A 213,693-nucleotide genomic window follows, 5' to 3' on the forward strand; every position below is an offset into this window, starting at 1 on the left:
AGGCACCCCCAGTATAGCTTAGGCGCCCCCAGTATAGCTTAGGTGCCCTCAGCTTAGCTAGGTAGGTGCCCCCAGTATAGGTTAGTTAGGTAGGTGCCCCCAGTATAGCTTAACTAGGTAGGCGCCCCCAGTATAGCTTAGGTGCCCCCAGTATAGCTTAGGTGCCCCCAGTATAGGTTAGTTAGGTAGGTGCCCCCAGTATAGCTTAGGCACCCCCAGTATAGCTTAGGCGCCCCCAGTATATCTTAGGTGCCCCCAGTATAGCTTAGGTGCCCCCAGTATAGCTTAGGTGCCCCCAGTATTGCCCCCAGTATAGCTTAGGTGCCCCCAGTATAGCTTAGGTGCCCCCAGTATGCTAGGTGCTGCAGCAGGGGAAGAAATACCACTTACCACTCCAGAACTGCCAGGCGATGCCCTCCGCTGTGCCGATCTGATCCACGGTGTCCTCCGGTCCTCCTCTTCGTGTCTCGGCTTCTTCTGTCTGCAGCGCCTCCTCCGCTCCTTCTCCCGGTGCGTCCTCCAACCTGGTCCGCCGCTTTTTCCTGCCATCCGCTTCTTCTCTCCGGTCCCCGCTCTTCTTTGCCGGCCGTTCTTCCTCTCTGTGTCTCCGGCTCCGGCGCTTCCAAATGACGCTGACATCACGTGATGCTTCAGGAGAAAGCATCACGAGATGTCACAACCATGCCACAGAGCGATATCCGCTCAGCAGCAGAGCGCCGCTTTGAATGCCGGGGCCTTGCCGCGGCACGAAAAGCTCGGGGGGGCGTGGATACAAGATTATATTTAACATAACTTTTTAAAAAATAGCCAATTTTAATAACATTTTCAAAAAATGCCCATATTCATTAGGGTTTATTATTTCAAGGCATAGTCGAATTTTAAGTTCAGGTCCACTTTAACTAAAGACTAAAAAGTACACTACACTAATTAAGTGTGCTATGGGTATGCAGAGGAAACTGTTCAAGCAAAAATGTAGATTACCCAGAAAATAGCACCCCTCTGCATTCAAGAATAATTAACACATTTGAAAAGAAATTCAATATGACAGCCTCCATATCACTTTTACCTCGAGTTCCCTTTAAAACCTAAGATGCTAATGGAGAGCATAGTGCAGTGAGGGAGAGAGTTCTAATAATTAAGTATGCCCTAAAGAAATCTTGCTGATGGGAGGGAGTGGTGCTGATTAGAAATGAATTCTAATTCATTCTTAGGAGGACAAATGGCCAGTAACTTTTTAACTTTTTCTTCTTTTCAGACTTTCTGGGTCGTACTGAAGTCCCGCTAGCCAAGATCCGAACTGAACAAGAGAGCAAGGGACCATCCAGCAAACGTTTACTGCTCCACGAAGTGCCAACAGGGGAGGTGTGGGTGAGGTTTGACCTCCAGCTGTTCTAGCAGATCTGTATGGTTTTTATCCATGTGCACTAGGACCAACGGTCCAGAACTTTCACTGTCCTCAGATACTGCTCCACCTGCATGGTCCTCTGCCACCTACCTATGCAAGTCCAGATCACACGACCCCAGTGCCTTTCACCATGCAAGACTGCCATGCTCACCTTTCCAGTTATTCTTAGGGTCGCTTTGAACTTTTTGTTTTTTTGGTGCCAGGAAGAACCATGAGAGACATTTTGGAACTGTAGCTTGGATCTTAGAATGTGTGACGACCTGTGTCTCATCTCCGATACCAGGTGCCACATCTCATAAGGGCTTTCCATAACCTTTAAACGCACTTCAGGTGTCCAGTTATCTATCCGTGACCTTCAACGCTATCCAGTAATCATCCACTTATGCTACCTTTCATCTGAGGATTTGTACAATCATCCACAACAGGACTACCCAGGATTGCAGCCTCTTGCCACATGATTCTGCTTGTGTAGAATTCTCAGAGCTTACAGCTGGAGAGCTCAGAGCCTAGAAACTCTTTGCTTCTCTTTTTATACACTGATTCTGGTAGTTGGCAAGGATGTGGGCATCAGGGCATTGAGGTGAAGAAGAATATTAATGACTGGGGTGGCTTAGCAGGTTGGCGGTGTCCTCTGATTCAATTTAAAGTGCACCTGTTATGAGAGATACACAGAAGCTGCCATTGCTGATATTTTCTTCTGAAAATGCTAGCTGTCTGGATGCGATGCTGATCATCTGCCATTCACCTAGAACAAGTTTGAAGATTCGTTGTTGTCAGGGCAACGCATCTGCTGTCGGTGAAGTTATCTAGAAAAGCATTACAGTCAGCAGAAAAGGCAAAATGGCAGCTTCTATATTCCTCTTGTGACAGATCTACTTTAAAGGACCACTGTGGCGTAAAATTGTCAAATTTAAAATGCATGTGTATGCATATATATAAAATGTACATTTGTCCTACAGTAAAACGCCTATAAATTTTATTTTCTCCTATGATGTTGTTGCTTACAATAAATTGTAAAGGTGCATACACACATCCAATATTGATGTATGATCAGATTGTATAGGTAAGCTCTTATACTACATCGAAGTGGTAAAATTGGCTAATCAAAATTGGATGCGTATACCAGGCTTAAAGGATACCCGAAGTGACATGATGAGATAGACATGAATATATATACAGTGCCTGGCACACAAATAACTAGACTGTGTTTCTTTTTTTCTTTTTCTGTCTGAAAGAGTTAAATATCAGGTATGTAAGTGGCTGACTCAGTCCTGACTCAGACAGGAAGTGACTACAGTGTGACCCTCACTGATAATAAATGTCAACTATTAAACACTTTCCTAGCAGAAAATGGCTTCTGAGAGCATGACAGAGATAAAAAGGGGAATTTCTTATCAGTGAGGGTCACAATGTAGTCACTTCCTGTCTGAGTCAGCCACTTACATACCTGATATTTAACTCTTTCAGGCAGAGAAAGAAAAAAAGGAACACAGCATGGTTATTTGTGTGCTAGGCACTGTACATACACATGTGTATCTCATCATGTCACATGTCACTTCAGGTATCCTTTAAGAATCTGACAGATTTTTGGACTTGTCCATCTCCTCATGGGGGATTCTCAGTGTTTTCTTTATATTTAAAATTACTTCATGAGCTGCAGTTGCTCAGTCCAGCTGCCAAGATGGTGTGCAAGTGAATAGGGAGGCTGACCGGCATTTTTGTTTAGATTCTTTCGAGGGAGTGCTCTTGTAAAGGATAAATAAAATACTGAATCCATGAGGAGATGGTCTAGTCAAAAACCTGTCCGAATTGTACTGCTTACGGTAAGAGATAGCAACATAGGAAAAAATAATTATATAGTGGATCTTACTCTGTGAGAAATATACTTCTTATACACATATATTTAAAATCTTACAATTTTTTTGCGATAGTATTCCTACAAAGAGGTACAGAAAGGTTCTTGTGTGGCTGGAGTGCTCCTTAATTGCTTCCCCATGGGAAATACTGTATGTGAACTCTAATCTGAAATCATTTAAACTGCTGCGGTTTTTGTACTATATTGAAGTGATATGAGAGATGTAGGACTTGAAATCATTTTCTAGACTCTTGCAGAACTCTAACTTGTAAATGCAGAATGTGTGTTGTTGCAGAAGAGGATTAGGTTTATAATTAAACTTCTAATTTTATAGGAATTTCAGAGTTTAACAAGAATGAAAAGAAAATAGAAGAGTTTATTTATAGCTGTGTATATATTTATATGGGAGGGTGCAGACACACTGGTATGGGGGGAGGGGGGGGGGTTGAGTTTTATATTTATATAAATTCATTTATTCTGGGAACAATTATACATTTACTTTTAATTACAAGTCTGGGCATGGTTTGATACCTACATTGGCATCACAAACAGATATGTGGTTACAGGATCCTCGGAGGCGGAGTCAGACATTTATGACACCCATGCTTATCTCCGGAGGAAGTCTATAAAGACTAAGGGAAATTAATTATGTTATAGTAATAACCATTCAGATTGTTGCTCTTATTTTTGACTTGTGCAGAAGAAATAGTGGCTGCCCGAATCCTGCCAAACTCGTATTTTTTCCTTGATTAAGAAGCCCACCAAGCTCATGATTTTTAGATTAAGAACATTTACTGCAAATCTCAAATTATGCAGCTCAAGCCCATAACCTGCCAAACTCGCATTATACAAATCAAGCATATATCATACCAAATGCATATTATCCAGGTCAAGTTCATAACCTGCCAACCTCATATTATCCAGATCAATCGCATATCATACCAACCTCATGTTATCCAGATCAGTCGCATATCATACCAACCTCCTGTTATCCAGATCAATCTCCTATCACACCAACCTCATATTATCCAGATCAATTGCATATTATACCAACCTCATCTTATCCAGATCAATCGCATATCATACCAACCTCATCTTATCCAGATCAATCTCCTATCATACCAACCTCATATTATCCAGATCAATCGCATATCATACCATCTCATATTACCCAGATCAATCGCCTATCACACCAACCTCATATTATCAAGATCAATCGCCTATCATACCAACCTCATATTATTCAGATCAATCGCCTATTATACCAACCTCATATTATCCAGATCAATCGCCTATCATACCAACCTCATATTATCCAGATCAATCGCATATCATACCATCTCATATTATCCAGATCAATCGCATATCATACCAACCTCATATTATCCAGATCCATCGCATATCATACCAACCTCATGTTATCCAGATCAATCGCATATCATACCAACCTCATATTATCCAGATCCATCGCATATCATACCAACCTCATATTATCCAGATCAATCGCATATCATACCAAACTCATATTATCCAGATCAATCTCCTATCATACCAACCTCATATTATCCAGATCAATCGCCTATCATACCAACCTCATATTATCCAGATCAATCGCATATCATACCATCTCATATTATCCAGATCAATCGCATATCATACCAACCTCATATTATCCAGATCAATCGCATATCATACCAACCTCATATTATCCAGATCCATCGCATATCATACCAACCTCATATTATCCAGATCAATCACATATCATACCAAACTCATATTATCCAGATCAATCGCATTTCATACCAACCTCATATTATCCAGATCAATCTCCTATCATACCAACCACATATTATCCAAATCCATTGCATATCATACCAACCTCATATTATCCAGATCAATCACACACATATCATACCAACCTCATGTTATCCAGATCAATCTCCTATCATACCAAACTCATATTATCCAGATCAATCGCGTATCATACCAACCTCATATTATCCAGATCAATCTCCTATCATACCAACCTCATATTATCCAGATCAATCGCATATCATACCAACCTCATGTTATCCAGATCAATCGCATATCATACCAACCTCATGTTATCCAGATCAATCTCCTATCATACCAACCTCATATTATCCAGATCAATCGCATATCATACCAACCTCATGTTATCCAGATCAATCTCATATCATACCAACCTCATATTATCCAGATCAATCGCCTATCATACCAACCTCATATTATCCAGATCAATCGCCTATCATACCAACCTCATATTATCCAGATCAATCGCCTATCATACCAACCTCATATTATCCAGATCAATCGCCTATCATACCAACCTCATATTATCCAGATCAATCGCCTATCATACCAACCTCATGTTATCCAGATCAATCTCCTATCATACCAACCTCATATTATCCAGATCAATCGCATATCATACCATCTCATATTATCCAGATCAATCTCCTATCATACCAACCTCATATTATCCAGATCAATCGCATATCATACCAACCTCATGTTATCCAGATCAATCTCCTATCATACCAACCTCATATTATCCAGATCAATCGCATATCATACTAAACTCCTATTATCCAGATCAGTCGCATATCATACCAACCTCATATTATCCAGATCAATCGCCTATCATACCAACCTCATATTATCCAGATCAATCGCCTATCATACCAACCTCATGTTATCCAGATCAATCGCCTATCATACCAACCTCATGTTATCCAGATCAATCTCCTATCATACCAACCTCATATTATCCAGATCAATCGCATATCATACCATCTCATATTATCCAGATCAATCGCATATCATACCAACCTCATATTATCCAGATCAATCGCATATCATACCAACCTCATGTTATCCAGATCAATCGCATATCATACCAACCTCATATTATCCAGATCAATCGCATATCATACCAACCTCATATTATCCAGATCCATCGCATATCATACCAACCTCATATTATCCAGATCAATCGCATATCATACCAACCTCATATTATCCAGATCAATCGCATATCATACCAACCTCATATTATCCAGATCAATCTCCTATCATACCAACCTCATATTATCCAGATCAATCACATATCATACCAAACTCATATTATCCAGATCAATCGCATTTCATACCAACCTCATATTATCCAGATCAATCTCCTATCATACCAACCACATATTATCCAAATCCATTGCATATCATACCAACCTCATATTATCCAGATCAATCACACACATATCATACCAACCTCATGTTATCCAGATCAATCTCCTATCATACCAAACTCATATTATCCAGATCAATCGCGTATCATACCAACCTCATATTATCCAGATCAATCTCCTATCATACCAACCTCATATTATCCAGATCAATCGCATATCATACCAACCTCATGTTATCCAGATCAATCTCCTATCATACCAACCTCATATTATCCAGATCAATCGCATATCATACCAACCTCATGTTATCCAGATCAATCTCATATCATACCAACCTCATATTATCCAGATCAATCGCCTATCATACCAACCTCATATTATCCAGATCAATCGCCTATCATACCAACCTCATATTATCCAGATCAATCGCCTATCATACCAACCTCATATTATGCAGATCAATCGCCTATCATACCAACCTCATATTATCCAGATCAATCGCCTATCATACCAACCTCATGTTATCCAGATCAATCTCCTATCATACCAACCTCATATTATCCAGATCAATCGCATATCATACCATCTCATATTATCCAGATCAATCTCCTATCATACCAACCTCATATTATCCAGATCAATCGCATATCATACCAACCTCATGTTATCCAGATCAATCTCCTATCATACCAACCTCATATTATCCAGATCAATCGCATATCATACTAAACTCCTATTATCCAGATCAGTCGCATATCATACCAACCTCATATTATCCAGATCAATCGCCTATCATACCAACCTCATATTATCCAGATCAATCGCCTATCATACCAACCTCATGTTATCCAGATCAATCGCCTATCATACCAACCTCATGTTATCCAGATCAATCTCCTATCATACCAACCTCATATTATCCAGATCAATCGCATATCATACCATCTCATATTATCCAGATCAATCGCATATCATACCAACCTCATGTTATCCAGATCAATCTCCTATCATACCAACCTCATATTATCCAGATCAATCGCATATCATACTAAACTCCTATTATCCAGATCAGTCGCATATCATACCAACCTCATGTTATCCAGATCAATCTCCTATCATACCAACCTCATATTATCCAGATCAATCGCATATCATACCATCTCATATTCTCCATATCAATCGCCTATCACACCAACCTCATATTATCCAGATCAGTCGCATATCATACCAACCTCATATTATCCAGATCAATCGCCTATCATACCAACCTCATATTATCCAGATCAATATCCTAACATACCAACCTCATATTATCCAGATCAATCTCCTATCATACCAACCTCATATTATCCAGATCAATCGCATATCATACCAACCTCATGTTATCCAGATCAATCTCATATCATACCAACCTCATATTATCCAGATCAATCGCATATCATACCAACCTCATGTTATCCAGATCAATCTCCTATCATACCAACCTCATGTTATCCAGATCAATCGCCTATCATACCAACCTCATATTATCCAGATCAATCTCCTATCATACCAACCTCATGTTATCCAGATCAATCGCCTATCATACCAACCTCATAATATCCAGATCAATCTCCTATCATACCAACCTCATATTATCCAGATCAATCGCATAGCATACCAACCTCATATTATCCAGATCAATCTCCTATCATACCAACCTCATATTATCCAGATCAATCGCATAGCATACCAACCTCATGTTATCCAGATCAATCGTAAATCATACCAACCTCATATTATCCAGATCAATTGCATATCATGCCAACCTCATATTATCCAGATCAATCGCCTATCATACCAACCTCATGTTATCCAGATCAATCGCCTATCATACCAACCTCATATTATCCAGATCAATCTCCTATCATACCAACCTCATATTATCCAGATCAATCGCATAGCATACCAACCTCATATTATCCAGATCAATCTCCTATCATACCAACCTCATATTATCCAGATCAATCGCATAGCATACCAACCTCATGTTATCCAGATCAATCGTAAATCATACCAACCTCATATTATCCAGATCAATTGCATATCATGCCAACCTCATATTATCCAGATCAATCGCCTATCATACCAACCTCATATTATCCAGATCAATCTCCTATCATACCAACCTCATATTATCCAGATCAATCGCATATCATACTAAACTCCTATTATCCAGATCAGTCGCATATCATACCAACCTCATATTATCCAGATCAATCGCCTATCATACCAACCTCATATTATCCAGATCAATCACCTATCATACCAACCTCATATTACCCAAACCAAACATATATGCTGCCAAGCTTTTATTTAGATCAAGCACATAGCCTAGCCCACTGATGTTATACTTCTCACAGTAAAACGATTATCCTGCAAAGTCCGTACTGTCCAGATTAAGCACACACACTACTAAGCATATATTACACAGGCAAAGTACCTCATTTGAGTTGTCAGTCTGATTGCGTTTTCAAAATTAAGTGCTTCATCTGTTTAAATGGATCCCGAGGTGAAAGAAATATGGAGGTTGCCCTATTTATTTCCTTATAAACAATGCACATTGCCTGGCTGTCCTGCTGATCCTCTGCCTCTAGTACTTTCAGCCATAGACCCTGAACAAGCATGCAGATCAGATGTTTCTGACTGAAGTCTGACTAGATTTGCTGCATGTTTGTTTCAGGTGTGTGATTCATATAGTGGAAGATCAATGACCCAAAACGCTGTAGAGAAATCTCATTGCCAGAGGCTTGTAGAGATACAGGTGGAAGAATACCTTATAGAAGAATACAGGTAGGGCATGCATCAATTTACCCCAATACTGAAAGGCGATCAATCACCTTATTGAAGACTGGATTGTGATTGATGCATTCCACATACAGCACATTGATTTTCAATAGATTTCAACAGGAAACCGACTGAAAATCGATTGAACTGCAGCCAACGCTATTCCCCATCGATTGGCTACCTCTCCTGCCCCACCCAATGCATGGAAATTATCCATCCTGTAGATATCAAATCAAATTCGGTCAGACATGTTGGTGCAATGGACTTCGGGCAGGTTTGATCAGAGTGATTCAATCTCCTGGGAATTGAAGGTGAAAATTGCTGCGTGTATGGCCTGCTTATGTGATCCATATTGGTGACGCCCCCTGGTGAGAGTTAGTGAGATGCTGACCATTTCAACCTGATGCAAATTTTATATAGATTTTTCTGTAAAGTTTATACCGCTTGGAGTTGGACCAATCAGATGAGAAGCGCCTGATTAGCTTAAACTAATGAGCATCTCCTAGACCATCACAGGTGCCCATCCAACATTTAAATATCAGCTTGAGGTGGTGTTGCTCCTATACAATAAAACCTAACTGTCCCTGTGTCATCCACTTTCCCTGTCTGTCCGTCCGAAGCTTTCTTGTATTGAGCATGTGCGCAGTACAGAAAGCCGTTGGGACGGGAGGGGAGGCCAGGGAGCAGGGCAGCGGGCGGGCGTGGTTAAATCACTACCTAGAGCCCGTTTTTAAACTGGCTTAGGTAGCCTAGTTTTATAATAACGATGCTCTTTTTACAGTGGTCTGCTTTGGTAAAACTGGAACATTTAGTAATTTTAGCATCAGATTTTCGGTTAGGTCATTGTAAAATGGTGCTACCTATATACATTTTATGTTAGGACTACGGTATGTGGTGTCTATACTTTGTAATTATTCATTTGCGGTTATTTGTTGTGCGTCTGAGCCCTGGTGACTTCTGTGGTGGAGTTTAGTCCTCCTCACTCTTGTATTGGGTGCTCAGCTGTTGTAACTTGTGTCCTCCTTACTAGCAGAGGAGACATCCAGCAATTAGAACATCTCTGTGATGGATTTCCTGTATCCAGGTCTGGACACCATTTGTGTTCAGTTGAAGCCACCTAATTCTGCAGGTCAGAATTTCTCAATCTGTCCACATCTCAAGGGAAAAAAGACATTCTCTCTAGGATAATGGGGTGCACATTTTGAACAAGGAAATCAACTGGTTCACAAGAGGTTGAAGGAGGCCACCTATGGCAGACTGGAAGAATCCTCCCTAAACAAGGGAAAAGGAGGTTTTTGACACTATTCATCGTCTATTTAAAATTAAATTCTTAGGTAAGGGTTAAAAAAGAAACCAGCAAAGACAATACTTCCCTTCAGCCAGGCCTATTAGCAATAAAAATCTGCATCTGCAAAAACTGTATGCTGGGCTACCTGGGTCACCAGTGCTTATAAACGTCTTGGTATCTCCTTTACCTCGTAAACACTCCGAAAGGTATACCAGGGAAACAAATTTACAAACTTGGTCTGCAGGACAGGCCTAGCTGGTATAATGCAAAGTATACTTTATTCAGTAAAATCAAAGGTGTAATGTCATCACCAATCGAGAGACTGCTGATGTGTGTTCCACCACGTCGGTATAGAACATAAACTGCGGTGGGGTCTTTGCTGATCCCCCACCACTGTGAATCGTATCAGGTATGGTGTCACTATCCTCCACAGTTTATGTACCAAGCTATGTACAATTTAAAAATATCAGTGTAGTAGTGTGACTGAATATTATTCAAGACAATTGAATGGTTGAATTAGCCTGCAATGTTGGCCATGTGGAGCCCTTAGTCAGCAAAAGCAGGAACACAAAGGTTGTGTAGCCTGCAACCAATCACATCTGTCATACACTCAGTAACTTGACTACACTGTTAGGTTTGTTAGACACTTAAACGACCTGTACATGTTTCACCCCAAAGGGCTTTGTCAGGAAGTGCAACAGTGTACAGTTGTGACACATTTTTACAGCAGCCCTCTTCTCCATATAAAACAACAAAGCCCCTCAGCAGCATATCAGCCCAAGTTAGAACTCCTGGACCTCCTTCACCTCATTAGAATTGAAGAAGTTGTGAGATGGGGAAATGTCTTCTCCAGAACCACAAAAAGGTGTCCAGTTAACGCGCATCTATTCTAACGCGTTGGCTTTGCTGCTCTAAAGTTCTCTTCATCCAGAATGGTATATGTAGACGGTTAGGTATATGTTGTGTAAGATTACCTCTTTTTGCTCCAAAGCTGCAATGCAGTTATGATATAAAGAACGTGAATCATAATATTGCAATTACTGAAGTGGTTTACTATAATGAAAGCTTACAAGTACCATCAGGCTGCCTCTAAGTAAAGCTGTCCGTATTGTCCACTGCCTTCAATCAGAATCCTTATTTCATTCACTGGTAGAAAAATGAAAGCTTGGATCTTATTAGCTTTTGTAATTAAACTGTTGTTAAAATGGAGTGCAGTTAACCTATGATGTGGATTTTATCTGGTTTATAACAATCTTGCCCTCAGGATTGCTGTGGTTCTGTAATTCGTTAGTATAGAAAGTAGCCCTGATATAACAGCTGGTTAGCAGTCACTGTGCCAGCCTAGAGACTGCACTTCTTTCTGGGCTTTTATGGGTCTCTGGTCAAGCCTCAGATCTCCCCTTGCAGGTTTGTGGAGCGGAGTAGAGTGTGATGATGTCACTATATCGCCTCCCCCCTGGACTTTCTACAGACATTCTCATCCATATGCACTGTATAGTGGGAGGATGACATCAATGTGTTTTTAAAGCATTTACAGTGATCTCATTTAAAACCACAGAAGTTGTGTATAAACGGCATCAATCTATACCCTATTTCACCTGTGAACCCAGTTATACACCAGTTCTGCTCAGGAAGTGAGGATAACGAAATGTTCATTTAGCTTAAAAAGAAAATTACCTCTTCAAGTGATTGGACTGCCAAAATTCCACTTTAGTTGATGTACTCTTATTGTTTTCAGATCTGTGTATAGCAAGTATTATTGGCGAGAATTCTTTCAGTTTGATTACTTTGTGCATTGGTGAAAATCAATTCATGGTGTATGGATAGCATGGCAGGAGGAGGTGCTATCTAGTGATGACTCATTAATGTGCTGCTGCTTTATACCGTTTACTTAACAAGCCTTGATCTGTCTGAAATACGGAGGAGTGCCAAGGAGAAAAGCTCAACGATATGCTATTAATCCCGGCTGGGGTGCAAATTAAATGCATATTGCATGCAACTTAAAAACTAGACCAATCAAATATTCTTCCATTTGAAAATGCATAACATTTGCACTCTAACCATAATTATGATCATCTGGTTGACTGCCTGTAGAGAAATGTGTTTTCTGTGCTGATGGTCTGGACCAGGGCGGCCCATTACGTCGATTGTGATCCACCAGTAGATTGCGGTCTGACGCTCAAAGTAGATCACTTTGACTCGGAAGTTTTCAAAGTAGCATGCAAGTCGGAAAAGTGTGGGCACCCCCTGCTTGGACTCTCTAGAGACCTCTGAGTTTCGGTTACACACCTGCAACAAGTATGCGGCTATTGTACTTGCAGGTCTGCACTGTGATGTCAGGACAACTAATCTGCATACTTATACAGGGTCAGTGACTCAAAAATAGTAAAGAGTCCGGAGAGGATCATTACAACCCCGGAAAGCAGTTAGCTCCAATGCTGGATACGTGTCTGTGTCCTACCTTCATTCCAACAGGGCATTGTAGTCAGTTGTATCAAAAGCCCCTCAGTGCTGAAATGTACAGTCAGCGAGTGCAATTGTGGCCTTGCTCATTTTGACACCACCTTAAGGTGGCTACGAATGATCCAATTTCTAGCGAAAAATCGTTTGAACGATCAGAAATTTTGATCTGATTGGTTGTAAATAATCTCAGTTGGTGGACACAATCGATTATGAATGAGTGAAAAAAATGTCGTCCGAATGAACTTTCGTCGAACCAAAATGTGGATTTTCTTGTTGGTTGTGATAGATAGGAAGCAAAGATTGGTTCGTTGATTGTGTAGTGAACGATGTATTAGAATATTTCACTTCCGATCAGAATTTCTGATCGCTCTAACGATTTTTCGCTAGAAATTGGATTGTTAGCGGCCACCTTTAGGGCGAGCTTGGCATTGTGGACACCTGTGCTGGATGTAACCTTTGGAGTTATTTTTACTTTTGGGACTAATGAGGAAATAGGATTAGTTTGGGGGTTGGGATTGGTAGGATAGGCGGCGGAATACCATTTTAATGTGTGGGGGGGGGGGGAGGCGGAGGGGAAATAATTTTATTTTGGGGGGCGATAATTGTCAGCTTTTGTTGCCAATAAGTTCACGCTATCAGGTGTGCCAACAGCACCAGAGCTGTCAATCATTCATCTGTAACCATAGCAACCAGGCGATGAGCATTTTCATAGACCAGGATCAGCATGTAGCTTTCATAGCATTTCAGCCTTAAAGTGTCCACTGAAGTGCATTTGGGGGGGGGGGGGGGGTTGTTTTTAAACCCAGCTTTTTGGACAATAGCAGCCCTCGTTGGGGAGTGTTTAATAAGAAATTATTGGAGATTCCAGTCAGAGAAAATGCAGCATTAGTCAGGCAAGGCAGAAAGTGTGTGGTTTATTTAGATTACGCACCATTCTAGTGGCCCCACATTTGCAGCAGTCCGCTGAGAGGAAGCGGGGCAATGTCACGGCCCAGCTGAATGCTCCAGTCCCGTGCTGTCCAACTTCCTGGGGTGTGTCTAGCACTGGATTTTTCATCTGGAGGGGGCACAGCATCAGTGTCCTGACTTTGGGGGGCGGAGCAAAGCACAAACAAAAAGGTGGACCGGTCACAAAAAATAGTCCGGACAAGCAAGTGTGGACCAGGGGCTGCCAGTTTAACAGCCCTTCTCCAGTCAAAGATCTGCGTTCTGTGTGTATTCAGGTGCAAGGAGTGAATGCAGATTGGTTGTCTTACGACTAATATGTGACCTTATACTAATAGAATTATGTTATTTTAAAGTTTGGAGGGGGGGGGGGGGGTGTTAGTGACAGATTTACTTTAAAACAAAATATCTGGCTCTTGTACTATAATTCCAAAATTATTTTTGCCAATGTTTTTTAAAAAAAAGAGCAGGAAAGCATAGGTTAAGCTCCCTAGGGGTACGCAGTTTCAGTTGTGTCCGCGGGAGGATTTTTTAAAATCAAATTTGATTTAAATGTTTAAGCTAGCACTTTGCTAGCTAAATATGCCCCCCAAGTCCTCCGGCACCCCTCTGATCCCCCCCAATCGCTGGCGGTAATATTTACCCGTCCACGATCCCGCGAGCTACACTGTTTAGCTTCAGTCGTCGCTATGGCGACTATTGGACATGACGTCACGCACAGGCTCGATCCTCCCCATAGCGAAGCCTGGAGCTGATTGGGAGGCTGCGCCATCGCGGGATCCCTGGGGGGTACGTATAATTGCAGTGATCGGGGGGAGAGCGGAGGCACTTGGGGGGAATATTTAGCTAGCGAAGTGCTAGCTTAAACATTTCAAACAATTTTTATTTTAAAAAATCCTCAGGGGGCCATGCGATCCTCTCCGGCAGCTAGCCCAACACTGTGTCAGGCTTACCGCCAGGGAGGGTAATAGTGTAATAACATAGGCAGATTTTCAGTGATTATAGGCCGCCGTTACGAAGCAGTTGGCGGCCAGCTGACCTACAAACTCTATGTACCGTTTTTTTCGGACTATAAGATGCTACTGACCATGAGACGCACCTACGTTTAGAGGACTAAAATCGGGGAAAAAAATATATACTAAACCTCTTGCATCCATTGGTGAAGGGGCATCTTGTGGATTATGCCCCCTTGTGTCCTCATGTGTACCCCATATATCTGCTTCTGTCCTTCTCTATCCCCCATATGTCTACCTCCATGCCCCCTTGTGTCCTCCGTTGTCCCCATGTCCTCCTCTGCATGGGCACAGTACAGGGAGCCCCCGACATTGCAGCTGGTTGGAGGTTTGTATTGGCAGGTGTTCACAAGTCAGGAACTCCCTGCAATTGGACTATAAGACTTTTTTTCACCACTTTTGGGAGAGAAAAAGTGAGTCTCATAGTCCAAAAAAATACAGTAATGCAAATAAATGAAAAGCGTGAAACAGGTAGTGGTGATTAACAGTTTCCGGTAACTGCAGAAATCAATCGCGGCTCTCCAAACGGTTCCTACATTGTCTATCGTATTGTTCTGCTGTTCTAATCTCTGTTTAAATCAATTGGAGGCACCATCTGGGTGGAGCTTTCACTAAAAAATTGGCCTTAGACTATGGTTGTGATGCTTTGGGCTGGCGGCGGGGAACGGAGGATCGTAGGAGGACGGCGCGGGACATGACAGCTGCAGGGAGCCGATAGAAGCCCCAGGTAAGTGTCATTTTTTTTTTAAACCTCCACAGAACCCCTTTAACAATATGTCTGCTTCCATGAAAGCAGGAAGAAGACTCACTGCAGATTTATTGCAGTCATTGTAACAGCTATAACAAAGAAATGTTTTTCTTTAAAGGTTATTATGCTGTTGCTTTATCCTTTAAAGCAGAGAGGAAGGTCAGAGTTTAGGTCCGCTTTAAACAATACTGATTTCCTGGCAGTCCTGTTGATCTTTTGTCGTCAGTACTGATGGAATAAGACACTGGGAACAAGCATGCAGTTATTGTCGCAGCCTGATTTGCATCGCCATTCTGGATCAGAGGCTTGGAATAATGGAGACAGAAGATCAGAAATACAGCCAGGCAACTAATATAGTATAAACGGAAATAAATATGGCAATGTCTGTATTTCTCTCACTACAAGGCCACTTTAAGAGCTCCTTCTCCTGCCATGCTTTTCCTACATCTCCGACATGATAAAATGTAATGAATGAAACTTGATTGAACTGAGGTAAGACTATATAGGAAGAAGATCATCTATTTATATCTATATCTATGGTTGCCTTGCACTGTATGTTTATATACTGATATATTGCCTAATATATGATGCCTTAACTGAAACAGGGTTGTATTGTGACAGATGGGACGCAGTATTGTTCATGTTCTTTCTGACCTGAATTAACACTGGTTATAAATTCTAAATGAATATTCTATTTTTATTGCTGAATGTTTGGACTTTTTGAAGCTCCGGCTATTTGGATAATCAACTCTGCGAAGGTGGAAAAGGGTTTATTTCCAATGCTGCGACTGGCTGCAATGTTTCCGATAATGTATATATGACTTGTGTACAGCTGTATTTTATAGCTAATCCTCCTGTCTGATCTGCACGCTGCTGTGTCCACGCTGAACTGTATATAGGAAGACAATAAAGCGGGAATCCCAGTCTTTACATGATGATTCTTGTCATTCTATTCTAGAATGTAGATTACAGACTGGCTGTTGTAATACACAGGAACAGGAACAGAAATAATGAGACACATTACCATAGTTGCTTTGCTAGCGTTTTGTACAGCAATTTTAGACATCTGAGGATTGCTGGCAACAACCATGGAGTTATTCCTGAATGGCCCTATACTGCAGTCCAAAGGTTATCTGTAAATGGAGTGGCTGATCACAGAGGGACATGCAAATGCATTACCCTCCAAAGATATCTTGCAGATTGCTTTCGACTTTCAAGAGAACCTGATACGAATAGAACATAAGGATAAATACTTCCTCCAAACCCCTGTAGGCTTTCTGCTCGATCGCCGTCCTCCCGATTCCCTGCAGTGAAGTCCATGATCCAGCCGGGGCTGCGGGCCTTTGCACAATCGCCTCCCCTGTCATGGTCCTGATACAGGGAGAGTTATGCGCAAATGCAGTTACAGTGTTATCAAAATGTGCATGCGCAGAATGCTCCTGGCTCAATGGGGGGGCAGGACTCTGCATGTGTAATGGCCACTAGCCAGTCGTACAAATTTACCAGCCCAGCCTGCAAGGGAAGGGGACTGTGAGGAGGGTGATCAAGCAAATGGCCTACAGGGGGCTGGAGAAAGCCCCAGGAAAATATACATCCTTATGTCTTATTCGTCTCAGCTTCTCTTTACGATAAATGTGTTTTAAATAATTAGAGGAAATATGAGGTGAGGTTATTTTTTTATTGACCTGCATAGAAGTTATGCCAGACACAAAGTTTAAAGGTTTCCATTAAATATGCAATCTTGATTGTACAATCTTACCACATCTATGTAATATGAGGGACTAGCTAAAATATCCATTCAAAATATATTTACTTAGTTTACCCTTCTGTTACGTAGATCTGGTAGAAGCAGTAGAGTGTTGTACCGTGTTAGCCATAAGTAAAAGCAAAATGTTTTGAATCAGGATGATACCATTTATTGGCTAACTTAGAAGTAATAGATCTGGTGAGATTGCATCATTGATGGACACCTAACCCAACACCATACAGACACATACACACATAAGTCTCTCTGGCCATATCTTTATATTGTGATCATCTTGGTGGCATGGTCGGGTCCCCAGTGCTTAGAACACGCTGCAAGGGGTGATGTTCCGGTTGGGAACTTTCTCTTATGACAGATGTTCCTCTCAGTGTTGAAGATCTCAGGAGGGTATCTGGTGTCAGCCCAGGTCTTGAGGTCCAGGATTCCTTGGTTGACAGAACCTCTCACCCTCTGCCTATAGAGAAACGGACAGGCACAGTACAGCTCAAACAAAGTGTTCATGTAATGCTCTATTGCAGGTATGTCAAACCGGTCCTACGAGGGCTGACATCCTCACACATTTTTGACACAGCTCAAATGAATTGGGTCTGAATCAGGAAAGGTGTAGTCCATCAGGCAGAACACATTCCTTTCTTTTTCAGTCCATCCTAAACACTGGCATGGATCTGGCCCTCCAGGCCTGGAGTTCGACACACTTGCTCTATTGTGTCTGAAGGCCAAGCACAGACTTGAGTCAGGTATACAGGCTGGGCCAACTTCACATGGATGCTTTAAGGTAGGGGTGTCAAACTCAAATACAAAGTGGGCCAAAATTAAGTCGCGGGTCGACCTCAATGTCTAGTGGCCACCTCTCTACCTTATAAAGTTCCCTGGTGTCTAATAGCACCTCTCCATCCCCTATACAGTTCCCTGATGTTTAGTGGTCCTCTCTCCCCATACAGTTTCCTGGTATTTTGTGGCCCTCTCCTTTCTCTATACAGTTCCCTGGAGTCTAGTGGCCCTCTCCCTCCCCTATACAGTCTCCTGGTGTTTTTGGCCCCCTCCCTCCCTTCCTTATACAGTTCCCTGGTATCTAGTGCTGTCCCCTTCCCCATATGGCTTCGCTGGTGTTCTAAGGCTTACCCTCCTTTATAGCTTCCCTGGTGATCTAGAGTAAGCTAAACATAATGCAAAGTGGGGAAACGACCTGAGGGCCAAATCTGATGGTTCGGAGGACCAGATTTGGCCGACGGGCCAGAGTTTGACATGTATGCTTTAAAGGTCCGTGAAAATGTTCTAAACAAAATCTACTTAGCTGGGGCTTCTTCCAGCCCCTGGCAGCCGTCCCATGCCCTCGCCGCAGCTCTGCATTCAGCCGGTGGCCCGGGGTCCCCTCTGATGCAGATGCCAAACTCGCCAGGTCGGCATCTGCTGCGCCTGCAAGAGAGCTGCTTGTGGTCTGGAGTGTACTGTACATGCGCAGAACACTCCAGACCATGTCTGCCCGTCCGCAAGTGGCTCTCGCGCAGGCGCAGTAGATGCCCAACGGCAGCTGCAAAGGAGGTGATCCTGGGCAGGCTGGAGGAAATCCTGGGTAAGTAGATTTTTATTTTACTTTTAAATTTGCTTGCATCTGTCCTTTAAGGCTTCTCTATATATGTTGCGCTGCATACCCTGAAAAACAGGATCACAACAGTGATGTAACGTTGCATCGCCGCCTACCAATGCAAAATAACCTGTACAGTGCAGCATACACGCCATAGACTTAATGCTTGCACTGCGCACATTGCCCAGTAACGCACTGCATGAAGTGAGTAATCCCGACACAAAAGTAGCAGTGTGACAGCCCCCCCCCCCCCCCCACACACTGTAATATAGATGCAATTATATAGTCCGTAATTCAGTTGTTTCATGATCAGATGTCTGACATAGCTGTTAGCCAGTCGCTGAAGACAGGTAATGTAGTATCGTTTGATGCCAATTGAATGTTATAAGTTTCTTGGCTACCATTGTACCAAGGTGTGGGTGGTTTCCATCTTACTGATGACATCATTTCTAACGCAAATGCTGGTTGATTAGACAGACATCGATTGTGACCATCTCTGACATCACTCACCTGCTCTTCAGCCTGATGTCACTTTCAATGTAACCAAATGGAGTCTTTAACCATTCGGTCCCATTCACAGTCTGACGGCCCAGCGGAGCACTCGGAAGCTTCTGCAAGTTCAGCTCTCTGATTTCCTTGGCTGAAAATATCCGGCCTAAGAGAAGAAAACATTCCTAAACTCCAGGATCAAGAAGCCTCGGCTGCGGAGCTGGTGATGCAACGTCCACAGAGATAGCTGGGCGAGATAACCAGAAGAAGGTTTATCCTAGTACACACCTTCAATTTTGATTGGCCAATTTTACCACATACAGGTTGTATGAGGGCCAAAAGATTTTGAATACTATGGTCAGATTGTGTAGGTAAACTCTTATAGTACATGGAAGTGGTAAAAATGGTCAGTGATTGGCCAATCAAAATTGCATATACACAGGGCCGGTTCTAGACTTTACTGCCTGAGACAAACTTGTGAGGATGCGCCCCCCTCGATTTGGAATGATCGCACCTGACAATTTACTCTGCTTCATTTAATGTTCTAATGCTAAAGCTCAACACAATAGCCACTCCATTCCTCCTCAGTCAGGACAGCAGTGCCACTTCCTCCCTTGTGCTGTGCAAGTCAAAATAAAACACTGCTGCTCTCCTACCTCCCCCTCCTCACTCACTGTCAGACTCCTCACACAGCACAACAAGCTGATTTTCCCCAATGATAACCTCTTCACCTCGCTCTCCTCTCACTTCTCCTACTCTGACTGCACGCTGTTAGTGTAACCGCAGTACAAACATACTGCCCCTGTAATCTCTGCCGCCTGATGCAAATGTTTCACCTTGCTTCATGAGAGGACCGGCCCTGGATATACAGTATGTAGCAGGCATTTATCCTTGGCCTAGCCAGGAAGTGCATCTCTTGTGTGTAAAAGAAATCATGGAGGAGCATGTGATCAGGTAATACATTTGTAAGGCTCTGATTTTCTGGTCATGACAATGTGCTAAAGGTGAAAGTGATCACAAGGAATGTACAAAAGTCGCCCATCGGGGATCAGGATCCGCTCCCCTAGGGCAACTTCGCTGGCCAGCCTGTACAGACGTGTGTCTATGTAGCTGATGCCCTGGCGGTAAGCCCAAACTGAGTTCGGGCTATGCCGCTGCGGAGGATTTCTCAGGCCCTGGTGGGCCGATTTGCATAATTTTCTTTTTGGTACACGCAGCTAGCACTTTGCTAGCTGCGTGTACTTTACGATCGCCGCTGCTACGCGCCGATTCGCCACTACCTGCCGCGCCGCCCCCCCTAGACCCCTTGCGCAGCCTGGCCAATCACCGCAAGGTGATTTGTGATAACCCTGCATCAGAATTATTTGCATCTTGCTGACCTTCCCCCCCCCCCCCCCCCCCCCCACTGATAGGAGCACAAAGCCCCGAGGTGCGGCAGATGTGTGTGCGACATACCTGTGTCACAGTGCAGGGCCACCTTCTCCTCCTCATACCTCTTCTGGTACGGCTGTAGGAGGGGGTCCTTAAATGGCGGCGTTGAAACCTACAGGCCACGCCCCCACCAAAAAAAGGATTTGTTAAAAATTTGAGATATTATTTTATGCATTTATACAGCAGGACACTTTTTTTTTTTTTTTTTTTTTTTTGAGTCCATGGAACAATTTACATCACCAGCTGTCCCTCAGTGGCGCACAACCTAGTACCCCCGGTGCAGTCTAAGGCCTCTTCCACAAGCAGCTGAACTGCTCCATTGTCGGGCAGTTCAAGGACAACTGAAGTGAAAAATCTATGGAGGCTGCCATGTTTATTTCCTTTTAAACAATACCAGTTGCCTGGCTGTCCTGCTGATCTATTAGGATGCAGAAGTGTTTGAATAATGCCAGAAACAAGCATGAAGCTAATCTTTCAGATCTGACAATAATGTCAGAAACACATGATCTGCTGCATGCTTGTTCAGGGTCTGTGGCTAAAGGTATTAGAGGCAGAGGATCAGCAGGGCAGCCAGGCAAATGGTATTGTTTAAAAGGAAATAAATATGGCATCCTCCATATCACTTTCTGTTTAGAAGTAAGTTAAGACACTAAATGCAGCAGGGACGGATACAACCACACTGGGCTTACCTGCCGCGTGCTCCAATAGTGATCCACAAGTCCAGTCAAAAGAAAGGTGAACAAAGATGGGCACAGCTGCTAAAAATCCCTTTATTTGTGGCTGGCTAGACACATATAGGTTACAGTAGTAGGGGGAAGGCAAAGTCTGACAGCTGTTTCACAGGGACTAGCCCTGCTTCATCAGATGCAGTATGTCAATAAACATAACATGTAAACATGTTGGTCACTGCACTCTGCACTGGGTTGCTGCTGTTCCCTGTACTCTGCACTGGGTTGCTGCTGGTCACTGCACTCTGCAGTGTGTCGCTGCTGGTCACTGTACTCTGTATTGTGTTGCTGCTGGTCACTGTAGTCTGCTCTGCATTGCTGCTGGTCACTGTACTCTGCACTAGGTTGCTGCTGGTCACTACACTCTGCATTGCTGCTGGTCACTGTACTGTGTTGCTGCTGGTCACTGCACTCTGCATTGCATTGCTGCTGGTTACTGTACTCTGTATTGTGTTGCTGCTGGTCCCTGTAGTCTGCGCTGGGTTGCTGCTGGTCACTGTACTCTGCGCTGGGTTGCTGCTGGTCACTGTACTGTGCGCTGGGTTGCTGCTGGTCACTGTACTCTGTATTGTGTTGCTGCTGGTCCCTGCACTCTGCAGTGTGTTGTTGCTGGTTACTGTACTCTGTGCTGGCTTGCTGCTGGTCCCTGCACTCTGCTCTGCATTGTTGCTGGTCACTGTACTCTGCACTGGGTTGCTGCTGGTCACTGCACTCTGCATTGCTGCTGGTCACTTTACTGTGTTGCTGCTGGTCACTGTACTCTGTATTGTGTTGCTGCTGGTCCCTGTATTCTGTGCTGGGGTGCTGCTGGTCACTGTACTCTGCAATGGGTTGCTGCTGCTCACTGTACTCTGTATTGTGTTGCTGCTGGTCCCTGCACTCAGCAGTGTGTCGCTGCTAGTCACTGTATTCTGCACAGTGTTGCTGCTGGTCACTGTACTCTGTAATGTGTTGCTGCTGGTGCCTGCACTCTGCAGTGTGTCGCTGCTGGTCACTGTACTCTGCACGGTGTTGCTGCTGGTCACTGCACTCTGCACGGTGTTGCTGCTGGTCACTGCACTCTGCATTGCTGCTGGCCACTGTACTGTGTTGCTGCTGGTCACTGTTCTCTGTACTGTGCTGCTGCTGGTCACTGCACTCTGCACTCTGCATTGCTGCTGGCCACTGTACTCTGCACTAAGTTGCTGCTGGTCACTCTACTCTGTATTGTGTTGCTACTGGCCACTGTACTCTGCACTGTGTTGCTGCTGGTCACTGTACTCTGCATTGAGTTGCTGCTGGTCACTGTACTCTGCATTGAGTTGCTGCTGGTCACTGTACTCTGCATTGAGTTGCTGCTGGTCACTGTACTCTGCATTGAGTTGCTGCTGGTCACTGTACTCTGCACTGGGTTGTTGCTGGTCACTGTACTCTGCATTGAGTTGCTGCTGGTCACTGTACTCTGCATTGAGTTGCTGCTGGTCACTGTACTCTGCATTGAGTTGCTGCTGGTCACTGTACTCTGCATTGAGTTGCTGCTGGTCACTGTACTCTGCACTGTGTAGCTGCTGGTCCCTGTAGTCTGCACTGTGTAGCTGCTGGTCACTACTCTGCACTGGGTTGCTGCTGGTCACTGTACTCTGCACTTGGTTGCTGCCGGTCACTGTACTCTGCACTGGGTTGCTGCTGGTCCCTGTACTCTGCACTGGGTTGCTGCTGGTCACTTTACTCTGCACTGGGTTGCTGCTGGTCACTTTACTCTGCACTGGGTTGCTGCTGGTCACTTTACTCTGCACTGGGTTGCTGCTGGTCACTGTACTCTGCATTGGGTTGCTGCTGGTCACTGTACTCTGCACTGGGTTGCTGCTGGTCACTGTACTCTGCACTGGGTTGCTGCTGGTCACTGTACTCTGCACTGGGTTGCTGCTGGTCACTGTACTCTGCACTGGGTTGCTGCTGGTCACTGTACTCTGCACTGTGTTGCTCCTGGTCACTGTACTCTGCACTGTGTTGCTGCTGGTCACTGTACTCTGCACTGTGTTGCTGCTGGTCCCTGTACTCTGCATTGAGTTGCTGCTGGTCACTGTACTCTGCATTGAGTTGCTGCTGGTCACTGTACTCTGCATTGAGTTGCTGCTGGTCACTGTACTCTGCACTGGGTTGCTGCTGGTCACTGTACTCTGCACTTGGTTGCTGCTGGTCACTGTACTCTGCACTTGGTTGCTGCTGGTCACTGTACTCTGCACTGGGTTGCTGCTGGTCCCTGTACTCTGCACTGGGTTGCTGCTGGTCACTTTACTCTGCACTGGGTTGCTGCTGGTCACTTTACTCTGCACTGGGTTGCTGCTGGTCACTGTACTCTGCACTGGGTTGCTGCTGGTCACTGTACTCTGCACTGGGTTGCTGCTGGTCACTGTACTCTGCACTGGGTTGCTGCTGGTCACTGTACTCTGCACTGGGTTGCTGCTGGTCACTGTACTCTGCACTGGGTTGCTGCTGGTCACTGTACTCTGCACTGTGTTGCTGCTGGTCACTGTACTCTGCACTGTGTTGCTGCTGGTCCCTGTACTCTGCATTGAGTTGCTGCTGGTCACTGTACTCTGCATTGAGTTGCTGCTGGTCACTGTACTCTGCATTGAGTTGCTGCTGGTCACTGTACTCTGCACTGTGTTGCTGCTGGTCCCTGTACTCTGCATTGAGTTGCTGCTGGTCACTGTACTCTGCATTGAGTTGCTGCTGGTCACTGTACTCTGCACTGGGTTGCTGCTGGTCACTGTACTCTGCACTGGGTTGCTGCTGGTCCCTGTACTCTGCACTGGGTTGCTGCTGGTCACTTTACTCTGCACTGGGTTGCTGCTGGTCACTGTACTCTGCATTGGGTTGCTGCTGGTCACTGTACTCTGCACTGGGTTGCTGCTGGTCACTGTACTCTGCACTGGGTTGCTGCTGGTCACTGTACTCTGCACTGGGTTGCTGCTGGTCACTGTACTCTGCACTGGGTTGCTGCTGGTCACTGTACTCTGCACTGGGTTGCTGCTGGTCACTGTACTCTGCACTGGGTTGCTGCTGGTCACTGTACTCTGCACTGTGTTGCTCCTGGTCACTGTACTCTGCACTGTGTTGCTGCTGGTCACTGTACTCTGCACTGTGTTGCTGCTGGTCCCTGTACTCTGCATTGAGTTGCTGCTGGTCACTGTACTCTGCATTGAGTTGCTGCTGGTCACTGTACTCTGCATTGAGTTGCTGCTGGTCACTGTACTCTGCACTGGGTTGCTGCTGGTCACTGTACTCTGCACTGGGTTGCTGCTGGTCACTACTCTGCACTGGGTTGCTGCTGGTCACTACTCTGCACTGGGTTGCTGCTGGTCACTGTACTCTGCCCTGGGTTGCTGCTGATCACTGCACTCTGCCCTGGGTTGCTGCTGGTCACTGCACTCTGCCCTTGGTTGCTGCTGGTCACTGCACTCTGCCCTGGGTTGCTGCTGGTCACTGCACTCTGCCCTGGGTTGCTGCTGGTCACTGTACTCTGCCCTGGGTTGCTGCTGGTCACTGTACTCTGCCCTGGGTTGCTGCTGGTCACTGTACTCTGCCCTGGGTTGCTGCTGGTCACTGTACTCTGCCCTGGGTTGCTGCTGGTCACTGTACTCTGCACTGGGTTGCTCAGCTGTCTGCTAAGCTCTGGTGTGTTTAGTTTGCTGATGGTGAATGCTTGTTGCCATGCAGCTCACAATGCAGTCTCTCAGGAGGAAATCATTTGCAGTCTAGTAATTCTTTCTTACCCGGAGGTATTGCTTGCTGAGGCGATTAATAAAAGGGTCATACTCGGAGGAATCATAATCTCTCATAAATGCGCTGCCCTAGAGGAGAATAACAACGGTTAGAGGCATAGTAATGTCCTGGCAGAGTACAACTCCTCCAGCACTGATCAACCCGCCTCCAGGAGACAATACAGCATAATCTGCACACTGTATAGAGCTCTGCTCTGTCTGCCGGTGTTCCAACATTTTAGCATACCCGACAAAATAGCATACAAATGCTACTGAGCATGTGCAAAGTCATGCAGGTCATACATTAACCCCATCAGCAGCACTAAACTTGCAAGCCGAGTTAGCTGCCTGTGCGCTGATGTGCAATCTCCACTATCCAAGTGGACATAGGGTTAGAATAAAAAGTTGTCCAAACGAAGCGAGGACCGAGCCCGCAGCCCAGTGAGCGAAGCGAGCGGGCAAGGGGACACTGATTCTACTAAAAAGGGGTATATCACTTTAAATGTATGCTGTTTTGACAATGTATGCTAGTTTGTAGGAACACCGCCCAGCACTATACCAATGGCTGTACCTGGCATGTATCACTGACATGTCTGCTATTGTAGCCAAAACTACACTGCACAATCACCGCAGGCTAGGGAGAGGTATACAGTACATAAGGGAGACCTGGAGGGCCTGCCAGGTAGAGGTGGCTGTTCAGGTTTACAATAGATTTGTCCTAAAATCTATTGCAAAATCGGTGTGCACTACACTGGCAGCAATAGATCCCTAAATGATTAGATTTGTTCAGAGAGGGATCTATCTGATTATGGCATATGTGGCTCCAACTGCCAATGTACGGGCAATATTATGCAGCCTGGAAATGGTCCAACTGATTTGCTAGTAAGGATCATGTGGTAAAGAAGGAAGTGATCACAACCAATTAGAACTTTAGAAATCTATCAGCTGATTAAAGAAGTGATCACATGCCACTCTATTTTTTCTGGTACACAAGCAACGCTAGATTTGTGGGTAGCCTCATAGATAATGTTGAGGCCAATCTTACTCCGGGGTCCCTACACTAGCTGTGGTGGGTGCCATTACACCCTACACAGTGTGAACATCCACAATAGATCAGAGCTGGGACAAGGTCCTCCAGTACCCAAGGCTGAGATACCAAAGTGCGCCCCCCATTCCTCCCAACCCGGCCATCACACACTGATTGCTATTAGACCCCCCTTTTCCCCAACACCTTAATGTCTAGTTATCTGGCTTGCAGTCACTGCCATGTGTCCCCTTTTCTTATTTCTCTCTGCTTCAAACACAATAGGGTAATGATAGCTGAGTGAGTTGTGCTCCCCTCCTATACTGCGCCCTGAGGCTGGAGCCTCTCTCGCCTCTGCCTCGGCCCGGTCCTGCAATAGATAGATGTACTTAGGATCCCTTTGGCCCACAGCAACATGCCTAGCGGTTCTTATTCTGCATTGCGTAACCGAGTACCATGTCTCCTTTCTGGCTCTATGTAAAGTCGGAGTGTTTGGCAAGTACCCTTTTGTTGCAGTATTCCAGGTACTGTGCTAGCAGCAGTCTCCTCCTCTTCTCTATGTCCTCGCTGGATTGGCCATCTATGTAGTCCTCAATGATTTTCTGCAGAGGTTCTGCCACACGTTCCGACCACCTCTTATGCCGCATCTCCTTCCTGCACAGGTCTGCGCTCTCCGCCCGTCTCACATACTCATCTACACACTGACACATATAACAGGAACATTACAAGGACCACTCCACTGTGATGTAAAGTGTCACATTCAGTGGGAGCAGCTGGACAAAGGACCAGAATCAAACTTAATGTGGAACTAAATTCAGAACTTCCTCTCTGCTCTGAAAGCTTAGCCACAGCATGATAACCTTTATGGGGGAAACAATTCTTCATTACAATTTACGGAGTTCCTAAAAAAAACCTGAAGTTTTAACTTGGTTTCACCTTTGCAGGGAGCACTGAAAGAGTTAGGCCTCAGTGTTTACTCTTATGCTAGGTACACACCAAACAATTTTGTGTTAGATTCAATAAATCGATATTATTTTCTATCGTTTTTCTGGTCGATTTCTCATAGAAGTGAATGTAAATAGATATGAAAAGATAAGAGAATCGAGCGGGAAATCCACCGGAAAATCGATCAAAAAACGCATGGTTTATACCTAGCATAAGGGAAGAGCTGCCTCGGCAGAGCTCTCTTGCAGTCTGTTCACAGTTGCTGATAAGAACTAATTAGACACTGATCTGGCTAAAAAAACACAGAAGACAGAAGTGAATTTCTTCAGCAACTATGGCTAACATTCATAAAAGCATGTGCGGTAAATAAAAAAAAACCTGGGTGGGAAAATACCGCATTCGGTATTTTAGATTGCTAATTCATAAACCTTTTCACAGCTGGGATATAAGTGTGGTATTTTCCCGAAGCCCGGCTGTCGGTAACCTTGTTACAACATTGTTACATTCCTGTTCTCTGTGCATGGACAGCGTTACAATAAAAGAGGCATCCCCAACTTCCCTCTAGATGTGCATTTTTTGTTATACTGCCTCTCCTTACCCTGAATCTGTCTATTAGTCTTTCTAAACGATCTATCTAATTGCCACAGCTTAGAAGAACGTCAAGAAACTTTACACATACAGGCTTTCTGATGTGAAATACATCTGAAAACAGGTACCCAAGAGGTTAAAAACACAGCCTGGGGTATTTATGGGAAGCCTTGTTTGTTCCGATTGCTCTGCTGCTGCCTGGGAGATCTGTCTCCATTAACTTTGCTGTTATCGCTCTCTTATCACCTCTTTAAAGCAGGCTGTATTCTCCATGCCATTTCCGCCTGCTCTAATCTTTATGAATTGACATTTACTGACATGTCTTGAGTTAATCACCGCATAAGGCGGTAATTTACCTCACTGCTCTGGAATGTCAGCTTTTTTATGCAGTAACTGCTTTTATGAATTGACATTTTGCTGACTGCTCCGTAAAGTCAGCTGTTTTCTACATTACCACATGCATTAATGCTTTATGAATGATAGCCTATATGTAGAATGATTTTTCACTGTGTGTTGTACAAGAGCTCTGCATAATTACCTATCTTCAACTGTCATAAGCTCTTATATTAGTTGCATTTACCTGCAGACACTAAAAATCATTTGCCATTTTAGAACAACAAAGCTGGCGTCTTATTGGTCTCAGCTGGTCTATACCAGGAGCCCAGTAACTACTGGAAATAAATGCTTTGCCATAATCTCAGCCCATAACATTCCCAGGATGGTGGAAAGCCCACTTCCTGTCAAGGAGAATGCTCAACGCACTGTGAGGAGCTTCTTGTCCCCATGCACATTTCCCAGCATGCACTGCAGTTAGCCCAGCATGCATTGTTCTTGGTCTAGACTAGGCTGTTCCCAGAGGTGTTGTCTATAGTTCACCTGGTTATAGTGGTTTTCTGTCTCCAGCACGCTCTGCGTCATCACATTGATCGTCTGACTCTCTTCATCTGCTAACAGCTGCAGAGATATGATAAAGTCAGTTTTACATACCAGAGGACATACAGTAGCTAAAGACAGAGCGACTGGAAAATACAGGTCATAGGTTGTATTTACAAAGGCAGCACAAATGGACTATAATGCAAAAAAAAAAAAAAAAAAAATTGGCAGTTTAGAGTTGACCAAATGATGAGAGATTATATCTGGTTGGTGTGACTATAGTGTTTTGTGTGTTGCTTCACTACTAGTAGCCACAAATGCTGGTCTCAGCAAGAACTTACTACAGCAAAGTCCCCTGTCTCCGACACGTGGGGATTGCCTGATGCTGGATATGTGTACATGCCGGTTGCTTGAGCAACCAAATGAAAAGAGCACACCCCGCCCCCTTCCCCGTGCTTCAGAAAAAAGTTACCGAGCCTCCAGGCGCCGTCTTCTATCCTTCCTGTAGCTCCTAGCGGCTTTCCGGTATCCTCTGTGTACAGCTCCCAGAGTGTCTGTCACCTGACCCGCTTCAGGTCAGGTGACACGCCAGGAGCCATGCATGGATGCCAGAAAGTCGAAAGGGAGCTGCAAGAAGGGTAGAAGATGGCGCCTGGGGGCTCCGTAAGTATTTTCTACCCTATAATGACCTGCAAACCCCCAAAGCACTGTCCCTGTTACCCCCCCTAAGACATGCTGGTTAGTGGAGACTTCAGTGAAAACACACTATGGTAAGAATGTTTATTATTGGAAGATGCTGAGAATGTTACATTTATTTGAAGTATGCACCAAACCCCCAAGTAAGGTAAAGAATGTTTTGTAAAATAAATAAATACAATAAAAATGAAGACAGTGAAAATTCCAGCAGTTGCCTGATCACTCCTATTAGCCTGAACGATTATCTTTTCAGCCACATGTGCATGCAGTGGTGAAAGTGATTGCTGTATCAGGTGAAGCCACACCTGATGCAGGGCGTCAGGTGCAGGTACGAAGGTGCGGGGAGTCAGGTGCAGGAACAAAGGTGCGGGGAGTCAGGTGCAGGAACGAAGGTGCGGGGAGTCAGGTGCAGGAACGAAGGTGCGGGGAGTCAGGTGCAGGAACGAAGGTGCGGGGAGTCAGGTGCAGGAACGAAGGTGCGGGGAGTCAGGTGCAGGAACGAAGGTGCGGGGAGTCAGGTGCAGGAACGAAGGTGCGGGGAGTCAGGTGCAGGTACGAAGGTGCGGGGAGTCAGGTGCAGGAACGAAGGTGCGGGGAGTCAGGTGCAGGAACGAAGGTGCGGGGAGTCAGGTGCAGGAACGAAGGTGCGGGGAGTCAGGTGCAGGAACGAAGGTGCGGGGAGTCAGGTGCAGGTACGAAGGTGCGGGAGTCAGGTGCAGGTACGAAGGTGCGGGGAGTCAGGTGCAGGTACACAGGTGGAGGGAGTCAGGTGCAGGCACACAGGTGGAGGGAGTCAGGTGCAGGCACACAGATGCAGGGAGTCAGGTGCAGGTACACAGGTGGAGGGAGTCAGTTGCAGGTACAAAGGTGCACGGAGTCAGGTGCAGGCACACAGATGCAGGGAGTCAGGTGCAGGTACGAAGGTGCAGGCACACAGGTGGAGGGAGTCAGGTGCAGGCACACAAGTGGAGGGAGTCAGGTGCAGGCACACAGATGCAGGGAGTCAGGTGCAGGCACACAGATGCAGGGAGTCAGGTGCAGGTACAAAGGTGCACAGAGTCAGGTGCAGGCACACAGGTGGAGGGAGTCAGGTGCAGGCACACAGGTGGAGGGAGTCAGGTGCAGGCACACAGGTGGAGGGAGTCAGGTGTAGGCACACAGGTGGAGGGAGTCAGGTGCAGGCACACAGGTGGAGGGAGTCAGGTGCAGGCACACAGATGCAGGGAGTCAGGTGCAGGCACACCGATGCAGGGAGTCAGGTGCAGGTACAAAGGTGCACAGAGTCAGGTGCAGGCACACAGGTGGAGGGAGTCAGGTGCAGGCACACAGGTGGAGGGAGTCAGGTGCAGGCACACAGGTGGAGGGAGTCAGGTGCAGGCACACAGGTGGAGGGAGTCAGGTGCAGGCACACAGATGCAGGGAGTCAGGTGCAGGCACACCGATGCAGGGAGTCAGGTGCAGGTACAAAGGTGCACAGAGTCAGGTGCAGGCACACAGGTGGAGGGAGTCAGGTGCAGGCACACAGGTGGAGGGAGTCAGGTGCAGGCACACAGATGCAGGGAGTCAGGTGCAGGCACACAGATGCAGGGAGTCAGGTGCAGGCACACAGATGCAGGGAGTCAGGTGCAGGTACAAAGGTGCACAGAGTCAGGTGCAGGCACACAGGTGGAGGGAGTCAGGTGCAGGCACACAGGTGGAGGGAGTCAGGTGCAGGCACACAGGTGGAGGGAGTCAGGTGCAGGCACACAGGTGGAGGGAGTCAGGTGCAGGCACACAGATGCAGGGAGTCAGGTGCAGGCACACCGATGCAGGGAGTCAGGTGCAGGTACAAAGGTGCACAGAGTCAGGTGCAGGCACACAGGTGGAGGGAGTCAGGTGCAGGCACACAGGTGGAGGGAGTCAGGTGCAGGCACACAGGTGGAGGGAGTCAGGTGCAGGCACACAAGTGGAGGGAGTCAGGTGCAGGCGCACAGATGCAGGGAGTCAGGTGCAGGCACACCGATGCAGGGAGTCAGGTGCAGGCACACCGATGCAGGGAGTCAGGTGCAGGTACGAAGGTGGAGGGAGTCAGGTGCAGGTACAAAGGTACACGGAGTCAGGTGCAGGCACACAGGTGGAGGGAGTCAGGTGCAGGCACACAGGTGGAGGGAGTCAGGTGCAGATATAGGAATACGAAAGAGACCTAGATATTGTAAGCTGCTGGCCGGTGACTGACATTTCATTTATGAAATTCTATAATTGGAAATATACCTTTCGCCTTTCCCATGTGTTACTTACCTGGACAAAAGGCTTGTGTGCCAGCCAGTGCTCTGTCTTGCGCAGGGAGGTGGTGGTTGCAGGCCGTGATGGGGAGGTTCTCCTGGGCAGGAATAAGGGGTTGTAGTTTTGGGATGACTTCCTGAAGGTCACCATCTGACAAATAACACACCAAAAATAACCTGATCATTCCCAGTACTGAAATCACTCACTGATAAGTATGAGCCACATTTTAAACATTCTCTCCCCAGCAAATCCCCGCCCCTGCCCCGATGAGACAGGAGCCATGTGGCGATAGGCTGTATGGCGCTTGTACACTGAAGAGGTGTGAGGAGGATCTGTCCCAGTACCAGAAGCTGGTAAATGTATGGCGCTCCGCTGCCGTTCTGCATCTTAAGTACAAGAGTAAGCCCCCAGGCCCCCTGCCCTCACAACTGCAGGAGTCATGGAAGCATTGATGTTCCCCTGCCCACATGGTCTTGTGACTGATGCAATGGTGTCATAGTTGAGCCATGAATTCCACTTTAAACTCAGTATTTTATTGACTGACTATTTTACATGAAATCCCTCCCACTCCTTCTCAACATTGGCTACAAACATGTATTAGAACTGCACAGATATTTGTTGTTGTTGAACTTTATGAAAACTACCTTTTCACTTCAATTTCTAGCCAGCTATCTAATTGAAATACTGACGGGAAGCAAAGTTGCACTGTTTTTCTAGTCTGGAACCTGTACTCTGTGTTGCACTAGTTTTCAGTAGAGACAGACTGGTTAATTTCTCCTTCCTGCATAAGTGAATAGCTACACAGAGCAGGGACCATTGTTTCTCATTTTCCACAACTGTAATAACTGAGTGACTGACAGGAAGCTCTGATATTGCCCATCCTGACAGAGTCTGCTATTATCAGCCTTACGTAGCTGAGCATTTGCATTCAAGGTAAGCAATTTGAAATAGCATGTGCCAATAATATGTAAAGCTGAGGCCCACATGGGCTGTTTCAGGCACACCATGGAATAGTTATCGATTCCAGAAACGATAGGCTAATGAAAGTCAATGAAGGTGATTCCACGGGAGCGATTGTGATTTCTCCAAATCATAATTGTGGGTCCTGCAGCATTTTTGGGCTGCAATACAAAGTATAGGATCACTGCAAAATTCGCTTTTCAATCGCTTGTACAAAGCAATGCTGCAGCGAACCAAAACAAAAAGGAAATTGCAAATCGCAATAGCTGTACAAATCACTAGCATTAAATTAAAAGCGCTTTAAAGTGGTCTGAAAGCCAGCATTTCAACTTTGCTCTAAAAGATTCCTCACAGCTTGAAAGCTACTATCCCAGATTTATTTTTTAGCAGAAATGGCTAAACAAAGCACTCTGTCCTGCTATTCAGCTTCAAATCCGCATCCGAACTGGAGATAACAGTATCTTTGTTTGCATTACTGTTATGATCATGTCTGCAGCATGTACTGCTGGCTGCAGTTTTACTGAAGACAAGCAGTTTTTGAGGTCATTGCATGCATTTGCTTGCATAGTTTGGTTTGCACTCAAACTAGTTGCTGATTCTATCTGTAGTGGCTCTGCAGTTCTGGCCAGCTCAGGATTGAATAATTACCATTCACCTGTGTGGGAATCTGCATGTCTGCTCCCATTGGATGACCTCAGTATAAAGATCTGCTTCCTGCAGGGCTCCTCGGGCTATCATAGTTTCAGATCAGTCTGTTACTCTGTCTGGGCCCCCTCGCTCCTAGATCTCGTGTGGACTGCACTGACTCATGCAAAGAGGTCAGTGAGTCCTAAGTCTTGTTCTGTTTATTCAGTAATTGTTACTTGCTAGTCTTGCATCATATATCGGTTCATCGCCAATATATACGCATACTAGCGTGTTTGTTATTTTCCTTGTATTCGTGTTACGTTAATACATCAGTGTCGCTGATATATACGTACTCTAACTGTTTATTTCCTGTGTTCAGTCAGTCAGCTTCCAGCACGTTTTGGTAGGTTGCGTGTATCGTGATCACCCGTGCTTAGCTAGTCAGTCCTGTTCCTGTTGCCTTGCGTGGATTGCGCTACTTCTGCGTAGAAGTAGCGAATCCTTCCTAGTCCTGTTCCAGTTCTTAGTTAGTGTTCCTTGCTTATGTCATATATCGGTTTATCGCCAATATATACATATGTCAGTTAGTCGTTTGTAGTTCATTGATAGCTGTAATCGTAATACGCTAGGAAATCATACCTATTGTATATTTGTGTATTACGTCTGCCTTCTTTGACTCTATTTCCCGACTATTCTGTCCTGTCCTTGTGAGGCACGCCACCGCTGCAATCGCATTGGCTGCCTCATTCCAGTCTGTCTTGTTATGGACGCTTGCTGTCACTTAAAGAGGATCTGTAACATCAAAAGATCCCCTGGGGGGTACTCATCTCGGGTGGGGGAAGCCTCCGGATCCTAATGAGGCTTCCCACGCCGTCCTCCGTCCGTCAGGGGTCTCGCTGCAGCCCTCCGAGAATAATGACGTCAATATTTACCTTCCTGGCTCCTGCGCAGGCGCTCTGTCGGCTCCGAACTACACGGAAATACCCGATCGCCGTCGGGTCTGCTCTACTGCCCAGGCGCAAGTTTCCGGCGCCTGCGCAGTAAAGCAGACCCGACTGAGATCAGGTATTTCCGTGTAGTTCGGAGCCGAGAGCAGCCACAGCGCCCCCGCTGGAGCCTGCAAAGGTAAATATTGAACTGACAGTCGGCTCTGTCGCCGGCTGTTCGGAGGGCTGCAGCGAGACCCCCGTGGGACAGAGGTAGGCGTGGGAAGCCTCATTAGGATCCGGAGGCTTCCCCCACCCGAGGTGAGTACCCCCCAGGGGATCTTTTTGACGTTACTAAAAGATAGAGGTGACAAAACCTCTTTGATCTGTATATTTTTGCAGGCTACAGCGTTATCTTTCTGTGGGGATTATCCCCACTAGTGAAGTATGCGCAGACCAGGTTAGCACTGCATTTGAATACACAACCAGTCATTAATTACTTAAATTCAAAAATAAGGTATCAAGTGTATATATGTAAATATATCAAAATTTATTATTTCAATAGTGATAAAATTTATAAAAAAGAAACAACAAAACAGGGGGGAAAGGTAATGGGAAAGGATTGATCATAAAATCAATTAGGGATATAGCGGAGCTACAATTATCAGATTGCTGGCCAGCTTACAATGATCAAACAACACACATGCGCCTCGCTCACACACAGCCTTCAAACTAGTGTAGAGTTTGTAGATCTGCAGATGATGGCAGCTTTGCCTATCTAAGCTATATATTGTGCAAATTTGCATAGGGAAGGATAGCATATGTTAAGACAGGTCTTTCTTACAGTGCTTCACTATACTGCATCTTTCTCGGTATTGTAATCCATAGGGTGTCAGATGATTAAACTCCATGCAGTTAGTTTAGTTTATACTGCTAAGCATGCAAAATAGAAAGCTAGTTAGTACATAGCAAACAAACAGTCCTTATCTTCCCGTGCTAGCACATTAGTCAGGTTTAGTTAATGGTCGCATGCAGTCCACATTTCATATTAAGCGTTAGTGCAGCGTTGCATAAGCGTCTCACCAATTGCTTTCCGCTGTAGCTGCTCTCTGTTACCAGTTACTGCCCGGACCTTCAACACTTGCGTGTAGTTTTCAGACTGCGCATCGGTTAGCGGACCCTTGACCAGCTGGCGTCCCAGCGTGTTTAGTCGTGGGGTCTCCGCTTTTGCATCCCGCTCTGTCCCGGCGTTTTCTGGCGTCTCCAGCAAGGATCTCTCCAGCGTAATGCGTAGTGGTGTGCAGGCCTGGCCAGACGTGAGGTAGCTCCGCCCACCGACGCGTTTCACGCCTCTTTGGGCGTTTCTTCAGGGTGTGACATCACGCCTTACCCTGCTCTTTTTGAGTCCCGTATTGTCTCCGCCCATCCTTCTTTTAATCCAGCTAGCGAGTCTTTTCCATTCAAAGGCTCTCCCATTCAAAGCAATAGTGCATTTCTCAATTTTTCCACAAGATGTCAATAGATTCCGAGTATATCTTAACCTTTTGTGCATATGTCGAGGTCTCTCTTTATTAGATATATTAGGTATGTTGGTCTTAGTAGTTTTAAGCAGATTTTTATCCATTAATACATTGTTATTTCATCTTTTTCATACACACTAGATCACTCATACCTTCTATTCCAATTTTCATACATATATGTATACATATAGGAGGGGACCTTGAGGCTAGCAACTAGTTATCTATACGCCTCCAGGCGCAGAAAAGATTTCAAGTCTAGCTCTCTATTGAGGCCATGTGGATACAGTGTGTCAAGCTTATATATCCACATGGCCTCTTTGCAATAGAGCAAATCATCGTAGTCACCTCTCCTAGTCGAGACATCTAGCTTGTACAGCCCTTTCACTTGTGTGCCTTCCAGGCTACTCTGGTGTACTTCTGCATAGTGAGTTGCCAGAAAGCTTTTCTCTTCATTTTTCTCTTCTATTAGACACAAATGTTCCAAGACTCTCTCTTTGAACATTCTCTTAGTTTTCCCTATATATTTGAGTTTGCAAGGGCATTCTATCTTTTTGACGTTACAGAGTCTCTTTAAGCAGTGACTAGTTAAGCAAGTGTTCATTCTGTTACCTGTCCTGATCCTCTGAGTTCTGGTTTATGCGCTCAGCGCTACCTCGCGCTGAGCCACTATAGTGGAAGGATTGTTAGTGGCTGTTCGGATCTACGCCTGCTCTGTGCGCCACATCTCCTGTTGGAGTCAGTCCTCTCCTCCACTAAACTGGGGATATCCTGGTTCCTTGTGATAGCGTGTGTACCTCCTTCACGTCAGGATATACACCACGTGCTGACTGTGGAGAATATACCACCAAGCGTAACAATTCCAATGTTGATACATGTGTGTAAACACAGTGTAACAAGTGAAAAGGAGCTCTCTGTGAAGCTCTCTGTGCTTCAAGCACACAAACAGCTCAAAACAGCTAATTAGAAGATGTCAATATATAATAAAAAGCAGTTTGAATAAAATGTAATGGCAGGTTTCAGGGCAAGATAAACTACACTTTGGAAACGTGTACTTTGTAAACAGACAATGTTACTTACGCACAAAAGCAAATATGATAGCTGTATGAGTAATACAAAGTAGGAAAACACATTTTTATTGAATGTTATGTCAGAGTTTAAAACGACTTTAATCCATTAGCAGCTTCGATAGAGTTATCTCATTTGAGATAAGTGCACTGCCTTTGACCTCAGCCAGCAGAACTTGTTGTGCTGTAAATATAGATCTCTCTCTCTAGCAGAAAATATAGAAACTGAAAGCAGAAGTCCTCTGTTATGGTCTCACACTGCCCCCTAGTGACAACTGGCCATAAACACACATTACAGCAGTACTAATTCGAAGCAAGAAAATGTAACAAAGAAATAAAAAAAATGTGCTAAAGTAAATTGGCCTGGACTCTTTGCAAGCCTCTAAATAAATTGGCTGCTAAAGGGTTAAAATCACCAGAAATTGCTCCAGAAAACTGTGCTAAAATCACTACAAAAAGCACTTCGCAAAACGCAATCGCTATTTCTAGTGAGCCACAGCCCTAAGTGATTACTATAAATTTCTCAAAAAACAAGGTGTCATTTTACTTTATTAGAGACCTAAGGAACATAAAGAGAAGAGTAACACAATGCCTGGAAGTATAATAGGACTTATTTACTGGGACCGAAATGGGTCCTTCGAGTAATGTGAGTTTCCCATACAGTTTACAGCTCTAACAGGGAGCTATAGAAATCTTTACATTGCAGTTTATTATCAGGACGTGTCCAGACTTGAACAGAAACAAATCAGTAACAATCTCCAACCTCAGATGTCAAGTCACAGAATGGAGACAACAAGGGAAGTCGTAAGAAGTCTATTCAATGGTAATTTAGGTGTAAGGGCTGTGTCTTTCCGCCTGGTGGTGACAATGGGCAGTGGTGCGTCACTGTCACATAATAGCATGGTGTCCGAGCCTCTGGTATTCCCCTGTCTGCTGACTCCACACGCTGCATTATTCAGGGGAAGGATCTGCTCTTCATGAAGACCTTACAATAATAATCCTCTCGATTGTAAGCTCGCAAGGGCAGGGACCTCCTCCTAGTGTTTCTCGTACTGCTGTAATTTTAACATATGTACATGAACCATCTACCCATCAACTATGTATGTATTTGTATTTTTAATTCTATTCAATGTCATGATTGTACAGTGTCTTGTATTTCTTATGTATATTTGTTCCCCATTATTTGTTTGTACTATGTACAGCGCTACGGAAGATGTTGGCGCTATATAAATAAAAAAATAATAATAATTCTGTGTATTCTAGCAGCCCCAGGCTCCGCTGCCCTGAGATTTGATACAGGCACATGTAAAGCATGCCATTTATTTATAGTGCCTCCCAGGGCAGGATTTGTGAAAAGGCCACATATGCAGCCCGCTAAAGGTGCGTACACGCACAACTGGCTTTATCCTTATGACGTTTGTGTTCCCGATAGCCCCCGAAAAAAAGGCTTAATTTGTGGCGGCAAAAAACAATATTTAGATCATTTAGGTGTGATAAGTAGTGATAAAGTTATTAGGTAATGAATGGGAGGAGTGTTGAAATGTGAAAATTGCTCACGTCAATAAGGTGAAAACAACCCTCGGGCTTAAGTGGTTAAAATTCACCTGAAGTGCGAGGGATATGGTGGCTGCCATGTTTCTTGTTAAATCTCTTTTTATTAACCAAGAAGGTAAAGTATGCAGCAACAATAATAGTATGGGGCAACATACCCTAATTGTATCAATAGAAGTTGCACACAACATCTGACATATTATACATGGATACATCAGAGACAGAGAAAAGAGGAAAAAAGGAGGATGAAAAGCAGGAAACAGCAGTGAGGTGAGCACGGTCACCACATATCCAGCTCGAGGAACAGGGGGGGGGGGGGGGGGGGGGAGCTGACTGCCACATATTTCTCCTTTTAAACAATACCACAATACCAGTTGCCTGGCAGTCCTGCTGATCTCTTGGGCTGCAGTAGTGTCTAAATCACACACATGAAACAGGCATGCAGCTAATCCAGTCTTCAGTCAGACACATGCTTGTTCAGGGTCTATGGCAGGGTTCTCAAACTCAATTTACCTGGGGGCTGAAGGAGGCAAAGTCAGGATGAGGCTGGGCCGCATAAGGAATTTCACAATCACGGCGCATCGCCGCCTCTGCCCGCCCCTCTCACGCTTTCTTCACAGAGAGGGGCGGGGAGAGGCGGCGATCCGTGCGGCGATTGACGTCAGGAGGGGCAGAGCTAAGCTGAAAGCTCTGCCCCTTCCAGGAAATGTCGGCGGATTGCCCCCGAGCAATTTGGGGTCTCTGCAGCCCTCGTTTAGCGGCGGGGATGCGGCGGATTACTTGGGAGCACTGAAGCGAACTATAAGGAAGCTTTTGCCGGCGAGGGCCACAAAATATTGTATCGAGGGCCGCAAATGGCCCGCGGGCCGCGAGTTTGAGACCCCTGGTCTATGGCTAAGTGTACTGGAGACAAAGGCTCAGCACAGCTCACAAAAAATACTTTATTGCACAATTATTAAATAACATTAATTGTTAAAACCAATCCCTGCTGAGGGGCCTTATGTACATGCAGGGCGCTCACCAGAACCCCTATAGACCGGCCACACCCATCACTCATAAGCCATTCTACAATATCCTACACAAAGACCAACATTGTCACGATCAATGGCGTATTTATGGAACTGCAGTAATCCGGATGTACAGTATATAAGAGGTATAGGATGCTAAAGGTAAGTGAGAATCCCCGTGGGAACAATTCCTTTGAACTCTTCTGGCCAGATTGCATGTATAACATACAGTACTGAACCAATGACCAGCAATCCAGGCCAGTATTAAACAAAAGGTAAAAAGTACATTGATACAGAATAAATCAATGGCACCGTTAAACTCACTGACTATAACTGTCACCCTTAACGACTTTTAATAGACTGCAACTGCTGTTCAGTTGCAGTCAAACAATGAGTACTGTTCTATGGAGAGGGCAGGAGCACAGTGGAGGGCAAGAGAGTGAGTAGCATCCTGCGGCATGGTGGAGAAAAAAAAAAAGAATGTGCTGGCTTGTCACTTGTCACTCAGCGATCCACTGTGCTGTACACATGATAGATTCTCAGGCAGAGGCAGACCAAAATAATTGTTGTCTCAGATTATCTAACGTGTACGAGGCATAACTGTGCTAGGCACAATGGCGATTACTGGCAAAGAAGGGTTGTGAAGTCTATATGTGCTGCAAACTGGCCACCCATGCTTTTCTTCTATCCAAGATCTCTCTCTCTCCACATATGTTTAGTTGACTCCAATTCTTTGTGACCATATATAGTTTTGCCCGCCAGATGTGTCTGTCAATCACGGCTTCTTTCAGCTGTTGCATAGGCATGTTCATAGTTTCACATATGCTGTCTATCCATCTTAGCCTCTGTCATCCTCTTCTTTTATTGCCCTCAATTTTTCCAAGCAGCATGATTATGTACAATTTTATGCAAATATATACAGCTTGACCAATCAAATTCCAATAAGGTTTATAATGATTGGTCCTTTTTTAAGCTGCATATGCTTTCATAAAAATGTACATAATCCTGCATGAACTCGGAATTATTCGCATCTCATTGATAATCCCTATCAAGGATTTCTCTAAAGAATCCAAGCTAAGCTACCCAGAGATATTCAGGAAGAAAGGGAAGTCACTATAAAATAGCTGCTGCCTTTGAGTCCACTGAGGCCTGAAGAGGACCTGTACTCCACATGCACACTTTTCCCTTTCTCAGGAAACTTTATGTATTCATGATCAAAAATTCAGGAAAATTATCGATGGATTCTACACATGCTGTACAGTCGTGTGTGCGAAATATCGATCTAATCTAAGGAAAGAATTACCAGTAACAGTTGTGATGGTCACAAGAGGGACAAAAAATTTGAGCAAAAGAGCAATTGCACATGTTTAAAATAATACCAGTTGGGGCATCAATGAGAAGGCTCTATAGGCCACATGTTACATGAGGTTCTGACTGTCTCTATTTAGGCCTAACTGGCATCTGTTACATCCCATCACCTGAGACAGGGAGAGGCGTGTGCAGCAGGTCTAGCAACCTGACACTGACAGGAAGGCTTCATTTCCAGGGCTGCAGTGCTATGACAACAGTGTCATCCTGCTCCAGGCAGGCCACTAATTAGCTTGTATTGCTCCAGCACAATTAACCTTACTTGGAAATAAAGGTCTGTATAAAATACGGCCCCAAACCTTTTTTTTTATTGTAACAATTATTTTTTTTTACTTTTCAAAAGAAAAATGATAAACTTGCATGCTGTACATGTTTCCATGTGCTTCTCGTTGAGATTGCAGAGTATGCTGTAGGAGTGTGAATTTTTTTTTTTTACGTTTCTAAATCTTCTAACAAGAGTGGCATGTAAAAAGACACAAACACATCCCCATATATAGAAGAGGACATATTTAGCCTCCCCCTATATCCTTTCTGATACCTAAATCTTCACACTGCAAGAGAAGTACCACTGGCACTGGTATTCATATTGTATGGATAAGGATGTACAGTGCTGCTCCAGGGATGCGCTGGGATACAATGTAGTGCCCACTGCCACTCCAGAGCAGATTCAAGCCATTCATCGGATACTGGATGAACAGCCATGCATCCCGCCATAGATAACCTGGAGAAGCTGGACACCAGCACCAAAATGTAACACCAAGCAGTAGTAAACTCACATAGCACAATTGTTTGCAAGCTGTGCCAGGAATCACCAGCAGCAAAATGAACTGATCCACCCTACAGTAGATCTTGTTCAGGGACTATACAATTTTATAGATTCTGTCGATGACCCAGTTACACTGTAAGCTCCTGCAAAACAAGGACTGATGTGAATAATTCTGTGATCTCTGCATGGGCTGGGACCGACTAGGAGCGCTTTGCAAAATAGCAAAGCAGTGGTCCAATTTCTCAGAGCGATCCCGATTTCTCTACTGTAGCCACTGATGCGATCACTCTGGAATCACTACCAAAATGCTGCAAGCAGCGTTTTAGAATCTGCCTGTGATTGCAACACTGCTAGTGAGACCACCCCCATAGGGATCAACTGGCAAAGCACTTTGCCGATCGCCATCGGTTCAGCAAGCGCTGCCAAAGCGATCATAGTGGATCCCAGGCTTTAACCACTTGGGGTTTTACCCCCTGAGCACCAGAGCAATTTTCACCTTTCAGCGCTCCTTCCATTCATTCGTCTATAACTTTATTATTACTTATCGCAATGAAATGAACTATATCTTGTTTTTTTCGCCACCAATTAGGCTTTCTTTAGGTGGGACATTATGCCAAGAATTATTTTTTTCTAAATGTGTTTTAATGGGAAAATAGGAAAAATGTGGGGAAAAAAATAATTATTTTTCAGTTTTCGGCCATTATAGTTTTTAAATAATGCATGCTACTGTAATTAAAACCCATGAAACGTATTTGCCCTTTTGTCCCGGTTATAAAACCATTTAAATTATGTCCCTATCACAATGTTTGGCGCCAATATTTTATTTGGAAATAAAGGTGCATTTTTTTCAGTTTTGCGTCCATCCCTAATTACAAGCCCATAGTTTATAAAGTAACAGTGTTATACCCTCTTGACATAAATATTTAAAAAGTTCAGTCCCTAAGGTAACTATTTATGTATTTTTTTTAATTGTAAATTTTTTAATTTTTTTTTAATTACAAAAAAAAAAAAAATGGGGAGTGTGGGAGGTAATGAGTTAATTTTAGGTGTAAAAGTCATTTATTTGTATGTGAAAAATGTGTAGGGTGTAGTTTACTATTTGGCCACAAGATGGCCACAGTAACTTTTTGTTTTAATGCGACCTCCAAGCTTCCTTCCGGAAGCTTGGAGGAAGAATAAGGAGGCTGGACACGTGAGTTTTTTCTCACAATGATCGCGCTGCCCATAGGAGAGCAGCTGATCATTGCGGGGCTTAGATCAACGAACGGGAATGGATTTTCCCGTTCATTGATCTCTGGGCGAGCGGGCGGCGGCGGTTTTACTAGCGGCGGGCGGCGTGTTTACGAGCGGGAGCGCGGGCAGCGTCGGGAACGCGGAAAGTACGTGTTTCTCCGTCCCTGGTTTTTAAAGGATGGAAAAAGGGGCGGAGAAATACGTACGCGCGGGGGTAAAGTGGTTAAAAAGGAACTTTAACCCAGAATTTAACTTCATTCCAATCAGTAGCTGATACCCCCTTGCCCACAAGAAATCTTTACCTTTTCTCAAACGGATCATCAGGGACATCTGTATGGCTGATTTTGTGGTGAGACGCCTCCCACAGTGTGATGTCATGACCATGGTTCTCACAGTTTGCTGTTTGTGAACCTCGTTGCATTGTGGGAAATAATGACTTTTATCTCCCTCTCTGCATAGAACGCTCAGTAATGAACATTCCGTACAGATCGCCTGGCAGAACTAAATATGTCACCACCAGTGATAAATGTCATAATGTAACTCAGGGTGAGGAAATATTTGGGCAAACAATGGGCAAACACTGACTAAAAAAATCTTTAAATACATATTGAAAAAAAATAAGCAATTTCATTCATTATGTTATTTTCACTACAGTTCCTCTTAAACCACTTCCCCTCCCCCGGGATGAGTAACTACGTCCCTGCAAAAATGCCATAACTATGTGCACTACGTCCCTCCCTACTGCGTTTTCCCGCTCACTCACCCCCCCTGCCCCCCCCCCCCCCCCCCCCCGCACGCTCGTTACCGCCGTTCAGTAGCCTCTAGAATCTGGAGTCTAGATCAATGAATGAGAAGAAAAAATACATAGTTACTTTAGGGACTGAACTTTAATATGTATGTAAAGAGGCTATATTACCTTCATAAATTATGTGCTTGTAATTAGGGGTGGACGCAAAACTAAAAAAATGCACCTTTATTTCCAAATAAAATATTGGCGCCATACATTGTACTAGGGAAAAATTTTAAACATTGCAATAACCGGGTGTAAGAAACGTATCTGTTTATGCTGAAAGTTGGGCTGAGAACCGGGCTGAGACCTCTACTTCCGGGTCTCGGCACTTGTTCCTAACTGATGACGTGCAGGCTGGGACACAGGCTACACTTCCTGATAGTCGGAGGGTGCTATCTCAGTACGCCCTCCTCAAAGGTAAACAGTAGTCAGCTGACTGCGGTCAGCTGATATTCACAGCTGACACTTAGGCAGGGTACTGTTGTCTGACTGGATGTGCGGAGTGTGGCCGGCCACTAATTTGATGAGAGTTGTATTTAAACGTGCTGAGTGCTCCCAGTCATCGCCCATGATAGCATAGCTGTGGCTAGTTGCTGGGTGCGCACTTACTAATATTGTTTATCTGGAATTTGACCCTTAGCTTGTTTTCGACCATTCTTGTCTGCTGCCTTAACTGACCTTTGTTTGTTACCTGGATGCTCTTGCCTGCTGCCTGGACCGACCTTTGCTTGTTACCTGGATACTCTTGTCTGTTGCCTGGACTGACCTTTGCTGGTCACCTGGACACTCTTGCTTGCTGCTTGAACCAACCATTACCGGTCACTGGATCTGCTACTGCCTATCACCATCGTGGGCCTCATCCTCATCATCAAGGTACTATTACAGTTTGACACTTGTGAACTCTTGAACTCTGTTGATACTTGCCTCAGTGGGGCTCTGGGGGGTTATTGTCCACTCTACTTCAGTCTGTATGCCTAGCACATTAAGACCTCAGGGTAACCGTAGTCAGGAGACAAATAAAGTGTCCTGTTCATGCGGGGGCTTGTCTATAGGTGAAGACCGTGGGCTGGGCTCAGAGTCACAGCACTAGATTGGGGCATAGATACTGATTGTGGACATAACCTGTCAAGCCTTACACCAGGACAAATGGGCAAATAAAATTTGTGGGTTTTAATCACGTTAGCATGTATTATTTTAAAACTATAATGACCGAAAACTGAGAAATAATGATTTTTTTCCATTTTTTTCTTATTTTTCCTGTTAAAACACTTTTAGAAAAAAATAATTCTTAGCAAAAAGTACCCCCCAAAAGAAAGCCTAATTGGTGGCGGAAAAAAGCAAGATATAGATTGTTTCGTTGTGACAAGTAGTGATAAAGTTATAGACGAATGAATGGAAGGAGTGCTGACAGGTGAAAATTGCTCTGGTTTTTTTAAGGGGAAAAACCCTTCGAGGTGAAGTGGTTAAGCTGCGAGGAAACATGCCAAAACTATGTAAAGGAAAACAAGAAAAAAAAACAACAAACAAGTGAATGATGCAGGGCAGCCAGAACTGACCTTTGTGTGCTCCGGAGCAGGCAGCAGCTCTCTGGGCAGATGCGGGGCTTGCAGTGTGATAATACCTTCCTTCATGGAACCTCTACATCCTGGCATCATGTCATTCCGGGGAGATACTTCATCCGCTGCAGCAGAAATGAGATGCCAACAGGAGCGTTACTTTTAAAATAAGCTGTTAGATTGTTACAGTAGACATATATAGCCCTAGTGGCAGCTATTTATCCAGGTCCTCCACTGTCCCCATGTGTCCCCTGTGTCCTCTGATGTCCCCCAGCTCCAAGCCGCGCTGCCTCCCTTGCGCAGCTTTAGCCTATGGGGGAGAACTTGTGTTTGTACTGGAGCCAATGGTCCCGTACCTCCGTTGGGAAATGGGCAAATCTCTGCACTTGCTGCTACTCGGTGAGTGAAGTGATTGGCCCACTAACAGAGCCATGGTCCCACCTGCGAGTCAGCAACAGGAGCTTCTGCTCGGCCAGGTGCCCAGGATCGTGTCCGTACAATGATCAGTATGTAAGCTCTAATAAAGAACTGATGGTCAAAGAGATGCTGTTTTTTGTTTTGTGCTTTTATGCACATTGTGGCTTGGAATATGGCCAGTCCAGATAGGCAGACCGTGTGTTTCACTGGCCCAAATCTGAGCTTCAAACAATTTGTATGCAGGGCATAAAACTATAATCTAATGGACCAACTCTACAAGAAATAATCATGAAAGATTTATTTGCGTAAAAGGCATCTTACAACTGTACGAGTCTTACCCACTTAAGGACCGGGCTATGTTTTGCAGATCTGTGCTGCGTGAGCTCTTCAGCCCACAGCACAGATCAGGATTGACGCAGGGCGATCAGACTTCCCCCCCCCCCTTTTTCCCCACTAGGGGGATGTCCCCCGTCTGATCGCCGCCACTCTGTGTGGCCGAGCGGGAAGGGGGCTCCTCAAAGCCCCCCTCCGCAGCGATTTCCAGCCTCCCTCTCCTTCCCTTTCTCCCCTCCTTCCGTCCTGTACCGCCTCTGATAGGCTTCAGCCTATCAGATGCCGGCGATCCCCGGCCAATCAGAGGCCAGGGATCGTCGATCTCCTTTACGGCGCTGCTGCGCAGCAGCAGCGTGCGACGTAAACACCGAGGATTTCTTCCCTGCGTGTTTACATTTAGCCTGCGAACCGCGATCGGAGGCTCGCAGGCTGTTCACAGAGACACCCTCCGTGAACTGACATGAAACGTTTCCATGGAAACACCACTTCGACCTGCCGACGCCTATCGGCGTTAGGTGGTCGTTAAGCGGTTACAAAGTGTTCAAAAAAGTTAATGTGAAAGTTTTAGGTTATGGCTAACAGGTAGTGTGGTGAGGCTGAAGTAGTGAAGCACTGATGTTAGTAAGTGTAAAGGAGAGGTGAGATGGGGAACATCAAGAAGCATGCAGTGGCGTAGCTAAGAAGCCGTGAGCCCCGGTGCAAGTTTAGCATTGGGGCCCCCCGAGCATGCTATAGATTACAATTGATACAACACACCAAAACCAATCAAGGACAACCACAGTGTCAGAGGTACAAGAACGGGATGGGAAACAGTGTGTTAGTGATCACTACTATTCAAGTCAACTATAGAAGTGAATATTATCAGCACAGGACCAATAAAAAGCTAATACTGTGTTTGAGGGGCCCCTCTAGCCCAAGGACCCTGATGCAGTCGTTACCTCTGCACCCCCTATTGCTACGCCACTGGAAACATGGATACATACATGGATACAGATATTGTGAAGGAGTCTGAGGGGGCATATAGGCAAGATATTAAGAGTTAACTGGCTACCCCGATATCATGCAGTAGGATTCTACACCCCCTCAGACAATGTATAGAACTTAGGATGACTCCTTAGCATTGATCGTGTGCAGCAGCACTTCTGAAGAAGCATGTGGTCAGATAATTTTGAAGGTTCTGATTTGCTGTTTGTGATCATGTGTCAATTCTGTTTCCTGTGTAGGCTTAAAAGGAAGTGATCACCGCTAATCAGAACCTTGCAATATACTGTCAACAGAATAATGTGCTTTTCCATAAATTCTGCTACACATGATCAACACACTTATCTACCTACTTTTCTGCAAGGTACAAACAAACAGTGCTACACTGTAAAGTTGACTCACCCATGGATGTGCAGTATTGTAAGCCAGCCCAGCAAGGTAGTCCAGCACTGGAAATGGATGTTAGCAGGTACAACTGGAGCTGGGTGCAGACTGGTCACATGTTCCTGTCACATTAGGCAGAACAGCAATCTGTGTACGCAGACATACACAGGTCTCCAGGAGGTGACTGACAAGAAAGCGTGTTCCAAGCTGCACTGACGTCCCAGCCACGGTCACTCTGTCTATGAAAACACAAAATGTACAGTATTCTTTGTGAACCCCCCAAAAATGGGCTGAGGCTAATGGCCTATTTAAAAATCACATTTTTTTAAAGTCAGGTCACACCTTTAAGGTCACCATATTTATATGGTGGCTGCACAGTGGTGAACAGCCGCTAGAAAGACACACCCCTTTTCTCCTCTGAAGCCTACGGCGTTTTTCACATCAGGCTAATCTCGTTTACAAATCAACACTTTATTGCCAATAATTCAAGTCAATGTTGGTGATCCTGGAAAGTTGTGATGCTTTATAAAACCTGATCACCATTTTTATGAATACAGTTCCCTCTGATCTCCAGAAAAGTCCCCTGTTCTGCAGATTACCACATATCTTGGCCCTATAGTGTCCCAAAGTATACAAATACTAAATCTGCACCAAACTCAGTCAGTCTTCTAGAGACTATCAGATACTGGAGAACTGGTGTTCATAACTCCAGATACTACAGTATGTTTGCTCTAACTCCCTGTAGAGGGTGAAATGGATGGGTAATTATTTCTTTCGAAGAAAAGCAATAACTTGAATTCGGGGCTCAAAAAAGAGTTGGCCTACATGCAGGGTTGTGGAGTTGGTACAAAAATCATCCGACTCCAACTCAGACTCCTCAGTTTATGAAACCACCAACTCTGATGCCAGGTACCCAAAATTACTACAACTCCTCGACTCCGACTCCTTAGTATAAAACTTACGAAGGCTGTAGAGTTGGTACAAAAATCATCCGAATCCTCAGTTTATGAAACCGCTGACTCCAGGTACCCAAAACTGCTCCAACTCCTCTACTCCCACTACTTAGTCTAATATATACCAGGGCTGTGGAGTTGGTACAAAAATCATCTGACTCTGTCTCCGACTCTTTAGTTTTATAAAGCCACCAACTCCGAGTACGCAAAATTGCTTTGACTCCGACTCCTCGACTCTGACTCCATAGCCCTGCCTACATGAGGCATAGTGCTGCCTCTTGTATGAATGCAATAACATGGAGTTACACTGTCCCAGTTAGAAGATAACACAGAGTATTCATAGATTACATAGGCGTATCAAGTGGTACATAAGAATCCTGCAGACAGTTCGTAAAAGATTGCCACACGTTTGTGGAACTAACATTTTATAACCATACTAATGAAAAACTGCATTCCATAAATGTTGCTATCCCTTTCCTATCTAACCTAACCTACCCCAACACCTAACCCTAACCTATTACCTAAAGTTATATCCTTCCTAATGCCTAACCCCAGCCTTTCCTTGTTAACATTAACCCCTTCCTGACACCTAACCCCCTTCCTTAATTTTTCCTCCCCCTCTCATTCTTTAGTGGACTCCAACTCTAGGTGACTGTATGTACTTTTGCACGGTGGAGGGGTCTGTCAATCACAGCTTCTTTCAGCATCTTCATACCTTCACATATGCGGTCTATCCATCTAAAGCTGAATACTCAACAACAAAGGAAGATGGATCACAGCGACGTCCCACGGCGACAAGCTCTCCCCCCGATCCATTATCCTGCCGACGGGTATACGCCATGTCACATGAGAGTTTAAAGGGGAACTGAAGAGAGAGGTATATGGAGGCTGTCATGTTTATTTCCTTTTAGACAATACCAGTTGCCTGGCAGCCCTGCTGATCCTCTGCCTCTAATACTATTAGCCATAGCCCCTGAACAAGCATGCAGCAGATCAGGTGTTTCAGTGGTTCAGACTTATAAGTCTGATCTGACAAGACTAGCTGCATGCTTGTTTCTGGTTTTAATCAGATACTACTGCAGAGAAATAGACCAGCAGGGCTGCCAGGCAACTGGTATTGATTAAAAGGAAATAAACATGACAGCCTCCATATACCTCTCTCTTCAGTTCCCCTTTAATCAATCGCGGTACTTTGTGCAGGAGTCGTCGGAGATCTTAAAGATCCGATATGATGGCTGCTGTCGCCGCACATCGTCAAACATGGTTCATGTAATAGAATGCCTGTACCCATGTCGCAGAAACGATTGCTTGTCACTCATAAAAAATCACCAGTCGGAAAAATCGTGTACTGGGTACAGGCTTTTAACCTCTGCCGTCCTCTTCTTCCTTAATTTTTAACCCCTTAATAACTTTAACCCTTCTGACAACTTCTGATATTATCCTCATATCCTGAACCTCCTGATCCATACTCTGGTCTGTTCCTCCATCCATTGCAGAATGTCGGACAGGGACCCCAGCAGAGTGCAGTATGGCACTCAGGGCCAGTTCTAGACTTTTTGCTGCCTGAGGCAAACTTGTGAGGATGCTCTGAATTGGAATGATCGTACAAGCACCCGACAATTTGCACCGCACATTATAGCTGCGGTGAGCGCCCAAAAAACACCCTCAGTATAGGTAGGTAGCCAGGTACAGGTGACCCCAGTATTAGTAGCTAGGTACAGTTGCCCCCAGTATAGGTTAGCCAGGTACAGTTGCCCCCAGTATAGGTTGGTCAGGCACTCTGTTCACTTCCTGTTTCTGCCTGGTGCTGCCTCCAGACTTCTACTGCCTAAGGAAGTCGTCTCACTTGGCATCATGGGCGGACCGGGCCTGATGGCGCTGTGCTGAGCAATTAGCGCCTTCTATCAGAGGTGACGGATTTCCTCAGAAACTGATATAACGCAGCCACAAACTGCATCAATAATTAAGCAGGAGTTTATAAATCAACTGACATGCCTAGCAACATATTACTCTTCAAAGTGACACATCCATATAAATATTCCAGACTATTATGAATGCATTCTATACAAGCTATCCAGCAGCACCTGCCATACATTGCAGCACACACAGCACTCACCAGGCCTGATCTCAGCACTGATAAACTAGTCCCTGCTCTAACACAATTACCAGCAGCGTATCCCTCCGCGGGTCCCACAACAAAGTGCTGAAACTTCTGCAAAGCTTCCGCTGATGGTGGAACTGGTGACTGGCGTATGAGCAGATGAAGGATAACTTGACATTACACCGGGCCCTCCACTCCGCCTCCCGCCCTCCCGCGGTTGGTAATCTTCTCCGTCTGCCCCGGAACGCGGAGCGGGGTGTGCTGGCTGTCCGGCGTCTCAGGTTGCCATGGCTACCCGGTGCCGCGTCACAGATCCATCTGGAGGAGGCAGCGCGAGCAGGAGAGGTGAGAAGGAAAAGTTCCTGCACTTCTGTAATTGTAATAAGGGCTACAGGGTGGATAGGGCACCAAGCTGCAGTATTTCATTCTGGTGCCTGGGCTACTACCAGAATAAAAAATAAAAAGTGTAGGGTCACCAGGCTTCCTAACGCTGATATCTGAAGGGGGAGGGGGAATATGGAGGGGACAGGGGCACCAAGCTTCTAAGTTCTGATGTCTGGAGGGGCACCAGGCTACAAAGTGATATCTAGGTTAACTGGGGGTAGCCAGTGGCCACAGCAGGCTCGAGCAACCCAGTCTACCCGATGCTCATATCTGTAACAGTAAAAAAGGGTGCAGGAGGCTAGTGGACAAATCGGGCGCCGCCATTCACTCCTATAATAATTATCGTTTACTGGGCGTCGAACAGGAAAAAAGGGCGCCCGAGAATAATAACGTTTTCCAACGGCGCCCGAAGATTTTTCATGTTCTATAACTGCTTGTGATGATTTACATTTCTTATTTCAATAAAACATTATTTTAAATGTTATCCCTTACTGTTTGTAAAACATTATTATTCACGAAACAAAGCGATCAGTACGTAATGTAAATTGTAATATATTTTATCCTTTACTGTTTTTAAAACATTATTCTACACACAATACAGTGAGCACTAAGGAGGGTCTTAGGTTTAAGCACCAACAGGGGTGTCTTAGGTTTAGGCACCAACAGGGGTGTCTTAGGTTTAGGCACCAACAGGGGTGTCTTAGGTTTAGGCACCACCAGGGGGGTCTTAGGTTTAGGCACCAACAGGGGGGTCTTAGGTTTAGGCACCAACAGGGGGGTCTAGGGGTTAGGGGTAGACACAGGGAGGGTTACTTAGGCACCAACAGGGGGGGTCTTAGGTTTAAGCATCAACAGGGGGGTCTAGGGGTTAGGGGTAGGTACAGGGAGGGTTACTTAGTAATTTTTTTTTTAAACGTTATTATACGTTTCACTATTTAAACGGAAGATTAACGTTTCTACAATTGCCGATTTAATGCACATTATTTAATGATTTATAACTTTATAAAACATTAATTTTAAACGAAATACAGTACAATACATTTTTAAACGTTATCCATGCTTATCGTTTAAAACCCAGCGCCCTTTTTTCCCAGCGCCCCTTTTTAACGTACGCGCTGATATCTGTGGTGGGGTGCACACAAGGGATGATATAGGATATTATTATTATAGGTTCCAAACACATGGTACACGAACCCCAGGGCATACTTTAGTATCTCCCAAGGGGTGCTTCAGCTAATCAATCCACTGTAGTAAGTTTAAAGATTAACAAAAATATAAAAGATTAATAAACAAACTTGAATAATAACTTATAGATAATTTAACGTTTCAAGGAATGTTTGAAAAATATCCTTTATAATAATCATCATGCCACTGCGTCCCATCCTTCACTTCCTGTGTGTGTCCTGTGTTTTGCGCCACTGCGCATGTGCAGGGAAGGATGAGAGACACTGAGGAGAGCAGAAGGGACGTGAGGGCAGGTGCACATGTGGTGGGCGCGTGCATGTGCGCAGCGAAGTAGTGACAGACGTAGCCCGTTTTTAAACAGGCTAAGGTCACTAGTTTATACATAATTATGGTGTCCTCAGTGGGGATGTCAGTGGATACTTGAGATGATTTAAAGGGACTCCGAGCAGTGCAGAAACTATGGAAAGATGCACATCATTTTAAAGCGCTCTTTCTCCTCTTTCCAATGATATATAAACCGCCACCCTAGGCCTTTTAGTTTTCGCTATTTTCGCGATTGAAATTGCCGCGGCCGCGATTTCGATCGCGAAAATAGAGAAAACTAAAAGGCGTAGTGCAACGATTTAGGTGTCGTCAGAAAGAGGAGAAAGAGAGCTTTAAAATGATATCCATCTTTCCATAGTTATATTGTATTACACAGGGCGACTTTTTGTCAAAGTCAGCAGCTGCATTCAGCAGAATGGAGCTGCTGACACTGGGGAAAGTGTCGTCCTGTGTAATACAATATAACTATGGCTTGATGGATATCATTTTAAAGCTCTCTTTCTCCTCTTTCTGACGACACCTAAATCGTTGCCCTACGCCTTTTAGTTTTCTCTATATTCGCGATCGAAATCGCGGCCGCGGCAATTTCAATCGCGAAAATAGCGAAAACTAAGAGACGTAGAGTGGTGGTTTATATATCATTGGAAAGAGGAGAAAGAGAGCTTTAAAATGATATGCATCTTTTCATAGTTTCTGCACTGCTCGGAGTCCCTTTAAGCCACAGTAGGGGTACTTGATCAACACAGTCAGTAATAATGGAGTACAGTCTATAATAATGTTGAGAAACGCTAATCTAGTCTACCCTATACTGATATTGGGGGGGGGGGGGATGGGGGCACACACAGTTTCCTTGTTCTGATATCTTGGGGGCACATGGCTACTTAATTCTGATATGTGGGGGCATATGGCTTTCTATTTCTGGTATCTGCAATAAGTAACCATGTGTCCCCAGGTACCAGAATTAGGTAGCCATGGGAACCCAGGTGTCAGAATTAAGAGGCCGTGTTCCCCAAATATTCCAGTACTGGGAAACCATGTGTCCAAGTTGTAACCATATCTCTGCACCTAATACTGAACATTCAACACCCTAGGTATCCACATTTCTTCACCCCCATATTGAACGCCCTACGTAGCCAAATCATCACAACAACAACGGAACATTTGTAAAGCGCTTTTCTCCTGTAGCACCCAAAGTGCATGAGCTTGTCTCAGATCAGTACATAGTGATGCACACAGGGGGAAAGTTATGTGATCATACATGCCAGACTAAACAGGTGGCTTTTCAGTTCTGATTTAAACATGTTCAGGGTTGGAGCTGTCTTGATTACGTTTGGCAAGGCATTTCACAGGGTAGGAGCAGCATGACAGAATGCTCTGGCTCCAGAGTTTTTTAGTTAAACTCTGGTGGTTGTTAAGTTATTTTGATCTGAGGTTGTGGGAGGTGTGACGCAGTTACAACAAATCCTTCAGGTATCCAGGCTCTAGGTCGTGTTGGGATTTGAATGTTAGCATGCCAATTTTGAAAAGGATTCTCCATTCACACCTCATATTGAACACTCAGCACCTCAAGTCGCCATATTTCTTCACCCCATATTGAATGCGCTGCACCTCCAGTCACTGTATCTCTGCACCCCATATTGAACACACAGTACCCCAAGCCTTTGTATCTCTGCCCCGTATTGAACACCTGGTACCTCAAGTCTCCATGTCTCTGCTCCCCACATTGTACACTCATCACCCCAATTTTCCATATATCTGCAATTAAAGCGAACCAGAGAACAAAATCAACTAATAAAATATTCAATTGGATCTGTCCTTCTACTCCTAAAAATGTTTCTTTTAGCTATCTCAAGGTTTTATTTTATGTATAAACATTTACAAAGCAGAGTTAATGTTTTATAGTCTCTGCTCAATTGCAGTGTCTCAAGAGTCCCAGAGTGAAAATACATGAACTAGTGACCTTTTTATCTTTTCCTCTCACAGTAAAAAGCCCAGGTATCTGCTTAGGAAAGTGTTTTGCAGTTGTAATTTATTATCAGTGAGCCGACTGAGTCCTGACTGGAGAAAAGCTGCCGGTTCCATAGCTAATGTAATTATACACTCTTTCAGGCAGGGAAAAAAGAAGAGCACAGCATAAGTGTCTGTATGCTTGCCACTGTATATGCACATGTCTGTTTCGTCATGTCACATGTCATCTCTTCTACACTTTAATAGTGAATACCCCCCAGGTACCCATATCTCATAACTTAGACCGTAATTCTGAATTTGTAAGATAACAATGCTCTGTATTTCATTACAGTTCTATATTTCCTGCCTGTTTTTCACTGGTGTGATGTGCAGCAATGAGCCAGATCCAGAATCTGCTTTATGACTCCCTGATAAAGACACAACATGTGGAGAGTGCTGCCCTTATCAAGATAAAAGAGGGCGTGGCCTTCACGTCGCCCCCTCGGTTTCATGTAAGTTCCTTGTGCTCATACTGATGGCTATGCTCAGATAGGTGGTAAATAGGCATTGGATAAACTACTGAATTTTGGCCCTGTGCATCCTTAGCTAATGATTTCAATACTTTACTGAAACTAAAACTTAAAGGACAACTGTAGTGAGAGGTATATGGAGTCTGCCATATTTATTTCCTGTTAAACAATACCAGTTGCCTGGCAGCCCTGCTGATCTATTTGGCTGCGGTAGTGTCCTAATCAGACCTATGGAAGCTGCTTTATTTATTTCCTTTTAAACAATACTAGTTGCCTGGCATCCTTGCTGATCTTTCTGATCAGTAGGGTCTAAACCACACACCTGCAACAAAGATGCAGCTAATCTTCTCAGATCTGACAATAATATCAGCAACACCTGATCTGCTGCATGCTTGTTCAGGGTGTATGGCTAAAAGTATTAGAGGCAGAGGATCAGCAGGACTGCCAGGCAACTGGTATTGCGTAAAAGGAAATAAATATGGTAGCCTCTATATTCTTCTCACTTCAGTTGCCCTTTAAGTTAAAAAAAACAAAGAAAAAACAGTTTAACTTACCTGGGTCTTCTTGCAGCCTCCTGCAGCCACCCTGTGCTTGAGTTGTCCTTCTGCAACCCTCCAGCCAGCAGCGGCAACCCCTTCAAAACTGGCAGTAGGGAAAAATTGCTATTGTGCACGCACAGATCGCTCCCGACAGGAGCACAGTTGGGATGCAAAGTAGCATCCCTGGCCAACAAAGTGGCCAGCTTAGAAGGGGTCTCTGCTGCTGAATGGAGGGTTGCAGAAGGACAGAGCGGGCACAGGATGACTGCAGGGAGCAGCAAGAAGCCCCAGGTAAGTTTAACTGTTGTTGTTTTTTATTTTATTTAAGTATCGCTTTAAAAAGGAATCCAAGGGGAGAAACCTATGGAGGCTGCCATGTTTATTTCCTTTCAAACAATACCAGTTTCCTGGCATCCTGCTGATCATTCTGCTCAGTAGTGTCTGAATTACACAAGCATGCAGCTAATCTTGTCAGATTTTTGTCACACACCTGATCTGCATGCTCGTTCAGGGTCTATGGGTGAACGTATTAGAGACAGAGGATCAGGAGGACAGCAAGGCAATGTGGATTGTTTAAAATGAAATAAATATGGTATTCTCCATAGGTCTGTCACCTTGGGTCCCCTTTAAAGCAATATCTACTTTTTAATTTGTTTAGGGCTCTTTATTCAACTATGTTGGAATACACTGAGTGACATGTTTTTATATGTTGTTGGAATACACTGAGTGACATGTTTTTATATGTTTATAGCTGCAGCCACAGAGCATTCATGTGATTATTGATGCCTTCAAAAACACACCAGCCCTAAGAAGAGATGGATTTACCTTCTGGGAGAAGAATTACACGTGTGTCCGGGCTGATAGGAACTCCATCTATGCTAAATGTGTAAGCTATATGACATTTTTACAATGTATGTTACATTACTGCTCCTCCGTGGCTGACAGCGAAGTGACTGTGCTGTCTGATCATTCTCTTCTATTTCCCCAGGACAACGAGGGGGTTGTCATGGTAAAAACCAAATCCAACATCCTGCTTGCCTCCTATCGGGAAGGGATGTACCCCAGCGTGTGTGTGGAGGCTGTGGAGAAACTGGGTGAGTTACAGAAACTGCTACTTCTCATTCTACTACGGCACACACTGACATAACTCAAAGGTGAACCAGAGATGGTTCACTAGTGCTTATTTATACAAATCCAGCACTTCCTCCAGCCCAATGAGCAGCGCTGAGTCCCTCACCGTCTTCATCAGCCCCTCCGTTAAGCCGCTTTGACTCCCGGTAATCCTATGTGCTTGCCCGCCACTGTCATTTAGAGTTCTCTGGGGACACCTGTACATGCTAGATTCTTAGCCGAGATGGTCTCCATAGGCGAATTCTGTCTGGTGCATGTACAAGACTGATCAAACGACTATTGTGACCTGCACTACCCTTGTTTTGCCACAAGATGTCAACAACCCATCACATCTTGTGGACACAATAACTACATGCTTGCGATCTAACTCTACCTATATGAAAAGGTTAATATGTGTCTCAGTAGCATAATTCTGTAAACTTGGGCCTTAACGATTTAAAAAATCAGAGGTTCAGGTATTAAGGTTTATTTGTATTTTCAGAAAATACCTACAAAAGGAAAAAAAATCCTTTAGGCCCCTTTTACAGTTGGATTGCAAGTGTGCGTTGCCTTACCCTGTTTTACCGCAGTCAATACAAGTCAATGAGGCCTTTTACACCTACCACTTTGCATCGGAAGTGTTAATCCCGACGCACAGCCTGCAGCGTTACCGCAAGCACCGCACTTAACACACGGTGCTTGGGGCAATGAAAGTCAATGGACGATGCAGTAAGTGTGAACAACGGAGCATGGTGCATCGCAGTGCACATGAGCAGACTAACGGGAATCCCGGTGGCACACTTCCTGTCATGCAGGCGGTATGTCACTGGACGGGGTGCGACGCTATGCCTATGACCCTGTCGGCGCACTGTGCCGCAGGGTCATATGCTTGTCATTTTTTGTGTTGCTTTGGGATGTGGCAGGCGCATGGAATCGCAACGCAAAAATCAGATGTAAAACTGGCCTTAAAGGGAAGGTTCAGGGTCAGTATAAAAAAAAATAAAAATGCAAATCCACTTACCTGGGGCTTCCTCCAGCCCGTGGCAGGCAGGACGTGCCCTCAGCGCCGCTCTGCAGGCTCCCGGTCTCCTCCGGTGTCGCAGAGGGCACGGAAGCCTGCGGAGCGGCGCCGAGGGCACGTCCTGCCTGCCACGGGCTGGAGGAAGCCCCAGGTAAGTGGATTTGCATTTTTATTTTTTTTATACTGACCCTGAACCTTCCCTTTAAGCTATAAGTAGGAAAACCTCCTTGGAAAAATTGTACATTTTAATTAGCTAAATATTTTTGGGGTGAATCCTTCTTGACAATTGTTGTTCTGATGTAAAAGAAAAGATTACACAGTGTTATGTTATGTAGTAGCCACTGCGAGTTGCCCCATCTTGTGGTCAGAAGCAGCACTACACCAGGTCAGACATGGCTTTGAGGTGTAAAATGAACTGCAATAAAAATGAATAAAATATACTGTGTGACAGTAGTCAGTAGCGATGAGAGAAACAAAATCTCCTCCTCACATGCAAACCTCCACTGAACCAATCAAAGCCACTGACTGCTGGTTAATTAAAGGGAACCTAAACTGAGAAGGATATGGATTTTTCCTTTTAAAATAATACCAGTTGCTTGACTGATCCTGTGTCAGTAATACTTTTAGCCACAGCCCCTAAACAAGCATGCAGATCAGGTGCTCTGACTGAAGTCAGACTGGATTAGCAGCATGCTTGTTTCAGGTGTGTGATTCAGCCACTGCTGCAGCCAAGAGATCAGCAGGACTGCCAGGCAACTGGTATTGTTTAAAAGGAAAAATCCATATCCCTCTCGGTTAAGGTTCCCTTTAAAGGAAACCTAAAGTAAACCTAATGCGACCAGTTTATCTTCAATCCATTCAGCAGCTCTGCCCCTCAGAAAGCTGCATGTGTAGCCCAGGGCCAAGCGCCTCCTCAATTGTGGCACCGTGGCTGGGAGTGCTGTGCACTGGCACAGTTTGAAAAAGTGTCAACTGCGCATGCACCAAAATGCCTGCGATCAAGGAGGCACGCGGCCCTGGCACAGCAGTGCGAATCTGGATGGCATGCTGCAGGTTCCTGCAGCACGCACCCAAATCCCCATAGTTGCGCATGGAACGGTTTAGCAACTCGGGCTGCGTCTGCACAGCAGAATTGGTGCCGTGGACATTTCTGATTTAGCCACGGCTCCTAGTGGAAACCAGCTTACAGGAGCCATTGAATACAGATATTAATGAGGACGGCCGACATTTGTAATGAAGGGGAAAGTGAAGCCTTCTGCAAGGTCCTGACTTCCTGCAGTACTAGCACACACCAAGAGCACATGGGCTGTGCTCATACCTGGCTCTGTAATGTTCCCCAGAGCTGCTCTATGCTCTGTACACACACTGCTGCTCTATGCTCTGTACACACGCTGCTGCTCCATGCTCTGTACACACACTGCTGCTCCATGCTCTGTACACGCGCTGCTGCTCCATGCTCTGTACACACACTGCTGCTCCATGCTCTGTACACACACTGCTGCTTCATGCTCTGTACACACACTGCTGCTCCATGCTCTGTACACACACTGCTGCTCCATGCTCTGTACACACACTGCTGCTCCATGCTCTGTACACACACTGCTGCTCCATGCTCTGTACACACACTGCTGCTCCATGCTCTGTACACACACTGCTGCTCCATGCTCTGTACACACACTGCTGCTCCATGCTCTGTACACACTCTGCTGCTCCATGCTCTGTACACACACTGCTGCTCCATGCTCTGTACACACACTGCTGCTCCATGCTCTGTACACACGGTGCTGCTCCATGCTCTGTACACACACTGCTGCTCCATGCTCTGTACACACACTGCTGCTCCATGCTCTGTACACACACTGCTGCTCCATGCTCTGTACACACACTGCTGCTCCATGCTCTGTACACACACTGCTGCTCCATGCTCTGTACACACGATGGGGTTGTACATAGTGCAGGCAGCAGCAGGGTGCTTTGAGCTGCTGGATGCCTGCAGACATGCTGGTGTCTCAAATTGTGCCTTTCCGCAGACACTGCCCTGGCCCCGGTCTGAGGGGGGATTCTGGGCACATCTAAACGTGCCTGTGCTCTGGGTGGGCTTCTGTAGATGTGAATTTCCACCATTGTCTGTTTTGACTCATTTTGTTATCTGCAGGTTGTTATTTCCGGGAGAAGGAAGTCTGATCTTCACAGGCCGCAGCGTGGATCTAGAGAGGTTGGAACTGTACAAAGTAGTGACTGTACTGCCGGAAATGTTATCTACTTACAAATATATACCTAGCACTGCAGTCCTTCCACACTGTGGACATTGCAGTACCCTAAGTCTTCATTGGAGTTGTCCTACCTCGTGCCCCCACCATTCCACCTGCAACTTTCACTTCTGTGGCGTTTTCTCCATGTCACCGCATGTCCCCTTTGTGAGTGACACTTGAGGACTGTCAGCTGTCACTTCAGTCAGTCGAGCATGTAATCACATGGGGATGGGGGGGGGGGGGGGGCAGACTGGAATCCTGCCAAACTCTGTAGAGTGGAGAATGTCAAGTATCAGAAGAGGACTAACTAGGCACTTCCACCACCACCATGGTGCAGACAGAGATGAGAGAGTGAAACTAAGGAAGGAATATCTATAACAGATAAGTATACATTCTTAAAGGGAACTTGAAGTGAGAGGCATATGGTGGTTGTCATATCTATTTCCTTTTAAACAATACCAGTTATCTGTACCATTGTCATGTCACAATAGGCCATGTTTATGTTGTCAGCAACCTCTGTAGGGAAATACAGTCAAAAACAGACAACCAAAGGTATAATAATACCTCATTAAACTTTACACAAGTACAGTATAAAAACATGGCTGTCATTATTTTCATTTTTACTCATGTATCCCTTTAAATTGTACCGAAGATGAATTAAACTAAAAAAAAGCTATTTACCTGGGAAGAGGGAAGCCATGTCCTCCTGGAGACCATTGTTGCATGAGCAGAGCCCCAGAAAATATGCGAGGAGAGCTTGTTGGATATATTCTTGTGGCCCCTGTGGGGGGGGGGGGGGGGAGGGGGCACAAGGAGGAAGTGGGAAGGAGGGAGAGAGGGGAAGTGACAAAGGAAGGAAAGGCCATAAAAGAAGAGAGGGGGAAAAAGGTTTGGCGGTGGGTCGGTGATGGTTTGGGGAGGCATATCCTTGGAGGGATGCACAGCTCTCTATAGAATTGACAGTGGCATCTTGACAGTCATTAGGTGATGATGATGATGTTATCCGTTCAGTCGTATCCGACTCTTGGTGACTTTGTGGGTTAGCTCTCTCCATGCTGTACCATTTCCGCCAGTTGCCTTAAGCTCAATCCTGTGTCAGCTTTGATGGTGTCAATTAGTTATCAGGATGGAATCCTTGGACCCATTGTCAGGCTATGAACTTGTGCAGTGAGTCCCGGGTTCCTCCTGGTGCATAGCAATGCCCGGCCTCATGTGGAGAAAGCATGTAAGCAGTTCCTGGAGGATTAAAGAATTGGTACCTCTGACTGGCCCTTAGGCCCACCTGACTTTAATCCAACAGAATACCTCTGGGGCATTATGTCTCTGTTTGATGCTGCCATGTTACACCTTAGATTATCCAGGACCTAAGTTATTGTCATGGACACACTGGTACTGGGTGCTCCCAGCTGTTAGATATAGTCGCATTAATGGACTACATCTCCTGGCATGCACTGCAGCGCACTCGCACAAGAGAGGCATTGTTGGGAAGTACAAATTGTGGTTCAGTGCCGGTTACTTTTGGAGAAGATGGTGCATTGTGGATGGGTCAGGGGCCAGAGGAGCAGCACCCCGTAGGTAAAAAGTCTCACCCCAACCTTTGTCCCCTCAATGTACAAACCTCCCTTATGGGGAGGCTCATTAAAAACAATATATATATATATATATATATATATATATCCCCAATGCTTAGTGCCCTTTAAGGCCTCCATTGCAGACCTTTACTCTCCGCTGCTGACTTTGGCCTCAATTCACTAGAGAAGATTTAGTAAGAGATAAAAGGTCGGTATTTTATCTCATGCGGTATTTTAACACTTTGTTTGCAATTCACCACTGTGAGAGGATAGAGAGAGGAGAGTTCGGTAGTGCGATATGGATGTGAAAACTGAGCGATAAACGGTCGATAGTTATGCGGTGTTAATGATTTACATGCAATACTTTGCCTCTCTGGATGCTGGAAGTAAAGGATTGTGGGTAGGAGGAGGAGGAGGAGGTTATTACCAGCATGTGACCGCAGAGGGTTTCCCTCCGTGTTTTTTGACCCTCTCCTTCCATTACAAATCCCTCCCTCTGTTCTGCATAGTAAGCATACTAAGCAATATTAATAATTTACAATATTAGGTGGATGGGTGAAACGGAGGAGGTATTTGGATACATATTTGCACTCCCTCCCAATGAAAAATGTATCCAGATTCCTCCTTCGTTTCACTCATCCACTTAATATTGTAAATGCTTAATATTGCTTAGTATGCTAAATAGTGTAAAGGGGCTGCTCTCTGGTGCCTGAAATTTGTACAGTATAAAGTGTTACTGTGTGCTGCTAGTAAACTAGCTGCAGAGTGAGCTGCTCTCTGCTGCCTCCAGTATGTACAGTATAGGTTGTTACTGTGTGCTGCTAGTAAACTAGCTGCAGAGTGAGCTGCTCTCTGCTGCCTCCAGTATGTACAGTATAGGTTGTTACTGTGTGCTGCTAGTAAACTAGCTGCAGAGTGAGCTGCTCTCTGCTGCCTCCAGTATGTACAGTATAGGTTGTTACTGTGTGCTGCTAGTAAACTAGCTGCAGAGTGAGCTGCTCTCTGCTGCCTCCAGTATGTACAGTATAGGTTGTTACTGTGTGCTGCTAGTAAACTAGCTGCAGAGTGAGCTGCTCTCTGCTGCCTCCAGTATGTACAGTATAGGTTGTTACTGTGTGCTGCTAGTAAACTAGCTGCAGAGTGAGCTGCTCTCTGCTGCCTCCAGTATGTACAGTATAGGTTGTTACTGTGTGCTGCTAGTAAACTAGCTGCAGAGTGAGCTGCTCTCTGCTGCCTCCAGTATGTACAGCATAGGTTGTTACTGTGTGCTGCTAGTAAACTAGCTGCAGAGTGAGCTGCTCTCTGCTGCCTCCAGTATGTACAGCATAGGTTGTTACTGTGTGCTGCTAGTAAACTAGCTGCAGAGTGAGCTGCTCTCTGCTGCCTCCAGTATGTACAGTATAGGTTGTTACTGTGTGCTGCTAGTAAACTAGCTGCAGAGTGAGCTGCTCTCTGCTGCCTCCAGTATGTACAGCATAGGTTGTTACTGTGTGCTGCTAGTAAACTAGCTGCAGAGTGAGCTGCTCTCTGCTGCCTCCAGTATGTACAGCATAGGTTGTTACTGTGTGCTGCTAGTAAACTAGCTGCAGAGTGAGCTGCAGCAGCTGTGAAAAAAAACAGATATCTCCAGGTACATTTAGGGGATAAATAGATCTAAAATAACGAATGGCCACACACCCTTTTTTCCCTCGTGAATTGTGATTTTGAGAAAAAATAACGACTAACTATCGCCTATTTATCACACATTTATCGCATGGATTTCTCTCTGTCGATATTTCACCCTATACTTCTGGAGAATTGCTATTTGGAGATATCACAGGAGGTAAATTACCTCCCATAAGATAAATAGGTCGGTAATCATTTGAATTGAAGCCTTTGTCTCTGTCTCCTTTGTATTTGTACTGTGGGGTTTCTCTGGGAACTCAAAAAATTATAATATTGTGCAAAAGTTTATTTATTTAAGTAATATCACTGAGTAATTTCAGGTGAAATAAATATATAAAATAGACTCATTACATGCAAAGCAAGATAGTTCAAGACTTTATTTGTTATAATTTTGATGATTACGGCTTATGAGAACCCCAAAATATCAGCCCATTAGAATATTGTGAAAATGTTCAATATTCTAGGCTCAAAGTGTCACTCATATCAGCTAATTAATCCAAAACACCTGCAAATAGTTCTTTTTGTACATACCGTATTAGTTTCACCTTTAAAAGTGGACTTTTGCATTATGTTCTAATTTTTCGAGTTTCACAGGTATTTGTAAATAGTGCTCAACCATCAATAAACATTATTTCATTACTTCCTGGGTGTCTGACCTTGGGATCCTGCAAAAAGTTATCTAGTTTGTTTACACTGACCTGTAATGCTGGGAATACACCATATGTTTTTCCGCTCAATAGATGGGTTTGATAGATAATTTCCGACATGTCCGATATTCCTTCCGATCATTTTTTTGGTTGATTTCTCATATAAGTGAATGGAAAAAGATAAGAAAACTAGCAGAAAATATGAGAATAGAGCGGAAAAAGCGATTGGATGTAAAATCGAGCAGGAAAAACTTACCATGTGTACCCAGCCTTATCGATACAGTACAATTTAATTATCTATTAGAAGGATCTATTAATTTCTAACTGGTCCAATTGGATTGCAATAGATTTTGGGTACTTATCAATGAAAAATCTATCGCAAAATTGATCTGAAACAATTTGGGCGTCTACACACGATGCAATTTCTTATCAGATCACCGGTCAATCCGATGGAAAATTGTACCGTGTACATGAGGCTTAATAGTATTACCTGGTCCAGATCTGGGAGGAGATTCCCCAGGACACCATCAGTTGTCTGTTTTGGTGCACGCCCCAACATTGTCAGGTATGTACTGTATAGAAGCGTGTGGGGCCATACCAGCTACTGAGTACGATTTTACTTTGCTGCAATGACATTGTTCCAAAATGAATCACCCTGCCGCATTTTTTTAGGTGGTTTTTTTGGGTGAATTCAGCCATTTGTAGGATGATCATTTTCATGTGTCATCCTTTCATTCCTAACACATTACCCGGTCCGCATCAGTGTAGATAACCAGAACGATTTATTTTTATACTTTTGAGATCTTATCTGCTTTCCATTAATTTGTGAGCAGTGTATAATAAACATTATAACCTGGGCTCTATAAGATGAGAACAAGATAAAACAGGAGCGCTCTATGGTGCATTAACGTTTTATTACTGTAAAAAAAGGAATAAAATTGCACTTACAAGATGTAAATGCTTTAAAAGCATATCGCCCAACATCCGGGCTGTGAGGTATCCCTTTATCCCTCTCCTTCCTCTCTCTGATGAAGGCGTAGGTACGCCGAAACGCGTAATGATGCTACAGGCACTGAACCAGAGGTCCTGACGATCCCACCCCATCCCCAGGTCTGATATCCAGCTCGACATCCCTGCTACTGGCCACAGCGATTGGGAATTGGAGGAAGGAGAGGGATAAAGGGATACCTCACAGCCCGGATGTTGGGCTATATGCTTTTAAAGCATTTACATCTTGTAAGTGCAATTTTATTCCTTTTTTAACAGTAATAAAACGTTAATGCACCATAGAGCGCTCCTGTTTTATCTTGTTTTCCAGTTTTCATCTTCCCTATGAGTATTGGAGCTTGCTAATTGGTGGCATCTGCAGGAGTAATTTCTCCAGGATCTTACACTCAGTTGGAGCGCGGTTATTGTTGTTTGAAGCTCTATAAGATGAGACCACTTTATAGAGGGTCACTAGAGGGGGGCAACCATATATTATACAGGGATAATAGACAAAGGGCACTGCAAATGGTGTGTGGTACAATACATGGAATCACCGTAGTGGGGGCAGGGGGCGATGACTCTATAACAGGACGAGATACTGAAAGTGGACCTGAACTTTTGCACAAGACAGAAGGAAAACATAGAGAAATGCACCCTGTATGTATTTAGAGAGTTTAGCCTGTCTAATGCCCCCTCATCTGTAATTGATCACAACTACAATCTGATCTCTCAGCTGTTGTCAGCTGGCTGCCTTGGCAGAGCAGCTAATTTGTAAACACAGGATGGTAACCCTATGTCTGCTTCCATGAAAGCAGGAAGTAGACACACCACAGTTGTATTGCAGGATTTGTATCAGCTGTAACAAAGGAATATTTTTCTTTAAAGGGAACCTAAACTGAGAGGGATTTGGATGTTTCCTTTTAAACAATACCATTTGCTTGACAGCCCTGCTGATCTCTTTGGTTGCAGTAGAGTCAAACACCTAAAACAAGCATGCAGCTCATCCAGTCTGACTCCAGTCAGAGCACCTGATCTGCATGATTGTTGAGGGGCTGTGGCTAAAATTATTAGAGACACAGGGTCAGCAGGACAGCCAGGCAACTGATATTATTTTAAAGCGGTATCATCACCATAAAAGTTAAATTTCAACAGCAACTGGTCTGAGTGTATTAAGCGATAAAGATGCTAATCCTGCATTCAAAACTTTTTCTGCTGTTATGATTTGGAGTTATCACATACTTTAGGAGCACTGGCCCTTTAGTAGTCGGTGCCAAATAATTGCATGCTGGGGGTTCTTTTTATCTATAATGTATTCCTCCTCTGTCCTTTATTTCCCTGCCAGCTGCTTATCTGAAACCTAATCCCCTACTCACTTGTGTTTACAAGCAAGGCTGAGGCGACTCAGCGATTGGAGGAGACAAGAAAAAAAAGTAAAGGGCAGAAATGACATCACGAGTTAGCCTTAACTGTGGGCAAAAGACATGGCCCCCACCGGGAACAGAATTCTCGTAATTTACTATATAACATTCACTGAAATCAAAACGTGGACAGTATAATACATGTGTTATGTAAGTAGATTAAGTATCTACTTCTATATGTGTTTTTTTCCCCTGACATAGTATGGCTGATCCTACTGCTTTAAAAGGAAAAATCTATATCCTTCTCAGTTTAGATCCCCTTTAAAGGTTATTATGCTGTTGCCTATCTTCTAGAGCAGAGAGTAAGTTCTGACTTCGGGTCCACTGGAACAGGAGACGAGTGGCATGTAAAAGGGGCACCATAACAGAGAATGAAAAGGGGGCTAAACCTGGGGGCAATTACATCTAAAGTACTGATGAGCAATTTTTTATAAGCATACCTTCTATTATGAGCATGATATGTAAAATATAACATATCCTCATTCATTTCTTCTTAATTTTTAACATCACTGTTTTGTTTGTTTTTGGTACAGAGCAAGGAGAAAAAAGTACACAAAGAAAAAATATATCTTTATTTTAAAATCAAATATCACTAATGTCAGCAACATCATTTAGTGTTATGATAAATGTGAAAACAATGCAATCTGGATAATAGTACTTTTTATTTAAAAGAAATTGCTTAGATATTATAAGAAGTGATGCAGCTATTGCTGAATCGATAAGGACATCGCTGAGAGGTGTCAGAGGTGCATAAGCTGAAAACAACCTCTAATGCCGTTTACACGGATCGCATCGCTGTACTATGTGTGAAGACGGCGGTTTCTAACAGTCTCCCGAGGAGCGATTGCCGCTCGGAGACTGAAGAGGGGGCGGAGCTCTGCAAAAACAGCCCTGCCTCCAGCCGGTCCTGGAGCTGCCGCTGAGGCCATGCCTATTGGCGCTAGCCGGTCGGCAGGTAGCTAAAGAGAGAGGGATATGGAGGCTGCCATATTTATTTCCTTTTAAGCAATACCAGTTGCCTGGCTATCCTGCTGATCCTCTGCCTCTAATACTTTTAGCCATAACCTCGGAAGAAGCATGCGGATCAGGGGTTTCTGACATTATTGTAAGATCTAACAAGATTAGCTAGTGCAGCCAAATAGATCAGCAGGGCTGCCAGGCAACTGGTATTGTTTAAAAGGAAATAAATATGGCAGCCTCCATATTCTCACGTCAGTTGTCCTTTAAGTTTAATGGTGCAAGCACCACAGAAACCAGCCTTCATATGACCGTGTGCCACGGTGCTGCGACAGGGCCATATGCATAGCGTTACCACTGGCTAGTGACATACTTCCTGCTGGGCAGGAAGTACATCATTGGGATCCCTGTCAGTCCACGCATGCGCGTCATGATACATTGCACTCCCATTGTTTACACTTGCTGCATCGCCCATTGACTTGCATTGCTGCATACTCCGTGCGGTAGTTACAGCTCACTTCCGGCGCACTGCACCGCATCACCTTGCCTTTGCAGCGGGATTGTGGCGAGGAAGCGTAGCGCAGGGCGACGCAGTGGGTAGGTGTAAAAGGGGCGTAAATGACAACTATGTAATGTCAACCATCTTCTTACACACCTTTGTTCCAGCGCTGGGTTCCTGTAAACATATTCAATAAAATAGTTGAATATGCTTGTCATGTCTCTGTACAGGCGTGGTGGTACAAGCATGGTTCGGGCCTGTGCCATAGCATGAACCTACTCAAGGATGACTTTCTCCCCCTTCATGAAAGGGAAGAGCGTCCCAGGCAGCAGAGGAGGATCGGGAAAGCCTCTAGACCATAAATGTCAAACTCCGGCCTGCGGGCAAAATCTGGCCCTCAGAGCCATTAGATTTGGCCTTCAAGTGGTTTCTCCACTTTACATTATGTTTGGCCCACTATAGACCACTAGGTATGCTATATTGGAGGTGAAGCCCTAGATTACCAGGGAAGCCATATGGGGGAGGGAGGGGGAAAGCACTAAACACCAGGGAACTGTATGGGGGACACCTTAGAACTTTATGAGGGTAGGAAGTCACTAGAAAGAATTGCATATGCATTTTCCATAGCACATAGTGAAAAACACATATGCGATTCTGCCTAGTGTGTTCCTACCCTAAGGGAAGATGGTGCCCAATAGACATCAAGATTGACCCGCGGCTAGGTCATTGGTGTACAATTTCGGCCCACTTTGTATTTGAGCTTGACACCCCTGCTCTAGACCATACAGAATCTTTTCACTGCATAGGTAAGAAACTGCTTTTTAAAGTATACCTGAGCCTGAGCTCAGGTACAAAGTGAGATACTTACCTTAAGAGAGAGAAGCCTCAGGATCCTATTGAGGCTCCTCTCAGTGCTCTAACGTTCCTCCTCGCTGAGTGTGACCCCCCCCCCCCAGAAGAATCACATCAGGGCCACGCACCTCCTCTTTCATGAGTGCCGCCGCGCAGAACCTACGCAAGCACCCCCGTGCATGCGCAGTCAGCCGTAGCAGCTCCGTGTTACTGCACATGCGCAGCCGTGCTTGACTACCGGGGCTGATTAGAAGATAACGGAGAGGACGGCGAGGGAGCCCATAGACCTCATGGGGCTGGGGGAAGGCCAAGGTAAGTATAAATATACCCTGTTTGGTGATGTCAGATTCACTTTAAGAATAATTGCAGCATTTAAATAATATATGTGGCCATTATCAGGTTTACACATAGCTCAACTCAAAACACTATGTTAAATAAATCCCCCGAAAGTACTGTTGATAATATACTACGCAAGTCTGAAAACAAATCTTCATAATTCCTCAAGGTGCTGGTTAATAGGCTAATATTACGATTCTTATTGACTTACTGTATATGGCAATGTCATCTTAGATAGTGCTGTACAAATATATACACAATATATAATACAAAAGAATGACATGGAAAAGCAAGGGCAATACATGTAATATACTGATGTATAGCACACCTGGTGCAATGTACAGAAATAGGAGTTAACAAGAATTAACAACATAAAGACAAAAACAGAGACACGCTTCCAGTGTGAATGTGGCCATAAACATTCACACTGGAATGCTCTTTTTCTTTAGTTAATTACTCAGTTTTAATGATTAGGGCAATTGGGACAAGAAATTATGAACTTTCTGCAGTATCACGAACAGCAATAAAACACTGACAGAAGCTACAACCTTTATCAAGACCCACGACTTGAGAAACGGTTGGGAAAATATCTCTTGGCTTCCTGTCTTGATGTCTCAGACAGGAAGTGAAGGGAAATCTCTCTAGCTGTGACCAAAACCGCAATAAAGACAAGACAGAATCTGTAAACCCCTCTTCTTTCTATCCAGAACTGCATGGAGAAAAAAAAACTGGGGTACAAGCCCACCTGTACATTGGCCATATTTCATTAAAGGGACTCCGAGCAGTGCAGAAACTTTGGAAAGATGCATATCATTTTAAAGCTCTCTTTCTCCTCTTTCCAATGATATATAAACCGCTACCCTACGCCTTTTAGTTTTCGCTATTTTCGCGATTGAAATTGCCGCGGCCGCGATTTCAATCGCGAAAATAGAGAAAACTAAAAGACGTAGGGCAACGATTTAGGTGTCGTCAGAAAGAGGAGAAAGAGAGCTTTAAAATGATATCCATCTTTCCATAGTTACATTGTATTACACAGGGCGACTTTTTGTCAAAGTCAGCAGCTGCATTCTGCTGAATGGAGCTGCTGACACTGGGGAAAGTGTCGTCCTGTGTAATACAAGTAACTATGGAAAGATGGATATAATTTTAAAGCTCTCTTTCTCCTCTTTCTGACGACACCTAAATCGTTGCCCTACGCCTTTTAGTTTTCCCTATTTTTGCGATCGAAATCGTGGCCGTGGCAATTTCAATCGCGAAAATAGCGAAAACTAAAAGACGTAGGGTGGTGGTTTATAGATCATTGGAAAGAGGAGAAAGAGAGCTTTAAAATGATATGCATCTTTCCATAGTTTCTGCACTGTTCGGAGTCCCTTTAATAAATAATTAATATTTCTCCTGCAATAGTTGGCCTTTGCATGAATTAAATTAATTTTCAGAGCTCAAGGAGAGGGTTATTCAAGCTTCTTCAGGAAGTTGTGCACTTTCTCCTGCAGGGCGCAGTCCAGGGAATTACTCATGCTCATCTTTTCCATCTGCATCTGCCGTTTCTGCCTCGCCGCTTCCCTCTCGGTAATGTTCTCCAGGCGAGCGATACCACTCAGCTCCTTGTAGGTCAGCACTTCCATGCTGCTGGCCGGTCTCCTCTGCAGGGCGGACGAGGCTCTAGGCTTCCTCTCAGACTTGTCGGAAGTTTGGTCATGCTTCCTTGTGGCATCGACAGTCCTTGTCTTGGTATTGTCTGTGCTTGGAAAAATTCTTATGCCGGTGACCACAGGTATTAGTCTCGCTCCTGGATGTTCATAGACAGCATGAGAAGCACTGAATGAACCCTGAGAAAAAGGAGGAGGAGACCGTTTTGAAACTGAAGTATAATCGGGATGTAGTTCTGTGCTGGCAGGTAACCGGCTCCTGCTGACACCAGAGTAGTGTTTATCCTTTTTGTAAGTATGGATCTCATCCAGGACTTGATCCAGTCTTGACTGAGGAGTAATGGCCCTCTGGGTGAGCAAGATTCTCTTTTGTTTGACAATGCTGCCTACGGCTTGCCTCAACTTTATGAGGCCTGCATAGTGCTGGTAGTGCAGGCTGTCCAGCTTCTCACACAGATCCTCATCCTCTCTCTTGTTCTGGATGTAGGCATTGGTTATAACTGGAGCAGACTTAGGCCTGGTTTTGGGAGACTGATCCATTGACGACATGAGGTGACTATCCTGTTCATGCAGAAGACACAAAAAGTAAGAAAAAAGTCAGAGAAAAAATAGTAATCCAACAAACTTATGAATATGGGGAGTCAGTTCTAATGTGTTTGCATAGTGAAGATAAAGGCAAAAAGAAAAACCCTGACACAGCATGAATGAGTCCTAAGGCGAGGTACATGCCATGGCAGGTTTGTGCTGTGGAAAGTGACATTAGATACACTGGCACTGTCCATGGCACAAACAGTGGTGTAGCTAAGGAGCTGTGGGCCCCAATGCAAGTTTTACAATAGGGCCCCCCAAGCACTCTATACATAACAATTGATAAGGGGCACCAAATACTGTCAATGGCAACTACAGTGTCAGAGGTGCAAGAAGGGGATGGGGAACACTTTGTTAATGATTACCACTATTCAAAGTAACTAAAGAAGTTATGATTATGAGCACAGGACCAATAGAGAGCAAATATTGCAGTAGAGGGAGGGCCTCTCTTGCCCAAGGGCCCCGATGCGGTCACAACCTCTGCACCTCCTATTGCTACGCCCCTGGGCACAACCCTCTAGTTCAAAGAATGTCTGTTGTGTTTGTTGCTTCGGACAAAGAGGTCTTCTTTACCAATGTGCCTATCTTCGGAACTACTCAGGTTCGTAAGTTAAGTACTTCCAAAGGCTGCCTGAAGAGCACCAAAGACCTAGCAGGACCTAGCAAGAATAACTGGAGGGACCGAGGACTGAGAAGACTCCAAGGTATCCAGAGCCTTTCCCCTACTTAAAGAGAACCTCAGAGGAAACAAAAACAAAAAAGTCATACATACCTGGGGCTTCCTCCAGCCCCCTTCAGCCTGATCAGTCTCTTGGCGCTGTCCTCCGCCTCCTGGGTTCTCTAGGGACTCCCGATAACTATGAGATTCAGGGCTTAATGTTCATGCACAGACCGGCCGCACGCGCCCGCCACGTGCCCATCGTGGGGAGCTAAATGTGGAAGTGCTTGCAAATCGCTCTATGCCAGCGCCAACTGGCCCTTACTGGCCGAAGTTACTGGTTGCCCTTACAGAGGATCCAGGAAGAGGATGGTGGGGGATCGATCAAGCCGAAGGGGCTGCAGGAAGCCTCAGGTATGTATGATTTATAATAAGGATGCTAACCAGACAATCCAATAGTTAAAATTACTATTACTTTTCTTGTTGATAAATTATAATTTCCCAGTTTATCTGACTCTTATTAGGTACACACAAAATTTGGTACGCACAAAGGAAGTTGCAGGGCATGCTGGGTTGTCCTTTTTTGCTTCTCTACTTCCCCTCAGAATGCAGCCTAATTGGCTGAAGCCTCTTTCCCTTCTGTTTTCCCCTCCCACACCTCTGTTCCTCTCTGATTGGCCAATATTTCTCATGCTGAGACACATATGTTATGTAAGTAGAGCAGGTATTTATCTACTTGTATACCTGTATGTGTTGTTTTTTTCTGCAATATTATGGCTGATAGCTCCTCTTTAAGCAGTGTGGAAGCATTATGGCAGCTGTGGAATGGCACTGCACTCCATCTCTCTTCTCCTCTCTGTGATAGGCTGGTTCAGTTCACAGGTAGAAGCAGAGGGAGGACCTATCGCTATCAGGTCGCACTCATAGATGACTGAATCGCTTAGCAGTCTTTGCAAAGGCAGAAAGCTGCCATGTACATTTTTCAGAAAAGGGACAAGTGTTTGTGTGTGGTGTGTGTGTGTGTGTGTGTGTGGGGGGGGGGGGGGGGGGGGGGGGGCAATGATTTGTAGTTACACACCTGGTTAGAGCTATTAGGTATCAGAGTACTGAATTGTAACAATGAACTTCTAAACATAAGAAGATGACATGAGAATGATAAATAACCATAAATACGAATTTAGGATATACAGTGTCACCTTGGTTTGTGGGCAGAATTCATTCTGGAAATATGCTTGTAATCAAACGCACTCTTATATCAAAGCGAATTTCCCCATAAGAATTGATGGAAACTGAAATGATTCATTCCACGATCCACAAACCGTTATAGAAAATATTTAATACAAAGTATTGTACTGTATAAAGTAAAAATACACGCAATAAAACAAAGTAACTTGCACTTTACTTTAACGATTTAGTGGCATCCTAACGTATTAAAACGTCATGCTTTACCCTATTAACAGCAACAAGACGTTTTAATACATCGCGCGTTCCCACCGCTGCTACCGCCGTGTGCGCGCCGCTACCGCCGCCGTTTCCGTCGGGATCCTGTGCTGAGTGTTTAACGAGTGTTCACTAGTGCCATCTTGTGGCCAAAAAGTATATTACATGTACAAAATACATACATTTACAAGTACATACATGTGTAATAAAATTAATAAAATTACACTTCCAACCCTCCCCCCCCCCCCCCCCCCCAAAAAAAAACACTTGTAAAAAAAAAAATCAGCTTAAAATAAATAAATAAATAGTTGCCTTAGGGACTCAGCTTTTTTAATCTATATTTTATGGGGGAAATTAATTTTAATTTATTACATAGGGGCTTGTAATTATGGCCAGAACAAAAAAAAACCAGAACAGAAAAATAACACCTATATTTCAAAATAATATACTGTCGCCATACATTGTGATAGGGACATAATTTAAATGGTTTAATAATCGGGACAACTGGGCAAATAAAATGTGTTTGTTTTATCCACAGGAGAATTTTAAAACTATAATGGCTGAAAACTGAGAAATAATGATTTTTTTTTCTCATTAAAACGCATTTAGAATAAAAAAATTCTTAGCAATATGTACTACCCACAGAAAGCCTAATTGGTGGCGAAAAAAACGAGGTATAGATCATTTTCTTGTGATAAGTAGTAACAAAGTTATTAGGGAATAAAAGGGAGGAGCACTGACAAGTGAAAATTGCTCTGGTCCATTAGAGTGAAAACCCTTGGGGGTGAACTGGTTAAGGGCTTGTTTCCACTGTTGCGACGCGATTTCGGCCGCATTCCGACGCTTGTAAAAACGCATGCGGATGCGTTTCCACATGCGTTTTTACCCGCGATTTCGCATGCGATTTCGCATGGCAGGGTGCCATGCGAAATTAACCATGACACTGCCAGGGCTAAATAAAATTGAAAAAGGTGCGAAATCGCACGCGAAATCGCGGGTAAAAACGCATGTAACAAACGCATGCGTTTTTACTATTAAATACATTAGCGGCGATTCGCACGGATTCCCGACGCAGGCGAAATCGTTGGCTCTTTTGTGCGTTTTTTTCACGCTGAAAAAAACGCACCTCAACAACGCTACAGTGGAAACAGGCCCATCCACTTGTATTACATGTGCGGATCTGCATGCGTTGGACGCATGCAGATTCGCGATAGTGGAAACGAGCCCTAAAAGAATGGTGGCTGGTGTACGGGAGAGGAGAGGATGAGGGTTATTGTGTAGGAAGACTTTCACTATAACTAACAATCATTGCCATCTGTTGGCTCACTACAATATTTTTTTTATTTTTGTGCATCTTTAACAAAGAACTGATCCAATGACAGTTGCTTTTGCCTCCTTTTGAGCAATTCACAGAAATGTGACATTGAACAGTCCCTAAATTAAGTACAATCCTGCAGCGTCAAGCAGAGAACACCATCGGCTCAGTTCAGTGCCATAACTATAAGTCATGCGGTCCCCCTGTGGATCTTTAATGGGGCTTCTCTCAACAATTACACCCCTTTCCCTCACTCTCTTTGGTGACCCCGCAGGGGTTCATCTGCTAGGGCTCATAATCTCCACACCCATAACTGTTGCCACAAGCTCACTTGATCTGAAAAACGGACCTCTATATTGAAGGGAAGGAGAGTAAGTAATTGTGGCCCCATAGCTCTTAGTCCCCCCTGCAGTTGCAGGTGCTTCTCCCCTATAGTTTTGCCCCTGGCTCAGTTGCATATATCTTCTGTGCTTGTACTGTATATCAAGACGTTGCTTGCTTATCAAGTCAAAATTTCATAACATTTTTTGCTCATCTTGAAAAGCACTAGTGAAGCAGGTTACTTGCAATTCAAGGGAAGATCATCACAGAGAGATAGCAAGACGGTTGTACAGATGTCTGATAAGAATTTAAAAAAATCTCAGATCACTAATCAGAGGACATGATCTGCGCATGGAGGAAAAACGTTTTAGCCATTTATTTAGGAAAAGGTTCTTTACAGTAAGAGTGATTAAGATGTGGAATGCATTGCCACAGGAAGTCGTTATGGCAAACTCTATACCTGCATTTAAAGGGGGCTTAGATGCTTTCCTTGCGTTGAAAGACATCCATGGCTACAATTACTAGGTTATGCCTAATGATGTTGATCCAGGGATTTTATCTGATTGCCATCTGGAGTCAGGAAGGAATTCTTCCCTTTTGGGGCTAATTGGACCATGCCTTGTGGGGTTTTTTTCGCCTTCCTCTGGATCAACAGGGGTATGTGGGGGACGGGCTGGAGTTGTACTTTGTACTGGTTGAACTCGATGGACGTATGTCTTTTTTCAACCAAAACAACTATGTAACTATGTAATGAGACAAAGATCTTTTTGTGGAGAATAAAGTTATTATTCTGAGTTCTACCATTCAGAAACACATCAGCCAGGATTTGCGATAAGAACATTACATTCAGAATGTCACTGCCATTGTTTTAAAACAAAACATTTAAAAAACACACACAAAAGAAAAACCTTTTAACTTCAAATAATAACCCCACAGACACACATATTAATCTATCCTATATGAAGAGGGGAAGGAGAGATGATCGAGTGGCACCATGCATTGGGAACCTCCTCTGATGTTACCACGGGAACAATAGCCATTAGGGGACAGCGATTCATCCAGACTGATCATTTGAGGTGAGACCAGCAACATTGGGGGACACCTGTGTACACTTGAGATTTTTATCTGAAATCATCATGGAAAAATGTTTTGGTTTAGGACAATCTACAGTGTTTACGTAGCTTAAGCTGGCCACTAACGGTCCAATTTCTAGCTAAAAATCGTTCAAGCGATCAGAAATTCTGAACGGATGAAAAATCGTTCACTACGCCATCAACTAACCAATCATTGCTTCCTATCTATCACGACCACCAAGAAAATCCAAATTTTCGTTCGACGAAAATTCATTCGGGCGACATTTTTTTTCACTCGTTCATAATCGATTGTGTCCACCAATGGAGATTATTTACAACCAATCCGATCAGAATTTCTGATCGCTCGAACGATTTTTTGCTAGAAATTGGACCGTTAGTGGTCAGCTAGAATCCTTCCATCCTTCAGATTTTCAGTGTTTTTGTGGCTGCACTTGTTATGGGTGTAAAGATCATGATGGCCACACTTGTTTTATGACGATTTTGAGACGGGCCCCAGGCTGAGAAGGGCATGGGAAGGGGTGTGCACATTGGGGGCCCTATCAAAGTTTTGCTGGGGGCACCATGAAATATAGTTACAGCACTGCCTCCCTGACCTCCTCCACCAGGCTGTTCTAATGCTGAGACCCCTGATGTAGCTCCAGTATGACTGGCCGCATTGTGGAGGTGCAGGAGGACTTGAGCCTGTGCAGTAGCGCAGAGCATGAACCCAAAAGCTGAACTCATCTGGGTCCCTGTTAATGTGCAGGTGTGAGCTGTCTGCGCCTGCACAGTGCTCCCGAGCTCCGGCGACAAGTGCTTCTCAACGGGCTTCAGGGAGTCCTAGTGCTGGAACAGTGAGGAGGAGCAGGATGGGGGAATCTTCCCTCTATTAAGGTAAATACCCATTTGAGGCACTTTTTGTTCACTTCAGGTACACTTTAAACAGTAGAACTGCCTCTTTGGACGTTTATGTGCAGCCCTGTTGCTATGGGCGTGCAAATAGTGCAATCGCACCGGATTGAGTGGCAGGAAGGGGGGGGGGCCAGCGGCGGGGGAAGCGGGCATAACTGTTACAACTCACTTTCCACTGTCGATCCCCCTCAACCTCCTGACGTGACCACATCACAGGGGGCGTCTGGACATGTAGAAGATAGAGGCTGCGGGGATCGGTGGCAGAAGGTGAGTTGTAACAGCTATGCCCGCTCCCCCCGCCGCTGTGCCTATACTCGGGGCACCTACCTATCTAACCTATACTGGAGGCACCTACCTAGCTAACCTATACTGGGGGCACCTACCTACAGTATCTAAGGTATACTGGTGGCAACTAAATGGGCTAAATTATACTGGAGGCACCTACCTAGCTAACCTATACTGGGGGCAACTATGCCTGTCTACCTAAACTGGGGAGACATATAGCTGGTTAACTATACTGCGGGCACCTATACCTGTTCTCTACGGTTCTTCACGATTTTTACACACTTGCCCGGGTGCAATTTAGCCAAGAAACTGCCCTGCTGTTTATGTGATACAGTCCAATACTGTTTTCCAGTGATCTAACAAAAGAAGGGGGGAGCTCCTGAGACTTTCCTATAAGAATTTTGGTTAGCATAAATAAAAATAAACGTACACAGTACTTAATCTCTTTGATACTACAGGGTATTAATGAGCATGGCTACAAATTACCTTACGTACTATAATTAGAAGACAAAAATGGATTAGTGAGTATAACACCCGTGCAGACCCGTGGCTGTCTCTTACCTCGGGTTCAGCGTATCCTTTAGTTCAGTATTAGGAGATACAGCAGGTGCAATAGATGTAGTCTGGTGACCAGCTCTGCTCTGTGTGCTTTCCTGCTGCTCCAGTCTGTAATAGAGTGAATTGATCATGCAGTGTTTGCAGAAGTCATCTCTTCCCGTTAAGATGTGGGAGGTCTGGGCTTTGTCACAGGGACAATGTCTGGGTACATAACTGTTTGCTTTCTGAAAGTGGATACGGCTATTGAGTTATGGAAAACTCGGTGGTTGGGTGCTTTCCACTTAAAATATTCACGCATACAAAAGTTTGCTTGGCAAACATAACCAACAACAAACGTTGGAGTAGAAGAATATGGAACTGTACACGTCTGTTCACGGGGCTTGCGGTGGAGCCATAACAAATCAAGAACTCCCTCACCCCCACCCCAATTATAAAGCAGGCCTGATGTGTACATAGATGTTTACATTTACTTAGTAAACGTTCCCCATTATTAATGCTTAATAACATCTGTCCTTTGCCCTTTTTCTCTGTAGCCAGAAAGCCCCTTCTCCATAGAGCTCCTGTGTGCACCCATATAGCACACCACAAGGTCTGTGAACTACTGCATACAAGTCATCTCCAGAATGAGAAACTGGATACTCGGGTAACTGACAGCCCATGTCAAAGAAAATGCAGCATCCCTCAGAGGCCCATATGCAACTCACTTTTTTCCCTGAGTTTTCTCCTAGGTGACATTTTTACACCTTGTCATATAAAGCCTTATAAACCACCAGCAAACAAGAAAATGACTCAAAAATAATTTTGATAGTACTTTTCACCAAGTTTTAGGTACTCTTTCAATTGTAAAATGCTTAGAAGTTATTTTAAAGAGAAGATGAAAATGATCTCCTACGAGATAACTTACAGAATGCATTTTTCTGCCTCTGATTAAGGTATACATTTATAAAGCAGTATGAAGATTTTCACTGGTTCATTCAATATTTTTATTTCACAACATTTTACAAAGCTACAGTAGGCCATATGCAATTCAATTTTTCTCCTAGGAGATAATTTTTCAACTTTTTTTTAAAATAACTTTTCAGTATTTTACAAATGAAAAAGTACTAAAAAGTAGATGAAAAGGTACTTGCAAAATTATTTCCTTGCTCGCTGGTGGTTTAAAACGGATTTTATTGACAAGTTTTAAAATATCACCTAGGAGAAAACTCAGGTGAAAAAGTGATTTGCATATGGGCCCAGTATGTCTAAATAAGATGGCCACGACTGTAAATGTTTACACCTGATACAATTCTGTTACTTATTACTGCTTTTTAGTAATAGTAAAGAAGAATAAAACGAAAACCAACAAGAGGGTCAGCAGTAAGTCAGTATGCTTGGCTATTTTATTGCTTAAAGTGAACCTGAGACAAGAGGGCATAAAAGTTTTATACATACCTGGGGCTTCCTCCAGCCCCCTCCATGCAGGTTGTTACCTTGCCCCATTCTAAAGCCTCGTAGATTCTCCCTTAACAGCCTTGTTCTCCAAGGCCAGTCGGGGGCCAGTAGGTGCAGGCGCAGTGCGGCCAAGCACAATCCCCTATCTCGCTTCCGCGGCTGGGAGCATTCTGCGCCTCCGCAGGAGTACTGAGCAGGCGCAGAACGGATCAGTGAATAATGGCGCACAGTGCCTATGCATAAAAATGGCGCCACATTAAAAAGATACGCTTATTGTCACAGGGCCCCTAGTGGCCGGACCGCACAATGCCTTCCAATCGGTTTCAGCACACAGACCATGCAATCGGTGCGCGGAAACCATGTGAATTTTGACAGCAGACCGACTAGAAGGGAGCCTGTGAGTTACGGTAATACAAATTACACACTATTTCAGGGTATAACTGCCACCACCTCGGTTACCATGGGACAGAGGAGCCCACTGACCGACTGACTCTAGACCTGCAAATAAAATGGTTAAACACATGCTATTTTATCTAGCTATCAACAATAGTAGCGACTCTTCAGAAACCAGGGTTCAATTTGTGCGGCTGAACAAATAAAGGACGTTAGCGTCGTTTATGAAATATGCAATATAAATAATTAATATATACAGAAAATCGTTAAAATCAACAATTATAGAGACAAATAATAACACAGTATGAAATAAAAAAATGGAATAAAATACTTAGGTGCGTGGAAATATGTCCTTTCTGGGAAAGCTTGTAAAGTTCCTTTGTTTCAGTTCAGGAGCAAAGTTCAGACAAGATGGCTGCCACTGTTCCTCAAAGCGGGAGCATGCTCCCATGAAGATGGAAGTTGGAGGAATGAGGGAGGAGTCCCTGGCAAACACTTTTGACTGATCCCCATCTTTGGGTGGAGTCTCAGGTCCAGCCCACGGGCTGGACAGGGTGCGGTTAATCCCCATGGGTGAATTCCATATGCCCACCAAATATGACATTTTTCATATCTCAACTTACGCTTCCCGCACACACTTAACGGCCACAGATTCATGTTCCTCAGAATATGACAGTTCATATGACATCAAACTCGGTGCTTTCGCATGCCCGGTTACAAAATAGCGGAATACCTCTGGTTCTGGGTATGTCAGTGGCCTCAATTTAATATTAAAATATTCACCAGATCCGGACCAGCAGAATGAGATAACTTTCATACCTCTCATATGAACGGTATTCCTTAAAACATGCTAAAAATCATATACAGCATTAATTTCTCTCTGTTGCTGATGGAGTCAGCCCGTCTGGTCTCCATGGAGGGAAGCTTCCTCTGGCTCCCCCTGGATGAAAGGACTTTTGGTGTGTTAATTAACATCTGAGCGTGACCAGCAGAAGAACCTTGGAGTTTTACACCTCTGGCTAATTAACAAGTCACTGGCCAGGAAGGGGACTCTGCTCAAGTTAAAAAAAGAAAATGTCATTTTCTGATTGCTGCAAAGACTGAGCAAATCTAACCGGGGAGCGATCAGGAAATCAACTGCGCGAATCTTCCCAATTCGCCTGCGTTTCTCATGGATGTTCCGTGACACTTATCGCTATTTATCGTTAGTACTGCATAATAATGGCGCACAGGGAAAAAAGAAGAAAAACGGCACACAGTAACGTTATTTATCAATAGCTAACCTACATAAGCCAAACTGCAGACGTTATTTAACTGCAAAATGGTGAATGGATTTAATGTAACACTGTCAAGGTTAGGGTTAGGCAGAACCAGGGGAGATTTAGGGTTAGGCACCACCAGGGAGGTCTTAGGGTTAGGCACTTCCAGGGGGGTGGTTAGGGTTAGGCGCCACCAGGGGGATGCTTAGGGTTAGGCACCACCAGAGGGGTGGTTAGGGTTAGGCACCACCAGGGGGGTCTTAGGATTAGGCACCACCAGGAGGATGCTTAGGGTTAGGCACCATCAGAGGGGTGGTTAGGGTTAGGCACCACCAGGGGGGTCTTAGGATTAGGCACCACCAGGAGGATGCTTAGGGTTAGGCACCATCAGAGGGGTGGTTAGGGTTAGGCACCACCAGGGGGGTCTTAGGGTTAGGCACCACCAGGGGGATGCTTAGGGTTTGGCACCACCAGGGGGGTGGTTAGGGTTAGGCACCACCAGGGAGGTCTTAGGGTTAGGTACCACAAGGGGGTGCTTAGGGTTAGGCACCTCCAGGGGGGTGGTTAGGGTTAGGCACTACCAGTAGGGAGCCCGGGTGGGCGTGCACGGCTGCACGCACATGCGCAGTACGCCTGACTGGACATGAAGAACAGAGTTGCTAAGGAAGAATCTAAGAGGCTTTAGACCGTGGCGAGGGAGCTGGAGCAAGCCCCAGGTATGTATAAAACATTTATGCCCTCTCATCTCAGGTTCACTTTAAAGGACAACTGTAATGAGAAGGGTATGGTGGCTGCCATATTTATTTTCTTTTAAACAATACCAGTTGCCTGGCAGTCCTGCTGATCTATTTGGCTGCAGTGGTGTCTGAATCACACCAGAAACAAGCCTGCAGCTAATCTTGTCAGATCTGACAATAATATCAGAAACACCTGATCCGCATGCTTGTTCAGGGGCTGTGGCTAAAAGTATTAGAGGCAGAGGATCAGCAGGGTTGCTAGGCAACTGGTATTGCTTAACGTGTTCTGGGGGGGAGGGGGGATAGAAAAAATGTACACATACCTGGGTTTTCTTCCAGCCCCCTGATCGCTTCCTTGCTGCCGTCCTCCGCCTTCTGGATCCTCAGTAAGGGCTCCCTTAAAGTGAACCTTAAGTCGGAAAAAAAATTAGTTTTACTCACCTGGGGCTTCTACCAGCCCCCTGCAGCAGTCCTGTGCCCTCACAGCCACTCACTAATCCTCTGGTCCCCCGCTGCCAGCCAGTTTCGTTTTTGCCGACAGGCCCGTCAGGACTGGCCACTCGTAGCTTTTTCCGCATTCCCGACTGTAATTAGCGCTATTGCGGGCCGCAACGCGTACAAAAATACAAACGCATAGATATTACGGCAACGTGTATTTTTGTATGAGCCCCAGGTGAGTAAAACTCATTTTTTTTTCTGGCTTAAGTGTCTCTTTAAGTTTGCAAAGTCGGGGCCAGTCGGTGAATGTGCAGTGCGGCTACGCGCGCTACCCCATCATGCTTTTGTGGCTGGTAGCGTTCTGCGCCTGCGCTCCCAGCCATGGCCTGGCCGCGCCTTAGGACACACTGCACAGACTGCCTCTCTCCAGCCTCATTTCTCCTTGGGTTTGTATTGTACTCACAGGTATTTAGCCTCTCAGGGGTTGAACTGCCATTTCATTGGAGTCACTTGCTCTTAACATATGTACAGTATGTTTGTGTTATCATGTACACTTGCACCTTATTTACAAATTTTGTACCTAATATGTCACTGTGATATTTTGAACAATATTGTACTCATACTGTACTCAGTTGACCCGGGTCATACTCTTGCATGGGTTTCACTAGCCCTTGCTGGAGGGAAACTGTCCTTGCCTTATTATACTGTTATTTACCGTTGTCCTGGTTGGCATGGGCCCCTGGTCCTTGTTATGTTTTTAAAGGCTTGATTAATTCTATTTTGGCTATGAATACATTTTTTCACATTTTTGAATACATTTGACTTGACTGGCTAAATCATTAGTTGAAGATTTATGATATGACAGTGATGCTGTTCCAGGGAATACAATTTTCTTGTATATATGGTTATCCTTTTTCTTCCCTAGCACACTGCACATAGCCATATAATCATAATTTGATCTAAGTGGTGTGCAACAATTTGTTTCCCATATCCTACCTAATAAAACCTAACTGTCCCTGTGTACTCCTGTCCCTGTGTCCTTGGGTCCGTGCTTTTAGCTACTGCGCATGTGTGCAGCACGGACAGCCGCTGGGACAGGAGGACGGGGCCAGTTAGCCGTACGCGCGTGCCTGTGTGTGTGTGTGTGTGGTGGGTGTGCGCACGCGCATGCCCACTGCCGTGGCGGCTGTGACAGACAGACCTAGAACCCGTTTTCAAAGAGAACCCGAGGTGGGATTTAATTACGTTAGTGGGGCACAGAGGCTGGTTGTGCACACTAACACCAGCCTTTGTTGCCCCATGGTGTGCCTCCAGGACCCCCCCTGCGCGCCACTATACCCCCCGCAGTGCTAGCGACACACAGCGTGTCGCCAGCACAATGTTTACCTCTGCCTTTCTGTTAGCGCCGCTCCCCCGCCTTCTCCGTATCGGCGCTACCCGACCGCGTCCCTTCCCTCCCGCTGATTGGAGGGAAGGGACGCGGGCGGGTAGCGCCGATACAGAGGAGGCGGGGGAGCGGCGCTAACAATCAGGCATAGGTAAACATTGTGCTGGCGACACGCTGTGTGTCGCTAGCACTGCGGAGGGTATAGCAGCGCACAGGAGGGTCCTGGAGGCACACCATGGGGCAACAAAGGCTGGTGTTAGTGTGCACAACCAGCCTCTGTGCCCCACTAACATAATTACATCCCACCTCGGGTTCTCTTTAAACAGGCTTAGGTCTACTAGTATACAATATTTTACTATGACGATTAAGTTGTAGTATATCGGTAATACTACTGATATTCTACTAGTGGCAATCTCTGGTGCCCTTTTTACTGGGCACCTTTTTACATGTATGCCTGCAAGAGTGTAATTTGCCTGGAATAAGTGGATTATCTGTACATACAAGTGTCCAGGTACATTTTTCTTTACCCTATCAGATCGTGACAAGGAAAATGTATCTGGACACGTATAAGTATAGGGCCTATCTGAACTGAAGAAGTTGGTTTTGCCAGCGTTGAAACGTCTTCTACAAAACAAAACGTTATCCAGCTGAAAGTGTATTATTATTTTTTTTACCTAGGAGACACCCCAACTTGGATAACTGATCACCAACATCATTGTAACTTGCGGGTATTCTTCATCTCCCTGGCTACAGAAAGCCAGAAGTTCTAACATAAGCAGTCTCACCTAGATGTGTAATGGATGTCACATATAATCCCTGCATTATTCATGCATATAATAGTGGTGCATGCCACAACAGCCTCCTAGCTGGCATACAACAGTGGCTGCGTGACGGCACTTAACTCTCCATAATGACATTTCTGTGGTAAGGTGAACACTCATTTCAGCCTGGAATCAGCTCTCTTTGTCATCTTCTGGTACACTGTCATTGCAAACCTGACCGCAGTATTAACCAATAATATTGATGATATTTATACAGTGACTTTTTCCTCTGTGAGGTACACTTGAGGTGCATTACTTACACAAATTATGTATTTTAAAGCCTAGTTTCTTAAAGAACAAGTGACACCCATGCTAACCTAGAAATAAAAAACACATATATAAGTAGATAAATACTAGTTCTGCTTACATAACATATGTATTGCCCTGTCCACGTTATGATTCCTGTGAATTCTATAGAGGAAAAGCAGAGAATCCTATTCTAAACAGTTTCCATCTTGGTTAACTTTGACCTGCTTACATAATTTCCTCCCTCACTCTTTTTTTCTCCTCTTGCTAACTGTGTATTTATTACCCGCCCTCCTCCCAGAGTCTTCAGACACTCCAACTGAGTTCTATACTAGGAAGTGCACTGTCTTATGTCATTAGAAGGAGGGGGAAAAAAGGGAAGAGGATGAATATATTATAGATAAAAAGACCCCCAGCATGCAACTGTTTGGCAATGGCAATTAAAGGGACAGTGATCCTAAGGTAAGTGATAACTCCAAACCATAACAGCAGAAAAAGTTTAAAAAGTTTTGAATGCAGGATTAGCATCTTTATCACTTTATACACTCAAACCAGTTGCTGTTGAAATTTGATTTTTATGGTGACAATCCCACTTTAACATATGGTACGCGTACCACAGAGGGTACTTTAATTGGTCTCAGGGGGTACTGGAGATTGTCATTGTCAGTCCATTATATCCAGTTTTAATGAAAAAAATTATAAACTATACATAAGTTAAAGTGGACCCAAATTAAAAATACAAGATTTCAGGAATAAAATCTATTTTCTAAATTATAATAATAAATAGCAGCCTTTTTTCAGCTGCATGATGACAAATATAAAATATTTTACATTTATTGGAGGAACCCCTCCCTTCCTTTCATATTGCCAGGACAGAATCCGGCAGACTGGTGGAGGAGGTGTCCAGCAAAGGAAGAATTGCTAATGGCTGCCACCTGTATAACCGTAGTTATGAAAAGAGAAGGGTGAAAAGCATGCACTGAAATGCTCATAGGCTTGAATGAGTGTTTATTTATCTTTGTATGTGTTAGAGTGGTGCAACTAAATATTTTAAATTAAAAAAAATATTTGGTTTGGGTCCGCTTTAACTTGAAAAAAGTATTTATAGTTAATTAAAAACATAATGTTTAAAAAACATTTATACACAATTTGAAGCACTGCTAAACAGAATACTAATCATAGCAATGCAGGAAGATGGATCCAGCGACGTCTCTCGATGACAAGTGCTCCCCAATCCATCTTCCTGTCAGCAGGTATGCAAAACGTCATGCAACCTTACACAACGGAAGACAAGCAATCGTGGTACTTTGAGTCGTTAGGCATCTTAAAGATCCGATCCGTTGTGACAATTGTTATCGCCTCACATTGCTAAACATTGATCGCAGACCTATGCCAACACCATGAGATAGCAGAAACAATTGGTCAAAAAAATTGCAGGTCATCAGAAAAATTGGTGGGAAAATCGCATAGTGGGTACGGGCCCTAGCCACTTAAGGACCGCAGTGTTAAACCCCCTAGTAACCAGGCCATTTTTTTACTAATTCGGCCACTGCAGCTTTAAGGGCTCACTGCAGTGCTGCACAACCCAGCACACAAATGATTCCCCCCCCCCCCCTTTTCTCCCCTTTCTGTTGGTGGGGTCTGATCGCTCCACAGCTGTTTATTTTTATTTTTTTATAAATATTTATTGTATTTCATTTTTAATAATTTGCTCATTCCCAGCCATTCATGCCAATCGGCGTGGAGTGGTCCTGGGGCTGCCGCCACGTTCACGCCAATTATCGTGGAGCGATCGGCAAGAGGTTAAGCATCAAGAGGAACTTGAGATTATATTAGTCACTACAGGGGGTATTTGGCCAACACAGTCATCAATAAGAGGGTCTCCACTCTACTAACAATATTCTGCAGTCTTCCTCTCTGGTCATCTCTTCTCACTCCCATTTACAAGACTTTCTTGGATCCTCTCCCCTCCTCTGGAACACCTCCCCTCAACACATCCGCACTCACCCACACTTACTCTTTTTAGGCGTAATCTGAAAACTCACCTCTTCAGGCAAGTATACTCTCCTATCTAGGACGCTTCACCCACTGACCACCATTTCTACCATCTCATGCACCGCTTCCCTTCACCTATTGTTCTATCCCTCAAACCTTTAGAGTAGACTGTAAGGCCTTTTGGCCAGGGTTCTCTTCCCCCTTTGTCACACAATGCTGTGTAATGTGTGTGCATACCTCCCACTTCTGTGTAATAATCTCTGTAGTTGATTTGTTCCCTGCATCAGTGGTAATCCACCATTGTCTTGTATTAACTACTGTTTTGTTTATTTTGTATTGTTATACCCTGTATGCTGTTGTACAGCACCACGAAAGTTACAGGTGCTATATAAATCAATAACAATAATAATATGCTATAATAATGTGGACAAGCACTGTGGTAAAGTAGAACTCTAGCCAAAATGGTTATTTTACTTTTGTGTATAGCACGAAAGCATCTGTTTGGCCTTTACAGCTGTTTGTTTCCCTGTTGAAGATATTTTCCCCCATGCTTTGTGATGTCACTGGTAACAAGAGGTAAGTGAATGCAAATGCCTACAGTAGTAACACAAACATCAGTACACAGGGCCGGGCCGAGGCATAGGCTGGAGAGGCTCCAGCCTCAGGGCGCGGTGTAGGAGGGGGCGCACAATTCATTCAGCTGTCATTCCTAATTGTGTTTGAAGCAGAAAGAAATGGGAAAAGGGGATACATGGCAGTGACTGCAAGACAGATAACTAGATATTAAGGTGTTGGGGGCCCTGTGGCGCCTCTTAGTCTAATAGCAATCAGTGTGTGACGGCTGGGGTGGGAGGGATGATGGGCGCACTTTGGTGTCTCAGCCTTGGGTGCTGGAGGACCTTGTCCCAGCTCTGTCAGTACATCAGTAAAACCCTGATGAATTGCTTTAATGTACATCTGAAGTGGGGATGGGGTAACCATTAGATACTTACCTAAAACTAGTTCCCAGATCTTCCTGGAACTGCAGGGTCCCTCATCAGCTTCTGGCCATGCTCCCCTCCGAGGCCGTGGATGAAAGCATCTGGACTGAGCATGTGCAAGTAAGGTTCATGCATCCCTAGTAGAAAGAAGCTGCTTGTGCATGACTCTGTTCCTCTGTACACAAGCACCAAATTCTAATGGCAATGTGTGAACCTTACTTGCACATGCACAGTCTGAATGTGCTCATCTAGGAATTTAGGAATCTATAAATACACTCACAGGCCTCAACCAATTTAGGAGTACTATATTAGAACTTGTGTTATATTTTACAATTTTTTTAGGGAAATAAATGGATATATAACATCATTTCACGATGTCTCCTAATCATAAAGTACCACTGTTCACCATTCTACCACAGCAGAGGGATTGAAAGCCTTGTAAAAAAGAGATATAAGAAATATTTAAATAAAGGAGATTATGTGGAGAAATAATAGATGTAGGCCCCTATGCAATTCACTTTTTCTCTCAGGAGATCATTTTCATATTCTCTTTAAAATAACTTTTAAACATTATACAGTTGAACAAGTACCAAAAAGTTGGTGAAAAAGTACTATCAAAATTATTATATTTATAGTATTTCACTGCTTCCTGGTGGTTTAAAGGCATTTCGGCTGGCAGCTAAGGACTTGGGCAGCATTGGAGGGGAAGAAGAAGCTTCTGCACTGGAGATGAGTGGAGAAATGAGTGACACAGATGGCTGCTGCAGTGTGAAGGCGAGCTGGCTACCTATACTGAAAGGGGGGAGTGGGAAAAGGAGGGATTAAGGGAGTCATCTGGCTACCTATACTGGAGGAAAATGGGGGAGGAGTAATCTGGCTACCTATACTGGAGGAAAATGGGGGAGGAGTAATCTGGCTATCTATACTTAGGGGGTCATCAGGCTACCTATATTAGCGGGGAGGGGTCATCTCGCTACCTATACTGAAGGGGGCGGCTCCTGACAGTGGCCTTGGGCGGTATAGAGTACAAATCCGGTCCTGGTCATGATGAAATGCCTTTCAAACCACCAGCAAACAATAAAATACTCCAAATAATGTTGATAGTATTTTTTCACCAACTTTTACGTATGTTAGGATCACTTCTGCAGCATGTACTGCTGGCTGCAGTTTTACTGTAGGCAAGCAGTTTTTGATTTCTTTGCGCGCATTTATTCGCATAGTTTTGCTTGCGCTCACACTGAGTGTTCATTCCATCTGCAGTCGCTCTGAAGTTAATGACAGGTTAATATGCTTTTGTGAAAGCAAACATTGTCTGTTGCAATGGAGCTGCAATCCCTTTCTGGCAGGCTGCATATCCTTGTCTGCCCTTTCCTGCTGTCAGCCTGGGATTGATTATCATTCACCTGTGGGCTGGAGGAAGCCCCAGGTAAGTCCAGCTCAGGGTCCCTTTAAGCCACCAAAAAGCAAGAAAGTACTCAGAATAATTTTGATAGCACATTTTATTTTAATTTTTGGTACTTTTTCAATTGCAAAGTGCTGAAAAATTATTTTAAAAAGTTGAAAAAACGGAAAATTGTATACTTACCTACCGGTAATTTTCCTTTCCTGATGCATCCATGGCAGCACCTATGGGTAGTTGCCCCGCCCACTAACCCCTACGGACAGGTAACTAGATAAATTTGAGTCACACCCCCTTACACCTGTCTACTCCTTTTTCGACCTCACCGAGCAAAGGGGTGGGTCTCCCCTGCTGCCATGGATGCATCAGGAAAGGAAAATTACCGGTAGGTAAGTATACAATTTTCCGTTTTCCTAATGCCTCCTTGGCAGCACCTATGGGATCTAGCTAGAGAGTACTGTAAATAATACAAGGGAGGGAATTTTGCTGGTGCAGAAAAAATAAATTGAACTTTAATGAGACAACTTTCCCCATACAGCTCAAATCAGGCATATACAGAACAAGTTTTAGGTTGATGCTACAGATAGCACTGATCTACCAAACTGTACCGTAGAATTCACTGCCGGATCTACTTTATAGTGATGCATAAATGTGTGTATAGTCCGCCAATTGGCTGCTTGGCAGATTTTATCTGCCGACACTTTGTCATAGGCAGCCCATGAGGCTGCGACCGATCTCGTCGAGTGTGCCCCAACTTGCTCTAGGGGCCCTTGGTTATTGGCCTTATAAGCTGATTGGATTGTTTTTACTATCCAGCTAGCTATTGTACGTGAAGAGGCTGGCTCTCCCTTCCTGTAGCCAGTTGGCACTATAAAAAGTCTTTCCGATTTTCTAAATGTTTGGGTAGATTGTAGGTATTGTTTTAGCGCTCTTCCGACGTCCAGTTTATGTGGCTCCTCTCCGGTTCCCTCCTGGAACGTAGGCAAAGTCCAGTCCTGATTAAAGTGGTATACTGATACGACTTTCGGCACGAAGTGTTGCATTGGTCTTATGACCACTCTATCAGGAAAGAAAGTCAGAAATGGTTCGGTTGTTCCTATCGCCTGTAGTTCCGATACTCTCCTGGCTGAGGATATTGCCGTGAGGAATACCGCTTTCATAGTTAAGTTCCATATTGTGCATAGTTCCAGCGGCTCAAAGGGTGGTCCTGAGAGGTAGTCTAACACTGTAGGGAGATCCCATTTCGGAAAGAAATTTTTCTTTGGTGGCCTAATCTTCATGACTCCCTTAACCACTTGCCGACCGCGCACTCATACCGCGCGTCGGCAAAGTGGCAGCTGCAGGACCAGCGACGCAGTATTGCGTCGCCAGCTGCAGGCTGATTAATCAGGAAGCAGCCGCTCGGGCGAGCGGCTGCTTCCTGTCAATTCACGGCGGGGGGCTCCGTGAATAGCCTGCGGGCCGCCGATGGCGGCTCGCAGGCTAAATGTAAACACAAGCGGAAATAATCCGCTTTGTTTACATTTGTACGGCGCTGCTGCGCAGCAGCGCCGTAAGGCAGATCGGCGATCCCCGGCCAATCAGCGGCCGGGGATCGCTGCCATGTGACAGGGGACGTCCCGTCACTGGCTGCACAGGACGGATAGCGTCCTGTGCAGCCCTGATCTCCGGGGGGGAAGCAGGTAGGAGAGGGAGGGGGGAATTTCGCCGCGGAGGGGGGCTTTGAGCTGCCCCCCCCGCCAGCCACATGCAGGCATGAGAGATCAGACCCCCCCAGCACATCATCCCCCTAGTGGGGAAAAAAGGGGGGTGATCTGATCTCTCTGCCTGCTACATGATCTGTGCTGGGGGCTGCAGAGCCCACCCAGCACAGATCACTCAGCACAGCGCTGGTCCTTAAGGGGGGGTAAAGGGTGGGTCCTCAAGTGGTTAAGGAACTGTGCTACTAAGGGGTTCAATGCCCACCTGGTTCCTGTTAACGCTGAAAGTGCCATGACCTGTACCTTTAATGCTGAGTAACTTAGCTGTTTGTCTAAGCCCGTTTGTAGAAACTCTAATATTTGGCTCGGCATGGGTTGTGCCGCCTGGAAATTATTTTGTTCCGCAAACTGTAGAAATTTGCGCCAGATGTTGTGGTAAGTTTTGTTTGTTGTAGCCTTCCTAGCCTTGAGTAGGGTCTCGATCACCTTTTCCGAGCAGCCAGCCTCTTTTAGCTTCTCCCCCTCAACCGCCATGCCATCAAATTCAGTTTGTGCGGATTTTGGTGTAGGATCGGTCCCTGGCTGAGCATATGTGACGTCACAGGGATCTCCCAGGGTGTGTCCAGTTTCAGACTCCATAGTAGGGGGAACCACGGCCTGTGAGACCATAGTGGAATTATGGCTATTAGAGTTACCGACTCCTGGGTTAGCCTCCTGAGTATTTTGCTGATCATTGGTGTAGGTGGGAACACATATCCCAGTTGGAATTCCCATGGTGTTGTAATCGCATCCACAGCCTCTGCTTTCGGGTCCCATTTGTGTGAGTAGAATCTCTTGCATTTGGTATTCTTGTAGGTGGCCATCAGGTCCACCTCCGGAGTGCCCCATTTCCTGCAGATCGCCTGGAATATGTCCTGATGGAGAGACCATTCGTTGTTGGAGACAGCGCTCCGGCTTAGATAGTCTGCCTTCACATTCTCCACACCCGGAATATAGGCTGCCCTCAGGTCGTGTAGGTTCGCTTCCGCCAGTATCATGATCTGCTCCGTCTCCTGCAAGAGCTTCCGACTCCTTGTCCCCCCTTGTTTGTTAACGTATGCTACTGCAGTCCTGTTGTCCATCTTTAGTAACACTGATTGATGTTTCAGCCATGGCAGGAAGTACAGTAGTGCCTGATAGGCCGCCCTTAGCTCCAGGATGTTGGCAGGTAGGGCTGATGTCGAGTGGTTCCAGGTTCCCTGGGCCGTCTGTTCCTGGAAATGGGCTCCCCAGCCTCTGCTGCTGGCATCCGTGGTGACTACTAGTGGTATTCTCCGTTCTATGTCGTGAGGTTTTGACAAGTGTTCTCTCACTGTCCACCACTGCAGGCTGTTGGACATCCGTGGGGAAATATATATCCACTGATGCATACTCATTCCATCCCATTGGGATAAGAATCCCCACTGAAGCATCCTGCAGTGCCACTGCGCCCAGCGAACCATTGGTATTGTCGCTGTTAGCGTCCCCAGTAAACTGAGGCATCGTCTTGCCTGGAGAGACTTGAGATGGTTGACCTCTCTGATCCTGTTTATCACAGTATCTTTTTTCTCCTGGGGGAGGGAGACCAGATTCAGAGCAGTCTGTAGTCTTGCGCCCAAGAAAATCATGTCCTGCACTGGCTCGAGGCAGCTTTTCTTCCAGCTTATTCGCCAGCCGAACTGTTGCAGTGTGTCTATCATCACGTCTCTTTGGGACAGGATTATCTGTTTGTCCTGGGCTAGTAGGATTATATCGTCTAGGTAGTGATGTAGACGTAGACCTCTGAGACGAAGAAGAGCTATCACTTGTACTAAGATCTTGGTGAATGTTCTGGGTGCAGTATTGATTCCGAAGGGGAGGCATGTGAACTGTAGATGCCTCTCCCCTACCGCGAACCTTAGATACTGTTGGAACTTGGGATGGATGGGGACATGTAAATAGGCATCTTCGAGGTCTGCTGATAGCATCCAGTCCCCTTGCCTTACAGATAGGAGTATTGATTGTAGTGACTCCATCTTGAAATGATGGGTATTTATATGTTTGTTCAAGGTCCTTAGATCCAGCACTGGTCTGAGTTCTCCCGTCTTCTTCGTTACAAAAAAGAGTGGCGAATATAGCCCCTTGCCTCTCTGTGCGTAAGGGACTGAAACTACTGCCTGTTTCGTGATTAAGTCCTGTATATACTGGTTCAACATACTTCGTGTTTCCCAAGAGTGTGGAACTCTTGTTGGTACAAAAAGGTCATGTGGGGGATGTTCTTTGAAGCTCCAACGGTGACCTTTGGTTATTGTCTCTATAATCCATGGATTGTGAATGTGCTTCGCCCAAGTGGACCCAAACGCCTGTAGCCTTCCTCCTACTGGATCCAGTCGGGCGGGCGCACCATCAAAAGCCCTTAGATGAATTTGAGGTCGTAGGGGCGGCCTTCTGTCTATTCATCCTTTGTAAGTTTGTCTGACCACCCTGCCAGTTACGACGGTAATCTTTGCCTGGTCTGTACGCCTTTGCGTTTCTGAATCTATTTTGTTGGGGCCGACTTTGCTGGCTGAATGTTTTCTTCTGTTTCCGGTCCTGGGGGATTAACCCAGATTTACCTCCTGTGACATGAGACTCTTACCGTCAAAGGGTATCTTACACCAGTTGTGTTTTGATGTGGGATCTGCATTCCATGACCTAAGCCACAGTGCTCTTCTGGCGGTGACAGAGTGAAGCAATGCTCTGGCTAGGGAGCGGATAATGTCCACCGAGGCCTCCCCTACAAAGTCCGACGTCAGTTTGAACTCCTGTAGAGATCTGATGAGTGACTCCTTGTCTGTATCCGTTGCGATAGCTGATTCCAGGTTATCAGCCCATACCTTGATTGCACGGCTTACCGATGTTAATGCTACTGCAGGTCTCATTGCGCCTCCGATCACTGAATAAACTTTCTTCAGGTCACCATCAATCTTCCTTTCTAGGGGTTCCCTAAAGGAAATAGCATCTTCAATCGGTAGTGTGACGTGCTTCGCTAGTCTCATCACCGCCGCATCCACTGCAGACGTGTTATCAAAGCTGGTGCATTTTTCTACCGGGAGTGGATAAAGTTTCGCAAACTTGTTATTGAAGCTAGCTTTCTTCTCCAATTTACTCCACTCCTCCTGGATAATCTCCGCGATCTCATCCATAAAGGGGAAGGTGGCTGTTGATTTCTTTAGATGTTTAAAGTAAGTTATTTTCTGTCTGGTGTCTTTCTGAGACTCTTCGTCGATCTCTTCCCATTCAATTGCTTGCTTAACCGCTGTAATATATGGTTCCACTAAGGTGAAATCGAAACCTCCTCCGGTTTCTTCCGCGAGCGAAATGTCCTCCTGTGATGTGGAAGGTAACATTCCCTCCTGTGATAGTCGTGGGGCACTGGCCACATATTCCGCCATAGATTCTTGTACTGCTTTCTTAATGAGTTCCGTTACTTCCACGGGCTGCTGTTGTTCCGTAGACATTTGGCTAAAACATGTCTGGCATACAAGCTTATCTGGCAATGCTCTCCTTCCACAAGCTCGACAATGCCTAGATGAGTGCCTGTGGGGGCGATGCTCCCTGTAGTATTCCTTAGGAGATCTGCTCCTTGAACGATAATTGGATCTATAGTAATAGTCCCTCCTAGGTGATCGTAATCTTTCCTGGTAATATCTTTGTGGATCCCTGTGATCTCTATAATCTGTGTAATATCTGTAATCTTGTCTGTCTGCTTGGTCATGCTGGTCCCCCTGCTCCTGCTGTTCAGTTGTCTGAAGTTCTGCAAGTCTTCTGGGGCTGTCAGGGGACAAGGGAATGTCTCTTTTAGTCTTCGCTCTCTTTTATTATAGAATAAAGCTAAATACTTACCTAGTGCATCTCATACCTTACAGTTTGAAGCTGATCTGTATGTGCTTCTAGATCCTGGTCCATATTCCAATATGGGTAATAATGCAGCGCCTGAGAAGGGAAGAGAGGGTAAGTACGCGTGCCCAGTACTCAGACCCCTATACCCCCCATGCCTGGCATCATACCACTCACCGCTGCAGTGGGGGCGGAAGAAAGATAGGCGAAGAACGGAGCACGCAGCCGGCCAGCGTCCAGAACCCACCAGCAGAGAGGATCCTTGCTCTGGACGCTGACCGCCGCCGCCGCACCATCTAAAATAGCCGCCCGCCCCTGAATGGGCGTGCCGAAGCCAGACATGACCACTTCCGGTTGCTGGAACGCAACCCGGAAGTGACGACGCGCCGACCTCGCATCGGCGGTCGCGTCCCCTCTCAGCGAGCGCGCGGCCCGCGCTAGAGATTCCCCAGACTCCCGCTGGCAGACTGAGCGAACCCACGCTGCCAACCTGACAGGTAAGGACGCAGGTTGCAGGATCCGCACGTAAGCCGCATTTAGCGCCAAAAGACATAGATATAAGGTCTGCTGCATAAAGTGATATTTAATCACTTACCTGACAGCCCCGCAGCATTCCAGCCCCCAAAGATCAGCAGAAGTGGGGCTACCACAGGACTACATTTAGTAGTCACGGGGTGCATCAGGAGAGGCTGAACCTGATGTTAATAACCACGTGTGGCCGGTAAGATGCACTGATGAGTTTCCTGTCCGAGGTGAGGACGAAAAACAAAAGACAGGTGTAAGGGGGTGTGACTCAAATTTATCTAGTTACCTGTCCGTAGGGGTTAGTGGGCGGGGCAACTACCCATAGGTGCTGCCATGGAGGCATTAGGAAAGGATCTCTTAGGAGAAAACTCAGGAGAAAAAGTGAATTGCATGTGGACCAGTGTGTCTAAAAGAACAATAAATAAAATGGTGTTTTCCTAACTTTACTTTGCCGGTGACCCTCATATTTTACTGAAGTGGAAGACATCCAATGGGACGTTGGAATATTTTGCTCCTTTTTTCCAATTGCAACTCTACTGCTGCGTGCAGCATTTTTTTTTAAATGCGCATTTAAAATAACCAACAAAAGTGAGTATACCTCTCACATTTTTGTAAATATTTAATTACGGTACATCTTTTCACAACAAGGCTTTAAAGGCAAAAGAAAAGTCAGTGGTATAGTACTGGTATTAGTCTGCAGGAGTCACTGTTGTGGTGGTTATACCCATTGATTCCTATCACCAGAGTAGTTATTGCCTTGGTAAAGTTGTGGCAGTTCTGTTGATGTCTGTTCCTGAAATCAGATCTTTCCTTCTAGGGTTTCATAGAAAATCTGTGATGGGTCACATATGCTATTGTTACCTGGTCTGTAAACAGACCAGCAGTGTACGAATGGGCATGTATCTTCACAAAGGTACTAATTACTGAGGATAAAAGGAGATCATTCTTGTAATACTTTATTGTTACTAGCAGCTTAAAAAACTAACAGATTTAAAGGATTACTCCATAATGTGGTATAAGATTTCAGCCTGAGCCATCCAGCAGCGTCTATCTGAAAAGTTTTGTACCTGGAAATACAGAGGAGCACAGATACAGTATAAAGAGGAACTTTAACCAAGGACTGATCTTCATAATCATTAGCTGATACCCCATTTCCCACAAAAAAACTTTATCTTTTCTCTAATTATAGATCAGCAGGAGGGTCTATAATGGCTTTTTCTAATGTGCACATAAAAAAACATGCATTATTTCATAATATGGTCAATTGCTACATAATTTGTGCATTTTCGCACTGCAAAAAAACATGTTAGGGTGATATGACATTAACCTCCTTGGCGGTAACCCCGTGTGTGACACGGGGTAAGCCGCCGGAGGGTGCCGCTCAGGCCCTGCTGGGCCGATTTACATAATTTTTTTTTTGCTGGACGCAGCTAGCACTTTGCTAGCTGCGCTACCACACCGATCGCCGCCGCCCCGCTCCCGATCGCCACGCTATCCGTTGCGGCGCGCCCCCCCCCCCAGACCCCGTGCGCTGCCTGGCCAATCAGTGCCAGGCAGCGCCGAGGGGTGGATCGGGACTCCCAATGACGTCACGACGTCGGTGACGTCATCCCGCCCCATCGTGAAGAAGACTGTACAAGTGTAGAGTTTACCTGTAGCAACACATTTCAGTATTGTGTAATGCCCCCCACAAAGCATGAGAAAACCCTACTGAACATGGCCAACAAATCAAACATAAGATGGCTACATAGATATAAACACCCCCCCCCTCCCCCGCCAACCACCACCACCAGTTTGACATACAGGATAGAAGTGAAGGGATCATGCTCATGCTTAACGTGCTTATCTAATAATGTTTCATACATAACTAAAACAAATCCATAAGTTACAATGATTAACATCCTGGTACGCTCAGAAAGATCAATGACAGATTATAAAAAACAATGAGACGCTCATATCCCATCTAAACACATCGATCTTTATTGTTTTATTGCCATAGGGATTTAGTAATTAAAATGAAAGAAATGACTAATAATTGATGTGATGGTCAGATATTCTTTATCCATATAAATACCCAACATCTAGTTTTACAGTACACAATACGGTTTCTAGTATTAATAAAGCAAAGGGAAGAAGGCGTGAACAAATTTACCGAATGTAAAAAAAAAAGCAATGAGTGGCCCTCCTCATACTCCTCATAATAACAAGCATAGACCCATGCTCCACCATAATATTAAGAATAGACCCATGCGCCTCCATAATAACAAGAATGGACCCATGCTCCTCCATAATAACAAGAATAGACCCATGCTCCTCCATAATAACAAGAATGGACCCATGCTCCACCATAATATTAAGAATGGACCCATGCTCCTCCATAATATTAAGAATGGACCCATGCTCCACCATAATATTAAGAATGGACCCATGCTCCTCCATAATATTAAGAATAGACCCATGCTCCTCCATAATAACAAGAATAGACCCATGCTCCACCATAATATTAAGAATGGACCCATGCTCCTCCATAATATTAAGAATAGACCCATGCTCCTCCATAATAACAAGAATAGACCCATGCTCCTCCATAATAACAAGAATAGACCCATGCTCCACCATAATATTAAGAATAGACTCATGCTCCTCCATAATAACAAGAATAGACCCATGCTCCACCATAATAACAAGAATGGACCCATGCTCCTCCATAATAACAAGAATGGACACATGCTCCTCCATAATAACAAGAATAGACCCATGTTCCTCTATAATAACAAGAATGGACCCATGCTCCTCCATAATAACAAGAATAGACCCATGCTCCTCCATAATAACCAGAATGGACCCATGCTCCACCATAATATGAGGAATAGACCCATGCTCCTCCATAATAACAAGCATAGACACATGCTTCTCCATAATAACAAGAATAGATCCATGCTTCTTCATAATAACAAGAATAGATCCATGCTACCCCATATTAACAAGAATAGATCCATGCTCCCCCATAATAACAAGAATAGATCCATGCTCCTCCATAATAACAAGAATGGACCCATGCTCCTCCATAATAACAAGAATAGACCCATGCTCCTCCATAATAACAAGAATGGACCCATGCTCCTCCATAATAACAAGAATAGATCCATGCTCCTCCATAATAACAAGAATAGACCCATGCTCCTCCATAATAACTAGAATAGTCCCATGTTCCTCCATAATAACAAGAATAGACCAATTCTCCTCCATAATAACAATAGACCCATGCTCCGCCATAATATTAAGAATAGACCCATGCTCCTCCATAATAACAAGAACAGACCTATGCTCCTCCATAATAACAAGAATAAACCCAGGCTCCTCCATAATAACAAGAATAGATCCATGTTCCTCCATAATAACAAGAATAGATCCATGCTCCTCCATAATAAGAAGAATAGACCCATGCACCTCCATAATAACAAGAATAGATCCATGCTTCTTCATAATAACAAGAATAGACCCATGTTCCTCCATAATAACAAGAATAGATCCATGCTTCTTCATAATAACAAGAATAGACCCATGCACCTCCATAATAACAAGAATAGATCCATGCTTCTTCATAATAACAAGAATAGATCCATGCTCCTCCACAATAACAAGAATAGACCCATGCACCTCCATAATAACAAGAATAGATCCATGCTTCTTCATAATAACAAGAATAGATCCATGCTCCTCCATAATAACAAGAATAGATCCATGCTCCCCCATATTAACAAGAATAGATCCATGCTCCCCCATTATAACAAGAATAGATCCATGCTCCCCCATAATAACAAGAATAGATCCATGCTCCTCCATAATAACAAGAATGGACCCATGCTCCTCCATAATAACAAGAATAGACCCATGCTCCTCCATAATAACAAGAATGGACCCATGCTCCTCCATAATAACAAGAATAGATCCATGCTCCTCCATAATAACAAGAATAGACCCATGCGCCTCCATAATAACAAGAATAGACCAATTCTCCTCCATAATAACAATAGACCCATGCTCCTCCATAATAACAAGAACAGACCTATGCTCCTCCATAATAACAAGAATAAACCCAGGCTCCTCCATAATAACAAGAATAGATCCATGTTCCTCCATAATAACAAGAATAGATCCATGCTCCTCCATAATAAGAAGAATAGACCCATGCTCCTCCATAATAACAAGAATAGACCCATGTTCCTCCATAAAAACAAGAATAGATCCATGCTCCTCCATAATAACAAGAATGGACCCAGGCTCCGCCATAATACTAAGAATAGACCCATGCTCCTCCATAATAACAAGAATATACCCATGCTCCTCCATAATAACAAGAATGGACCCAGGCTCCTCCATAATAACAACATTAGACCCATGCTCCACCATAATATTAAGAATAGATCCATGCTCCTCAATAATAACAAGAATAGACCCATGCTCCTCCATAATAACATGAATGGACCCATGCTCCTCCATAATAACAAGAATGGACCCATGCTCCTCCATAATAACAAGAATAGACCCATGCTCCTCCATAATAACAACAATGGACCCATGCTCCTCCATAATAACAACAATGGACCCATGCTCCTCCATAATAACATGAATGGACCCATGCTCCTCCATAATAACAAGAATGGACCCATGCTCCTCCATAATAACAAGAATGGACCCGTGCTCCTCTATAATAACTAGAATAGACCCATGTGCCTTTATAATAACAAGAATAGATCCATGCTCCTCCATAATAACAAGAATAGACCCATGTGCCTCCATAATAACAAGAATAGACCCATGTGCCTCCATAATAACAAGAATAGACCCATGTTGCTCAATGCTCTTCCATAATAATAAGAATGGACCCATGCTCCTCCATAGTAACAAGAATAAACCCAGGCTCCTCCATAATAACAAGAATGGACCCATGCTTCTCCATAATTACAAGAGTGGATCCCTTGCTCCTCCATAATAACAAGAATTGACCCATGCTCCTCCATAATAACAAGATTGGATCCATGCTCCTCCATAATAACAACAATGGACCCATTCTCCTCCACAATAACAAGAATAGACCCATGCTCCTCTATAATAACGAGAATGGACCCATGCTCCTCCATAATAACAAGAATAGACCCATGCACCTCCATAATAACAAGAATAGACCCATGCTCCTCTATAATAACGAGAATGGACCCATGCTCCTTGTAACAAACGCTGGAGAGGCAGCCGCAGTGAACAGCGCTACCACCGCAGCTGCCTCCAGCTCCCTGTTTAGCAGTGTATCCATGCCTCAGGCGTCTAGCATGCCGAGGACGGGTCTGTCAGTTGCCTTGTCGCGTGCGCACAGACAGGACCTTTATGCGGGGAGGAGGCGCGTCAGCTGACCGGCCGGTCGGCTGACGTCAGAGGAGACGCTCGCCGCTCCTCATTGGTTGATGGCAGGGGGAGTGCCAGAGGGGTCTCCTCTGCTTCATAAGCCTTGCTGTATCACTCGCAACTTGTCTGCTGTTGCGAATACTTGGTGTTAGCGCTCAGACCCTTAGATAGTTCCGGTGTGCTTTGATCCGGGAGGAAACCGGGGATTTCACACAAGATAGGAATTGTTTGATTGCCTTAAAGATTATACATTAATGTGTTATTATTTGTGCATGACTCTGGCTCGTTCTGACTACTCTTCTGCTCTGTGATTCTGTACCTCTGCCCATCTGACCTTGCTGCCGACTCTGCCTGTTTATATCTTCCTGTCTCTGCCTTCCGATTTTGTACTGCATCTGTCTGTCTGTTGCCAAACCCGATCTGTCTGACCACTCTACTCTCACCAGAGGGCCCTTGACTCTGTTGAGGGGCGCTGTACTGTTCGTACCCACCAGTTCCTCTGGTGAGGTATTGCTAAACCTATAAGTACTACTGTTGCACCAATCACTCATTGCTATTTGTTGTCACATCAGCTTCTGATATACCGGTATTATAGGTGATTCTGCAGATCACCATATAATCCGGTATATATCTGCATTATAGGTGATACTGCAGATCACCTAATAATCAGAATTCTGTTCTTTGCTGACACATATCGTAACAGAACAGCAGACCAAAATGTCTATGGATGCACTGTGTAACCAGGTTGAGACCTTGACCACAGCAGTGAATAATTTAACCGTATTGGTCAAAACCCAACAGACTCAGATCACCCAGCTGTCTGGGGTGGTCCGCACCCTCCGGACTGCAACTGTACCAGTCCAGTCCCCTCCAGTTATAGAGCCTAGAATGCCTATGCCGGGAAAATTTTCAGGGCACACATCTGATTTTTAGAATTTCAGAAACCGCTGCCTTTCTTACTTTGATTGAGACCTGTTTCATCAGGGACTGAGAGTCAGAGGGTAACCTTCATTAAAACACTTTTATCAGGGGATTCACAGACATGGGCTTACAGTCTTCCTAGTGGTCATGAGGCATTAACTTCAGTTCAAAATTGTTTCAAATCTATGGCTATCATCAGGGGCGTTTCTAGGGTCCTTGGAGATCAGTGGCACCTGTGGGCACCAGGCGGGGAGGTACATGCGGCGCGCGCAGCGGCAAAAAATGGGCGTGGCCATGCGGTGAGTGGGCGTGGCCATGGGTGGGGCCAAATGTACATGAACTTAGCAGCGGTGTAAGCTACGGATAACGGGCCTGCCCATCGAAATATTGGACGGAGCCCCCTGTCCTTTATTTCGATCATTTACAATCAGTATAGGCATAGATCAAAGATGTATACGCACATACAATTTTGATTGGTCAATCACTGACCCCCAATTTCCCACCCCTGTGCAGTAAGTGGGCCAATAGACAATGAATTTTATGAACAGAGCTAAAATTGGCTAATCAAAATTGTATGTGTGTACCAGGTTTTACAGCTAATACTGTACATACTGAAAGTAGCAGGGATCAGCATACAATACAGCTGGTTTACAATCAATAAAGGCACAGAGTAACACCTTACACTGTACACACTGGAGGTAAATCAGCACACAGTGCAAGCACTAGAGAACAGCGTATACTGTACATACTGTAGGCAGCAGAATTCAGCACACTGCAGCTAGCGTGCCAAAAATATGACGATCACGTTGTGCGGCGTGCTTATCGCGCCGCACCAAAAAATGGGTGGGCCATGGACCAGAATATAGGTGTGGTAACGGGTGGAGACAAATTTACATGAACCTAGCAATGGTGGGACATCAGATTAGGACAGTGGTGGCGAACCTTTTGGAGGCCGAGTGCCCAAACTGCAACCCAAAAGTCACTTACCGGTATCTATCGCAAAGTGGCAACAGCAATTTAAACTAAATACTGTACAAACGTTTTAACTCATACATGAACATTATGGAAAATCCAAGTTGAAAATAAACTGTGAAGATAAACAATTTCATCCATCCTACTCCTGAAAAATGTATTCAATTTTTTAGAACCTCCCAGTTTTATTTTCTGTTTTAAAACGCTAAAAAAGTAGGTTTAATGCTATTGTCTCATATGATAAGGATTCAGCTTTTCCCATAGTCTCGCAGTTAGCAATCATGTGACCCCCAACAAGACATATTCAGCAATCATGAGGCCCCCAACAAATCAGGAGGCCCCCAACAAGACAAATTCAGCAATCATGAGGCCTCCAACAAATCATGAGGCCCCCAACAAGACAAATTCAGCAATCATGAGGCCCCCAACAAGACAAATTCAGCAATCATGAGGCCCCCAACAAATCATGAGGCCCCCAACAAGACAAATTCAGCAATCATGAGGCCCCCAACAAATCATAAGGCTCCCAACAAGACACATTCAGCAGTCATGAGGCACATAAATAGACAGCATTTCACATAAATAGGCAGAATGCCCCCTTAATATGGTAGCCCCCCCAAGTTAGGTAGTGAGTGACAGGGACCCCCAGGTTAGCTAGTGAGTGACAGGCGCCTCCAGTTAGGTAGTGAGTGACAGGGACCCCGATAGTGAGTGACAGGGAGCACCTTTAGGTAGTGAGTGAGTGCCAGGGAGCCCCTTTAGGCAGTGAGTGAGTGACAGGTAGCCCCTTTAGGGAGTGAGTGAGTGACAGGGAGCCCCTTTAGGCAGTGAGTGAGTGACAGGGAGCCCCTTTAGGGAGTGAGTGAGTGACAGGGAGCCCCTTTAGGCAGTGAGTGAGTGACAGGGAGCCCCTTTAGGGAGTGAGTGCGTGCCAGGGAGCCCCTTTAGGGAGTGAGTGCGTGCCAGGGAGCCCCTTTAGTGAGTGAGTGAGTGACAGGGAGGCCCCCCCTCTAGCCGCCGCCGCCGCTCCCCCCCTACCTCTCAGCACACCTCAGGATCAGCGGCGACCTGACCAGATGTACGAGCGGGCGCTGGACGCACCCGCTCGATATGCGGAAGTGATGTCACTTCCGCATATCAGTGCGGGCGCTGGGTCCTAGCGCCCGCACGATTGGTCGCCGGCTCGCCGCCTGATCCTGAGGTCTGAGACTGTCAGTGACGCGGCGGCTGCAGGGAGCCGCTGAGTCTTGACAGAGGGGGTGGCCGGGCGGAGATCCGTGGCACCCCAGGAAAGATTGGGGGCACGCCTAAAACAGGGCTAGCGACGCCCCTGGCTATCATATACGATGATCCAGATATCGCAGTCACTGCTGAGAGGAAACTTAAAAATCTCAGGCAGGGACATAACACCGCCGAGACCTATGCTGCAGAGTTTAGACGGTGGGCAGTATCGGCTAGGTCGGGACAGTTTGCTTTGTTAGACTGTTTCTTATCTGGGTTATCCCACCCCGTTGTGGATGTAATGCTAAGTCATCCTGAACCCAAGACTGTTGATGATGCAATCTCACTTGCAGTAAGAATAGATCGCCGTATTCTTTATCAAAGGCAACCTCGTGGTAGACACTCTGTAAGGTCGGTTCCCGTCACCTCTCCTACCCCTTCTCTTCCTCAGAATGAACCGATGCAAATCGGACATTCTAAATTGTCAGAGGTTGAGAAAAATCGGAGACGGTCGGAGGGGCTCTGTCTATATTGCGCAGGAAAGAGCCATATAGTACAGAACTGTCCTAAAAAGGCGGAAAACTCTGCCGCCTAGGAGTAGCTAGAGGTACTACCCTAGGCGAGCCAGTGTTACCTCTACCTGATAATCGGTTACTACTCCCTTGTTCTATTTCCTGGGAAGATCAAGTCCGGTCTCCCCAGGCATTTATAGACTCGGGTTCAGCCGCCAATTTTATTGATTATGATTTTGTTAAGAAATTGGGGATTCCCCTACTCCCTTTAGACAGACAGATTGTCCTCACTGCAGTGGATGACTCTCCACTTCAAGGGAGTCATCCTCTGTCTCAGACTCCGAGTTTGTTGTGTCATGTGGGGGTATTGCATAGAGAACAAATACAATTTTTTGTGCTTAAAATGGCCACTTCTACTGTTATCCTTGGGATGCCGTGGTTGCAAAAGCATTCTCCTCAGATAGATTGGAGCTCCGGCCAGTTGCTTAGCTGGTCCTCCTTTTGCCATCATCATTGTATGGAGAAAGTTGTTGTTTGCACCACTAAGATTCAAGTAGAAGGGTTACCTGCACAATATGCAGAATTTGCTGATGTTTTTTATCCTAAGTCGGCAGACAAACTTCCCCCACACAGAAGTTTTGACTGCCCCATTGAGTTAAGGCCTGGTTGTATGCCCCCTAGAGGTCATTTGTATAACCTGTCCGCTCCTGAAAAACTCGCTATGCAGGACTACATTAAAGAAAACCTTGCCAAAGGTTTTATTCGTCCTTCTAAGTCTCCGGCCGGAGCAGGGTTCTTTTTTTGTTCAAAAAAAGGAGGCCGCAATAGCAGCATAGGGGGCGATATACAGGCTGGGAACCCGAACAATCACTCGCGTTCCCATGCCTGTCGGCCGGTGACGGCCAAACCGGAAGTGTTCGCCGGCGGGTGCAGAAGCATCGGAGCGGAGCTGCGAGGGCACCGATCGGCTGCAGGGGGCTGAGGGAAGCCCCAGGTGAGTTCATCTCATTTTTTTTCCGTGGCTTTAGGTTCACTTTAACAAGTGTCTAATGGCAGCCATACACTGAACATTCTGAACAACGGATCAACGCGATCGATCAATTTCGGATGAAAATCGGTCGATCATTCAGCATTTGCGCATCGATTTCACAGCAGATTTGATCACAGTGATCGAATCTGCTGTCTATCAGCAGGAAATTGAGAAAGTGTATGGGGACCTTAAATCTGAATCAGGCGGGATAGTGGAAAGTTGGAAAAATGTTGTTCTGCCTACAGTATGTCATCTAGGAGTAAGAATCCAGGCCACTGGCTATATGGAACAGAAACAATACACTAACTATGAAAGATAACAGCTTGTTAGAACTTTATTATTTTAAAGCATCAAGATTATTGACTGTTACGGTAGCCTATATTTCTCTAAGATGTTCTGTGATTTTATAAAGGATCTACTTTGTATATGTGTACCTAAAGAGGAAGAATGTGCTTTGGTTATATGTGTCAAAGGGGAACTCTGCCTTTTGATTATCAGTGCCACTTGCCATTCACCCACACAGCTTAGGTTTGATCAAACCCCACTATCATCCAAACAATCAAATTACAGATACATTGTATTGCCAAACGTGTCGAAACACCTCCTTTTACACACCCACATCAGTTTATTAAACCCTATTCCTAATCTATAGACTATGTGTAATGATCCGCTCAGCTGTCTGCACAGGCAGACAGCTGTTTGACCATTCCTTAAGTCTGTGGGCTGCAGGTCTCTGGAAAAGAGACCTGTCTTCGCTTTGCAAGTTTCAGAGTTGCTCTGCTGAGGAATTTGCATACACTTGTCATGCAAATTGCCTACCTGCCTCCTTTGAAGGCTTGCAGTATAAATACCTTGTTCTCCCAGAGTCCTTTGCTGGTCATGATGGTTTGTTCCTGCTAACACCTGGAGTGTCAGCCTTTGCTATTGTTTTGCTAAAGATTATTTTAGAGTAATTCCCTGGGACTGCACTAGGCATCCCTTCTAGTGCAGTCAGGTTGTATTATCTGTTTTGCCTTGTTCTGTTTCTTTGCCTCGATTGTCTTGTCGCCACCGGCGGTCGACAGGAAATCGTTCTGTCTGTCTGGGAGTGTAGGCCAGAGCTGCGGTTGCTACTGGCTGCTCCATCTGTCTGGATTGCATTCGCCCTAGTGGTAGTGGCAGTGCTTCCTTCTGTATTCTACCTTAGGCGTGCTAACCAGAGCAGTGGTTGCTACTGGTAGCCCCATCCGTTTGTCTGTCTGGATCGCATCCGCTCTAGCGGTAGCAGCGGAGGTTCCTTCTGTATCCTGTCTTGGGGGTGCTAGCCAGAGCAGCGGTTGCTACTGGTAGCCCCATCTGTCTGTCTTGTCTGGTACGAACGCTTGCTGTAGGCTCGGTGAGGTAACCGTTTAGCAAGCGTTCGCGTTCTCTATTTCGTGTTTGTGTTTCATAGGTTAGTTAGGGTGACACGCTTATCACTTATCACTGTTAGCAATCGTCATCTCTTGCAATTGCGTTCTCACTTGTGTGTTTGCCGTCACTGGGTGGCAACTAGATTGGTGGACATACATACAGTCCTTCTCTGTGCTTATTCAGTCTTGTGTCGCTGTTAGCAATCGCCATCTCTTGCGATTGCTTTCCCACTTGGTCTTCACTGTTGTGTGGTCATCGTCGCTGGGTGGCGACTAGATTGGTGGACACACATACATCCTGTCTCTGTGCTCTCTCTCTTTTAGGGCTATCTTGCCCTGCGTTGCTTCCCCTCGTACAATTCCTATCTGGCATCTGTGGCAGTACAGAGGGGTTGTTCCTCTGTTCTCCATAGCTCCATCTGCCGGCAGGAATTCCCCTCTACAGGTGCATAGCACAATTGCTGGGTTCTCTCAGATTATATGCTTGTGGAGGATTTCCGCAGTGTCAGCGCGCATCCTGTGCGCTGACCACGGAAATAATTCCACAATCGTTACACTATGCAGCTATAACAGCTTCACCTTTTCTGGAGAGGCTTTCTACATGGTTTAAGAGTGTGTTTATGGAAATTTTTGACCATTTGTTCAAAAGAGCATTTGTGAGGTCAAGCAGAGCCAAGCCAAGAAGGCCTGACTAGCATTCTCTGCTCTGATTCATCCCAAAGGTTGAAGTCAGAGCTTTGTGCAGGCCAGTCAAGTTCCTCCATGCCAAACTGACCCATCCATGTCTTTATGGATAGCTCAAAGGTTCACACACGTCACCCACCTTTCATGTCTATAGAAAGACCCCCTTGCCGGTGCCCACCTCCCGCAGGTACACCACTCCTGCAATTCGTAGTCTAGTACACAAAAACGGAGACAGCACACAAATGGCTTCAGCAGAAGAACTGTATTAAAGCATGCAGAGGAACACACACAACATGTTTCGGGTGGAGCCCTTCCTCAGGTGTGCCACACCCATCACCTGTAACACCTTTATACCCTCCCACAGGAAGTTATGAAACCCAAACATGTCACATGACCATCAAACCATAAACACATAAATGAATATATCCATATGGGGAACTACACCAAAAGGTGTCTACCCCAGAGAATAACTGAAGAATAGGTCACCTAGGCATGTCCTAATTGTGACGAACATTACGGAAAGTCGTGCGCGTAAACGCCAACGATTTTCGTATGGCCCCACACAGTTACTGTCAGCCCTGGGTAGAATAACAAATGCCTTTCTTTGCTCTTCTTCTGAGAGCATTGCAGGAGTACAGCCCTCCCCCACATCCTGTTCAGGTCAGGAAAGAATTCACAAGTGGCCAGACCACCTGGGCAGCAGCCATTTGGTCACACAGCTCCTGTTCCACCAAACCAGCTCAAACTGGTTGAGACTCACATTTCCCTCCAAGCTCATAGCTTCACACAATGGGAACATTTACTTTATTAATGATTCAAGATGGGTTTGGCACAGAAAGACAACAAACACATTTCCTGATACCCAGAAATCAGTTCTATCACTCACATGATTTATAATTTTCTGGCTATCAGGAATCAATAGAGAGACCACTTTATCCGGCCTGCGTAGAGCAAATTCGACAGACTAGGCGTGTATAGCCTCATTTAATACAGAGTCGCATGCTGCTTATGAATATAGTCTCGGATTTGCGATGCACCCATCTGAGGCGGAATTACACAAATTATTAATAATTGGTACATTTCTTGCTCTAAGTCTGAGGGTGGCAACCTGGCTTCCAGGAGGTAACCCTGCCTTAAACACACCTACTTTCCAGGTAGTGACCGCCCCAAGACTGAGGTCAGTAAAAAGTGTTTGCGAGGAACTCCGCCTCAGTTCTTCAAATTTCCATCTATGAGGGAAGTCCAGACATGTGCTCACGGAGAACCGGGCGCATGTTGTGTACAACGGACTTTTAACCTGAATGCCTACTTTTAAACTGGACTATTTTCTTCATGCTTCAAATGGACTGCTCAGCTAACTAAGTATGAACTTTCTGATTTTATTCCTTTTATTTTTTAAGCTCTGTGTTTTATATGTTAATAGGTGTATATAACTGTATGTAATGCATTTGTGTTATTAAACGTTTAAAAATCGTTTAGCGGTTATGACCTGTTGCTGAACATACACAATCGTACCTATTCTCCTGAACTCGCTACCCTGTGTTTAATAGAAGTATACACCTTTATAACCCAGATGCGAGAACCCGGCCCAGATATAACGATCTGACCCAGGTTCCTGCATACTGCTAAGGGTTAATAGAGCGTTCTCGAAGTCCTAGTAAAATTACAGTAGCGGGCTGTGTAACTCGCTTGGTGGCAGATCTTTGAATTGTATATGTGTGTGGTGAGTCGGTGGGTATCAGAACGCTCCCTTCGCGAGTCAGTTCATCAAATTGCGAACGCGGGTTACCCTTCGTGATGAACAAATGTCCGTGTGAGAGGATTTCTGACGCTGATCGATTTACCCCATCCGCAGACCGGCCTTGCGGTCTGTGACATTGTTTGGCAGCTTACTGGGATTTGTGTATGTTCAGAACATTAACGGCAACGTTATTTGATTAACCTGCCAGAACAGATCAAAAATCTGTGGTCGATAGCCGGTGCATTACCATTTATATAGACTAAACGTGTAGCACAGAGTTCCCCCCCAATCTCTTTTCCTATCCTATCTTTTATTTGGCAAAAATGGCTGCAGCAAGATACAAGAAAATGTCAGTGGCAGACCTAGTAAACTTGTGTGAGGAAAAAGGCATTATGACATATAGAAAAAAGAAATCTCAATTGATTGAGGACTTGTTGCGACTGAATACCCAGCCGGAGCAGATGCTGGGAGAGCACACTCCTGGTTCAGACGGTGCTGTAACTGGGGCAGAGGAAAGTGAGCGGTTGGAGCAAAGCAACCCACTTTCAGACCCAGAGGAAAACGGGACCGCGTCTGAACCGGTCGCTGTAACTGCTGAGGAGCATGGTGGCCGGCAGGAGCCCGCCCATGCCAACCTGTTCTGTGTTCCTGATGCTGGAATGCAACCTGGATTACAAAGGCTGTTGGAGACAAATCCTGAGCTGTACATGCAGATCGTCAGAGAAAATGCTGACCGTGCAGAACGCCAGGCTGAACGGGAATCTTCAGAACGCCGGTGGCGGGCTGAGCAAGTAGCGGAAAGAGAGGAGAGAGAAGCTGCACGCAGACATGACCTTGAAATGGCCAAACTGCGAGCGCAAGGCCAAAATCCCTCGCAAAGTGCTCCAGAACCCCGGCCCACAGCAGGCCCGTTTGGGACTCCAAAGTTTAAATTCCCAGAAATGGAGAAGGGAACCGACCCGGACACTTATTTACACTCATTTGAAAAGACTTGCCGTCAGCATCATCTGCCCCAGGAGCAGTGGGCGAGATATCTGACACCCAACTTGCGGGACAAAGCGCTTGAGGCGTTTGTGGACTTACCCGGTGAGAAAGACAATGACTATGAGGCGATAAAAGCTGCAATTATCGCCAAATACCAGCTGACCCCAGAGGTCTATCGCAAAAAGTTTCGCTCCCTGCAGAAAGGCCACACCGACTCTTACACCGACCTGGAGAGTCGCCTGCTGACCGTGTTCAGGCAGTGGTTGCGGGGCCTCAAAAAAGACTCTCACCAAGGTCTGGAGGACCTCATCGTACAGGAGCAGTTGCTGAACTGCTGCACTCCAGATGTCCGGCAGTTTGTCTTGGAGCGGAAGCCGGACTCCGCCAAAACTGCCGCAGAACTTGCAGACACTTTTGTGGCCACCCGTGTGCCGGACAGCCGCAAACCTCCAGCCCAGAGCTGGAAAGGGGGGAGACCTATGCAACCCAGCTCTCCTCCCCCTGCTAACCGTGGGAATCGGGTCCCACAGCCACAGAGGCCGGATGCTGCACCTGCTACTCATCCGCCTGATGCCACATATGTTCCGAAGTGTTACCACTGTGGACCGCGAGGACACCTCAAGTCTGCCTGCCCCGAGGTGAGGACGCCGTCTCCAGAGCCTAGCGCAGAAGTGGCTAGAGCATCCTCTACTGCACACGCCTACCTCGTCATGGTAGCAGCAAATCCTTGACTTTCCGGAAATCATCAAGTCGTGGAAGTTAACGACCAGATCGCTGTTGGTTTCCGCGACACAGGCGCAGAGCTTACCTTGGTTCGCTCTCATCTTGTAGCCAGGGAGAATTTCCTGCCTAATGAGCGTATCACACTTGTGGGAGTTGGTGGCACACACGCATGCATCGCTAAAGCTCGTGTTGTTCTCAATTGGGGAAGGGGACGCCAGTCAAAAGTTGTGGGGGTGACAGATGACATCCCAGTGCCTGTGCTGTTGGGCACCGATCTTGGCACCCTACGATCCTTTTATGAACCTGTGATCAACACCCCGGATTGCCAGTCTGGACCCACTCAGGTACTGTACAAGCTTGGGGTGGGACAGAGGGAGGCAGCAAGGGTAATGGTACCTAGCCCTCCTAGGGAAGGAGGCAAGGAAGCGGTACCTGTTTCTAATGGACAGCTGTCTAATCACGGTTTGTCTGATTCTAAACCTGTCACTGTTGTTTCAGATACCTGTGTACATGATGTGAAAAATGAACGTAACTGTGATGTTAATGTTGTACCAGATGTTGCTAATAGCTTTCATGCTGAATCTCACAGTGCTAAAAATGATGTATGTGTAAATGTGACAGTCTCTAATCTAAGAGGTAACAGTCTTGTGTTGCCTGGGTCATATCCGTGCAGGGCAGTGGAAGCAGGCCAGGTGTCAGAGCAGGCAGCTGGGGGCCTAGACCTCCCCTCCTGCTATGACAGCCAGAGTGCTCCACCATTGCCTGCTGTTAACAAACAGCTGGTGGAGACAGGCCATGCCTTCCCTGTCTCACCCTTGCATGTCTTCCCCTTGCAGAAGCAACCCAGTGCAAAACTGCCCAGAGGTCCACCCTCTATCCTTCCTGGAGAAGGGGCAAGCCTCGCCACCCAGGTGAAGGCTGATTCGTTTTTTAAATTGTGCTCTAATGTTCACCTAGGTTGTGCTGACCAAAATGTTGTGCCAAGGTGTAGTCAGTTAGAGCAGGGGTATGCCACGCTGCTTCCAGATTCGCAGCCTGACACCCGAGAGTCAGGAAGTGACCCGGATGTCAGCCAACGACTCTCTCCCTTACAGGAAGCGCTACGCAAACCCAGCCAGGCCTTCAGAGGTAAGCCTGTTGGTGTGCATCGCACCGTCCGCAAAGCGGACACTGGGACACACCGGACCATGAGGCCTTATGCTTCTGGTGAGTTGTCTAAAGGGCAGTCAGATAAGAAGTCGAGAACCCGTTCGGTAGCTAAGCGGCGCGTAGAGCGGGTCTGGTAGACCCACTCTGTGCGTCCGTCTGGTAGGGGAGAGATGTGACGAACATTACGGAAAGTCGTGCGCGTAAACGCCAACGATTTTCGTATGGCCCCACACAGTTACTGTCAGCCCTGGGTAGAATAACAAATGCCTTTCTTTGCTCTTCTTCTGAGAGCATTGCAGGAGTACAGCCCTCCCCCACATCCTGTTCAGGTCAGGAAAGAATTCACAAGTGGCCAGACCACCTGGGCAGCAGCCATTTGGTCACACAGCTCCTGTTCCACCAAACCAGCTCAAACTGGTTGAGACTCACATTTCCCTCCAAGCTCATAGCTTCACACAATGGGAACATTTACTTTATTAATGATTCAAGATGGGTTTGGCACAGAAAGACAACAAACACATTTCCTGATACCCAGAAATCAGTTCTATCACTCACATGATTTATAATTTTCTGGCTATCAGGAATCAATAGAGAGACCACTTTATCCGGCCTGCGTAGAGCAAATTCGACAGACTAGGCGTGTATAGCCTCATTTAATACACAGTCGCATGCTGCTTATGAATATGGTCTCGGATTTGCGATGCACCCATCTGAGGCGGAATTACACAAATTATTAATAATTGGTACATTTCTTGCTCTAAGTCTGAGGGTGGCAACCTGGCTTCCAGGAGGTAACCCTGCCTTAAACACACCTACTTTCCAGGTAGTGACCGCCCCAAGACTGAGGTCAGTAAAAAGTGTTTGCGAGGAACTCCGCCTCAGTTCTTCAAATTTCCATCTATGAGGGAAGTCCAGACATGTGCTCACGGAGAACCGGGCGCATGTTGTGTACAACGGACTTTTAACCTGAATGCCTACTTTTAAACTGGACTATTTTCTTCATGCTTCAAATGGACTGCTCAGCTAACTAAGTATGAACTTTCTGATTTTATTCCTTTTATTTTTTAAGCTCTGTGTTTTATATGTTAATAGGTGTATATAACTGTATGTAATGCATTTGTGTTATTAAACGTTTAAAAATCGTTTAGCGGTTATGACCTGTTGCTGAACATACACAATCGTACCTATTCTCCTGAACTCGCTACCCTGTGTTTAATAGAAGTATACACCTTTATAACCCAGATGCGAGAACCCGGCCCAGATATAACGATCTGACCCAGGTTCCTGCATACTGCTAAGGGTTAATAGAGCGTTCTCGAAGTCCTAGTAAAATTACAGTAGCGGGCTGTGTAACTCGCTTGGTGGCAGATCTTTGAATTGTATATGTGTGTGGTGAGTCAGTGGGTATCAGAACGCTCCCTTCGCGAGTCAGTTCATCAAATTGCGAACGCGGGTTACCCTTCGTGATGAACAAATGACCGTGTGAGAGGATTTCTGACGCTGATCGATTTACCCCATCCGCAGACCGGCCTTGCGGTCTGTGACACCAATATATACTTATTTCAACAATTAATGCACATATATCAACACAATTTTTATGATCTTTACAATACCAATCTTGATAAAGTCCTGTTTTAGACATTCTGTACAATCCGTTCCACCCTAGGAGAAAAACACATTACAAGAAACATTTTAAGCTCAAGTTTTCGTTTAAACCATTAGGGCTTACACAATTAAATTTTCTAATCCATTTGGCCTCACACTGAAGCAGCAGCTTCTTTCTATCCCCTCCTCTTTGAAGTTTAGGCACATCCTCCATCACAAACCACCGCAATTGGCTGGCTCTGTGTCGGGATTGTAGGAAGTGCCTAGATACAGACGTCTCATATTCTTTTTTGCCCAATGCAAAATTAGTAACAGCCCTTTTATGCTCCTGTATTCGCTCTTTCACAGGTCTTTCAGTCTTTCCGATGTATACAAGCCCACAGGGGCACTTGAGCCCGTACACTACGTATTGACTCAAGCAGGAAAACCTGCCCCTAATAGGTATGCTCGCTCCAGTAGAAGGATGAGAGACACTGCTGCCCTTTATAATGGCCCCACAACAATTACAACATAAACATGGAAATGTGCCTTTCTTTGCATCTCATCTTTCTTTTTAATGGCAATATCAGATTTGTATACCCAGTCCTTTATGGTTTTACCCCTGCGATATGCAAAGACAGGAGGCTCACCAAACAGTTTTCCACCTCCTTGTCCTGTTCAAGTAGAGGCCAAAATCTGCGCACCACCAATCGTATTTTTTCGGACAAATAACCATAATTACACACAAAGGGCAGTCTGTCAGAGGTACGTTTTATCTTAGGCAACAATAATTCCTCTCTAGTCATAGACCTAACTTCCTCACTTGTCCTTTGAAGAGCATGTTTGTCATAACCCTTCTCGATCATCCTTCTCATGAGGGTCTCCGCCGCGGTATTGTAATCCTCGACTTTCGTCGAGATCCGCCGAGCCCTCAAAAATTGGCCCTTAGGGATGCCCTTCTTTACCGTCGATGCATGAAAACTATCGGTACACAACAAGTTATTTTGTTCTGTCGGTTTTTGATACAACTTGGTAACCAATTTGCCTTCTTCATTGTTGATTGTCACATAAAGATAGTGAATACTATCTGAGGACCATTCTGCAGTAAACTTAATGGTGGGGTGTGCCAAATTGGCTTACTCCACCATCTTTTTAAATAACTCGACCAGGCCATTCCACAACAGCAAAATGTCATCCACAAATCTGTAGAATCGGTAAACATATTTACCATAAATCTCGTGGTTGACAAACATGCTCTTCTCCAGACCAGTGTGGAACAAATTAGCAAAGGAAGGAGCAGCAGCTGGCGAGCCCATACTGGTGCCTTGACATTGGATGTAAAATTGATCAAGAAACCTAAAGTAGTTGGAACGCAAGATAAGTTCCAATGCATTTAAAATACAAAACATCTTAGTGTTTGGAATAGTTGTTTCCAAAAGCTTGTCTTCAATGCACTGCATGAGGGATTGAAGTAAACAAGCTTTGGACATCCAATGTACAAAGCACCAAACCCTCCGGGACAGTGCCCAATTCCTCCAATCTGCACAACAAATCCTTTGTGTCAATCAAACAAGTCTTCACATTTTTCATCAAATCCTGCAAAAAAGAATCGACATACTTGGCTAACGGGTACAAAACCGAACCAATGCCCGACACTATCGGCCTGCCTGGGGGCGTATCAAGACACTTGTGTATTTTGGGCAAGAGGTATAGTATCGGTATCTGTGGGTTCTCAACTGTAAGGAAAGCTGATGTCTGTTTATCCAGAACACCATCCTCAACCCCTTGCTGTATTAATATATCGACCTTCTTTTTGATTTCAAAAGTGGGATCTCGATCACACAATCTATAATGTCCCTCCTGATTCAATTGCTGTTGTGCTTCCTGTATATACTGGCACCTATCCTGCACCACCACTGCTCCTTCCTTATCTGCTTTACAGATCACAATTCCATCATTTTCCTTTAAACTTTTCAATGAGTCCCTCTCCATAGGAGACAAATTATTGAACAAAGAAAATTTTTTCTTTTTTTCAAATTGCTCCCATAGGCACCTCATGCAGCACTGCACCTTCAAATAAATCAACAGAGTTATTCAAAATGTCCGGCTCCGTTGCTTTTCTTAAAAAAAGGTCCCTTAGTGATACTTGGTCTGACCGCAAAAGTCATCCTCAACTTAATCGACCGGACAAATTTGTAAAAGTCCACCTCCCATGTAAACAAATCACCGGACACCATAGGTACAAACCCCAGACCTTTCGCTAATACATTCATTTCTGAATTAGTTAGATTATATTGTGAAATATTAATAACTGGATTTCTTACCCCCTCTAACGGTTCCCTCCTCGTTTGGGGTACTCGTCCCGAGGCAGGGGTTGTCTGGGATTGCGCTTTGTTGGTGCTCCTACTACCCCGCCGATACCTCCGGTGTCCGATGCGGACACTTGAAAATCCTGTGCGTCCCTTCCCTCCCGCTGATTGGAGGGAAGTGACGCGGGCGGGTAGCGCCGATACGGAGGAGGTGGGGGAGCGGCGCTAACAGACAGGCAAAGGTAAACATTGTGCTGGCGACAAGCTGTGTGTCGCTAGCACTGCGGGGGGTATAGCGGCGCGCAGGGGGGTCCTGGAGGCACACCATGGGGCAACAGAGGCTGGTGTTAGTGTGCACAACCAGCCTCTGTGCCCCACTAACATAATTAAATCCCACCTCGGGTTCTCTTTAAAACTTTAGAATCATTCTTCTCAACCTTATCTCATGAAAAGTATTTGCTAGGTCACTTCATTCTGAATAATTACATGCCCCTCCTGTTATACAAACACTGTATTAGTTTGGCTTTAGTCATTCACCATTTTCCTATTGCTTGTGGTTTATATCTTTAACCTAAAACAAATATAACTTTAGTGGAAGTCCATGCAAACATTGTCTTTATTTTATTTTAGTTTTGGATAGAATAAGAAATGGTTATATTATCTGATTGTTAATGTTTTCTCTGTCCCCCAATGCGGATATTTTAGAATATTTCCTGTTCTTGGTAGCCCTGTCACTGGGAAAGAACTAAGCAGAATCTTCTCAAAGGGAACACATATAGCAATAAAAACCTCAACATTATTGTAAGGCCCTGTTTCCAGATGGTGACACTTGTTTTGGTGTGAATATGTGTCTAAATCTCTCTAGCCCAAAAAAAAAACAAACAAACCAAAACAAAACAAAAAAGCACAGAAAATGTATTTATTGAACAGTCTCAAATAAAGTGGTGTAACTATTAGTGATCCCCACTCCTCCCCCTTCTGCAGAGCAGTGCAGTGGAACAGTTTAATATTTACCTGCTCCAGTGCTGCTTCAGGTCTCCTCTAATCTTCCTAGCAGTCACGTGCTCTGTGCTGCATACCTCTGGCTCTGAATAAATGTCATGTGATCGGAGCTGAGTTGAGGAAGTGTAGAGTGTGCAGCTCCCGGGAAGAACGGAAAAGACAAGACGCAGCACTGGAGCAGGTAAATATTACACTGCTCTGCCGCACTACTCTATGTGGGGAGATGGTGCTGGGGAAAGGTGTGTGTGTGTGTTTTACCAGCTACCTGGGGGGGGGGGGGGGGGGGGAATATTTGAATCATGCTTATTTCACAGAGGGGGTCCTGTGGGTTGTTGCTGCACCCAGGCTCAAACTGACAATGTTTCAACCAGAAACACTGTAATATTCTAGATGGGATGGCAGTGTACTGTGGAGCTGATCGAGGACTTCAGGAAGACTTCCCCCACCCCTCCTCCAATCTACATTGGTGGCACTGAGGTGGCCAGAGTATCCTCTACCCGTCTCCTAGGCACCACCATCTCCAGCGAATAGAATCCCAACATCACTGCCACTCAGCGGAAAGCCCTTCTTCCTGCAGGAAACTGCCAGGAGTACCACAGTCCTCACAGTCTCTTGTGGGAGGGGTTTCACCACAATATCAGTCATACAGCGCCCCTTGATGGTCTGTTTGTGAAAAGGAATAGATTTCTCATGTAAAAGGGGGTATCAGCTACTGATTGGGATAAAGTTAAATTCTTGGTCAGAATTTCTCTTTAAACAATACCAGTTGCCTGGCAGCACTGCTGATCTATTTGGCTGCAGTAGGGTCTGAATCACACTAGCAACACTCATGCAGCTAATCTTGTCAGATCTGAAAATTATGTCAGAAACACCTGATCTGCTGCATGCTTGTTCAGGGTCTATGGCTAAAAGTATTTGAGGCAGAGGATTAGCAGGACAGCCAGGCAACTGGTATTGCTTAAAAAAATATGGCAGCCGCCATATCCTTCTCTTTTCAGTTGTCCTTTAAATGAGCGCATTGATTAACTACTTGATGAACACAGTTCCCATTCATTGATCTGTATCATCGTATGAAAAACCGACAGCTTCTCTAAAAAGCCGCAAATTTTTCTAAGTGTCATGTCATCCCTTCTGTTCCTGTAAGCGAGAGCTCTCACTTAAAGGATGAATAACAAAAAAATCACTGTCGCCATCTTGTGGCCAAATAGTAAAAGTACATCTACATATATATATTTTTTTAAATATACACAATCAATTACATTTAAAAGTATCTGTTTACCTCCCCACTCCAAAAAACCCCAAATAACATTTTTTATTTAAAAAAAATTACAATTAAAACAAACAAACAGCATAAATCGTTACCTAAGAGTCTGAACTTTTTTAATAGGCATGTCACGACAGTATATTACTATCATTTTTTAAATTATAAGCCTGTAAATAGTGATGGACGCAAATTGAAAAAATACACCTTTTTTCCCAAATAAAAAACTTATGCCATACATTGTTATAGGGACATAATTTAAATGGTGTAATAACCGGGACAAATAGGCAAATAAAATAAGTGGTTTTAATTATGGTAGCATGTATTATTTTAAAGCTATAATGGCTGAGAACTGAGAAATAATGATTTTTTTTCCATTTTAATTCCCGTTAAAATGCATTTAGAAAAAAATAATTCTTAGCAAAATGTACCACCCAAAGAAAGCCCAATTAGTGGTGGAAAAAACAAGATATAGATCAATTCATTGTGATAAGTAGTGATAAAGTTATTGGCGAATTCATGGGAGGTGAACGTTGCTCGGATGCATAAGGTGATACAACACGGAAGGCTGAAGTGTTCAATATGGGCTGTCAGATTTAATGCAAATGTGCATGCATGAAATTTGCACGTTAGCCTCGCAAGTGTGAACCCTGCCTTATAACAACAGAACCTATTGGTGAGGTGCTTATTTTTTTAGTTTACAGGCTAATTACATGCTCTAATGAAACTCAGGACACTCAGGATAAAGATATTTTCCAGTCTCCAGATACATGTTATTTGCTTGCAAAATTAAAAAATCTGGACCTTATTTTATCATAGTCATAGGTATTCCCAAAACAGACTACTGCTGTGGCAGGCGGGGGTTCCACTTTAACAAACCAGCCCAAATCCTGGGATGAACTCTTCTACAAGTGGGCGTGGCTTTAAAACCGTGAATAAGCATGAGACAGCGAGAGCGAGCGGAATAAACCATTCTGCCGTATGGGGGAGGGGGGTCAAAATGCTTCTCAGCACGTCGTTCTGTGAAAAGCCTGAAGCAGTAACTAAGGCTTAATTTATAATAAACATCTAGCCTATCATATGTGAAAAAATTACTTCAACAGGGGTTTACTTCAATAACATAATAGTGGATCACCCTGGTGAGGAGTGGTACAGTCTGAAGACTAATGAACTTATCCGGACTTCTAAAGTGTACACAGTGACAGCCAGAGCCAGCATGGAGGGTGAGTGCAGATGTGACAACTGCTGTAGCTCTGCCTATATTACTATACTGTACATAGCAGAAGTGCAGGGGGACTGTCCATATATTGCAGCTATAACATGTCCAGGACTCCTAGCTCAAACATTCAGGATAGTTGTTCTATGTTCACATTTATGCTGCTGTTATCAACAGAACAAATGCTAATTTGCATTTAGGGTTTTAGTTAAATGTTTCTGTGTTACATAATTATTGCATGTGTGAGTTGTAGGGAGCTATATTACATTTTATAGTACTGAGATGCCAAATCCAGAATGTACACTATGAGCTGTTTATGCTGAGAGCAAGTTAGTTACAGTGTGTTCTTACTACTGCTAAAAATAAAAAAAATAGCAGATCATGCACATGTATGCAAATGTAGGGAGGCAGAGGCTGAGCCATGTGGGATGCCGAGGTTGGAATACCGGTCTGCCACAATGAGCACCGCATCGGGGCCCTTGGGCCAGAGGGGTCCACTAGGGGCTCTCCTTCATCTATCTTATTCGTTTTTCATTAGTGTTATGCTGGTAATAATCATCACCTTTACATTTGCAATGAATATTGATAATCATAAAAAAGCTACTTTCTTATTCTGATTACACCTTTCAGACAATATCCTTGGTAGGTTTCGGGGCTCCATATCTATAGAGTGTTTGGGGCCACATGTAAACTCACACCAGGGCCCCTAGCTCCTTTGTTACGCCACTGTAGGTCGTGATCAACGCAGACGATCCCCCGCAGGGTATTTCCGCATGATATGCGCATGTCTGTGATTGAACGCTTGTGTTTTTTTTTTTTTTTTTTTTTTTACTTTAATCAGTAAATCACAATGAGGAATTACATGCATTGTATTGAAAAGTAGTGCAGGTTTTATCTTTTTTTTTTTTTTTTAAACGCTATACTCAATCACAGATGGGTCCTGAAAGCGCAGCAGTCCCATAGGAAAGCATTACTTATGTTTTCACACTTGCAGCAAAACGCCTGTGATTTCCATAAGCTTGACCCCTGTCTAAGGACTTGTTTACACTGCATAACGCTTGCACGATTTCGTGCATACATTCCCAACACACGGCTTGCTTGTCGCTGTGAGTCAAAGCACAGATGTCAAAATAGAACCTGATGCATTGTGCGATAAAATGATCCCGCCTGCATCTCAACAAGCAGGTACACACAGCTGTACTTTGAACGGTAACTTGAAAGTGTTTGGATTTTCGTGTAACCGTGCGGATCACACGCTGCCTGCGGTTTGTCAGTGCTGTCAGCGGAGCACATAGTGTGATTGAGAATTTAGTGCAAATTTGATGGTAGCACATGCAAATCCAAGAGGCCCAGGCAAGTAGGTGACTGCAGGTGGCGGTGCTGACCAGTTAGTAGCTTCTTTGGGCTTGATTCACAAAGCCGTGCTAACTGTTTAGCACGGGTGTGCTAAACAGTTAGCACGTGAAGTGCCGATCGCGGACCTTTGCGCACTCAAAAGTCCGCAATCGCACGAATCGCAGCACTTTGTGCGTGCAAAAGTCCGCGAACGGCACTTCACGTGCTAACTGTTTAGCACACCCGTGCTAAACAGTTAGCACGGCTTTGTGAATCAAGCCCTTTGTCTCTTCACTTAGGCACGCAGCCTGCTCTTGCCCATCCTATTGCTGGGCTTCAGATGATGTTCCACGTTGGTCCCTCCAAAGCTCTGTGTCTCCAGCTCTACAACCTAGTCTGCTCCGTCCCGAGGAGCTGACCCTCTTCTTTTACTATATTACAGGCAAATCATTTTTGAGTTGATGCAGAATTATGCATATGTTTATGCAAATAATTCAGCTTGAAAATGGAGTAATCAAATGCCAAGGTGGGATTTGATAGGTTAGATTTCAGGATGCTTAAAGGACAACTGAGGGGAAGAAGATTGTTAGAACGGGGGAGGCAGGGATTTATAGGCAGCAGTCCTCATGCTCACTGCTCCCACCATTCTCCTCTGTCCCACTCCGTTCTCTCATAAGAGCCATCAGAAGCTGCTTCCGTGTCGGCCAGGTCCGCATCAGTGCCCTGGTGGTAGGCCCGGCAGCGCATGTCATTGATCGTGCTCCTGTGGCCAAATGCTGCTGAGCTGACCAACCAGGAAGCAGCTTCTGATGGGTCTTACAAGAGAATAGAGGGGCACAGAGGTGAATGGGGGGAACAGTGGTCATGAAGACTGCTCCTTGTACATACAAATCTTCTTCACCTCAGTTATTCTTTAACGTAAACCAGAGCTGTGGCTAAACAAAGATTTGGTACTCGCCCACAGCTTCCTGATGCCTGAACCGGTCTGTGTCCCACGCCAACCTCCCGCGCGCAGTAGACCCAAACTGGACGTGACTGAGCATGTTACCGGGGTTGATTGCGACTGAACGGCAGACTGCGGAGGACGGCGTGAGACACAGAGGTGTTTAAGCATCAGAAAGAAGCAGTGGGTGAGTATCAAATCTTCGTTTAGCCACAGCCCTGGTAAACTTTAAGTTGGCGTGAAAAAAATAAAATTACTTAATTCTATATCAACTCAGAATTATTTGCATCTCATCAACCATCTCTCTAGGTAGCTTACTTGGCACAGATATTAGACTAGAGCAGTGATGGCTAACCTTGGCACTCCAGCTGTGACAAAGCTACAAATCCCATCATGCCTCTGCCTCCCCGAGTTATGCTTAGAGCTGTCAGAGTATTGCAATGCCTCATGGGACTTGTAGTTCCACCACAGCTGGAGTGCCAAGGTTAGCCATCACCGGACTAGAGGTTCCCAAAGTGGTTCACTGAGACACGATTTGAGGAGTACCTCAAGCTCCCTCTCCCAGTCCCTGTGTAGAGTAGTGCATGGGAGGAACACACTGGATTGCGCCTACTAGACTGGTTATTCTCACGTCTACACTCCCTTCCAGTCCTTTTCCAGCCAAGCACACTGTCTCAGTCTTCCAGCCACAGCAATGGTCACGACTGTTGCGTCACATCACCACACTGATGCACTGATGGGTGTGTATGTGCCTGGAAAAGGACATGAGCATGGAAGGATCTGCAGGGTGAACAGGTGAGTATAACTATCCAGCTTGCTCTTTTTGCATGCAATAATTGTACTATATTAAAGCTAAGCATATGGGGGGGGGGGGAATTAGCACATGAGCTATAATTAGAGTGGCGCCATACTGAATGACACTCTGTAGGGAACTGTGGGAGGGTTGCTGTCTGTGTCTTCATTGAGAGGATTCTCTCACTTCGTGTCATAGCGACAGTGGGGTCTTTACTCAATGCAGACAGGAACCCCAGTACAATGCAGACAGGAACCCCAGTACAAACTGGACCAAGCTTTTAATCCTTCCCCACTCTATTAAACAAGAAAGAAAACTTTTTACCCTGGAGTCTTACCTTAAAGAGATGTGCCCCGTTTCTTGAGAAAAACCTCAGTGCATTCAGATAGGAGTTTCAAAGTTTACTGTCAGTCAGTGGTTCGCCCCAAGTGCTGAAAATGTGTAACATGGCCTTTTGTTCTGTGCATCTAATTACTCCTACAGAAAGTTTGGTGATTGCGGACAGCTGCATGGCAACAGTACTCCTAACAGAGGACGTAGAGCATTGTTGCTAAGGCCAAAGAGAGAAATGTAGGCTCGCCGTCAGTTTTGGGCTTGTATAGCAATATAAATAAATTAAAAAAATATATATATGTGTGTGTGTGTGTGTGTGTGTGTGTATATGTATATATATATGTGTGTGTGTGGAAATTAGACGCTAAGTAAGGCCAGAAGTCCAGAAATCTCCCCGGTTTGGACAAAGATTGTAGTAGTATAGGAAGATAGTAGATTATAAACTTTTACTATAACATCCATTCATGAACAGTGGAGTAATAACATGTCTGCTCCTGTCGCCTGCCATTGTGCAAGAGCCACGCCTATGCCAGGGGACACCTCTCCAGCACCCTGGCACTCGGCCTGGCTGAGGATTATGAGACTGGTACATGCTGGCATGTCATTTTCTTTGTGTTGCAGGGAAGATGTTGGCAGCACATTTTGATGTTCCCGGAGAGCCAGAAAACCTGTATGTTAAAGAAGTCAGCAAGCCGGTACCAAAGGAGGGAGAAGTTCTGGTAGAAGTTCATGCCAGTGCGCTGAACCGGGCAGATTTACTACAGGTGTGTAGAATCAGACTTGAAGTTGTATGAAACTCGGCATTTCCTCTTTGCACTAAAAGATTATTTACAGCATAAAATCTACTACCTCACAAACAAATTGTGGCTGAACAGCTTCCAAACAGTTAAACACAGCACTTTCATCTTCAATGGAAACTTTGAAGCTGCCAGAAGCTGCCCACTGTAGCAAAGAGCTTTCCAGTGGAAAGCTCCTTGCTTCAGTGGGCAGCTTCTGGCAGCATCAAAAGAGGTGATAACCGTATCTTTTGTTTACATTTCTTTGTCAGACACATTTAGTAAACTTTAGCAAACTGCTAAAACTGAGCTGAACTGAGAATCAGAAAGAACTGAGAAGTGATCACTAGATAGATTTTAATATATGAATACAGCAGCTATGCAATAAAATGTAAAGGCAGATTTCAGCGCAGATGAACTGTACTTTGGGGATTTGTAATGTGCAGACAGACAATATTGTACACAAAAGCAAATATGATAACTGTATGGGTATTAAAAAGTAGGAAAATACAGTTTTATCCCACTTTAAATGGAACTGAGTACAGAACTGAACAAGGAATAAAACAAATACCCTCCTAAGGGAAGCTCGTAAATGGTGTCTGTTATGGGGAGGGTAGCAAGCATGTACTAACCTATGAGGGTTTGCTCTCTAGTTTCCCGTGTATACATGTGCCTCCATCTTGCTTCTTCATGTGCCACAGTGTTGCATACCACATTTGTTGCAGTGCATGCTGGGAGATGTAGTCCATTAATGTGACTACATCTACAGTACCGTCTGGGAGATGTAATCACATTAATGGACTACATCTCCTGGCATGCACTGTGGCAGCCGGGGCCTGTGACATCTCTGCGGCTACGGCTTGCAGAAGCAAGACGGAGGCACGTGGATAGTCTGGGGATAGAGATCAGAAGCCCGTAGGTAAGTATATGCTCGCTGCACCCCCAAAACACACCATTTATGAACCTTCCTTAGGGGGAGGTTCAGTGGCGTAACAATAGACACTGCAATAGATGCATCCGCAGGGGGCCCTGTGGAGGGAGAATTTTTTTTTTTTTCCTGTCCTGAGAGACTGACAACTAAGGGCACAGAGAGAAAAAACGTTCTGCTCTCTGCACAGTTGTTCTAATGACTGCGTCTGAGAAAATGCCTTCAGTGTTTCTCTACTGTTTTTATCTGCATGAGGAAAACAAATTCACGTGTGCACTAGCCAATTGAATTACATTGGTTCTCAGTTTACCCGTGCAGAAATCGGGGCGGGGCATCCATTCAGAGTTTTGCAGTGGGGGCCCAGTGATTTCTAGTTACGCCTCTGAGGAGGTTTGTTTTTATTATTATTATTATTATTTTTAACCTAGGAGCTCCCAGGATCACTTTCATGAAGAATTGTAAAATGGATACATACAAGATGTACATTTGTCACAGACTACAATGCACAGTAAATTACTCTTTTCTTGTGCCTCACAGTAGGTAGTATAAATCTGACAGGCCTGACCGGTTTTGGACTAGTCCATCTCCTCACTGAGGATTCTCACCATTTTCTTTTAGCATCTCAGACTGGCCAGTACCTTTGTAGAAGTCCTTTTCCAGGTAATGCTTTTGTAAAGCATAATGTTCCAATTTCCTGAGCTATCAACCGGATAAATGCGATCACTTGGGTTCATTCATGTCCTCTAATGGGAAGGGAACACATACCCAATCTGATCAATGGAATAATCTATTTTTTGGATCCATTCCATTGAGCGGATTGGGTATGTGTCTTCATCCCGTTAGTGCACCTGACCAATCGCATTCATCGGACCAGCTGGTTGACTGGTCTTGCTGAAATCTATTAAAAATCTATTTGCAGTGATTGGCAGTGACCGATGCCTCTCTGATCAGATTTTGATCAGCTAGGGATCTATCTTTTGGCTCAGTCGGGTGGCCATCTGGCAGTGTATGGCGACCTTTACTCCAAACAGAGGCCAGACAAAGAACCGTTCAGGCATTTGGTGACAGTTCTGGTCAGAGCAGGATCATCCGCCAGGTAACCTAAGCAGGTGCTTGGGGCCTACTGGATGTCAATGGGCCCACCAGCCACCTTCTCTGATCTCTCTCCCCCTTCAGCTTACCCAAAAGGACCACAAGGGGGCCCCAAATCTATTACCTTGCCTAGGGCCCCCATTACTTCTTCATCCATCGCTGGTTCTGGTATAGCAATATGTACATCAAAGTACCGAGATATAGAGGAAAATACTAGGCTGTAGGATTTCTGCTTGGCCACATGGAGAGCAGTGCTGTCCACTTCCTGTGACTGAAGGTTTACTTTACATTGATCACGATCTGAGCAATTGCCATAGGTAACTGTTTTCTAATTGTAAGCTTCCTTGTTCAGTTCAGAGTTCTGCAGTGAGCTTTTATTGGTTTTGCAGAGGAGGGGGAAGTATGCCGTGCCCCCTGGAGCCAGTCAGATTTTGGGTCTGGAAGCAGCGGGTAAAGTGGTGGCGCTTGGTCCGGGTGCTGATGGGCGCTGGAAGATCGGTGACCGTGTGATGGCCCTTCTGGCTGGTGGAGGTAATGCACAGTATGTTAATGTACACTCCTGCCAGCTCATGCCAATCCCTGCTGGAATGACGGACACAGACGCTGCCTCCGTCCCTGAGGCCTGGCTCACCGCATACCAACTCCTGCACTTTGTGGGTGAGTGATTTTACTTCATTATGTTCTACATTATCCTATCTTCCTCCCCACTTGGTAATAATGAGCCTCCCCAGTAATGTCCTCAATGTAGAAATTACCCATAATCCCTCCATCCCTTTTCATCCTGGACTCATATGAAGGCCACAATATCCCACACTGTATGCTACTCCCCTCTGTCCTGTCACCTCGAGGCTACTGCATTCCTCTTGGCCTGTCACACCCAGGACACTGCTGACCATCCCCAAACACGTCAGTGCTAGTATGGCACCACACAAGCGGGAGTTGCATAGCGATGGGACTTTTGCCACCAGCAGCTGCTGAAAGATCACAGCTCCGCCACTGACCAGGACAGAAGGGGATGGCTTGGGGACTTTAGTTCAGAATTTCCGTTGGGGAAAGGGTATGAGCTATGGTGCTGAACATAATAAAGATTGCTCTTAACGCAGGCATGGTACTTTATTTAATCTCTGATATCCCTGATGATAAAGCGGGACCCTCAAGCCCAGGAGTGCACAATGGTTTCTTTATACTGCCTATGCCTATAAATGGCCCTAATCATCACTACTACTTTGTGACCACACTTTCCCCTGAACTTACTGCAATGCAAGGCTCATAGGTAGCCAGGGATAGGTGTAGCCAGAATTAGGTGGCCGCAGCATAGGTAGCCAGGGATAGGTGTAGCCAGGATAGGTGCCTGCAGTATGGAGAGCCTGGGAGGGGGGGGGGATTGAGGAGGATAGCAGCGGCAGGGATAAGTAAATGCTCACTTGCCGGGTCCTGTACTCTGTACTGGCTTCATTCTACTTCCTGTTCTTCATCATCTTGTAATAGCGCCAGCACTGTTTCAGGGAAATGTGACACAATAACAGGAAGAAGAATGAAGCCAGTACAGCGTGCAGGACCCGGCAAGTGAGTATTTACTTATCCCTGACGCTGTTTGTGCGCCTGCCGCTATGTTGCCCTGCCCCCCGAAAACCGGTTGAACGAGATTGTGCATGGTATCATTACCATGCACAATCAAACCGCGGTATACCGTCATAGCGGTATACCGCGGCAACCCTAACCGGTAGTCAGTGGTTTCATAAACTGAGGAGTCAGATGATTTTTGTACCAACTCCACGGCCCTGGTAAGTATTAGACTAAGGAGTCTGAGTTGAGGAAACAGAGTCGGAGCAATTTTGGGTACCTGGAGTTGGTGGTTTTATAAACATTGGCGTTGGAGGATTTTTGTACCGACCCCACAGCCCAGCATTTCAAAAATGTAATAGGGGTCCAAACAAACAGATTTCAACGATTTCAGTTTTTAAAAAAAAAAATTTATTGTAATTTTCAGCATTATAATACAAACATAAGTGGCGCTCTACGGCACCTAAGCTCAATACAGAAGACATTTTTTTTTTACTATTTTACCTCCAGTATACTTTCAGAACTTATGCTATACATTAAACTTTCCAAAAATGTTTATATGTATATGGTACATAAAGATCTTCTCCAGTATTGTCCTGCCTACTTCTAGATCTAGATGAGGTTATAACAATGTAGAATTTAAAGGATAAAATCTGTTGGTCAAGGTAGAAAGACAATCAAGATTAGGCATTACTGTATCATGGGACTCTATCCATCTATTTCAGACTTTAATTTTTTGGGGATGGCCTCGAGCCTGATATATCCGTTTATAAAGTAGCAAGTTGGTGCTAATCAAGGTTCCCATGTCCTTTTAGGCTGCTTTCACAGTGGGACGTTATAGGCGCACGTTAGAGCAGCCTGTAACGCAGCCCAACTCACAGCAATGAAAAATCAATGGGCTGTTCACAGTGCCACCTTGCGTTAAAGCATAAGGCTGCACGTTCTATGAAAGTGCAGCGTGCTGTGCGTTGTACGCGGTTTTAGCCGCGTTAGACTGTGTGCACATGCTCAGTGATTAGCCACATGGCTAGTTAATATTCACTGCACTGCTGACGTAATGGATTTCTTCCTGGAGCGGCCGCTTTGTGTGCTGATTGGCTGGCGGGACCACGTGATGCGGAGTGTTCCGATCACATGGTCTCCGCAGTCTTTTGAGCTGCATAACGCGGCTCATTCTGACGTCCTCTATCACCACCAGGCGTTGCGTTAGGGGCACTTTATGCGACCTTAACGTCCCCTAAAACGCAACGTCCTGATGTGAAAGAGGCCTTATAGTCTGGATTTCCCAGAGCCTCAGCAAGCCCACTGTTGTTGCCTGGGACCCTAGTTTTTTTTTTTCTTGTGGCTGTGCTCCTGTTCAAGTACAAGCCTCTTTGTGCTGGGCATATGCAAGGAAGGTCTGCACATGCCCAGTAGAACAAAGTCATCTTAGCGAGGAGGAAAAAGCCATGCACAAGTGGCTTCATTTTACTGGGCAAAGTAGAAGTTGTAGAGGGATTGGTACTAGATGGAAGATGGTCAGACCGCTGTGGGACCAAGGTGTGTGGCTGTGCCTCTGGATAACAAGACCATCAATATTCAACAAGGTTTTCAGTGGTCTGGTGCCCACATCTTTCTAGTCTACCTAGTCTCAATCTGGTGGAATAATTTTACCTGGCATATGCTTGCTCTTGTTAGTTATGTTCAGAGGGACGGTTAAAACCAGTCTCAACACCTTATGGACTATATAATTCGCCTACTGCTTTTGGCCCAAAGTGATGTCATCTTTGTTAATATCACTTACTAGTATGAGTCGCATACCTCTCTACAGGCAGCCTGGAGAGCTCAATGCAGCTTATTGATAAATGAGAAAATGGAAGTAAATCTAATAACCCTTTCATGCACTAAAAACAAAAGTTCTTAGAACTGAGGATCAGAGGATATTTCTCTTTAAACAAAAAGTGGAAACACATTTAAATAGGTTTCTTATATGTTGTTCTGGGCATCAGTGATATATATCTTACAATGCTGTCTTCTGCATTTGTTGTACACAGGCAAAGTCCAGAAGGGCGAGACAGTCTTGATACACGCAGGAGCTAGCGGGGTCGGCACGGCAGCCATCCAGTTGTGCCGTTTGGCTGGAGCCGTTCCTATGGTGACTGCTGGTTCAGCAGACAAACTTGAGTTTGCCAAGAAGCTGGGCGCTGCTGCCGGCTTCAACTATAAAGAAGAGGACTTTGGCACGAAATGTTTGGAGGCCACAAATAGTAAGTTCAGCACTGCTACTTTACAAGCACAGGTTAATCACTAACGCAAAGAGTGATTCCTCATAGCAGTGCCACCCACAGTAATAAACACTATGATCTTTTCAAAGAGGCACTGTAACAACATACATTAGAATGCAGTAAATTATTCAGGATACCCACTCTCACAGTAATCTTACTGGTTTCATCATCAGAAACACTTCTTGTATCTATATATTGGTGTGTAGCTCCGCCCGCCCTGTGATGCTTAGCCTAGAATGCTAAGCTGTGTGGAATTATCCCCCCTGAGCATTCTGGGAGACCAGGTATATTTTGTACTGGCTTCAGAACTCTCAGTAACCAAACATTCTGTAGAGATCACCTGACGGCAGTAAACATGTTGCCACCTATGATCAATTTCAGAATGTAAATCAGGGAAAGATTTTACATTGGGAAAGGGCTTATTCAATAATTTATAAATGAATATTGTAAAAAAAAAATTATTCATTCATTATGTTATTTTCACTATCGCTGCTCTTTAAGCACTTAATCCTATCTGGACGGATATTTCTGTCCAGATAGGCTACACTACTGCCACTAACAGACGCGCGCGATCCCGCCGCCTTCAGTTAGCCCAGAGATCAATGAGTGGGAACACAGTTCCCATTCATTGATCTAAGTTCTCGTATGAAAGACCGACGTCGTCTAATGTTCCCCAACCCTGTCCTCAAGGCCCACCATTCGTGCATGTTTTGCTGAAATCCACAGAGGTAGTTAATCAGCTCTGCTGAGACGCAAATTGCCGGGCGTGATCAGGAGCGCTGACGTCACTGGGCCTTAGGAGAGACACGGATGGTGAGGGGATAGGCTGCTACCAGGAGCGGGGAAATCGGGACGCCGGTGCCGCGAGCAGAGGAGACTTACTGATGGGCTGGGATGCCTGAGATGCCTGATATTTCCTTACTTACGTGAGTGCGCTGAAACTGCGCAGGCCCTGACTTTTTAGCAAACTGTATTACGCTATGTATGCTTTTATTTATTTTTTACATGTGGAACTAAATATTAAATGTGGATCTTTCAACTGTGAACCAGAGTCCTGTGGAAATTGTGATTGAAATTGTGATTGGAGTCGGCCGCTCTAAAGGCTAAGTGCGAGACCCACCTGGAAAGCGAGGTGGTGTCCATCTGGTGAGCTGCTGGTGTGAGGGAGTGGAGAGATCACGAGTGGAGCACCTTTGAGCACATATGCACGTTTGGGGGCTTGAAATTTGTGATCTGTGATGACAGTAATGCACTATGTGCGGCTATATGTTTCTGTTTAATTTCTAGAAAGGAAGAGGAGCGCTGTCACATTAACATTGACTGTGAACTGAGGACTTGTGATAGCGAATACTCGCTGAAAAAACCCAGTATACTGTGTATATTTTATGGATTTTTTATTGTTTTATTGAAGTGGAGCTGTTCTTGGCAGGCGCAGTTTGTGTTCACTACAGTTAATCAGCTCTGCTGAGACGCAAATTGCCACAACTGTGCATGATTGTGGTTTTCTGCAAAACTTGTACTGTTGGTGGGCCTTGAGGACAGGGTTGGGGAACTGTGGTCTAAGAGACGGCTCTTTCTTTCACAAAGCCCCTACTGTTCTGTCCTGCATTACTTCTGTTTTGCGTAGTAATACTACGCATCCAGAAGTGAGCTGCTAGGACATCTTGTGACCAAATACTAAAATTATATCTGGAAATAAAAATTTCCAGATAATTACATTTTTTTTTTACTTTTAAAATTAGCCCTTACCTCCCACACTCCCCAATAGCTACACAAATGTTTTTTTTTTTGTTAAAAATAAAAATAAAAAATATACAAAAAAAATAATACATAGTTACCTTAGGGACTGAACGTTTTAAATTTTGTATGTAGTAAGGCATATTGCTGTTATTTTTTAAATTATGGGCTTGTAATAAGTAATGGATGCAAAACTGAAAAAAATGCACTTTTATTTTCAAATAAAATATTGGCGCCATACATAATAGGGACATAATTGAAACGGTGTAATAACCGGGACAAATGGGCATATAAAATACATGGGTTTTAATTACAGTAGCATGTATAATTTTAAAACTATAATGGTCGAAAACTGAGAAATAATGTTTTTTCAATTTTTTTCTTAATCTTCCCGTTTAAAATGGATTTATAATAAAATTCTTAGCAAAATGTACCACCCAAAGAAAGCCTAAATGGTGGCGGAAAAAACCAAGATATGGATCATTTAGTTGTGATAAGTAGTGATACACTTATTGGCAAATGAATGGGCAGTGAAAGTTGCTCGGATGCATAAGGTGAAACAACACTGAAGGTGAAGTGGTTAAATCACCTCTAATACTAAAATAAAAAAAAATATAAAATACATGTAAACACAAACATAAGAAGAACATTTCTTCCATAGTAAAATGAGCCATAAATTACCTTTGTCCCATGTTGCTGTCCCTTACAGTAGGTAGTAGAAATCTGACAGAACCGACAGGCTTTGGAGTAGTCCATCTTTTCATTAGGGGTTCTCAGGTTTTTTTTTTTAATTTTCAAAAGCACTTAGCGAATGACAGTTAGGCCGCCCAACTGTCAAAGTATGAAGCCAGTAAGGAGGGTGGCCAGCATCTTTGTATAAATCCTTTTCAGGGAGTGTCTTTATAAAGAGAAAAGACCATACTGAGAATCCCCCATGAAAAAATGGAATAGCCCAAAACCTGTCGGTTCGTCAGATTTCTACTACCTACTGTAAGTGACAGGAACATAGGAGTAAAGCCATTTATGGCTCATTTTACTCTGGAAGAAATGTACTTCTAATTTGTATGTGTTTACATGTATTTTAAATTTTACATTTTTTGCAATAGTGGTCCTTTAATAGAAAGAAGCTTAAAAGGGAGCAACAACACTGCTTTTTGTTTTTTCTCCTTTTTTCTCCTTTTTTCTCCTCTTCTCCTTATCTGTGCTTCAGATGGTCTTGGGGGTTTTTGTTTGTGAAAAAATATATGCCTGTCAGCCCTGCTGAGATACTTGGCTGCAGTAGTGTCTCAGTCACACCAGAAACAAGCATGCAGCTAATCTTGTCAGATCTGACAATGTCAGAAACACCTGATCTGCTGCATGCTTGTTCAGGGTCTATGGCTGAAAGTATTAGAGGCAGAGGATTAGCAGGACAGCCAGGCAACTGGTATTACTTAACCAGTTCGGCCTTTCTGAACGAGCTTTCTCGTCCAGAAAGGCACTGCTGCTTTCCCTGCGTGGTGCGCGCGATCGGCCGCGCGCGCACCCGTTGCCCGCCGCTAGCCCCCTGATCAGTGAATGGGAATATAATTCCCATTCACCGATCTAAATTCCCCGCAGAAATACCGACGCTTTCTATCCAGAGAGCGTGGTATTTCTGCCCCCCAGGAAACAACTCCCCTGCATTTAAGTTCCTGGATGCGACATCGTTCACATCCAGGACTTTTCTCTCAATGGATGCAAAACTGAAAAAAATGCACTTTTATTTTCAAATAAAATATTGGCGCCATACATAATAGGGACATAATTGAAACGGTGTAATAACCGGGACAAATGGGCATATAAAATACATGGGTTTTAATTACAGTAGCATGTATAATTTTAAAACTATAATGGTCGAAAACTGAGAAATAATGTTTTTTCAATTTTTTTCTTAATCTTCCCGTTTAAAATGGATTTATAATAAAATTCTTAGCAAAATGTACCACCCAAAGAAAGCCTAAATGGTGGCGGAAAAAACCAAGATATGGATCATTTAGTTGTGATAAGTAGTGATACACTTATTGGCAAATGAATGGGCAGTGAAAGTTGCTCGGATGCATAAGGTGAAACAACACTGAAGGTGAAGTGGTTAAATCACCTCTAATACTAAAATAAAAAAAAATATAAAATACATGTAAACACATAAACATAAGAAGAACATTTCTTCCATAGTAAAATGAGCCATAAATTACCTTTGTCCCATGTTGCTGTCCCTTACAGTAGGTAGTAGAAATCTGACAGAACCGACAGGCTTTGGAGTAGTCCATCTTTTCATTAGGGGTTCTCAGGTTTTTTTTTTTTTTAATTTTCAAAAGCACTTAGCGAATGACAGTTAGGCCGCCCAACTGTCAAAGTATGAAGCCAGTAAGGAGGGTGGCCAGCATCTTTGTATAAATCCTTTTCAGGGAGTGTCTTTATAAAGAGAAAAGACCATACTGAGAATCCCCCATGAAAAAATGGAATAGCCCAAAACCTGTCGGTTCGTCAGATTTCTACTACCTACTGTAAGTGACAGGAACATAGGAGTAAAGCCATTTATGGCTCATTTTACTCTGGAAGAAATGTACTTCTAATTTGTATGTGTTTACATGTATTTTAAATTTTACATTTTTTGCAATAGTGGTCCTTTAATAGAAAGAAGCTTAAAAGGGAGCAACAACACTGCTTTTTGTTTTTTCTCCTTTTTTCTCCTCTTCTCCTTATCTGTGCTTCAGATGGTCTTGGGGGTTTTTGTTTGTGAAAAAATATATGCCTGTCAGCCCTGCTGAGATACTTGGCTGCAGTAGTGTCTCAGTCACACCAGAAACAAGCATGCAGCTAATCTTGTCAGATCTGACAATGTCAGAAACACCTGATCTGCTGCATGCTTGTTCAGGGTCTATGGCTGAAAGTATTAGAGGCAGAGGATTAGCAGGACAGCCAGGCAACTGGTATTACTTAACCAGTTCGGCCTTTCTGAACGAGCTTTCTCGTCCAGAAAGGCACTGCTGCTTTCCCTGCGTGGTGCGCGCGATCGGCCGCGCGCGCACCCGTTGCCCGCCGCTAGCCCCCTGATCAGTGAATGGGAATATAATTCCCATTCACCGATCTAAATTCCCCGCAGAAATACCGACGCTTTCTATCCAGAGAGCGTGGTATTTCTGCCCCCCAGGAAACAACTCCCCTGCATTTAAGTTCCTGGATGCGACATCGTTCGCATCCAGGACTTTTCTCACTGTGGCCATCTTGTGGCCAAATAGTAAACTGCACCCACACACAGTTTTAATTAAAGAATTACATTATCTTACATTTAAAATTAGCAATTTCCCTCCCACACCAAAAATTACCCACATACACTTTTTATTAAAAAAAAAAATTCAATAAAAAACTAAACAAAAACATCATAAATAGTTACCCAAGGGTCTGAACTTTTTAAATATGCATGTCAAAGTATGTTATTATATTATTTAAAATTTATAAGCTTATAAATAGTGATGGACGCAAATAGAAAAAATGCACCTTTTATTTCTAAATGAAATATCGGCACCATAAATTGTGATAGGGACATCGTTTAAATGGTGTAATAACTGGGACAGATAGGCAAATAAAATACATGAGTTTTAATTACGGTAGCGTATATTAATTTCAAACTATAATGGCCAAAAACTGAGAAATAATGAATTTTTTTCATTTCTTTCTTAATCTTCCTGTTAAAATGGATTTAGAAAAAAATAATTCTTAGCAAAATGTACTACCCAAAGAAAGCCTAATTAGTGGCGGAAAAAACAAGATATAGATCAATTCATTGTGATAAGTAGCAATAAAGTTATAGGCGAATGAATGGGAGGTGAACGTTGCTCGGATGCATGAGATTTTCGGCACTGCGGCGCTGAACCGGTTAATAGGAAATACATATGGCAGCCTCCATATCCCTCTCACTTTAATTAAGTATGTATTCTTTGTCCAGAGGTTTGCTTTGGGTCCACTTTAAGTATGTACATAGTGTGGCACAGAACTGACATCAATACACCTGTCATAGTGTATGTAGATTGAGATGACACAATACAGCGACCATTTTACGTGCTCTTTGCCGTGTCCACTCCTTACTCTTCTGGTAATCCGACGTCACAAGTTCTGTTCCTGCTTAGAATTTCCCAGGTGTTCTGTCAAATGAACATCTTTTGAATGTTCCCGTTTGAGTCTCCTGTGCTGTTTGATTTGGCCCTCTGTGCGCTGAATAAACCTTGTGAGTCAGATCTCCTCACAGTGCATTCAGATATTGCAGGGAGTGCCGCTTAGCCGCAATACATTGGTAAACAGCTTGTACGGACATTGTAAGCCTTCTTGTTTGAGCTTGTGGTTGTGATCCTGCAAACTGAGGGAACATTAGCAAATCTCCTACTTGATTGCTGCTTGTTTTCTATGCATTGCAGCTATCCCAGATAATCCATTCGGGCCTTATTCATCTTTTCTTAAAGGGGACGTGGCTCACCGTGCTATGTTCACATTTAGCCACTCAAGTGTTTTTCATTTAATCTTAATTCTCCAAACTGATGCAAATTTCGATGCAAAATCGGCATCTATAGCATTTGACGCATGCATGAAATAGAGGTGCGAGGAAAATTGAGTGCCTAATGTCGGCAAGTAGTATATATCGGTATATATCGGCTAGTAGTATATTGGCAAATGTAACGATAGTCTACGTTTTGAAATTGTAAATTACAAAGTACTGTTAATGGCACAAGCCTCAAACCTGGTACAGTTGGTCATTGTGTGACTGGGGTTCAAATTCAGAAAAGGAGTTGGAGCCACAGCCAATCAGATTTGTTTCATTTCAATGAAAATTATTGATGCCAAAGACGGCAAAGCTCACAAACTAGGTCATTGAGTAATTGTGTGTTAAGGTTCGTACACACGCCGGACTGCAGGCAACGACGGGTCTGTCGTCACCTCCCGCTGGGCGGGCTTTCCAGCGACAGTCCGGCGTGTGTACAGTCTGTCTGCAGACTGATACGGCTGTTTCTGAGCGATCCACCCGGCGGATCGCTCAGAAACAGCCGTATCAGTCCGCCGACAGACTGTACACACGCCGGACTGCCTGCTGAAAACCCGCCCAGCGGGAGGTGACGACAGACCCGTCGTTGCCTGCAGTCCGGCATGTGTACGGACCTTTAGGGTTAGAAAAAGTGGGCGGAGCCAACACCAGCCACCTGAGCAATCAGCTAGTATATAATACATTTGTCAAATGCATATAGTGTATTATTGGGTGCCTCCTATCCCTGATGTATTAGAATAATTGTTCACATCGTCCTTTCATTTAGTATGTGAGACAGATAACTGCACTGCCTTTCTCCAATTTGTCCTGTAGATGTTGGAGCTGATATTATATTGGACTGTGTGGGGGCGACGCACTGGGAGAAGAATCTGCAAGCTTTGAACACCGATGGTCGCTGGGTTGTCTATGGGCTGATGGGCTCCGGTCAGATTAATGGAGATTTCCTGACAAAGCTGCTGTGGAAACGAGGAAGCCTCCTGGGCAGCCTGCTGAGAACACGGTCAAGCAAGGTAAGAAACCCCAGTCAGTGTGGAGGACCTAATACACAGCCCTCTCTGTACAGAAGACACCTTGCAGGTCCATCATATTGGAATACAGAAAGGTGATACCCAAAGGATTTGTAAAGAGTTTGTAGATGACAGAGACCACTGCCTAATCAAATGTAAATCTATGCAGCTTGAAAATGAATGAACCAATCAAATGCAGCTGCTGTGGTACTTTTCAAACCGCTTAAAGAACACCCGTGGCGAAAATAAACTAATGAAATAAACAATTGTATCTATCTTCCTTCTCTTAAAAATGACTTTTTAAGATATTCCACAGTTTTATTTAGTTTAAATCTATTTTTTAAGTTTTAACTGTTTTATTGTTTTTGCTCAATGACTCATTCATTGAAGTATGCCAGAGCTAAAATCTATGAACTATTGACCCTTTTTATCTTTCATGCTCTCAGAAGCCATTTTCTGCTAGGAAAGTGTTTTATAGTTGGAATTTCTTATCAGTGAGGGTCACACTGTAATCACTGCCTTGCAGCGCTTGGTCCCCGGTTCGAATCCCAGCCAGGTCAACATCTGCAAGGAGTTTGTATGTTCTCCCCGTGTCTACGTGGGTTTCCTCTGAGCACTCCGGTTTCCTCCCACATCCCAAAAACATAGAGATGTGTTCATTTGTCTCCCCCCCCCCCCCCCCCCCCAAAAAAAAAATGGCCCTAGACTACAATAAATACACTACACGATACATACATAGACATACAACTATGGTAGGGATTAGATTGTGAGCTCCTCTGAGGGACAATTGGTGACAAAATTATATTCTCTGTACAGCGCTGCGTAAGATGTCAGTGCTATATCAATACTAAATAATGTGCGGCAAACGCATTTTTGCACATTCGCAAAACGCATGCAAATTTTAATAAGTGAGAGAGAGGGTTCAGACTTCAAAATTTGTGTGCGTTTTGTGAATGTGGGAAAAGTTCAGTTTTCCGCAATTATCAATGTGAACCCTGCCTAACCGAAACCAGTCAGGCTTTAATAATTGGGCTATGTTGGGGGCATTAGATCCCTGAAACATTTCATCAGTGATTGAATTGATCACTAAAGTTATTCTGCGTATGGTTACTTTAGTGAGATTGAGGCGATGGCCTCAATTCTGGTAGCTATGTGAGGTAAATATTTTTTTTGTAGGTAAAATACCTCATACAGTATTTTCCTCCCCTTTACCTCCAGGTACAGGCAGGTCTTAAACTGATCGGTAAATTATGTGCTAACATGCCTCCTAATTTCCATGAGAATAGCTATTTTCGGTAAAACGAATGCCAATGACCTCAATTTACAGCATGAGGTAAAACATGACTAAAACCTACCAGAATTGCTAAATGTCATTTCCTCATGAAGTAAATTACTATACATGAGGTAATTTGTTTGAAAACCCTACCAGAATTGAGGCCATAGCTGTTTATTAGGTAAGTAAGGCAGGTCTGGCTCTATCCATGTTAGTATATGGTGAGGCCCTAGTCAAACAGGTGCATTACATTAATCTATTTGTACACTTCTTTATACAGTTATAAATCTCTAAATGGTAAACACCGAGAGCCCAATATAGTGTAGTATGTATTGGAAACCGTGGATAAATGTAAGTGTGAGATGAATATATTCATAAACATGGGTTACCTCTTAGGCAACCACTGTAGATGCAGGTGAGGAGATTAGACCTGTCCTCACTCAGGATTAAGATGTCGCTCTCTGTAGATCAGAAAAGTAGGGGTAGGTCACCCCTCCACCAGGGGTGGACACAGTATTATCGTAAGAGAACAGAGGCGCCAGCAGGATAAAAGGTAATAAAAATTTTAAAAATTGCTGGGAGGCAGTGGTGGACTTGCCTCTTGAAAGCAGACTCAAAATACTGTCTGAATTAAACAAATTTATTATTGGTACCCCAAAAGATGCAACGCGTTTCGCAGGCACAGGCCGCTTCATCAGGCAATAAGATAGGAGACAAACAGTAGCTCATCAGTAGCACGAATAGCGCCTCTGGGGCGACTGTTTGTCCCCTATCTTGCGTTATGACGCGGAGCGTTACAGTACAGGAAGCTTTGGGCCGACACTCAGCCGGAGTGTCCCCGGCAACGGAGTCGCCAGTGGGAGGCGGAACGGAGCCAGGAGGACGCTGGGGGCCTCTCAGCCTACGGTGAGCTGGAGGAAGCCCCAGGTAAGTACCAATTTTAAATGTAACCCACTGCTCAGGGTCCCTTTAAGTCTGTCCTTTGTCTTAGTTGCCTTTTTATTACTGTATTTCAACATTCATACAGAGTTTATAGTAAATATACAGTGTGGAGTATAGTACTGTTTCTTAGCTAGGCTTACTTTTAACATTGACTCTCTTCTAACTTATCTGGCATCAGCCAATTCCTGTTGATGCTGGATAATGGGGGTTTTACTGTCTCCGCCTTAATATTGGCATATTTGCATATATTTACTGTAAATCCTGGCAGTAAGTTATAAATGGCTGTTCTGTGTGTTTCAGTACAAGGCAGAGCTGGTTAAGGCATTCACAGAAAACGCCCTCCCATATTTTACACCTGGTGGTCCAGTTCAGCTGCGGCCAATCGTAGACAGCGTGTACCCCTTGGAGAAGATCGCAGAGGCTCACCGCCGCATGGAAGAGAACAAGAACACAGGGAAAATCGTTCTTCAGGTCCCTGTGTGACGCCAGCAGGAGTAAACGTGTAACAGTACACAGTGGGCTTGATTCATCGACATACATTAATGAGCGCGAGGTAAAAGTAACTGCACGCTATGCGCGCTAGCAGTAGTGTTACGTGCACTCTTTGATGTGTGCGCTTGCAAAGTACACAAGCTAGTGCAGGGCAGCCACCATGATACTTTATTATCGCTCCTCTGCACTAGCGCATGTACTTTGCAAGGAGCGCGCGGACATCAAAGAGCGCACACTATGCTACCGCCAGCTGAACAGTGCAAACTACATAGATGAATTAAGCCAACTGTGTATAATCTGCTCCACACCAAGGAGTATGACGCTGCCAATGTCCTGTATATGTGTTGCAGTATGCGGTGTGATGTTTGTGCAACTAATGAAACTGTTTTCCATGTACTGAAACCATTTTGACAGTGCTTGTTTATAATTTAAAGGACACCTGAAGTGAGAAGAATAGAGAGGCTTCCATATTAATTTCCTTTTTAAACTATACCAGTTGCCTGGCTACCCTGCTGATCTCTTCGTCTGAATCCCACATCTGAAACAAGCATGCAACTAATACAGCCATACTTCAGTCAGAAAACACCTGATCTGCATGCTTGTTCAAAGTTTACGGCTAAAAGTAATAGAGGCACAGGATCAGTAGGACAACCAGGCAATGTGCATTGTTTAAAATAGAAATTAATATGGCAGTTTCCATATGCCTCTCTTTGGGTTCCCTTTTAAAGCGGTATTGTCACCATAAAAATCAAATTTCAACAGCAACTGGTCTGAGTGTATTAAGTGATAAAGATGCTAATCCTGCATTCAGAACTTTTTCTGCTGTTATGGTTTGGAGTTATCACATACTTTAGGAGCACTGGCCCTAGTGCCAGAAAGTTGAATACTGGGAGTTCTTTTAAATGCTGGGAGTTTTTTTTTATAATATATTCCTCCTCTTCCATTTATTTCCCTGCCTAGCTGATCACTTGTGTTTACAAGCAAGGCTGAGGTGACTCAGTGATTGGATGTGTAAATAAAAAAAAGACTCTGGGAGGAGGGCAGCTAATGAATACACAATGAGCAAGAGAAGGGAGGGGGTAAAACAAGAGTCAGGGAGGATATGATGTCAGCATTAGCTTGGCAAAATGGCCACTGCCTAGAATAGGATTTTCTGCTTTTCCTTTATAAAATTCACAAAAATCATTACGTGGATAGCACAATACATCTGTTATGTAAGTAGAAGTAGTATTTATCTACTTATATATGTGTTTTTTATTACTAGGTTAGCATGGGTGTCGCTTGTTCTTTAAAGCAGTGTTCACCAACCCTGTCCTCAAGGCCCACCAACAGTGCATGCATTTTGGAAAACCAAAGGGGTAGATAATCAGCTATGCTGGGACACTTTACTCCTCCCGTGAATGTTTGTGGCTTCCTGCAAAACATGCACTGTTGTTGGGTTTTGAGGACAGGGTTGGGGAACTTGGCTTTAAAGCACATTTTCTTGGGCATTTTGGTGATTGTATTTGCTTGTTTTTAAAGCAGGTCTTGGGGTGGGGGGTTTGTTTTCAGATCTTTTCCAAACATTCCTGTTACTTCTCATTATACTAAAGAATGTACTCTGAAGTGCTGTACATAGAGAAGGGCAGTTCATATGGTGCTTCCTGGAAAGTGTACGAAAATAAGTCTCTATACAAAGATGAGGAATCTGGAAACTTTTTTTTTTTGCATTTAAAGGACTACTGAGGTATATGATGGCTGCCATATTTACCAGTTGCCTGGCTGCCCTGCTAATCCTCTGCCCCTAAAGGCCCATACACACGTCGGATTTTTTTAAACGACGGGTCGTTTGGACGTCCCGTCGTTCAGTTGTCCGAACGTCAAATTGGGCATGTATACAGTCCGTCGGTCAGCTGATAAGACTGGTTTTGAGTGATCCGCCTGGCCAGAAAGGAAACTGGCTAGCTGTGGGGGACCGGAGGATCGGTTTGTCCTGCCGCGGACACAGGACGTTTGCAAGGGGCAAGGAGAAGCCCCAGTAAGACACCCCCCCTCCCTTTATGAAAAAATAACTATGGCAGCTTCCATATTCCTATTCCACTTCAGTTGTCCTTTAAGAAAGTGGGGGAGATTTATGTAGACAGGTGCAATGAAAACCGGAGCAAAACGGAAACAGTGGCCTGGAGCAGCTATTCATATCTCAATTTTTGAACAAAATAAAGTTATTTTGAACAACTGCTTTCCTTGGTTCCAGATTTCTGTGCATTGGTCTTGCTGCATCTGCCTAGAAAACTATATTTACAATAAGAAGTTGGGAGATAAATATTGTATTCTCTAAATCCAAACTGTAATTTTAATGTCTGTTTGTTACAAGGCGACCATTCAAGCTGAATACTCACCTAAAGACCCCGGAAGGGCGTCGCGTGTACCCGCCCTTCCTGTGTGTGGGAACACGTGACGGCACATGACGGGAAGGCAAGTGATCATGGTACTTTGCACGGAGTCGTCAAAGATCTGATCTTCTGTGACGGTTATCGTCGCGTCACCAAACGTTTGTGTAATTGTGCATCTGTACCCACGTAGCAAGCTCCCAGATACGATTGTCGCTTAAAAAAAAAAACAGCCATTGGAAAAATCATCATTGTGTAGTGGCTACGGGCCTTTAGATTTCTTTTGTACATTTAAAAAGATAGAGCAAGTTCTTCACTGAGTCATACCGACAGCCCGGCCTCTTCTCACATTATGGATGAAGTGGCTTAAAGTTAAAACGGTTTGTCCGTACCCTAGCAACTAATCGCTTGCTATATTTCCTGTTGCTCTGATTAGTTAGAACAGTGATCTGCAAACTTGGCTTTCCAGCTGTTAAAGAGAACCTGAACTGAAAATAAAAAGTCAAAATAACCATACACAGGTCATACTTGCCTCCTGTGTAGTCTACTCCTCAATCTCTTTCTCCTCTCCTGCGTCCCATTTGTCCACTGTGATCAATGGAATTCTCTGTCCTCCATTTTAAAAATGGCCATTACCCCATAACAGCTTCCTGGTCAGCGCACTGTTAAACTGTAATATCACTCACTTGAGCCATAGGTAAATATGGACATTACCTTGCACATTCAGTTGTAACTGACAGCTGCTGACCTATAACTAACAGCAACTGGTATATTTCAGTTCTGACAAAATATTGTCAGAACTGGAAGGGATCGCTGTAAGAAGAAAATGGTGAGCTTCTGCGAGGAACTGACAGTGAGGTTAGTATGTAATATTCATTTGCAGCAATATCATGTGTTTATTTTAAATAACTTTACACGCTTCAGGTTCCCTTTAAGGAACTACAAATCCCACAATGCATTGCGGGAGTCTGACAGCCACAGTCATGATTCTTAAAGGCAAATGCATTGTGGGACTTGTAGTGCCTTAACAGCTGGAGAACCAAGTTTGCAGATAACTGGGTTAGAACATGAAAAAGGAGCACCAGTTGGTTGCTTAGAGAGAATCAGAAGCTGTTTGACAGTCAGACCCTTTACACATGCCCCAAGCTATTTTATCTAAGGTCCATAAAGCATCTTTACAATAGATCATTATACTGTAATCCCATAAAAATCTTTTACGATTTTGTTCTTTTCAAATTAAGCAGTTTTGTTCTTTCCACACTCCACTGTTGCCAAAATACAAGTATATACTGTATGAATGCATTGATATTGTGGCTACTGACTTGCACCTGTTTTTACTGTAGTCACATAAAATAAATAAAATCAAAGGCCTTTAAATCATGCCATAAACCTGTATTCCTGGAGAAGCAAGTAACTGACTCTAGTAGTTATTAGTATGCGATTTAAAAAATCCCGTCGCCAGAGGGCAGATAGTGATCTGCACAGTTTGTATGTTCTCCTTGTGTCTGTGTGGGTTTCCTCCGGGCACTCCAGGTTCCTCCCACTTCCCAAAAACATACAGATAAGCTGCATTCCTAAAATTCTTCCCCGCCTTCCCCCCCCCCCCCCCCCCCTCTCCCTGCAGTCACTTGACATGACGTGGGGACGTGCCAGCATATTACAGGGCGCCGCATGACATGATGTGAGGACGTGCCAGCATATTAATATGCTGGCACGTCCTCACGTCATGTCATGTGACGCCATGGAGACGTGACACAGGAAGTGGAAGCGTAACTCTGCAGAAAGAGATCGGGGGGAAGGAGAGGAAATCCTGTTGGCGGGCCGGGTACATGGATAATACCAGTAGTGAAAAACTGGGAGACAAGCATCTTGTGGTCCTTTTAAAGTGGCTTTGAATCTACATTTATTGTAATAAAACCATTCTTCAGTTACAATTGTGTTAGCATATGTCATTTTTCCAGCTTACCAGGAGGTGCTGCTGGTTGCTCACAAGTTTTACAGTTTTGTTTTCATTTTCTTAAATTGCCTCTCTAACATTGTAAACAGTGTGTTTTTTAGATTGTGAGAAATAAAGGAGGAGGGGCTAAAGCTGTAAATGTGGTATCTGTCTCTCTGTCAGACTAATTTGCTGCATAAGTCAGAAGTCTGAGTCTGAACACTATTCTAGTATTGCTATTTAATTTACTGCCCCATGACATTTAATTTTTTAAAACCTGTATGAAATGAGATATCTGAAAGAATCCACAAAATGTAAGGGGATATACCTGACATTCTTGGGTACCCCCTGCAGTTGCATTTTAATGATGATTTCTGGTACTCTGGCTGTGTTCTAGCCATCAGTTAAAGGACACCTGAAGTGCGAAGAATATGGAGGCTGCCAATATTTACTTCCTTTTTAACTCTTTGGGGAACGGCCGCCTAACCCCCCCCCCCCCCCTTAAGGACGAGGCATTTTTGCTGAAGGGGAGGGGGTGCGTTGGGGGGGGGGGGGGGGGGGTCAGGCAGCCGGATCCCCAGTGGTGCTTGCTGGGCACGCTCCCCCATGAGGAGATGGACTGACCCAAAACCTGTCGGTTCTGTCAGATTTTAACTGCCTAATGTTTTCGCGATATTGGTCCTTTGATGTGAACCTTATTACATGGTTTTGTAAAACACACACACACACACTCTCTCTCTCTCTCTCTCTCTCTCTCTCTCTCTCTCTCTCTCTCTCTCCTCTCTCTCTCTCTCTCTCTCTCTCTCTCTCTCTCTCTCTCTCTCTCTCTCTCTCATCTCTCTCTCTCTCTCTCTCTCTCTCTCTCTCTCTCTCTCTCATGTAAAGCTTCCTTTTGCCTTTGGACAGAGCTGGGAAACTTGTCAAGCTCTTTTGTAAACCATGAAAGATACAGACTTTACTCCAGGGTTCACATCTGCCAAAATCGCAGGAGTTTTCCTGCACCGCGAAAATGTCCATCATGCTTCCTTCCTAGTGCACAATCACAGTGCAGTGGGAGCAATGTGCTATTTCTGCTGCAGGAAAAAAAATACCGGCACTGCTTTTTTTTCCCTTATCTCAAAATGATCTTTCTGCACAACACGTACGATTCCCTCTTGCCCACAGTCAGCTGCTCTCAGGTGACTAGAGGCCAACACTGCAGATTTGTCAGCGGAAAAATGGTTTCGTTTTTCTGTGGACTCAAGTTTGACCCCTGCCAATACCTCCTAACTTTTTGAGATAAGAACGAGGAACACATTAAAGCATACATATCCAACTCGGGCCTGTGGGCGAAAACTGGCCCTCAAAGCCATTAAATTTGGCTCTCAAGTGGTTTCCCCACTTTGCATTATGTTTGCCCACTCTAGACCACCAGTGAAGTTATACTGGAGGTGAAGCCCTGGAACACTTGGGATGCCATATGGGGGAGGGAGGGGGAAAGCACTAAACACCAGGGAACTGTATAGCAAAGGGAGAGGGCCACCTGGGACCATAGGCAAGGAAGGTGTCCAGTAGACATTTAGGTTGGCCCAGGGACTAGGTCTCAGTGTACAATTTTGGCCCACTTTGTATTTGAGTTTGACACCCCTGCATTAAAGGGACCATGAGCAGGTTGTAAAATCAGAATTTGCACTTACCTGGGGCTTCCTCCAGCCCACTGTAGCCCGCAAAGTCCCCTGGCGTCCTCCGGGCTCCTCTCTCGGTCCCGCTGGCGGCTCCGTTATTCTACGACTTTGGCCTGAAGTTGTCAGGGCATTTGTTCAGGGTCCCTTTAAGGCATGCCCCTGTCATACCTCTAACCACGCCCCCACTGCACCCCTCACCATGCTTATCACAAAGAATTCAGAAGCAAAAGATGCCGGTTTATCATTCAAACCACATGCTTAGCTTTCCTTCATTTTAACATTTGAAAATAAGAAATATATCAATTTAAATGATGAGAATAATGTTTACAGTCAATTAAACACATTTTCCAGTACAAAATGATATATTTATACAGATCTGTACATCGGTCCTCAAAGAGGGACAAACAAGGGAGAAAGAGGGATTTGGTTTCTAAAGACTGACTGTCCTGAAAAAGCAGCTGGCAAATGTATGCAATATTTTTTTTTTATACAATTTCGTGTGCATTTGCAAGTTCATCACACCGAGCGGTTTTTGGAGCGATCCGCCGGCCGCATCCGCCTACAAAAACGCTTGTCTAATGTATTGCAATGGGATGGTGCACACCGGTGGTTTGCGGTTTTTGCCAAGCCGCAAACGCGCCTCCTGCTGCGCGTTTGCGGATTTTGGCTGCTAGTGAGAAAGTACAGGCTCATGTTACAACAGCGTAGCAGTGAAAAATCTCCGGGCAGAGTACACTGCAGGAGCCCGCTATTGTTCCTAGCCACATGGCTAATCAATATTCACTGCACAGTAGTGTTTTCCATTACGGATCTTTTGTGTGAGTGGAATCATCAGGAAGCAGGGAGGACATGACGACACAATTGGCTTCATAGGAGACAGACAAACATGGAACCTGCCATGAGCTGTCAGGAGCATCATTCTCTGCAAATACTATATAAAAATTCTGTGAAATTCAAACGTGGACAGTGAAATGCATATGTAATGTAAGTACAGCCAATATTTAGCTACTGATATATGTGTTTTTTTTCTCTGAAACCTTATACCTAACAGCTCCTCTTTAAAAAATAAAACATAAGGAGTTCAAATTTAATGTTAATTAAAGTGAATAGGAACCCCTGAAAAAAATAATGAAGCAGATACTTACCTAAAGGCTCATACACACATCAGACCATAGTCTTTGGAAAATGAAAGATCACAGACCAATCTTACCACCCTTCATGTAGTATGAGAGCCATACCTTCACAGTCTTTTCTATGGAGCTGAACTCCCCATCAGAAAAAAATCTTTGCAAGATGCTGCACACACAGATGCTGTACAGACACAAAAGATCAGTATCTGCAAAAGATCTGTTCCTGCCAAAGATCAGTTCCTGCAAATTGCATTCATAGTCTATGAGATCTGCAGATCATCATACACACGATTTAACTGACATTCATCTGCAGATCAGACAATCATCTGCAGATCTGAAAATCCATCCTGGTGGATCTGATCTGCAGATGAATGTCAGCAGGGCCGGCCTTAGGTTTCACAGCGCCCTGAGTGAAACCTGATTTTTATGACCCCCCCCCCCATCCTCTTCCCACGTGCTTATACACACACGCACGCACGTATACACACACACAAGCCCATATGCAATTTCCCTTTTCTCCTGAGATATCTCCTAGAACAGTGGTTTCCAACCTTTTTGACATTGTGACACATCACGCCAAATGCTCAGATCTCTGTGTCATGTATGTATAATAGAAAAAATACTATTAATAACCACGAATGGATGGAAAGAGTGCATTATCCTGAATACACTTAAAAATGAAGGCTAGAACCTTTCAGGAATATTAATAAAAACAATCTGTGGGACAGTTAGCCGCCCTACCCCCATTTAGAATTATAGCACAGCACTGTCAATTTGCACCACGCGTTATAGCCGCAGTGCGCCCTCCCCCCCCCCCCCCCAAAACGCCCTCAGACTCAGTATAGGTAGGTAGCCAGGTATAGGTGCCCCCAGTATAGGATCTCATGTGTAGGTGCCCCAGTATAGGAAGTCAGTTGAAGGTCTCCATCCCCCCCATAGGTAGCCAGGCGTAGGTGCCTCCAGTATAGGTAGCCAGGTGTTGGGGCCTTCAGTAAAGGTAGCCAGGTGTTGGAGCCCTCAGTAAAGCTATAGGTGCCCTCAGTATAGGAAATCAGGTGTAGGTGCCCTCAGTTTTAGGTAACCAGCTATAGGTGCCCCCTTGGAAGCTGGCGCCCTGAGCGACCGCTCCGGTCGCTCATATCAAAGGCCGGCTATGAATGTCAGTTAAATCGTGTGTATGATGATCTGCAGATCTCATAGACTATCATTGCAATTTGCAGGAATGGATTTTTGGCAGGAACAGATCTTTTGCAGCTACAGATCTTTTGAATGTGTGCAGCATGTTTGTGTGCAGCATCTTGCAAAGATTTTTTTCTGATGGGGAGTTTTGCTCCATAGAATAGACTGTGTAGGCATGGCTCTCATACTACATAAAGGGTGGTAAGATTGGTCTGTGATCTTTCATTTTCCAAAGACTATAGTCTGATGTGTGTATGCACCTTTAGGAAAAGGCGAGTTTTGGGTCCTAGAGCCTTCCCTCTCCTCTCATGGATCCCTTGTTCCAGCGCTGGCTCCCCCGGTAGCAGTATTCAACCAAAGTAGTCAAATACTGCTTTCTGAGGGAGGCTACGGAAGACTTCCAGAGCCCGAGTGCTCCTAAAGATGGGTGGCTCCGTACTGCGCACGCGCGAGCGCCCTCTCACACGCAGGGGCATTATGGAGCTTCCTGTCTTCAGGAGCACTCTTCTCCCGAACCCTCCTTCGGCCCGGGGATTCTAACGGGGGAACGCTGAAACGAGAGCACTGTGAGAGGATCCAGATGGCTCTATAGGACTCAGAGCCTTCCCTCTCCTTAGGTAAGTATTTGGTTCATTTTTTTTTTTATTTCCAATTAGCTGTAATGTGCAAGTATGATGCGCTTTAACTCGGGCGGAGTGGACAGTGACTGAGTGGCAGCAGTGTTTGGCAGGCGTTTTATATTTTATATGGATTGGGTCCCTTTCACAAGCACCTGGAAGTACAGTAAGTGCATTTTACTGTTTGTGGAATCCTTTTAGAATAAAGTACTGATTTTGGCAGTTTACACTTATGATGCCCATACACGGTACAATAAAACCTTCGATTCTATTTTAAAACCTTCGATTTTATTTGACCAAAATGACTGGATCAAATGAAAGTCAAAAATATTTTTTTTTATCGATCAAGAAAATTGAACGATTATCCCTTTTTTTAAAAAAAAAATCTGATCGGACATGTTGGAAAAAATCTTATATATTAAATCATTTTTTTCTGGATTTTCTGACAAAAACGTTCATGTATGGTACCTCGAAAACAACTATGCAATTTTTTTTCCGCTCTACTGGGATCTGGGATATAATTACACAAAATTATCTAATCGAAAAAAAAAAAAAGAAAAATATTATGCCATGTATGGGCACCCATTAGGTTGATCGGATAATATGCAAGTAGCCTTTTTTTTAAAGCGCTATACAAATGTGAGGGCCCATTCACACTTGAGCGTTTTGCTGCGATTTCGGCAAAACGCTCAAACGCTAGCGCTTTTTAAAAGCGCTAGTGCAATGAAACCCTATGGGGCTGTTCTTACTTGGGCGATTTTTGCTAATCGCCGCAAATCACCCAAAAACGCTAAACGCAAACGTGTAGCCTGCACCATTTTCAGGCGATTTCACAGCGATCGCATTTTAGTGCTATAGAAGCGCAAAATGCGATCGCTAAAAAATCGCCAGGTGTGAATGGGGATTTGAATAACGCCAGAGCAAAACGCTAGCAAAATCGCTAGCGTTTTGCGATCAGCAAGTGTGAATGGGCCCTTAGAATTCATTTTAATCAATGGATCTCAAATAAGTTGTTGGGGCATAGTGGAAAAGTGTGTGCAGTTCAGTTGATGAAACTGGTAACCTAAAGGGAACCCAATGTGAGAGTGATGTGGAGGCTTCCATATTTATTTCCTTTTAAACAATACCAGTTGCCCGGCAATCCCTCTGATACTTTGGCTATCATTCATAAAGCATTTCCGCATGCGGAAATGCTAAAAACAGCTGACTTTACCGACCACTCGGCAAAGTCAGCATTCATAAAGGCTCTTTCCGCATGAAAAAATGACACTAACGAGCAGAGTGATAAATCACCGCCTTGTGCGGTGATTATCGGAACAAATGTAGCAAAATGTTCATTCATGAAGAACACCGCAAGCGGTGTCAGGTCGGGAAGTCCCGCTCCCTCTGATGTGGCGATACCAATGCAAGTGAATGGAGACACACAGACCTCCCAGGCAGCTGCAGCAGAGCGGAACACGGAGAAATGTATCAACTCTGCAGCTTCCGTGTCTCCACCTGCCTACCGCCTGCCTATCGCCAGCCTAGTTCGGGGAATCTCCGCAGTGCTTCCGCACATGGATACTTTTTTATGAATGCCCACCCAGAAGTCTAAAACACCGCCAGCGGTGTTTTCCCGCACTGATTCCCCTTACCGACAGCCTCTTTATGAATGATAGCCTTTGTCTCTAATACTTTTAGCCACAGACCTGGAACAAGCATGCAGAAGATCAGATACTCTAACTCAGCTGACTCGGATTTTACTGGATAACTGGATTAGCCATATACTTGTTTCAGGGTTTTGACTCAGACACTACTTCTTTCAGAAGATCAACAGGACTGCCAGGCAACTGGCATTGTTTATAAGGAAATAAATATGGCAACCTCCATATCCCTATAACCTCGGGTTCCCTTTAAAAAAATACCATGAAAACGAGAAAGTTGAGCATCTACATGAAGAGACAAGAAACTTCCATCCAGAGTTCTTGCTTAGAAAACAGAAACAAGTGGCAAATAGACCCATTCGAAGCTATGACTCCCTCTTCTCCATAGACTGAGACCTGAGACCCCTGGAAGTCATGGATACAGCCATTCTACTCACAGGCTACAACTTTAAGAGAATAACAAGAACCACACTTTGCCCACGACAAACATGGCTGCCTCAACGCATGTTGTAATGACGTCACTCTCAGTCACTCACAAGCGCCGGAAGTGACGTGATATTGCCTGTTTCCGCCTCCTGCAGCGTAGCTTAGTTCGGTGTTGAGTGTGTTGATTTCTCCGGGAAGTGTCACCGTCCTCAAGCCAACACCATGGCGATGCAAGCGGCGAAACGTGCCAATGTGAGTACATGCCCGTTACCATGGCAGCGGCGTGACGTCACCCGGCGCTACCACGACATCCCTCCCTGTTACACACGATCACTCACAACACACTTTTATATGATTTGACTTTTAGTGTATTGGTCAGAAGTAAAGTAAAAGAGTGTGCTGTGTGGAGACAGCAGGAGAGACAGTGAGCTGTGGGTGATGATGTGAGCAGGCTGGGGGCAGAGGGGCAGCCACTGAGGCTGCTGGGAGGTTTACTATCTGGCTGAGGGTGATGATGTGAGCAGGCTGGGGGCAGATGGGCAGCCACTGGGGCTGCTGGAAGGATTACTCTCTATGAGGGTGATGATGTGAGCAGGCTGGAGGCAGAGGGGCAGCCACTCTGGGGCTGCTGGGAGTATTACTCTCTGGCTGAGGGTGGTCATACACTTAGGGTGCCCATATATTACCTGTCATGTCAGCCTGTTTGACCTTCCGATTTAATAATTTTATCGAATTGTAAAAGAATTAAGGTAGCCATACATTAGGCGACTTGGCCACTGATCGACCATCCAATTCGATTGATTTTAATCAATAGGATGAAAATCGGCGCCGCCAAGTGCATGGCCGACTGACAATGCGACCAATTTCGGGATAAAATTGGTCGCATAACTCGATCGCACATGCTGCAAGATGTAGGGCCAACTTGCTTGATCAGTTGTGCGGCGGTAACAGCATGCAATTTTGGGAGGAACGCCATAAATCCACGGCACTGTCCCCCCTAATGTTAAATGTCCCCCTGGTGCCCAGTGCAAGTGATACATTACCTATCTGTGGCCTCTGCTTTTCCTTCTGAGTCTCCGGGCGCACTCCACTCTCTATACATGCGAGCATTACCTGCTTGCCTTGTATGGGCGTGCGTGTGACATCACAGACGCAGCCACGTTACAAGGCAACCACGTGGAGTGTGTGTGCAGAGAACAGAGTGCGCCTGGAGCCAGCTGGGGATAAGCAGAGGCTGCGGACAGGTAATGTATCACTTGCATTGGGGGGACATTTAGGGCTCATTTCCACTTAGTGCGTTTCTGTCCGCTTTTTATCAGCACATCAATGTTAAAGATTGATACATAGGGTTTATGTGTATAACCCTATGTATGTCATCCTTGTATCATTGTATATATTTATTGTCCAGTGCTGCGTAATATGTTGGCGCTTTATAAATACAATAAATAATAATAATAATAATATTGCTGAAAAGCGGAGGGATGGAAACGAGACCTTAACATTAGGGGTAAAGCGTCGAGACGGTCGGATGCTGTGTCACAAGGCCTATTCCTGAGAGATTTCAGCATGAAATTGATCAGGAATCGGCTTGTGGTGTGTGGGCAGCCAACAGATCTCTCTCTAATGCGATTAGAGAGAGATTTGTCTCTTGGTCGAATCTGCCCATCGTCGCTAGATCTATGGCTACCTTCAGTGCTGTAACGTGGAGGCCCGATTGATCTTTTGATAGATTTCCGTCCTAAATTGGTTTAATGGATCCGGAATGGCGGGAAAATCTTGGTTGCAAGGCTTTGATTGAATGTGTGGTGGTGTTCAATATTGCGATGACCAACAAATCCCGTACCAGCGCAACTTCTGTATGGTGGAGTGGTCAGGCAACGCAAGGTTGATTTTCAATAGATTTCATGATGAAATTACTGGAAATCGCTGTGCAGTGTGTGGCCATGCAATAGATCCATCTCTGATCAGAGCGGGGTTTTATCTAATGGGCCATCTGGCCATACATTGAGTGATGTATGGTCAGTTTTATAGATGGCCAACAGATTCGACCATCAGATAGACCCCAGTCAGATCAAATCTGACAGGGATCTATCTGATGTGTGCCACACACTAGGAACAGATTTTCAATAGATTTCAGAATTATTATCTTTAATTCATATAGTGCCAGCATCTACACTGTATAATGTGCAAAACATACAATAACAATAATTTCAGCATAAAGTCTATTAAAAATCTATCGAACCACATCATTGTACTGTTCAGTGCAATGCTATGGGCTTTCTATCTGCCGTCACTGTCAACTTTCCGCCAATCAACGTAGATTTTCCTTCTGGATTGATCAATCTATTTGACCAATTTTGATCAAAAATTGATGATTGGAATTTTAAGTGAATCCAAACATTTGAATAACACAGTGGAATCTCGTTCTAGTAAACTTTAATGTAGTAAACCTCTGCATATAGTACACAGACATGGGCTCATGAGTAATTACACGTGTCTAAGCACTCAAATTCATGATTTAAATGAGGCTTTATTGCCTCAGGTGTGCGGCGGGGAAATAAGGGGTTATTTACCCATAAGTCCATGGTATAGTGTGCGCTCCAAACAACTTGCACGTGTGCCATTGGACGCGTTGCAAGCCTCACTATGTGCACTTCCTCCTTCAAGCCGGAAGGAGGAAGTGCGTGGTGGTGAGCTTGCAATGCGTCCAATAGCACGCGTGCAAGTTGTTTGGAGCGCACACTATACCACGGACTTATGGGTAAATTATTATTATTATTATTTATTGTATTTATAAAGCGCCAACATATTACGCTGCGCTGAACATTAATTTAGGTTACAGACAATATTTAGGGGTGACATACAGCAATATGACAATACAGGAATACAAGAAAACCAGATCACACACCATAGTATGAGTACAAGGTAATGCTTAGTCAGTCACTGGATGGAGCATGGAGATTAGGCAGGTTAGGTTCACTCAGATGCATAGCATGGGTTCACAGTAATGGAGGTGCAAGATCAGGTAGGACACAAAAGGAGGAGGACCCTGCCCAAAGGCTTACAATCTAGAGGGAGAGGTAAGGACACGAATGGTAGGGGACCAGCGTTCAGCTGTAGGTTTAGAGCACTTGTGAGGGGTGGTAGGCCAGAGTGAAAAGGTGAGTTTTGAGGGCTTTCTTGAAGATGTTGAAGGAGGGGGCTGCCCTAATGGGTGGAGGTAGGGAGTTCCATAGTGTTGGAGCAGCTCTTGAGAAGTCCTGGAGGCGTGCATGGGACTGGGTGATTCGGGGGGCGGTTAGGCGAAGTTCATTGGAAGAGCGGAGTGAGTGGCTAGGTGTGTACCTCTGAGTAAGATCGGAAATGTAGGTTGGACAGGTTTTGTGGACAGATTTGTAGGTCAGACACAGTATCTTGAATCTGATTCTGGACTGGATAGGAAGCCAGTGGAGGGATTCTAGGAGCGGATCCGCCGTGGTGGAGCGATGGGAGCAGTGGATAATTCTGGCTGCCGCATTCATGATGGACTGCAGTGGGGCTGTTCGGGTCATAGGGAGACCAGACAGCAGGGCATTGCAGTAGTCAAGGCGGGAAATTATGAGGGCATGGATGAGGAGTTTGGTGGTGGCAGAGGTCAGGAAAGGGCGAATCTTACAGATGTTACGAAGGTGGAAGTTGCAGGACTTAGTGAGGTTTTGGATGTGGGAAGTAAAGGAGAGTAAATAACCCCTTATTTCCCCGCCGCATACCTGAGGCAATTAAGCCTCATTTAAATCACAAATTTGAGTGCTTAGACACTTGTAATTACTCGTGAGCCCATGTCTGATAGTAAACTTATGCTGGGAATACACGTTAAGTTTTTACTTTAGATAGATGGGTTCGATAGATAAATTCCAACCTGTCGGATCTGGTCGATTCTACTTTCGTTTCGATTCTCCTCATTCAAGTGAATGTAATTGATAAGAAAAGATAAGGAATCGAGAGGGGAATCGAGCAGTGAATCGAGAGTAGAATCTATCGAAAGCGAAAACGAACGCAAAAACGCATCGTGTATTCCCAGCATAAGTCCTCAGGTCCCAGCTAATGTGTCTGCATACTTATGTATGACCAATTCTGGTATAGTAAACTTCTGATATAGTAAACTACTTTTCTTGGTCCCTTGAGTTTACAATAAAGGGATGCTACTGTAGTGTACATACAGCCAGAAGTCTTGGCTTGCACCTGCTGATTATACATGTTTCTGATTGACAGATACGTCTTCCACCTGAAGTGAACCGGATATTGTACATCAGGAACTTGCCATATAAGATCACTGGCGAAGAAATGTATGATATTTTTGGGAAGTACGGCCCTATTCGGCAGATTCGAGTGTAAGTACAAATCTCTACAATTGACACTTCCTATGCTGTAGTAAAAATGATTAGATCAATTGCATTACCTTGTCCATAAATGTTTTATTGTTAAAGATATAAAGATATTTATCCTCCTACTCCTAAAAATAACATTTTTTTTCTTTTTTAGCTATCTGTGTTTTATTTTATGTTTAAATCTTAAAAAGTAGATTTAAAGGGACTCCGAGCAGTGCAGAAACTATGGAAAGATGCATATCATTTTAAAGCTCTCTTTCTCCTCTTTCCAATGATATATAAACCGCCGCCCTACGCCTTTTAGTTTTCGCTATTTCCGCGATTGAAATTGCCGCGGCCACGATTTCAATCGCGAAAATAGAGAAAACTAAAAGGCGTAGGGCGACGATTTAGGTGTCACCAGAAAGAGGAGAAAGAGAGCTTTAAAATGATATCCATCTTTCCATAGTTACTTGTATTACACAGGACGACACTTTCCCCAGTGTCGGCAGCTCCATTCAGCAGAAAAAGTCGCCATGTGTAATACAATGTAACTATGGAAAGATGGATATCATTTTAAAGCTCTCTTTCTCCTCTTTCTGGCGACACCTAAATCGTCACCCTACGCCTTTTAGTTTTCTCTATTTTTGTGATTGAAATCGCGGCCGCAGCAATTTCAATCGCGGCGGTTTATATATCATTGGAAAGAGGGGAAAGAGAGCTTTAAAAAGATATGCATCTTTCCATAGTTTCTGCACTGCTCGGAGTCCCTTTAATGATTTATTGTCTCTGTTAGTCTTTCAAGTGTTCTAGAGCTATAATATATGAACTAGTGACCTATTCTATATATCCCCTGCACTCATATACTAGAAACCAGTTGTATGGCTGAAAATCTTCATCAATGAGGATTATGCTATAGTTCAACTAGGTCGTGCCTAAAGAGAAACTGTCGCTTGTGTACCTGAATGTTTACTCTTTCCGGCAGAAAAAGAAAGCAATGCAGCCTAGTTATTTGAATGCTTGTACTGTACTGTACATACACATGTCGCATCAAGTACACTTTATAGCAGTCCAGCCTAGTCTTTCATTTTTTTGGCTTCAGACAGAGTATGGAAGAGTTAGAACAGTGTGGCGGAACTCATGGAGACTGACGTGATCATTAGCTTGTAAGGCTGTGATTTAAAGCGATCCGGAGCTGAAGCTTGAGATCAAAATCAGATACTCACCTTAAAGAGTAACTTCAGTCTAAACAAACATACTGTCATTAAGATACATTAGTTATGTTAATTAAAATAGATAGGTAATATAATCTCTTACCCACCCTGTTTTAAAAAAACAGGCAAATGTTTGATTTCATGGGGGCAGTCATCTTCTTGGTTGAAAGGAGGTGACAGGGAGCATGAGACACAGTTCCAACTGCCTTGTGTCCTGATCACCCCTCCCAGTTCCTAGGCAACGAGAACAACATAAGAAATCCCATCATGCTTTGCACAGCATCAGGGAAAGAATGCCTGGGCAGTTTTTTTTGATGAGGCGGAGCTTAGCATCTGCGCAGCTAATAATTAGGCTTAGGTAATAAAAACAAAGTTCTGATGCTGTAAAACTTATAGAAACACCAAGCATTTCAGTGCTGCTGAGTAGATTTTTATTCTGGAGGTTCACTTTAAGAGAGGGAAGCCTCAAGATCTTATTGAGGCTTTCCTAGCTATTTAGATGCCCCCTGTCACTGAGTGTAGCTCCCCTCCAGATCGGGGCCTCGCTCCTTCTTGTTTTGCAGCATGGATGCCCAGTAGACATGCGAGCGCATCTGTGCATGCGCAGTAGCAAGGGGCCCTCGGCTTACTGTACATGTGCAGGCTCAGACAGCCACAATACAGGGAGAAGATCTCTGCAGCCCCAATGTGATTAGCAACAATGCATTGTCGCTAATTCACCAATCTTTGGGGGGCCGTGCTGGGGGGGGGGGCGGTTGGGGTACATTAAGTACAGAGGGAACCCTCAGTAGGATCCTGAGACTAAACTCTTTTTAGGTAAGTATCTAAGGGGGAAAGGGGGGGGGGGGGTGCTGACATATGATAGATTCTCGGCAGAGCCTAGTTTCATCTGGCATGTGTCCAGAGCTTTAGGGCTCGTTTCCAGTATGTACAGATTCACAGCCTTTCCCCGCTTGCAAGCTGCAATGGAAATGCTGCCTATCTGTAACATGGCTTGCCATCTAGATTGAACTTTGGCGCAAATCTGGACCGCATGCTGCAGATTAATGCAGCACGCAACTGAATCCTAAACCATACATGGCACTGCTTAGCAATTCAAGCTGCAGCTACACAGCAGGACGAGAGCCGTGGACAAATTGGGAAACCGCTGCAGCTGCCAGTGGAAAGAAGCCTTTACTGGGGATGAGAGATTTTATACATATCTGTAGTCTCTGCTGCTGTCCTGTGCTGCTCAAGGGACCGCTACAGAAACATGATGTTTGATTTGTCTTTTGTCTTATCAATCAGTCTGCTTTGAGCTGTCCTGCAGTGCGTTTGTCTGGCATCGTCTTTTATCCAGCAGCTCTGAATTGGTTGATTAGCCTGAGATTTCTCACTACTACTGACGGTCACAGCAAACTTCTGCACTTTAGCAGTTTTATTGCTTTTTTTACTTTATATCCCAAGTACTATATTCCTGACTGAGAGTTTGACTTAAAACTTGCTGTGAATGCCAGTGATCAATAGGAGAGAGACATGGAAAATAAGTCAGTGTTTTTTACCGGCTGTGCAATGTGTTCAATAGAGGTTTGTGCTGGAGCCAGCTGTGATTGTGACTTTCCTGAAGTTAAGTCCCACGTTGTCACTACAGTCCCGGCCCGACACCCCAATTCTTGTTTGTGTGCATATGCCTAGTTGTTACTGGAGCTGTTTAAAGGGATACTGTAGGGGGGGGTCGGAGGAAAATGAGTTGAACCTACCCGGGGCTTCTAATGGTCCCCCGCAGACATCCCGTGCCTGCGCAGCCACTCGCCGATCCTTCGGCCCCGCCTCTGGTTCACCTCTGGAATTTCAGACTTTAAAGTCTGAAAACCACTGCGCCTGAGTTGCCGTGTCCTCGCTCCCGCTGATGTCACCAGGAGCGTACTGCGCAGGCACAGACCATACTGGGCCTGCGCAGTACACTCCTGGTGACATCAGTGGGAGCGAGGACACGGTAACGCAGGCGCAGTGGTTTTCAAAATTTAAAGTCTGAAATTCCAGAAGTGAACCGGAGGCGGGGCCGAAGCATCGGTGAGTGGCTGCGCGGGCACAGGATGTCTGCGGGGGACCATTAGAAGCCCCGGGTAAGTTCAGCTCATTTTCCTCTGACCCCCCCCCCCACCCTACAGTATCCCTTTAAGGCCTCACTACAGGCAACATATTATAAAAACTCATTCCTACCACCCCAGAAGGAGCTGTTATACTTAGGGCTGGTGCACACCAAGAGCACTTCTGAGCACTTTTTTTTTTTTAAACGTTTCCGCTTTGAAAAGCACTTGGCTAATATATTTGAATGGGATGGTGCACACCAGAGCAATGTGCTTTTTTTTTTTCAAACACAAATTGCGGGTCCTGCAGCATTTTTGCTAATTTCTGAGGCGATTCAGCCTCAATGTTAAGTATAGGAAAGTGGAAATTCGCTCTGAAAAGTGCTAGATCAGAGAGATTTTCTAAGCGTTTTTGTTACAGAAGCTGTTCAGCTCCAGCTCTACTGTAACAAAAAATAAAAAACGCTACACCGCTCCAAAAATTGCTAGGCATGATTAGAAAATCCCTCGGCGCATACCTAGAATCGCCTAGGAAAATCACTTCAAAAAGCGCTAAGCGTTTGTGATTATGCTCGCGGTTTTGGGTGTGCACTGGCCCTTAATCTGACAGTCAGCTTATAAACCTACTAGATGAAACTCTGCTGAGGCGCCCAATAACGACCACCAGTAATGTAACATGTGTACGGAAACTTTTGACCACTCTCGGGTACTCGCCTAGCAACCTGACCTGGCGGATCACTTTGACTGAGCTACAGGGGAGAGCATTGTTCTCCCCACTTACCTGACTCCCGTGTGAGGCCCTACCCCCCACCAACACCGACCTGCATAACAACAGAACATGTCACTAGCCTCCTGGCTATTGATACATGTTATCCTCAATCCTGCAATGTAGCCCAGGGGATCGGTTTCCAATCTCCGCCGGGCGACATTCCTCATAGGTGTGTACTTGCCCTTAAAGGGAGAGGGATATAGAGGCTGTCATATTTATTTCCTTTTAAGCAATGCAAAGCAATTACCTGGCTGTCCTGCTGATCATCTGCCTCTAATACTTTTAGCCACAGCCCCTGAACAAGCATGCAGATCGGTGCTCTGACTGAAGCCTGAGTTGATTAGCTGCATGCTTTCAGGTGTGTGATTGACACTGTTGCAGTCAGAGATTAGCAGGGCTGCCAGGCAACTGGTATTGTTTAAAAGGAAATAAATATGGCAGCCTCGCTTTAGGTTTCTTGTAATGAGACAATGTGGCCTGTAGTGTTTTGGGCCGTCAATGAACTTCGACAGCAGAGCATTATGCTCTGTGCTCTTTCTCACCCCCCTGTGGACTGCTGGGTGATCATTTTTAGAATGAGTAGGCCACCTTCTGGACAGAGGAAGGAAACTCAGCAGTCACATGACAGGTTGTCACTTATTAATTTTTTTCAACAATACAGCCGATGAGCAAATTGTTTCTTATAGGGGTCTGAGAAACCCAGAAATCTTGAATTAATAGTATAATAAATTCAAGTGATATCCAGTGGTGTTACTGTTGGGAAACTAACGCCAACATAATAATCCTATGCAGATAGTGTTCTGGTTGAGATTCCAACCTGCGATTCTTGTGCTGTATGGAGGGAGTCCTTCTGGCTGCTTAGCCACTGTGCTGCTCATGCCTGTTCCCTCACACATACATCTCCTAGAACAGAACTGGTCAATTAGTCTTTATGTGCCTGTTGTCCAGAGCTGCCATACACAGCATGACATATCTCGGTTATTATATGTATATGGAAGGGCTGAGTATGGAAATCTATGCAAATCTGTGCCTTTCCATGAATATGTAGCTGGATTGCTCTTAGGCCCTTTGTACAGCTTTGGGTGGCATCCAGCTTGGTTTGGCTTGTTTATCTTGCGGATTGCCATGCCTGACTTGCTTGTTTGTTGCAATGTTTATTCCGAGTGTATAAGTACAATTTCTGTGGTTATTTCCTTAATGTTTCTTGGAATCCTTACTGATTGGAAAGAGGGAGCTGCAATCCATCATCTCATAAACTGCTTATAAACCAGCAGTAACAAGAAGCAGGGCCTGTAATGGATGACTTCCCTATGGAGATTACAGTAATGTCATTTACTCTGACAGCAGAGGCCGAGCTGCTGCCAGACACAGCGTGTCATTGCCAGTAATGGGCCGCTAATGGTCAGTGTTACAGGAGCAGAAACCACAAGCGATTAGGCCCAGACACGGCCAATTTCAGCTGCCAATCAAGGCTACTCCAGTAATGGCTGTTTCCCTTTGTGTGGCTTAGTTAATAATTTATCCCTGTAAGTAGTGGGGATATGAGACTTGTGTGACCTGGTTAGATACTACAGCTGCATGGCCACAATTCAATAACTGGTACCACGGAAGAGTTCTTTGTGATCTTTTAAGCCTCATCTACACTATACAATTTTCCATCAGATCGACGGATCTATTAGATAGATCTAATAAGAAATCGCATCGTGTGTAGATGTCCAAATTGCTTCAGATCAATTTTGTGATAGATTTTGCTTTGATAAGTACCCAAAATCTACTGCAAAATCTAACGTAATCCGATTGGACCGGTTGTAAATTATCTAATAGGTCCGTCTAATACAGGCATGGGCAAACTTGGCCCTCCAGCTGTTGAGGAACTACAAGTCCCACAATGCATTGCAGGAGTCAGACAGCCACAGTCATTAATCATAAAGGCAAATGCATTGTGGGATTTGTAGTTCCTTAACAGCTGGAGGGCCAAGTTTGCCCATGCCTGGAATAGATCCGATCTGATGGAAAGTTGTACCGTGTAGATGAGGCTTTAGAGTGAAGGTTCCGTTTTTAAGAAGGATGGTGCTGGTCCTCAGCCACACTTCCTGTTACCATCAGAGATTTACAATGTGACTCATACTTCAGGTCAGATGTTCTGAACAAATAAAACAGCCATCAACTCTTAAAGAGACACGAGGTGACAGGGATATGAGGGCTATCATATTTATTTCCTTCCTTTTTAAACAATACCAGTTGCCCGGCATCCTGCTGGCCTTTCATGCATCAGTAGTGTGAGTCGCTCACCTGAAACAAGCAGCTACTCTTGTCAGATTTGTGTCAAACACCTGACCTGCTGCATGCTTGTTCAGGGGCTGTGGCTAAAAGTATTAGAGGCAGATGGTCAGCAGATCAGCCAGGCAATGTGCACCATTTAGCAGGAAATAAATATGTATAAATATGTATACCCCTCTCACCTCGGGTTCCTTTTAAAGTGGATCCGAGATGAAAAACGAACTACTGTATAACAAGTAACTTGTCTATCTTATCTAAAGTTTAGATAGTTTACACAGCAAATCTAGCTGCAAACAGCTTTAATAGAAAATGATTATTTCTTCCTGTGATGCGACAGCAGCCATGTTGTTTGTAAACATTACACACAGGCAAGCTTATCTGCATCTTGAGCACTCAGTCTGTGAAAAAAACCTAACCCCCCCCTCCTCCTCCCCTCTGCCTCTGAAATCTCTGGCTAGTAATACCCCCCCCCCCCCCTCCTGCCCAGACTGAGCTCCCATGAGCTCTTGCTACTGTCTGAAAGTGCCTTGGCTCTCTGAAAACCTGTGGGCGAGGCTTGTTTAGTTTATAGGAAATTAGGAGTATTAAAACAAAAACAAAAAAGTATTTGGCTTGAGGAATGCCCTATAAACAATAGGAAAGGAACACAATTATGCAATGAGTAAAATTTCATCTCGAATCCACTTTACATATACTTGACCTGAGCACAGAGGAATCTTCATCCTGGATCCACATACCTCTTCTCGGTCTCTGTAAACACATTTCAAAAACTATAACTTTTGGCTAAAGTAACGGGCAGGCTTGCTGCGATGTTCCTTCCAATCACTTCCCCATTTTCTCCCCTTAGGAGGGATTGGGAGGGTGATGGGTGGATTTGCAGCAAGCCTGCCTTTTCCTGTCTTAAATGTTACTCTAGCCGATAGTCCTATTTTCAAAACGTGATTACAGAGGCCAGCTCCAGGGGTTCCCGGTCCTGCTCGCCGGCACATCCGACCTTGCCAGGACGGCTGCCACGGGCTGGGGGAAGCACCTGGTAAGTGGATCTCCTTTTTTTGGGGGGGGGGGGCTTGGATGTATCCTTAAAGAGACTCTGAAGCGAGAATAAATCTCGCTTCAGAGCTCATAGTTAGCAGGGGCACGTGTCCCCCTGCTAAACCGCTGCATACGCTCCTCTAAACGGGGGTCCCTTTACCCCCAAACCCCCCACTGCGACACTTGGTCGCTCCTGGAGGCAGGGCTAACTGCTGCAGCCCTGCCTCCATTCGCGTCTATCAGCCGCGCATCGCCGCCTCTCCCCCGCTCCTCTGTCAAGGAAGACTGAGAGGGGCGGGGGAGAGGCGGAGATACGCGCTGACAGACGCGCGTGGGGCAGGGCTGCGGCGGTTAGCCCTGCCCCAACCAGGAAGCGCTCCCCCGCATTACGGAGGGGATTTGGGGGATCAGGGACCCCCGTTAAGCCGCGGGATAGCGGCGGTTTAGCAGGGGCACACGTGCCCCTGCTATATATGAGGTCTGAAGCGAGATTTATTCTCGCTTCAGACTCTCTTTAACTCTACAGCCAAGCACCTGTACTACAGCTCTACCTAGTGTGTCTCTCCCCCCTCCCCTGTAGATTGTAAACTCCCCCCCAGGTGTGTCCTTCTAGATGTTGCTACCCCAGCTATAGCACCCTTCCCATGGACGAACTGGCACTTGAGTTGCTGGGTCTCTGTTAAATCACATGATCATGCATCTTATACCGTTTTCATGTATAACTTTGTGCTATGTTGTATAACCGTGTGCTACCTCTGTCTCTCCCCATGTTTACATTGTATGTAAAAACATACAGATAAGTTAATTGGCTCCCCCTAAAAATTGGCCCTAGACTACAGTACTTACACTACATAATATAGAGACATGGCAATGGTAGGGATTAGATTGTGAGCTGTTTGAGGGACAGATAGTGACAATATAAATAAATAAATGTATGTATGTATGTATGTATGTATGTATGTATGTATGTATGTATGTATGTATGTATGTATGTATGTATGTATGTATGTATGTATGTATGTATGTATGTATGTATGTATGTATGTATGTATGTATGTATGTATGTATGTATGTATGTATGTATGTATGTATGTATGTATGTATGTATGTATGTATGTATGTGTGTTACGGCCAGAACCCGTAGTGTGGCCACTTCGCGTTCTGGCCAGCCAATGTGCGAAGTGGCTGCAGCACAGTGGCTAATGTTAGAAATGTAATGTTTACGCCGTCTCTTTGCGGCCAAATTGATGACAACTTGCATAATTTAATGAAATATAGCCGGCGGCAATGTAATAGATGCAGCCACCGGCTTTCGCACTGCCTCCTCTCCTCCCCCGACCCCCCCCCCCCCCCCGCCTCTCTCCTCTCCCCACCTCCCATACAATAAGTAGCAGCCGGGGACATGCAGCCGGAGTGTCGTTCGTCGCAGCAGAGCGGGGAGGCTGCAGACATCGCTTCTGCCAGCACCCGCTCTGCAGGAACGGCAGGATTCCCCTGCCGCGACGAACGACTCTCGGGTTCATCTATTACATTGCCGCCGGCTATATTTCATTAAATTAAGCAAGGTTGTCATAAATTTGGCCGCAGCGAGACGGCGTAACATTCCATTTCTCACATTGGCCGCTGCGCTGCGGCCTCTTCGCACATTGGCCGGCCAGAACCCGAAGTGGCCACACTTCCGGTTCTGGCCGTAACATATATACTGTACAGCGCTGCGTAATATGTCGGCGCTATATAAATAATAATAATATCCCTATATATAGTCCAGCGCTGCGCAATATGTTGGCTCTTTATAAATACACTAAATAATAATGAAGGTAGCTTTGCTGGTCAGGTGTTCTTTTATTATCACTCATTATATCTGTACATGCATCTAAGTCTACAGTACAGATTTTTTTGTCAATCTTGAACCGACCGATCACTTTGACTCTGCCGGTAAATTGTTTCAGCAATATGTCTCATCATTTCACTTTTTACTGATTTTGGGCAGTGTTTCAATGACAAATGTATTTTTCTGTAAGCATTGACGTGAATGAGGCTGCTGATGCATGCTTGTGTCTGTGCTGCAGGGGCAACACACCAGAGACCAGAGGCACGGCATACGTCGTCTATGAAGACATCTTCGATGCAAAGAATGCCTGCGATCACCTGTCAGGCTTCAATGTGTGTAACCGATACCTGGTCGTCCTGTACTACAACGCCAACAGGGTAAGTCATACAGTGTCCTGTCTTCAGGAAGTGATTATCTCCCTTCATATTGGTGAATACCACATTCAGGCACAAGTTTTGTTTTATGCAATAGAATATTATAAAACTAATAAACAAAAAAAGGGCATACATACTGCACTGGTTCAGAGACCTGTCTTCCTTGGCAACATTCATCCGCCTTTTCCCTCTACTAGTCAGTGTGATACAATCCCTTCCTTTCGTTGGACTGACAGCTGTGATAGGCTGTTAGTAGGCAGGTTTGGCTTTCCTGGCAGTGCAGTCACTCCTCCCCCTTGCATACCCATGTGTTTCAGAGTAGGATTGAGCAGGCACCTGGTGGTCACTGAGGCATGAGGATCTATGATGCAACAGGCATCTTATTTCATTTTGGAAATGTTGTCAGAACCGACAAGATTAGCCACATGCTTGTTTCTGTTGTTAGTCAGATACTACTGCAGCCAAATAGATCAGCAGGGCTGCCAGGCAACTGGTATTGTTTAACCCTCCTGGCGGTTTGCAAAAAAATCGCCAGGGGGCAGCAAATCTTTTTTTTTAAATTTTTTTTTTTTTTTTTCATGTAGCGAGACAAAGTCTCGCTACATGATAGCCGCTGCTCAGCGGCATCCCCCCAGCCCCTCCGATCGCCGCCGGCGATCGGAGATCCGGAGATCCCGTTCAAAGAACGGGATCTCCTGGAGGGCTTCCCCCGTCGCCATGGCGACGGGCGGGATGACGTCACCGACGTCATCGACGTCGTGACGTCAGAGGGGACTCCGATCTGCCCCATAGCGCTGCCTGGCACTGATTGGCCAGGCAGCGCACGGGGTCTGGGGGGGGGGGGGCGGCCGCGGCGAGAGGAATTGCGGCGGATCGGCGGGTAGCGGCGGCGATCGGGCACTGCACGCAGCTAGCAAAGTGCTAGCTGCGTGCAGCAAAAAAAAAATTATGCAAATCGGCCCAGCGGGGCCTGAGCGGTGCCTTCCGGCGGCATAGCCCGAACTCAGTTCGGGCTTACCGCCAGGAAGGTTAATAGGAAATATTCTCTCTACAGTTGTTCTTTAAGTGGCTGGGAGGAGGATTGGTGGTTGTTCAGAGATTTGTGTTGCATTAGGAAAGATTATTTATTTCTCAGTCCAATTTCTGCTGAAATTTGTGTAGGGTGAAGGGGTTTCTGCTCCCCAATTGAGTTCTGGTCAGGAAGTAATCAGTGGTTTGCTGGACTGGGCCACTATTGACATGGGTAGCGGTTTACACTTGCATAGTCACTCCGCAAGTGTCTTGCATGGTCATGTTGTACTCCTGCCAATCAGATTTATCACAAAAGGTAGGACTGTTGCTCAAAGGGATCAGGTACTACATTCCTCAGGTTACAGTGCAAAGCAGAGGCTGCACAGATGTCTTGCTAGACTTCAAGCTAGTCATGTGTTTAATTGCTTTGCAGTGGGGAAATAGGGCTTGGGCCCGGTTCATATTAGCTCTTAGCATCGGATCTGGCCGCATGGTTCCGGTTTTCGTTCCGCTGTGCTGCAGGACCTAATTTCCCAGACTGCTTTGCTCAGCTGAATGGAAATAGAAGGTTTTGTAGCACAATAGGAACCTATGGAAAACTAACAGTTTACAGCACACTGGCTGTAAAAACGGACAGTTTTCCAGGATCCAGATGGGCAGATCTGTACAGCCCGATCCAGGATAAAACACAGATGTGAACTGGGCCTAACAGAGCAGAGTGCAGACAGAGTGTATAGAGGAGGTAGGCTGAGAAGGGAGAACAATGACCTCGGCTGAGCATCACATAGATTGCTGGCAATGGTACCAAGGGAGGTCACGGGCTGCTTTACACCGGCTAGTTTCTCAGTAGATGCGGCCCGACCATCTGCCTTGGGAGAGAACAGTCTTGCATACGTACTAAGCTTTAGTGGCTTAAAGTGACACTGAAGCAAAAAATAATGAATTGTATGTCTAGTAGGGGAATTGTATGTCTAGTGGGTAATTAATAGAACATTAGTAACAAATAAAGTCATTTTTATTTTCCGTTATTTAGCTTTTTTTTTTTTTAAATATCGCATCATCCTGTCATTGGCAATTACAAACCACTAACAGAGCAGAACTAATTACCCTTTGTACTTTGATGTATAAGTGCGTCAGAAAATAGCACTGTCTAAGCTCTTTTGCATGGATAACTGACGTTTCATAACTCTTCCTGTGCTGGAAATATGTGTGGTGTACAGCCCTTCTTCTTGTACTTGAAATAATGAGATTTAGTCTTGCATGGTGTACAACCTTTCTCCCTGTGATTATACATTACATGAGGCTACCCGATGCAGCAGATACTGACCCCAGCCTTGTGCTTTATTCCAGGCTTTCCAGAAGATGGACACAAAGAAGAAAGAAGAGCAACTCAAACTTCTCAAAGAGAAATACGGCATCAACACAGATCCACCCAAATAATTCCCCCACACCTATTTTATGTTTTTGTATCATTTTGTTGGGTTCTAAAAATATTGGAAGAAGACACCACAAGGGCTTGAATGCTTGTTGGGGGGGACATGGACTTCATACTCTTCATGCAGCTGCCCTCGTGTCCTCCTCCAGTTTCCTTAGCAGCCCAGAAGTGTGAGGAATAGTCTGAGATGTATATTGCAAATCCTTGTTTTATCCTTAGCATGTAATGTGATGGAAGTTCTAGTTGGCTGGTATCCCTGGTGAACTCCCATCAGTAGAGTGCCAGACCTCGTCTCACCATCAGTCCTCTGTAGTGTAAAATAGTGTGATGAGATCAGTGAAAATGGGACCATTGCAAGACTAATGGAACTAGGAAAAAAATGTTACCTTAAAGCAAGCCTGAAGTTAACTAAAAAGTTAGATACCTAAGAAGAGGGAAGGTTCTGGATTCCATAGAACCATCCCAGTCCTCTCTCCATCTCCTCATTCTACTGCTGTCTCCTGTTCAAAAAGGGTCAAAGATGTATTTGACCTGCTGGTGGAATAATTTCACCAGTAGGGGGAAGGACAGCGTTGGAACAAGTGGACAGCGAGAGAACAGGGAAGGCTTTATCTAGATCCTTCATTCTTCTTAGACGATTTTTTTTTTGTGTGTTTAATGTTGCTTGAGATTCAAATTAAATTCTCCAGTCAAACTTTGTCTGGCTATCTTCATACTTCCATTCTAGTGTAATTAGGGGTATACAAATGTGCACATTATTTTTGGAAGGGCTGCATGGTTTGAGCAAATGTCGTAAATGACATCAGCCCCACAATCTGGCCTCTTCCTGTCTTCATCTTGAATAATTAACAGCGGGCTGTTGCTAAGATCTGATGTGAGAAATGTTAACTGGTTTCATTTTTTAATATCCAATCAGGTTCAAGAAAGGGTCTACTTTGTGTGAGTGCACCTGAACTGTAGGCATTTTTTTGTTTAAATAAAAGGTATCTAAAACAACTCCGAGCAAGAATTATATGCATGCCTTCCCCGTCTCTGATGTCACAATCCTCAGATCTCCTCACTTCTGGCCTTGTCCATTCTCTGCTCACTCAGCACGGTTTGTACTTTTAGCCACAGCCCCTCAACAAGCATGCAGATCAGGTGCTCTGACTGAAGTCAGACTGGATTAGCTGCATGCTTGTTTCAGGTGTGTGATTCAGCCACTACTGCAGCCAAAGAGATCAGCAGGACTGACAAGCAACTGGTATTGTTTAAAAGGAAACATCTATCTCAGTTTAGTTTCCCTTTAAAGGGAACCTGAAGCATACGGAAAGCTTTGTTGGTGGCCAGGAAAGGAGGCAAGATTAATTTGTGTACTAAGTTTTATATAGCCGTGCAGCAAACTTGTTAAACTGCTGAATTGTAAAAAAAAATGGTCTGGTCACTGTAAACCTAAAGAATTTGAGCTTTGCCAAGGGGTTGTGGTCCTGTAGTGCAAATACCTTATCTTGACTTCATAAACCAGTGGTTTGGTGCGGCCTGTAGGGAATACATCTGGGCACTGTAAGCCTGTGGTCCTCAAGAAGTTAAAGGTATTAGAAAAAGAAAAAGTAAAGACTGACCTGTCTGGACTTTTCTATTGCAATCTTTAGGGTAGGTCCACAAAAGCAGATTATGGCCTCAATTCACTAAGCTTTATCAAACGTTTGATAATTTACCTCATGGGTAAAATCCAATTTTTAATTCACTAAGGTGTTATAGATTTATTGAACGTTTTATCGATAAAACATTCGATAAATATATAACACCATAGTGAATTCAAAATTAGATTTTACCCATGAGGTAAATTATCAAACGTTTGATAAATCTTAGTGAATTGAGGCCTATATGGCAGCCTTTCATATGGACTTTCGTATGACAGTTAACAGTGCCAACCAATAAAATCTGAGAAAATGTGTATACCGTAGAGAAAAAAAATACAGCGCAAGTAAGGTTATGAACTGTGACAAAAACAAGAATACAGAAAGCTACAAGTAGAAAATTTTATTTTATAAAGATAAATCTGCATTTTAATAAACTTCCAAAAAATCCCAACACATAAAAAGACAACAGAGGGAGCAATAGGTAGTTATAACAGACTGTATGTTGAGATTATTACTAGCCAGGGGTTGATCAGGTGGAAGTCTTTCCCATGCTGTATTTACTGGTAACTTCCTCCACATAGTCCTGAGCTTTGACCTTTCTCAGCAGGGATACCAACACCTCCATACTGTCCCTGCAAGACAGACACAAAGCAATATGCTAAAACATCCCACTTCTCCACAAGTTTTGGAAACAGATTCAAGCTTCTTTTCGGGCTAGTTCAAACTCTGAACGCGGCTAGCCCGCGATTGCGTTCAGCTCCGATCACAATTTTATCTTACATCTCGCGATTCTTGCGCTTGTGATTCCCGTTCAATAGAACGGGAATCACAGCGCAAGCGCCCCCAAAACGCTGCATGCAGCACGATTCTGAATGATTGAAATCGCAACTGCTGCAGTGTGAATGTATCCATAGGGATACATTGTAGCAGCGCTTTGCTGATCGCTGCCAATCAGCAAAGTGCACAAGAATCGCCCCAATGTCAACCAGCCCTCACATGTCTTTTTGCACCATAAGATGCACCTAGGTGAAGAGGACAAACTCCACCAGTTTTTACTTTTTCATTCAGCTCTGGTATCTTTAATGCACAGTACCAAACAATCTGGAGAAGTAGTTTACTCCAAAAGATATTCTTCTTCCCTTTGCAGAAGCCCCACAGGCCACTGTATGGGACTCTATGCTGATGCTTACCTGTCATGGAGTTTGTGTATAGCATGGACACACTGAACCAGGTGTTTGCTGAAATTAGCAAGTCGTGCTAAAGATGATCCGCCATCAAGACCCTTAAACCAGCTTTGTGGAAGACATTCCACTATCTGCAGAATAAGAACACGCAAGAATTTACTCCAGCATACAGAACAAGAGAAGAGGCAGCGTGATGTACACCGATCAGCCACAACATTAAACCCACTCTAGGGAGCTCTGCAAGCCTCTGTGGGTAGTCATTTAGACGTGGCCTGGTTTTAGGATGCGCTGCCATCTCTCCCTTGTATACAAGAAAAAAAGCTCAACTATTTAGAACTTAGACCAGGGATGTCAGACTCCAGTCCTCAAGGACAATTTTATAACCGCTCAAATTAATTGGTGGGGATTCATCAAGTAGAGCACATTTCTCCATCTTAAGGTGGCCACACACAATACAATAAGATCAAATTTCACAGCAATATGATAAGATTCCCCCTCTTTTTTTTTTTTTTTAAATAGGTTTCTTTTTTTTTTAATCCAGCAAGAAATCTGATTGGATTTAAGTCTGTTTGTTTTTCTGATCAATTTTTGTGAAAATTGAATGATGTAGGGTAAATGTAGGCCAATTTCTTTAATGTATACAACCAAGCAATTTTATCAGTTTTAAATATTTTTTTGCATAATTGAACAATGGCGTGGATGTGGCCTTCAAGGGTTGGAGTTTGACATCTGTAACGTAGACCATAAGGACCCTGTAAACTTCAAATTGGATGCAAATTGATCAATGACATCAGGCGGAGTGTCGGGCACAGGGGATAAACAATATCTTTCCCCCATACCCCGAGCCTGCCCCCCCCCCCCCCCCCAAAAAAAAAAACCCCCCTGAAGATCATCCATCCAGTTATAACTAGGGAAAATGTTAGAGAAAAACGACAGAAAAGAAATATAGAAGTTTAAACAAAAGAGCAAAAAGAAACGAGGGACCAACTGTGCATGCCGAGAGGCCAGGGAAAGAAAGCCTGAGAAAAAGGAAGACGTGTATGGGTTTAACTTTTTAACCTCCCTAGCGTTCTGATTATATGCGGCGCATGGCCGGGGGAGGGTTTTTTTTTTTTTTTAACACAATTTTTTTTCTATCGCTAGCTACATGATTACCCCCCCCCTCCCTCCCTCCCTGCGGCATCCCCCTACCTCTTCCGATCGCCACCGGCGATCATACCCATAAGAAAATCCCGGTCTGAACGGGATTCCCTGCTGGGCTTCCCCCATCGCCATGGCGATGAACCGAATGACGTCACAGGGAGTCCCGATCCACCCTATAGCACAGCCTGTCCAATCAAAAATGGAACAGGAGCCGAGTTTGCGATTGGATAGAAAGCTCATCGCTCATGTGAGAACACCCACATAAGCGACCATTACACAAGCGCTTCTAAGGGCTCTTTCACACTACAGGCAGCGGTAAAAGGCTAAGATGCTGCATTTTGGCTGCAGGCGTTTTCAAGGCGTTTTCAAGACGCTTTAACGCCAACACCTTACTATCAATTGTAAAGAAAAACGCAGCAGTCAGCCCTAAAAAAAAAAAAAAGCTCCTGGGAGCGTTGAAACACAACGATCCAAAACGCGGCGTTAGATGTGAAAGGTAAAATGAAAGGCTATGGACTCATTTTACCTTGGAAGCCGCCAACTTTGGCCGTGGCGTTAAAACGCCGAAAAAGCCCTCTAGTGTGAAAGGGCCCCCTAAGGCTTTTTTTTTTTTTATTAAATCGCTAGCGCTCAAAAAACAAAAACCAAAACGGCCCCTAATGTGAACAAGCCCTTAAATCTGTACTCCACCACCTTAAAAAGTGTCCCTGAAGTGAATTTTAGGGGGACAAATAGAGCATAGAGACATGACATGGAGCAGGATACATGCCTTTGTGTCTTCCTGGTGCCGCTGTCTGCACCTCCTGCTCTTTGCTCCCTCCCCCTGAAACTACTGACAGCAGCTTGTCAGTAGCCAATAGGGGAGAAGCATCCTTTGCAGGAAAGGTACTCCAGCATAACACCCCCTCTCGTGTTAGGAAAACCCCTTCCCTGCCTCTCCATGCTCGTGCCCCAAATCTCCATGCACCTTCACCGCCTCTCTGTGCTCTCTGGCAAGAAGCGACACTGCAGCGTTGTGACCGTGGTTGTGGCAATTTTTTTTATTTCTAAAACTAAACTAATGCATAGATGATGCAGAAGCAGCAGCATGCAACTCTACCTCATACAGCTAGCCCCCTGGATCAGGTTTTTTTTTTCCCCCAGTAGACTGCCAGCTTGGGTACTGTTTAAAGAGGAATGGTCGTGAAAATCTTAAAGGAATAATGTGGGGGGGGGGGGGGGGGAAACGAGTTGACCTTACCCGGGGCTTCTAATAGTCCCCCACAGACAGTACGCTCAGGCACAGAGTATACTGGGCATGCGCAGTACGCACCTGGTGACGTCAGTGGGAGTGAGGACACGGCAACACAGGCGCAGTGGTTTTCAGACTTAAAAGTCGGACATTCCAGAAGTGAACCGGAGGCGGGGCCGGAGCATCGGGGAGTGGCTGCGCGGGCACAGGATGTCTGTGGGGGACCATTAGAAGCCCCGAGTAAGTTCCAACTCATTTTTCCCTGACCCCCCTACAGTATTCCTTTAAAATGTAAAACACTTACAAATAAGAAGTACATTTCTCCCAGATTAAAATGAGCCATAAATTACTTTTCTCCTATGTTGCTGTCACTTAGAGTAGGTAGTAGAAATCTGACATTACCAACAGGTTTTGGACTAGCCCATCTTCTCATGGGGGTTCTCAGGATTTTCTTTATTTTTTCAAAGCACTTAGTGACAGCAACATAAGAGAAAAGTAATTTATGGCTAATTTTTCTGGGAGAAATGTACTTATTTGTAAAGGTTTTAAATTTTTCGCGACTGTTCCTCTTTAAAGCACACCTAACCCAAGGCAAAGCTACCTAAGGCAAGCACAGAAGTATGTTCAGGCTGGATCCACATACCTCTGAGTGTTGTCCATTCATCTCCTCATTCCCCCTGGCCACGTAAACACACCTAGAAGAAATTGACGTTTGGCCAACGTAACATTTTCAGAAAGGAAGAGACAGGCTTGCTGCGATGTTCCCTCCAATCACCCTCCCATTCCCTGCCCCATTCACTCCCCTTAAAGCGGAATGAAACCCAGCATTTCTACTTTGCTCTAATAGATTATTTACAGCATATTATATACAACTAGCATTTTTACTAGAACTGCATTCAAAGGGTTAACACAGGCTTTAGAAGCTTCCCTGTCAGCAGAGCTGGCCACTTCTGAACTTGCAGATAATGTTATCTTGTGTTTAATTGTATCAAGTGAGGAATGTAAACAAAGCCTTCTCCCACACTGCAGAGTCCCCTGAACAAAGTCAGACAAGCATAAATGCTTTCTGATTAAGTTAGACTATGAATAAAGCAGTTATGAATAAAATGCAATGTCAGCTCTCAGAGTAAAATAAAGTGTACATTAGGAACGTATAATTTCTAAATGAATAATAATACTTATGCACAAAAGCAAATATGCTAACCGTATGGCATATAAAAAGTAGGAAAACATGTTTTGGTTCTTTTCCTTTAGCCGGGCGCATCCACTAGGTGGCAATAAAACTCCAGCAGAGTTACATCTTTCCCTACTATTCATGGCGGCCTGGAGAGGGAATAGTAATTAACGCCACCTACTGGTTGCACCCAGCTAACGGAATAGTACCCATGTTTTTATTGAATATTATCTCAGGGTTTTATACCGCTTTAAGAGGTGTGAATGGGAGGGAACATTGCAGCAAGCCCGCCTCTTCCTGTCTGAAAATTTTACTCTAGCCAAAAGTCAAATTTGTCAAGGAGTGATTATGAAGACTGGGGGAACTTTTAGAGGAACAGACAGTGCACAGAGGTATGTGGATACAGCATGAATATACCTGTGTGCTTACCTTAGTCATGCCAGTTGGTGACATGAACTGTTAAACGTATTATGAAGGTGTCTGCACTTTAGAAAAGCATCATAATTTTAATAATGAACCAGTGAGGTGTATGCAACTGTTCACTATAGGATCACGGTCTCTCTAAGACTTCTGTTATGCCAGTCACAAATGTAGTACACATGTTAAAGAGAATCTGTATTGTTAAAATCGCACAAAAGTAAACATACCAGTGCGTTAGGGGACATCTCCTATAACCCTCTGTCACAATTTCGCTGCTCTCCGCCCCATTAAAAGTGGTTAAAAACAGTTTTAACCACTTCAGGATCACAGGTTTTCTTCCCTTAAAACCAAAACAACTTTTACATTTCAGCGCTCCTCCCATTCATTCACTGATAACTTTATTGCTACTCATCACATGTGAATGATCTATAGCTTGTTTTTTTCGCCACAAATTAGGCTTTTCAAGGGTGATATTTTATTTTAGTAATAATGTTATTCTCTATGCATTTTAAAAAGAAAAAAGAGAAAAAAATTAAAAGATACACTATTTCTATATTTCCAACCATAAAAAAAAAGCAAGGGAGGCTAGGATTAGATCAGGGTTGATCAGGGTAGATCAGGGGTATATAGTCCTGGTATATTTATTTATAAGTCCTGGTTTATTTATAAAATCCACTAGGTGGCAGTCAGAATACAAGAAAAGAAGATCCAGTTACCTTGTAATCCTCTCAGGAGTGATTACAAGGTAACTGTATCTTCTTAAGTGCTGGCAACATTGTTTGTAAACCTCACAAATGAATGAGCACTGCTATTGGCTTATAGCAGTGCTCATTCATGGTTACAGGCATCTGATTGGTGATGGGAGTAATTACTCCCATTCATCAATCCCACCCAGAGATAAATGAAGCTGGTGCACGCGCATGTGCACGCACGGGGGCGCGCACCCGCGGGTGGGAGCGCGCGGGAGCGGGGGCGCGCGGGTGCACGCGCGCGATCGTGTCCGCACAGCACAATAGCGGCAGGGGCGTTTATCAACGCCCCTGATCCGCTCATTAAGTCAATAGGGGCGTAGTTATGCGTCTGGGAAATCCGAAAGTGGTTAAAAAGTTTGTTTGTAAACAAACAAAATGGCCACCAAAACAGGAAGTAGGTTGATGTACAGTATGTCCACACATAGAAAATACATCCATACACAAGCAGGCTGTATACAGCCTTCCTTTTGAATCTCAAGAGATCATTTGTGTGTTTCTCTCCCCCTGCAGCTCTCATGCACTGAAGTGTCAGGCTGATTCTTCTAGCAAACAGCTCTGCCTGTGTTTGTAATTTCTCAGTATGTGAAAGCCCAGCCAGCTCAAATGACGATTTATCCAGCTTGTAAAAGATAAGAGAGCAGAGAGAAGCTGCCTTAATCTAAATAGCACACAGTCAGTGTGCATAGAGGGGCCTGGAGGGGGACGTGCATCACAGAACCACAAGACTGAAGAACTTGGCAGCCTTCCAGACACAGGGCGACAAGTCCGACAGGGAAAAGATAAGCTGATTTATTACAGAGATGGTGATAGTAGAAAGTGCTGCAGTAAGCCATAGCACATTAGAATAGGTTTTGGAACTTGTAGGATGGTAGAAAACAGGATGAAATTTTTGTTACGGAGTCTCTTTAAAGGAAACCTGGGAGGGAAAAAAAACCCTCACCCAAATGGGTACCGGCCTTGGAAAGGAGAAGCCTCTGGATCCTCCAGAGAAGGGCTGCCCAACTGGCGGATGTGGCCTCTGGGCCTCATCCCTTTCCTTCCTCTGGCAGGCCCACATCTTGTTTGCGCTTGGCTCCACCCCCTCCCACCTGAAGCCAGGAAATTGATGCTGAAACATCTTGTGCTAGATACACCCCCTGACCATAAAGTTGGACAACACTGAGTCCAGAGGCTTCCCCCATCCTCCTCTGCCGGGCCATTCCAGCTCTGTCCCTGCCACAATACAGTTGATGCGCATGTGAGTAACACGGACTAGCTCGGCTTTTTCTGCCAAAGCCCAAGCGACCCCATGCTATTTCAGGGGGCTTAGCACTGGAACGGCCTGATGGAAGAGGACAGGGGAGGAGCCAGAGGCTTCCCTCTCCCCAGGGAAGTATCCATTTTTTTTTTTTAAATTACAGGTTTAGGACAGAGTAAAGGCTAGTACAGTATATACATAGCATACAGTATAGAATACACATATGTGATCCTTCTAATGAAAGACCAAATTACTTACGGTAACGTCTTTTCCAGTAGTCGCGAAGACAGCACCCCTAATGAGACTTGTCTCCCTCCAACACACGGACAGGAATCTGCAAAAGATTTAAATTTGCATAATAGGCGGCCCCAGTATATAAGGCATTAGTCATCAATTACCTTCAGTTCTATACAAAAGACACGGACACCGTAATAATGCTCATATAATCTTTAATCTTTTTTTTTTTTTTTTTTTTTTTTTACCCAGGGTGGGTTGTAGGGGTGCTGTCTTCGCGACTACTGGAAAAGACGTTACCGTAAGTAATTTGGTCTTTCCCAGTACGTCAGCTCAGACAGCACCCCTAATGAGACGATATACACGATATATAAATTCAGGGAGGGACTACAGCCTGCAGAACTTTTCTGCCAAAGGATAGGTCAGAATTAGCCAAAACATTAAGCCTATAGTGCTTCACGAACGTGTTCTGGCTGGACCAGGTTGCTGCCCTGCATATCTGTTCTATCGAGGCTCCTGCCCTCTCTGCCCATGAAGTTGATACAGCTCTCGTGGAATGTGCTTTTACTGGGAAGGACAGCTGCCTGCCCTGTATTTGATAAGCTTCAGTAATCGCTTGTTTGATCCATCTTGCAAGTGTTGGTTTAGAAGCTTTACTTCCCCTGGCATTCCCTGAGAAGATTACAAACATTGCCTCGGTCTTCCTCCAGGATTTAGTCCTTTCCAGGTATTGAAGCAAGCATCTTCGAACATCTAAACAATGAAGCGTCCTTTCTTTGTCATTCGCTGGATTATCACAAAAGGAAGGAATGAACAATTCTTGCGATCTGTGAAACTTAGATACTACTTTAGGCAAAAAAGCAATGTCCAATCGTAGGGTGATCCTATCCTCTGAGACCACACAATACGGCTCTTTTATGGATAGGGCCTGCAACTCTCCCAATCTTCTTGCGGTTGTGATTGCCAAGAGGAATGATGTCTTTAAGGATAAAAACTTATCAGATGCTTGTTCTAAAGGTTCAAATGGAGGTTTACATAAACCTTGCAACACAATATTCAAGTCCCAAGGAGGTATCCTTGTTCTCACCACAGGCTTAATTCTCTTTAATGCCTCAAAGAAACGTATAACCAACTCCTCCTGGGCTAATCTTCTCTCCAGGAAAACGCTCAGAGCAGACGTCTGGACTTTTAGGGTGCTGGTACTGAGCCCCTTCTGGAACCCAGATTGTAAAAATTCCAGGACTGAAGCCAGGGAATTGTTGACCATTGATCTCTCAACACACCACTCATTAAAGATCTTCCAGGTTTTTTGATAGATCTGACGAGTCACCTTCTTCCTACTCTGGATTAAAGTGCCAGCCAATTCATCTGAGAAACCTCTTGCCTTTAACAATCCCCATTCAGGTTCCATGCCGTAAGATGCAGAAGCTCCGGATTTTGATGAAAGAATGGCCCCTGAGACAGAAGCTCCGGATGAGGAGGAAGATTGATTGGTTCTGATACCCTCAAGGCTTGAAGTAACGTGAACCAGGGTCTCTTTGGCCAGAATGGCGCAATCAGAATAACTCGTGCTTGGTCCTGTATAATCTTGTTCAAAACCCTGGATAACAGAGGTATTGGAGGAAACGCATACATCAAATGGAAGCCCCAATTCACTGAGAAGGCGTCCACTGCCCAAGGATTGTCTTTCGGGTGGAGGGAACAGAACTTCCGACACCTGGCATTCTCCTTCCTTGCGAATAAGTCTATCTCCGGACATCCCCAATGAGATGTAATTTCCAGAAGAATCTGAGGATTGACTGACCATTCGTTCTGATCCAAAGCTTTCCGACTCAACAAGTCTGCCAGGTGATTTGAGGTCCCTTTCAAGTGGACTGCCCTCAACGATTCCAGATTTGCTTCCGCCCATCTGAGAATGCGACCCGATTGGCACCACAGTAGGTGACTCCTTGTTCCTCCTTGACGGTTCACATAAGCCACCACACTGCTGTTGTCTGATCTTATTAGAACATGATGGCCCTGGATCTGGCTGCTGAAAAACTGTAAGGCCTGCCATACTGCTTCGAGCTCCCTGCTGTTGGAGGAGCTTGATTTCATCTGGTCTGACCACTGACCCTGAGCTGGTCGAAAGTCCATGTGGGCCCCCCATCCCCACGCACTGGCATCCGTCGTTATCGTCGTCTGAGATGGATAATTCCAGAGACGACCCACGGATAGATGCTTCTTGATCTGCCACCACATCAAGGATACCTTGATACTGTGAGGAATCATCACCGCCCTGTCTAGGGAACTTGATCTCCTGTTCCAGTTCTTTAGAATCCACACTTGTAATTCCCTTGAGTGGAGCTGGCCCCACTGAACTGCCGGGAATGAGGCTGTTAAGTGACCCAATGTGGCCATGGCCCTTCTCAGCGAGACTGATCTTGATTTCTGAAAAGAAAGAACAGTATTTAGTATAGAAGAAATCTTATCAGTCAGAAAAATTCTTTCATTAACAGTGTCAATGTTGAACCCTAGATATTCCATAGATTGACAAGGGGTCAGAGAGGATTTCTCCCAGTTGACAAGCCAACCCAGGGACTGAAGGAATGAGAGACATGAGTCCAAATGGGCATACAGTAACCTCTCAGAGGAACCCCAAAGCAATAAGTCATCCAAATAGGCAATAACATTAACAGACTTCAGTCTTAGAACTGCTAAGACCTCTGACATGACTTTAGTAAACAACCAGGGCGCAGAGGATAGCCCGAAAGGAAGAGCATTAAATTGAAAATGTCTTACCTTTCCGTCCAACTGGACTGCAAATCTGAGGAATTGCTGAGAGGAGAGATGAATGGGAATATGCAGGTACGCATCTTTCAGATCCAGAGATGCAAGGAAACTGTCCTTCTGTAAAAGATGAATCACAGAAATAATGTTGTTCATTCTGAACTTCCTGTACTTTACTGACTTGTTTAGACCTTTTAAGGTGAGAATGAAGCGAAAGCCTCCTTGTGACTTTGGAACAAGAAATACTGGAGAGTAAAACCCCCGACCCCTTTGACATGAGGGGACCTCCCGAATTACCCTTTTGAGAAGCAAGGATTTTACTTCGGCCTGAAGGGCTAGTTGTTTTGTATGTCCTAATGGCAGAGGAGTGACCAAGAATCTTTGGGGAGGTAACATTTCGAACTCTATTTTGTATCCTTCCAGGACAATGTGCAGAAGCCATGGGTTTGTGAAGTACTGATGCCATATTTCGTAAAAGTGGGCTAACCTCCCTCCCACTGGAAGCCTGATGTCATTGTTTTGTAGTCTTGCTAGTTGAGGGGGGATTGGGCTTCCCTCTCTGGTTTCTGTAAGGAGCCCACCTCTTTCTGGAGGTGGTGGGACGCTCATTGGATTCTGACTTTGGGGGCCCGCGAAAGGACCGTTTGTATTGAAAGGACCTTCTCTTAGTGGGGAAGTTTTTCTTAGTGTCAGCGGTTCTATCTAAGGTCTCATCAAGTTTTGACCCAAACAAAAGACCCCCTTCACAGGGAATACCACAAAATCTTGATTTAGAGGAATTATCACCCCCCCCAAGTCTTTACCCAAACCCCTCTTCTAGCGGAATTTACTAAAGCAGTTGTTCTTGCAGTTAATTTCACAGTGTCATCAGCAGCATCAGTGAGATAGTCCGTAGCATTAAACAGATTTGGGAAGTCGTTAAGTATCTCCTCTCTCGGTACACCTGAGGCAATCTTGGATTGTACATCCAAGAGCCATGTTTTCAAAGATCTCCCTACTGCGGTGGAAGCCACTGCCGGCTTAAATGTTAATGACGATGATTCCCAGGCCCTACGAAGGATATTGTCCATCTTCTTGTCAATGGGATCCCTAAGATTGCCAAAATCTTCAAACAACAAGTCAGTCTTCCTTGAAACCCTTGATAATGACGGATCTAGCTTAGGCGGAGGTCCCCAAAAAGCCTGGTCATCCGGATTAAAAGGATAGCGACTAGACATAGATCTAGGCCAAAAGGCTCTTCTCTCAGGACTATCCCATTCTCTCTTAATCACGGACTTCAGAGAGGAATGAACAGGGATAAATTGAGATTGGGGATCCGTCAAACTTTCATACATCTGATCAAGGGCTGTCAAGGATCTCTGCTCAGTCTTTATACCCATTGTTTTATGCATGGCAGCAATAAAGTCTTTCATAAGCTCAGGAGAGAAGGCAAACCTATGTGGTCTGCTTCCCTTAATCACTGCCTCCTCCTCAGAAATTTCCTCAAATGCAGAAATCTCTCCCTCTGATAGTTCAGATTCACCCAAATCTTCCCCCGACCTCTTTCTCTTAGTTCCCAGAGGAATAGGAAGGGCGGCACCTGATCCAGCTGGAGACATAGCAGCAGCAGGAGGATTTGTAACAACAATTCCAGAAATGCTTGCAATAGGATCCACAGGCAACACAACAGGCACAGTAGAAATATTAGAGGTAGAAGCAGTGCTCATAGCCGAATCCTTTATCTCCTTAATAGCAGTAGACATTTCTGCTCTCATCCAGCCCATTAAGTCTTTAAACACAGCAGGAGACTCATTCTTTACAATCTTATCAGTGCAATATTGGCATAATTTCTTAGAGGAGGTAGAAGAGATGCGATTGTTGCAGATAGCACATTTTTTCTCAACCTTGGTGTCTGTGCGCTTGTCCTGACTGGAGTGCGCACTCGATTTATCAGATCTTTTGGGCTAAAACACAAACAAACAAATCTAAATTAGCCAAGAACCCCCATGAAATAAGTCATAGAAAAAACTAGCTAAGCAGTGTGCATATAACCACTTGCCAGAGGGGTTTCGGAGCCAGACTCCACAGATAATGCTGGAGAGGGTCCTACAGCGTCCTCCATGATCCCAGCTTACAACACATCTGAGACCAGGATTTGAGAGGCTAAAATACCTGCTCCTGAAGAATTTGCATAATCCCCAGCTGAAGCAGCTCACCGCCGCGGCCCCTGCCGCCTGCTGCACTTCCGGGTCACGTGGGACGCCAGCGTCGTGACCACTTCCGGATTTCCGCATCGGAAGTTTCCATTGCGTGCCCCTGCACGCATAAAAACGCCGCCTTCCTAGGAGAAGCCTCCTAAGTGCTGCCAGGCTCCACACCGCTCCCCCTGAAGCGGACTGCCCAGGAAAACCTCCGCAACAGAGCCCCAGCCGCCTGACTAGATGGCTCCCTGGAGACCTCTCCCTCCTACACGTCCGGACAGGAAACTAGAACTGAAGGTAATTGATGACTAATGCCTTATATACTGGGGCCGCCTATTATGCAAATTTAAATCTTTTGCAGATTCCTGTCCGTGTGTTGGAGGGAGACAAGTCTCATTAGGGGTGCTGTCTGAGCTGACGTACTGGGAAAGAAGCTGTTATGTGGCTAGATTTGCCCACACAGATTCTTCCCAGCAAGCTTTGCAAATGCATCTCCAGCTTGTTTCTCCCCTTCCTGTGTGGTGCGCAATAGTCCCGCCCAGCAGCACGCCGCACATGTGGTGTTACAGTTAGAAGAAACTAAGTGACAATGTGAGGAGTTACCGTGCTGCATTTGGTCACCATGTCCTTGTCGGGCTCGGCATTGAGGATGACCAGCAGGAGGTAACGGTTCAGCAGCTTGTCCAGAGCCAGTTCCTGCAGGGTTTCTTCTTCCAGGAAACCGTCCCAGCTGGTCACGTTACCCAGCAACTGAGGAGAGGAAAACAGCAACATTACATGGACTGCGGGGAAAATCTTCAGACTTCAATGATGTGATGCAACTTGTATCAAACAAACTAATGCTTCCATCAGTTTAATGGGAACCTGTAGCGATAGAAACCTGTATAGTGCTATAGCTCAACACTTTCTGGAGATGCCACGTTTCCTGGCTGTGTTTTACTTTCAGTCAATATCCTGAAATCTGAGCTAATCTGAGCTCCAGAGTCTTCCATGCTTGTTTTAGGTAATTATTCCCCCCCCCCCCCCCCCCCCCCTTATGGAAGTTTGGGCCTTTCCTTGGCTTATTTCTGTTTTATGCTACTATGGCATTACACCAGTGGTCACAAGATCATATACCAGGAAACGCCCTTTGGTGCCCAGCACCAAGGCTTTAGCAGCAGCGCCCTGCGAGTTGTTAGATGGAGCTTCCATGGATCATACTTGAGTAACTAGTGAAAGCCTAAGAATATGTGCTTCATCAGACCAGACCTTAAGGTGGCCATACACTGGTCGATTTGCCATCAGATTCGACCAACAGATAGGTCCCTCTCTGATCGAATCTGATCAGAGAGGGATCGTATGGCCACCTTACTGCAAACAGATTGTGAATCGATTTTAGCCTGAAACCGATCACAATCTGTGGAACTGCCGCCCCCCTCATACATTACCTGCTCCGGCCGGCGCGAGTCCCCGCTGTCACTGCTGTCTTCTTCTCCGCTCCGGACCGTTCCTGCAGCTACTGAACTTCCTGTCCAGGGGAAGTTTAAACAGTAGAGGGCGCTGTACTGTTTAAACTTCCTGCCGGGACAGGAAGTTCTGTGTAGCTGCAGGAACGGTCCGGAGCGGAGAAGAAGACAGCAGTGACAGCGGGGACTCGCGCCGGCCGGAGCAGGTAATGTATACCCGCTGTATTGCGTCGGTCGTCGGGCATTCGAACGCCGCTATCGACGCACTCCCGACCCGCCGACGATCGAGAAAAATCTTTCGTACGGACGGATCAATGGGAATCGACAGGAACTATCGATTTCGGACAGAAATCGATCGTTCTGTCAGCGGTGTGCCCGGCAATTTCACAGCCGATTCGGCTGTGATCGGATTGGCTGTATATCGGCGAAAAATCGTTAGGTGTATGGGCCCCTTTACATTGCACTTTGGCCATTGTAGCAACATTATTCACTTCAACAGTCTGTGATCTAAGGTTGAGCAATTACTAATACTAATTACTACTAATGAAAAGAGTGGTGAAACTTTTTTTAATACAATTTTTTTTACATACGCTGCTAATGCCAGGAACACATTTTAATTTCTCAAGCTCCACCCTTCGGTAAATTACCTGTACATACTTTGCACCGGCTACTGAAAAGATCAGGAACAACGGCTTTAGGCAACATAACTTGCGAGTATATGACATTGGTGGGTAGGACTGGAAAGTTGGATAGTTCAGGGGACAAACGGCAATGTATCAGGGCTTTAGAATATGCATTTAAACAAGGCATGAGAAGGAAAAAAAGGAACGGTGCTCAGTTTCACCTTCACAGCTGACCAGAACTGCCTCTCCCGGAATCTGTAGTGCGGAGAGCTTCGGTCTTCTAATACTCTGTTATAAAAAAAGTAAACAAAGGAAAAATCAGACTGTCTCCACTCGCTGCCTTATACAGTCATCCACTGGTGTCTCCACCACTTCACCTGCCAAAGCTTCAAACCTTCTGAATACACCTCTGTGAGCCCTGGAAGAGTTCAGGAGCATTTGTGTCCTCGAGTGCTCCAGAGTATGGGCAGCTCTGCGCTGTGCATGCCCGAGCATGCGCTTGAGCGCACTAGCACATGCACAGTACAGAGCCGCCAGTCTTAGGGAGCGCTTGGGTACATCAGTGCTCCTGAACCTTTCCGAGGGCTCACAGTGGTGTATTCAACCAGTTGGTGGAATAGCTCTAACGTTGACAGAGCTGGAACGAGGGGACAGGGACAGCTCAATAGGATCCAAAGCCTTCCCTCTCCATATGTATCAGTTTTTGCTTCAATATCACTTTCAGGTGCCCTTTAAAGGGATACTGTAGGGGGGGGGGGGGGGGGGGGGGGGTCGGGTGAAAATAAGCTGAACTTACCCGTGGCTTCTAATGGTCCCCCGCAGACATCCTGTGCCCGCGCAGCCGCTCACCGATGCTCCGGCCCTGCCTCCGGTTCACTTCTGGAATTTCTGACTTTAAAGTCAGAAAACCACTGCGCCTGCGTTGCCGTGTCCTCGATCCCGCTGATGTCATCAAGAGCGCACAGCGCAGGCCCAGTAAGGTCTGTGTAAGCGTAGTACACTCCTGGTGACATCAGCGGGAGCGAGGACACGGCAACGCAGGCGCAGTGGTTTTCTGACTTTAAAGTCAGAAATTCCAGAAGTGAACCGGAGGCGTGGCCGGAGCATTGGGGATTAGTTGCGCCAACACAGGATGTCTGCGGGGGACCATTAGAAGCCCCGGGTAAGTTCAGCTCATTTTCCCCCGACCCCCCTACAGTATCCCTTTAAAGTAAAGTAGTGGTTACAAAAATTGTCTGTCTCTCGTCTGCGCATTTAGTGATGAACACTGAGCCGGTCATGTACGGCCTGCTTCTATTACAATGCACAGAGCACGTTTCTGTTTGGCGACTCCCACTTCACAGCGACGTGTTTGGTTGATCAATGCTTGAAACATGAAAGCCCATTATATCATGATTGCCCAAGTGACGCTGTGCAGCTAGATTAGATAACATGGAGAATTTCCTCAAAACACTACAGGCTGGATTATCTCCATAATATGACTAAAAATTCTAAAACAGGGGTGTCAAACTCAATCATGTAATGGGCCAAAATCTAAAACATAATCTAAGTCGCGGGCCAATTTTTTTTTTTTATCAGAATTTAACATTTACAGTACCTGCTCCAGCACTGCTTTGGGTCTCCTCTGGACTTTCCGACAGCCACATGCTCTGTGCTGCATACCTCAGGCTCCTGAGGTATGTCACGTGATCGGGAAAAGGAGGTATGCAGCTTAGAGCATGTGACTTCCAGGTAGGAGAGAAGAGAGACAATGCATCACTGGAGCAAACAAATATTACAGTGCTCTGCTAAGGGTGTGTGGTGTGTGTGTGTGACCACATGGGGGGTTGCTAGGTTTGGATCCCTATGGCAAGCCCCATGCATATGCCTTGTGCCTGCACTCATACATGGATGGACGCACATCCAGAACAGAACACAAGACATGAAGACACCAGCATACTGGTAGCGAGTGTAATATTTGACTTTCTTCCAATTTTTGTAAATCCATTACATGTCCACTATTCTGCATAAACACAGACCTACCTTTGAGGGTAGAGAGGAATATATACATCATCTTCAATGGCCTTCTTAAGCCTTGAAACCAGACAACTGGTAAGAGCCTAGTCAAGACACAAGATAAAAGTTAAAACATTTATTATACATTTATATAAAACTCTGACATGTTCTACTGCACTGAACAGTAAACACTTAAGTGACATTTACCACAGTCCCTCAAAGGGGCTCAAAATCGAATTTACCTCCCAAAGTCTAAGGCAAGTCAGCCATACCGTATATTTTAGAAATGTGGGAAAAAGCGGAGCACCAAGTATAAAGGAGTGACAAGTTACAAACTCTTAGCAGATTGTGTGCTGGCTTGGAGGGGGTACATATTATTTTGGCACCGCTCATTCGGCTCTCCCCGCTGCCACTAAACTCTGAGGCGGCATTAAATATTATTCCCCCTCAGAGTTGTCGCAACTCGGAGGGAGATGTAATTCGGGGTCTGGCATTGCTGCTATGACGGCGCCCAGTTTCAGTGCACAGCTCTCAGAGCCGCGCGTCGAAATGAACTGATTCGTCTGGAGGTGTGGTTAGCTTTCAGGGACATCAAAGAAATGATTTGCATATTCAGCTGTGATGCATTGTGGGAGACATCTCAGAGAGCTCACTCCAACCTGAATAACTGTAAATGCCTTCTGTTTTAAGAAGGCAAACTTCTATTTTTCAGATCATCTTAGTAAGAGGGCTTTTCGGTCTCTTCAGCCAAACGCTTCAGAACACATTTGACGGCACTTCCCAGTGCAGATGGACAATGAATCAAAACATACTGCAAAAGCAACCAAAGAGATTCTGAAGAGAAAGAAGTAGAATGTTATGCAATGGCCAAGTCAATCACCTGAGCTGAATCCAATTGAGCATGGATTTCACTTGCAAAGACAAAACTGAAGGGAAAATGCCCCAAGAACATGAAAGAACTGAAGACAGTTGCAGTCGAGGCCTGGCAGAGCATCACCAGGGATGAAGCCCAGCGTCTGGGGAGGTCTATGCGTTCCAGACTTCAGGCTGTAATTGACTGCAAAGGATTTGCAACCAAGTATTGAAACGTGAAAGTTTGATTTATGATTATTATTCTGTCCCATTACTTTTAGCCCCTTAACAAGTGGGAGGCACATAAGCAAACTGTTGTTATTCCTACACCGTTCACCTGATTTGGATGAAAATACCCTCAAATTAAAACTTGACAGTCTTCAGTTAAAGCACAATGGCCTCAATTCACTAAGATCATGCTGGAGATAATAAGGCAAGAGAAAACTTACCTCCACACGTGAGAGAGTTATCTTACCTCTTCATTCCTTAAGTTACCTCTCCTGTAGTTAATTTACCTCCTCTGTAGTTAATTTACCTCCTCTGTAGTTATTTTCACACGCAGTTAATTAACAGCCTGTCTTTAACTCTGGAGTTATTTTAAGGATTGGAGAGTTAATTTAAAGTAACTTTAGGCTTGCCTTATCACCATGGTACCAACTCTAGAAGAGTTATTAAAGACAGGAGATAAGCTTAGTGAATTGAGGCCATTGTGTTGGTTTCATTTCAAATCCATTGTGGTGGTGTATAGAGCCAGAAATGTTAGAATTGTATCACTATCCCAATATTTATGGACCTGACTGTAGTTGCCTTTATTTATACTTGGTCTAGTATGTCAGTGTCGTCCTTCATATTGTGTTGTGCCCAAAACTGTATCCCATACTCAAGATGTGGCCTAAGAAGTGAGTTCTACAGCGTTAGTACTATAATAGCATCTCAAGATCTTATTTCCTGCTTTATGCATTCCAGAATTTTTTTTTTGCTTTATCTGCTGCTGCTAGGCACTGAATATGGGTCTTTAACTTGTCAACCAGTATTCCTAAGTCCTTCTCCAAGTCTGATGTTCCCAGCTGTGTGCAATTTATCTTATATGTTGCCCTACCACTGGCACGTCCAAGGTGTGATCAGATCCGCCAGCAGCATCAATCATTCTCCATGCTTTACGTTTGGAAGAAAAACAAAAAATACTTTACTTAGGGCAACACTATGAAGTAATATGAGTAGTGAAGTCCAATCATCTCACCTTCACCATCTTGCTGGACTCGCTCTCCAAGACATGCGTCTTACAGAAAGACACCAGCCTGTCAGTCTGGCGGGAGGACAGAGGATCCCACACGAGTTCAATAAAAGCTGTAACAAGAAAATCTGACACCATCAGTAACTTGGTTACATTCAATAAAAGCTAAGAGAGAGAACTTTTGAATAAGGGTGAGTCATATGTATTGGCTTACTCAACAGATGGAAAACTAACAACCCCAGAAAATTAGAATCACAGTGATAGAGGTGCTCAAAAAACATAATAAACTACCTAAAAGAACATTTAAAAGTAAAGGCAAGTGCTGGCTTACCTTCTTCTTACTACCTAAGAAGACAACTGTACAACGTTCACAGTTTTAATGGTTGTTGCACAATAAAGACAATGGCATCAATTCATCAAGCATTACTGCATTCGGTAATGCTGAAAACAGCTGATTTTTTACAGAGCACTTGGGAAATGTCAATTCATCAAGGCATGACAAGCTGAAATTACCGAGCAGTGAGGTAAATTGCCGTCTTGTGCGGCAAATACCTCAACAAATGACAGTAAAATTCACCAAGGTTACAGCATGCGGTAAAACACAGTTCCATTACCGGCAGTTCTCCTCTGTCGGAATCAGTGCGGGACTCACAGAAGCAGAGACGATTACCTATGACTGAGAGGAGCAGAAGCCAATAGAAACAGCCCCTGTCTCCTGCAAGTCCCGATGATGCATTTGATAGGACCCGCAGGCTTCTCAGGCCGGTCTAGCTTTCCTACCCTCCAGGCAGCGAGCAGAGAGATCACGGAACAAAAGGGGCTTCCCCTGCCTCCCTTCCGCAGTTTAACCTCTTAGGTTCCTGTTTGAAGATGCAGAGGAAGTCTCCTGGAAGTTCATCTAAGCCGTGGCAATGAAATAAAATGTTAAGACTAATGGCCAGATTCAAAGCGATCAGAGGCAGTATAACAAACAGTATAACAAAACATGTACATCTAAAAGGATGTCGGAATGCCTATTACTATTGAAAATGCTGTCTCTGCGCACACTCTTCTGCCGTTACCGACAATAGGCTTCGGTAATTAACCGAACTTCTACCGCACCTGTGAAAATGGGAATGCAGTATTTTCCCAACTTTTTTTTTTATCGAACAGCCTTTGATGAATTGACACCAATGTGTTTCATGGCGCATACACCACTTCCCCAGGTCAGTTACCAGCGCCTTCAGGATCATGGGGTTGTTTTTTTTATGGTATTTTTTATCATAAACTATCTTACTTTCATGGTGACCGTCAACTACTTCCAAAGCCTGAGAGGGAATGGCACTTCCCCACACGCGATTACAGTGGTTGCTTTGGTGAGCATTCCTGGCTTGTGGATATTTAGCATTTGTTTCTACCTTAGTATACTCACCATAACCATTAACATACTACACTAGATTTGGGCTCCCAGCGTCCCTGTTCTCCCCCCCCCCCCCCCCCCTTTGTCCAAGCCAAGAAAATCAGGTTGCTAAAATACTAGGGGGATGGTCATTGAGATGCAAATATTTATCCTTACATTCAAATGTCAAGTAAATTATATGCAGCTTGAACTTGGACCAATAAAAAGTGACAGGAAGTTATTCTAATTGGTCCAATTTCAAGCTGCCTATTCTTTACATTAAATTTTAATGTTAGGAGAAATAATTTGCATCTCATTGATCTACCCTATGAAATACCATGTGTAACCCGTAAAATGAAGGAGGCCCTGCCCTGAAATTCCAGCCTCGATTATACTCCTGCTTGTATTTGAACCAATCCCTGCCATGTGTGCATAGCTTTAGATTTCACTCTTGCCATTGTTCTCATTTGGAATCAAACTTAAAGTGAACCTTAAGCCAGAAAAAAAAAATGAATTTTACTCACCTGGGGCTTCTACCAGCCCCCTGCAGCAGTCCTGTGCCCTCGCAGCCACTCACTAATCCTCTGGTCCCCCACTGCCAGCTAGTTTCGTTTTTGCCGACAGGCCCGCCAGCACTGGCCACGCGTACCTTTTTCCGCATTCCCGGCTGTAATTAGCGCTATTGCAGACCGCAACGCGTACAAAGATACGTTACCTACACGTAGATATGCGGCAACGCGTATTTTTGTACGCGTTGCGGTCCGCAATAGCGCTAATTACAGGCGGGAATGCGGAAAAGCTACGCGTGGCCAGTCCTGACGGGCCTGTCGGCAAAAACGAAACTAGCTGGCAGCGGGGGACCAGAGGATTAGTGAGTGTCTGCGAGGGCACAGGACTGCTGCAGGGGGCTGGTAGAAGCTCCAGGTGAGTAAAACTCTTTTTTTTCTGGCTTAAGGTGCACTTTAAAGACCTTCTTTATCCATTTCAACTCCCCCGGGACGAGTAACTACGTCCTTGCAAAATGCCATAACTCTGTGCAGGGGCGTAGCTACTACGTCCCTCCCGCCGCGTCCCTCCCGCCGCGTCCCCCCGCGCTCTGTACCGCCGATCGCCCGCCGCTAGATCAATGAATGGGAAAACAAATCCCATTCATTGATCTAATTCCCCGTGTGAATGGCTGCAGCCGTATATACAGACGGCTCAGCCATTCATGAATCCCGTGCGCCTAGTGCTTCCGTTTCCGTACTAACAGTACGGAGCTGAAGTCACCACTGAGGACATCTTGTGGCCAAATTGTAATATTACATCCCTTTTTTTATTTTTTAGTTTATCATCCCTAGTTACTTTTTTTTTTTAATTAACCCCTGACCTCCCACACTCTTCCCCAAAGTTACCATTTTTTTTTTATTTTTTTAACTAAAATAAATTACAAATAAAAAAAAATACATAAACCTTAGGGACTGAAGTTTTTTAATATCTATACAAAAACTGTATACTTAAATTACTTTATAAATTATGGGCTTGTAATTAGGGATAGACGCAAAACTTAAAAAATGCACCTTTATTTCCAAATAAAATATTGGCGCCATACATTGTACTAGGGAAAATTTTTAAACGTTGCAATAACCGAGACAAATGGGCAAATAAAATGTGTGGGTTTTAATTACGGTAGCATGTTTTATTTTAAAACTATACTGACCGAAAACTGAGACATAATGATTTTTTTTCAATTTATTTTGTATTATTTCCATTAAAACTGAGTTAGAATAAAATTAATCTTAGCAAAAAGTACCCCCCCCAAAGAAAGCCTAATCAATGGCGAAATAAACAAGATATAGATTGTTTTGTTGTGATAAGTAGTAATAAAGTTATAGGTGAATGAATGGAAGGAGCGCTGACGGGTTAAAATTGATCTGGTTTTTTGAGAGGAAAAACCCTTAGAGGTGAAAAGGTTAATGTACTGCTTACTACAGTCATTATACCAGTGAGAGGTCAAACATGGCTGACATATTTTTGAACAATATACTATACAGTAAAGCATGTTTATCCCATTGTCTGAAGGAAGTCACTTCTGTCTTACCAGAAGCTTTGGGGACCAGGGTCTTCTCAATGACTGCTTGCAGCACTTTGTGGTCGGCATTTTCTTGCACGCTGTTTTCATGCTCATCCTTGGAGAAGCAAAACTCCTCGAGGTCATTGTACCATGCCATCTGCTCCAGGTCCTTAGCCTCCTGCAGGAAAGAGGACAGAATGCATACAGGCAACGAGAAAATCTACAGGCACACAACCTGGCTTATCTAGGAACAGTTCCAGAATTCCTGTAATATGGAATGTGAAAGCCTACACAACAGTTGTACCTTCTCAGCAACCAACTGGATATATGGAGTAGGGGTTTCTGCTGGGTGGGACAAAAAACGTGCAATCAAAATGAAAGCTCACCTTCTGTCACACTGCCTTTTCCATCAGGACTGAAAGGGATAGACGAGTTGCTAATTTAGACGGCCCCTAAGCAAAACATCTATAGGTTCGTTTTGGCCTTGCACTAACAATAGGAGTCGGGAGTGGCACAGCTAAAAAAGGGCATGACACCCCTTGTAGAACATCAGAAAAGGCAAAAGCTGGCACATCCATAAAGTTCTTTGCAGTTTCTTGCAATGCTTAAAAACAAAAAACATTTCAGAGCCATGTAGCCATCAACTTGTGTTTTTGATAAAAGGCACTAAACTTGATAAAGGGGCCATACATGGCTCCAAAACATTGGCTTTTTAAACATCGCAAGAAACAATATGTTAGGACGTTAGGAACAATAAAGATCTTTATGGATGTGCCAGCTTTTGCCCTAAGCAAAACACACTCAGGAGATTCAATTGCTTCTGGTAGCTCTGCATGGAAATCCATACGTACAGGTATCTCTTAACATCGCTGGCCTTTTCCTCAGGAAAGTGCTATAAGAGATCACCCTCAATCTCATTAATTCTTGTGGGAACTTCCAATAAAGATACCACAGCAGAGTCAACGTTCGCACGTCCTTCCCAACCCCCACAGTGTGATACAACAGCTTGTCTAGTAATCAAGCAATGTGTCTGTACAGTGTTTGTTACTACAGTACACTGCCAAAAATGCTTAAAAGTGGTACATAGCTTACGGTAAACTCCCTTATATTTGAAGGCCCACACCGAGGCAGCCACAAGCATGCAAACTCACCTCCAGTGGACTCCAGCCTATGAGCTGCAAGCGGACCAGAGGACTCAGAATCTTGTGAAGGCAAAGGCTGATATAAGCATCGTAATAGGACTCGGGAAACCTTGTTCTCCATTTGTGGAACTTGGACAGCACATTCTTGATCTGGCAAAAGTCTTCATGGACATCTTCAAATATTGTCTTGCACTGCCCCGAGATGTCTTCTGTAAACAGCATTATCAGATAGATGAGTACGGTAACTTCCCACAGAACAAGAAAGAATGGCAGATTTTTGTCATTTAGTGAAAACCTGAGGCAGGGGAAAAAGGTGGAGCTTTCCTTGCCTAGTGCTTCCTTCAGCCCCTCACAGTCTATCAGGTCTCTGCTGGGCATGAAGTACATCACCGGGATTCCCATTGGCCCACAACGCATCCCGCTCTCTCATTCACACATTGAGTCGCCCACAGACTTCCATTACCCCAAGCACTCACTGGGCATTAAGTGTGGTGCTTGCAGTAACGCGCTGTTGCCCTTTAGTCGGCTCGGATGCTTCCACTGCACCGCAACGGATCGCAATAAGTGTGAAAGTCTCTATAAACTTTCATTGCTTTCCCGACCCCTTGCGGCAAAATAGGGTAAGCAATGCAGGGGCCTGAGTGTGATGCTGTCCCCCTCCAAAATCTCGTTGACAGTGCATGTCTTGGCTGCATGCCTCCTCAATTGCGCTACCATTGCTGGTAGCGATCTGCGCATACACAATTTAAGTCTTTACAAACAGGCCATGCGCAGAACACTATGCGAGTGCGATCGAGTAGGCACGCAGCCAGGGCCGCACATGCACAGTAGCCTTGGATTCCCAAGATCTTTGTGAGGGATAACGGCAAACTGGATGGATCAGGATGACTTTGAGGGACATGACGGCGAAGATCTGGAAGAAGCCCCAGGAAAGTGCAACTCCACTTTTCTTCCCCGCCTCGTGTATCTTTTAAAAGAGACTAACAAAAAAAAAGTGCCCCTGGGAGATACTTATTTTGGGAAAGGGAAGCCTCTGGATCCTATCGAGGCTTCCTACGTCCGAAAGTGGTCTCGCTGGGCCCCTCCGAAGCCACAGCAGACAATTTGACAAGCTGCGGCTCAGTAGCGCCTGCAATATTTACCTTCCCCGGCTACATCGCAGGCGCAGCTCCCCGATGGGCTAAGGCGGAAATAGCTGATCCCAATCATGTCTGCTCTACTGCGCAGGCGACTTGTGCCTGCACAGTAGAGCGGACCTGACTGGGATCAGCAATTTCCGCCTGATCCCGAGCCGAGAGCCGCTACTGCGCCTGCGTTGGAGTTGGGAAGGTAAATATTTACATGGCCGCCGTTCGGAGGAGCCCAACGAGCCCACTGTGGGACGGAGGAGGACAGGGGAAGCCTCCATAGGATCCAGAGGCTTCCCCCTCCCAAGGTAAGCACCCCCCAGGGGGCACTTTTTTTTTTGTTACAGGTTTTCTTAAATAGTTGAGCGAGTTGGGCATTTCTCAGATTTGCACAAAAATCATGACTGATACAAACCAAACCATGTAGCTCACCAGTAGCAGCTTATAAGTAACATACTCCTCTAAATGCAAATACCTTGCTGGCGCTGAAAGTCCTGCTCCAGGTCACTCTGCAACTCATCATCGCTGGACATGCCCTCACAGTGGTCTATCTGTCCAGATTCCTCCCGTTTCTGTCTCCTCTTCCTTCTACACAGAGTCAAGAACCCACAACGTCATTCTCTTAATGCATGTAAAATTAGCAAAATTTCAAGAGCATCACTAGTTGTACTTTACCTTCGTAGCTCACAATCTTCAGTTTGGTTTAGCGCTGTGCTGTCTGCAGTCTCTGAGTCGCTTGCTACTCCATTACCTGACAAGAAGAGGAGGCAATGAGAATGCATGTTGTGTGCAGTGAGGCTGGAGATGACAAGCATTGATCACTGGCTGATCACACGCTCACCTGCCAGTTTCTGAATGGAGACCGACTCATTGCGGAGATCATCCTGTCTGCGCTTCAGGAGAATGCTCGCTCGGCTTTCCAAGATCTGGAACATCTCTGCCTCCAGTTCATTTATCTGTTGAATCTAGGATCAACAAAACTCATATAGGTCAAATAGGTTGTGGAAAACTATTTCTATTATTATTTTAACATATAAAAGTACAAGTAGTCTCACAAATCCATGAGCCAGTTCCAGCATCATTCAGCAATATTTAGTCAGGTTAAAGGTGATTCAAACAAAATACATCCTAGTATGATTATATAGTAATATGTTAAAAAATAATAATAGCTTAGATTACAGGAAAATTACATATCAATTTTGAATTTAGATAGCCAGCAGGTCCAGACCTTATAAAATGTCTGTTTTGATCCCGTTTTCATAGACACCTTTATAACATATAAAGGTGTCTATGAAAACGTGATCAAAACAGAAATCAGCATGGCAGATCAGCATGAACCCGATTGAATAAAGTCATTTAAAGAGAACCCGATGTGTCTCGCAAGAATCCTATTAGCACACAGAGGCTGGGTCTGCACATAATGCCCAGCCTCTGTTGCTATACTGTTTCCCCCCCAGGCTCCCTCTGCGCTCTGCTGTCTCCCATAAATCAAACGCTGTGCTAGTGACACGCAGCGTGTTGCCAGCCGGCTGTTTACCTCTGCACCGTCACTCTCGCCTCTCCCCTGATTGGAGGGAAGGGACGCAGGCGGGGAGCGGCCTCCATAGAGGCGAGAGTGACAGTGCAGAGGTAAACAGCCTGCTAGCGATACGCTGCGTGTTGCTTAGCACGGCGTTTGATTTATGGGGGACAGCAGAGCGCAGGGGGGGGGGGGGGGGGGGGGGGAGTAGTATAGCAACAGAGGCTGGGCATTATGTGCAGACCCAGCCTCTGTGTGCTAATAGGATTCTTACAAGCCACCTCGGGTTCTCTTTAAAGTGGCAGCATTGGTATTTTTCCATCTTAGTGTGATCTGTCTTCTAGCATAAAATAAAAGTAGTCTAGCTAAAAATAACTTGTGCTCAGAAATAGATTTAGTGCCGAAAATACTAAGCAGTAGACTCTTCGAGGTGGAGGGGACAGAGAGACCTACAAGGTCAGTGAGTAAACCATGTACATCCTCCCAATAGGATTGAATTCCAGAACGTGGCCAAAATATATGAATAAAATGGGCATTAGAATCACCACATCTCCAGCATTTATCTTGGTGGCTAGGGCTAGGTCAAATAGGTTGAGTCATTACCACTAACACAGGGAAACAGCGCAAGTAAACTCCTGCCATTCACGCTAATAAATCAGCACGATTAACTGATATCTCAGTGCAACCTAGACGCGCTAGTGGCAGCGTAGCGTACGTTACTTAGCAACGGGCGATCCTTTAATTTTCTGCACAGTAGTGGTGTATTGCTACCGCGATACTTAACTAGAGCTGCCGCTACTACATTAATGTAGTAAAAGCCGTGAAGGCTTTTTTGGAGCCATTGGCCTCCTTTCACCAAGATCTGTTCTTTTTTATTGGCGCCTCCTACCTACTCCTAATTATCACTTTAAAGCAGAATTTTTGGCTTTTTTTGGCTATAGTTGGAAGGGCATAAGTTTTATTGTCTGAACCATAAAGAGATTTCTCTTATTTCATGTCTTGGGAGTCACAAAAGATGCTTGTGGAGGGAGTGGTAATGCCAAGTGCAACATTTTTGTCTAATATGCACTTTGGAATTCACCTCACTTCCTCCTTGGTGCCTGTTGTCATAGAGACAGGATGTGACCAAGTCTACCAACAGGTACAAAGAGTACAAATAAAGGGAACCCCCCCCCCGCATACATTACCTGCTCCGCCGGCGCGACTGCCCCCGGTCACCGCTGCTTCATCTCCGCTCTAGTCTCCGGCATGCTTCACTTCTTCCTGCCCGGCAGGAAGTTTAAACAGTAGAGGGCGCTCTACTGTTTAAACTTCCTGCCGGGCAGGAAGAAGTGAAGCATGCCGGAGACCAGAGCGGAGACGAAGCAGCGGTGACCGGGGGCAGTCACGCCGGCGGAGCAGGTAATGTATTGCTGCTCTATTGCGTCGGTCACTCGAACGCCGCTAGCGACGCTCTCCCTACCCGCAGGCGATCGACGGTAATTTTCCACACGGAGCGATCGACGGGATCGGACGAAATAGATCGAAATTCGGCGTGTAGCGGGAACGATGTGACAGTAGATTCGATCCCAGTGATCGAATCTGCTGTCGATCTGGCGGGAATCGGCCTAGTGTATGGCCAGCTTAACAGCAGAAAAAGTTTTGAAAGTTTTGAATGCAGGATTAGCATCTTTATGACTTAACACACTCAGACCAGTTGCTGTTGAAATTTGATTTTTATGGTGACAATCCCGCTTTAAAAAATACCAGTTGCCTGGCTGTCCTGAGGATCTATTTGGCTGCACTAGTGTCTGAATCACACCAGAAACAAGCATGCTGTAAATCCAGTCAGACTTCAGTCAGAAACACCTGATCTGCATGCTTTTTCAGGGTTTATGGCTACAAGTTATAGAGGAAGAGGATTAGCAGGACAGTCAGGCAACTGGTACTGTTTAAAAGGAAATACATATGGCAGCCTCCATACACCTCTTGCTTCAGGTTCCCTTTAAAATTCTATTGAAAAAAAATATCAGAGAGGCCGTAACGCTTTCCCACGTAAGAAACAAAACTGTTTTCATTGATGTTCAAGACTAGCATGTTTTCAAGCTCATCTGCTGTCAGAGACCCACCTTTTCCCTGAGACAATCCACAAAGTTCTCCACATAAATCTTCATCTCTTTGAAAAACTTGAAGCTCTGCTCGCTGGATGACGTCTCTAGCTTCTCCAGAGAGTCTTTGGAACTCTCCAGGTCTCGGCTGTACCTTTCACTGTCCAGCATGTGAGAACGATGCACTTCTTCAATTGAGGCGATCCTGAGGAACCGGAAAACAACGCTGGTAAGATGAACATTTTCCCTCATAATATCCCCTCATTAGCGGAGATAGACTGCTAACCTTGGAAACCTATCAGTAAACAGAGATGGGGCAGTGAGGGGTGTTCAGGAAGAAACATCAGGTTCAAACAGAAATGGATGAGACACTGACATAAAAAGAACACCTGAAGTGAGAGGGACATGGAGGCTGACATTTATTTTCTTTTAAAAACAATGCTAATTCCCCAACTGTCCCACTGATCCTCTGCCTGTATTACACCCTGAACAAGCATGCAGGTCAGATGTATCTGAATCAAGTTTGACTATATTAGCCGCATGCTTGTTTCAGGGGTGTGATTCAGACACTAATGCAGCCAAAGACATCAGCAGGGCTGCCAGGCAACTGGTTTTGGTTAAAAGGAAATAAATATGGCAGGCTCCATATACATCTCACTTCAAGTGCACTTTAGTGGGTAACAGCTACATGGATTTACTAGTGCTGCACACATCGTGATATATAGTTAGTTTGACCGGGAAAGAAAAAAAAAAAAAGTTCCATTTAAAGCATCAAAAAGATCCCATAAATACCTCTGTCAGGGAAACAGCTGTGGTGGGACTGCTGTTAGTCTGTGGGCATCTTGGGCCAGAGTTCTCATGGAGAAAGAATGGTCAAAGCTGCTGCTCACCACCCTTCCAGTCATAATGCAGGAGGGGCAGGGCCAAGCTGCCACTCAAACCCTTTCCTATAGTAGTCAACGGAGTAGCAGTGCAGCTCTTCCTATCCATAAATGAAAGCTGCACTGTCACTGGATACAATCAGCTGTTGTGTGACTGCTGCTGTTCTCATGAAAACAGAGGCATACATAGGATTTCTTAAAATACCTACAAACTAAACATACACGACAACAGGGAGATGAGAGTTTATTAAATGGAACAAATAAAAAAGATGAGTAAACAAAATTACAGTATATTCTGGCATATAAGACTACTTTGTAACCCTAAAAAAATCTTCTGAAAAGTCAGGGGTCGGCTTATACGCCAGGTGTCAGTGATGCCGGGTGATACGCCCTATTCTGTTACCGACTCTCAGATCTCGCTGCTGAGGACTGTAGTGAAGCGGCGCATGTGCACATGTGCGAGATCTGAGAGGCAGAGAAGGAGGTATGGTAATAGGATACAGGGATGGGTCAGCAGGGTGAAAGAGGCATGTTTTATGGGCACAGCGCAATCTATTCTTCCATACCGCTTAGGGACAGATGACCAATCCAACTAGTCAATCACCTATATACTGTTATATACAGAGTACCACATACAGTACAGCACCAGTATATGTTCATACATAGCACCAGTATAGTGTATTTTTAATTTTTATTTGTTTTGCGTTGGAAGAGGGGTAGTCTTATACGGCGAGTGTATGCTAAACACTATATTTTAACTGGAAAAGTTGGGGGGGTCGTCTTATACGCCCAGTCGTCTTATACGCGGTAAATCAACTGGTTTTAGGTTAGCACTCACCTGCTTGTCAGCCTCTTCTTAATGTCTTCCACAGTCACCAGCGGCGTTGAGATCTTTGGTTCGGCGCGTCTTCTTACCTGCGGGGGGCTGTCTCCACGTAACCTATCCTCACTAATAGGCTATTGGGAGAAACACATGAGTTCCAAAGAAACTGATGGAAAGGATATACACTTAAAGGGACACTGTAGTGAGAGCGATGTGAAGGCTGTCTTTTCCCCCCTTTTGAACTATGACAATTTCCCAGCTGTTTTCCTGATCCCGTGCCTCTGATATTTTTAGCCACAGACCCAGAGCAAGTATAAACATCAGGTGCTTTGATTAAAGTTTGGACATATGAGCTGCATGCTTGTTCCAAGTGTGAGATTCAGACACTACTGCAGCCAGACACATCAGCAGGGCTGATAGGCAACCAGTATTGTTTAAAAGGAAATAAATATGGCAGCCTCCATAGTACTCTCACAATAGTGTCCCTTTAATCACAGTGAGCTTCTTATTGTGCCCTGCCCCTCAAAGACTGGATAACATAACAAGGAAACCAAGTAGCACCAGCAGACCACCCTTCCATGGCCCTTATTAAATTCACTTTTTCTCCTTCGAGATCATTTTTCATCTTCCATTTAATATAACTTTTCAACCCTCCAACTGAAAAAAGTTACAAAGAGTATGGGGGAATGTACTGCCAAAATCATTCTATTTATTCCACATATACTGTAGTTGCTGAAGAAATTCACTGCTCTGTGTTTCTTTACCCAGAGCATAGTGTCTAATTAATTCTTCTCAGCACCTGTGAATAGACTGCAGGAGCACAGCTCTCTCCCCATATAGTAGACACTAAGGTTCAACTCCTTCAGGGCTCCCTGAGAAGTGAAACCAAGTTCCAAACTTCAAGATCATAGAGACTCACAAGTAACATACTGACCTGAGGATACTTCACAGCCTTCCTTATCTGCTGCTCCTCCCATCGGTCCTGCAAGTCGTCAGCTTCCTCCCTCTCGCTGTCAGAGTTACTGCTAGATGCTGCAGAACAGTACACAGGAAATTCATCAATTAGGAGGTTGCAGGGGGTGGGAGCATTCAAATCTGCTTTTAGGCTTACATTTCAATGCCTTGGTCAGCTTCAAAATGAACAAAACATGAAGGTCTCTGAAATACTGGCCCTTTCATGTGTTACTTGGGGATCCTAATAAAACATTTCATAATTTATGCTAGAGACCAGTTTTAAAGCCCAGGAAATGCTGGAGATTGGCTCAATTTCGCCTAGCTGTGGCTGGATAGTGTACTGCCACAGGAGACCTGGGTTCGAATCTTGGCTCTTCCTGTTCAGTAAGCCAGCATCTATTCAGTAGGAGACCTTGGGCAAGACTCCCCAACAGTTACTGCTATATAGCATGCCCTAGTGGCTGCAGCTCTTGCGCTTTGAGTCCTCCAGGAGAAAAGCGAATATAAATGTTCTGTCTTGTCTAACAACCCCCCCCTGCAAAGGTCCTCTGGCCGCATGTGTAAAATGTCCTCCCCTGGTTCCCCACGCTCTAAATTATCACCTGTTCCACTTGTGCGACTCCCGACATCCTCCACTGACACCCCTGTTGCAAGTGAGTGCCTGGACCATATGGCACCAGGTGTGTGACACTACATGTATGCCATGTGTTACAAGTGCCACATGGTAAAGAACTCGCTTATGAGAGGAGCGAAGGGCGCCGGGAGTCGCACCAGTTGGACGTGATCCGAGGAAGAACCGCACACCACTGTTGAGGTGCAGGACCGAAACAGTCAATAGTAAATCCAAAGATCCGCACACTCACATGGAGACCAAGTCTGCTTTTTATTCCATGAACGTGACACAGTTTGGTCATGGAGTGGAATTGTGTCACGTTCATGGAATAAAAAGCAGACTTGGTCTCCATGTGAGTGTGCGGATCTTTGGATTTACTATTGACTGTTTGTTTCGGTCCTGCACCTCAACAGTGGTGTACGGTTCTTACTCGGATCACTTACTATTGTATTGGTAGATTTCGTGCTCAAATTTATCACAAATCGGTCAGCGGAGTATGAGCAGACAACAGATCTCTCTCTGATCGAATGTGATCAGAGAGTTCTGTCTGATGGTCGATCTGCCCATTCCTCACTAGATGTATGGGCACCTTAACAAGTACAGCACATCACCTGGTTGCTGCAGCTCTAGTGTGCCACAGGGGATAGCAGCTGCATTGGCTAATAACAGCAAAGACTGCTTAGCAACTTGTCACAGAGGCTGTCAGTGAGGGGTTACTTCAATGCTCTCCCTGTACCTCTGCATGTCAGGGTATCCCCACAATGACAGTGGACAGCAAATATATCATAACTGTGTTTGCAGCAGAAGCCTCACCCATTTCCTCAGCCATCCGCTCTTTCACAGGTCTCACCCCGGGGGCAAACTTTATTCTCTTCTCATGGTCATCCAGCTCGTCATCGCTGTCTGATTGGCTGGAATCTGAGGCTTCCTGTGATGCGTTGAGCGATATGTAGTCTCCTTGCGCTCGGGCAAGTTCTCGCCGTTTGCGAGCTGCTCGGATCTGCTTAGCGTCTGGGATTTCACCTGTGCTGAACAGAAGTTGCATGAGGATTTTAAGCCACAATTTGCCCTTAAAGTGAATGGGAACCGCATTTAAAAAAAATGAGATAGATACCCAAGGAGAGGGAAGGCTCTGGGTCCTATAGAGCCTTCTCGGTCTTCTCCTGGTCCCCTCGTTCCAGTGCTGGCTCGCCCGGTAGCAGTATTTGACTAAATTAGTCAAATACTGCTTTACCCAGCCGAAGGAGGCTTCAGAAGTCTTCAGGGAGCCCGAGTGCTCCTGAAGAAGGGCGGCCCTGTACTGCACCTGCGCAAGCACCCTCTCTTGCATGCTCACGCCTGTGCAGTATGGAGCCGCACGTCTTCGGGAGGACACGGCTCCCGAAGACTTCCAAATACCCTTTCGGCGGGGGATTGAAATGGGGGGGGGGGGGGGGGAGGCAGCACAGGATAGAGAGCACCGAGAGAGGAGACGGAAGGCTCTATACCAGTGTTTCCCAACCTTTTCCGGCCCGGGGAACACTGTCTGACCAAATTTTTCTCCGGGGAACGGCGCGCGCGCGCGGTGGGGGCGATGCGGCCCCCGGTTGTTTGCGCGACCTAGTGGACAGTGCTGCTATGGGGGGGGGGGGGAGGGGGGGGGCTGGGGTGCGGCTGCATAGCTGGCATAGTTGCCCCAGTGTAGGGAGTTTAGTTGCCTCAGTATAGTGCCCCAGTATAGCCAGTATAGTGCCCCAGTATAGCCAGTATAGTACCCCAGTATAGCCCCCCAGTATAGCCAGTATTGTGCCCCAGTATAGCTAGTATAGTGCCCCAGAATAGTGCCCCAGTATAGCCAGTTTAGTGCCCCAGTATAGTGCCCCAGTATAGCCCGTATAGTGCCCCAGTATAGCCCCCCAGTATAGCTAGTATAGTGCCCCAGTATAGCCAGTTTAGTGCCCCAGTATAGCCAGTGTAGTGCCCCAGTATAGCCCCCCAGTATAGCTAGTATAGTGCCCCAGTATAGCCAGAATAGTGCCCCAGTATAGCTAGAATAGTGCCCCAGTATAGCCAGTTTAGTGCCCCAGGATAGCCAGTATAGTACCCCAGAATAGTGCCCCAGTATAGCCAGTTTAGTGCCTCCCGCCCGTCCCCGCGGCCGCCGCTGTTATTACCTTGTTAACAGCGGCCGCTCTCCCCTCTCCGGCGCGTGTATATTCAAGCAGCGTATCTCCGGCTGCTCTGTGTGATGCACTGATGCGGAAGAAAGGAGGGCAGCGACTTCCTGTAACGGCGATATGTATCGCCGTTACTATGGTAACCGAGCCCTGCCTCCTTCCGCATCAGTGCATCACACAGAGCAGCCGGAGATACGCTGCTAGCATATACATGGTCTGGAGAGGGGAGAGCGGCCGCTGCTAAGGTAATAACAGCGGCGGCCGCAGGGACGGGCGGGAGGGGGGATAAGAGCACGGCACACCAGGCAACGTTCCGCGGCACACTAGTGTGCCGCGGAACAGCGGTTGGGAAACACTGCTCTATACGACCCAGAGCCTTCCCTCTCCTTAGGTAAGTATTTGCTTCATTTTTTTTTAAAATGCGGTTCCCATTCACTTTAAAGAGAATTTCTACTTTCATGAAGAAATCGTCACCCGCATAGATCAAAGCCACACATAAGACTTGCTGTAGTTCACCGTTATTACGATGATCTTTCTATTGTGATACGCAGCCTGTTAGGACTGACCGTAAGTTTAAATTGCTCCTCTTTGCATGCTGAGCCCTGTTTGGAGTACTACTGTCAAGTCAGACAAAAACTGGAAATTTGGGCACACCAGAGACCACTATAGGCCGTAGTATGAATTACCGCTATAGTGGTGCTCAGTCAGTAACTTGGGCCAGGTCAAAAGATGGAGCACAAATTAGGACAAAAACAGTGTGATTCAGCTGCCAGCAATTGCTGGGAACCTGAATGACATCTTAAAGGACACCCGAGGTGAACATAAACCGATGAGAAACAATTGTATCTATCCTTCTTCTAAAAAAGGACTTTTTTTTTTTTTAGATATCCCAGTTTTATTTTATATTTAAATCTAGTTTTTACTGTTTCACTGTCTCTGCTCAATGACACATGCATTGGTGTATGCCAGAGCTCAAATCTATGAACTATTGATCCTTTTTATCTCTTTCCTGCTCTTAGCAGCCATTTACTAACAGGAACGTGTTTTATGTCTGTGATTCCTTATCGATGAGGGCCATGCTATAGTCTGACCCAGTCTGGCCCGGACAGAAACTGTCACTTGCATACCTGATGTTTAACTCTTTCAGGCAGAGAAAGAAAGAAGAAAAAAAAAAAAAAAAAAAGGAACACAGCATAGTCATTTGTGTGCTTGCCACTGCAAATACACATATCTATCTCATCATGTCACCTCGGTTGTCCTTTAAGCCGAGTCAATGGCAGCCTGGCGGGAAAATAGTAGTTAAAGGACTTTTCTACGAGCAGGGCGAGACATTTTTGCGCCCACATTTCCTGGCCCCTTAATTACATGAGCTCACTACTGCCATGAGACCAGAAACTCTCATCCTGCTAAAGGAGTAATAGGCTGCACGAGGAAGAAGGATTTGTAGCTAATTTTTAACACCTGGGCCATCCTAGAGACTGGCAACGAACGCGGACTCTTCTGATAGGAATAGCTATTATTCTATAAGCAGGTAAAAATAAGAACTGAAAGCATCGAGTTTCTTTCAACAAAAGTGGAATTTCCCTTTAAAATAGAAACCAGTGTTACACATACAAAGCTAAAGTAAATCACTGACACACCCCACTGAGTAATTCAGCTATAAGTGAAGTATACTGAATATTAGTCGACTCCATTATTTGATCCTCTGAAGCTGTATTTTTTTATTGACTCAAGTATAAGTCTATACGGCAAAGTTAATGGTTGCACTTCGGGACCATAAAGAATTAACACCTGCACTTGGGGCCCAGGAGGGGTTAATGACTGCACTGCATACAGTATTGCAACTATTAACCCCTCCTGTCTCTTAAAGGATGCATCAAATAATGCTGCCCCATGATATACTTACCCAGGGCTTCCTCCAGCCCCTTGCAGCATTATTTGATTGATGCTTCCTTAAAGAGTAACTGTCAGGTTGCAGAAGCTAATTTAAACTTCTATTCTCCTGTGTTAAACAGTTTAGACGGAAGCCAAAAAGGCAATAGTGAAGATAAAAATCTCTCTTACATTTGATGTGTGCTTATCAGCAAAGCTGTTAGACCCAAGAGGACGCAAGCCGCATACCATACTGCAAAGCATTCTGGGGCCCTCCCCTCGGCTGCTAAGGAGAAGTTACAGGATCAAGTTTCAGCAGCTTGTAACTCAGTCCAGCGTACAGCACTGAAAAATCTCCGGGCAGAGTACACTGCAGGAGTCCGCTATTGTTCCTAGCCACATGGCTAATTAATATTCACTGCAAACTAGTGTTATTCAGTACGAGCTTTTCTGTGATCAGGAAGCAGGCAGGACATGACGACACATTTGGCTTCATAGGAGACAGACAAACATGGAACCTGCCATGAGCTGTCAGGAGCATTAATCTCTGCATATACTATATACACATTCTGTGAAGTACAAACGTGGACAGTGAAATGCATATGTAATGTAAGTACAGCCAATCTTTAGCTACTGATATATGTGTTTATTTTCTCTGAGACCTTATACCTAACAGCTCCTCTTTAAAGTGCAGCCAATAACTTCTCCAGGCCCCCAAGTGCTGGAATTATTCAAACCCCTTCCTGCAGCCCAGTATTTACCCCCCTGTCCTTTTCCTTGTTAATTGTTGTGGCCAGGACTTTCAGACCTGTGTTTTCTTGGCATTTCCTTTATCAAGAAACGAGATAAACAGAGGAACACCAAGAGCCCCAATAGTGTAGTATGTATTGACAAAGGGGATAATGACAAAGAGTAATAGTTGTTATACTCACAAGCATGGGTCACCAATAGGCAACCACTGTAAAGGCAGGTGGGGAGATTATCCTGACCCCACTCAGGAATAAGAAGTCGCTCTCTGTAGATAGTAGAAAAGGGTCGTAACCCTCCACCCAGGGTGGATACAATATTATATAGGAGAGAACAGAGGCGCCAAAAGGATAAAAGGGGTTTTAAAGGAGCTTAAAAGCCCAAAATTTGGTAATTAGAGGAGGCAGTGGTGGACTTACCTCCTCCAAGCAGACACAACACGACTGTACATTCAGTCTATTTATTAACGAACTCCAGATAAAACAAAGCAACGCGTTTCACGGGTCAGCGCCCGCTTCCTCAGGCAATAGAAAAAGGAGTTACCGCATCTAGCAAAACAAACAACACTCGGCACCTCTGTGCCGGGTGTTGTTTGTTTTGCTAGATGCGGTAACTCCTTTTTCTATTGCCTGAGGAAGCGGGCGCTGACCCGTGAAACGCGTTGCTTTGTTTTATCTGGAGTTCGTTAATAAATAGACTAAATGTACAGTCGTGTTGTGTCTGCTTGGAGGAGGTAAATCCACCACTGCCTCCTCTAATTACCAAATTTTTGGCTTTTAAGCTCCTTTAAAACCCCTTTTATCCTTTTGGCGCCTCTGTCTTTTATCAAGAAAGTGTCACTTACCACTGGGTACATTACTGCAAATGGGAATGTTACTAATAGTACACACATTGCTCAGTGTTGTCCATGACTTGTGTATTAGTCGACCCCTATACTTTCATTTAGTGAGTCAGACCTACATTTCTAGACTTATAGTTGAGTATATACGGTATTTTAGTTTTGCACTTCAAACCAGAGAGTGGTAAATGCTCATTACCAAGCAGCAGTTGGATTATAAATTGCAGTGAGAAAAGCCTCCTGGCAAATTTAAAAGGCCCAGTATGAGATATTGTATCTGCCTTACCAGAAACAGCAAAGGCCGAAACCAACTTCACTCTTTTACTCACAGAGATATTGGTTCACATAATAATGCTTGTGTGTTGACAGGAGCTCCCTAATCTCTCGAGAATTATCCCAACTTTGGGAACACAATTATGTGGCTTGGGAGCTACATTTACCTAAAGCGGGTGCAGGTGGTGCTCCCAGGCAGTGTGAGTGCTTGGGGCACTGCCTGTACGGCGCCTCTCCCCCTTTAGGTAAATGCAGTTCTTAAAGTGGTATGAAACTCAGCATTTCTCCTTGCTGTAAAAAATTCTTTACAGCAAAAAAGGTACTACCAGAAAAAAAAACCCACTGGTAGCAAAACAGCATTCAAACAGTTAAGTACAGCACTTTCTTCTTCAGTGGGAAGCTTAGTGCCATTGCAGAACTTGAGGTGATTACAAAAGTAGCTGATAAGAAAACAAAACAAGATAATATAAACACTGCTAGCAGTGTCTCAGCAGAATGCAAGTCAAAAGTGTACACAGGTGAAGACACATTCTCACTGGATACATTGTAATATATAAATACAGCAGCTATGCAATAAATTACAATTGCAGCTTCCAGAGCAGATAAACCGTACTTTACGAACTTGCAATTTGTAAACAAACAATACGTGTGCAAAAAAGCAAATATGATAACTATGGGTAATAAGTAGGAAAACATGTCTTTACTGAGTCTTATGTCAGAGTTGAATCCCTCTTTTAAGTGAGCCTAAAAACAGCACAAAAAAAAAGAAAAAAAAAAACTAATTTCACTGATCAGTCAGCGGTCCACTGCATCACTTAAGAGAAAACCTCATACTACGTCTGCGCAGGACTTCACCGTTGGATGTGTACGAGGATTCGCACGGCCGCACAAGCGTAGTGGATTGCCGACTTGTCAGCAGAACCGTAACTAAGTCGCCGCGGGCATAACGGAGGATCGCTGAGGACTGGTGTGGGCCAGGACGACTGCAGGGGGCTGGTAGAAGCCCATGGCAAGTGAAACTTTTTTTTTGTATGGTTTAGGTTTACTTTAAAGAGAACCCGAGGTGGGATTTAATTATGCTAGTGGGGCACAGAGGCTGGTTGTGCACACTAACACCAGCCTCTGTTGCCCCATGGTGTGCCTCCAGGACCCCCCTGCGCGCCGCTATCCCCTCCGCAGTGCTAGCGACACACAGCGTGTCGACAGCACAATGTTTACCTATGCTGTGTCTGTTAGCGCCGCTCCCCCGCCTCCTCTGTATCGGCGCTATCCGCCCGTGTCCCTTCCCTCCCGCTCAGCGATCCTCCGTTTCCCCCACTAACATAATTAAATCCCACCTCGGGTTCTCTTTAAGGTCTCTTTTCCACGGGTAGTTAATAGGCAGTGAAATGCCTCTCAAACTCTCACAACTACTCGATGCTGCCTGATAACTGCTCACTGATATCTGGCAACTGCTTGCTGAGCACACAGTTCAACTGCCCATGGAAAAGAGGCCCAAGTCACATAACTAGCGTGTTCCCAAAGCTGGGTCAATGCTCAAGAGAGATTAGAAAGGGGGGGGGGGGGGGGGAAATCGAGACAGCCTACATGCGCTGGCCTAGTCCCCATGTAATTATGTGAACCACCGTCGCTTTGTGAACAGAAGAGATTCCTGTGACCCCTTCACCTCAGCCTCTGCATCTTCAAGCTGTGGAAATCCTAGTTAGAGCTGTACTGTAAGGATGTGTTGTAGGATGCCATCAATGCCTGTGAAGGTGTAGAGGGGGGCTACCACTAGGTCTGGTTTACTAACATTCTGCTGTAATTGAGATTACAATAAGTACAAAATAATAATAATAATAATAATAATAATAATAATAATAATAATAATAATAATAATAATAACAACAACAACAACAAATTTGCTTTGAATTTCTGAATGAAGCCAGTCCCCCCAATAGCAGCCATACATACAGACCTGCCTGTGATGGCCGAGGTGGAGATGCAGAAGACTTGCTGCTCGCAGACCCCGGAGCCTCTTGCTTGCGAAAATTATCCACATCTTCAGGTTCACTTTGCTCCGGCTCCGACTGGCTGTCTTCTCCTGAATCTTAATGACACGAGTGGAGGACACAGTCAGTATGTATACATGTATCTTCAGAAATCTAGTGTATCAACAGTTTACCACTGTACAATAGGCAAAATGACATCAATGGCATAGTTATTATTTAGTATTTATATAAACACAGACATCTTCTGCAGCTCTGTACAGAGTACATTGTCTTGTCACATAACTGTCCCCCAGATGGGCTTACAATCTAATCCCTACCATAGTCCTATGTATGTGTCGTGTAGTGTATGTATCGCAGTCTAGGGCCAATTTAGGGGGAAGCCAATTAATTTATCTATATGTTTTTGGCATGTGGGAGGAGACTGAAGTCCCCAAATGAAACCCACGCAGACACGGGGGAACATACAAACTCAATGCAGATAGTGACCTGGCTGGGATTCAAACCGAGGACCCAGCGCTACAAGGTGAGAGTGCTAACCACTGGGTTACTCCACCATGATGCCTACTGGCATTAGGAAATGACAATTACTTAATCCAATAGTATAGGTGCCTATACATCGTCAAATGGTCAGCAGATTAGACCATCAAACAAATCCATCTCTAATCGAATCTGATCAAAGAGGGATCTATTTCTGCCAGTGTAGGGCACACAGATTTCAAATGATTTTAGCCAACTTGCCAAGTTTGACCCCTGCCACAGGAGGAAGCAGAGAGTAGGTGGGCTGAGTCATGTAAAGGCACTGTGAAGAGCAACAAGTCCTCACTCTTCTAGAAGCTTTATACTTTGTGCACAAATTCCAGGACCATTTGACTGACGTTCCCAAAGCAAATGTCTCTGGAAAGGCTGAAGAAGACACAAAAATAAAGTGCGTACTGACACGGTCCCTTATTCACCTTTCTCAATTAAATGCTAGATAGGCAGTTTTCAGTTCTATTTCAAATAAATAATCTGTGGCATAGACTCAATGAACACATCCTGGAGTTCTCCTTTCTTACTACAGTGACATGTGCTAGGTAGGTTACACTTTAGTACCACAGGCTTACGCCCCCCCTAGTGACAAGGCTATTTTTTTTCAATTCAGGCCACTTCTGCTTTAAAGTGGATCCGAGATTAACTTTTGCTCATTGCATAATGGTGTTTCTTTCCTATTGTTTATAGGGCATTCCTCAAGCCAAATACTTTTTTTGTTTTATTACTCTAATTCCCTATAAACTAAACAAGCCTTGTCCACAGCATTTCAGAGAGCCTTGGCATTTTCAGACAGTAGCAAGGGCTCATGGGAGCCAAGTCTGGGCAGGAGGAGGGGGAGGTATTACTAGCCAAAGATTTCAGAGGCAGAGGGGAGGAGGGGGGGGGGATTAGGTTTTTTTTCACAGGCTGAGTGCTGAAGATGCAGATAAGCCTGCCTGTGTGTAATGTTTACAAACAACATGGCTGCTGTCATTGTATCACAGGAAGAAAGAATCATATTCTATTGAAGCTGTTTACAGATAGATTTGCTGTGTAAACGATCTAAACTTTAGATAAGATATATAGACAAGTTACTTGTTATAGTTAGTTTTTCATCTCGGATCCGCTTTAAGGGCTAGCAAGGTAGTTTTTCATCTCTGATCCGCATTAAGGGCTAGCTGCAGGGCTGTGAAACTCAGCACACAAGTGACCCCCCCCCCCCTCTTCTGCCCACCAACAGCGATTTTCTGTTGGTGGGCTCTGATCGCTGCTGCAAGCGTTTGTTTGGTTTTTATTTTTAAATGTTATTATTGATTTTACTATATTTTTTTTTTACTCTAGCCCTCCACCCCCTTCCCCGGTAGCCAATCACTGCACTCGGCTGTCATAGGCATAAGCCTATGAGAGCCGATCGCTCTTGTGACTCCCCAGGGGACACGACTGTCCCCAGTACAGCGCTACCATTGAGCACAGCACTGTCCCATGTAAATAGATGGCTGCTTTGCCATCTAACAGTCTCCTAGCGGCGATCGCCGCTGGTCGACTGATGACGGAGCAGAGCTCTGTCATTCAAGCGGGGATGCGCACGCATATGCACATGCAATCTTGAGTGGTCGGCAACAAGTTTTAAAGAAAAAAACTGAAGCTCCCTAAAAATAAATAATGAGATAGTTACCTAAGAAGTGGGATGAGCCTTCTCAGTCCTCTGCCGTTCCCCACCTCTGTTTGAAGCAGGAGTCCTGCAGAGTCTTTGCATGCACTCAGGTCAAGTACTTCAGAAGATGAGGGTCTCCATACTGCTCTAGCCCAGCACAGAGCCGCCCCTCTTCAGAAGCACTTGGAGACACAGGAACTTCCGAAGCCACTCCCAAAGGCACGCAACAAGGGGCAGCAGTGGACCGAGGGCACAGAGAATAAACCAGAAAGGATTGGAGATCCCAAGCGTTTCTGTAAATGGGTATCTAACTTTTTTTTTCAGATTTTCACATTTGCCTTAAAAGGACAACTGAAGTGAGAGGTATATGGAGGCTGCCATATTTGCAGCCAAATAGACCACTTCCCTGGTAGTGTGTGAATCCCACCAGAAACAAGCATGCAGCTAATCTTGTCAGATCTGACAATGTCAAACACCTGATCTGCTGCATGCTTGTTCAGGGTCTATGGCTGAAAGCATTACAGGCAGAGGATCAGAAGGACAGGCAGGAAACTGGTATTACTTAAAAGGAAATAATTATGGCAGCCTCCATATCCCTCTCGCTTCAGTTGTCCTTTAAAGTTTTTAGCCTTGATGTGAAGGTTCAGCACTGAGATTTCCCTTTGAATTCTCCCCGATGTTGCTGCAGCTGATGTACTGCTGGAAGCAAAGATTGAACTTGAATCAGAGAGTTACCATGCATGCTATTCATACTTACCATTTTCAGGTAGCTTTGTTGTACAGTCTGCTTCTTCTGCTTTTTTATGTACTTTAAATACCACGGTGCTTACAGATGGCTTTCTGATTTTAAAAGATATCTCTTCGCCTGGAAAGGAACAAAGTAACAGAACTTTTTATGGCAAGTCTCATTACACAGACAAGCTGGGGACACCAAGGGTGTCATATACACAATTGGGATTAAAGGGTAGCCATATCGGAGGATAAAGCTGACGGCATTCCAGACTGAGAATCAATTCCATACATATCTTATATACAATAAGATGGGGACACAGGAAATGCTAAGAATAAAACAATACAAGGGAGGCTATATAACATCCTGTGATACAGAAGCTATCATATATGGTAAGTTGAAAGCAGCTGGGATGCAGAAACTGATACAGAACATGCTTTCAGTATAGCAACCCAAGGTGAAAATAAACTTTTGAGATAAACAATTGTATTCATCCTCCTCCTCCTCTTAAAAATGACTTTAAATAGCCCATGGTTTTATTTCATATTTAACCCATTCAGGTTCCGTGGTTTTCACGAGAGAAATGTTCACCTCCCATTCATTAGCCTATAACTTTATCACTACTTATCACAATGAACTGATCTATATCTTGTTTTTTCCGCCACTAATTAGGCTTTCTTTGGGGGGTACATTTTGCTAAGAGCCACTTTACTGTAAACGCATTTTAACAGGAAAAATAAGAAAAAAATGGAAAAATTCATTATTTCTCAGTTTTCAGCCATTATAGTTTTAAAATAATACATGCCTCCATAATTAAAACTCACGTATTGTATATGCCCATATGTCCCGGTTATTACACCATTAAAATTATGTCCCTATCACAATGTATGGCGACAATATTTTATTTGGAAATAAAGGTGCATTTTTTCCATTTTGCATCCATCACTATTAACAAGTTTAAAATAAAAAAAATATAGAAATATTTCATCTTTACATTGATATTTAAAAAGTTTAGACCCTTTAGGTAAATATTTACATGTTTTTTTTTTTTTTAATTGTAATGGTTTTTTTTATTTATAGTAAACATTTTATTTGGGTAGTTTTGGGAGGGTGGGGGGTAAACAATAGATTTATAATGTAAATGTGTGTTGATTTTATTTCATTTTTATTTTCAGGAGTAATATTACTTTTTGGCCACAAGATGGCGGCCATGAGTTTGTTTACATGACGTCACTCTAAGCGTAACACACGCTTAGAGTGGCGCTTCAGGAAGTGAATGGCCAGAAAAGGCGCAGCTTCCGAGAGAAGCTGTCGCTTTTTCAGCGGGGGAGAGGAATCAGTGATCGGACTTCATAGTCCGATACATTGATTCCCTGACTACCGAATCCACGGCCGGGAGTGCGCGTGCACGCGCGCGATCGGCCGCGGGGGCGCGCGGCAGCGCACATGGTTTCTGGACGTAGTTTCTACGTCCAGAAACCAAAACACGTTAAACATTTACAAAGTCGAATGAATGTTTTGTTGTTTCTGCTCAGTGGCAGCCTATTAAGGGTCCCTAAATTAAAATACATGAACTATTGACTTTTTCCATCTCCCCCTGCTCTCAGAAGTTGTATTCTGCCAGGAACTTTTATGGCTTTAATTAGCTTATCAGTGATGCTTACTATATTTCAGACAAGACAGATGCTGTCACTTCCATGCCTAAAAATTAACTCTTTCAGGCAGCAAAATAAAACAAGTAAAACAGCCTGGTTATTAATATGTTTTGTACTGTACACAGACATGTTTATCTCATGTCACATATCCCCTTGGGTACGAGTGCATAGACTGGTAAGATAGCCACCGCTCTGCTGTGCAAACTCTGCATGCAGACACACACACACACACACACACACACACACACGGCAGCCCATTCAAAGAGCTGGAGGGAGGAATGATGCAGCGCCCCTCCCCGCATTGCGCGGCTGGTGCCTCGATCATTTTTTTTGTGCCTCCTCTGTGCCCAGGCCTCCTTCTCCCCACCAATGGGCACCCTACTCTCCGCCCCTGGGCACCCTACTCTCCGCCCACGGGCACCTTTCTCCCCACCCACAGGCACCTTCCTCCCCACCCATGGACACCCTACTCTCCACCCATGGGTACCTTTCTCCCCACCTATGGACACCCTACTCTCCACCCACAGGCACCCACCTCCCCACCCAGTGGCACCCTCCTCCCCACCCACTGGCACCCTCCTCCCCACCCACTGGCACCCTCCTTCACAACCTCCTCCCTCCCATTGTCACCCTCCTGCAAAAGCAGGGGTGTGGCTTAAGGCCACACAGGGGGCGTGGCTTGTGCCCCTCTTTGGCATCTTCAAAAGTTGGGAGGTATGTCTATAATTGCACACCAAGACCCTCACCCGTGGACTCCAGGAACAGCACTCACTTTGGCTACTGCCTCTGCTTTCACAACTTTACTAAACCTATGTGTTTGGTGGGGTGGATAGTGCTTCCCCATTCCTTACAAGTTAGGTGTTGCAACCAATTTGCTGTAAGCAGAGAGCGGCCATTGGTCTATGAGGTCTCCCGCAGGGTCCCCTTTAATCGACTAGCGCCACTTTAGATAGTCGTGTATAAAGCTGATGCCATTTCAAATGAACTGCAATGCACAGATATGTAATACATCTGAGAATAAGCATATGCCAATACATACAACATGTCATGGGCTGTGTACACAGGAGTTACATACATCATGTCATGGGCTGTGTACACAGGAGTTACATACAACATGTCATGGGCTGTGTACACAGGAGTTACATACATCATGTCATGGGCTGTGTACACAGGAGTTACATACAACATTCATGTAATGGGCTGTGTACACAGTTTACATATATTATGTAATGTGCGGATCCTGTAGATCTCACCCTCCCTGTCCTCGGTAAAGCTGAGCACGCTGGCAGCGGCTGCACTGGGGCCAGAGCTGTCATCTTGCTGCTGCTCCTGCTCTTCCTCATCACTGGCTGTCACTATCCTCCTCTTAGTCCCGCACGTCAGTCCTCGCCCGCCTGGCCTCTTCGGTCTCTCCACCTGGCTGCGCTCCTCCTCTTCCTCCTCGCTGGACGCAGCTCTCCGCACCCGCAACTTACGATTCGGTTTCTTGAACATCTCAGGCAGCCATACAAGTCGCCTATTCCGCGTCACTGCTGGGCGACAGAACAGTATGCGTTCCAAGCGTGCAACCAGCCAATCAGAAGCGTACCACCAGCCAATCAGAAACAGAGTTTGTTCTTCTTTTCACTAAACTTTATTAGAAATGGAAAACAGTTGCATGCTGTCAACTAGTCCACAGAAGTCCAATAACTTTCCTTATTTTGGTGGCACGTTCCCTTTTTGGACCCAAATCTTTGTGTTCCTCTTTATTCATGTGTCTCTCTCTTTCAGGACTTATATCTACTGTAGTGTAAACTGATATGACTATAATAAACTTTATCCCCATCCATTAAGTGATCCTGTAACTTTGAATATTATTATTATTTACTGGGAGTTGGAAAAGCAGAGGAAATCCACTTGCTGGCCAAGCAACAGTAATCAGGTGTTGCTGCTCACAGTGAAGACTTGCTGCAGGTTTCTGTTGGGAGTGATAACACAGGATTTCGGCTGCTTGGCCAGCAGGTGGATTTCCTCAATTTTTTCACCTCCCAGTCCAACACTGAGTATTTATATAGGGCCAATATCTTCCGCAGCGCTGTACAGAGTATATATAGTCTTGAAACTAACTGTCCCTCAGAGGAGCTCACAATCTAACCCATACCATAGTTGTATGCTGTATGTACTGTATCATGTAGTGTATGTATTGTAGTCTAGGGCGAATTTAGGGGGAAGCCAATTAACTTATTTCTATGTTTTTGGGATGCAGGAGGAAATCGGAGTGCCCAGATGAAACCCCCACAGGCACAAGGAGAACATACAAACTCCTTACAGATGTTATACAAACAAAATCTCAAAGCGCTATAAACATCATACAGTCAGCATTGATTTTCCAACGAGTGCGCTACTACTAGACCCAAGCCAGTCTTTCAAGTATCAATACAAGTATAATCCAGCGCACATACCTTTTAAAATAATCCTTAAACGTATCACACACAGTCTTGTATTATGTTCCAAGCTTCTTCCT

General features: G+C 44.8%; 8 protein-coding genes across 16 annotated transcripts in view; 4 read left to right on the top strand and 4 right to left on the bottom strand.

Annotated features, from left to right (window-relative positions):
• ITSN2 (intersectin 2) overlaps nucleotides 1–2,568 on the top strand; it is a 225,262-nt gene extending 222,694 nt beyond the window's left edge. For all 6 annotated transcript variants that reach the window (XM_068280241.1, XM_068280247.1, XM_068280245.1 and 3 more), the window contains exon 39: nucleotides 1,256–2,568. In XM_068280241.1, coding sequence (XP_068136342.1) covers nucleotides 1,256–1,395 — 140 coding nt within the window. In that variant the 3' untranslated portion in view covers nucleotides 1,396–2,568. The remainder of the gene's footprint in view (nucleotides 1–1,255) is intronic.
• A 14,845-nt stretch (nucleotides 2,569–17,413) lies between these two features.
• Nucleotides 17,414–50,718, bottom strand: LOC137571303 (protein FAM228B-like). Of its 3 annotated transcripts, none has more exons than XM_068280251.1 (10): nucleotides 50,484–50,718; nucleotides 47,383–47,599; nucleotides 45,250–45,374; nucleotides 31,897–32,031; nucleotides 28,927–29,004; nucleotides 27,021–27,218; nucleotides 25,506–25,583; nucleotides 21,044–21,131; nucleotides 19,610–19,754; nucleotides 17,414–17,968 (listed from the first exon to the last, which is right to left on the bottom strand). In XM_068280251.1, the coding sequence occupies exons 2-10, from the start codon at nucleotides 47,384–47,386 to the stop codon at nucleotides 17,773–17,775; spliced, it is 1,047 nt and encodes a 348-aa protein (XP_068136352.1). In that variant the 5' UTR covers nucleotides 47,387–47,599; nucleotides 50,484–50,718; the 3' UTR covers nucleotides 17,414–17,772. The 3 variants fall into 3 exon arrangements, with proteins under 3 accessions (XP_068136352.1, XP_068136350.1, XP_068136351.1); XM_068280249.1 differs by having other exon boundaries at nucleotides 47,383–47,603; XM_068280250.1 differs by having other exon boundaries at nucleotides 47,383–47,603; nucleotides 50,434–50,718.
• On the top strand, nucleotides 44,346–60,307 carry PFN4 (profilin family member 4). 2 transcript variants are annotated; one of them, XM_068280253.1, is made up of 5 exons: nucleotides 44,346–44,566; nucleotides 54,611–54,770; nucleotides 56,079–56,213; nucleotides 56,316–56,421; nucleotides 59,614–60,307. In XM_068280253.1, the coding sequence occupies exons 2-5, from the start codon at nucleotides 54,654–54,656 to the stop codon at nucleotides 59,640–59,642; spliced, it is 387 nt and encodes a 128-aa protein (XP_068136354.1). In that variant the 5' UTR covers nucleotides 44,346–44,566; nucleotides 54,611–54,653; the 3' UTR covers nucleotides 59,643–60,307. The 2 variants fall into 2 exon arrangements, with proteins under 2 accessions (XP_068136354.1, XP_068136353.1); XM_068280252.1 differs by lacking the exon at nucleotides 44,346–44,566 and adding an exon at nucleotides 50,538–50,763.
• Nucleotides 60,308–70,039: 9,732 nt separating this feature from the next.
• On the bottom strand, nucleotides 70,040–200,954 carry LOC137571308 (uncharacterized). The gene is made up of 2 exons (XM_068280258.1): nucleotides 200,918–200,954; nucleotides 70,040–70,852 (listed from the first exon to the last, which is right to left on the bottom strand). Exon 2 carries the CDS (start codon nucleotides 70,838–70,840, stop codon nucleotides 70,094–70,096), a length of 747 nt encoding a protein of 248 aa, XP_068136359.1. The 5' UTR covers nucleotides 70,841–70,852; nucleotides 200,918–200,954; the 3' UTR covers nucleotides 70,040–70,093.
• On the top strand, nucleotides 118,340–143,070 carry TP53I3 (tumor protein p53 inducible protein 3). The gene is made up of 6 exons (XM_068280254.1): nucleotides 118,340–118,741; nucleotides 122,760–122,902; nucleotides 125,324–125,591; nucleotides 128,531–128,743; nucleotides 135,867–136,063; nucleotides 138,576–143,070. Exons 1-6 carry the CDS (start codon nucleotides 118,735–118,737, stop codon nucleotides 138,756–138,758), a joined length of 1,011 nt encoding a protein of 336 aa, XP_068136355.1. The 5' UTR covers nucleotides 118,340–118,734; the 3' UTR covers nucleotides 138,759–143,070.
• On the top strand, nucleotides 149,845–166,786 carry SF3B6 (splicing factor 3b subunit 6). Its single transcript, XM_068279073.1, has 4 exons — nucleotides 149,845–149,983; nucleotides 153,983–154,101; nucleotides 163,511–163,649; nucleotides 166,008–166,786. The coding sequence occupies exons 1-4, from the start codon at nucleotides 149,954–149,956 to the stop codon at nucleotides 166,095–166,097; spliced, it is 378 nt and encodes a 125-aa protein (XP_068135174.1). The 5' UTR covers nucleotides 149,845–149,953; the 3' UTR covers nucleotides 166,098–166,786.
• GCFC2 (GC-rich sequence DNA-binding factor 2) lies at nucleotides 168,133–212,712 on the bottom strand. Its single transcript, XM_068280257.1, has 18 exons — nucleotides 212,444–212,712; nucleotides 209,563–209,670; nucleotides 206,608–206,739; nucleotides 199,578–199,787; nucleotides 198,132–198,229; nucleotides 197,213–197,331; nucleotides 195,515–195,698; nucleotides 192,729–192,852; nucleotides 192,563–192,638; nucleotides 192,363–192,475; nucleotides 190,770–190,969; nucleotides 189,646–189,796; nucleotides 186,194–186,300; nucleotides 184,129–184,205; nucleotides 182,328–182,394; nucleotides 180,642–180,788; nucleotides 168,905–169,029; nucleotides 168,133–168,346 (listed from the first exon to the last, which is right to left on the bottom strand). The coding sequence occupies exons 1-18, from the start codon at nucleotides 212,682–212,684 to the stop codon at nucleotides 168,244–168,246; spliced, it is 2,382 nt and encodes a 793-aa protein (XP_068136358.1). The 5' UTR covers nucleotides 212,685–212,712; the 3' UTR covers nucleotides 168,133–168,243.
• Nucleotides 175,410–178,594, bottom strand: LOC137571306 (uncharacterized). Its single transcript, XM_068280256.1, has 2 exons — nucleotides 177,871–178,594; nucleotides 175,410–177,519 (listed from the first exon to the last, which is right to left on the bottom strand). The coding sequence occupies exons 1-2, from the start codon at nucleotides 178,322–178,324 to the stop codon at nucleotides 175,466–175,468; spliced, it is 2,508 nt and encodes an 835-aa protein (XP_068136357.1). The 5' UTR covers nucleotides 178,325–178,594; the 3' UTR covers nucleotides 175,410–175,465.
• Nucleotides 212,713–213,693: the final 981 nt, after the last annotated feature.

Source organism: Hyperolius riggenbachi, chromosome 4 (genome assembly GCF_040937935.1).
Source record: "Hyperolius riggenbachi isolate aHypRig1 chromosome 4, aHypRig1.pri, whole genome shotgun sequence".
Classification (NCBI taxonomy): domain Eukaryota; kingdom Metazoa; phylum Chordata; class Amphibia; order Anura; family Hyperoliidae; genus Hyperolius; species Hyperolius riggenbachi.

Coding starts and splice junctions, on each gene's coding strand:
- SF3B6 (XM_068279073.1), top strand. CDS start 149,954: ATGGCGATGCAAGCGGCGAAACGTGCCAAT. Junction 154,102..163,510: donor CCTATTCGGCAGATTCGAGT/GTAAGTACAAAT, acceptor TCTGTGCTGCAG/GGGCAACACACCAGAGACCA. Junction 163,650..166,007: donor TGTACTACAACGCCAACAGG/GTAAGTCATACA, acceptor GCTTTATTCCAG/GCTTTCCAGAAGATGGACAC.
- LOC137571308 (XM_068280258.1), bottom strand. CDS start 70,840: ATGTCGTCAATGGATCAGTCTCCCAAAACCAGGCCTAAGTCTGCTCCA.
- LOC137571303 (XM_068280251.1), bottom strand. Junction 29,005..31,896: donor CACACAAGCCTTTTGTCCAG/GTAAGTAACACA, acceptor ATATCTCTGCAG/CTGTTAGCAGATGAAGAGAG. Junction 21,132..25,505: donor TCAGCAAGCAATACCTCCGG/GTAAGAAAGAAT, acceptor CGTGGCCTGTAG/GTTTCAACGCCGCCATTTAA.
- LOC137571306 (XM_068280256.1), bottom strand. CDS start 178,324: ATGGCATCAGTACTTCACAAACCCATGGCTTCTGCACATTGTCCTGGA. Junction 177,520..177,870: donor CAGTCCAGTTGGACGGAAAG/GTAAGACATTTT, acceptor CTTTCTTTTCAG/AAATCAAGATCAGTCTCGCT.
- GCFC2 (XM_068280257.1), bottom strand. CDS start 212,684: ATGTTCAAGAAACCGAATCGTAAGTTGCGGGTGCGGAGAGCTGCGTCC. Junction 192,476..192,562: donor GAAGATTGTGAGCTACGAAG/GTAAAGTACAAC, acceptor GACTCTGTGTAG/AAGGAAGAGGAGACAGAAAC. Junction 180,789..182,327: donor AGTTCTGGTCAGCTGTGAAG/GTGAAACTGAGC, acceptor TCCTCTCCTCAG/TTGCTGGGTAACGTGACCAG.
- TP53I3 (XM_068280254.1), top strand. Junction 125,592..128,530: donor CCAACTCCTGCACTTTGTGG/GTGAGTGATTTT, acceptor TGTTGTACACAG/GCAAAGTCCAGAAGGGCGAG. Junction 128,744..135,866: donor ATGTTTGGAGGCCACAAATA/GTAAGTTCAGCA, acceptor TTTGTCCTGTAG/ATGTTGGAGCTGATATTATA.
- PFN4 (XM_068280253.1), top strand. CDS start 54,654: ATGAGCCAGATCCAGAATCTGCTTTATGACTCCCTGATAAAGACACAA. Junction 56,214..56,315: donor ACTCCATCTATGCTAAATGT/GTAAGCTATATG, acceptor CTATTTCCCCAG/GACAACGAGGGGGTTGTCAT. Junction 56,422..59,613: donor GGAGGCTGTGGAGAAACTGG/GTGAGTTACAGA, acceptor TGTTATCTGCAG/GTTGTTATTTCCGGGAGAAG.